The sequence below is a fragment of the Cryptomeria japonica genome, chromosome 8, assembly GCF_030272615.1.
Source record: "Cryptomeria japonica chromosome 8, Sugi_1.0, whole genome shotgun sequence".
Classification (NCBI taxonomy): domain Eukaryota; kingdom Viridiplantae; phylum Streptophyta; class Pinopsida; order Cupressales; family Cupressaceae; genus Cryptomeria; species Cryptomeria japonica.
The window spans coordinates 144,081,422-144,369,779 of NC_081412.1; the positions used below are offsets into that span (position 1 = coordinate 144,081,422).

Genomic DNA, 288,358 nt, shown 5'->3' on the forward strand with positions numbered 1-288,358 from the left:
TGGATTGATCTATAATCCCTTTGTCTGTGGTTCCTTCCTTCATCAATTTCTAAGCAACCATCATCATCAATTATGTGGGACTCATCTCTGTGATGTTTTTCTTTACCACTAGAGAAGTGTTAATTGTCAATAATGATGTGTCAGCAACTGGTTTCCTACCAGATTCCCTTGTTTTCTCTGGTGATTTATCCTTTATTATCTCCTCGCTTGCACTGGTGGCTTCACCACTTGGTGCAGTCTGTGCAACTGTCGGTTCCTCTCTAGGAACAATATCCTCAACCTATACATTAGTATCCAGAGGACAAGTGTCCTCAATGTTAATATCTTGTACAATATTTTATGCATTAACCGGTGTCTTTGTAATTGTCTGTGCATTTGGCTCAATTTCCACTATCTTGATGTTCTTCAAAACTGAGGGTGGTGTACCCACAATTCCTTTATATTTCCCTTCAACCGGTGTATCTGCAGTGTCAGTCTTTATCTCCGGTGAAGTGAAGAATCCTCTATGCTCTCCCAAAAAATTTATCCAATCCTTCTATATTTCCTTTATTATCTCACGGGCTAGTTATTCTATGTTTGCTATTAAGTACTTTCCTATTTGCAGCCTTAATTGTCTTCTACATCTCATCTGGCGTTATAGTAACACATATAGCTAAGAGTTCTTGTATCTTAATGTGTTTGTCTTCTTGCATAGTAGATAACCTTCTGGCATCTAATATGTTGTATAGCTCTATCAGTATTTGATTTTCTATTTCAATTAATGCTTTCTTATAGATGTCTAAATATAGAAGAATTGCTTCCTCTACCTCTCTCTGTTCATTAACTATAAATGTATCATAATAAGACTTAAAATTATTCAACATCTCATCCTTAGTTATTTCATCTACAATTTCAACACGTCTTAGGTGGAATAATTGTTACATTACCAATCTCTAGTGCCAATCTAGTGTCACTCTCCTTCCTCCTTCTGGCAGTTTCAGATGCAATTGATGGTGTAGCCTTGGGTGCCTGCTTCTATGTTGGTACTTTTATGGTGACTTTCCTAATCGGTTGCCTCTTTGGTTCCAATTTAAATTCTTCCAGTTTCTTCCTTACAACCCTTTTAAAAGCCAAAGGTGTCTCATCATCAGTCTCATAATATGTAGCCACAAGTTCAATGTGAACTACTGGATCCTTCCTCTTTCTCCCTTTCTCCGGGATAACATCAATGAGTGCCTTAATGTCTTTAGAAACCTTTTGTTCAAACTTGTTTGCCTTACCTTCTTGTTTTTCCCTCTTCTTCTGGTTGAACTCAGTTTCAACCTCAAAAGTCTTTTGTTGTGTTGTTCCACAAGGTTTTTCTGCTTCATCTATTTCTGCATCTAACAAAAATTTTGCATAAGCATCAAGGATTAATGTATCCACCTCATATCCCATTTATTCTATCCAAATCTTCCAGGGCTTAATTGCCTCCATGAGAGTCACGTCCTTTTTAACCATGAAACAAATGTCGGTAGAGTATTTCTCTACAATTTGCTTAGGTATCCTTATTCTAGACCTCATAGATTTTTGAAAAGCCTTGAAGTAACCCCATAACTTGTCATCTCTAAGACTTCCCAATGCAGCAATTGATTGCTTAAGTTATCTTCCTACTAGGATGTCAAAATCCCATTGCTTCCTTCCAGAATCGGGGGTATCATTTAGAAAGTATAACATTAAGCACACTGACATATTTCCATCATGGAAGGTGCCCTTCTTCTCACCTTTAATCTTCCTTAAATTGATCAATAATTCTTCAACCATCCAATCACAAAGATCTAACTCGATATTTTCTCTCATCATTCTATAAGTGGCCAAAATATATGAACTAGAAACTGAATTCAGTCGATTAGACTGAGTTACCTTGTAACCAATGATCATGCTGCCAAATTTGATGTCGGTGTCAGTGATAGTGTTCACCTTCATTGATCTCGTATCTGATGTAGCGCTGATGATCTTCCTTACTAAGTCATTCGACACTTTCTTATTTGGATGTTGCCCTGTTGATGGTAAACCAGTAATTTCCCGAATGGCTTCCTTAGTGATTTTGTAGGGTCGGTCCAGCCATATGAATTCCCCATGTACTCTGCTTAGTACATATATGACAATCTCATCCTCAAATTCTGGAATATCTAGAATATCTATGAATCCTAGATCTTCGATGTGTTTATATGCCAATTTGATTTTACCAGATTCTCCCATTAGTTCATTCATATATATCCCCTTGATTTCTGAAGTACCTAAGTCCTCTATATGACAATGAATACAAGCTCTAACATCTTCTACATATACCACTCCCTCCAGGACGTGAGAAAATACTCCGACCGAATCTTCCTTAGTAGCCACGTGTGGATATGGTTTGAAAATTGGCTTGGGGTGGTCCTTAATTTCTACTACAATTGGATTTGCAACAAAAATAGGACCAGCAGATGACAATGATTCCATGATTCAAGAAAAATACCTTTAGAACTCTGTCGGTGAAAACCTCTTATCAAATCCTTCCAGATGCCGGTGTGATCATTCAAGATAAAATCTGATTGTCTCTAAATAGTTCCGATTGCACTAAGTCACTTTGAATTGCTTCGAAATTGCTCTGAATGTTGGGTAATTAATAATGAAGTGTAATCGACCTTTTATCCATCAAGATAACCCTAATTTTCTGTTGACATAAATGACTGCCGGTGAATGATACCGGCTCTCACTTTGAATATATCAATATCGAATAATCCTTTTCAATATCTGGAACATCTTCCAGAATCTCCTCCAAAGGCATATGCATCATCTTTCATAAAATTTGCCTACCCCTTAAGCGTCTGCCTTAGTTACTGGATGAGCTCACTGTCGATGTAGGAGCAACCTCTTCTGCTAGATAGGTAACCGAAACATTCTCATCTGATGATTTCTCTTCAGTCTTTCTGACCCATCTCTGAGTATGATCTTTCCAGATTTCATTTATCTTCTCTTTGCTTTTATCATTTATTCCTCCATTGCCAACTGGTGGATTTTTGCTTCTACATAACTTAGCAATATGTCTAACTTCATTGCATGCATAACATGTAACTTTGTTCTTTTGAATTTCCTTGCTACAACTGATGAAATTACCTGACTTGCACTGATTAGCCATATGTCCAAATTTTCCACAAGCCTAACATTTTACATTCATTTTACAATCTTTTGTCTTATGACCAATTTTATTGCATCTAGAATATTTACCGGGAGTAGAATCAGGGTTATGATTTTCTCTGTTTCTGCATTGCCTGTCCATGTGACCAAATCTATTGCAAATGAAACATCTACAATTGAATTTATAAGCATTGAATTGCCTTACTGGTGTCTTATGGTTTTGATTTTCATCAGCAGTACTAGAACTCTGTCCTTGCTCAAATTCAAGTCCATTGGAATCTCCAATCTCCTTCTGTCTCTTCTGTACTTCATTAAGCTGTGCTGAGCTGATCTTGAATTTTTCTTTGTACTCACTTGCAGCAGTTAAATAATCTCTTAGTACTGTCATTTGTCTCTCAAGCTCTTGCTCATTGCTCTGGGATTGTACCAAATTAGACCTTAATATCTCATTTTCATGAGTCAACCTACCACATTCTTCAAATTTGTTCTTCAGGGATACAACAAGATTTTCTTCCTTTTTCTTTCTGTCCTCAATATCCTTGGATTACCACATAGTCATAGTTTGCATTTCATTCTTCATAATCATGTTCTCCTAACTTAATTTTTGACATTGTTCCTTAAGTGCATCTTCATCATCTTGATTTTGCAAAAGTTCCTTCCTCCTAGCTTGAACAAATGAAAGGTTTTCCTACAGGACAAGAATAAATTATTTAGCAGAATTCAACTCATCTTGTAGCTTTAAGTTCTTAAATCTTTTAGCATCATAATATTCAAGTGCCATCTCAAGTTGTTTCTCCAAAGCCATATTCAATGATTTCTATTTCAGGATCTTCCTCAAGCTGTTAAACTTCCTTCGAGGCACAAGGCTCTGATACCAATTGTTGGAAACCAATAACACTAAAAGGGGGGGGCGAATCAGTGTTATACTAGAATAAAAGATTTTATCTTTAACAAAACATACATATACCAACTGGTATACCGGTATAAACAAAATTGAAAGAAGCAATGCAACCACTAAGCCAAATATATAAATGAGAACCATAACACGCAGATTTATACATGGAAACCCTCAATGAGGAAAAACCACGGTGGGATTTGTGACCCACAATATCAATCCACTGGTCATATGCAGAGATATTATAATATATGTTGGGGCCTACACTTGCAGGAAGGCTTACAACCTAGAGCACACTGCTCATCACAAAAGGAGTCTCACTGACTACATAATAATCTGGACTACAATCCAGAGAATAGTGAACTGCTTAGTATAACATCTCCTATGCCAGGATATAGTTTTGGTTTAAGCTCTATCTGTTCCGGTTAAAACCTCAGTACCAGATAACCCTTACAATGAATTCCTCACATACATAGTCTCTCTGATATATTTTGCATTACATTACATCCATAACTTTATTTATCCATTTTTTTTAATCTATGCATATCATATATATACCCTATACAAATTTATGCCTTATGTCGGCTTACAAGGATATGTATAATTACATAATACATGTCTCCCTTATAATATAAATGAATAAGAAATAAACAAGTTGCCGATGCCGAATCCAAGATGTGTTGGCCTTCAATACCGATATCCTTTATCATACCATGTCGGCTTGAATTGTCGATGACCAAAGAAATCTTCTATCCTTCTGGTGCCGGTGTAGAGTCTGTGAAGTGCCTGTCAGTATACCATATGAAGCCTGAACCCAAAAACATGTTGCCATCAATGAAAACATAAAGAAACATAACCAGTAGAGTGTCAATTGCCAACAATATATATGTTTTCATATGAACTTGGCTTATCTTCACATAATTTGTTGTTGATCTAACATAACGATAGCAATTGTAGGAATGATTTATGCTTTCTTAAATGTTTGAATAATGGAATGTTAGTATCATTGAACAAATTAATAGGAATAAAATGAGTTATGATGATTTTAATTTGGTTATTGGAAATTAATGTTAATTTGTATTAAAGGATGTATATCTAAGATAATTTTGGACTTTTGGTGAATATTAAGATTGGATTTTCCTATGTTTGACATTATGAGATCCTGTAACTACTTTGATTCTTGTTCTTTATTGTTGGATACTTTGTTATGTCATTATATGCTTTTAGGTTCCAGAGGCTAGGATAATGTTGGTATTCCTAAATGTGTATAGTTTCTCATCATCGTTATTTGTAATGAGGTTGGTGTCCAGCATGACTTCGGTGCTGGTCAATCTTTCTTTGGTTGTTTTGTGCCTTCTTGTGTGTAATCTTGTTCTAGCAAGTCAACCAATCTTACTATGGTAGAGGGGTCTAGACTCTTGTTATTTTTGGGTGTCTTAGACCTAGTGTTGAATTTTGATTCCTAGGTGCAAGTTAAGGGGGAGTGGCTTTCATTGGGGGTCGGGACCCAAAGTGGTCGCTTGGGTAACTCAATGAGAGTTTTGAAACAATTGATAATTTGAAATAATGAACTTGGGAGGGTAGTTAGCTCATATTAATAAAGATTAAATTGTTGCCTCTCTTATGCTTGGGTGCTTGTTTAGGGCCGAGGTAAGTAGAGAAGGGCCTGGAATGGCTTCCACCAATCTTGTCCTTTCAAAAGGTTGGTGTGGTCCAGTAGTGTTTGTATGGGGGCCGGGGGCTAGGAGAGGTCACCAGGGTAACCCAAGAAGGGGGTTGGGACCTAGTGAAGACTCATGAAGGTAACACATGACAACCTAGTGATGACACTCTTCCCTATTGCATACCTAGTGGTTCCTCTTGGTTTTGTCCTTCTATGGATTGCTTGGGTCTCTTGAAATTGGTTGTTTTACTTTTGAGTTCCTATGATTATTGTAATGCCCCGCCAGGAAACCCCGAAGGAATTAAGCCATAACACAAGAATAGAGTGCAAATTTTTTTTTTTAAAGTTACAACACATGAGATACAACAAGATATCAGAGATTCAGATTACATAGCGGAAGTCTTCAACTAACACCTAAAGAGTTTCCCAACGAGATTACTTAAATTTCACAATTCACTTAACTCATACAATTAATCCAATAAGCTGAATATCTTAATAACGAGATAATTCTGAAACGGGATAATTTCTTTCAAAAGAGGGAAATATAAATCACAAGCGAAGATTCATCATTAAGATCCATTCATAATCTTCATTCAAGCTTTTCATTTAAAATTACAAACCATACATCTAACATTCTAATACACTAGGATTTCATCATAACATAAGAGATCTTTCCGAGTATATTTAAATTCCTTAACAACAACTGAGCATAATTCATTACTCTAAGTTACATTCTTTCATATTCCAACTTATTGCATTTCAAAAGACGATTGCATACTAGCATCTGCGATAATCTCATCTAAACCACTTACGCATTCGATCAACATGGCATTCAAGAAAGAACTGAATATAAGCATTTATAGTTAATTCCAATTATCCACTTAACCATTCTAACATAAGCTAATCATACATGATAAAGCTGAATAAAGGAAACATAAGAGAATACATCACATAACACCATAATGATCTCGGAGTTCACCCCTAAAGGGCTACATCTCCGGGTCTGCTCAACTGCAAGACCCCTCTGATAAATAATAAAGTTAAGAATACAAGAGGTTACACCAATTACAATCCAGCCATCAAGGCGAAATATAAACAATATACAACGACCACATCGGTCCATTAATAATAAACGATCCTTGAAAGGAACGGGATCCAGCTGAACATAATCAAAGCTAAAACAAGAGGTCCATGAGAGCATCCATAAAACTGAGCCATCACCACCCAAGGTCTAACATGAAACTGACACTCGCAAGGGCAGAGACAAAAGGACGACTCACAAAGGTACTCCTAACAGGACAAAACGACAACACACTAGCGAACGTAGGGACAAGTGTCATCACACAACCTGGTATGGTTACCATGGCAAGTCTTCATAGGTCCCGACCCCATACACTGGGTCACCCTGGCAACCTAATCTGAGCTTCCGGCCCATCCAAGCCTCATGTGGACCCACACATTCTCTCGTGAAGACAAGGAAGATGGTTTGCCATTTCAGGCCTTCTCACAGCATGTCGAGTCTATGATAGCACTCGTCTCATGTGTGAGGCACATTTATCTTACTTAGAGATTACATTCTATTCTATTTAGGTTATCACTTATTAGACTCACTTTCGATGAGTTACCCAGCAGCCACTTTGGGCGCGGCCCCCAATTGAAAGCCACTTTCCCATACGACACTAGACTAACTCGGACGAACTCAAACCAAGGAATACACATGGTCAGACGAACGGAGTTCAAGAAGAGAGAAACAATCATCTGGTCAAACACGACTCAAGGATGAACACTTACTGACGGTACTCTAACTAGAGACCTGACAAACTAAGGTCAACCATAAATCATCATTCGACTCACACAAAGAGGATATGACCAACTATGACAACATCACAATACAACAGTCCACTCGGAACCGAGGACTGAAACAGGAACCTCAAATCATTCCATACGACAGGGTCCTATCAAACAAAGCACTCTTGCCATTTCATAATTAAAGGTGAATACAGAAATTAAACTCGCAAGGCAATAATCAGAAAAGACAATATTTTCTCAAATTGATTTAGACATTAAAATCGATCAAGTTTTCTACAAGATCCAAATCAGATTATAGTTATCTACCTCAACTAGGGATAAGTTGTTCTTGGTTTTCTAACTCTTTAAGGTTTGAAGCATCGAACAGACATATCAGGTCATAATGAGTTTTAACCAAATCATATTAATAAATCTCAGACAACCATTAATCAACTAAAATAAGATATTTAATCTCCATTCAAAACGTCATTAACATACTGGTCTAAAATCAATCTCTACAGATTCATAATTTCAATTCCAGATACATTATATGGATTACGAAATATAAAAAAAAATATAAAAAGAGAATCTAAATGGAGATAATCATTTCCAAAGCATATCATTTAAATTTCTAATGCCCAACGATAAATATTTCACTACTTTTCAATTTCTCAAATGATTAACTTACGAACTCCATTATAGGATTAATCAATATCAAATTATCGTTTATCATTCTTATGCTACCTAATCAAGATTAAGAACTCATTAAAACTCAACATTAAAATACCATACATTAAAATGATATTACAAATCATATGCATTTTCTTTTTTTTTGAATGATAAAAAAAAATACATTTAAAAAAAAACCATTTAAAAAAAACAAAACTTTGCTTTAAACAAAAAACGCATTTTAAAAAGGATGGAGGCGAGGGCGGTCGTGCCCTAACCCTAACGCCGTCCAACCCGCTCCTCCTCCTCCAAACCCCAAACCAACGGTTCGAACAATTTAAAACAACACGCCCAGCTGGTAATCAAAGCGTTAAAAAAAAATTTCTTCGAACACACAGTTCGGCATTTTTTAATATTTTTTTTTTTTTTGAAACACAGTTCATTTTCATAAACAACGGAAGACATGAAATGCTTCGAATATTGTATATTTCGATTCAATCATACAAGAGGTTATTTCAAAACCCAAACCATTTCCATCAAGACCCATTTTGACCAAAAGGATCCATTTAACACAATGCTATAGCCATAAAATCTTCTTGAAGAACACAACTAAAGCATGGATTTAAACCCACAATCCAAATTAAAACTGAAAGCAATCAAAGATTGGATTTGGCAACAAGAAAAGCAAATCAGAAACCTACCTTAATACGCAATCCTGGAATGGCTGAAGGAGAGCCCACCTGCCAGATCCAGCATCATTCCTTCCCCAAAAACTCCAATTTTCATTCCAAATTTTCTTTCCAACTAAACATTCTCCAAATTTGTCCATCCTTCCAAATTTCCCCAAATTTGGGTTATATGGAAGAGTTGACCCAAAAATTTCTATTTTTGGAATAAAAATTCTTATTTAAAAAAAATAATCTTCCAAAACTAATACACAAAATTAAATCCTTTTCTAGTTACAACAACAAATCGACTTGCCTTTTCAAATCCCAAAATCGATTTCCTCAATCAATTCAATTTAACCTTTCAAATTTTAAAAGCCAACAGAATGCAATTAGAATCTATTGAAATTTAAATACAAAACTTCTTTTCATCAGCACATATATAATGCATTTAATAATCAAAATTAGTCATTAAATCGAATTCCCTCCCAATTCAAAACAAGCAATACAATATCAACGAAAATCGCATAACGAATTCCTGATTAATTTAATCCATAAATCTCTAATGCACAAATGCATAATTAATCAAAATAATTACTAAGGACTAAATAATCAATTTAACCAAACACACCAAGCACGCAAACCGAGAAGGTCAACCAAACAGACGACTCGCAACCCAAACAAAAAGGGATTACCGACGACGACTGGCGATGCTCACTGGAGCACGACTAAGGTCAACTAGGGTCCTACGACCACCTAATCCAACCCTAAGGATTAAAGAGGTATGCTCAAACCTGCAAAACCAGGTGACGACGAACCTCACACTCATGCGACTTCGTACTTGAAATCTCCTGCAACCAAGAGTCATACATGCATACATATATAGAATTTAATGAAAGCGTTAGCCTGATATTAATACCACGAAATAGGTACACTAACAGCTTGCATACAACTAGTGAGAAAACCACATCAATAGCTATGCGTTAAATCAAGCATCTGACTGTAACATCATATTAAGATAAGCTAATCAAGATTAAACCAAGGTTAGAAATAGACTAGGGTAGGGGTACTACAATTATAGCCTTGTGGGTATCTTGTGATAGTAGTCTTGTGAGCTTCATGTGAGTCATTAGTACCTTTTTGTATTTCCTTCTGTCTCTTGGGTCTGGATGATACCTCCTAGCACGAGGGGTGAACTTGATGGTACCACATGGTTGGGTGGAGTGCTATTCGTACCCATTGGGTTTCGGTTCATCCTACAACATGTACGTGATGGATTGTGGGAAGATTGAAGACTTTCTTTATGTACTAGCTTTTTGTATCCACTCCATTGTTGTACTCATAGAGATTATATCCTTATGGATATTTTGTAATGTAAACAATGATCATATAATTATTCGCATGGCAATGTATTATGAACCATGTACCATGTAAATGACAGTGTTATTTTATTTGTAAAGTTTCATTATTCTTGTATGTATGGCTATGTTATTTTGAGTAACATCGTTTTGGGGCCTTGAGGACTCTTGTTTGATTTTAAATGGTTTTTTTGTCATTATCTTGTATCATTATGATACTCATTGCACTTGTGTGGTTTAATTTTTTTATAATGTTTTTTTGTTTTTCGCATTTTTGTTGTTTATTATGTTTTTGTCCTCTGGGCCTCATAGTGGGGCATTACACAAGACACCATTTGATATATTAACATGCATCATACTCTATTATAGGCTAATAATACCTTATTTTGAGAAGTTTCTTAGCTAATACCATTCCACTAGTTTGGGCCCCATAAACAATATTATGTACCTCTTGAAATGTGAGGTTAAATTCCATTTAATTTTAACATCACAACAAGGAACCATCATATCATTGACAATACAAAATCTCCTAGGAGAGTGCAATGGGATGCATGTTGAATGAAGGGGATGTATGTTGAATGAAGGGTTTGCATTGTTTTGTGTTAGATTGGGTGGTAGGGTTTTATCATGAAGGTATGTGTAGATATTGTGGTACCATGGAGATTCAAGACCAACAAATTTGTAAATGAGTTTAGAGTTAGAAATGTCATTTGTTGGAACCAAGATTCATTTAACCACTAAATTATATCTTTGGTTATCTTGTGGCATGTTTAATAAATAATTAATCATAGCCATGACAAAATTAGTGTCTCAAATTCAAGTGTCTCAAAAGTAGTGTGTTTGTTTAGAGATGGTCTCAACCATAATAAGATGGAGGGTTTTAAATTTTACATTAGCAATCATCCATAAATTCTCTCCTTCTACTAGGTGGAATGGGCCTTTGAGGTGTCTACAAGTCTTCATTTCTTGACACATCTTATGATGCCAGATAATCATGATGTATGATGCACACTTTGTCTAGAGCAAACACATTTATGTATTTTTATTCTAATACATATGAGGGTTGTCCCCTTGACAACACTTTTCTATAAAAAAAATTAAATATAGGTAAAAAACTCTTTTCAAACCATAATATTTTTTTCATTTGAGAATTAAATAGAGACGTATATTATTATAAATCTAAATACTACATACAATTTCATTTGGGGTGTTCATCAGATTCCCATTCCTTATATATTCTAATTTAATTTGAAACTTGAAACACTTGCATTGTTATTACCACACATGTAATTTAGGAAGATTATTATGTTGGTAGTAAGTAAAAATATGAATCCCATGAAGTTTGGTGGAGGTAGAAGTGTGTTTAGAACTTAAATCTTGCCACCTTATTTGTTATCCTTAAATGAATAATGACAAAAAAAACTAGACAAAAAAAATTGTCATTTTGATGCTAAAATATCGTAATCAATCAAATTATTAATAATTAATTTTTAAAATAATTTTAGTTAAATAGTTTCCATCTTTACTTTAGAAAAGATAAATATTCTTAAATAGAAAAAAAACTTAAACTTCTAATTTGTTAAAAATACAATTACTCATAATTAATTAAACAAAAATGATAAAATAATATTATTAGTACTTGCCGTGTTGTCATTGTTTTTTGTTAACTTGTTATTATTAAAATGTTTCTCCACCAATTAAAATTATGAATTTTTTATTTTGATATATGTTTTTTAATTTTTATAAAGTTAAGATGCATACTTTTTAAGTTTCTAAATTATAGAAATTATTTTTCTCCAATCTAATTGGTTTGAAAAATTTACATCTTATTAGCGGATATCTAGATGAATTGTTTTAGGCATTTTTTAGGTATGTTAAAATAATATTTAGCATGTTTAATTTTTCTTATCAAATTTATTTTACATATCCACCAAACAAATATTTAACAAATTTTAAATCTGTTAAACTTTTTATATATATAAATTAATAATGTAGTACTAATATTTATAATAATAAATTAATAATGTAGTACTAATATTTATAATAATAAATTAATAATTTTATAGAAATTTTTTCACAGATCCACTATTAATCAAATGTTGAGGTAAATTATTAGGTTTTAAAATATAAATGAATTAAAATGTACAACTTTTACTAATTAAAAAAGTGTGAAAAGTAAATATGCCTCTGTTGTTTCCTTATCTGCGGTCTCCCCCAGTTTGACTCTGTCCGCCTCTCCCAATGCTTCCCACTCCCTGTCCAAGGGCAAAGGCAAAACCTCTGTTAAACGTAAATATATTGTCTTTGATGACAATTCATCCTGTGAGGATGCTGAGAATGACAATCCTTCCCTTGATTCTGAGGTTACAAGGAGATCCTCCAGATTGGCTTCCAAAAGCTGCAAAAAGAAGACCTCTGTGATAAAAAAATATTGACTTAGAGGAGGACCCCATTGGGGACAAGGAGGGAGAGGACCCTAATACCATTATGGGGGCCCTTGATGGGGATGTTGTGGATGTGGATATGACTAGGGACCCCATGGTTCCGATCACTGTTGGTGTCGTCGACACGAGCAATTCTGAGATGCAAACCTATGACTCTGTTGATGTTAAGGATACGACCCCTATGAACATGGGCACTGAGGGTGTCATGGGTGAGGAAAATTCTGATAGCAAAACCCTGGACTTTGGTAACTTGGACCCGAATTTAAAGTGGGCGAAACGGGTGATGAACTCTCTTCCCTTCATGGGCCTGGGTAATGATATTGATTGTTCCCCTGATGAAGATGTGGCCAAGGAGATGGATAAGACTATGGCTGACATGGCTGCTGTGAACCCCTAGGGTGTCCCTACTTTGGAGCAAATGGAAAAGTTGCGCACGGACGTGTTGGACATCACACACAGAATTGAGAACCTGGGCCTTGTGCTTGAATTGCAGGCTATCATGGACGATGTCAATCAGCTCAAGAGCAAGATGGAGGCCCGTGATGCCCAAATTGTGGGCCTTAACAAATTTTATATGTAGATTTTACATAGCTCGGCGCTCACCCTCTCTCTGCTGAAGGAACACACTACGGACACAAGCAGAAGGCTAGGGACTTGTACAAGTTCCTCTCCCATGTATGGAGCAATGCCATTGATGTCACTGGGGTGCGAAAGGCGTCCCTGTAGTTTGTCTTTGTATTTTCTGCTGTTGTTTTTTATTTCTAAGACTTGGTCTCTTTTTGCTGTTAGTTGTTGTTAATGCTGTTATAGTGCTATTTTCGCACTATGGTCTCGTTTATTAGTTCTGTTATGTAAAGGGTCAGTGCCCTAGTTCTCACTGCTTTTTTAATAAAAAACATAATATATTTTATTAATAGCTATGAAGTGAATATAATCATATTAAATATGATTACATAATTATAAATATAAATATAATAATTTTTTATTTTAAAATAATAATTAATAAGTTAATATTATATTTTTAAATAAATAAATTTATATAAGATACAATTTTAACTTCTTAAATTAAAATTATTATAATTTATCATTATAAGTATTTTAATCAATTAAACTATAAATTTAACTAAACTAAATTATTTAAAAAAAAATTGTTGTACACAAATAAATATTATAATACTAATAAAAAAGTGAGAAAAGTAAATGACATGGTAAATATAATCATATTAAAATGGATTATGTAATTATAAATATAATAATTTTAGTATAGAAGATAATAATATATATTAGCAAACCCGTAATACTTGTAGCAAAAACCCCTCAGAATAACACATTAACATTGTCCCACAAAGAGGGGAAGACCTGTATGCTTGTAGCAAAAAAACCTGTATACTTGTAGCAAAAACCCCTCAGAATAACACATTAACATTGTCCCAAACAAAGGAGAATAAAATAAGCTAGATAGCCATGTGATTAGTTTGTACATGTAAAATTATTATAATTTATGATAATAAGTATTTTGATCAATTATATTATAATTATATTATAACTCTAGTTTTAATTAATTATTTTTAATTTATAATCATTTAATAATTTTAGCTAAATAATTATTAATTAAGATTATTATAATCTTAATAATGAATTATAATCTTAATTTTCTATAAGAATTAAATTATAATTATAATTTTAGTTATTATTAAATATTATAATTATCATTAAAGTAAAAATTAAGATTTAATAATAATTATTGGACTATTATAACTATTGGTAATAATAATTATGGTTATAACTATTGGACTAGAGTACGAATAATTTTAATAAATTTAAAAACTGAAAATTAATTATTTTGTCAATAAATCTTGTTGGTGAAGTTGAGAGGTTCTCAATGAATGCTCCAACACCATAAAAAACAAGTGTCACATAGTGGCTAGTACTTGCCTTGTTTTTAGTATAGCTTTAATAATAATTATGATTTAATTTTAATAATGATTATATTTTAAAAATTATAATAATTAAGTTAAAAAATTAAACATAATTAGTTCATAATAATTAAAATTTTACTAGAAAAAATAATATAAATTAAAGAAATCCTAATAAATTTTTAATTTCACAAAATAAAGTTAAATAATTGAAATAGTTTTAGATTTAAATCTATTTTAAAAACTAAAATATAATAAACAAAACTATATAAAAAATTAAATATTAAGAAAAATTAAAATTAATAATAAATAACAATAATCTTGAAATTATTATTATAAATATATATCCCTTAAAGTTTTATACAATTTTATACTTTTATTATTTGATTTGATTATAGATCTATTTATGTAGGCATAAAAAAAAGTTCTTTATGCACATAAAATATGATTTATAATGTTTTATAATGTTGGTTTAAAATATATTTCATGCAAATTTAAAAAACAGAAAGAAAATGTAAATTTTTTTCAAGCACATCATTCATAGAAAAACTTAATTCTGAAAAAGTTATTTCTCAAGTAAAAATTACTAAATTTAAAACCGTTAACACAAATTTAATTAAATCATATATGATATAAATGATATAAATGTTTAATTTAAATTTAATTAAATCATATATGATATAAATGATATAAATGTTTAATTTAATTAATTCATTGCAAAAGTATTGCCTAATGAACAGCTCCAACATCATAAAAGACGAAGCGACAATTATGATTTCATAGATAAAGCTGATTGTGACTTCATATATAAAATAATCTTCCATAAAAAAAATTAAAATTATTTTTCTAATAATAAATATATTTAATTAAAATATATATATGGCTTCCTAAACTACTACATTAAAAACATCGCTCAACATTTACCTGTAGTAAGAACTTACATGCTTCTAGATGAGTCTTCCCTGGTCACGGCATCCATTTAAACGTATCGAGGAATCTTTTTTGTGTTTTCTTTCACTAGCTACCCGCTTTCATTCGATTATTGGATATGTTCGTATGTGTGGTTTTAAATGTTAAACAGGCTTAGACACATACCTTTTTCCTCGCTCACCTTGTTGGGCCTGATCTCTTAGCCATGGCCATGTTTCCCACAATCTTCTCTTCGTCTTCTTCTCTACGTTTCTGCACACCCATCTATTGTAGTAATAATGACAGTTTTTTCTATTACAGGGGTCCATCTCACTACAGGCTTAGTATGGCTACATTGCAATTTAATAGTAGACGATTAAGGCCATTAATGGGCAGGCATCAGCAAGGATTCAGTTCTCGCCGAGTTGTCATGTCTGCAGTTGCAACAAATGAGGACGAGGTAGAAAAATCTGCAGGTGGGTTTCTGAGTTATATGCCCCTGCAATGCATTTCAATGCTAGGATTGGTTGGTTTGTTGCTCCACACCATATTTGGAAAGTATTTAGGAAACATGGAGTTTGAATTTTCACCACATTTCTTGAATTATCGATTTAGGACTGTAATATTTGTAACCTAGAATTGCTAGTGTCATATTCCATTTTGGGTAATGACTGCCTTAGGCATTTCTGGGAAGGAAGCATTGTGTAGTATGATCCAGAATATGCTGTGGTTTATTTCAATCTGTGCTAATGACCATCTTAGTCATTTGTGACATGGAAGCATTGTATATTATGATCCAAATTTATGGTGCGTTAATGTCAACTTGTTTGAGTTCTCTCAACCTATTCTGGATTATTTAGTGATTGGAGGATTTCATTTCATCATGTTTCTTGGTGCATATTGTGAAGGGCGTGGATTAGGATATGAATATGGTAGTCCCAATAATAGTCACAAGGTTCCAAAAGTTGTGTTCAAGAAGGAGAAACCTTTGGCAAGGTTTTTAAGGATATTAAAAAGGTTTGAAGCTATATGAGTTTGAATTTTCACCACATTTCTTGAATTATCGATTTAGGACTGTAATATTTGTAACCTAGAATTGCTAGTGTCATATTCCATTTTGGGTAATGACTGCCTTAGGCATTTCTGGTACGGAAGCATTGTGTAGTATGATCCAGAATATGCTGTGGTTTATTTCAATCTGTGCTAATGACCATCTTAGACATTTGTGACATGGAAGCATTGTATATTATGATCCAAAGTTATGGTGCGTTAATGTCAACTTGTTTGAGTTCTCTCAACCTATTCTGGATTATTTAGTGATTGGAGGATTTCATTTCATCATGTTTCTTGGTGCATATTGTGATGGGCGTGGATTACGATATGAATATGGTAGTCCCAATAACAGTCACAAGGTTCCAAAAGTTGTGTTCAAGAAGCATAAATTTTTGGCAAGGTTTTTAAGGATATTAAAAAGGTTTGAAGCTATACAACATATAAGATTATGCGTAATTCTATAATTAAAACACAAAATTTAGTATATTGGAAATAATTCAATGTCCAGTGGGCATAGCAATTCAAAATATTATAGATCATCACCATCATAGAATGTTTGGATTAATATTTAGAATGGCAATAGCTCTTGATCTCTGTAGTCTAGGTCCTGGTGCCCCTTTCCTCTAAAATAACAAATTAAACATCTTTGAAATCTTGATCCAATGCATCTGGACTGCCTCTACTGATGTAGTTTCTAAATTTATTCGTTCACCATGTTTTTCAAAGCAAACGGGCAGCTGCAGAACGTAACTCAAATCATTCACACAACTAGTGCCAAAATCCTGGTGGAATTTGTTTGCATATCTATTACAATATTAGATTTTGAGTCTATGTGCTCATTGATCTCAAACTCTGTGGGCTGACCATGAGCAAGAAATGAGAGATGTTATGAGTGTGTGCTGAAAAACAGAGGTTTCCTGCCAAATGATGGCTGGTGTCAGAGTCAGTGAATTGACCAAAATTTGGAAGTTTCTGTCAAATTGAACCATCAAAAAGATTTTAGGTTCGGTGAATCTCTATGATGATCAAGCTGAACCTTGTGACTATGGCCAGCATCCTTAAAGCATCTCTGACAATCCTTGGGATGCTCTTTCATTTGCTGCGACAATAAACCCCAATGACCAATGACAGATGTTTGGCATATTTTCCAATTTTGACTGTAAGAAATCAATGAAATAGGAAAGGCAACAACATAGATCCTAAACTGGAGGATTGTACTACAAGAAAAGTAGGACATTTTTGTGGCCTGACTGAACTTCAATCAGATTGATATTCTTAAATATTCAGTTTGACTTGCACCTACATTCTTGCATTTGTGTCTAGCATTGACTCCAAAATATGTGCTATTGTTGCTCTGTTTTTCAGACCCAAGAAAAGCATTACAAGCACACAGAGTTGTGTGTCAAGATGCTACCAGAAGTGATGCAGAGTCCACAGGGAACTAGTGGATTTCCTATCCCACAACCCACAATCCTATCCAATACTCCTTTTCCTCACCCAACCACCCTACCAAGGTGATCACTCAACACCCTCCAATCTCCTTGTTACAACTTCTCACATCAAATGTCCAACTTGGACTCCTACCCATTGATCACAATCCTTGATCTATGAGGCTCCAACCTTCCAAACATATATGGGATGGACTAGGGACTCCCTTCCACCATCCTATGGCCCTAAGAACCCAAACCAACTCAATTTCAACACCAATTTGTGATAGACACACTCCCAAGGGTGATTTACCCAATTAGGATCCAATTGGCTACTAGCCCTAGGTTTCCGGTTTTCCTCCCTTATCTCCAAATCTTCCCAAACAACCTATGGAACAGGTTGCAGTTTTGAGTACCCTATTGGGGCTTACATAACATATGTCAAAATAGGGTTCTGTACCTACAAACAAGGGTCAACAATATTGACTGTCCTGTTAGGTCTAATGTGGCAATTAGGCCACTTTCACAAAGCAAGTGTACTGAATTGGATTAATACTCCTGATCCAATGATTGTTTTGGGTCTGCACACATCCCTAAACACCAATTCCACTGTTACTTGGCCTGGTCCATCCACATACCCTTCCTTCCAACTTGTTTTCCATTCACCCGGAACCAGTCACATGAGGATGCCTGGTTCTTCAATGACCATTCCTCCTTCCTCCAGGACTTTCCCTGCCAAAATCCTCCAGAGTCCTATAATACACACTTGTCCCTGACTTCCCACCAAAGGCCGCGAAATTCCATGGATGGAAAGTCAGGATGAAGCCATGTGAAGCCAAAACCCTAGATAGGCGAGTTGAAGCCATGTGAAGCCAAAACCCTAGATAGGCGAGGGTTTCTGAACTGTTTCTACAAAATCAAGTGGATGTCACAGAATTTTGCACCACGTTGCACCAAACCAGAAACAAATGGAAGCTAACTCTCTATGCTATCCACACAAGTGCATTACACTTCTTGACCAATCCGTACAGTCAGGTTATGAGGGTCAGAACAGTGAAAATGACAGGAAATCTGTTTTGTTTGTATTCATTCACATTCAAAACTTCATCACAACACCAACAACCAACATCAACCCCTCCTTCTCGACCATCAAAGACATATATGGTCATTCAACAACCCACACAACTGCCATCCAACCAAAATTCAAACTAAGTGACCATTGGAGGCGAGTTGTTTGCCCAATTCCATGTTGTCAACCTAATGACAACGTTGACAACATTAGCAACATTTACATTTGGGCACCGAACCAATACATAGATGCCTTCCAATGATGAATGACATATTAAATCATCTTAGAGGACCTACCCAATCCATCCTAAACATCCTACTGACCTTTTGGCCAGATTTGACCATGATGGCTTATACATGCCAAGCAGGATCAATGGTCTTACAAATGGGTCCAAAGCAATCCCAATCAACACAAAGTGGTCCTATGGACCTTATTACATTGAAGATGACTTGTGATCCATCATGAGTCCCTCTGAGCCTTCCATTAGCCATGCTGACATGCTGTCAAGGTGCTCCTGCACCAGGAAGCAACTAATAGTATAGTTTGCTCTGACACCTCTTGATAAACCTTTTAAGAGTTTCACTCTATAATTTAACACTCTCGAGGGTTTCCTAATTCGTGGTGAAAAATAACAAAATCAACTGTCATGCAATATGATACTTCCATAAAGTTGAAGCCAAGATTTTGTTTCTCAAGAACTCACAGATTTGTGAAATCTATAGTTGCACTCAACTGTTTTGCACAGGGAATATTGCACAGTATTTTTAACTCATTGCACATAGAATAAAGATTTCGTAGACAATAAAATAACTATGCAGCCTGCTGTACGATGTGATTATTCCATTTCCAAATCCTTGTATTATATTATCCGATCTTAAACATCTGTTCCATTTGGTTACATTGAATCTTTAATTTCAGCTTTCTGTCTCTGTTTTCTGAAATAAAGTATGAATAGCACATTTTAGGAAAACAAATATCTGAATCTCTTTTTTTCCTTTGATTAGCGAATTCTGGGCTTAACCAGACCCAGCCGATGGGACCACATAATGGGGGTCACATCCCCAGAATTTCAAATGTCCACCATCGGACTCAAACATGGGATTTCCAAAGAAACAAACAAGAGACAAACCCTTGAACCATGTACTGTTGTGTGGAACTAAAATCTTTCTAGTATCTATTATTACTATTTTTTTTCCCCTTAAAATGCATGTATCCAGTCTTAGATTTAATGTTTTCATTTGTGATAGCCGTACCCATCTTATGTTTGCAATCGCACCTGCCTGGTTAGTTACTTTGCATAACCCAAGTCTATTTACCCTAGTACTTCTCCTTTATAGCTGATTGTGCTTTCTGAGTTACATTAACCTTGGTTTGATTATCTTGTGGATGTCAATCTTTCCTTCTTTCTTTCTTTCTTAGATTCATGATGATATGACTATTTCACTGTGAGCATACATTATCTTATGGCCATGCAAATATTTTTATGCACATCAAAGTTGAGTGATCATATGGCCGAGTTTGATGGTGTTTATCTTTCAAAAACAATTTTATTATTCCAGAATGAGTAGTTTTTTACTTGATTTTTTCTTTAATTGTATTAATTTTTTTTCATGAAATTGCTTAACTTTTGGTATGTCACCATTATCCATCTTGGAAAGCATTTCAGGGAGGCAATTGTTGCTTGTGTTACAGTGTATTGATGGGTTTTCCAGCTTTTGAAAATATATGATCTCTCTAGATTATGGTTTTCTTTCACAGTTGTATATTTAATAATGTATTTTACTTGATCTTTTTATTAGTTTCATTATAACTGAAAGTTGCCTGTGATTTCTGGCCTAATTGTTTATACTGCTCATTTCTTTTATGACATTGATTTGTCTTTCAGAGGAGTTATGTTGAAAATTTTCTTAGTTTTCTTTAACAACTAATCTCTCTAGTTTATGGTTTTCCTTTAGCCGTACATGATTTTACTTGATTCCTTATCAATTTCATTGTAAGTGTAAGTTCATCTTTGATTGATTTCTTGTCTAATTGTTTATAATTCTCATGTTATTATTGATATTGATTTATCTATTAGAGCAGTTATTTTGACAATTTGCTTAGCTTTCTTACAAAATTATGTGTTTATGGTTTTCATTATTTGTTGTACATTTATTTTACATGATCCCATGTCAGTTTCATTGTAAACAACGTTATCTGTGATTTTTTGTGTAACTCTTTAATGCTATGAATGTCTTTTATGACTTTGATTTGTCTTATAAAAGAGTTATATAGATGCACGTCCTTTGGGTTTAAAATTCTGTTCATATTTCTTTTTTCTTTGTGCACAGATAATTTGCATGTATAATGAACTGCTGTTCTGTGAACTTATGCTAGTAGATATTATAAAATGCAGGTGCTTTGATCCCGAGAAATTCTGACTTGTCGACTCTAGGAATCATCTGAAGTAGCATATGTATCATTTGTAGAATGTCCTATGCTGCTTGAATTATGAGAAGTGACATTTGCTTTGAAGTGCTCCTCCTCTGATATTGTAACAAACTTGAATTTAGAGGCTGCACAAAAGTTCAATTATGATGTGAGTGTGTTATACCTTGCAAATTGTTGAGTTGATTTGGAATGCATAAAAAGACGTTTTAATCTAGCTTACCGGGTTCGCCTCCACACCCCCCTAGTTCGGGTCCATTACGGTCTGGGTCCCTTTTTTGGGTCCGGTCCGGCCTTGGTTCAAATTTCCCAAAGGGGGTTTGACCTGGTTCGAACCCGGGTGGACCAAGATCGAACCAGGTCGAACCCGGGCGGACCCAAGTCGATCCCGGACGGCTGGGCGACCCAAAACGGGTTTTTTAATGCAATTTTTTTTTTTTTTTGAAATCCGCCATTTAGAAAGTCAATTTTATACCCTAAAAGTGACTTCTAAAACATAATCTTGGCTCATTTCTCCTCATTTGTGTTGCAAACAAAAGTTTTTTGATAGCAGGTTGAAGAAAGGGTGAACAAAGTTTGGCTTCCAAGATCAAATAGGAGGAGTTGAAGACTGATTTTTGAAGCTTCAACAAGCATTACAGGATCATTTCCATACATTTGCAAGCTCCCATTGGCTACAAGAGGTAGGTTTTTTAACATTTTTTCCAACTATTTTTGTTTCACAAATTGTCAAACATGAAACATTAATTGTTTTTCATTATTTTGTTTTTGTTTTTGAATATGTTTATGTTATTTCTTGCCATAGGAACTAGAATGGCATCTACCTCTTCCTCCGTTGGCAATGAACAAACAATTACAAAACAAAGAAATGATCCGAATTCTCCCTTATGGAAGTATGTTGACATTTTAAACCAACTTCTAGGAGGTGGGGGATTCCGTTGGAGATGCCAAGGATGTGGTATTGAACGTAATAGTTCATATTATCGGGTGGTAGGCCATTTGTGTGGAATAAAAGAAAGAGGCATCAAAAAATGCCCTAGAAAAGATGGTAAACCTATACCAGATGAGACAGTGATTAAATATTTTAAGGAGCATGAGGAGACAGAAGAGAGAGAAGCCCGTAGATTGAATCAAATTGCAACAAAGAAAACAAGGGCATTGCAAGCCCAATCTAATCCCGATGTTGTAGTACAAGACCACCCCTTCATTTCCACAAATGAACGTGAAAATGAACCACCCTTGACACGCAAAAGAACAAAGGGGCCTTTAGAAACCGCATTTCAAAATGAGAGTAGAGACATTGCTGACCAAGATATAGAAAGGTGCATTTGTGCAAATGGGTTGGCTTTCAATGTTGTTCACTCCCCATATTGGAAGCAAATGATAAAAAGTGTTAATGAAGCTCCAAGAGGGTATAAGGGCCCAGGTTATGAGAAGGCACGTGGAACATTATTGGACAAAGAAGTGAAGAGGGTTGAAGATGCATTGAAACCCATAAGGGATTCATGGGCTGAGACAGGTGTAACAATTATTTCAGATGGGTGGAAAGATGCTAAAAATCGTCCATTGATCAATGTCATAGCCGTGTCCCCTAAAGGGGCAATGTTTTTGAAAGCTCTGGATTGTGAGGGCCAAGTAAAAGATGGCCAATTTATTGTAGAAATTCTCATCTTCGCCATTGAGTCGGTGGGACCCTGCAATTTTGTCCAAGTCATAACGGACAATGCAAGAAATTGTAGAGCTGCTGGTTTGTTGGTTGAGGAATGCTATGATCACATCTGATGGACACCTTGTGCGGTCCATCCACTCAATCTTATGCTACAAAGGATTGGGACTAAAATAAAATGGACCAGAGATGTGTATGCAGAGGCTGAGGACATCCAGATGTTCATCACAAACCACCACATGTCTCAAGGGATTTTTAGATCCTTTTTGAATTTGGAGCTATTGAAGGTAAGTGAAATAGTAATTTAATTTTACATTTTCTGATTTTTTAAATTTCAATGTTCATAATATCATTGTGTAAGCTATATTGTGTATTCTTCTTTAAAGTTTGGCTTTATTTTTTAATCATTTTGGCATTAATTTGTGTTATAGGTTGTTGAGACCCGTTTTGCATCAAACACAATCGTCTTAAGACGACTTGTGAAAGTTAGAGTGGCACTATGCAATATGGTGATCAGCAACAATTGGACTGTATGGAAGTGTTGATGTGTTTTTTATGCACATAACAATACAAAATAAATTACCAAAGTAATTTACCCTCTCTTGAACAAAATCACCTCAGATGTTAAGAATGAGATCAACTAAAATGATTCCAAGGTTTCTACATGTCAGGTCTTGACGAGTGGGTAAGTTCAGTGGTTGATGTGAATTGTTGTGTTTCACTTTGGGGACTTACGCAAATGTTTGGATTATCATGAATGATGTGGAATAGGTGTGCTGACAACTTAAGATTTATCAATAAAGCTCTGGATTTACTTCTTACTAAAAAAGGGGGAAAAAGAATAGGGTTCAGGAAATCTATTCTAAAACTAGGAATGTAGGAAATGATGAATGGATCTAGTGGAATCAAACCAGGCAAGGTCTCACAATCAGGTATTGACACAAGCTTAGTGCAATCATCTAAGGTATACTTAATGATTTTCAAACTATTACCATCAAACGTAGACACCATCCAAGTTGATGCTTGTCAACGGACGCATGATAGTTGAAGCTATGCTTACTCAAACTCTAGTTGACCACACAAGGCGCACTTACCAGCGGCAAGAGGCTAGTGGTATGGATTAAGGATTCCACACAAATAAATTCAACAAATCTTCCACTCAATCTAACATACATGAAAACAAATTCTAATCTAAATTCTAATCTAACTTGGAGGAATTGAGAACCATGAATGCAAATACAACATTTGAAGAGCAAAATCACCAACAATTGAACAATGATTAGGATTCAAATAGCTGCAGCATATACCAACAATTCTACAAAAACTCTCCCTTACAAATGAGAGACAAAGGGGCATATATAGAGTCTCTTACAAAATGGATGGCCCAAATTGATCTAAGATCAACGGTTGAGATCATGCCAACAAAACCCTAGAATTGCCCTAATTAGGGTTACATAAAAAATGGCACCACCAACATATGGCCCAATGAAAAGATACCTAGTCATCATATAGGGAATCTTCTAGAAGATTCCTTCCTGCATCTCTCTCTCTCCTAGCATACTCCAAGAATCTAGCCAATACAGAATCTAACTCCTCCATGGAAATGCTAGGCAAGGTATCCTGCTGTAAATCAATCACATCCAATGAATCCGAGCAAGCATTCAAAGTGTTCTCCCATTCAGGCATGAGCTTTTGCGAATTATGAACATGAATCAACAAAGAGACCAAGTCATCAATCTGACTCTTCTTCAAAGAGTCCAACTGGCAAAAATACATAAATTTCATCTTGTCTCTTAATTCAGCTAAGTGTAAACCACTAGCATCACTAACATCAACACCCAATAATTCCTCAATCGAGGCAAGGATCTTCATCTGAATGTCCTGAATTAATCCTTCCATCTCCATACAACTCGATTGGGCGTTCTCATAAGCTGATTTCTTCAAGGCTAATGCACAATACCAGCCATGGAAATTATATATGTCTCCACTGTGCACAATGTTCCCGCTGACCAAGGTGGAATTAGGAACCTTCTTCAATGCCAGGAGGCGTGGAATAGTCTTGTCTTGAATAGGCCGGAATTCTTCCCAAACTCCCTCCAAATACTGGATTCTGAATGCAAGCGTTGTTGTCTTATCATATGCTTGAACAAACTGAGTAAGGAAATCATCTGCTTGCTTTCTTGTGCTTTCAATCCATTTTTCCACCTCTGAGTGTGTACCTCTCGCTACCTCGCAGTGTGAGTGTATTCCATGGTCAACTGCAATAGGGGAAATAAGGGTGGGATCTCCACGCCTTGTCCCTGCAATATGCTCTCTGAGTCTAATATTTTCTTCTCCGTACCTTTCATTCTCCGCAATCGCTGTGTCAACTTTGCATTGATTGCTTGGAGGTTGTCACCAATCTCTTGGAATTCCTGCCCTGCGGATGGACGACCAAGGGCGATTGAAGTGATCTGGAAATCCATGGGAGTAGCAGTGTCCGCTGTCACGCTGGCTCTAAGAACAACAATCTGCGCAATCTACATTCTTGTTTCATCTCTAGCTATGTGCGACAAAATCTCCGCTCTCTTGGGCTCCTTCTTCTTAGCACTCCTAGCTAGGTAGTCATCAATATCATCAATAGGCTGTACCTCTATCATTTGTTTACTTCTTTCCATGCTTCTCCTCAGCCATTTAGGAATAGCGGCCATTTCCATACCATCATCGAGACATACTTCTCGATCCAGTCCTTTCAATGCCGAGATAACATACTCATTATCATCAGGATTATCCTTAGTCCAATCATATACTTCATTTCCCAAGCTAACTTCCAAAAGGACAGTAGGGGATTTTGGCTGATCATTATTCTCATCAGGAGGTGCAGAAGTTGCTGTGGCATGGAACTCCTGAATATTCTCTGGTAGTATCACTGTGTTGGAACACTGCTAAGTCTCCTTATTTTGTTCTGTTACTTCAATCACTTCGATTGATGAGACACTGGGAGGGGGTGAAGGAATGATAAGCGGAGTGATAGTCTTTTGTTTCTTCTTCACCTCCTCAATCTTCTTCCCTCTAGCCTTGACTTCTCCAGGCATGTTCTTCCTTCTCTTGGGAGCTTGACTCTCTTCGTCTGCATGAATCCTGACATCACTGACAGTCCTCTGATCATCCTCGGAAGTAGACTCTTCCAGCTTCATCCTTTCATAAGTGAAGGGAACACCCATGTCAACTAATCTGTTCATCTGCATATCTACCTATGTGCGGGAGAAATTCAAGACCTCTCTCATCAATACATTCAGGTCAATCTCTTCTGACTCTGACCAATTTGGCAATAGGATTGCCTTCATTTCATTCTCATAATGTGGGTGTGTATGATCTCTATCATCTAATACCTGATCAGGGATGAGGAAAAGTCCACACTTCCTCATGAAATCCACTGACATTCTGGACCACATTCTTCTCTTCACTGCTTGCTCGTCCATCAAGTTAGCCCAATAATCTTCTATGTCAACCTTATGAGTGAACTTCTCTCCTCTGATCCTTCCGACCTTCTTGTCTAGATCGAATCTTTCTCTTTTCTTGTAGGTAGCAAATCTGTAGAATGCAATCTCCTCACCTGCAGTGCTGGCAGTTATGGCGGATTGGCAGACCTCTGACGTCTTCCCAACTGAAATAGGGAATGTCATTCCTGTCCTGTGCTTCTCTCTCTGGATAACATCGAACTCTAGAAGCTGTCTTACCACTTCCAACAATATCATTCTGTCGGTTGGATACCTAGGAAGTCTGTAGGGTTCAGATTGAAACCCATGAATCCTGAGGTATGCGAAAGTGGGGAACTGTATATACCACGATCCATATTTCTCTATTAACTCTGTTGCCTCCTTGGACAATCTTGTGTGGATTCCGCCCTGCAGCATCCGTGTGATGTACATAGTGAATGCATCATTCACTCTCTTATAGTCTTCAATTCTGTGCATACTCAGCTAGGGGTAGCATTCATAACTCTTAAATTGTCCTTGCCCATTCCCGACTTCACCTTTGCATATTAATCCTCTGTATGAAACAAATCGTGCAAGCAGGTACATCAGGTAAGAAGTCATGGCGAAGGACTTGGATTGCTCTACATTCCTCAGCTGGAAATCCAGATTGTCGCTTATGATCTTGGACCAATTCACTAGTGTTCCTCTAAGACAATCCTGGATGAAGTAGAACATCCATCCATGAAATATTGCTCCCCGCGGCATTCCCATCACTCTGTTGAGTAGGAATATCAAATCACTGTATTCCTCCTTAAAATCTACGCACATAAGTGTCTTGGGAGCCTTGGAATGATGATTCCTAAGTTCAATCATCCACTCTTTATTAATTAAACTCTTGCATACACCCATCTTCTTCGTGTATCTGTCTGCATAATCCTCCTTGGTCACATCCTTCATGTCTGTTCCGCGTGGAATTCCGAACACCTCAGCAATGGCATCCTTAGCAAGGTAGGCGATGACAACGCCCTTAGGACTCTTGATCATTCTTGTGAGCGGATCGTAACATCGTGCACATTCCAGGATCAACTCACTGCACTGTATGGATTGTGGAAACCCAGCGGCATGGAAAATGCCACTCTTCATAATATTCGCATATGCTGGGGAAAGAACCTGATCTCTGACTCCGAACCTCCGACGCTGCATCTGGTCGAAGTCCAGGAAATGCATGTTTGTATCAGCGATCTCCTTCCATCTGGATGAAATCTTAAACTCTGGATAAAATCTAGTCTCTAGCGTCTTCAACAGTTCTTTCCTTTCCTTGTATCCTGATTTTGACATCACACCTGTACGAAGCTGAAAGTTAGTTTTAGGATAAAAATAAATACTTGTAATAAAATTCCTGACTTTCTAGAGATTTAGCTAGTTAGAGAATGGAGTCAGGAAAATAATCCATACACTTGGTAAATTTTAGCAATTACGCTCAAAGTGTGACAACACTAAGGCATGGAAGCCTTCCATAAAATTAATTTATACCTCCTTATGCTTAGAAAACATGCAAGCAAAAAATGCAAAGGAGTATACTGGATTGATGATGACTAAGGAAAATGTGTGAAAGGTTGTGTTTTCACACAATGAATGTCCGAAGACACCTTCCGCAGTCAACAATGGAGGTTAAAATTCTGAAGACAACCTGAAAAATCAGACTTTCAAAAACATGTTGTAGTCTTCAAAATGTGCATAAAATCAACAAGAATTAGTTTTATTGATGAAAACAATCATTTTCTGGAATGTAAGTATGGTTGGTAAAATTTAGTTCTTTGAGGACAAGTCTGAAAATCGAACACTTCAGACTTACCAGCACCTTGCAAAGTGGTTTAAATCCCTGAAAATGATGAAAAATTGCTAAGGAAACAGCCCCAAGCAAATTCGCCAAAATTGGTTAGGTGGCTGGAAATGAAATTTTTTGAGGACAAGCGCCTAACAATGGAGTTTCAGACCTGCAACAGCGATAAAATGGTCTAAAAAAATGCATAGAAAACTCCATGAAACACCTCCAAATGCTAAATGTTTAAGTTGGAATTGGCTGGGGCAATAAAAAATTAAGTTTGAAAATTAATGGCAGCCATTAATGGAGGTCAAAATCTGAAGCAAACCTCAGATCTGAAGCGAATCAGCAGGCTGGAAGTGATGGCAGCCACCAAGAATGCACGAAAATCATCAAAATATGGCACCAAAACACCTCCCAAGCAAAATCGAATTTTCCCAAGTCTAGCGCCAAAATGGAATTCTGAAAATTTGATGTAAATGGCAGCCTTGATCTGCAACAATGAAGGATGGCAGCAATCTTGAAAAATCGCCCAAGTTGGGGTTGGATACCCCAAACACAAAAAATCGCCTTCCTTAACAAAAATCGAAATTTTCAAAATTCTGAAAATTGTTGTTAATGGCAGCAATCTACAGCAATGAAGGTCTGAACAACAGCAAAAATGGTGGAGGAAAAATCGCCCAAGTCTCCAATCATGAATTTGCCAACTTTTACCAAAAATTGCTAAATTTGGAAAAAATCGCCAAACTTAGCAAAATCGAAAATCTAAAACTGGTCTTTAATGGCAGCCAAGAGGAATAGATCAGCAAGCTGGAAAAAATGGAGGAAAACAAATCCTCAATCCCACACTTCACAAAAACGTCTTGCTAAAAAATTCGCCCAACTTGGAGAAAAATCGCTTTCATGGAGACACCTGGCAGAAATAATAATAAAATAATGCTGAAGTTCCTCTCATATACTTGCTTTCACCTCCAACTTTCACCACACAAGCAATGTGGGATAAAAAACACTTGTATAAATACTTGCTTGGTGAAACCCTAACTTGCTTCTAGAAGGTTCAAACATTTAATGATTATTGCAAGTTATTAAATTTGCTTTTAAATTTTAAATAATTATTAATAATTATTTAAAAGCAATCAAAATGGGGCTTATTTATTAAAATATTTCAATTTAAATCCAAAATAAAGCCTCCAAGGGAAAATCGCTATTAGTTGGGATTGAAAAATCCCTTCAAAAATCACTTAAGTGTCAAAATTTACCCCATAGGGGAAATTCGACCCATGCTTGGACAAAAATCCATGCTCAATTTCATCAAAATGCACATAAAAACCCTCCCAGGGGAAAATCGATATGAGTTTGGACAAAAATAAAGACAAAATGCACTCATTTTGCAAAAATCACCCCCTTAGGGGAAATTCGATGTGTGTCTGGACAAAAATCCACACTCAAAACTCATTTAACTTGGAAAAATACCTCCCTGGTGGAAATTCGACCTTAGTTTGGATGAAAATCCGGACTTAAAACTCTTCATAATGCTCCCAGGGGAAATTCGATCCCTGTCTAGATAAAAATCCGGACAAAAATCCTTACAAAAATGCTCAGGGGAAAATTGACCTCAGTCTGGATAAAAATCTGGACAAAAAACCTTACTTAGTTGTCACAAAAATCCTGGTGGAAAATCGACCTAGGCATGGAATTATCCTTGCATTTCAGTCCGCACTCTCAGGGGAAATTCGATGGCAGTCTGGATAAATCCTAACACTTAGCCAAATTTTAACACTTCCAGGGGAAATTCGACCCAGGTGTGGATAAACAGTGGGGGAAATTAGTGGCTAGTATGGATTCTAGGGGAAACCCATGTGTAGTATGGATTTTGAGTGGGGGAATGGGTTGGGTAGTCTGCAATGTGAGGGGAAAATCACCTCTAGCATGGATTTTGACCCTTTAACCCTTGCCTTGGAATATGAATTTCCCTTAGGATTTTATCATTTTAACCACTCAAAATCACTCAGCGACTTTAAATTTGACTGGACTTATACTAATTTTCCAAAAATATGAGCGAAACGCTAGGAAAATATTGGAATAAAGTGCGAAACCAACTTAAATATTACCTTAGGAGCGAGAAAACAACTCCAAAAGGTTTGTGAATACTTTGGTACTTTAAAATCATTCATGCGTGTGTTTAAAAACACGTTAACGTTCAATAGGTCTAACACTTAGCAAAAACTTAGGATCATTAAAATATCAACTTTTGCAACTTGATCCTAACACTTCAAAAACCTTAGACGGCACTAGGCATGATCAAAACTCCGAGACTCGGGCACGGGAAATGCAAAATTGCCCACTAAGCAGCCAAAACCCTAACCTAACAATGCAGGAAGCTGGCAAAGAGGGGGTCCCCGTTAGCAATGGGGCGATGTGTGAAAAGGTCACAACAGGAAGCAAAGTGGCAGTGAGAGGGCAGAAAAAATGAGGGAGAGAATATTGAATGAGAAATGGTGGGATCTTGTTACATATCTCCTAAGTATCACTGAGCCCATTATGAGTATGATTCGCTATACCGACATGGATAAGCCTTGCATTGGTGAGATTTATGATAGCATTGACTCAATGCTTGAAAAAATAAAGTTCACTATAAATGCAAAAGACAATGACCTCGAGGAGAAATTCTTCAAAGAAGTGAAAGCAATTATTGTAGAAAGGTGGAATAAGATGACTACTCCTTACCTCGTAACGGCTTGGGGACTTGAACCCCTTACCTGCCACAATCAACGCGGTGACCAATTGGTCCCAAGATGGACTAGAAATAGCATTGAACGGAATATTGTTGTAGATAAAAAATCTAGCACACGCCACCTTGGCTTGTTGGTGAGCCTCTTTATTCCATGTAGTGCCGAGCAATACAGGTTGTGCACCAGGAGTGTTACGTGGAATAAAGAAGTTTTCCATATTGCTGTCCAAAGTTCCCTTTGCTCGTATCCGTGGCCCAAGGGAAGAACTAGATGTCCCCACATCTGTATGTGACCCTATGGAACTCAAATCTGCCCTTGGGGCTGCCATTGCCTCTGCTGTTCTCTTTTTTGTTGCCTTCCTTTGATCATATGCTTCAAGCGTTGCTATTGCATCTCTCGTAGCCTCTTCAGTACATTCCGTACAGCTTGTGGTATCTCGGCATTGAATTTTTGCAAGGTGATATTTGAACCTATTAATGCCACCTTTTACAATTTTTTTGCAATGGTTGCAGTCGTTTTGGACCTGGTCTCCCATGTTTCCAACAAGGGTCTCTCTTTTTGCCACCAACTTTAACTGTAGAAGTTGAATCCATTTTCTTTCAAAAAGATGTGGAAAAGAACCTAGCAAAAGAGAGACAACATTTAGAGACCAATAACATTGTTAACAAAAAAAAACATGAACATCCAAATATTACAATGACTGTATAACTGTATTTTATTTATAGTCATCTATTAACAAATGACTATCTAAAATTAAAAATTTTAATTGGTTGCGTATTTTTTTAAGTTTTTAAATTCAAATTTAAATTAAAAGGAAATACACATTGACATTACACAGTTGACAGTCATTTCAAATGACTATGTATTACACAGTCATTTCACAATTGATTGTGTAATACACAGTCATTAATTACAATGTACATTAATACACATTCATTTGAAATGACTGTGTATTACACACATTTGAAATGACTGTGTATTACAGTCATCAGTCCTGTGTATTACACAGTCATTTGAAATGACTGTGTATTACACAATCATTTTAATTGACTGTGTATTCACAATCATTTAAAATTTTAAAACACAGTCATTTTAATTGACTGTGAATACACAGTCGATTAAAATGACTGTGAATTCAAAATAAAAAAATTCAATCAATTAAAATTAATAATAATAGTGTAATACTATAATACAAAAATGAAAAAACAAATACAAAATCACAATAGTTTTTTACAAAATACAAATCATACAAAAATTAAAAACAAATACAACTTCGAATCTTGCTGCAAATGCAAAAACATCTAAGAAAAATCACAAATAAAAACCTGGTCGTGCGTGCAAATGCAAACCCTATTGGAAGTCGCGTGGCGTTTTTTGCCTTCCGGCGTCGTGCGAAATGGAATAAAGAATTAGGTTTTTTTTTGCCTGTGACTTAAGTCGCATTTTTCTTGTGTTTTGTGTCGCGTTTTCGGGCGGGTTTTGGCGATTAACGGAAAGTATTTGCCAAAAAAATCGCGGCGATTATTTGAAAAAATCGTGCCCAGTTTTTCCGCAATTAACTCGCTCGCCATTAGGGCTCGCGATTACTCGCGAGTTTTTGAATGGTTCGTCGAGTTTTGCATCTCCGGTTTATATGATGCTATGTGACATGCTAATCTTAATTCATGTTTATAGGCTGCACAAATATATATATATATATATATATAATTTACATGTTTTTGTTCTAACGAACCTAAACGAACCCAAACCTCTTTTCAAAATTTTGCTGTACCGATGTACTGGTTCTTCGAACCCGAACCCGAATCGGCAAGCTAGGTTTTAATGATTAGTCACTTACGAAACTTCTCTTAATTAGTTATGTGGAAAGAAACTACATATGGAAAGCAAGAATTATTTGACGAAATAGAAAAAGAGATGTTGACTTTAAATTATTTCTTGAACATGGTATGGTTGTGTACCTTGGTGAGGCACATAAAAAGGAAAAAATTACATATGATATGGCAATGACTTCCGTTCCATGTTAGGAATTGAATATATTTTATTTTAGAGGGAAAAGAACAATTGAAGGATCAATTCATAGTTTGTTCTCACATTAGTTAGAAGGAGCACAAGGAGAAGCTTGGAGGATAGTTATTGAGATATTGGAATTTTAGACACAGGAGACCAGGATACACAATTTTGCTTCAAATTGCGGAAACAAGGACATTAAAAGCATGGGAACCAATTGACCTATTTATAATCTTTTATTTTCTGTTTTCAGTTTTTGCTTTTACACATTAATTGTCTTTCCATTTCTATTTTACCAATGTATTTTAGAGCCTCAAGAAAGTTTAATGTATTTTTTCATTTAAAGGATGTAAGTTTGTTAGGATACCCAATGGCATGGAGAATTTAGAAAAAAAGCTTTGGTTTAAAATTTGTGCTGCTTGGAACTATCTGCGGTTGAAACCTTTCTGTAAGTTGGACATTGTGGGGCTAATCGCACAAAAATTAGAAAGGATATTGGTTCTCCAATTACCTATTTATATTTGATAACAACTTGGGTAACTTCCCTATATAATTATATTATTCATACTTTATACAAAGTCTGTGCAAGTGTTTCCTAATTCTGTCAAAACCATCTTTAGTTGTCTTCCAACTCTCAAATCTTTTGGAGGGTTAACATATTAGAGAAATCATAAAATTCTCTAAGAAAACCAATACTGTAGACAATATGTGTTCTATTCCTTTTAACGAATTTTGATGCGGAAAATCTCCTTTGTTTTGATTTCATAACCTGACCTATGTATTTCATTTCCTTTGTTGTTCTGGTCCTGTTGTGACTTTTTTCACACATCGCCCCATTGCAAATGGGGACCCTCTCTTTTTTTCTGCTTTCTAGGGTTTTTGTTAGTGTCCCGTGGCCTTCCGCTTCAGTTTTGCCTAGCCTTGCTCAGTTTTGAACAGTTCGAATCCTAGAGATTGAAAGTCAATTTTTGCAAGCCAAGTGATAACAGAGTCTGGATACCGTCAAAGTGCCCAGAAAGGCCAAAGGACGAAGAGCGCAATTGATTTGGACGAATTCGAACAACTTTCTATTTTTAGAAAGTTTGTTTTTTGCTTTTTCCTATTTTTTAGGAAGTTCGTTTTTGGCATTTTTAGCCCAATCCCTGGTATGACTATTTTTAGAAAGTTTTCCCTATTTTTTAGGGATGCCTGCTTTTTGCTTTTTCAGAGTGGGGACCTGTTGTGACGTATTCACACATCGCTCCATTGCAAATGGGGACCCCTACTTTTTGCTTTCTAGGGTTTGTTTTCTTGGTCTTTTAGGTTCTTATCTATTAGCCTTCGCATTTGGAGAGTTGTCAGAGGGATCATTAAGATAGCAGGCTCTGCTTGAGCTAGGATGAGTAAGTGGATGCTCCAGGTCAGGGTCTCTTTGAAGGCCTTCCTTAGGTCAAATTTTGTTCTTGTTGCTAGGTGATAACTGGTTTGAGTTTGAGGAAGTCAATGAAGATTTGTGAGTGAGTATCATCTTTGAGGGTTTGGGATTGGTCCAATAGATGAAAGATGAAGTCCTAGGCATAATTTGATGAGAAGCTGACCTATTTATCCTCTGGGAACCCCTTGGACAAGGCTAGACTTGGTGAGATTGATGAAAAGGTAAGGAATTTGAGCATAAATGTGAATTTCTCTCCTGACCCTTCCAAAGCCTCCAAAGCGAAATTTCACAAAAGACCCAAGATTTCACCTAAAGTCGTTGAATAGTTGGGCGAATTTGCAAGGATATGGAAGGAAATGGATCAAGGGTTGAGTCTAGGCAAAGTCAAGTCAAACTCAAGGTGAATTAAGCCTAGAAGAGGAATTTCGCTCCTGACCCTTCCAAAGGGTCCAGAGCGAATTCCTCCATAAGACATTCTACCTTGCCCCAAACTAAGAACTAACTCTTTCCCAGGCATTATTGAAGGCAAAGCACTTGTTTGGATAAGGAAATGTGGGAGATGAAGTCAAGATTTGAGCCTAAGTATGAATTTCGCTCTTGACCCTTCCAAAGGGTCCAAAGCGAAACTCTTGAAGGACCTTATTTCCTCACAAAACCTTGAGGTAAAATGCCACTTTGAGAGCAAAGATGACTTAAAGATGATAGGAGAAGGTTTGAGAAGTTAGATCCAAGGCAAAAACCAGAGGAAAGAAGTGAGAAATGAGCTCAAGTATGAATTTCGCTCCTAACCCTTCCAAAGAGTTTAGAGCAAAATTCCCATGACCTCTATGTTGCTCTTTGTTATGACCAAGTTTTTTGACTTCTAGGGCATAGTTGGGAAGATTTTGATGTGTGCTTGCCTTTGAAAGGTAGTTTGAGGCATTGGAGTGGTGAAAATCAACCTAAAACAAGAATTTCGCTCCTGACCCTTCCAAAGGGTCCAGAGCGAAATCCTCAACTTGACCCTCTATTTTGCCTAATGCATCAAAATGACCTTGTTTTGAGCTAAGTGGATGGAAAATTGACTTGATTATGATCAAGAGGGATAGGTTTGATCAAGTTTGAAGTGAGTTGAGGAGAGAAGAAGTGTGAAATCAACCCAAAATATGAATTTTGCTCCTGACCCTTCCAAAGGGTCCAAAGCAAAATTCTCCATAGACACTATTTTCTTCCTTGTTTAGACCAAAATCCTTGTTCCTTGGACATAGTGAGGGTGGACTGGCATGTTTTTGCCTTTTGAAGTGATTGAAAGTGAAGGAGATGAAGGATTTTGTCTAAAATCTTGAATTTCGCTCCTGACCCTTCCAAAGGGTCCAAAGCGAAATTCCTCAAAAGCACCTTTTTTCCCTTTGTGTGAGGTCAAACCTTGTTTCCTATGGCATGGCTGACGGTGGATTAGTTTATATTTGCTTTGCAATGTGGATTGGAGTTAATGAAATGAAGGAATTAAGCCTAAATCATGAATTTCGCCCTGACCCTTCCAAAGGGTCCAGAGCGAAATTCTCAAAACCTCCTTTTTTCTCCCAATTTTGTGTTGAGCCGAATGTTGATGGGGGTGAATGGAGCTTGCAGATGTCCCTAGGCATGCATTTGACTGAGTTGTGATCACAAAATGTGAAGATTTTGAGCTAAAGTGTGAATTTCGCTCTTGACCCTTCCAAAGGGTCCAAAGTGAAATTCTAAATAGGTGCTGTCCTTGGCCATGGTCTGGAGCGAATTTCTCCTTTCAGGCTTTCCTGGGGATCAAACAAGTATTGCCTTCATGAGAAAGAGATCCAAAGGTGAGAATCAAGGGGAAATGAAGTAAGAAGGATAGAGCTAAGTGAGGGAAAACAAGCAAAGTATGAATTTCGCTCCTGACTCTTCCAAAGGGTCCAGAGCGAAATTCTCAAAATCCTCTAATTTGCTCATGTTTAAGATCAAGATATGGATTCCTAAGGTATTGGTCGAGAGTAGACTAGTATATACTTGCCTTGTTGTGTTTTAATCATGAATTTCGCTCCTGACCCTTCCAAAGGTTCTAGAGTGAAATCCTAAGGTACCCTAATTTCTTGCCAAAAAACACTTTGAAATTGACATCCCTTTGAGAATTGAGTAAGATTGAGATGAGGATAAGACATAAAAGCCAGGCTTAGAAGTGAAATGTTGAAAATGAGGTCTAATTGAGCAAAATAGCCAAAAATCGCTCTTGACCCTTCCAAAGGGTCCAGAGCGAAATTTCCTATAGGGCCTGTCCCTAGAGAGGATCCTGAGCGAATTCCATTTTGATACATTCTTGTTAATGATTTAAGGTAAGAAATGCTATCTTGGAATAAATATATCATGTGTACTCAATCATCTTTTGGTTTGTTTTGCAGATGGATGAGGATCAGGCCACGACAAGGGCAACCTATTCAAGTTCCATCGTCATCAAGGACACTTCAAATGCATGGAGGAGAACTCAAGGTACTTCTAAAGCGTTGGAAGACTTCAAGTGTTCAAGGTGTTCCAAGCTATCCTCAAAGACCTCATTCTACCACATGAAGAAACCACAGGATGACAGAGAAGAAGGATCTTACAAGCACTTCAAGGCGAAGTATGTTGCCAGAGGAGAAATGACTTGACCGTGAGGAGGCCTCATCAAACACATGGGAGTCAAAGAGGTACATCATTCATCGCATCAAAGACAGAGGAGGATCAACCAAGACACAAACGTCAGACAAGGTGGCATCCCAATCACTATTTCTCCAGTCAGATAACTCCACCTTAGCATGTCCAGATTCAATGTACCTGACTCACCAATGATGGCACAAACTTCGAGGCACCTACATCGGACCAAATTGAGCTTATCCACAAGTAGAGAACCTACATATAAGAACCTTGGAGTTGCCTCGATTGATCCTTAGGCGAAATCTTCAGCATTTGGGGAAACTTTGTTCAAGAGAGGATAAGATACTTTGGTATTTTATTCTGTGTTCGCATGTGCATGAAAAACACATCAACAAGACCTAGGGTTTGCACTAATACCACTGACCTGCTTCGATCGCGATCAAGAATTTCTAAGTTTTGACCTAAAAAGCTAGTTTCCTACATTTTAGGGGTCATGATGCTTTAGATGGTTTGCCTGAGTGTGGATTTCAAATTTCAAGTCAATCTGGTTAAAATTGGTAAAATTGTGAAATTTTGAAATTTTCCAAATTTTTTAAGTTTGGCTAATGAATGATGTTGAGTGTTATGGCAGGTGATGAAAACTCCACCCAAGGTGCTAGTGATGGAGGTGTCTTCAAAGTCCGCCATGCTTGGTGGAGAGTTCATAAACTCTGCCCTATGGGATGAAAGTAGTCAAAAGTCTGCCCAAGCATGATGATGGAGGTGCTTCAAAAGTCCTCTCAAGTTGAAGCCTTCAAAGTCCGCCCTTGAAGCATGTCTCCCAAAACTCCGCCCTATGCATTGAAGGCACCAAAAGTCCGCCCTCATGATAAGTAAAGAAAGTCTGCCATGTTGGAGGGAACACCAAAGTCCGCGATGCTTGAGGAAGTAGTCAAAAGTCCGCCTTGAAGAGGGAGCATAAAACTCCGCCCTACTTGATGTCTCATGAAAGTTCACCCTCCTTGATGCCTTCCAAAGTCCGCCATCCTTGGTGATAGACCAAAAGTGCGCCCTTGGAGATGGTTTCAAAAGTCCGCCTAGCCAAGGTATGATGATGCCATGGAGAGATGCCTCCAAAGTCAGCCGTGGGAGTGGTCTCTAAACTCCGCCATCCTTGTTGGAGGGATGCGAAAAGTCCGCCCATGATGGTGTGCAAGCCTCTTAAGGCCTCCCAAAACTCTGCCTTAGAGGTTGTCTCTCTAAACTCCGCCCTTGGTGAAGTCATTCAAAAGTCCGCCTTGACGAGGTAACTCAAAAGTCCGCCTTGGAGAGGTCATCCAAACTCTGCCTTGCCTAGAGCCTTCAAAACTCCGTCATGTGGTGAAGTCTTTCAAAAGTCCGCCTTGGTGAGAGCCTAACAAAGTAAGCATGAGAGCCTAACAATGGGGAGCCTTCAAAAGTCCGCCCTATGAATGGGATGAAAGAAGTTAAGGCAAACAAACATGATGATAGAGGTACCTCTAAACTCCGCCCAAGCATCAAGTTGGAAGATGGAAACTCCGCCCTACTCTTGGAAGTCAAACAAAGTCAACAACAAGTTCAAAATCAAATTCAAATGCTAGTGATGTCATCAAATCTTCCTAAAATTCGTACTTCTAACTAATTTAGAAAGTTGAAAAAAGAGATTTTCGAAGATCAATGAGCTGGGAAATCAAAATGGAAACTCAAGTTGGAACTATGGATTAAAATTGGAAAGAAGATATTTGCAGATTGAGGTGATGTTTAGACTAAGTTCCAAATTAGAAACCTTTTGGAAGATGCCAATCTATAGGCCTAGTTCAAATTTATGGACTGAATCCAATTTAGAAACTTACACAAGAAGAAGATTTTCGAACTCAAAGAGATGACAAAGCAACTCGAAATTGAATTGGAAACTTTCCCAAGGTTTAAGTTGAATTTAGAAACATGAGTTGGATGGTATTTATGTGTTTCTATTGTGAAATCAACTTCATTACAAATACATTCTTTGTTTCTTCATTCTCACACCAAGAAGTTTGAACTTTCTGAGCAAGCTAAGGAAAACATTCAGAAGTATTTCGCAGATTGAAGGTCATTTGGAAGACAATCTTGGTGTTGCAAGGATATCTCATGCAGTTTGGGCGAGCTTCTTGAGGAATTCTGATTTATTAGCTTCATTCTTGTCAAAGAATCCGCAGATTTTGGAGTGGAACTAGCTGGTAGAAGGCAGAGTTGTTAATTTTTCTGAGATTTCTTAAGATCTTCTAGCCTTATTCTCATTCATTCGAAGGTGAAGTTGGATTTAAAATGCAGATTTATTGCATTCGTTGGAAGTAATTTTTGTGGACTTATTCAAATTTTTAGTGAGAAAAATCATTTTGTTGACTAAATGGAAGGAGAGTTTTGGAGCTATAACACTTCGTTTGTTGGATTGCAATCATAAATGTCCTTAGGTTGAATTGTTTACATGTAAAAAATCCATTGTTGTGGCTAAGTATGAAAATGAAATAAAATCTCCAAGCACTTGGCCATTCTCAGCCTCGATTTTCTTTAATCCAAGATCTGATTTCCAACTTAAGCTTCATGTTTACTTGCAGATTTTAGACACGATGAAGTTCTAGGTAGACAAGGATGCTCCTCTTGAGTTGAGAATGACCTTGAAGTGGAAGAATGTCAGCGACAATAACCTCGGGCATATTAATCTGAGGGAGTTTAAGAAGAGGATGTTCGATTTAGACAACCTCGTGCCTACCATGACCGCGCGAAAGATGATGAAAAGTGGCATCGTGCATGCTGCCGGTTTCCTCCCTACCATGCAGTGCACTGAGTTGGTAGCTGAGTGTGCTAGGCACTACAACCCTGTCAATATGGATATTGTCGCACCAGATGGGAGAGTGTTGGCAAACATCAGCGATGAGGCCATTAGGGAAGCCTTCAGAATTCCAAAATATCATAATACTATGTACGTAACCAAGGATGAAGCTGATTGCATGTATTAGGATCATTTGGAGGAGTATGACGCCATCGTCAATCATTCCTGGCTGGACAAGCCAAGGAAAGGTGCCTCCAAACTACAAAGGAAGAGCTTGGTGAGGGCGTACTTCAAGGAAGATATTGGAGATATGATTGTCCTACTGAATAGGATAATGGGTAATCCAGAAGGCGCCCCATTTGAGCCTTGGATGTATTATTTTATAAATGAAATAATGAACGGAGTTAAGATGATAGACTGGGCTCGAATGATAAGTGATAACTTGGACAGCCAATTGAAGAATCTGGAAGCGAATAGGACTTTCTTCATGAGCTCATACTTGTTCTATTCCCTGGCTAGAACCTACAGGTATAGAAGCCTCACTTGCAGAGGGGAAGTGGGAAACAAAGAAAATCAGTTTCCTGTCTATGACTGTTATCCCCAGTTTCACATGGAAGAAAAGTTCCATTTCAAGAGGGTGAATGACACATTTCTCATGCACATCACACGGACGCTGCAAGGTGGACTACATCAGAGACTCTCTCAAGAGTCTATAGACTTCATCAGTAGATTTGGATATTGGTATATTCAATACCCGAAGGTCACTTAAATTAGAATTCAGGGGTTTTCCGGATCTCCTTATAAGCTCCCAGCTTATCCTACCAACTGAGTCGTGCTACTGGAGGTTGTAAGGCAATTGGAGGGATATATGACAGTTCAAAGAGATAAGCAGAAGAAGACAGGAACCTCCTCTCTCACGATTGGAAATGGACTAGAGACGTGCTCGTCATCACAAGCTGCTGCCACTGCTGAGAAAGAGTTGGCTTGGTACCCTTTTTACTAGTACAAAGCAAGAAAGAATTTTGATCCGTTCCATAGGATGAAAAGGGTCGAAGGGATGGCATTTGAGCACAAAGATGATTTGGAAGATTATTGGGCTAACACAGACGATAGTTTCGAAATCAGGAGGAGATTTTGGTCAAGGATTCCCTTGAGCATGGTAAGAGCAACAAAAGTTTTTAGAGTTGCTGATCAAGTAGAAGACAACCTTAAGCTTCAACAACCAGGCTTTGAGAAGATGAGGAATGAGCCACTAGCCTTGATCGATTGGTCAGAGGGAGAGAAATCAGATCTGGCAGACCTCATGAGGTTGGTGGTCGAATACTCTAAGTGGTGGGCATCTGAGAGGACGAAACAATTGAAGTCTAAAGGTGTGGCCCTGACCCATGATTTAATGGAAGTAGATGACTCTCTGTCCTCCAACCCTTGTATCTCCGCAGACAATGCTCGGAATCCAGAGAGTGTTGGGTCTCGGAAAAGGAAGGAATTAGTTGGAAGCTCTGGAAAGGCCAGAGGAAAGAGAATTGTCGGGAAGAGACGAGAGTCCATCAAAGGTCATTCCATCCTGAGTGTTGCGTCTGCTGCACCTAATCAAAATGCAGCTGAAGAGCAAGAGATGGAGACATATATGGTAAATAATGAAGTGAGAGTGCCTTCTCCTTCAATTGAGGAAATAATGAAAGAAGTTGTCCAAAGTCCAGACAGGGAACAAGTTTCAAATGCAGCCGCAAAAGTTGAAGAGCCTGAGCCCCCAGTAGTTTTCCTCGATGGTATAGTTACTGGACCAGGAAGGGCAGATGATGGGTTTGATCAAAACACTGTGGAGTAGTCAACCATTCCTGATTGGTTGAGGGAAAGGATAAGGGCTAAGGTCCCTAAGGAAACCCATTCTGAAGAGAATACAACAACATTTCTGGGAAAGGTGAATGAACCAGTCATAGTCAAGCCACCTAAGCAAGCCAAAAAATTCTCTTTGATTCAGAGGGATAGTGCAGGGTTTCCGACAGTTCAGATAGCTATGCCAAAGGAAGGGAAAACTCGGGACAATATTGCCCCAGAGGATTATAAGATCACCACTATAGAGTTGGATAAGCCTACCCAGGACCAAGAAGTCCAGTACTTTGACGACTCCTGCAACGACCTCAAGGCAAGTCTAGCCCAGGAGAGGGAGAAAAGGAAGAAGGTAGAGGAAGAGAACCAACAATGGAGGAAATATGTTCTCCATCTCACTTGGCTGATAGTTCTGATACTTAATATAAGTACAGATCCGATAGCCAACAAGATGAGAGGGGGGGGTGAATCATACAAACTTAATCATTAATGAAAACATCAGATTCAACCTCGGTAACATATATCAGTCATAGAATAAAAACTGTCAAACATGCAAACTCAAAAGCATATGAATAATATAAACCTCATAACACCAGATTTAACGTGGAAACCCAAATAGGGAAAAACCACTGTGGGATTTCGGACCCACTAAGAAATATACTCTTCTAGAGTATGCTCGGTTAAAAGCCAATCCTGTTAAAGATTACAAAACACATTGCTAGATGTGACCCGGTTAAGGGATTTCCCTCAGATCTGTTAGGATCTTCACTTTGTTAGAAGTGACCTTGTCAAAGGATTTCAAACACTCATTTAGAATGTCACCTTGTTAGAGGATTTACTTATAAGACTGTGAAGTCCACTCGGTTAAGAGATTTCCTGTTACTTTCACAAGCTAACAGTAATACAATCTATTTGCAACTTTACATCTAAAATGCTAAAGCAGATTCTTATTTGTTCAACACAATCTAGACATAGAAATATTCTTGTCTATCTGCTGGGCATCAATACTCTGTTATTCCAACAGGTCTTCAAGCTTCTGTGCTCGGTGATCACTATGTAGCATCCCTGTGCATACACTTGCCCGCATCCACTGTTTATCAACAGTTCCTTATTTATAAACAATCATCTAACCGCTTAATCTCCTTGATCACATTTCCCATGATCAATCATAGCCATCAGATCTTCAATCTTGTCTAGGTTCATTGTATCTTATGATCTGAAAAACGTTTTACCCTGCCTCGGAACTTGCACAATCATCTTGGAACTTGTGTTAGGGTAATGCGGTTCAATCTGAGCTGTAGATCTTCTTGCCGACTTTCCATTGCCTTAGATTTGTTAACAAACTTCTTCCACGGCTTGCCAATCATTGATCCGCTCCAGCTCATTAGCTTCTTTTATTAAATATCACATGTAAACATTTAATGCATTCTGTTATAGCTCGGTTACAACTCGGTGAATACTAAACTTTACTTGGTAGACATTCTGTCTTCATTAACCGACTGCGATAACCTTAGGGTTTATCGACTAGGTTCTTTGCCTGATAACATAGTGTAGTATTAACCTTTACATTTTACAACATATGTATGATGTTAAAACAATCTAAAACATCAAGATCTCATCATTGTCTGACTCGATAGAGTTGCCCATTGAATAACTTATCCTTTTATTCATCATATTCTTTCCTGTGTCTTTACCAACTTCTTTATAATCTTCATATCATATTTCTTAAGATATGGCAACATCATACTGAATTAGAAAATCAATTTCTTGACATCAATGACAAAATAATAATATCAAGACAATAAAACATCTTTAATCAGTTATGTCCATAATCATCAACAACCTTCTCAATATCTTTGTTATATTGCCAACACTGGCCACTCAACCATGAGATACCAGTCACTCCGCAACCTCTTCAACAAGAGTCAATGAAGGATTACGAGGACATGAAGGGCACATTCACACAGGCCAAGGAATGGATTTCAGATGCTTCGGCATGTGTTGACATACTTGTAGAAAATTTAGTATCAGCACATGAGTTGGCCTCTTCACTAGTCAGTTGAATTCAAGACCTAGTTGCAAATTGGGAAGATGTTGAAGAAATTCAAGATGAAATACTTCCGCAATTGAAGGTTATCCGAGGCCTGTCAAAACGGAGTTTGGTGGATGCAGGTGTCATACAGGTTGGGGATAGATATGACTTTAACACCTGGTATTGTTCTTTAGTCACCAAGATTGAAGTCATGAAGAAATCCGAGACTAAGTGCTTTGAAACAGAGGAAAGTGTCAGAGAAATTTTGAGTAAGGTGTTTCGTGTAGCATCAGAGATCTGGAAGAAATAGAGTATACGAGAAAAACACTTGCAGGCAGAGAACCTGAGAGCCAGAATTCAATCGAGCTTTTTCAAAGACTTGGGGATGATTGATAAGGGCGATCTTTCAAGGATTGCAAGTTTTCTCTTCATTGACGAGAACTTTCTTGCCCAAGCAGTTGAGTGGGAAGGCATCCTCGCCACATTTATTGATGATGTGGACATCATCGACTTCCAGATTAGCAACTTGCCAAGTGTGACTATGGAGGAGGTCAGGCTCATCGTGTCCAGATACATCGGATCTGCAAAAGGGGAAACTAGACACTCACCTCAGTGACAATAGTAGCCGTGCCACATGTCACTTTCTTATTCTTTCAAACTAATAGAGTTTTGGGGAAACCCTAATTAGGGTTTGTAGCTTTCAATCTGGGCCCTTGATCACTGTTTGATCTCGACCGTTCATTTATTTTGAAAAACTATATAAGGCTACCTCCTCTCATTTGGAGAGTGTGAGGTTTTTGACATATTGTTGCGTGAAGATCATTTTTGAATAATATATTGCATGTGCACTTTCTCTTAAGGTTTTGTAATCCCTATTGTTTGAATGATTAGCATGGTTTCAATTTCCTCAACATTTTAGTTAAAATTAATCTAGATTTGCTTTCATATTGTTAAATTGAATGAAGGATTTGATAAGTGTTAATTGATGGTGTATCTCTGCTCATACTTTTGGTGAATGGATGATTTCCATCTCACTGTACAAAGTTAGTCTGAGCCTATCCTCTATGCCTGCCAACATTTCAATCATAAGCACAACCCATTGAAGATTGCACCCACTTTGTGTAGTTGTCCTCAGTGTGGCGAAGCAAAGTGTGGTTTCCCGAGAGCACCCAGTTGATACCGTCTCCGGAGTTCATAGGATTAGATCAGCTTTCTCAAACTCTATTCCCCTTTTCCCTTTTTTTTTTGAAAGTCTAAATCCCGAAAAATCTGAAAAAAAGGAGAGCCTAAAATTGCTAAATCCGTCTAAGTCCATAAGCTTCAAAGACACTTGTTAACGTAAGTCCTGTTGGTGTTTGTTTTATCATCTACCAAACATTAGAATAAGATACCCGAAGGTATTCTATTCTCTCCTGAAAAAATCACTATCGATTCCAAGGTCTATATGTGCGAACAAGCAACTTTAGTGAAATAGCTTCTTGGGTAGTGTATGCTGAAAATCTCAAGGGGGACTTACGTTAACAAATGTCTTTGAACTGTTGGACTTAGACGGATTTAGCAATTTTAGGCTCTCTCTTTTTAGGTTTTCTGGGATTTAGACTTTCAAAAAAAGAGAAAAGAGATAGGGTTTAGGAAAGTTGATCTAATCCTACGAACTCCGGAGACGGTATCAATTGGGTGCTCTCGGGAAACCACACTTTGCTTCGCCACGCTGAGGACAACTAGACAAAGTTGGTGCAATCTTCAATGGGTTGTGCTTATGATCGAAGTTTTGGCATGCACAGAGGATAGGCTCAGACTAACTTTGCACAGTGAAATGGAAATCATCCATTCACCAAAAGTATGAGCGGAGATACACCGTCAATTAACACTTATCAAATCCTTCATTCAACGCTAATAACATGAAAGCAAATCTAAATTAACTTTAACTAAGTGTTGAGGAAATTGAAAGCATGCTAATCATTCAAACAATGGGATTACAAAGCTTTAAGAGACAACGCACATGCAATATATTATTCGAAAATGACCTTCACGCAACAATATGTCAAAAACCTCACACTCTCCAAATTAGAGGAGGTAGCCTTATATAGTTTTCAGAAATAAATGAACGACCGAGATCAAACAGTGATCAAGGGCCCAGATTGAAAGCTACAAACCCTAATTAGGGTTTCCCAAAACTCTATTAGTTTGAAAGAATGAGAAAGTGACATGTGGCACAACTGCTATTCTCATTGAGGTGAGCGTCCAGTTTCCCCTTTCGCAAATTCGATGTACCTGGACATGATAAGCCTGACCTCCTCCATAGTGACACTTGGCAAGCTGCTAATCTGGAAGTCAATGATGTCCATATCATCGGTACATGTGGCGAGGATGCTTTCCCCCTCAACTGCTTGGGCAAGAAAGTTCTCATTGATGAAAGAAAATTTGCAATCCTTGAAAGATCGTCCTTGTCAATCATCCCCGAGTCCTTGAAGAAGCTCGACTGAATCCTGGCTCTCAGGTTCTCTGCTTGCAAGTGCTTCTCCCTTATATACTCTTTCTTCCAGATCTTTGATGCTACATGAAACATTTTGCTCAAAATTTCCCTGACACTCTCCTCTGTCTCAACTTAGTCTCGGATTTCTTCAAAACTTCAATCCGGGTGACCAAAGCATAATACCAGGTGTTAAAGTCATACCTATCCCTAGCTTGTATGACACCTCCATCCACCAAACTTCTCTTTGACAAGCCTCAGATAACCATCAGATGTGGAAATATTTCATCTTGTATTTCCTCTACATCTTCACAATTTGCAGCTAGGTCCTGGATACGGCTGACCAACGAAGAAGCCGACTCATGCGCTGATACTAAATTTTCCACAAGTATATTAGCACGTGCTGAAGCATTTGAAATCGACTCCTTGGCCTGTGTGAATGTGCCCTTCATATCTTCGTAATCCTTCATTAACTCTTGCTGAAGAGGCTGTGGAGGGGTGACCGGTATCTCATGCTTGAGTGGCCTGGTAAGATGGAGAACGTACCTCCTCCATTGCTGGTTTTCTTCCTCAACCTTCTCTCTCTTCTCTCTCTCCTGAGCTAAACTCGCCTCGAGGGCGTTACAAGAGTCCTCAAAGTACTGGACTTTTTGGTCCTGGGTAGGCTTACCCAACTCTATAGTTGTGATCTTATAATCCTCCGGGGCAATATTGTCTCGAGTTTTTCCTTCCTTTAGCACAGCTATTTGAACTATCTTGAATCTCGCACTATCCCTCTGAATCAAAGAGAACTTTTTGGTTGGCTTGGGTGGCTTGGCTATGACTGGCTCATTCACCTTCTCAGAAATGTTGCTGTGTTCTCTTCAGAATGGGCTTCCTTAGGGACCTTAGTCCTTATCCTTTCCCTCAGCCAATCAGGAATGGTCGACTGCTCTACGGTATTCTGATCAAACCCATCATCTGTCCCTCCTGGTCTAGTAGCTATACCATCCAAGAAGACTACTGGAGATGCAGGCGTTTCAACTTATCTAGCTGCATTTAAAATTTGCTCTCTATCCGGACTTTGGACAACTGCTTTCATTATTTCCTCAATTGAAGGAGAAGGCACTCTCACTGCATTCTGATCAAGCACGGTAGATGCGGCACTCAGGATGGAATGACCTTCGCTGGACTTCCGTCTCTCCCCTACAACCTTCTTTCCTATGGCCTTTCCAGAGCTTCCAACTAACTCCTCTTCCGGGACCCAACACTCTTTGGATTCCGAGCATTGCCTGCAGAGATGCAAGGGTTGGAGGACAGAGAGTCATTTACTCCCATCAAGTCGTAGGTTAGGGCCACACCCTTAGACTTCAATGGTTTCGTCCTTTCAGGGGTCCACCATTTAGAATATTTGACCACCGACCTCATGAGGTCTGCCAAATCTGATTTTTCTCCCTCTGACCAATCTATCAAGGCTAGTGGTTCATTCTTCATCTTTTCAAAACCTATCTGCTGAAGCTCAAGGCTGTCTTCTACTTGGTCAGCAACTCTAAACACCTCTGTTGCTCTTACCATGCTCAAGGGAATCCTCGACCACAATCTCTTTCTGATCTCAAAACTATCGATTGTGTTAGCCCAATAATCTTCTAAATCAGCTTTGTGCTCAAATGTCATCCCTTCGTTCCTTTTTGTTTTGGGGAACGGATAAAAATTCTTCCTCACCTTGTACTGATAAAAGGGGTACCAAGCCAGCTCCTTCTCAGCAGTGGCAGCGGCTTGTGATGATGGACACGTTTCTAGTCCATTCCCAATCGTGAGAGAGGAGGTTCCTGCCTTCTTCTGCCTATCTCTTTGAATTGCCATATATCCCTCCAATTGCCTCACAACCTCGAGTAGCACAACTCGGTTGGTAGGGTAAGCTGGAAGCTTATAGGTAGATCCGGTAAACCCTTGAATTCTAATGTAAGTGAACTTCGGGTATTGGATATACCAATATCCGAATCTACCGATGAAGTCCATAGATTCTTGAGAGAGTCTCTGATGTAGTCAACCTTGCAACGTCTGTGTGATGTGCATGAGAAATATGTCATTCACCCTTTTGAAATGGAACTTTTCTTCCATGTGAAGCTGGGGATAACAGTCATAGACTGGAAACTGATTTTCTTTGTTTCCCACTTCCCCTCTGTAGGTTAGGCCTCTATATCTGTAGGTTCTAGTCAGGGAATAGATCAGGTATGAGCTCATGAAGAAGGTCCTATTTGCTTCCAGATTCTTCAGTTGGCTATCCAAGTTGTCACTTATCATTCGAGCCCAGTCTATCATCTTCACTCCGTTCATTATTTTATTTATAAAATAATACATCCAGGGCTCGAATGGAGCACCTTGAGGATTCCCCATTATCCTGTTCAGTAGGACGATCATATCTCCAATATCTTCCTTGAAGTATGCTCTCACCAAGCTCTTCCTCTGTAGTTTGGAGGCACTTTTCTTGGGCTTGTCCAGCCAGGAATGATTGACGATGGCGTCATACTCCTCCAAGTAGTCTTGATACATGCAATTAGCTTCATCCTTGGTCACATACACAACGTTATAATACTTTGGAATTCTGAAGGCTTCCCTGATGGCCTCATCATTGATGTTTGCCAATACTCTCCCATCTGCGCGACAATATCCCTATTGGTAGGGTTGTAATGCCTAGCACATTCAGCTACTAACTCGGTGCATTGCATGGTAGGGACTAGGGAGAAAACCAACAGCATGCACGATGCCACTCTTCATCATCTTTCGCGATGTCATGGTAGGAACGAGGTTGTCCAAACCAAACATCCGATTCTTGAACTCCCTCAGATTGATGTGCCCAAGGTTAGTGTCGCTAACGTTCTTCCATTTCGAAGTCATCCTTGACTTGGGCGGAGCATCTTTGTCCACTTGAAATTTCATCGTGCTTAAAATCTGCAAGTAAAAATGAAGCTTAAGCTAGAAATTGGTTCGCGAATTGAAGAAAATAGAGGCTGCGAACGGCTAAGTGTTTGGAGACTTTATTTTATTTTCATACTTAGCCACAAAAAAATGAATTTTCACATGTAAACTCTTCAATCCTAAGGATAATTATGATTGCAATCCGACACCAAGTGTTATAACTTCAAAACTCTCCTTTTACTTGGCCAATAAAATGATTTTCCTTCACTAAAAAAAATTCGAATAGATCCACTAAAATCACTTTCAATGACTTTGGAAAACTCAGAAAATGTAACAAATCTGCATTTTAAATTCAACTTCACCTTCGAATGAATTGGAATAAGGCTAGAAGTTTCTCAGAAAACTTAGAAAAATTAATAACTCTGCCTTATACCAGCTGATTCCACTCCAAAATCTGCGAATTCATTGACAAGAAGCTTGGCCAACTGCAAGCAATATCAAGATTTTCTCTAAATAAACTTCAATCTGCAAATATACTTCTTAATGTTTTCCTTAGCTTGCTGAGGAAATTCGAACTTCTTGGTGTAAGAATGAAGGAACAAAGGATGCATTTGTAATGAAGTTGATTTCATAATTAGAAACACGTAAAAGCCATCCAACTCGTGTTTCTAAATTCAACTTAAATCTTGGGAAAGTTTCTCATCCAATTTTGAGTTGTGTTATCTCTTTTAGTTCGAAAATCTTCTATTTGTGCAAGTTTCTAAATTGTATTTAGTCCATAAATTCAAACTAGGCTTATAAATTAGCATCTTTCAAAAAGTTTCTAATTTGGGACTCGGTCTGAAAATCATCTTGATCTGCAAATATCTTCTTTCTAATTTCAATTTCGAGTTTCCATTTTGATTTCCCAGCTCGTTGATCTTTGAAAGTCTCTTTTTCCAACTTTCTAAATTGATTAGAAGTTCGAATTTTAGGAAGATTTGATGACATCACTTAGCTTCTTGTTGACTTTGTTTGACTTCCAAGAGTAGGGCGGAGTTTTAAGTGTTCAACTTCATGCTTGGGCGGACTTTTGGAGGCTCTCTTCATGTTTGATTGCCTTCAACTTCATGCTTGGGCAGACTTTTGGAGGCTCTCTTCATGGGCGGCCTTTCTCCTTCTCACCATGCATGGCGGACTTTTATGACTTCACCATCTTCACTATCAAGTTTGGGCGGACTTTGGAGCTCTCTCAAGACATGGCGGAGTTTTAGAAGACCTCCTCAAGGCGGACTTTTGATGCATCTCCTAGGGCGGACTTTGGAGTGACCTCAACACATGGTGGACTTTTGGAGGTGTCTTCCTTGGGCGGACTTTGATGCCCCTTCGTTAATCATGGCGGAGTTTGAAGCTATCACCAAGGGCGGACTTTTGGAAGGTCTCCTAGGGTGGACTTTGGATCTCTCTCCTTGATCATGATAGGGCAGAGTTTTGAAACCACTCCCAAGGCGGAATTTGGACACTTCTCAAAGCATGGCGGACTTTTGTGACATCTCCACACATGGTGGAGTTTGAAGGCATCACCTTGAGGGCGGACTTCTAGGTGACCTCAACAAAGGCGGACTTTGGACACCTTTCAACACATGGCAGAGTTTGAAGTGTTGGCCATCAACATAGGGCGGAGTTTTGTGACCTCTCCACCAAGCATGGCGGACTTTGGAAGGCCTTCATCCCATCCTCTTCAAGGTGGACTTTTGATGCACCCCATGGCGGACTTTAAAGGCACCTCCATTGCTAACATCTTGGGTGGAGTTTCTGTCACCTGCCATAACACTCAACATCATCCATTAGCCAGACTTAGGAAAATTTTTGAAAAATTTCAGAATTTCACAATTTAACCAATTTTAACTAGATTGACTTGAAATTTGAAATCCACACTCAAGGCAAACCATTTGAAGCATCACGACCCCTAAAATGTACGAAACTAGCTTTTTCGGTCAAAACTTGGAAATTCTGGGTCCCGATCGAAGTAGGTCAGTGGTATCAGTGCAAACCCTAGGTCCCCACTCTGAAAAAGCAAAAAGAAGACACCCCTAAAAAATAGGGAAAACTTTCTAAAAATAGCCATTTTGGGGATTGGACCAAAAATGCCAAAAACAAAACTTCCTAAAAAATAGGAAAAAGCAAAAAAACAAACTTTCTAAAAATAGAAAGTCGTTCAAATTCGTCCAAATCAATTGCAATCTTCATCCTTTGGCCTTTCTAGGCACTCTGATGGTATCCAGACTTTGGTATCTTTTGGCTTGCAAAAACTAGCTTTCAATCTCTAGGACTCAAACTGTTCAAAACTGAGCAATGCTTGGCAAAACTGAAGCGGAAGGCCATGGGACACTAACAAAAACCCTAGAAAGCAGGAAAAGAGAGGGTCCCCATTTGCAATGGGGCGATGTGTGAAAAAGGTCACAACATCTCCCCCTTGAGATTTTCAGCAAACACTACCCGAGTAGCTATCCCACCAAAGTTGCTTGTTCGCACATATAGACCTTGGAATCAGTAGTGATTTTTCAGGAGAGGATAGAATCCCTTCGGGTATCTTATTCTAATGTTTGGTAGATGATAAAACAAACACCAACAGGTCCCAAGTGATGCAATTAATTAATCTTGAGTCTCAATCCCTAATGGTCATTCTTCACACTAACAAATGATTATACTTCTATATTTGCTTTATTGCCCATAACTGAATGAACATACACTATGTGCTTCTATCAATGGTGTGAAGTGTTAGCCAAAACAACAAATTATTGAATTACCCCATCACATACCAAAATGCAAGTTAGACATAACATTGCTGGTCAATAACATGTTAAAGATTGATGAAAAAATGTGAGTATGGAGACTGTTGGTAAATGAGATAAGGATATTATATTCATAACTGAAGCATATGAAATTAGAATCTAGTTCTCAAAAATTGTCAACTCTTTTTTTTAATTAATCTCTCTCTCTCTCTCTCTCTCTCTCTCTCTCTCTCTCTCTATATATATATATATATATATATATATATATATAGACACACATATGTTCTCTAATGAGTCTAAGTAAATGAAATAATTGAAAGTGTTGCTGATAATTGTCTGCAGTGCAAAGAGCAGTTTATAATATGGACCATGCATTTGAATCCTTAGTCTTATTAGTAACAATTGGATTTTAAAAGTTACATGGAAAGTCCTAAGAATCAACGCACAAATGACAAATAAATAGTGGATTAGAAATTTAGAAGTGATTGATAAATCTCAGAAAATTTACAATGAAATCACAGCTTTTTGGCTTTTCTATACTTATTGATAACATGAAAAGAGTTTCTTTGACTCAAGTTAGATAATGGCAAACAAAAAGTATGAGTTGACCAATAGGGATCATTGAATGGACAGTCACTTGTTTGCTGATGTAAATTTAGATTTTTATTGTTTTGGTATCCAATTTTTACTTGAGATATGCATGCCTCAATATCTAAGTGTATTTGAATCCAAAACATTGAAACTCTCATAGAACACATAGCTTCATTTACTATTTCAATGTCCCATGGGCACGTCTTGTTCTCTGAATATGCTGAATCTCAATAAGTTTGAAACTCCAAGATTTATGAACTATGAATTTTAAATGTTGGAGACAAATCTGGACAAATTGTACATTTGTAATTGGAGGACGATCCCTGTGGTTACAATCACATAGTATTATGATTGGTACATTTCCTATACAGAGATCTTTTCAAACACTAATTCTGAGATAAGAACTAGAACAAGTTCTATCACTTAACAAGGTAATTTCATCTCACATCTAACCATCTCAAACAGATCAGCCTCTTTCCAATCCCATATGCAGACATTTCTTTCTCCATTCTCCATTTGAATTATAGAACATGCCTTCATGAATATTGAAAGGCTGTATATGTTTTTATGATTTCCCAGATGTTTTGTCCATTCAGTTCACTGAATCACTAAGAACATACTATTGCATAACCCATCTAATAAGGTTTAAATGTTTCTAACAGCAGACTTTACAATAATGGTTAAATTTTCTCTGTTTTTGCAGTGCCAAGGGATGGCATTGAAAATTTGGTAATAATAGGATCAGGTCCAGCTGGCTACACAGCATCAATCTATGCAGCTCGTGCTAATTTGAAACCTGTTGTATTTGAGGGCTATCAGACAGGTGGTGTGCCAGGAGGTCAGTTAATGACAACAACAGAAGTTGAAAACTTTCCTGGATTTCCTGATGGTATTACAGGGCCTGATTTGATGGACAGGTTAGCGATTAATCTTCTTTAAAGTAGCAATATTTGAGTTTCCAAATCAATGTGGTTGAATGTTTTAGGAAGTTTGTTTACAACTTCTTGAGTGTTTGGAAAAAAATGGCCACATCTTTGCCTTTCTGTGACTATGGATGCCAATTATAGTTTCAAACAAGCTATTATACATTTACTGACATAATGAGCCATTGAATAGGATGAAAAGGCAAGCTGAACGTTGGGGGGCTGAACTTATTCATGAAGATGTGGAATATGTTGATGTCAGGAACAGGCCTTTTACTATAAGAAGCTGTGAACATGAGGTAAGATTGATGTATTATTCCTTTTAAAGTTTTTACATAACATCTAGTCAGTTGTTACATTGTGCCATCATTTCAGTCGCTAGGAAAATATGGAGTGTACAGTTAGTGTCTACAGATAATTTGTGATTTCAGATTAATTTGTATATTTGTGTCTACAGAGAAAATGGTAAGAGTAGGTTATTATTAACTTAATCAACTAGAATTCCTGAGACAGCTCTTTTGTCAATCTTTTTCTTGTGATATGTTCCATGATTATGGCAATGACATGCAGGTCAAATGTCACAGCCTTATAGTTGCAACAGGGGCCACTGCCAAGAGGCTTGGCTTACCTCGTGAAAATGAATTTTGGAGTAAAGGAATAAGTGCCTGTGCAATATGTGATGGGGCATCCCCCTTGTTCAAAGGTCAAGAACTTGCAGTTGTTGGAGGTGGTGATACAGCTACAGAGGAAGCAATATACCTCACTAAATATGCTCGTCATGTGCATTTGCTGGTTAGAAAAGATAAGTTAAAGGCATCGAAGGCAATGCAGGACAGGTGAGCTTAATATGCATTAAAGCATGAAGTCATGTTCCTATTTTAGTAATTTTATTTGGGGTATACTGTGTTGTATCTTGTTGGAAATAAAAGGAATAAGATAGTTAATTTCAGCTGAATAACTAAAATGTTTACCTGTGGAAATACCAAAGATCAAGTAATTTACCATGTTTCAGTTATGCTAGATGGTGTATACTTGCCCTTTTACAGTTTGTTTTTTATCCTTTTATCCCGATCCAGTCATTTCTTGTTTTGACAAATATCAGAAATCCTCAGTATAACTTAATGCATGCAGTGGAAATCATGTTGTGACTATAAAGAATAATCCTCTTACTTGTGGTTATAAGAGACTTGGCAAAGTTAGGATAATTAACATTTTGTGTCAACTAAATTAATCAAGTTCTATACATCAACTAAATGCATTGAATGATAAGATGTTATAGAACTGTAAATTACTTTTATCTCCCTTGTAGAATGTTGGTGTCTGTTTTATCATCTACCAAACATTAGGATAGGATACCCGAAGGTATTCTATCCTCTCCTGAAAAATCACTACTGATTCCAAGGTCTATATTTGCGAACAAGCGACTTTAGTGGAATAGCTTCTTGGGTAGTGTATGCTGAAATTTTCAAGGGGGACTTACGTTTGATAAGTATCTTGAACTGCTGGACTTAGATGGATATAGCAATTTTATGCTCTTCTTTTTTTTTTTTTGGAATTTTTTGGGATTTAGACTTTCAGAGAAATGGAAAAAGGGAGATAGGGTTCAGGAAGGCTAATCTAATCCTATGAATTCTGGAGACGGTATCAACTGGGTGCTCTCGAGAAACCAAACCTTGCTTCGCCACACTAGGGACAACTACACAAGGCCGATGCAATCTTCAATGGGTTGTGCTTATGATCGAGATGTTGGGATGCACAGGGGATGGGCTCAGACTAACTTTGCACGGTGAAATGGAAATCATCCATACACCAAAAGTATGAGCGGAGATACACCATCAATTGACACTTATCAAATCCTTCATTCGAATTAACAACAATGAAAGCAAATCTAAGTTAATTTTAACTAAGTTTTGAGGCAATTGAAACCATGCAAATCATTCAAATAATAGAGATTACAAAGCAGCGCACATGCAATATATTATCTGGAAATGACCTTAAGCAACAATACATCAAAAACCTCACCCTTTTCAAATGAGGGGAGGCAACCTTATATAGTTTCTCAAAAATAAACGAATGGCCGAGATCAAACAGTGATCAAGGGCCAAGATTGAAAGTCCTAAACCCTAATTAGGGTTTCCCGAAATACTATCAGTTCAAGCAAATGAATGAGTGACAATGGCACAGCTGCTAATTTTATTGAGGTGAGTGGCCACTTTCCTCTTTCAGAGATTCAACGTATCTGGACACCACGAGCTTGACCTCCTCCATGGTGACACTTGGCAAACCGCCAATTTGGAAGTCGACGAGATCCACATCGTTGGCGCATGTAGCAAGGATGCCTTCCCACTCCACTGCTTGGGTGAGGAAGTTGTCATCGATGGAGAGGAAGTTTGCAATCTTAGAAAGATCGCCTTTGTCAATCATCCCTGAATCTCGGAAGAAGCTTGTTTGAATTCTGGCTCTCAGGTTCTCTGCTTGTAAATGCTTCTCCCTTAGGCTTTCCTTCTGCCAGGTCTCTGACGCCACCCGGAATACCTTGCCCAGGATCTCTCTAACCCTTGTCTCTGTCTCAAAACACTTGGTCTTGTATTTCTTCAGAACCTCAATCCGAGTGACCAAAGCATAGTACCATGTGCCCCAGTCGATACTGTCTCCAGAGTTCGTAGGATTAGATTAGCCTTCCTAAACCCTATCCCTTTTTTCCTTTCTTTTGAAAGTCTAAATCCCAGAAAATCCCCCCCAAAAAAGAAGAGCCTAAATTGCTAAATCCATCTAAGTTCAGCAGTTCAAAAGAATACTTGTCAAACGTAAGTCCCCCTTGAAAATTTCAGCATACACTACCCAAGAAGCTATTCCACTAAAGTCGCTTGTTCGCACATATAGACCTTGGAATCAGTAGTGATTTTTCAGGAGAGGATAGAATACCTTCGGGTATCCTATCCTAATGTTTGGTAGATGATAAAACAGACACCAACACAGAATAGAACAGTTACAAAAGTGATTGTAGAATGATTTTTATGTTCTTAATAAAGTTGGAACACCAACTATTAAAATATTTTAACCAAACAAGCATCCTTCGAGAAAAGCAATTATATATTTCTGTATAAATGGTGTTTTTGTATTGTATCAAATTATACGATGATTATGGGGATTCATTTGTATGGTCTTGAGTCAATCTAAGTCAATCTTCATCAGCCCATAATTCATGAGTAATGATTCACAAGAACCCATCTTTCATGACTATGATGGTCTTTGTAAACACCTATTGCATTTTGGTGGTTCTCACAGGGGTAAAGCATTGGAACTTCCTAGGGAGTCACATATCTTAGTACTACTCTGGCTCAAGCGAACACAACTATGGGGTTTCCCCTACAATTAAGTCTACATAGCTTGCTACCACATTTACAAAACTTTCAACTAGTGTCGTGCCTTATGAACCATTCACTCAACTTATCTGCTTAGCTTTGACCAATGAAGTTTCCTTTGGACCATACATATTCTTAAGGTCCTTCATGAGACCATCCTCACCTCATGGTCATCAAGGGGAACAATTTTGCTTCTTCACACACCTATTGCTTTGGATTCAATGTGTATTCATCCACACATAGAGGGGCATTCAGCTTCTCCTATCTTCTTTGAAAAATGGATTGAATATACTCATGGTAGAATTGTATGTTGGGATCTCTCTCACAAACGATGAACTTCATTTGGCCAAGCATGGTATTAATGCATGTGTAGATCTCCCCAAAGTTAGGATTGTTAAAATCCTCAACTTTGATGACAATGAAACTAGAGGATACAAAATTATGCTAGGTTACATCAAGCTTTTAGGATGGGGATGACAAGGGATGCATCTTTGGGGTGGATTTTTTGGGAGGCCATTTTTTAGTGGACAGTAGAGGATGATTGTTAGACAAAAAAGGGAAAATTAAAAAATTTAGGAAATTTTAAATGTTTATATGATGATATTGACAAGGCATTCATCATATGCATTATAGAACATTAATGTATAACACTAGAGTTGAATTGAGATTTCACATGAGAGTCGACAAACAAATTAACAAAATCTATTTGTTTTCGTTGTCAATGTGCATATATATTATATAAAAATTACAACAAAATGCCCAAAGGTTGCAAGTTTCAATTACAAAGTGACAAAAACATAGAAAATATGTTGCTGACCCTAATCAACATCTGCTAGCATTGCATCAAAATTGGAGTTTGAATTTGAGGTATTGCTACTATGAGTGGCTGTCTCATCTAGTGGAACCACAACCACTCCCTTGAGTGCCTCCTCATCGATTTGTGTGGCATCTTTAGGATTCAACAATTTACCATAAAATTGAAGTTTGTTGATACTCTAGAGTCTATCAATATTGAAGTCGCAAAGCATTATGCATGACTATCGACTTCTTTGCTCATCAAGAGGTAAACTTGTCCCTCTTGATAGAGTGGATGAAATTGTATTTGGACCAATTTATCTCTATAGTAGAGAAATTGGCAACTTGTGAAAGGAGGTGAATGGAAAGTATCCTCAACTTTGGCATATCCTTGGCATGATGCCATGTCCACTATCTAATAGAGTTTATTTGAGCTAATGTAGCCTGGCGACCTTTGCTTTTGTTGGTATTATGGATATGTTGCATTGGTTTTGTCATTGATGTCAACACTTATCAACACTTATCCTTCTGGAGATCTTTGGTTATGTTCACCGGCAAGTTCAGTGACTTATGCACAGCCACCGGTATTTGATTCACCGGCAGGTTATATTGTTCACCAACATTGAGGATGACTTGTTATCATCTAGAGATCACTTGGTTATGTCGAAGACATGGTTTGGACACTTGGTTTTGGAGATTTGGTTATTGGTCTAATTAGGTTGACATATTTGCTGTTATCGGCAAATTGGTCTAGGTTATGGACCGACACGCATTATCTATTCCAAATCAGCACAACAAATTATGGAGATGGTTTAATCAATTAATATTGTTGTTGAGCCGACATGATGCATCGCATCTTGACTTACTTGTAATAGATTTTATTGTATTATTCTTAGTAAGCCGACCTACACATTTGGTCTTAGGTTTTGGTATATATGTAAGATCTCAATTGAGAGATCAGTGTGGTAGTGGTATATGCGAATATAAGCAGAGCTACTCATGCAGACATCATTTGAAGATTCAAGGAAGGTTTGAAGAAGATAATCAGAGCTTAACCGGTACTGAATCCAACATTGGAGATGCTACCTTGAGCAGTAAATTAGCATTGGATTTATTCATCCAATTGTAGTCAGTGTGACTCCCATCTTGTGATTGAGCAGTGAGCTCTAGGCAGCTGGCCTCTCTGCATGTGCAAACCCCATTTGTAAACACATACTAACTGCAATAGTTTCATCTAATTGTGGGTAAGGTTTCCCACTGTGGTTTTTCCCCTTACAGGGTTTCCACATACAAATCTCTGTGTTATGTGTCGGGGATATTGTTTCTCTTTCTGTTTCATGCATTAAGTTTCATCGGTATTGTTATTAACTATTAATCTGTTTACCGGCATTAAGATTGGTTTACTGGTATTAAGTATCAAGTTTGATTAAAGTGTATTTGGGTTGAAATTAATAGACAACTGATTCACCCCCCCCCCCCCCCCCCGACCCCCTCCCCTTCTTAGTTGCATCCGGGTCCTAATAGCTTTTGTTTTGCTTAATGTTGGATTGCAAAGATTAGCAAAAGCAAGCCATTGTGTGTGAAGTAAAGTTCACTTCTTACTTGAATACATGTTTCAAAGGGCCTTCATTAACCCTTCTTTCACCTTTTATATCATCAAAGTGAGGCAGCCTCATTAACCTTTGGTGCATACCATTTGGGATATAGAGAAAATACTGCTAAATGAAGTAGGGTGTTCATAGTGTTCCATCACACATCACAATGGGCCTCATATGCTGCTCAAATAATTCCAAATTGAGATCCCTATCATAATTTTTTCCCTTTAACTCCACAAGCATGTTGTCAAATGTTGTATAAATATTTCCAAGATTATGAGAGTTGACATCTATAATAGGCGAGATGAAGGAGCAAACATAAAAAAAAAAAAGATTATAATATTCAAATGATAAAGAGGGAATGCAAGTGCAAAAATGAACAAGATTATCGAGTTGCAAGCATTAATAAATTACTTATTAGTATAAAATCAGAATTCTCTTACCTCATATTGGATCACCAATCATCATCAAGGATCTTTTGTTTCACAAATTTTCCTTCAATAGTGTTTGCATCAAGCCATCTACCCCACTCAAGATTAACCATCATTAATCGTAAAGCCTGTTGCTCCTCAAGTAGTCTCTTTAAGGAATAAGAGAACCAACATGGTCTCCATAGGTATAAGGAATTCTTTGCTTGAAAAAGTCATGAAGACAACGAGGTGTGGTTTTTGCAAATAAACATTTGAATATCTGTAGCTTCTACCACCACTTCTTCATCCAATCAATCTTCCTTATGTCTTTCAATGCATTGTTCATTGCATGAACACAACATAGGGTCTAGAAGATGTGCTTGTAAGCACTCTCCACCATCATGTCAACTAATTTGTACATATGAATTGAATTAGTGACCATTTGTATGACGTTTGAGGCCCCAACCTCTACTATGGCCTCTCTCAATATATGAAACTGGAAGTCTGCATCTTTGCACTTCCTTGAACAATTAACAACTCTAAGAAAATAAGAGCCACCTACATGTGACTACGATGCTGATGAGTGGTCAATGTCGAATATTGGTTCATCCATTGATGATGATAGAGCAACCTATCCTCATCCAAGTTCACTTCATATCCTCAATCACCAAATTCAACTTTAATTTTTTTTATCAAGAAGGGTATGTAAAGTTTATGATCTCCAATGGGGTAAATAAGGGACTAACATAAATTGCATCTTCAAACATTTGTTTGAAATAATGACACATGTCACATGAAATGGGATGGCATGGACAAAGTAAGATTTGGCAATAGAAGACTTTTCCACTTCCCTTGCTTGCACATTGAACATATCTGCAACTATCTCCAACCTCTTACTACCTCTTGTATTTTACTTTCCTTTTGTAGAAACACCTCTCGTACCACAGGCAACCATGCATGGCATAGCTGATTTTGTAAACTCTATTGGCATTGGCAAATCCTTAGACCTCGCTTTGCCCTCCATAAACAATCTATTAACCTTTTGCTTTCTTAGTTTTTATTCTTGGACAAACCTTAACCCACTACCCTATAATACCCAAGAGGTGACCATATACCTTGGTGTAGCTTCCTCTAAAACTGTTGTGCAAATATCACACCACAACATTCTATTCCCTCGAGTTTTTTTTTCTTTGTCTAGAGTTGTTATAAATTGGAGAAAAGGTTTAGAGGGTTTTGAAAGGGGTCTTTGCATAAGGTTTCAAGAGGGTGGAAAGGAACTCAAACGGGTTATATGGCTGTCCTCCAGCCACACCACTTCCACACTTGATGAACCCCCAACTAAGCTTGGAACTCTTATATCTCTTTCTTCCATTTCATGTTCGCTGTTGTTACTGCAGCTACCCATGTTATTTTTTGACAAAAAATAATGCTAGTGGAAACTGAAAATTGGAAAAAATAGTATTTTATTTTTTAATTCCTTGAAAACTTTAAAAAGAAGAAGAAATATCCACTCACCTCTCCTACTACCCTACTTCTCCTTAGTGCTGACTTCTCACTAATGCTGCACCTTGTTGCCCTAGCCTTTTTACCTCAAGCTGCACCTTGCTCTTCGCAATGATTTTTTTCTCCATTAACTCTATTACAACTTTTTTTGGGTATTTAAAGATGGTCTGGAATGGAGAATGGAGCTATGGTTTGTTCATTTAGGATTGATTGTGGCATGGGTTACCACAAGGCATTACAATATGTTAATTTTAATTCAACCTAAACTATTTTAAAAATTGTTTATTGACTTTAATGACGTGGATGGCCATGGTTAATTGTTGTTGATCATTGCTGCTGTTTCCTACCTATTTTTGGGACATTTTTGCTTGAAGTTGAGGGTTAGGGAATCGTGGGTGGATGTTTTTGATTCATCCTTGTATCCTTGGAACGCCCTCTATATGGGATGTGTCCAAAAGGGTAGGGGACATGCCCCTTAGGAACATAGGAAATATGTGATGTTGTAATGTCTCCTATTGGGACTTTGCTTGATATGCCCTAGAATTCCCAATTAGGGTTTGGAAATGTGAATTGTCACTTAGTATCTTGTCTTAGAGCCTGCAACCAGGTTAGTGATCACAAAATAATTAAATAAATAAACATATAATTCATTCATGTTAAAAATAGAATTCTATTCATCACAATAATATTCATAATGTACATGTGGAATTCCCTAAAGCTTTCCCCTAATAACCTATTCACATTATGAAGCACCTTGGGAAGTCCTATGAGGCGCCTTGAGGTTGTCCACCAAGCCCAGGAGCGCGGAATGGCACCTGCCATTCAACCTCCCAGCCCCACCTAGGGTTACCCAACTCAAATGGACCCTTAAGTCTTGCTCTCCTCATTTACGGTACCTCCCCTCCATAATGGAATGGTAGTTTGGTGAAAGTTTAAAGGAATTCTTATATTTATTTTATTAGACAGAATCATGGTAAGGAAACAATATATGCAGAAATATATAACAGTAGTAATGTGTTCTATATAATATTCTATGTCCTATCAAATGAAGGACCCATAATAAACCTGCCACATTATTATGCATTACACATTATACCGCAATATTAGATTAATATGTATATATGCTGCTGGTTAATGAATGATTTCCGAGTCTGTTTTCCTCTTAGATCAACTGCTATTAATTCTCTTCTTTGATTATGATCACTTGATGATTGATGTATTGTTGTTGAATGATTGGTACTTGTATGAATGATTAATTGATTGAATGCTTTCCTTTGATTGTATGACATGAAGTATTGGTGAGTGATGATTAAGTGATGGTTGATTAGGTGTTTGAAGAGTGATGATATAATGAATGCTGGTTTCACATATTGGTGATTGAATGAATGCTAATTTGATAGTATGATTTTCTGATTGATTGTTTGCTTGATTTGATTATTGATGATTGCTTTTGTGGATCCATGAGAGATGAGTGATGATTAAGTTGTTGTCAGGAAATATGTATATCTTATGTTTTGGTAGTAATGTCATTTGTTAGTCGTTAGTTAGCCGACGGGTAGGTAGTTGAAATCATGACGGTTGTGTCGCACCCCTTCGGCTGTTATATATTGTACTACCTGCGGGTATTGAAGGGTGTGTTATTGACGGTAGATAATACTATGAACATTGTATACACTCTGAGTTATTAATGGAAAGCTTATTCTTGCATTCATGTTGCACTGTTGATTTCTGCATTACTTCTATATTCTTCCTGTTTACCCAGTGAGGCAAACTTTTGGTGCCATTGCCTAGACATACTCGGGAACGGAAGACGTGGATGGCGCACAGACACGATGGGCCTACCCGTTGGTGAGATAAACCCAGAGGCCGACGACGCGCACATGGAACAATCGGCGAAGGGGAAATTGAACCCTGTAATAATCCCAACACAATGTTGAGATAAATTGTGGCCGAAAGGAAAAATAATAAAAGTTTTTTTTTGTGTACATGGCGTGTGCTTGCTATGTACGCAAGTGATTTATGCCCAATATACTAAATAAAGACAAAAATAAAAAGATACGAAGTGACGAATGGGAAGTGCAACAAAGAGCATTGAATCTCAGACAACAAATAGAACGAAGGTGTAGGCTAAGGCAGCTTGCCGAGGGACGACCGATCGAGGGGTTGCTCGAAGGGAACCCAGGGGGTGTCACCGAGGTTGCAGAGGCAGAGATAGATGGAGAGAAGTACACTCTCTACACTGTCGTAGGTTTGCCCGAAGGGAACCTAGGAGTCACGGAGGGTGCTGAAGGCGAACTCTACAGTTTGCCTGAATACCACCACCGTAGGGTAAGAAGTCGTGAAGAGTTTGTGGAACAAACAAGGCGAAATCTAAACTTGATCGACACTACTAGAGACCTACTAAAGAATTTGTCCATTTCAGAGGACAACCGGAGGGAGACGACCGAAGGTGACGGTACGACCGACTGTGCCGAGGGAGCACAAGGGTACCGTACGGGAGGCAATTTGTTCGGTTTAGGGTCAACAACCTTCTCCGGAGGACCCACGAGTGGAGGGTCAGGTGTAGGAGGCGGAGGCGGAGGATCACTAGGTACAAGCACACAAGGCACCAGAAGAGGGAGACCGAGCGGTGGGATGGCCTGTAAACAGAAGTTGCCGAAGTTCAACGGCGAGGGGAAGGAAGATCCCGTTCGCCATTGCCGCACTTGCGAAACCATATGGTCAGCGAACGGTGTTACCGACCAGGATGAATGGGTAACACAATTTCTAGCAACCTTAAGGGGACTGGCCATCGACTGGTACTCAAATATGGATAAGGCCAAAGTCGGCACATGGCCCGACTTGAAGAAGGAATTTGAGATAGAGTTCTGCCTCCTCAGAGACAACAATGAAATAGTCGCCGAAATCTATGGCACAAAGGAGAACAAGAATGAGACGGTCCGAGCCTATAGTCGGCGGCTCAAGGAACTATTGGGGAAAATGGAGAGTCAACCAGCGGATGGGTTGAAAAAGAGATGGTTCGTGGAGGGGCTGAAACACTCCATCCGGAAGAAGATGAAAATTGTTCCACCAACCTCGTACGAAGATGCGTATAATAGAGCGATGGATCTCGAGAGCGAGACCAAGACATCCAAGACGAAAAAGAAGAAGGATAGCTCGTCCGAGGATGATGACTCTTTCGAGGGAAGCAACAACGATGGCGAGTCTAGCAAAAAGGTGCAAGCCCTGCAGAAGGACATGCTGAGGATGATGAAAGAGCTGAAGGTTATGAAGGGAGGTTCGAGCAAGACCGACGAAGGGGAGCTTTGGTGCACGGAATGTAAGACAGACGGCCACACAAAAGGCTCTTGCCCAAAGAAGGCCTATTGTGATATATGCCAGTTGATGGGGCATCCCACAAGGGAATGCCCCTACAACATGAAAACACGAAGCAAACAAGTATTGCTTATGCAGGAACAACCAACTACATCGGGCGGTACCGACAGCTCCCAAGCGAACAACAATGCAACCTCGGGAGGCTACTGAGATAACCGGTGGGGAGGACGAAACAACAATAACAACAATAACAATACATGGAGCCGGATCCAATACGACTCCAAAGGTTGACCGATGGTACAATGCAGAGCGTGCAGCCAGTGGGGGCACTTCGCCCGAGACTGCTCGAAGGGAGAGGCCACACAATATTTGTGCAAATGGTGCGGACTGGGAGACCACAAAGACGCCACCTGCCCAAAGTTCGGTGTCAACTTGCTCAATGTCGAGGAAACCAAAGAAGAGGAAGTGCTGGCCGTAACCGGCGCCCGAGCCAGACACGCAATGTGCCTAGACCCGGAGATGGAGAAGTGAAGGGTACAGGGAGCACGAGAATAAATTGAGAAAGAGATAAGAAGAAAGGGCGAAGGTGAAGGGTACGACAAGTACTTCCAGCCGACCGGAGGCGGAGGATGCTATACTAAATCAAATTTTAAAATTAAAATTGGAGGTGCCTGTGAAGGTGTACGACCTCCTCCAGACGATGCCTCAATTACGAACAACATTGCTGAATAATCTCTCCCAACCACGCACCAATACCAACCATTGCACAGATGTTCCTGGGGGGTCTGCAATAGACCCCATGCTGTTGGCAGTTAACACTGGAAGGAACCTGACCATTGTGGAGATGGGTATCCTTGGCACCATTCTAATCGATACCATCGTCAATGGTGGATCAGGAGTGAATGTTCTTCCAAAAGAAACCTAGCGGAAGCTGGGAAAGCTGACGCTGTGGCCATCTACATTCAATCTGCTAGGAGCAGATCAACATGGAATCAAACCCATCAGGACACTGATGGGCCAGCAAGTTACCATTGGGACGCAACCCTTCATACTGGACTTCATGGTAATCTCACTAAAGAAAAAAGGGTATGATGTGATCTTAGGGAGAGGGTGGCTGGTGGCAGCCAAGGCCACCCACAACTGGAAGAAGAACACTCTGTCTATGGAGAATGGAGTCAGCGGGGAAACGAAGTTGGAAAAAACAGTTGTAGGCTTCCTCCAGTAGCAGCCAGATGGATAGCAATGCCAGGGTCTTATCGTTAGGCGTACGTGTTGCGGGTAGCACCATGGATGCCAGCGCCCGACAAAAGCAAAAGCAGAAAGCATCACAAGCTGCCATAAGTGGGAAAAATACATTAACACCTCGGAATATCACCTTTGAAGGCCTGAATGGGTCGGAATGCCGGAAATGGTGGGTCAGAATGCCGGAAATGATCTGTGAAGCAAAACCTCCGTAAGGCAGAAGTGGAGTGGGTTATTCGGATGCCCGTGTTTCCTATCCGCGAGTATGAGGGTGCCCTACGGTTCATGGTGGACACCTTCGACAGACACACGCACCAGTACTTTTGAATACCTCGGGAGGGATGTCACCATATCCTTCAAAGCGGTGAACTTCACGAGAGTATTCAGCATTCCAGGCAGACAGGTCAGGAAAATAGAGTTGAAGGCTAAAAAGATGAAGCGGGAAGAGGAGTGGTGGATTAAATTAATATCCAGGAACTTGACGGCAGCAGAGCTGGACAGTGTGGCTAATGCCACGAAGGGTCAAGGAATCCGTAAGACCTTTGTGACAGAGGGCCACTGGCAGTGCATTATGGATGTCATTAAGAGCAGGTTGACAGGATTGGGTAGGGCGTCGGACATCACCCTCTCTCAGATTATGCTCATGAATGGGTTGATGAATGGCATTGTGTATGGTTGGGCCGCGTTACTAGCAGAGCGCATGTATGAGTTCTTGATGATGCAGCATCGCACATTCTATATGCCCCACTATGCTATAGGGTTGTTCCTGGAGGCCACACGGGAAGCAGTGCCGGAGGCAGAGTTGGAGGTACGGCCGCAGGGACCGTTGGCAATGGGTGAGCCTCCTATCATGTATTGGAGACACTTGGACATTGGGCACTCTTCCGCGAAGCGGAAACGGGCGGTAGATACGGCCTCAGGGGAACTTGACAGCGGGAGGGATTCCAGTAGTACAGAGGATTCAAAAGCGGAAGATGAGGATGATGATAACAACAGGGTGATGGAGGAGAGGGTCCTTTTTGCCCCACCCCTGCTACCGATGGGCACACCTGTGATATCATCTGGAGTGGGCGGCACCTTTATTCCGGCCTTTGGGCAGAGCCGCATGCCAGTTACACTTGGCCCCATCCAGCAATAGGTAGCATCACCGGGACCGGGCCCAACCACGGAGGCACTTACCGAAGACATGGCAGAGTCCGGGACGGAGGAGTCACCGCCTCGGGTAGTGGTCGCTGAGGAGCAGGGGCTGAGGGAGGTGGTGGATACAAAGCCTCAGGTGCAGTTGGACGTTGTGGGGACTGAGGCAGTGGTGACTGTTTCTGCGTCTTTGTTGGAGGAGCCGATGATAGCGACCCATTCCTCGATCGTAGAGATGCGTATCGACCTGTCGGTCGTGGCTATGGAGAGTTGGCCGACACAACGATTTCAGATGACATTGGTACAACCTGAGGGAGCTGTTGTATTCTCACCTTGTCGGGACACTAGAGCAGAGGTAGTCGACTTGGACGATTCCTCTGGCGAGACACATGTACCAATAGTTGGGCACGCGGCAGGAGAGGTCGTCTTTGCCATCTAGGAGCAGGAGCAGGAGTAGGGGGATGGTACACCTCTAGTGGTGGAGGAGGTACCTTCACAGCAGGATGCGGTTGTGTCAGTTCCGCCAGAGACTTCACAGCCTTCGGAGTAGGAGGGGGAGGACATTGAGGCCTATCTAGCTGACATGGTGACGAGGGGTAGGCGGGTGGTGGCCACTACCCAGACGCGAGCATTGCAACAGGTTGTGGTGGAGTTGGAGAGGGCCCTACAGTTTATGTAGGTGGGCTGCCTCGCAACCTTTACTACATGCTTTGAGTCTCAGGGATGGCCGACTACTGAGACAGAGGAGATGCTCCAGGCTTGGATGGTGCGTCAGCCCATTGTGGAGAGTCGGGTGACGGCAGTTGTCCGAGAGATTGAGCAGGTCTACCGAGACGCCTAGTATGCACTAAGGCGTACAAAGCATGAGTCTGTGGTCCGCGAGGCTGCTAGAGTCGAGTTGGAGAGGGATGTGGCCACTCAGCAGGCGTCCTGGGCAGTAGAGAGGGCTTAGTTGTTGGCTCAGCTAGAGATGACCTGCGTAGAGAAAGCGAAGGTAGAGACTCGCCTGTCGGCGAAGTAGAGTGCGAGGAGCCTCGTGTAGCAGGAGTTAGAGGCAGTCACTACCGAGAGGATTTTGTTGCAGGCCCGATTGGTCGGTATGACGGAGACAGCGGATACCAAAGAGGAGTTGCTGGAAGCCGCGCACATGGTGAAAACGGCTTTGGAGAAAGTGTTGGTGGCGGAGCGGGATGTGACTGCACGTACTCAGCAGGTTTATGAGCTCCGCGCTTGCTTGGCAGCCCAGACATCGACATCTCAGCCTTCTACTTCAGAGACGCTTCCCTAGCCCCCTCCTTAGTTTCCTCTGGATGTATATTTTGTATGGGTTGCATAGTCTCCATTTTTGTTGTTAGTCGTCGGAGACGACTTCTTTTTTGGGGGGGATGATGTTGTCGGGAAATATGTATATCTTATGTTTTGTTAGTAATGTCATTTGTTAGTCGTTAGTTAGCCGACGGGTAGGTAGTTGGAGTCACGACGGTTGTGTCGCACCCCTTCGGCTGTTATATATTGTACTACTTGCGGGTATTGAAGGGTGTATTATTGACGGCAGATAATACTATGAACATTGTATACACTCTGAGTTATTAATGGAAAGCTTATTCTTGCATTCATGTTGTACTGTTGATTTCTGCATTACTTCTGTATTCTTCCTATTTACCCAGTGAGGCAAACATAAGTGAGGCATGCTTGGAATGATCTCTCCTTTGTACTGTATTGGTGAAAGTGTCACCACCTTTCATAGGGATTGAGGCACCAGCTTTCATAAGAATTGAGTCACCACCTTTCATAGTTGTCTTTGATAATAATATATTATTCTCCAAGCCATCTCCCTTAGATCTCTTTTTGAAATGAACCTTCATCCCTTTATATCTTCTAATGTGAGGGGGAGGTCACACCTCTTCATCATGTATGCCCTTTGGCAAGAGACACAACCTTTCACAATTAGCACCCTTTTGAAAGAGTGCAACCCTTCATAATTTGTGCCATTTGAAAGAGCCACTTCATTATCTACTTCCCATTCCTTTTCTTCTTCCATTAATCTTTCCTTGATGTACATGCCCCCTTTCTTCTTCCTTTTTCCATATCTTCCCCTCTCAAATTAGGTTCTCTTCTCCATTTTATATCTCATGTTTGAGGGAGTCACAACTTTTCATTCCATGTCTTTTGACCATTTATTAACTTAATTAAATTTTAATTATATTTAATTATATTCTTTTATATTTTATTTAAAATTTAATTTTTTTTTCTTTTGTATTTTAATTTTATTATTGTTATTTATTATTAAATTCTATTTCAAAGTGGGGACATTACAGATGTATCTCAATTAGACAAAAAAAACATTGCTAACCACAATCTCCTTCACCCATTTTCCCAACTGTTCTTGGATTCCCCCTAGTCCAATCTTGTGTCAAAATCATAATTTGCAAGGGCTCTTGCGACTAAAGCATCCTATATGGTAGAATAAAGTATGAAGCAAGCAAGGTCTCAATTGTTTTGAGGAATTCCTTTCTGGAAAAGGACTAAAACAATGACAATAGGGTGTGATGGTTTCAAATGAACATTGTACCTCCCTTGCATTCACCACAAGATTTTTGACCCACTTAATTTTCTTGATATCCTCTAGTGCATTGTTTATAGCTTGCTCACAACATGGGGACTGATAGATGTGTGTAATATGTATTGAATTAACTTCTCTATGCCTAGCATGCGTATGGTGCTTTAATAATTACCTACATTATGTTTCAAGGACCAACCTCCTCAATTGCATTTGTTTAGAATCTGAAATTTAAACTCACCTTTCTGGTTTTTAACAAAATAATCAATCACCTTAGGTATGTAAGACCCTTCTTTACATGTAACTATAATTTTGATGAGTAGGCAGTTTCTAATGTACATCCACTCATCCATAATTATGTTGCAGCCATGTGAATATCATTTTGGCCTTAATATTCTTTATAATAGGTTAACCTTGGAATAATTTTTTTCCAAGATAGGGGTCCTCAATTTGATCTCACCAAGGGGCTCATAAGTAGCATCAGCTTTGCCTACCTTGGCCATAGCTTCCTTGTAATAAGGATATTGAGCAACATGGAATCATTAGGAACAAAGACCTTGCCAATGACCTTGTTTGTCTCATCCTTTGCTTGCACATTGAACAAATTTGTAATTTGGGTTGCTAATGTCAAACCTATGATCCTCCATTTCCGTGTAAACCCCACCTTACTCACCTCAAATGTTGGAATTATAGGTGTCTAGATCCTTGTGTTTCTGCCCAAGAGGAAGTAGTGGATGGCGCAGTGATGTTATTAATGTAATTTGGTTTTCACTCTTGTCCTCAAGTGCAAGTTTGCTGCAAGGGCCGATCTCTTTACGAGGGAAATGTAAGAAGTGGTGCATTAATTTTTGTAATGCTTGCCCTTCTATTCAGGTAGACAAATGTTGCATTTTCAATTTTGATTCCTACTTGAATTAGTTGCCTTGTTAGTTAAAAGCAAAGAAACGGGACTCGGACTCGGCTCGGACTCGGACTCGGACTCGGGACTCGGACTCGGACTCGGGACTCGGACTCGGACTCGGCTGGACTCGGGAAAGTGAAAAACTCAAGAAATTTAGAGATTATTAAAGATTTATAACTTGTTTCATGCACCCTTTATTGAATACACCTTAAAGACACAATAACATCATCAAACTCAGCTCATTTGATAACACACACAAGTATACATCAATCACATAAGCATAAACGCAAATTGTAGCTGAAGGAAATAACAAACATAAATATATAAATATTGTGAAATGTATACAATATTACAAAACTCATGGAATAAAAAATCCATGTCATCGTATGATCATCATCAAATGTTCCACACAAATACCAAAGGTAAATACAACTACAAGCCTATGGCTCAGAGGAGTGTGCACCCTCTTGCCCTGGCCCCTTGCGAAGGCGTGTAAGGTAGGTCCTAGATGATTCAACAACCATAGTCACTCCCTGTGACACCATGCCATGCTCACCAACATTAGGAACATCTGTGTCACTCTCAGTATTTCTTGTCTCTGCTCGTGCTCTCTGCTCCTCCTCTGCCATGGCTACAGCCTCAACCTCTATATCTACCTGGTCGATCCAATCAGTGCCATCATCACTAAAGATAGCTGCAGGAATCTCAGGATCTGTCTGACTCTCATTGGCCCACTCTGCTTCAAGATCAACCTCATCTAGAATGATAGGAGAGATGTCAACTAATGCATTCTTTCTCATTCTCAGTCGGAGGTTGTAGTGAACAAAGACGAGATCATTCATCTTCTCCACAGATAATCTATTGCGCCTCTTGGAGTGTATGTGCTCAAACATACTCCAATTGCGCTCACAACCTGATGCGCTGCATGGTTGGCTCAAGATGCGAATGGCCAACTTCTGAATATTTGGTGTCGTTGGGCCAAAAAAGCTCCACCAATGATCTGAGTTTGAAATGAGAAAAATAAATAAAATCAGTCTCACTCATGAACTCATTTAACAAGTTACAATATACAATAAAACTAAAACTAAGCCTTACAATTTATTTTTACCTGGCATCATAGTTGTCCTACCGTCTTTGGCGACAGGACGAGAGAAGGTCTCCCCTTGTGCATCTGAGAACAACTGTAGCTCTCGAATAAGCTCTATCTGACCAGTACCGACATGTCCCATCTTCTCCATGATTGAGTATAGCCCATTAAGGACCTCCACATCAACCTTGAAAGAAGGGATAAAACGGAATGCCGGATTCAGATAATAAGCTGTTGCATGGATGGGCCTATGAAGCTGATGATGCCATCTCCTATCAATGATCTCCCAAATGGGACCGTACTTGCTCTCATCTCCTCCATAGACGAATTTGATGCCCTCCTTCGCCCTGTCCGTGCCCTCATATATATAGCCCATTGCAGGCTTTTCTCCATCTGCAATTCGCAACAAAACCACCAAGGGCTTAACAAACTGCAAAATTGAAAATATTGTATAATTTAGAAAAATGAGCAAATAAGAGAATACATATAATAAGTTATAAAACATGAAGTTAAATTGTAGAATTTATAAAAAAATTACCTTCACTATCTCATCACAAGGGACCCAAAAGTCTTGCTCATAAAAAATGCAGTCTGCCATATCTTTCCCTGCAGGGGTGGTAGCATAGGATGAGGAAGACCACTCCTCACCAACAATCATACGTCTCAAGGCAGACTTAGACCTAAGCATGGACTGCAATGTGAGGAAGTTTGTGGCAAATCTTGTGATTCCTGGATGAGCTAACTCTTTCTGCTCTGTGTATTGTCTCATAAGAGCCAACACCCATGAATCATTATATACAAATTTGCACACATTTCTTGCCCTTTCTATACATCTCTTGACCCATGGGATTTTTCCAATATCCTCCAACATGAGGTCAATGCAATGAGCAACACATGGAGTCCAAACTATAGATGGGTGCCTCTCCATCAATAGCCTACTTGCAGCAACATAATTTGTTACATTGTAAATTGTAATTAATGGAGGTACAAACTACAAGATAGTAATTAATTTGCAAACAAAATTAGTTTGTAATCAAAAGTTTATTCGCAACAACATAATTTGCTGCATTGTCGGTCACCACCTGTACCACGTTCTCCTCACCCACCTCATCAATCACCTCCTCTATCTGCTCACATAAGTAGGTGGCATTCTTGCAATGGGCGGAGGCATCAATGGACTTGATGAAAACGGTGCCCCTTGAAATAAAAAAATAAAGCTAGGTCAATGATCATTCAATAAACCATTAGATAAAAAATAAAAAATTAAAGACTATATGAAACTAAAATTAATCAATCACCTGCGGAAGAAACAAGAAAATTAAGGAGAGTTCTATTTCTCCTATCCGTCCAACCATCAGTCATGATGGTGCAACCTTTAGTGCTCCATATCTGGCGTTGTTCATCTAAATCCTTCTTCACATCATCCACCATTTGAGACAAAATGGGTCCGCTCAAATCACTCTCACTAGGGGCTTTGAACCCCGCCCCGCATATGGTAAGGGCATCAACCATTTCTTGCCAATAAGGAGACCTGTCGCAAATAAACTCAATGAGATAAGTTAAGTACAAAAATTCAATGAGATAAGTTAAGTACAAAAATTCAATGAGATAAGTTAAGTATAAAAATTAAAACAATCAAACATAAAAGTTATAAAACATTCACCTGGCTGCAAAGAATGGAATACTGCTGTAGGTCCAAAACCTGCCAACTGCCATTTTAGCAGCATCATGGACCTCCTTGTTCCAACCCATGCCCTCAAGCGACTGTTGGGACCCAGAAGTAGTGCGAGGCACAAAGAAGGAATCCAACCTAGATTTAGGAATCCTAGGTCCAATGCTAACACTCCCACTACAACTACTAGTGCTAGGAGCATGAGAAGTGGCGGTGGCACTGCCACTGATAGAAGTAGAAGCGGAAGCACTAGTAGTAGCAAACTAAGTGGGACGATATGAAGGTAAGGAAGAAGGGCCTCCAACACAACCTAACTGTGTCCCTCTTCCTAAATTTGCCTCTATCCCAATGGCCGCTCGATCCTCCTTTTGTTTCTTTTTCCTTTCAATTTCCTCAACCATTACATAACATTCACGTACGGCCTCAGGGAGTGCTTTTAGGCATGGTTCGGCATCATGTCCACGCACACCAGCAATATGGTATTTCAGTCTATATATACCTCCATGGAATATTGTTTTGCAAAATGTACATTTTGTTTGCCCCTTTCCTTGCCCTGGAAAATCCTCATGATATTTCCAAGCAGGGTCCTTTCTAATGGGGGGTCTAGAAGTTGAAGTAGACATTTTAGGATAGTTTTGTGAAACTTGAAGTTGAGGCAAATAATAAAGTGAAGTTTGCTGCAATAAAACATTACAAATACAAAATAAAATTAATACATACATTCAAAAAAACTAAAGTAGGGTTTGTCAAACCCTACTTTTAAAAAAAAGAAATTTACAAACCCTACATAGTACAACTACAACTACATACTACATGCTACATACAAACATACAAAAGATTTTGGAAGAAAATGTAAAACTTTCAAAATAAATGAATAGAAAATGGAATTTTTGCATACAAGAAACAAAATAATCTTCAAAAAAACAATCTAACCTCTTACAACAAGCTTGAAATGAGCTGCAAACTCTTCCTATCCAACTCTTGATGCACCAAATCCAAGCACAATGCAGCTCCAATGTGTGACAAATTGAAGAAAACTTGAGCTTCCTCCTTGCTGGTTTTTTTTCCATGCACCCTTGTTTTTCTTCCCAACTCACTTTACTCCTACTTTTGCAAGTGAATGAAATGAAGTTCACTTTTAGGGATAGGAGATAATTAACAAAAAAAAACGGATTTGAAAAAGCATTTAAAACTGTTTTTTTTTGGTCTTTTTTGAAGCTAGATGCCGATCGAGTTTGGGGCTGGGGACTCGCCGAGTTTGGCGAGTTCATGCCAAACTTGCCAACTCGGCTTTGGCAAGTTTGCTCGCTAGACTCGGACTCCGAGTCCGAGTCTGAGAGACTCGGACTCCGAGTCCGAGTCCGAGAGACTCGGCGAGCATGGCTTGGACTCGGACTTGCCGAGTTTGGCGAGTTTGTGGCGAGTCCCGTTTCTTTGGTTAAAAGTAACACTGTAAATTGGCAAAAGGGGTTTTCCTGTTCAATGGGCCCTTGGCATATCGTGCCAAAAGCCTGGACAGGCAATCTATTTGCAATGCACTCCCAACTGAACTAAATGTCTAAGGGGTTTGGCTGGTCTCACTTGATTCTACCACATTTATTACAATTTCATTACCCAAATCAAGGCCTTCATTGCCACTCAAGTAACTTATGTTGACTCTGAAAATAAATACAACAGCAACAATTGTTTTAATGCATCATAGCACCTTTCAAGTGCAAAAAACAAACAACATATTTGTTGAATTGTTTAGGGTATTATAAGTGACAGAAAAACAGCAGGATTGGTATCCATTATGTGTAAAAAAAAACAGCAGTATTTTGAAGTATAAAAGAATTAAAAAAATATTAGAACATAGAAGCATTAAATCAGTTAAAATATCAAGGTTTAAACAATTTTGTGGTGGGAATAATAATTGCAACTTTTTCGTTGTTCAATCACAAAAAAGAAATGTCAATTATTATTGAATTAAGTTCAATCATGATGTTTTATTCATTCAACTTGTGGCTTTTGTTGACAAGTAGTTAAACAATGTAGACTAAACAAAACAAAACGAGAAAAAAAGCCTGTTACAAATGATAAATAACAAAAAATCTCAAGTCAATGTGAAAATACATTCCTGGCAAATAAAACACTTAAATTTCAAAGAGGATAAACAAGACTGGTTTTCTGGTCTGCAGCACAGAAGAACAAGTTGTATAAAAACAGGGCACTGAATGAAAATCCATCTCCATTGAATTCAATTTTTTTGACGATGGATGAAATGGCAGCTTTGTAATTGGCAATGAACCCACAACAAACCCAGGGTTGACCTGGACCCGTACTCATACCAGAATTGAATTTCTGCAATATGTGGGCCTAATAGAAGAACCTGGTAACTTAGCAAATGACAAATGATGAAAACATAAAACGAATAGGATTTTTACTTTTGGGTGTTAAAAAAGCAAATGTTTTAGGTTGAAGAGCTTTCTGGCCCTCCCTCCCACTCCCAAATGATCTAGGGTTTTTTGGCTGTTTTAAATAGCAAATATTTTAGGTTTGGGTCCTTGTGGGCAAACCCCCATATATGCTCTAGGGTTTTGGGGTATTAAATTGCAAATGTTTTAGGTTTGGATCCTTGTGGGTGTTAGAGATTTTGTCATTGATGTCAAGTGATTTTTGTCAAGCCTATGTTATTCAAGCTAGAGGATTACTCATAGTAATATTCGGTTGAGTTTGAAGTGCTTTTTGAGCTGCTGTTTATTCATTAGATCTTATTTTTGCTTGAGCTGCCTGAGGTGCATGACTGGTTGCTTGAGGTGGTTGCCTACCTGGTTGAGCTAGTTGTCTACTGGCTTGAGGTGCTTGGGTGTGTGGTTGAGCTGTGTGTATGCCTCCTTGAGCTGCCTGAGTGTCTGCATCAGCTGGGTGTGCATCTACTTGGCATTTGTCAGCTGCTACACAGCCTCTTATGCCACATCATGCTTCCTTGTGGGATCCGATTTTTCCTTGAGCGGTACTTCTTAAAGTCCATTAATGTGGGAGATTCCAAATAACTTACGGCAGACTCCTAATATGACAGATTCCTCTCTTTATGGTTGCCGTTATTTGTTTTACGTGGCTGGGTGTTGTTTTTGGTAAGGCCACGATTTCTTTTCAAAATCATGGGAGTGGAGGCTTTAGTTTTTGGTGCCTTCATGGAATTTGTGTTTCAGTTTTGGCAGAGCACGATGGTGGGGAATTAATTTTTCGAATCATTTTTCTTTGAAAATTCTATGGGCTTCAGCGATTTTGTGTGTGCCGTTAATTTAAAAAAAAAGCATGCTTGTTTTTTGGTGACTCGGACTTGGTTGGGTATTATGGTTCGTGGTGGAGGAATTATCGAGCTTATTAATCTTTTATTGGAGCCGTTTTTGTAGTAACGTCTTTCTATCCATGGGGGTGGTGATAGAATTTGTGCGGGATATACTTGTGAAGTCGGAAATATATTAAAAATACGAACTGAGAAAGAAAATTTTCTGCGCTGTGCGTTTGACCAGGCTGGACGTGGAAATCGTGGGCAGTACATTAGTGGCCAAATATTCAAAGTGCCTCATTTATTTTTCTGAGTTACTTGATGGCGGTCTTGATGAATATAGGGAGTTCATTTCTTCTGTATGGGGTCGATTTTATTTTTGCTGCTATAATTTCTCATTGCGGGTCAATTTTTCTGATGAAGTCGTGTGTGTGCTGAACATTCAACGGAGTAGGAATTATTGAGTTTGACAGGTCTTATTCCGCAGTGGGAGTGGGTATTAAAGACTTGTTGTGATTAATAAGTAAGTTTTTCACACATGCTGGGTAGCTGTGCGGTTATGACAAGAGTCTAAGAAAAGCTTTTTGGGAGCATATTTGAGAGCCATTGGGGACTCGGTTTCAATAAAGAGCTATGATTTTGACTGAGTGTTGAGTGTTACCTTAGACATAGATTGATCTAATGGCAGAATATGATTTTTAGTTTGAAAGTGAAAGTTGGATTATAAAGAACTAAGTGGAGGTCATAGTATACACAACGATATTAATACTTCTCTGGGCCACAGTTTTTAAAAAAAGCTATGACTTTGAATGTTTTTGAATGTTCTCTTCAGATTTAGTATGATATGTCTTCAGTATATCAAAAGAGGTGAAAAAAATTATAGGTTGAATTGAACAGGTATAGTGTGGTAGTTGTTTGAAGTGAACTGGTTTAAAGAGCTTTAAGAGGTGGTGTTACTGAAGAGCTGGATGTTACTGAAAATACTTTTGAGGTTGCTGTTATTGTATTTTGCTTCGGAGTTCTGTTGATTAAAGGTGGTGATTTCTTTTGCTGTGAGGTTGGTGCCTTTGTTGTAATCTCAGTTGGTGCTCTCCTTTAAGTTTTTGCCTTGTAATCTGGGTTGGTGCCCATTTGGAGTTTACAAAAGATTTTGGGTGCTGTGGTTTTTGTACCCGAAAGGTTTTCCATGAGAAATTCTGTGTTCTTGTTTCATGTTGTGCTTACATCTGTATGTCTAAGTCTTAAATGATTTCTTGTCCCCCCCTTTCTCAGTGTTTCCTGTGCGCTTCTCAGTGGGCCCCCATTAATGCTTTCAAAAGTGCTTGGTTGGGGATGTTTTGATGTCCTTGAGATGATAGGAATGTTGGGGTGTAGGACATTCCTAATTTTATCACACAACATTGACATTGTTGCTCTTCCATGGATGTTTATAGGTTTTCCAAACTGTTTTTTTTTTTTTTCGCTCGGTAATATATTATATTTTTTTGAAAATAAAAAAGAGAGACTTACAAATCATAATAACATCTTACCCAAAGTTTCTGATTTTTCAGAAAAAGCAACTCATATCACTACGAAACATCATTACAAAATCTCCCACCAAACTTGCCTACTACAGTCATCAACAAAGAACTACCAACCCGAATACATCACAATCCAACTAACTGACAAAAAACTATAGAAATAGATAACCAAATCAAACAAAAACCACTCCAAAAATTGTGAGCTCTCCTATGTCGCCTACCTGCCACCACCCCTGCATCTCGAACCTCTGCCACCTTCGGCTTTCTTGGGTGCAGCACCTCCTCGGTACCTCATTTGCTTCTGCCTTAGCAATTGCAATAACCGCATCAAGCTCTTTAATTTCAACCACCATCTTTAATGCATCCCAACCATGCCTCGCTTCCTCTCTGCAACAAATCTTACACATTCCCCTCGTCCACCAAAGGAAGGGATACAAACCTGCGTGTCCACCTCCCACACCCACCTCCAAGCCCTCCTGCACTTCAAACTCGACACCCGGCTCTGCCCATTCCAGGAAAGAATCCATCCCAATCAGAAAGTCCTCATGTACTATCATCTCCATCACCCGTCTCACCGTCGCTGTAGATTCTCCCAACTCCAAACCCCAAGCCATTATAAGTGAAAAAACATCCATCTTCGTTTTATACCTGTGTTTTATTAGGTTGAATGCACCCCCCACCACTATAGCAACACTTTGGGCCAATAATTCGTCTGAAAACCTAAACATTCCCCTCAATTTTGTAATGGTTACATCCCCATTAAAAGGGTATAATTGCTTCTTACTTCACAACATAAAATTTGCTTCCATTTGAACACCCTACACCGCTTCACCACCTCCCAGTTCTGGCCCGTTATTCTTCTGCAAAAACCCTCCGCTGAATTCGGCTTCCTTCGCAATGAAGCCTTAGAGACGGTGTGAACAGTTTAAAATGCAAATGCACTCTACTCGGGTGCCATCATTAAAACATCTTCATTTCTTAAAAGATTGTCACCCTTTGCCATCACCTCTTTGTCCTCCGTACTTAACTCAACTCCACTATCATTAATGACAAATTCCCACTTCCTCCTCAAAAAACACATGCCGAAAGTCCCCCACTCTTAACTCACCGATCAACTCAAATGTCATAGCCCATTTGGAAAGTATATCCGCCTCTACATTCCCTATACGCCTTACATGGCTTATTTGAAACTCATCAAAAGAATTTAGTTCTTCAATAATATTGTAAATCCAACCTTGCAAATGCCATACCTCTATCCCCCCCTTCATTAATGCTTGTATAACAATCAATGAGTCTCCCTCTAGATGCAATTTTCTAGCTCCCAATTGTTTACTCATCCTGACAGCTAACAAAGCTGCTGACGCTTCTGCTAAATTATTTGTTCCTTCCTCCAGCTTTTGAGCTCCTAAAGCTACTATCTCACCCTTCCAATCCCTCACAATGACCCCTGCCCCTGATGGTCTCGAATTGCCTTTTAAGCACCGTCAAAATTCACTTTCCACCATCCCTCCAAAGGTCTCTCCCACACAGCACTAGAAGAACAACCACTGCTAGTTTGAACCCAACTATACTCCTTAACGGGCCTAGGTTTTCCAAACTGTTGATCTTCATTCCATACAACAAGTTTGCCAATGTATTTAATGCTGCATACTTGTTTTTCAGACATGTTTGGATGCATTATGTTCATCACTGTTATAACATGGCAACCAATACTTCCATAGGACATTGTCTTGTTGATATCTGATATGGCTTCCAACTCTTCACACTGTTTCAAATTGATTTTCCCCGGCCATCTATGTTTCATGCACTTAGGGAGAAACATAAAGTTTCTTCTTTTGTTCAGACACTACAAAACTCACAACAAAGTTGTTTTTATTTCGGTTGAAACTCAGTGTAAGCATAGGCTCTTCACGATCGATATCACTTAAACATAGTTTGAGATATGTACGTGAAAGTAAATGGGCTGAATGTAATATTTTGAGTTTAGTTATGAATCATTTAAATTAAGTGTTAAGAATCTCTCTTTATGCACGTCATCAAACGTCCAACTTTTAACCTTAACTAATTATAAAAAAGAATGTGCATAACATTAATTACAATACATTGGATGCTAGGGCTGTTATGAAGTTAACCAATGTCCTTTCCAGTGTGATCTCTTACAATGCTAGTGAACACTCTTAGAGTGTTCTTGGATGATAAGGCCATATCTTTCATAAAGGACTCAATATTAAATACCATTTATTCTGAAAAAAATAAACAAGACAATTTCTTTGAGTGATGATAGTCATCACATTGGAGTAGAGTTATGTTCAGTAAAGCTTGTATATATAAAGTACAAACTAAGATGCCTCCCTCTTCTCTTAAGAAAAACCCATCCAAAATTGATAGTGATCAAATGCCAATGTCAAAGTTTCTTATAGTTTTATGTAAATACATGTGGGTATGTATGTTCCCTATGGAGGAGTAAAACTTTGTGAAAATTGCCATTCTTGCCATTCTTGCCATTCATTTCAATTGTTTCTTGTGGTTCTTGGTCTTACAATGCAGCTTCACAAGGTAGCACCAAGGTTCGACATGTTGAATATTATTAGAATTTAGAAATATCCATATTATGCTTTATAAATGCTATGTAACTAAATATTATGATACCTATAAATCCCCCTAAATTTCTATAGTTCCTTTAATGGTCTAATGATTATTAGATTGTATACTTTTTAATCAAAGAGTAGATGAATCCATGGTTGGAAAACCTAGCGAGTACTTATGAGTTTCCAAATTGTGCGAGCAACTTGTGGATTTACTCACGTTGCCTATAAAAAGAACTTATCGTAAAGCTGGAAACATGGGTTGAACTGGATTTACTCACGTTGCCTATAAAAATAACTTATCGTAAGATCGTGGCAAAAATCGCCAAAAATTGTGATGTAGACAAAAAAGGTGAAAACGTGGGTCGAACTTGGGGAAAAACATTAGTCAAATGCAAGAGAAAAGCAGTCACATGGACAAAATGTGATTTTGAGGGCGATAGTTGCAAAATCAATCTTACATTTGACCCTATGCATGAACAACGATTTTTGCAGCTTTCTAGTTCTAGGTATGTTTCGATTTTTTTTCCCCTTTTTTAAAAACAATTAGTATTTAAAATTAGTATTAGAATTTTACGATTTACCCATTCAAGAAAATTTCACTTTCAACCTTGGGAAGGATAAAAAAAAATTGTGTCAATTTTAAAATGCCATAATAAATGGTGAATTCAATTTTTTCTGAATAAAACAATAAATCAAGAAGAAAAATGGTAATGGTTTGGTATAATTGTACACTTGTATTTACAAACAGAGAAACATTTACTCAAATACTTTTAAACATCTATTTATGTAGCATAAATTTTTAAAAAATATAAGTTCCTTTTACTTCAACTATGAGACCACTACAATTCTCAGACATGTATTATTCAAACTCTCTTCAAGACCATAATCACTAAATCCATGTGCCAAAGTTGTCTAATTTTTTTACTATGTTAAATTATCCATGTGACAAAGTTGTGTAAGTTTTCTACTATGTTAAATGTTTTTTTTTGATAGGTAAAACATATTTTATTAATAATAGAATAAGTAACAAGATTACAAAATATGCTAATAACAACTACCCGAACACCACCCCGAACCAATAGAGGAAACCACCCAAAACAGAGCAACCACCCATAGGGGATAATGAGATACAACATTGAACAACCCCTGAGCCCAACAATGAACAGGAATATAGAAACAAAGGAGCACCCCCAGATGCCAAACACTACAATTCAAAATTAACTACAACTTGGGAACAACACAAAATATAAACAACACCTGTCTACACGACCCACAATGCTCCAAAAAAAGCCACCACCGCCTTAAGCATCTCGCATAGTTGAAGAGGAAGCCACCACCCTATCACCTCCACTAGTAGAAGCACCCACCACCTTTGTCACCTTAGACCACTTTGCACTCTTTGAACCTGGTGGACACCCACGCTTCCTCTTCGCCATCACCTGCAGCTCAACTTCGATTTGCAAAGCCACTTCCATCTCTTCTTGACGAGCACGATTTTCCATTGTATGCAAGTGGTTTTTGATTCCCCCTAGCCCAATTTGGGCCACCGCTTGACATACTTCTTTTCTTGATCCGCTCCCCATAAGAAGAAGGGGCGCAGAGGGGGAATTGCCTCCCCAACATGCAGCCAATAGCCACCAAGCACCACAAAGCCTTCGCTTGGTCGAGCAAGTGTCATGAATGACACCAGGCCCAAACACCACTCCTCCTGAACACATAGTGAGACCAACCAAAAATCCTCATCCTTTGAACACAATTCCAAGCACCATGCCATGAACATGGAGGCAATGTTGGCATTAGTTCTATATCTGCAAATCGCATTCAAAAATGATTCGCCAAGCACAATGGTCACCCAATGCATGAACTCCTCATCTTTGAATTTGAATACTTGCTTGAGCCAGTTCACAATTACTTTGCCCCAGAAAGCCACCATGGGCTTGAGAATTTGCAAATAAAAATTGGCTTGCATTGTTATACACCACCTTCGGCTTTGCACCTTGAGAACAGGAAGCAGTAAAGGAATAGGACTTTAATTTCTCCCACAAGCCACATAAAGCACTACATTAGCCTAGCCACCAAGCCCACTATACACACAGTTCAAAGCACAAATGGTGGCAATCCACCACGAGTTATTAATAACTAATGGTATGCCCTATTGGTGTGCGTTTTATGACCCATCTAACACAGAATAAAATGTCCAAGGACACTATATCACCAAAATCACTACGTATGCTAAGATTGCATGAAGATCACACGGCGACTCCAAGGTTTATATGTGCGAACAAGCGGCTTTGTGTTGGATATAGCTTCCTTGGTGATGTTTGCTGAAACTGCAAGGGAACTTACACTTAACTTACATGTTTCACAAATGAGAACTTAGACAGATTTGACAATAGAGTTCATCTTTTTGGGATTTTCAATCTTGGATTCCAAAAGAAACTGAAAAAGGGGACTAAGGGTTGAGAAATTCTATTCTAACCTAGGAAATTCAAGAGATGACGTTGATTAAGGTAAAATGAACCACACTTTGGTTCGCCAATTTAAACAACTTAACAAAGCAGGTGCAATCTTCAAGGGTTTTGTGCTTATGATTTTCATATCCAGAATAACTACCATCAATTTGAACAATATTTATCTAGATTGAACTTAAGCATCTACAAAATGAGCTTAGGCTAACTTTGCACAATAAATAGAAATCATCTATTTATCAAAAGTATGAGCAGACATATTTCACCGTAATCAACACTTATCAAATCTTGCATTCCTCTAATAACTCTAAACAAATTCTATTCTATTTGTTGAAGAAATTGGAAACCATGCAAACTACTTAGACAATATATATTTCAAAGCCAATAAACACATATGAAACTTTATTTTCAGAGTAGTTTATCGCAACAATCTCACAAAAACCTCACACTCTCAAATGAGAGGATGAAGTCTTATATAGGCACCATAAAAAAAATGAACGATCGAGATCAAACAATGATCGAAGGCCTAGATTAAAACAACAAAGTCCTAATTAGGGTTTCTAAATTTGAGCAAATGAAAGCAAGTCAAGTGTCACTCGATGCTATCTCAAGGAGAATGCACCCACTTTCCTTTTCGGTGGCAGCATATTCAATGAATCTAGACATGAGAGGACCCACCTCTCCCATGGTGACATGTGGCAAGTTGCCCACTCTGTACTCAACCATATCCAATTTATCTGTACATGTGGCAAAGGTACTTTCCCAATAAGCAGCCCGTGTTAGGAAATTTCCATTAATGAACAAAAGACTTGATGCCTTAGCCAAATTTTGCTTGAGAATTGGCCCTGTGGAATTTAGGAAATTCTCCTAAGTTTTGATTTTCAAATTTTCTGCCCTCATATCATTTTCTTACACAACATCTTGCTCAAGCACCTCAGCTGCTAGTAGCAAAATTTTATCTTGAATTCCTTTGACCACCTTCTCTACTTCAGCACAATCAACTTCTATTTTCCTCAGGGATTCAACTCTTGTTGTTAGCGCAAAATACCAGGTATTGAAGTTATAGGCATCTCTTGCTTCAATCACGCCTCCATCAATCAAATCTTGCTTGGTAAGTCCTCTTATTGCCTTTAAGCATGGAATTATCTTATTTTGAATATTGTGAAGGTCTCTCCAAATTTCGGATATGTCATATATTCTATACAAATATGAAGATGTGAACTCATACGCTGACACCAGGTTCTCCACTAATATGGCAGCCTGCTTGGTTATATCTGAAATCCACCCTTTAGCCTCTCCAAATGTAGTTTTCATATCTTCGAAATCTCTAATGGATTCCTGCGAAAGGGCTAAAGGTGGAGCAACTGGCACCTCTCTCGATCAATGGGATTGATCAGGTGCTGGACATATCTCCTCAAATGTTCATTCTCGGTCTTCATTTTTTCTTTATTTTCAATTTCTTTCGTTAGTCTTTCCTTGATTGTTTTGACAGAATTGTCCAGTTCTTGGACCTCTTGAACCTCAGTAGTTGGGTCCAAGTCAATGGTCGTTATTTCATATTCTTCAGGAGTAATATCCTCCCGTGCTTTGTTGACCTTTGGCACCACCACTTGAATAGATCTGAATCCTGCCTTATCTTTCTGAATCAAGGAAAACTTTCCGGCTCCCTTCTTTTCTACTTTTTTGCTCAATCCAGCTAATAAGAGGCCTGTTGTGTCTTCCCCTTGGTGTATTTCTACAGGCGCCTTAGCTTTCATTCTGTCCCTCAACAAATTAGGAATTGTTGACTGCTCCATGCCATCATCGTTTGGATCATCATCAATTCCCTTAAGTGCTGAAATCATACCATTCAAAAATTCTCCCTCAAGCTCAGTATTGTCCAGCTGTACAATCTCTAGCGGAATGGGTTCCATATTCTGCTCTTCAAAAATAGGAGAGGCAATTCCTATTTCATTCTCAGGTTCATTTTCATCCATCAAAGGCCTGTTTGGGGCCATGGATGAGGCGCTGATGGGAGACTGAGCCTGATTTGGCATCTGTCATTTTTTGGCAATCTCCTCATCTAGCAACCTTCTTTCTTCTTGCCTTGGATGAACTTCTAGTTGTTTCTTTCCTTTTTCTAGAACCCACACTCTCAAGACCCTTAGGATTATGAGACATTTCATTATGGTTTGAGGAAAAAGACTCATCAGCTCCTATCAAATCATATGTGAGGCACATTTCTTGCCTTGAGCACGTTAGTCTTTTGGGCAGCCCACCATTTGGAATATTCAACTACTGGCCTCATTAAATCGCATAAGTTTGCCCTTTCAACATCTGATCAATCTATTGGGGGAAGAGGCTTGTTCTTTATATTTTCATAACATGGTTGCACACGTTCATCATCATGTTCAATTTGATCAGCCACTCGGAAAACCTCAGATGCTTGAATCAATCTCAGTGGTATTCTCGATCACACCCTTTTTCTTATTTCAAAATTATCTGCAGCATTGGCCCAAATTCCAATAATCCTCAAGGTCGGGCCTATGTTCATATCTTATTCCATTTACAAATCCCATATGGTGGAAGGGATCAAAATAGGCCTTCGATTGGAAGAGAGAAAATGGATACCGTTGAATTTCTTTGTCTGCATGTGTTGCAGCCTGGGCGGATGGGCAAGACTCTAACATTTTTCCAATGCTGGAAGGAAAAGGAATTCCGGTCTTTTGCCTGGCCCTTTGAACACTTGTAAAAGTCTCAAGCTGCCTTAAAACTTCCAGCAACACCATCCTATTAGTAGGACACATCGGGAGTTTGTAGGGGCAACGAGTGAACCCTTGGATTCGTAAATATGTGACCCTCGCATATTGGATATACTATTATCCATATTGGCTGATCAACTCTTTGGATTCTTGTCACAATCTTTGGTGTGTGCCCCTTTGTAGAGTCCTTGTAATGTAGATGAGAAAGGCGTCATTAACCTGTTTGAAATGGTATTTTTCCTCCAAGTGTAGTTGCAGGTAGCAATCATACACACTAAATTGATTTTCTTTATTTCCTACCATTCCTCTGCAAACTAGGCCTTTGTACCTATAGTTCCTTGCCAATGAATAAATGATGTACGAACTCATGTAGAATGACCTTGTTTTTTCCAAACCCCTTAGTTGCTCATCAAGACAATCACTTATAATTCTGGCCCAATTTATCATCTTGACGCCAGCGGTAACTTCATGGATGAAATAATACATCCAAGGCTCAAAAGGTGCACCTTGCTGGCTGTCCATGACTCTGTTCAGCAACAAAATGAGATCCCTAAAATCCTCCTTGAAGTATGGTCGGAGAAACTTCTTGGGCATCTTGCCAGAGTGCTGCCTTGGTTTTTCCAACTATAATTTGTTGATGTTTGTTTCATATTCTTCAGTATGGTCTTCATACATTTTGGTGGCCTCCTCCTTAGTTTTGTAGACAGTTCCGTGATATTTTGGAATGCCAAAGGCCTCCCTTATGGAAATCTCTCCTAGGTTCGCTAGCAGTCTCCCATCCGGGGCCACAATTTCTCTTTCCAAAGCATTGTAATGTTTGGCACACTCGACAATCAATTCACTGAACTGGACTGCTAGGAGAAATCCAGCTGCTTGGATGATCCCATTCCTCATCATTCTCCTTGCAATGGGTGTAGGCAATTGTCTATCTAGTTCATGCATTCTCTTTTTAAATTCTCCGAGGTCAATGTTCGCTTGGAACTTCTAATTTCTAACGTTGCAAAGTATTACTAGTTTGTTGATATAGAGTGTTGGAATGGGATTCACTAGTAAACATGCAAACTAAGAATATAACCCATTCATATCAATCCACATTAAGGAAATGACCAGTAGACCCAACTACAAACATATTGGTAGGGTTGGACACAATGGTTGGTAGTTTCTTTGTTAGGAATGGATGCAATTGAATAATATAGAATGATTAAATTCAAAGACTAGGGCTACTGATGCAAACTTTAGATTAATAAGCATAAATAGTATGCTATAGACCAGATATGGAACGGGAATCAGAAAGGAACCCGTGTCTGCAACTTGAGCCTGAAAGTGTTGGACTATGTGGCTAGGTGACCTAGTCCTGCAGGTGTCTGATGCAAATATCGGAAACAAATTTGGGTTTAAGATGTCTCTCTGAATATCTACCTGAAATTTTGTTGGAAAAGTGTCAGACTGTGTGGCTAAGCCACAGTGTCCAGGGTTTTCTACTTCAAAATCTGGTTCTCTTTGTCTTAGATTGCACTTTTTGAATTTATATTCTCTCTGTTAAACCTGTAACCTGCACACACGAGAGGAAAAAAGTTGTTGGGTTGATAGGGGTTTGCCTAAGTCAAACCTTGGATTTGGAATTAACTCTATTTGATGAATGAATAGAAAAAAAGGCTTACCCTTGCAGGTAGAGGCTAGATCTGGAATTAAATGCTAAATTGAAATGTTATACCTTCCTTTATGAATCTCCTTTTCCTTGAAGTCTTCATAAAAAAGGTTGATGTTGCCATGTAGGAACTCATGCATGTCTTCACATAAATTTGATTATGGATGCCATCTTGAATGCTTGAAAATCTGAATACTTGACCTCTCCTTCACCACTTTAATGATGCTTGATTGCCTTCTCAATTGGAATTGAAATGCTCTTGAGGAATTGTAATTGAGAGATGTTTCAAATGAGGGGATAAGACTTACTTTTATACTTAACCTCATGAAATGTGTTGAAAATTACGAAGAAAGCTGACATCAGGTATCATTTCTTGCTCAACTTTTTCCGACCGTTGAAGGATTCAAATTTGGGCCCATTTGGCCCGAACTGGGGCACTAGGCGCCCTAGTCTAGTCCTTTTGGATTGGGCAAAGGTCAAGAAGCAAGGAGAGGAAGTAGAGACCTCAGATTTGGCACTGGTTTGATCTAAATCAGGCATATTCAGGGCATAGAAGGCAAGAAACACTAAAGTGAGACCCAAATGAGCATGCAATTGTATGAGGATGCAATTTACGACACTACAATTGACTCCCTTGAAGCAGATGTTTGTGAATCAAACATGCGTAGACTTAACTTAATCAAAGAAGGCTGATGGAGAAAGGATCACAAAAATAATTTTTGATGGTGATTTTGCGACTAGAGCTATAAAAATTGTCAAGGTAACTTCAACTTAATTTAATTTTCAAGTTGAATCCTTTATTTTTAAACTTTAGAAGTATTTTGTTTCACTGTAAGTTGTAATTTAAATTTGCTTCTACTTTGTATTTTGTAGGTAGCTGAGCCATCGGTGAGGGTTTTGTGCTTGGTGGAGAAAAATGTAATGAGATATTTATGAGGCGATGAATTGGGCCAAAGAGGCCATCCAAAACTATCACATGGGGGATGCAAATAGCTTTGCCCCTATTTGGGAGATCATTAATTGGAGCTGGAACAATGAACTCCACCAACCCATTCGTGCAATGGGTTACTATCTCAACCCCAAGTTCTTCTTTGATAGCTTCATGGATTCTAATGGGGAGGTTATGGAGGGCCTATCCACATTTATTGAAAGGATGACACGTACAGGTACATTTTAGGCTAGCCCTCCGAATTTTGTCGCAATCTTGTTTTGCTTCTGGCTGTGGGCACAACAGGAGTTCGTTTGATGCCATTCACATGAAGAAGTGTAATGAGTTGACTCAACAACACCTCAAAGATCTTGTTTTTGTGCAATACAACCTTCGGCTTAGCACAAGGTGTAGGACCAGCCAGACGAACTTATTGATCTGGATGAAATTGATCCCTATAGTGATTGGACTGCGCAGGATGATGAGGCCTCCTTGTTTACATAGAATGAGATTGCTGATTTCGAGAGGCAAGCTATGGAGGATGTGGCTGCAGCAAAAGCAAGGGAGATTGGATTGGATGGCATTGATATGGTGGAGGAGCCACTGCCATCTACCAGCAAGTGGAGCCATAGGCACAATCTTCTATGCCAAGCAGGGAGCCACAATCGAGTGCGAGGACCATATCCTCTACCTCCCAATTTTTCACTAAGTAGGGAAAGAGGAAAATGTAAAAACTTCTAATGTTTAACTTGCTTAGATATGAAATTTATGATGATGATTTTCAAAGACAATCATCATAAATTCATAATAGTTATTAGTTAGTAGCTAGCTATTGTATGCACCATCCGGCTTTACATGATGATGTCATTTTGTAATCCATATGTATTCAAGAATCCAATTAAATAGAAAACACTTCCTCATGGGTTTTTAGACTCGTTTGATACATTTTATAATTGAATTTTGCAAAAAAAAAAGTATTTTTATAAGAAATTTAAGTACTTTTTAAGTTGTCATTTGAGATTTTTTGGGCTTGCTGAGTACTGTCGAAGTGCGAGTCTGCAAACTATGGCTGAATCAATCTGTTAATGTAAGCGGAGAAGAAGGATGGTTGTTGTTTAATTTATTTATAAATTATAGCATCAATAATATTAGGGTCAAAACTGAAGACATTTCATAATAAGATTCAACTTATAATTCTAAGAATATTTCAGAAGATAGAACTTATGTTGATTTTCTGCATTAACTCTCCTTTGGACTGTCTTGTTGAAGCTCAATAAAACTCAGATTAATAAATCATAGCATTGATAATATTAGGGTCAATACATCATAGCATATTCCTCTTAGCAAATCATATTGTGAATTTCTTAGAAATATTTGCAAATAGCAATATTAAGGTGGGTCACCCTCAATATTGCAGCCCCCCTTACAACTCCCAGCCCACCTTGAAGGCGGGGCCTTCCTCCTTGATCAGGCCCAAGAGCACGGAAGGTTGGCCATCCATTCCACCTCTTGAACCATGAACATGGAAGGCTGGCCGTCCATTCCATCTTGGGGTGGCGTGCTTGATAAGAGCATGAGAGTGGGGCCATCCTCTCACCTCTCGTGGACTTGGAAGGGGGGCCAGCCTTCCTATTTCAAGACACTTCCTTAAATTCAAAACTGATTGCTCAAGGACTTTTTTAGAGTATCGCTGATTGCTTGATTTCTCTTTATCATCATGTTTTGAAGGGTTGATGAGTGGATGCTTAAATGATACTTAAATGAATTGATTCTTTATTGATTGATATTCGAATGACTTAATGATAGAATGGTTGATGCTTGAATAGTTGATTTTTGAATGATTAATATTAGACTGATTGAATTGATGGAAGAATTGATCATTGGTTTGTTTGCTTGATTTTTTTATTTCCAAAGGATGATTGAATGATTTTCTTTGATTTGATGATTTGAGGATGATTGAATGATTTTCTTTGATTTGATGATTTGATGTATTGGTGAATAATGATTGAATGAATGTTGAATTCATAGACTGATAAGTGATGATTGATAAGTGATCCTTGAATGAATGTTGAATTCATAGATTGATAAGTGATGATTGATAAGTGATCTTTTTAATACTTCATTGGTGAAACGGTCACCACCTTTCATAAGACTTGAGTTACCACCCTCCATTGCTGCCTTTTGAGAATAATAAATTATATTCCAAATTAATCTTTCTTGCATTTCCTCCTCAAATGAACTTTTCTTTCTTTTAATCTTCCAATGTGAGGGAGAAGTCACACCTCTTCATCATACCCTTTGCAAGAGTCACAATCTTTCACAATTACCTCCCTTTGAAAGAGTACAACCTTTCATAATTTTTGCCCTTTGAAATAGTCACTTCCTTATTTTCTTCTCATTCCTTTCTATTAATCCTTCCTTGATTCATATGCTTCATTCTTTCTTCCTTCCTCCATATCCCCTTTCAAATGAACTCTTCTCCCTTTTATATCTCATGTTTGAGGTAGTCACGACTCTTCATTTCATGCCTTTTGACCATTCATTACACTTAATAAATTTTAATTATATTATATTTTATTTTTTATATATTTATTATTATTATTATTATTTCCTATTTCAAAAGGGAACATTACATTTTTTGACGATGCCTTTTTAAATTTCAGTTGGCTGAGAATGTTAAGGGGTGAGGAAACTGTTAGGATCAGAAATTCCCTTAGCTAGCACTAGAAATGAAACGAATCTCTCTAATGGTAGATTTGTTTACAAGAATTGCAAGGGTCTTTGAGTGGAAAGGAAGGCTAAGTGCAAATTCTACATAATTTCAAAATAAATTAATTGCAAATATTCATGGTACTATTGTAATCTTATGTTTTCTACAAATCACTTCTTATTTCAGAATTCCATGGATTACCATCTGAGCACATTTATTGATTTTATGGAGCCAATAGTAGAATGAGTTTTTCCATGTCACTTGTGAACATGTTATAGATATGATTTAAGGGAACAAGGACGTGGCATGGTTTTTATCATTTTTTGTCCTGCAAGACATATTACACCATTTCCTAATTAGTAATGATTCACACATGGTATATCATGAGCAGCCTCATGAACAATGATGTCAATGAATGCAGCTTGCAATTTGTTTTGTGTGGCTAAGTTGTGATATATTAAAAATTAATGTGGATGAAGTTGTCTCAGTGAAAATTTGCAGAAAGTTAACAACCATACCTTGTGGTTCTCATCATATTCTGTTTCTCAACTAACCATGCATTGTAGATTTATGAGCACCTTCATTAACAACTTATTAATGAATGCAGCTTGTAATTTATCTTTCTGCCACCAACTTATTGTATATTGAAAATTAATTAGATGCAATTGTCTAGATGAAATTTTGCAGACAGGTGCATTGATAAGCATGTTTATATTGCTGAATCTACATTGAGGCTATGTGAGAAGATAACTCAATTCTTTGTAGTAATATTGTTAATGTCCCCAATACTTGTAATGGTTGTACTTCAACCTTCTTCCTGAGTGCAGCTGATTTAGGTTTATCCATACAACTAATTGCCTCAGAAAATGTCATGCTATCTTTAATGTGATGAACCTTTTTCAAAAAGTGGTAAAAAATGTCAAATAAATACATGTCAAGGGCATCTTATGCGTAGGATGCTATTGAAAATACTCATCTTGAATCAGTAGGCAACAACCTAACTAGCCAAAATGCCTTTGTAACTGCCAAGTTTTCAGTTGGCTTCCTAACTTTGGCTATTCTAAAATATTTGGTTGAGACTTTTCACTGAAATGTATTTCCCTTAGAAGAACTGCCTTTTATGAATATAATTAATAGAGCATCTTTTACCATCTATCCTATATTACGTAGGTGGAAATTGCAAAGGAATAATTTCTCTGTTCAATGGCCAGGACAATACTCACTACATGGTTAAATTATACTGAAAATCTTGTTGTTTATTTTGTAATGAGTTACACATTATTCTAATTTATTTGTAAATTTCCATTTATAATGTATTGTTTGTTCTACTATTTACTGTTTAAATAAGTCACTGAGAAGAACATCGATGGTAAAAATTTCAGCCCCTTGAATGTTTCTGCTTAACAGGTTGGTTATGACGAATGTTTCACAGAATTTTCAACAATCCAAATGTAACTGTCCACTTCAACAAGAAAGTTGTTGATGTCATAAGCAATGAGAAGGGTCAGATGTCTGGTCTTTTATTGAAAAGTACAAATACGAGCGAGCAGGTGACACTGGATGTTAGGGGACTTTTTTATGGGATTGGCCACACACCCAACAGCCAATTACTACAAGGGCAAGTTGAATTGGATGCTTCTGGTTACGTGGTTGTGAAATGTGGAGTTAACACTTCCGTGGAAGGTGTTTTTGCAGCTGGTGATTTACAGGTAGTTTTATAAAATGAATTGTTTTCCAGGCATTTTTGTCAGACCAGAAACATGTTCTTGTTTTTGTTATTAGTTTTCTCTTTTGCAGATGGAAAATCTTAATGATAAATTGAAAAATCAACAATCCGAAATAGAAGCATAGAAGGATGAGAATCTTCATTAGGTATATAGTAGTTCTGTTTACTCTTTCTTTTTTTTAATTGATTATCACATTTATGAACATCTTTCTGTTCTAGCTTCTTTTTGAATTACTGCTAGGTGAACAGAGTTGTTTGTAAACCACAATAATACCCTCAGTTCCCTCACCTTCCTGCAGGGTTCTGAAATGCTGTAAACTCTATAATCATGATATTATTAATAATATTCAAACATAATGTATATGTATATATATTACTGAATATCAGTACAGGTTTTAAGTATAGAATATTTTAGATTTTCTGCCACATATTTTTCTTGGACTTTAATTTTACCAGCTGCTACAGTAGAGAACATTATGATCATATATATATATATATTCCTTGAGATATATTTTGAAATATTGTTGTTTGATTTCTGATATTATTTTCTCCTTAGCATCTCAAGCCTTCTGATTATGCTTTCATAACTTAATGCCAAGCAAGTTGAATGTTACACTAACAGTTTAGTTTTACTAATATTATAATGAAAATTAAAAGTTTAAATGTGACAAAAAAATTATTCCTGTTCTTGAGATTACCTTCTACATTGTAATTGCATCCATTGATGCTATTTGTATTTAGCAAAACATGTAAAAGTTTTCTCATGTGCGACTTGGAGAAAATTTCCATAAAAGGAACTATTAGATAATATTGACAACGGTACGATGAGTATTGATGTATGTTGTATGATAATGGTAGACTATAATGCAATAAGCATTCAACCATTCAGCCATTAGTTCATCACTCAGCTTCTTTAATCAATGGAATCACATTAGTACTTTTGATAAATAATATAGAGATAAGCCAACTGAACTGAAATCTACACCTATTATCTTTATGACACAAATTGAATAATAAAACTTAGTCTTCCTTTTCCTGAGGCAATTACTTGAACTTTCGTTAATGTGTGATTTTCATGCAGGCATGCAAAACTTCATGACTCCAATCTGTAAACTATCAATCTTTATTAAATTGACCAAATTTTTGTAGGCAATATTCTAAGAAATGTTTGTTAGCTCATATGGTGAAAGCTACAATGAAGGGAGATGGAAGGAAATGACTGATGGCTTGTCTATGAACTAGTTGAAATGGTAAAATTCAGTGGCCATTTTAGAAGCAGTGAAAAAACCTAAGATATCTATGGGAGGTACTCATCTTGATTCTTTCTTTCTGTGACACGATTTACACAACATTTGTGCATTAATATTTATTCTGGCTTTAGTTATTGGGTCTTGTTATCACAAAAGCTTGCACTCTTGCTGAGCTATCAACTCAGCAACCTTGTGAAACATGGAAACAACCCTGAAGTGTGGGACCTTATGCAAGGGGGTTGAGTCTCCAGAGAAGGCCGACTTCCTTCTCAATCCAAGTGCAGGTGTTGAACCAACTCAACACTTCAAAACTTACTCCTAAGCCTATCCTAACAACTTGCATAGGTAAAGGGAAGAGGGAAATGCTTAAAATGAAAGGAGGTTATGCACCAAGATAAGAGATTGTTTCTCTCCCTACTTGGAATGACACAAATAATCAACTGAAATACCCAAGAGATGCACAAATTTCAGTTGTATGAGTGACCCCAATGCATGTATGGAGGTTAGAATTCGTTGAATGTGAAGAGGGGAGAAGGTTTCCCACAAGTCACACTCAGAAATAAATTAACACAACATATATGAGAGAAGAGCCACAAAGCATACACCTATGCTGAAGGTAAGGAAACATACACAACATACATAAGTTGAAGGAAGGCAAGAATGGTGATTTCAATTCATTGTAAGGCCAATGGCCAACTTACAGTTGGAAAAATGCAAGATAAATACAAGAGAAGTGAAAGAGCATAGAATAGCTCAAGCCAGCAGGGAGAGAACCCTTTACAATGAGGCTTAACAGCCTTTATATAGAAAATTGGTTACAAGAGTGATCATGACCCCTGTGTGTGCAGGGAAATGTCAGTCTGGGAGTGTAGGGAAGTGCATGCACTTGACTTCTGTACATGCAAGCAACCTAGCCATACCCAGAAAATGCAACCCTGAGAAGGGTGGATTGACTGACCTTCCAAAGTCAGAGCATGCAGACATGACATAAGTTACCACAAGCAGCATGGACCTGTACCTCTCTTGATGGAAATCCTACCAAAAACATTAAATGCACCCTTGTAGCTCCACAAAAGAAGGTGCATAAGTCACAAAATTCATTGGAGCATTTGAAGCTTTGAGTGTTGATCACGCCATTTGGAAGTGTTGCAAGCCGAAAAGAAGTCCGAGGACTTCGAAAACTCGGGTTCCCGAATTGGGGAAGACAAGGAAGGAACTTCGGGACCTCAGGGTTCCGGAGTTCCGGGAAAGAGAGAAGGGCAAGAGAAAGGAAATTTAGAACCTCGAGGTTCCAGAGTTCTGGGAAAGGGAAGAAAACAAGGAAAGGAAAAGAGGAGACCTAGCAAAGGAACTTCGGAACCTCAGGGTTTTGGAATTCCGGGAAAAGAAAAAGGCAAGGGAAAGGAACTTCGGAACCTCGGGGTTTTGGAGTTCCGGGAAAAGAAAAAGGCAAGGGAAAGGTACTTTGGAACCTCGGGGTTTCGGAGCTCCGAGAAACTGAAGAGGAGGAGGAAGGAAAGGGAGGAACTTTGGAACCTTGAGGTTTCGGAGTTCCGGGGAACTGAAGAGGAGGAGGAAGGAAAGCGAGGAACTTTGGAACCTCGCGGTTTCGGGAAGGGGAAGAAGAGAAGGCAAAGGGAAGGAACTTCAGAACCTCAGGGTTTTGGAGTTCCGGAGAAAGAAAGGAAAAGGCCAAGGAGGGAACTTCGGAACCACGGGGTTCCAGGGAAGGGAAGGAGAGGCAGCAAGGAACTTTGGAAGCTCCGAGAAACTGGAAAAAAGGGCTAAAGAAGGAACTTCGGAACCTTGGGGCTCCGGAGTTCCGGGGAACTAGAGAGAAAAGGAAGCAAAGGAAGGAACTTCGGAACCTTGGGGTTTTGGAGTTTCGGGGAAGAGAGAAAAGGCTAAGGAAGGAACTTCCTCCAGACAACAAAACACTTCACTCTTCATAAATCCGTTACTTTTCTCCTTGATCAACTGGGGTAGCACCGGTCCATGGATCATATCTCTAATTGGTTCTTATTGATGGACCAAGGGTGTCATAAAATGACAACAGGTCTTCAAGCTATTTAGTGATAGCACCAATTTTTTAGAAGGATATATTAGAATCTTGTTTTTGTCAATGGAAGAGAACCAAGAAAATCTGTAATTCAATGCTCAAAAGGATTAAAGAGCGAAAAAATTTGATCTTTGCAGCCATCTTTTGTACACAAAATTATCTGTCTATGCATGTTTGGATGAAGTGTATGCTACCATCATCCTTCACAAGCTTCCTATAAAACATCCAGAATCTGAGACAAGGGACCAGCTCTCCACAGAATAGAATCTTTACAATACTTGAATATTTAGTTATTGATCAATTGAAAATTTGAAAGGGATGGCTGTAACAAGCAATATATTTTGTAATGCTACATAGATGATTGTGCAGAGGCCTACTTTTAAGCATTGCTTCACAAGCTTCCTTCAAAACATCTGGAATCTGAGACAAGGGAGCAGCTTTCTGCAAAATAGAATCTTTACAATGCTTGAAAAGTTTGTTATTGATTAATTGAAAGTGAAGGCTATAACAAGTATAATTTTTTTTTTTTGCAATGTTCCATAGATGAATGTGCAGAGGCCTACTGTGAGTGAAACTGCAATGATAATAAGGAGACAATCAGCTATAGGTTTGTTTCACTGAACTGTGAATAAGTTGGCAACTGGAAATTTGTTACGCTTATCTTGTTTGTTGTGCATGACTTGTGAAGGATGAATAAGGACAAGATGTGTACTTCCAGGGCTGATTAAGATTCAAATTTGCATTCTTGGAGTAATACGGTTTACCCATCAACTAAGTTGCTCAACCAAAACATGTTTGTTTACAAGATACTTAAGATTGTTATGGTAATGGAAACTTAAATTTAGATTCTAACATATGGTGTCAGGACACCTACAAGATAGAGATTATAGATAGAGCATAGATGGTACAAGTACAGTTCAACTCAATAGTTCAAACCATAGTTGAAAAACTTGGACTCGACAATGACTTGGCTGGCCCAAATTTTTTAAAAACTTGGGACTTGCCAAAAAACTTGGGAAAATATTGGCAATAATTTGACAAATTTTATTGAATGTTATAAAATATTTAATCTTAACATTCTTCTTTTTTTTGATTAGTAATAATAGTAATTTTATTAATGTAAAGCAAACATATACATCTTGTTCCTCGATTCATTTAAAGAGCAAACCCTACTACACCATTGATACTGCACAAAAACATCCAATACACAAAAGTTGCAGAGAGACCGTCCTACAAAACCCTAGCCATCTTTCATCACCCATACTGTTGACATCTTGTCCTTCAACATAACACCTTTCTACATGTATACACTATACACTACAAAATTTGAAATGCTTTAACTCTATAAACCCTAATCACTATACTATGCCACAGTCCATAACATAACCTACAAAACAACATACTTGATTGCATAATTTTGGACAAAACACAAAATTGAACAAAAGCCATATCATCATTCTTTTTTGATTGGTTTAAGGGGTCCGTTCACCCAATAGTCTTGTTGTGACCATATCACACATTGCCCCATCAAAATGGGGACCCCTCTTTTTTTGTTTTTTCTTTTTGTCTAGTCTTGCCTCTCTCTGCTTTTAGGATGAAATGAGTGAGTTTCTGGGGTTAGCATAGATCGGATCAGGCTAAGTTAGGAGTCATCATTGCTCATAAGTTTATCTTTTAGGTTCTGTCCCTCCAGAGGTCCAAGAGAGAATTTCATGCCTGGTCCTTCCAAGGGCCTTGGAGCGCCCTTTCTAGCCTTGACTTTGAAGCTGTCTTAGAGCGAATTTCTTATAGAGATGTTCTTATCAGGCGGAATTGATGTTGTTTTCAAGTTGATGGAGTAGTAAGTTTCGAGTCATGTCTTGGTAAAGGTCATAAGGCAAGTTGTTAAATCTTGTCATTTAGGTCCTGTCCTTCGAGAGGACGATGAGCGAGCTTGATTCATGTTCTTAATTCTGATCTTTGAGCAAAAATGGTATATAGGTCCTGTCCTTGGAAGGGACATTGAGCAAAAATTATTCTCATTGATGAAGGTCTAAGAACGAATTCATACTTTCAAACCTTGTCCTTAGGCTGGCCCAAGAGCGAAAATTTCATTTAGGGCCTGTCCTTTGACAGGACATAGAGCAAAAATGTGATATAGGGCGTGTCCTTAGGCCGGTCTCAGAGCAAACCATCTTTTGAAGGCTGTCCTTCCAAAGGACATTGAGCGAGCAGGTTTATAGTCTTAACCTTGTCCCTAGGCTGGCTATCGGGCGAGTTTGGAAAAGAACATAGACCGAGTCTACATTTTGAACATTTTGAACCTATCTTTAGGCTGATCACCAAGCAAAATTGATTATAGGTCCTGTCCTCATGAAGGACATAGAGCGAAATATGTCTTTTAGGTCTTGTCCTTAGGAAGGACACAGAGCGAAATGTGTTATTTGTCCTGTCCTTAAGGCGGTCATGGAGCAGATTCATTTGATTATAGGACCTGTCCTTGGAGAGGACATAGAGCGAACCCTTTGTCATAATTTTGATCACCAAGTAAGTGAAGCGAATTGATAAGAATAGATTTTTCAAGAGGCTGACCAAAGCGAGTTTATAGGTCCTGTCCTTAGGACAGACATGGAGCGAATTTTGATTATAGGGCCTGTCCCTGAGGCGGTCATAGAGCGAAATATTCATCAAGAGCTCCGCCTTCATCAAGGATAGTCAGCAAATTTCATTTAGGGCCTGTCCTTCGAGAGGACAAAGAGCGAAAAACCATATAGGGCGTGTCCTTGAGGAGGACATAGAGCAAAATCAATGTTTAATCAAAATATATAAACCTTGACCAAATTCCAAGCAAAGTCGCATGAAACAAATATTTGGCACCCAAAAATCTATTCAAAATTTCGATTTTCAATAAAGGAAATTTAAAATGAAGAGTGGAACATCATGAAAGGTTAATTGATATTCATTTTCACTAAGTTGGCCTAATTGTTTCCAAAGACATATCGCATATATAAAGGCATTCACAAGATCATTTAAAAAAAAAAACAAATCAAAACATTTGTCTTCTATCATCAGCGGTTTTGATGAGCAGATTGAGCGAATTTCTCTAGCAGTCAGCAAACTTCGAATTCAAGACAGAGAATTTAAGTCATCAGCAAAGTGAATTTGTCAAGGAAGACACAGCAACAAAGTCGAAGTTTAGCAAATTAAAGGAAGGAGTTCATCATTTATCCAGCAAGGGGGACTGTCATATAGCAAATTCATCCTTAATCAGTCCAGATTTATCTTTAGCTATCAAGATTGCATTCATTAGTTAGTGTTAGTCCTTGGTTCACATTCATCAAATCACAGGTAAGGACTGCATTTTAAAATCGAAATTAAGATCTGATTAAGAGAAAGAACTCGGAATTCATTCAAAGATAGGGTGCATGTGAGCAATTGATTCTATATTTTAGATGCAAGTTTCAATTCATATTCAAGTAAGATAAGCCTCAATGTATTAATCAAAATACTAACTTGATCGCCTCTTATAGGTAAATCATGGCAGCACCTAAGGCAAGTGGATCGTCATCAAGGCAAGCTCTTATCAAAGAAGACCAAAAGGGTGATGATTTGGAGACCAAGATTACATCTCGATGGAGCAACATTGGAGACACAAACCTTGGCAATTTCGACGTGAAGAAGTTTCATGAGGCACCATACATCGTCAAACCATCACCTACAGCCAAGAGGATAATAGAGAGCGGCATCATCAGGGCAGCCGGTTTCCTTCCCGCAGTTCGATGCCATGAATTGATGATTGAGTGTGCCAAGCATTATGATTCACACTCAAGGATGATCGTGGCAGAGGATGGAACTGTTCATGCCTACCTATCAGAGAGAGCCATAAGTGAAGCCTTCCATCTACCAGAACATAGAGACATGATCTATAGGAGTCTAGAAGGAGCCAAGTCAATTTATGAAGATGACCTGGACACATGCCTATCAGTTATCAATAGGAACTGGTTGCAAAAGAGTAGACCTCGCCTTAACAAGATTTTCAAGAAGAGTTCAAAGATTTGATCACTTCGCTTGGTCGAGTTGTAGGAGCTCTGTCATAACCCCTTTTTTGGACATTGGATTAAATAAATACGATAATTAAAACATTTATTAATTAACATTTAATGATATTGGAAAATCGTCTCATTTATGAGACTTCACGATTTTCCTCTAATATATGATTGTTAATGTTTATTATTTGTTATGATTATTATTTATTATTATTGTTTTATTTTAATGTAACATTCATATTTCAATTATTAATATTATATTAACTATTAAAGAAGTTTTACCATAAAGTACTATTAAAACATAAAATAGATACATTGAATATATTACACTTACCATATAACGTGTTATTTAATAAATATAAAATATAAACATGAATTGTCAAAATACATTATAAGTATTATTTGGAGTAATATCGTATTAATACAATGCCATTAATAGAACCGATATACAATATAAATTATTTATGCTCTCCTTAAACCACACTTAAGAAGAGCGAATATAAAACCTGAATTAAATAATTATTATTAATTAATGAAAGATTAATTGAAATTATTAAATAGTTATTTATTTATTAAATATTATTATTTTAATACATATTAATATTTATTATTAATAATAATAATATTTATTATTAATAACAAGTATCGCTAATATTGTTGGATGGCACAACAAATAACATTTGTAGCCAACTCAATACTTCCTTGTTGTAAGTTGACGGAACACACAAAAGAATAAGTATTTCAAACACAATACGACACCTTTCACCTTCCAATGATTCGGATGTACAATGAGAGTGTCTTCATAACGTACCCTATAATTGGTGTTATCATAGGGGACATTACAGCATCAACCTCATTATTGGTTAAAACTGTGATCTCAACCTTAGAGAAAACAGCGATCTTTATTAATCTATATCCGCATGGTATTGGTAAAGAGATGATTTTATTGAGTTAATGACATTCAGATGGTTAAATCAAAGGTAAACACATTTAAATAAAAGACGCCACCCTTGGAAGGAAGATGACCGATGGGAAAGACATAACCTTCCATCCCATTAAGAAGATATTTATATACAACACATCGTCCATTCAGGGATCATCGCAGAATATTTGTTATATATATTTCTTCATAACTGCAGTGCTCACACGAGCCAATAGTCAACCAAGTAAGAGGCGGGAGAGAAACCACCTGAATGCAAGGTAAAGGACGCATACATGAAGAGGGATCATAGCAGAGACAGCGTAAGGGGTGGACAAACACAAAGCCATAATAGGAGGGATAACAGAAATTGTAATTCCAACCAGATTCATAACCACTTCAAATCGCATGATCATAAGGAAATAAGTCAGGGACAGAAATCTTACCAACCAAAATGTTGATCCCGTATTCTTATAGACAATAATACCATCAGAATTCAAATGAACTTAGCACATTATGCAGATCCCTATTCATTGATAGGTAGTAAACATCCTCGTTCTTGGTGCTGTGCTTAATATGCATGCTTTATACATGAAACCCGATAATGTTTTAATGCAAAACTTAATAGTAAAACTGATATAGACTGTAATATGAATGGCAGCCATTCTTAAATTTGTGTACTGTGGCAGACCAGATCTGACACATGTCAGACCTGTCTGCTCTTACAACCACTAATATAGTTAGTGCTTTTAGGCAGTGGTAGAATTAATAAATTATATAATAGGTTATTAGCTAACACATAAATTATTGGTAATATTGTTTAATTCATATGTATATATATATATTCAAATTAGAATAAGGAATAATATAAGGGTTATAAATATAAATATTAATATAAATATAAATATTAATATAATAATAGATATTAATATAATATCTTTTAGAAACTGCTGTGCAGTAATACATAATAATTCATATATCTAGTATTTAATAAATATGCAAATGATATATAAATGAATCAGAATAAGATTAATTAGCTAGTATGGTAAATTAGCAAGTACTTGATAGACTAAAGAAAGATAGAATAGACTTGGCTCTTAATCAAGCTGTTTAAGTCATAAGTGCATTGAAATAGATTAATTATAGGTTAAATAGACCCAACCCTAGTAGGGGACATTACAAGCTCCTCAAGCCTTTTGCTTTGACAAGTGGATGTTCTTTTTCATTCAAATCATTATTCAAGGAAATGGAATGATTAATTGGGCAAGGATCATTAGTAATTGCCTAGATGTGCAGTTGAGAAGGTTGATTCCAACTAAGTCATTTCACATGAGCTCATATATCATATATTCTTTAGCAAGAACCTATGAATATGCAGGGCTACCACATAGAGATTGAGTTGGAAGAGGGCCCGAAGAGATAAGGGTTTGTGATTCTTATGAGATATTACATCATCCACCTAAACAACATTATAGATTGGTCAATGATACTTTCGTGATGCATATCACCAGGACTTTACAAGGAGGAATTCATCAAAGGTTGTCTCAAGATGCACAAGATCTAATCAAGCAATATGGGGCGTGGTTTATTCAATTTCCCAAGTTCACATATATAAGGATCCAAGGATGTCCTTCTCCTCCCCTTATGTTGCCATGATATCCTATGGATAGAATAGTATTTCTTGAGGTGACAAGGCAATTGTTGTAATTTTATACCCTAGGTTTGTTAATCAGACTTATATCTTTTATTTATGCCCTAGATTGTGATTAGATTTGTCACAAATAAGTTAACATTCAGTAAAATCAGAAAGTAAGTAATCAGTAGACAAACACACATACCCTGGGAAAACCTCCAAAGAGGAAAAACCCAGCATGAAAGACCCACAAGTCAGATTATATATTCTCCTCTTAAATGTACAAATACAATACTTAGCTTCTCTGTCAGATCTGATCCTTTTGTATAGCAGATCTGCTCTTTCTAAGTTCTCCAAGTTTGTACAACACCACCTATGTCCTCTTGAACAAATTCGCACAAGTCTGGATGAATTCGCTTTCTCCCTTATGAAATCGCACCTTATTAGCAGAGCTGTTTTCGCATTTGCTTGTAGAATGGATTGTTGTGTATTGACTTGCAAAATGTCTCTTATTTATACACATCTTTAATTCTTAATTGCAAGTCGGCCTCCTTGAGTTCTGGCACCAATATATTGGGTGGGGTGTATTTAGCATAACATGGATATTGGGCTGGGCATATGTTAGGGTCACGTTACCCTAGGATAGGGCCTGGACCTAAAGGGGTTCAGATGTTGCCTTAAGGCAATCCGAACCCATACATAACCCTAGTTACAAACAACACTCCCTCTTAACTAGGGAAGAGGAGAATACATAATCTGAACCTATAGAATGGATCTAGCACACAAGTATAGAATGGATCTAGCACACAAGCATAGAATTACATCTTCCACCTAGGACACAAGCATAGGATGGTTCTAGCACACAAGCATAGAAAGTGTAATACACCAGTGGGTCTTTACATTATTACAATTATCCATCTAGCACACAAGCATAGATTGGATATAATTCATTCTTGCACATAAGCAAAGAATGATTCAAAGTGCTACAGATAGAGTCACTGAGATTGAAGCTCCCTCTCAATCAGGGTTCCATTTTCCACAACACCAAGTCTGTCTCTGAAGTATTCGAACTTCACTTTGGATAAAGGTTTGGTGAGGATGTCAGCAATCTGTTCATCTGTTCCTATGTATTTTAGATGAATGGCGCCTCTTTGCACCATATCCCGAATGAAATGATAGTGTGTTTCCACATGTTTGGACCGATCATGAAATACAGGATTTACCGACATCTTTATACAACTTTGATTATCGCAATGAATGGCGGTAGGACCACTAGCTTGACCAAATAGTCCAACAAGGAGCTTACGAAGCCATACTGCTTCTCTGAAGTACTTTTCCTGTCCTTGACACTTCCTGCCCAATCTGAATCTGAGTAGCCTTCCAAGAGGATTGGGGTATTCAGTGAGTACTTCAGCCCATAGCCAATCGTGCCACGCAGGTATCTTAGAATGTGCTTGGCAGCAACCAGGTGAACAAGTTTAGGTAAGCTCATGAACTGACTGAGAGCATTCACAACATAACAGATATCTGGCCTAGTATTGACTAGGTACATCAAGGATCCAATCAACTCCCTATACTCAGATGGATCTGCAAAACCAGAGTTAGCTGCAGAAACACTTAACTTCTTTAAGTTGGATTCCATAGGAGTATGCATAGGTTTACAATCCATCATCCTAAATCTTTTCAAAATATCAATAGTATATTTTCCTTGACTTAGAAAAATTTCATTGGATCTTTGCCATACTTCTAACCCAGGAAGTAATGCATTAAACCTAAGTCCTTCATTTCAAATTCTGAGGCTAATTCCTTCTTACATCTTATGATTAATTTACTTTCACTAGTGAGAAATAAATCATCCACATATAGAACTAAAATAAGCATCTCACCATTATAAACTTTCAAGTAAATATTAGCATCAACATCATTCTTGCAAAATCCTAAGCTTAGTAAGTATTTATCAATTCTTTCATACCAAGCACGAGGAGCCTGTTTGAGCCCATATAAGGCTTTCTTCAACCTGCAAACATGAGAATCTCTTTTATGGATTACATAACCTTCTGGTTGCTCAATATAGACTTCTTCTTCAATAACTCCATTGAGGAATGTTGTCTTAACGTCCATTTGGTGTAGCTCCCAACCTTTGGCTGCAACAATAGCTATTATAGATCTAATAGAAGTATATCTAGCAACAGGGGCAAAGGTTTCTTCATAATCTATTCCTTCCTTTTGAGAAAAGCCATGAGCTACAAACCTAGCTTTATATTTTTCAATACTACCATCAGCATTATGTTTAATTTTAAACAACCATTTAGAGGAAACAACAGACTTACCTTTGGGTCTGGGTACAATGTCCCAGACATCATTTTTGATGATAGACCCATACTCTTCATCCATGGCTAGTTTCCAAGCATGATGAGACATAGCTTCTTCGACATTGTGAGGTTTAGACTCAATGATATTGCACATCACAGAGATGTAGTTGGTGTGATTTTGGAATCTCTTGCAATCTCTAAAGGTTCCTCTGGGAGCAGAAAATCCTTCAGCATCTTGAATCGTGTTTCTAACCCAAAGTGGTCTCTTCTTGGGGACCACAATATCCTGAGGTATATCGGTAGAGTGCATAGGTTTTGATGGGTCATTCTGAACTTCCTGATCTGGAAGGTCAGTAGACTCCTCCTGAGTCTTAGGGTTAGCATTAACTATTGAATCTTGATTTTCAATCATCATATCATTATTGATAGTTAATGAACCTTTAGATCTTTTGAAAGCAATATCTTCTTCAAAAGTTACATCTCTGCTTACCTCAACATACCTTTGACCCGAAATGTAGATCCTGAAGGCTTTGGAAGATTCACTGTAACCTACTAAGATGCCTTTCTTTCTAGATGGATCCAACTTGGTTCGTTTTTCTTTAGGTACATGAACATACACCGGATTCCCGAGAATACTTAAGTGACTGATGTCAGGTTTGATTCCAGTAAAGGCTTCTTCAGGAGTCACATTCTTTAGGGCGCGATGAGGACATCTATTCTGAATGTAAACTGCTGTTTTGGATGCTTTCGCCCATAGAAAAGGTTGTAGGTCTTGATCATGGATCATGGCCCTTGCAGCTTCAACAATAGTCCTGTTCTTTCTTTCAGCAACTCCATTTTGCTGAGGATTGTAGGGAACGCAAAACTCCCTCTTAATTCCTGCTTTAACACAAAAGTCATGGAAACTACCTGAGGTGTATTCACCTCCATTGTCAGATCTCAAACATTTAATTCGATTTCCTGTAGTATTTTCAACTAAGGCTTTGAATTCTTTAAATCTGTTTAAGACTTCTTCAAACTCTTTAGATTTAAGAAAATAGATCCATGTTTTTTTAGAAAAATCATCTATGAAGATAACATAATATAGGAAACCACTAGGGGATGCTACAGACATAGGACCACATAAATCTGAATGAATAAGTTCTAACCTTTCTTTAGCCCTACTATTGCTTTTATGAAAGGTATTCTTTATATTTTTACCCATTGCACAACCTTTACAAGCATCATCATGAGATAAATTGAGTTTAGGCATACCTTTAACCATTTTACCAGTGTTCCACGGGGATGTGTCCCCCCACTTTTTGGGCGCGTCCCCCGTCAGAAACGTCTCGGGGACAGGGGGACGGGGACGTGACGTCCCCCGCCGTCCCGCCATCGCCACGCAAGCGCCGCCGGGACGCGGAGACGTCCCCGCGTCTCCTAGGGAGATGTGGAGACGTCTCCTTGGGAGACGTCTGGGCGTCTCCCAGAGAGACATGGAGACGCCTCCACGTCTCCTTGGGGGACGTATGGGCGTCTCCCTTCCTTCAAGAGACGTGCAGACATCTCTCCAAGGACGGGGAGACGCCCAGACGTCTCCTGTCGCCCCTCGTATATGCAATGTTTAAAATTAAAATTTAAAAAAAAGGTGACTTTTTAAGTTTTTTGAGGGTTAAGGGGTAACTCTAATTGGACGTCGGCTGATAGAAAAATAACACCCGACGCCTTTAGATAATAATAAAAGTATTTTTGGCCCCGCGGGGCGCTGCCCCTTGACCCCAACTTGGGGGCGCTGCCCCCAAACCCCCGTTGAAAAATATAGGGGGAAACTGCGCCGATAGAAGTAGGGAAAATCTAACCTCCGAGTCTGATTAGGCTCCATATAACAACACAACTTAGAAATCTTGGTATTTAGATTTAGTATTTCAAATTTCCTATAGTCTCATTTGAAATGTAATTCTTACTCTGTAATACTGTCATACATCTTTTCAAAACTAGTTTTTCAAGTACTATATGTATATGTATAACTATATCAGCACCACCACCCCGCCACCCCCCCCGCCGCCGTCCCCCCCCGCCGTCCCCAAACTTAGGCCCTTGGTCCCCCCGTCTCGGAAACGCGTCCCCCCCGTCCCCCCGTCCCCAACGCCCGTGGAACACTGCATTTTACTGAGAGTGGGAGGAGCTTGGAAGTGTAAGTGACCCAATCTTCTATGCCATAGTTCGCATGATTCAGGGGTCTCATGAATGAGAGCTTGGATTGGGTTAGCTGCAAGCTTATATAAACTATCACATCTATTTCCAATACTACGAGCAGATTTGAAATTAGATTTCTTAGGCCAAGCGAGTACTTTCCCTTCAGAAAATGCTATTTGCAACCCCTTATCTTCTAAGGTAGAAATGGAAATCAGATTTCGTTTAATACCAGGTACAAAGAGAATATCACAGAGTTGTAAGGAAATACCAGAATCTAGATTTAAGGAGGTAGTGCCAGAACCTTTTACCGAGTATCGAGCATCATCACCGATTACTACGTGAAGGTTGGTGTCTTTTTCAATCAGATCTGAGAGATGCTCACGAAATCTTGAGATGTGTCTGGAGACACCACTATCAAGTATCCACGTATTGCTGTCCGTAGGAACATTGCTGGATAGAGCAGAGATAAGAAGATAATCTTCACTTTGTTCGACAACTTCATTTAAGTTGGCTTCCTTTTCCTTTGGGTCATTCTGACAATCTCTGGCATAGTGATCATACTTATCACATCTGAAGCAACGAATGTGAGAGGAATCTCTTGACTTTTTCCTTGGATCATAGGATGAGGATCTAAAATCTTTGCTTCTCTTTTCTTTCTTCCAATGTCCACCTTTCCTAAATTTAGCCAAGAGAACATGATTATCTTTGTGAGAGTTCTTGAGTTTTCCTCTTACCTCAATTCGAGATTCCTCTTCAATGCAATTAGATTGAAGACGTTCAAAGTTGGGACAATCGGCTCTTCCACCAATACTACGAATGAATGGTTCCCATTCATCAGGTAGACCATTTAATGCAATCATAACAAGATGTTTATCCGAGATTTGGCAATCAAGAGTGCTTAGCTTGTCCTTTAGTTCATTAATCTTCAAGTAGGCTATGATTGAGTCGTCTTCTTTCATTTTCATGTGAAGAAGTTGCTGTCTTAGAGCAAGAGCCCTGCTGAGGTTGTTGACCTCATACATCCCTTCCAAGTGTTTGATCATTTCCCTAGCAGATACGAACTTTGATATGACAGTGACAAGATGATTCTTGACAGACTCAATTATGATTCTTCTAGCCTTGAGGGAATCTTTCTTGAACTGTTTCAGCTCTTCAGAATCTTCTGGAGGAGACAAACTTTCTTCTTCTACAAATTTCAGTAGATCATTCTCTTCAAGGATCAACAGAATACGGACTTTCCAAGCAGCAAAATCAATGGCTCCCTCAAGTCTATGTTCAGCCTTCAAACCTAACATTTTAATCTGAAAACAAACAGTAGCTATATGCAACAATTGATTTGCTAAAAATCAGATGTTAGTGAAACCTTAGCTCTGATACCATGTAATTTTATACCCTAGGTTTGTTAATCAGACTTATATCTTTTATTTATGCCCTAGATTGTGATTAGATTTGTCACAAATAAGTTAACATTCAGTAAAATCAGAAAGTAAGTAATCAGTAGACAAACACACATACCCTGGGAAAACCTCCAAAGAGGAAAAACCCAGCATGAAAGACCCACAGGTAAGATTATATATTCTCCTCTTAAATGTACAAATACAATACTTAGCTTCTCTGTCAGATCTGATCCTTTTGTATAGCAGATCTGCTCTTTCTAAGTTCTCCAAGTTTGTACAACACCACCCATGTCCTCTTGAACAAATTCGCACAAGTCTGGATGAATTCGCTTTCTCCCTTATGAAATCGCACCTTATTAGCAGAGCTGTTTTCACATTTGCTTGCAGAATGGATTGGTGTGTATTGACTTGCAAAATGTCTCTTATTTATACACATCTTTAATCCTTAATTGCAAGTCGGCCTCCTTGAGTTTTGGTGCCAATATATTGGGTGGCGTGTATTTAGCATAACGTGGATATTGGGTTGGGCATATGTTAGGGTCACGTTACCCTAGGATAGGGACCAGACCTAAAGGGGTTCGGATGTTGCCTTAAGGCAATCCGAACCCATACATAACCCTAGTTGCAAACAACAATTGTTAGCATGTACTAAATCCTTAAGGTACAAACATGGAGCTGTCATCACTAATTCCATTTCACTTGGAAATTCAATAGAAGTCTGTCCTTCATTTCAAGTAGCAGAAGGTGTCGAGCCAGAACTATCTCTCTATTTATCTACACCATTTGCTTCTAGAGAAAATTTTGATCCCCATGGTAATGTTAAAGAGATGGCTGGAAGAAAGTACGGGCATGTGTCTCAAGTTGAAGACTTTTGGATGAATGCACAAGATGATTCTGAGATAAGAAAGAAGATGCACTCTCAGATGCCTCTTGACCTAATCAAAAAATGCAAGATATATAGAGTGGCTGACCAAGCACAAGATAGTGGTCGATACATCCAATCTACCTATGAGAAAGTCGACAAAGGAATAAAGATCAATTGGGATGAACAGGAAGTCACGGATTTGAGGGAATTGATGGATCCTATTTTAGCTTGCACACGAAGATGGGTAGATATTCAACATCAAAAGTTGAAGGAGCAAAGATGTGACCATGACTTTCAACTTAGAGACAAGGATGGAAGAAGAGGAAAGGGTGAGTGTGAGTGAGTATACTTCACACTCAAAAGGATCAAAGAGAAAGAATGAACAAGGAAAGAAGGAAACTTCAAAGAAGATGCAAAAGACAAATCTTGATCAAACTCCTAGCGTTTCTTCTAGACATGAGAAAGAAGATCAAGGTGAAGATCAAAGAAGAAATGAAGATGTAGGCCACGAAGTAGATGAATGAATAGAGTCAACAATACAGAATGACAGGAATGACAAGCAAGAGCAAGGAAGAATGTCTCAAGATTCATCACACCCAGCCTTTCATATTCAGATTTGTGATGATGAAGAACAAGAGGATAATAATGAAGTAACCTCTCCTCCTAGAAATGAACCTCCACCTGAAGAAGTACAAGTAAGAGAAGGAAGATCCTGCATTCCTGAATGGCTTAAGGAAAGGCTTACCAAAGAAGTGATAGAAGGAGAAGAAGAACAAGCATTTGATTTAGATAGTCTTTTAAATGCATCTCAAGAGGTCATTGAGAAAAGGAAAGCTCCAAAGATGTCTAAGATAATAAGGGATGATACAGGTTCTAGAAGGATAGAGATTGCCACTCCCGCTGCAGATAAGTATGAAGATGAGATCTTGGCAGAGGAGTATGATTTGGAGACATTCGACTGGGGTCCACTCACTTCCGAGCAAGCCATGGAGGAAACCACTGAATTTGTAAAAGTAGTAAATGAGAAGCTAAGAGCCGAAATAGAAAAGAACAAAAGATTGGAGAAAGAGGTACGTGCATGGAGGAGCTATATTCAGCAGTTTTAGTAGTCTTTGAGACATCAAATTCCAGCAACCACACCACCTCCTTTGCTTTCTATCGAGTCAGTTGATCACATGGAGAAAATGAGAAATTCAGCACAACTTCTAGAGGCTTGGATCAACAAATCTTTCACAACGGCTAATGAGTTTGTAAGGAATATGATGAAAATACTTGGAAGAGTCATTTGAGTTCTTGAGATAATTCATAACCTCATGATGATAGTTGATGCCTTCGTTTATACTAAGGACATCACCATTCCTGTTTTGCAAACAATAAGGCACCTAGACAGGTGCTGGCACAAGAAGGGATAATTAGGAAGGAATCAACTCCTAATCTTTTACAGTGGTCAACCTTGCTTCAAATAAAGAAACTCCTTTTTGAAGATGTGAGTAATAGATGTAACCAAGTGGAAGATACCGTCCATCCTATTCATGATAAGATCATTGAGGTAATGTGTATCATTCTTGACCAAAGAATGGAAATTGAAGCGGATGTGGACATTCAAGAATTAGAAAAAAGGATAAAGGTTATCTTTCAAGGAGAAGATGGACCGATCACAGAAAAATAGTTGGATCTTATGCATACTACTATGTTTCATATCGATAAAACAAAAGAACTTGAGCATGGATGGGAGGTCTCACTTCTTACAACCTTTGGTGGGGTAGTTCACCTAGAGGAGCGTATGAAGAATCTACCTGAGATTCCTATTTCTGAAATTGATAGCATGACGTCCAGATTCATCGAATATGCCAAGAAGAAGAAAGAGAAAGGAAATAAAATTCTAGAAGAAAGTTTGTTATGATTTCATTTGGCATGTCGCGTTCCTATTGGAGGATGCTTCCTCGATTTTCGTGTTAGCACGTGTTATTCTCTCATTGGTTGATTCATGGTAATGATTATCCAAATAGGGTTTTCATTTATGTCAAGTCCTAATTAGGGTTTAGGTGGCAAAATCTTGGCCCTTGATCTCCATTCGATCTCGGCCTTTCATTGTATTTGGAAGCTCTATATAAGCTCCACTCATTTCATTTGTAAAGGGTTAATAAGGAGAATAGGAATAAGAGCGGTTAATAGTTAACAATTGATAGTAATAGTGAATAGTGAGAGAGCAATAATAGCAAGAGTTAGACTTGAAGAATTGTTGTTATTTGGTCATTGGATTAATGAAACATTGAAGTTATGGTGTTTTTACTCAATTCTTGAAGCTCGTTACATGGTTCTTCTATCTTCTTAAGCTAATCTTTTGATGAATAATTTTAGTATTAGATTTCATGGTGGTGGAATGCTGTATTTGATACATTGTGAAGCTCGTTATCCATACCATTAGCTTCCTTGCCGATTGTAAGCGAGCCTTGTGTGGTCAACTGGAGCATTTAAAAGTGTTTAAGCTTGATTATTGTTAAACCTTTGATATTCATTCAATTGAGGGTGTCTATGGTTGACAGTGATTTGAAAACCTTAAAACATCCCTAGAAGATTGCATGAGTTCTAGCAAAGTTGTTCATGTATGGGAATGCTATAACTAGTTGAGTTTCACTTATATCGTTTCTTCATCCATTCATGCTAGAGTAGTTTAGAATTCCCTCTAAACCCTCACCTTTTGCCTTTTTTTGAAAATCATTTAGTAGTATCAAGGAAAATCCTTACTGCATACCATGTGCTAATCAATTGTTGAGTCTTTTCGAATCATAAATGCCCTTTGATGAAACAGTAATTACAACGACCAACTAGTCTTATCCACACGTAGAGATCCTACATTCAGAACCTTGGAGTCTTTATTGGATGAACCTTAAGCAAATCTTCAGCATCCAAAAGATTTTGTTCAAGAGAGGATAAGATACTTATGGCATTTTATTTTGTGTTTGCATGTGCTTAAAAAACACATCAACAAGTCTCTCAGATCAAATTTTGGTTGCTTGTTGCCTTGCTTCATCGCCTTTGCATCAGTCTTGTTTCGCTCCATTTCTTTCTCCCTTAGAAAGTCCTTCAAATCCTCCCAGCCTATGTACGCTTCTGTTCGTTTCTCTTCCTTATTTGAGATTGCACTCCAGCTTATAAATGGATGCATAGGCGGAGTGAGCTCTTGAACCTGTATCCAATCTCCTCTGCTTGCCATAAATCCAACTCTAGGTTGCGCCATCACCATCAAAGACCTCATGCCATACATCCATTCCTCCGTTACACACTTTTGGATCACCCACTCCACCTTTTCTTTCGTCCCAAGTTCAAGTCCCCACACCAATACCATTGAAACAGTATCAATATTGTTACGGTGTTGGTGCTCTATAGTCAAACTCTTCGCCAAGAAGGATATCCATAATTTGCTGAAAAATGGGATCATCAAACTTGAATAAATTCCACATTCTCTTCTCCATCACCTTGCTCAAAAATGACAATTGCTATTTGGGAGTGATAAGGGTAAAATTTGCTTCCATGTTTTTGAGACCCTTGCCACTTGTCCTTTCATTTGGCTTGCTTGTCACAACAACATTACTCAATAAGAAGAGAGCGCCACCTCCTCAATTCATTTATAGCTCAGCCAACCTGTCACATTAATAATCCATCAGATTCCATCATGGGGATTGTAGATGGCGACATATGATCCTACTCAAGGGTTGAGGTTTACATATCGAAAATCCTCCCATAGCTCACTTGAAATCTCATCAATAAATGACACTGCAAATTTTGATAGTGTCCACTATAGTATTACCGCCTCTCAAGACATGTGAAACTTTGAATTCATTAAAAGAATTAATTTTATTAATTTAATATATTTATTCAATTTCCATGACATTGCCTCTCCTTTTATCACTGTGTTTATGATTATCATAGAGTCTCCTTAAATGCAACTTGGAAACATCTAATTTTATCGGCATTTTTACTGCCAACAAAGCCGCCTGTGCCTCTACCTCATTATTTGTTCCCTCTAACAACTTTTTTGCTCCTAGAGTGATAATATTACCATTCTAGTCTCTCGCCACAAAGCCAGTCCCTAAGACTCCCAAGTTACCCTTTGACGCCCCTTCAAAATTAAATTTTATCAATCCATCCTTGGGCTTACTCAACTCTACATTTGAATTGTCCTTTGAAACCGGATTAACCAAAACACCAAACTGTGAATCAAGCTGTCCTCTTGACCTAAGTCACCGGGTTCGAATTCGAATTCGAAGTTCGACAACTTTGAAATTTGAATGAAGTTCGATGAGGGAAAAATTCGAAATTTATAAAATTCGAATTAAGTTCGCCATATGTAATTTTTAAATTGTTTTAATAAATATATGTAATATAACTATAAAATTGCCTAAATAGTTTAATATTGATAAATAGATTTGAAATCGTTACAAAAAGATGACATATTTATAAAATATAAACCATAGGAAACATGCTAGGGCACGAACGACGGGCAAAACTACTGCAGGCTGCGACTATCACAGGTCCGCGACTACTTCTCCTGCAGGCCGCAACTCACGACAGACTAAAGATGCGTTTAAAAAATATTAACAGAAGAAGAAGGCCAAAAATTAAAAAAAAAAAAAATTAATTTTTTTTTATTTTAGAAGTTCGGCGAATTTCAAACTTCAAGGATGAAATTCGGCCGAACCTGGTGACTTAGCTCTTGACTATAAATAACCTTTGACGGATCAATCTGAGTTGTAGCAACACTCATCAATTTTCAATTCTCCCATAGATTCAGTTTAAGGATTCCACTTTCTCTTGGAAAATTCTTCTATTGCATTCTGTCGACGTGCGTTTTGTGACCACACCAACTCAGAATAAAGTTTCCCAATGGTCACCTTATCCTCTCTTGATCAAAATCAAATGTATGCTAAGATTGCAAAAAGATCATACATTGACTCCAAGGTTCCAACTGCGTACTACCTACTTTACCATGGATATAGACTCGTTTGGCTTTGATGTTTGTTGGTAATCCAAGGGGACTTACATTTGAATCATTCTTTCACTTCTTTGCTGTGGCGGGAACTTCATCATTAGATATAGCAATTCTATGATGCTTCTGCTTTGAACGAATTGAACGGGAATGATCTGAAATTTAAAGGGGAAAGGGTTAGAAGGATCTAAATCCACTCCTAAGGGTAGTGATATCAATAGATAGTGCTCTAATGGACGTATTCCAAATAAACCAAATTCTGCTTTGCCAAGACAAGCTAAGGTGGCATCCCAGTCATCAATCAACCAATCCAAGAGTTCCAAGTCAGACATGTCCAAGTGCAATGAACCAGACTCAACAAGTGGCTCCTATTTTCTCATTGGTTATCCGAAGTGTTGTAATTTTCTCATTGGCTAGAAAGAGGTTTTTTGCAAATAACTCTAATTAGGGTTTTATCTATTAATCTTGGCCGTTGATCTTGGATCAATTTGGGCTGTTGCTTTGTAATGGGGTGCCTATATAAACCCTCCTCTCACTTGTAATGGGAGAGATTCTCTGAGAAATTGTTGTAATAATACTTCTTAAGTGCTAAGACATAATTCATTGTTTAATTGTTGGTGAATTTTGTCTACTTTTGCAAGTTAGCATGGTTTCTTGGCTCTCCATAGAATAGATTTCATTTTCAAATTGATAGATTGAATGAAGGATTTGATAGAATTGCTTAATGTGGAACGGATGTGTTCATACTTTTGATAATTGGATGATTTTCAATTATTGTGCAAAGTTAGCTTGAACCAATAAATGAAAACTTAACTTCTATTGCTATATTCATTGTTCAAAATGTTGGTGAATATGGGTGATATGAAAATCTTTTGATTTCCTTAGAAGATTGCACCGTTCTTGTGTAGTTGTTGAATTTGGCGAAAGCAAGAATTGGTTTTGAATTCCACTTTTGTAATTTCCGTCTCCAGAGTTCATAGGATTAGCTTAGGATTAGAATTATCTTCCTAAACCTTTCCTTTTGCCCTTTTTTCCAAGTCTTAGTAGAAGTAGGATTGAACATAACTTATTGCAAAATCATTCCAAAAAAGAAGAAAGTTACAAGCATCGACAATTAGCAAAATCCTTTGATTGATTCACTCCTCGAACAATTACTTAAGTCCCCTTTGAGATTACTAGCATATCACAATGAACCAACTGAGACTATCCACATGAATTTGGTACCTTGGAGTCGACTTTGTGATCACACAGCCAGTCTGTTTAGCACATAGAAGATTTTGATCAAGAGAGAATAGGATATCTTTGGGTATTTTATTTTGAGTTGCGCGTGCATAAAAAAACACACCAACAGGAAGGATCAACCTCCATAAATAACTGATAAGGTCACCATTACTCCGTTCTTGATTGCTAAACAAGGTATATGTTGTTTGAAAGCTGCTGTGAGATGCGGACCAGACAAAAATTAACATAATTTGCTACTAATTACTGAATGGTTTGGACAGTAGATTCATATGGGCCATGATGAACAGTACAGGCCCAAATACTAGCTTCAGAAAGGCTGCAATCAGAGTTAGATGAATAAGAAAACACCGAAGTATTGAACAAGATCACTAGGCTGGGTAAATATTATGTAATGTCCATTAAACAGTGATCAGTTCTTAGAAAGCGCACCCAGGATTAACATTTGGTGTGGCTCCATGATGGCTTTGATTTGCTTCTAAAAACAAGGTGCTGTTCACTTAAAAAAGTATCAATAGTGACTTCAATGACTCACATAATTCTTCTCATAAATGTTTAAAACCTCTTTGCATGAATGGTTCCAGAAGGATTTTGATAGAGTTAGGTTACCAACTAATTTTAGTCACCTAGTAGCCAACTTTCAATCAATAGAAATCTAACTATAATTGCAGGTGTAGTGTCTGCAAAGGAATGAGTGGCTGGCTTCACAGTGTAACAACAAATTTATCAGCCAGCAATTAAAAACTTGGAGAAATTTTATGATAAACTCTAACAAGGTGTGGCCTGATTGGACAAGGGGTATGGCTAGCACATGAAACTGTAATTACTATGGTGAAGATTTTTTCTGGTATGGCCCGTACTAATTACAAACTTCACACAAAATGCTGGGAAAATATCATCATTTTACCTAAAGTTTTTAACTGCAAAGAACTTCAAATCTGAGACCCACACTAAAAACAATAACTTGAAGCTGAAACTAAACTCTGAATCCACTCCAAAACTGAAAATCATTAACCTCAATACCACTAAAACTGGAAACTTGGAATTCATTGTTTGTCAAAGGGCATTGTCCATAGCTGTATAGAATTGCATTGAAATTTAGGAGGGTTCTAATGAAACAAAGCTATAAAAATTTAGAGGGTTTTCATCCTCTGGAAATGAAGAAGATGAATGTATGTTCATTCTTGAAAAATGTGATTGCTTCAAAAAGTATGTAGAGGCTTTTCAGAAACACTTATCTTGTTTATAACTTTATTCTGAGGAAAGAAATAATTTATATTTCTTTTTTGACAAATATTTCTCGAAGTTATAAAATAAACAATCTTTTTAAACATGATTTTTTCCAACATGGCTCTAGCAATAGTTAAAATAATCACTTAAAATGCCTTTTTAAAAATAATTAAGTATTAAGTTATCTTTTTAATTTTTACTTTTTGGCAACTTATTTAATTAGTTAATGACAATTTTCTTTCTTGAACGATTAATATTAGTCATCTTTTCATATAATTTTTTTTTTGAGAACACAAATTAAATATTTAGTTATCTCCATAATTTCAAAAAAGGGGACATGACGAAAAGAAGATTGGAAGCTTGCAAATTAAATGTCATAACCCCTCTTTGGACATTGGATTAAATAAATGCGATAATTAAAACATTTATTAATTAACATTTAATAATATTGGAAAATCGTCTCATTTATGAGACTTCACGATTTTCCTCTAATATATGATTATTAATGTTTATTATTTGTTATGATTATTATTTATTATTATTGTTATATATGATTGCTATTTATTATTATTTATATAATAACTATCAAACAATTATAATGCAATAAGGCAGCGGTCATCAAAGATATGTTAAGGAGGAAATAATCATTAATGATATTAATTAAGATTAATAACCCCACGTTGGTTGTAATTAATTCCTACCATTATTGTAACCTAATCTGAGATGACTTATTGTTTTATTTTAATGTAACGCTCATATTTCAATTATTAATATTATATTAACTATTAAAGAAGTTTTACCATAAAACACTATTAAAACATAAAATAGATATATTGAATATATTACACTTACCATATAACGTGCTATTTAATAAATATAAAATATAACATAAATTGTCAAAATACATTATAATTATTATTAATACGATACCATAAATAGAACCAATATTAATATACAATACGAATTTCTTATAATGTATCAGTACCTTATAAATCAACGCTAAACCTTGACTATATTACAAGGGCGTATTGCACCCAACGATCGCATTGTATGGAATACGGTGCGTGTAGACTAAGGCCCCCGAAAGGAGATACGGGTAGACCAGGGAGCGGTGACTCCAATAGTCACCACCACTCGCCTCCTCCCTCAGCAGTCACGACCCCTGGTTGGGTCCGCTCCAACACTATCTATAATAATTTGGACCACATTTTGTGGGTCTCCCTTATTTTGATCACCTCACTCCTTCTTATCCACCGGGGGAATTAGTCAGATTATAACCCATGCCTAATTAGCTTTACTGATGCAGGACAACATATATCAGTGACGGCATCCAAGGAATCACTCAGTCCAGATTGTAAAGTAGATACACCACCCATTAAAACGCAAGTGTTCATTGATAACTAGTCACAACACTAGTAACTTCTAAGAGAATACTCTGCCGGTGCATAATATCATTAATAAATCAGATATCATAACATTGCCTGCAGGTTTCCATTATAAATCAGAGATAGCATTATCGATCCAGCCCTGCGGGTGATAGAGTTCATATTTTCGGAAGAGAGATTCGAGTGATATTCCCTGCATACCCATTCTAGTCGATAAAAGGGACATTACAAATTCAGATTTCCAAATGATCACCCAGCTAAATGACAAATTGTCTGCGAGTTCTTGTGTATCTGAGGCTGCAATAAGAGTGCTGCGATTTCACCCAACCAGCAATGAATCCATCAACAAGTGTCCTTAGGTGTCGTCCAAAACATCCAACCTCTAGGGGTTTCGTCCGGTTGATTTTCTTCAAGGATTGAGGCTCAGAGTAGAAAGAGAAATAATAAAATGAAGTCGTGAATAATTGAGCCTCCAATATTGATTTCCCTTATAAAGTCTTTCTCACATCAAGGCGATGCAAACCATTTTAATATTTGATATTTCTCACCATATCTTATAGTAGGCGCTCCAATTTATTGATGGGTAATTAAATACAAAGAGATGATAATAAGCTGCTCAAGATAAATAAGTCGCCCTTTTCATTAAAGTCTTGACTTAGGCATATAATAATTAAATCACCCAAAAAGCTTAGCCACTTGGCTTATTAATGAAGTGGTCCCCTAGTTATAATTAATTAGGAATATCCTATAAACTTAAAATTTGAAGGCCACCCTTTATTAATTATTAATTTATTCCCTTTATTATTCTATGCCTTAGCCTATGGGAATAAAATAGGCTGGCAATGGTATATATTATTGAGCTAGGCGGAAAGGGACATTACATTAAACAAACTAGTATTGTGGAAAATAGCAGAAAATCACCAACAATTACACAAATAAAACTCAAATGCATTCTGTCTACTGCAGAAATGGAAGCGATTGAGAAGTAGCTGAGCTTTCATTAGCTGTGTAAAGAAGAGTGTTCCCCGATCTTGATATTCATCCAATCATTTGGCTTTTACTGGTTCTAAGGAATCGAATTCCTATTTCCACCCTAACTTTTATATTTTAAGTGTTACAGTAAATTGATGTATTAAACAAAGGAAATGAGGGCTCCTTACATAGATTTACAAAGACGATTTTGTTGGCCACTTGGTGGAATTGATTATGTGTTGCATTGATGTTTTGTCGTTGATGTCAACACTAGCTGTTTGGATGCTTTACCGACACCCTTTTGGTCCTGGTAGGATGAGTGGTTTTTGGTTAACTGGGATCCGGCATGATCCGGCAGGCTCTGGTATAATCTGGTGATGGAATTGGCTTGTTCATGATACTTATACTTATATTTGGTCAATTGGTTTTGGTTTGGTGATTGGATTCTATCCTGCTTGCTTATAAGATTGGTTTTTGGTTCTGGCAAGGGTTTCACCAGTAGAGCTTTTGATGAATATCTTTGATGAATTGCATAAGTAGTGTTGGTGCAGCTTCTGATGGAGTTCCAGGATGTTGTTGGTGATCATGTTCAAGACTTGGTGGTTGGAGATCATTGCTGTGGCGTGTGGACCTATACTTGGTCCCGGTTGATCTAGGTTATGGACCGGCTTTAATGTAATGTATGGATAGGACCTATTGATGTATTTCCAGGATGTCTTATGTGTTGATATTATTTGTTTGGTCTAAGGCTGACATGGTTTGTAATTATGTAATTGGTTTATTATCTGGTGGTCGACCTGATTGTTTATGGTCTAGGGTTTTTATAAATAAATGTAAGATTTCATTGTAGATCATCATGGTTAATGTAAGAGGTCATGGTCAAGGAATGTAATGTGCGAATAATGTAATATCATTCAAGCAGAGGAGTTGGTCGATCATTGGAGATTGAATTGGGTTTATGTAAGAGGATTTAGTCCTTCGGTATTGAGCTTAACCAGAACTGTACTCAGGCATAGGAGATGCTATCTTTTGCAATTCAACACTTCTTCGGATTGTAGTCTGGATTTATATGTAGTCAGTGAGGCTCCTTTTGTGATGAGTAGTGTGCTCTAGGCTATTGGCCTTCCTGCAAGTGCAAACCCCTTCATTGTAATTCACATACTTATTGCAGAAGTATTATTTGACTGTGGGTAGGCTTCCTACCATGGTTTTTCCCTTTACTGGGTTTTCCACATACAAATCTTGGTGTTGTGTGGATGGCTTTCATTCTGTGATTATTGTTCATGCTTAATTGGATTAATTGCTATTCCGGTATTATTGTTTTGGGTTCTGGTATTAAAGTTTTAATTGCTAATGCTTTCGGTAATTTGTGACAACCGATTCACCCCCCCCCTTCAGTTGTCTTCCGGTTATTTGAAATGTCTAACAGATGTTTCTTAATGAAACAATCGTTAACTAAAAACGAGTTTAGAAACAATCTAAACTAACTAAGATGACCATTAAAGAGACACTACAATATTTTAATAACCTCCCTTAATGGTCATCGTTTTAACTACCCTACAGAAGACATAATCTGCAGGTCTTTTGGTCACAAATGCATAGAAGGATGCCCCCTTTTGCTCATGAATGCATAATAGAGAAAGCTGCCCCTTTCTCTTCAGAACGCTCTACAAAATAAACCTGCGGCTGAGACCCTCCTTGATTCTGCAAAAATTTTGGAAACGATTCAAAAAATCAAAACAAATTGAGTTTGTTCCAACAAAACTATCCCTCCCTGGAACAACTTCTCGAATCGGAACTACGATTTTGAGTAGAAAATCGCCAAACCCGAACTGCTTTAAAAAAACAGCCATGATTTTGTGGAAAAAATTAGCAAACCATTGCCCTAGTAACTCTAGGTGCAATCCAAAGCAGCTGCAAGAAACCACGATTTTTGTGGAAAAAATTGCCAAACCTTATAGTAATTTTTTTAGAAAAAAATTATAAAACCCAAAAACAATTTTTCAGGAGAAAATAAAAAAAAACAGACATGATTTTTGAGAAGAAAAATTGATCAAAACCAGAGTACAAAATCCGAGACACGGATCAGCATACAAAACTTAGTTTTTGAGGAAAAATGGTAAAATCCCTGTACAAAACAATATTTGTGGAAAAAATTGTACAAAACCCAAAAATATTTTTTTAAAGGAAAAAATCGTAAAACCCTCTCCAATGATTTTTTTTGGGGAAAAAATTATTAAAACCTAGAAATAATTTTTAAGGATAAATTATAAAACCCATCCAATGATTTCTTTTTTTGGAAAAAATTATTGAAACCCAGAAATAATTTTTTAAGAACAAAAATTATAAAACCCATAAATGATATTGTTCAAAAATCGTGAAAAACATTTGCAGCAAAACTCGAAACCCTAGCTCACTCGTGTCTAAGATCACCAAAAAATAGCAGAAACCCTAACCACGGGTTGCTGAAGACAAAGGGTGTAGGCAGAAGCAGAAAAAATGACTCAAAAAAAACATAGAAAAACCTTTAGAAAATCGCGATTTGTTTGCAAGTCGGGGGCTTGTTGGTGCGTTTTTTATGCACGTGCAACTTAGAATAAAATACCTAGAGATATCCTATTCTCTCTTGATCAAAATCTTCTGTGTGCTAAATAGTTTGATTGTGTGATCACAAAGATGGCTCCAAGGCTCCAGATTTATGCGGATAGTCTCAGTTGGTTCATTGTGATTTGCTGGTAATCTCAAGGGGGACTTACGTAATTGTTCGAGGAGTGATTCAATCAAAGGATTTTGCCGATTGCTGACACATTTAACTTTCTTTTATTTTTGGAAATAATTTTCAATGAGCTTTTTCAATCCTACTTCTATCCAGACTTGGAAAAAAAGGCAAAAGGATGAGGGTTTAAGAAACTTATTTTAACACTAATTTAATCCCATGAACTCCAAAGACTAAAATTGCAAACGTGGAATCTAAAACCTATCTTTGCTTCGCCAAATTCAACAACTACACAAGAATGGTGCAATCTTTGAAGAAAATCAAAATATTTTCATGTTACTCATTTACCAACATCTTGAACAATGAATAAAGCAATAGAAGTTAAGTTTTTGTTTTTGGTTCAGGCTTTTTGCACGATAACTGAAAATCATCCAATTATCAATAGTATGAACACATTATTCCACATTGAGCAATTCTATCAAATCCTTCATTCAATTTAACAACTTGAAATGAAATCTATTCTATGGAGATTGGAAAGCCTAGAAACCATGCTAACTTGCAAAAGTAGACAAGCTTCACCAACAATTGAACAATGAATATGCCTTAGCACTTAAGAAGTATCACTACAACAATTTCTCAGAAATCTCTACCTTTACAAATGAGAGGAGGGTTTATATAGGTACCCCATTGCAAAGCAATGGCTTGGATTGATGCGAGATCAATGGCCAAGATTAACATATAAAACCCTAACTATGGTTAATTGCAAAAAAACTCCTTTTGGCCAATGAGAAAATTACAATATTTTGGATGACCAATGAGAAAATAGGAGTGATTTAATATCTTCCACTTGTTGAGTTTGGTTCATTGCACTTGGACATGTCTGACTTGGAACCCTTGGATTGGTTGATTGATGACTAGGTTGCCACCTTAGCTTGCTTTGCATATTTGATTCTCCATCATGAAGAAGTGTTGATATCTTACTTTTGGATTTCTGAAGGAAATTTGGGATGATTAGAACATTTTCTTCATTGAATTTATCGCTCCTTGGTTTGGAATCTTTTTTGTTCACTATCATTCTGAAGTTTTCTTTATGTTTGGACTAATCCTCATCTTTGCTTTGATCTTGTGCTTCTTGAACAATCCTCCATATTGAAAAGTTCTTTCTTTTAATTTTGGATTTCCAAAAGAAACCCAAGGTCGATGTAGAGCCTTTCATTACTTAATCTTCTTGAATGCCTTGATGAAGTGTAAGTCCTTCTTCTTTGTTCCTTTCATCCTTGGATTTCACCTTGAAACGTGAATGTTGTCGTTCATCTGCAACTTTCTGGATATCCCTTCTTGAGTTGACATCCATCTCCTGAAAATTATGAAAAAATTCCTAAGTTAGAACAAGGGAGTTTGATATTCATTTAAGGAATTTTGAAGAATAACCTTAATTTTTCAAAATTAAACTCATGAAATCAGACTTAATCCAGTCTAGAAAAACGAAAATCAGAGTTAGAGAAATTCAGAAAACTAAAATCAGACTTGGAAAATTCTGGAAATTGTGAAACTAAGTCTGATTTATGAAATTTCTACCCGCAAAATTGAAAAAGCACAAAAAGCAACATGGTTCCCTAATGGAATTCAAAGAACTTGTGAAGGAAATCCATGTGCAAGTCTAAGAAATAGAAATTCAGACTGAGAGAATGAACTTTGAATAATTGAAATCCTGAAAATATTCCTTAGAAAAGTTTATGAACCTGAAAATCTTGAAGGAATTCTTCAAAATAGCTGCTTCCAATTTGCCTTCAAATGCCTGATTTCTTCCTTAAAATTATCTTGCACCTGCAATTTCACTCTGAAAAATCTACCTCAAAATTTGGAAGAGACTCTTAGAAGAGTTCGAATTCCTAAGTGTGAGATGGAACTTGTGAATTATGAGTTTGCCAATGCCTATGTTTATAGGGAATTCAAACTCTTCTTGCCTTTTTTTTTTTGTGTTTTAATGAGTTTTAATTTGAATGCATGTGGTCATGCTTTGCTCTCCAAACCGAACTTCCCTTCTGTTTTTTTTTTTTGATTTAAAAATTATTGGTAATTTCACTTCCTTCTACAAGCCTTTCTTGAACTTCACCTTGCTTTAATTATTTTATTTCCAAACTTGGGCAAATTCTTGCTTTATTTGACTTTGCTATCCAATCATTTTAATCCCTTTCTCTAGGCAAATTTTTACATGGGATGAGTTTTTGGTTTTTTGTTTTTAAATCCACCTCATCCATCTTTCCACTTCCATCCTAGGCAAATTTCTTTTGCATCTTTATGTTGACTTTGCCAAGTTCAAAAATTTGAACTCCTCTTGAATTGGATGAACTGCACGTGTTGTTTCTTTTTTGCTTTAATCCACCTCATCCTCAAGCTAGGTGGATTGTTTGCTTTGTTACCTTGCTTTATTCATTCAAGTTCAAACTCATTTTCACCTTTAGCGCATCTTTTTTGTTTTAATTGCTTTTCCTTCTTTTCCAGCCAAGGGGGGACCTTGCCAAGGCTTAAGGAATGCCACCAAGGTCCTAGGGCAGACTTCATATGCTGATAAGGAATTTTCCACAAGGTATGGTGGACTTGACATGGGGTTTGGAATATTTTCCTTAGCATGAGGCGGACTTCATATGTGCTATAGGAAATCTTCAATGTGTCCCTACCTTGTCCCCAACACTTAGCTTTATTTCTGCTTTCTTCCTTTCAAAATGCCAGCCCTCTCAACAGATTTGACATTGATTTTGAGTTGACTTTACATGGTAGTGTGGATTTGATCATTGGTTTAGGGAGTTTTTCCACCTAGCTAGGGCGGACTTGAAGTCTTGCTTGTGCTCAAGGAAGTTTTCCATGGAAACTTGGAATTCTTTTGAGGAAACAAGGAATTTTTTTAAGGAAACAAGGAATTTTTCATGGAATTCAGAAATTTTTTCCAAGGAAACAAGGAATTTTTCCAAGGAATTTAGGATTTTTTCTTGAACCAAGTTCCAGACCTAGTCAATTTCTTGTGATATTCAATCAGCTTTTTAGAAATTATCCTTTGGATTCGAAAGTTATTTCATACTTGGTTTGTCTTAGGGTTTGTTCTGAACTTGAAACCATCCAAAATCTCGAAAAATTCAAAAAAGCAAAAAGCAACTTAAAAAAAATCAACTTTCTATTTTTAGGAAAAAACAGGCCGAAAAAGCAGGTTCTGGATTGGCCACAAAATGCTAAATTTTTTTTTTTCTAAATTTAGAAAAAAGCAAATTTCCTAAAAAAAAGCAAGTTGTTAGAATTGACCCCGAGAAATTGCAATTTTACTCCTTCGCCCCATCTGAGACCATCTGTAGCATTAAATTTTCTTTCGATTGTTCCTTCACTTTTTGATTCTGATGACTCCTCCAAATTTCATAAAACTTGACTCATTTTTGAGACTTAGAGACCGGAGACAAACCCTAAGATGCTAAGACACAACCCTAAAAAGAAGAAAAAGGGGGTCCCCATTTGCAATTTGGCGGTGTGAAAACGTCACAACAGGGCTGAAAACTCATGAACTCGACACCCACGCGGAAACAGTAACAAACCTAGAAAACGCACTGAAAATTTGAGACCCTTCGCAAACACAAAAAAATCACGTGAAAAAAAAATGCGGCAAAAACTAGTTGTGTTGCCAAAATCACGCAGAACAAGCATGACCCGTTGTCATTGCAGAAGAACCCTTACATGCGGGAGGCACTAGGAATCCCATTGAGAAACTACGCACAAACAGAATAGAAGAGGTGTGCAAGAGGAATCAGGAGGCCGCGAAAGATCAGCCTCGAATGCTAACTCATTAGATGCAAAAACCCTTCAAACAGAAAAATTGCCCAGAAATCCTCTGTGCAGGAATAATAGGTCCGCGAACTTGCAGAAACAGAACCCCTAAAAATGCCCAGAAAACTTTCGATACTTAAAATGACCTTCACGAATTTGGTTATAAAAACAAAAATAAAATTTGCCAAAAATAGGAGGCTACAAATTTTTCTTTTAAAAAATTCGCCAAATTTATGAAACCCCATCGACCCACTTTGATACCATGTTATGCTAAATCGATTTATTATACAAGGGAGATGAAGGCTCCTTAAATAGATTTACAATGACGATGTTTCTTAATGAAACGATCATTAATTGAAGACAAATTTAGAAACAATCTAAACTAACTAAGATGACCATTAAAGAAACATTACAATATTTTAATACAAAGTACATCATTAATTGTCCTTACAACAAAATTTTTGTTTTGTTTTTTACTTAGATGGATTTTTTTAAATATTTCAAAAGATCCAAAAGTGCAAAAATAATAAGTACAAACATGTAGCACTAATATATTCAATAGAATCAGAGAACTTCTAGCCTTGTACTTGCAACATGGCTTTTGCTCACCAATTCATTCACCTTTTGCAAATAAGTTTGAAGGAATGGGAAGCCCACCTTGGTGAAAACTTCTTTTCCGAGTGCTAAAGTTAAAACTTAAAACTATAGTATGTGATCAGTAGAAGGCAGTCCGCTACCAAGATTGGAGAAAGTTCATATGAAATCAAGCAGATGCATAGGCTACATTTGTGCTAAAAATTATTAACAACCTTCCACCATAGATCCAATTCAAACATAGGCATTGTCACCTTTGCCAGAAGCAGAATCATTTTTGGTTTTGTAGGGCTCTTGTCTTATCGTTATGTTTTTGTCCATAACATAGCTTGTAAACTTGGCCTTGATTTGGACTTAGGAAACCAAAAACTTCCGACTTGGCAAAAACTCGGCAAATACTTGAGAGAATTGGGCAACTTAAAAATAAATCTTGGAAATTACAACTACAAAATGGAGCAAATGAGTTTGGCAGGGGTTTGTGGGAAATGCTCCTAGTGGGGTTGAGGGGCAGCACCAGTTGTGGCAGTTTAGGGGCAGCACTCCTAGACGGGTTCCACCCCTGCCACCAAGCCCAAATGAAACCACACAAACCTTTGTGGTGCACACCATTTTCATATTTTTTAAAAAGGCAAAAAATTATGCATTTTCACTCCAATTCACATAAGAAACTCAAATTCTAGAAAACTGCATTTTTCATTGTTTATGGCAAATTTTTTGCCATGTTTGGTTACTGATTCCATGTTTAGTGACTTGCAAGCATAGATTCACTTAATTTTGCTACCACAACTTGCTGAAAACTTAGCTCCTTTGATCCATGAGTCAGGTTTACTCTGAGTACCTGTTTTGTAAAAATACCTGTGAGTGCTCATTGAGTACTTGGTGAGCTTTCCAACTACAGTCCATAGTACACCGTGGAGGGGCACATCCCTTCACGGGGTTTAAAGGGGAAGGAAGGAGGGCAGGAGGAAGGGAGAAAAGGAGGAGAGTGGACTGCGGAGGAAAGGGAAGAGGAGCGGACTGCAGGGAGAGGGTAAAGGTGAGCAGACTGCGAGGTAAGGAACAAAATTCCTCCCTATATTAAATAATAGGTATAGTATATGGAAGATCATTATTATTAATATTAATAGGTGGTGTTAATAATAAAAGTTCATTAATATTAATTAATATTAGTTAATAATGGGTAATGGGTAAAGGGTAAGGCTCATTGATAGGTGATATTAATGGTAGTCTAGTGAATATTTATCCACATCTTAATGTATAATATTCACCAGTCGTTAAAAATAGGAAAAGATATAATCTTGTTAAATGTTGTATGCATATGTTTGCATATTAAGAAGGATTATGAATACAAGGTATCTTAAGAAATGTAATGCATATGTAAAAGATGGAAAATCATATTGATATATATGGTAATTAAAGAATACATTGAGAATGCATGTTAACACGAGGGATAGTTTATAAACTGAAAATATTATGCAAATGTATGGCTTGGTTGACTAAAACTCAACCAAGAAGAGAAGGATCTGGTCAATTCCCTTGAGGACTTGGATGATGGAGGCATCATTTGAGACAAAAGGAAAGGCAGGGGTCTTCCTTGGCTGGCTTGGGTGTAAGAGGTTATACCCAAGACAGGACTCAAAGGTCGGGCCGATCCCCTCTGAGGACTTGGGTGATGAAGGCATCACCCAAGGCTAGGAATTGACAAGGGTCTTCCTTGGAGGGCTTGGGTGTAAGAGGTTACACCCAAGACAGGATTCAAACTCATCTTCGATTTCCTGGAGGGCTTGGAACCAAGGGGTTCCAAGAGGGCGAGCTTCACGGCCACCTAAGGACATCTTGGAACCAAGGGGTTCCAAGAAGGCGAGCTTCATGGCTGCCTAAGGACATACCTTGTATGGTATTCGTATAAATTATGATTATGTTAATTAAGCATTAAAGTTAGAATTGCAATTTAGATTCTTTATATATATATATATATATATATGTTTGTTATGTTCTTACAATCTGTTTTGCAGGATAATGATCTCTAAATAGTAGGGACATTACATATATTAGAGCTTGAAATATAAAATGAAAACTGCAAACTTGTAAAATCCCTAATAATTCAAAATGTCTGATAGGTTTATTAGTTATTTGTCTGAGGGGTTAGTAAATTGATTTATTAATTTTGGATGGTGTATTCATGCATTTATTCATATTTTATCATTGGTATTTACTATACTTTTGCATTGACATCTCATACTCTTAAATGCTCCTTCAGGACCCTGAATGGAGACAGGCAGTAACAGCAGCTGGATCAGGCTGTATGGCAGCACTGTCTGCGGAGCGTTATCTTGTGAAGAATAATCTTCTTGTTGAATTCCATCAGGTACTAGTTGTGCTTCATATATGGTGTAGCCAGATTTTTCTTTTTTATACATCCATATCGTGTTGTTAAATCTCTATCCATTTTTCTGTTTTTATATAATAAAGTATGATCTTAAGATAATATCAGTGAGCCTGAAAACCTCTTAGCATTACAGATTTGTCTTGTTTGCTTGAATATTGAATTTGATTTTCGTTTAATTTCCATGCTTGTTCAAAGTATGTTTTTGTAGATATTTACTATAAATATTTTTTTGTTAATTGAGACTAAACTAACCAGAAAACTCTTTCTTGAATGCATTTATTTGCTTTAGTTTTTTGTTTGTAACCAGTTCATTTCTAGACAATAAGGTTTGCATGAGTCGAAGAGTCCATTATTATGATGTCAAGTAACATTACATGTCAAGTAAAAATGAGATTTAGGGATCTTAGAGACATTGCAGGCAATGGAGTTTGCATAAATCAATGAATCCATTATTATGAAGTCAAGTACTGACAATTAGAGGATGAGGCAGTGTGTTAAAGGATCTGATCAATATGGAAAGTGTTTGAGCAATTACTTAATTGTATCTTAAAGTTGATGCATACCATAAAGTTGCTGTTAGATACCTGCTGCAGTCTTCCTTCCACAAGGAGGATTGTACAGGTTGAGCTTCCCTAAAGCCACCACCCTCAACACTGTCCCTCTTTCTTCCTTTTGTTTAGGCTGTAATTAGACATTTTGGCTAGAAAACATGGCCTTAAATTCATGCGCTATTTAGAATCTAAGAAATTTAGATTTTGGTCAAGAGTTACTTTGTTGCATATACTTAATCAGTAGGCAGAAATGCCGAATAACTTCCCATCAATGTTTGAAAACAAATGTTACATGTCAATTCTAATTAGTCCAATCCATTTGGGCTATCGTAGTAGGAGTTTTTTGAGGTTTTAAGAGCCTTACACAAATCCAGCCAAAATTGCAGAAAGGCAACTGGGAGTTCATTCTCTCCCACTGTTACGCTCTTATATGACTACCCTTGATTTTCACCACCAGTCTTGTTTGACTGAATATATCTTTTGATTGCCATAGCGGTTCTAAAGTTTTATAGTTCAGAAGATGAAAAAACACTTTAAACCTGAGAGAAGAAATATGTACTCAAGCAATGAATTTATTATCCACTCTTCAGTTGTTTCCAGAAAGCTCCTGGGATTACGTTTCTTGGCTGCTAAGGTGCTCATCTTTTTGTGACAATTTGGCTTCTTTGTTACAAATTTGCAAAAAATTACTATTTTCCGACTGTTCTCTTGAATGAAGAAATCTGGAAAGAGTCAATGACTCAATGGGAACAGAAAGAGGGCCCTGTAGTGTAAAAATCCCATTAGATATGGTAGATGGGGTCCTTCTTTAGTAGTTACAAACAGATTTTTTGTATTTTTTAACTTGTCTTCCTTAGCATGGGTTGTTGGTCGGATCATGGATGTCTTTAGGATGTCCTGGACTTGGGATGAGCCTTGGGCTGGCTTCAGCATCTTGGGGATATTTTGTGTGTGTGTGTGTGTACCCATCTCTACTAAACACAAAAGATGCAGGGAACCTGTATCTTGCTCCTAGGGATATTTACCTGAGGTTGGCTCATTTATTTCTATATATTGGAACTATTGAGCTCACATAATGTGTGGTGGTAAATATAGCTTTTATTTCTGGGATGTGCTGATGGTTCTTAGAAAATGAGTGTGTTTTAGGGAAACAATGTAGTCATGTGTTAACAAATCTATGGCTTGGAATGCAAGGATGGACAAATAATGTGGATTGTAAAGTTCTGTATGTGGAGATGTTGATAATCGAGGATGATGTAAATAGCATTAGCAGAAATATTTAGATTCTTCTGATATTCATTAACCAGAAAATGTATGAATCTTTGCTTTTAGAAGAATGGTTTTAAATATATTATGTTGAGTTTGGTCTTTCTACAATATAAATAGCAGTGTATATGTGTGCATCTGGTCTAATTAAAATGTTTGGATTATTTAATAAGATATTGGCTGTTTTTGTAAAGCATACGGGTATAATCTCATTTTAATCTGCTAGATGCCAGTATTTTTTGTATTGAGGAACATTTCTCTGAGGTCTTTTGCACTTTAATAGTATAACATTATAATTAATTTAAATGCTAGAAGTAAAATACTCTTTTGCATATTGTTGATAGTATTTATTAAGTAAATATCATGCTTAAGTATTTAAAATACTCTATTGAATATTTCTAAAGGCTTCCACTAAATACAGTATTTACCTAATATTCTCTACTAAATACTGTTAATTGCTTTAAGGATATTTAAAATATTTAGTTGAATATTTAATATTCAATATCTATTTGGTACTTAGTTTAAAATTTAAAGTATACGAATGCTTATTAAAACTGTAGTATTTAGTAGAATATTTAGCAGTCCAAGATTCTATATTTATTAATCAAGATTCAGGTGGAAAATTCTACATATAAATGCTACACGATTATATATTATTGTTTTTTTTGATCAGTAATTGGTTCTTTATATTAAATATCAAACTATCAAAAAATTACAGTCTGTAACATGCGAACGTGACAAAACAACACAAATAATTACCCGAAAACCTGTACCATCTAGCCTCAGCCACCCAGATACTATATACCATTCTTTACAAAATGGGTATGAAGCCCCTTTACAAACACATTATCATCTAAAGAGCTACTTATCAAGTTTAGGAGCTCGGCTCCTGCATTGCAATGCCTTTCCCACAATCCTTTGTCGCCCCAGCTTCTGCCATCTCACCAGGTTCCATTCTCAGCCTCTCCGCACTCAAGGACGTGGTGCCTTTCAAAAGTCATTGTCACTTCACACTATAGGAGCCCATTGGTTTGCTGCGCGTCCTTTTAGGAGGAGAAGCCTCCTCTGCTTGCTCGTAGTTCTCATCCCTTGGTAACCACTTGGCCATTTCCTCATGCACCATTCGGGCCTCCCTGGACTTAAGGAAGTCCTTTATGCCTTGTATCCCGATTTGAGTAGAGGCATGCCTCACCTCCTTGTTGCCATTGGCACTCCAAAGGAGGAAGGGCTGTAATGGTGGGATAAATTCGCCAACATGAAGCCAATCACCACTTGGGCACGCAAAACCTTCACCTTGACGAGCCATGCCAATTAGGTTTGTAAGGCCCTATTGGTGTATGTTTTATCATTCACTGAACATTAGAATAAAATGTCAAGGACACTCTACCCTCTCTTGAACAAAATCACTACGTATGCCAAGATTGCAAAGAAAGACCACATGGTGACTCCGAGGTTTATATGTGCGAACGGACGACTTTATGTTGGATAGCTTCCTTGGTTATGTATGCTTAAATACAAGGGGGACTTATGCTCAACCAATACTGATCACAAGCTAGGATTTAGACAAATTTAACAATAATTGCTTTCTTTCTTTTATTTTTATTTTTTATATTCAGCTTTGGACTTCTTCGAAAAAAGGGATAAAATGGATAAGGGTTTAGAAGTTCTCTACTACTCCTAAGAACTGGGGAGACGGTAGAGATTAGGTGAACCCAATAGCAATACTCTGCTTCGCCACACTAAGGACAACTAAACAAAGTAGGTGCAATCTTCTAAGGTTGTGCTTGAAATTTTCAGACTACGAATGATACCATCCAACAAACAATGTTCATCCACAGTAGAAGTTAAGCATCCATGATATAAGCTCAGGCTAACTTTACACATTGAATAAAAATCATCTATTCAAAGAAAGTATGAGCAATTGTTTCACCAACCTATAATATCAAATCCTTCATTCATTTAACAACTTTGAAAGCAAATTTACTCTAAACAAAACTATTCTATGTTGAAGAAAGATATGCAACCATGCAACCATATGATAATAATAAGGCTTTAAAGAAAACTAAAAATGAACTTGTATTATCAAAATAGCTCTAAGCAACAATTTCATAAATCTCTCCACAACAAAATGAAATGAGAGAATGAGAGTTTATATAGAGTTTCTGAAAACAAATGAAAGGTCGAGATTGATCTAAGATCAACGACTGAGATTAAGACAACACAACCCTAGATAGAGTTTCCCAAAATAAAACTAGAGACAAATGCATGCTAGACAAGTGGCGTGAGGAGCAATCTTTTAGGAAGGCGCATCCTTATCCTCTTGAGTGGCAGTATGTTCAATGAATTTGGACATAATCGGGCTGACCTCCTCCATCGTGACATGTGGCAGCATATTGACCTTGAATTCCAATCCATCCAATTCATCTGCATATACAACAAAAGCAATCTCCCACTCCAATTCCTGTTTTGGAAGGCATCCCGGATAGACAAGAAATTCGATGCCTAATTCTGCTTCAGGATTGGTCTAGCGATGGTGAAGAAAATCTCGAGTTCCGAGCTTTAGGCTTTCCAGCTGCATATCATTTTCTCGGATGGTCTCCTTCTCAAACACATCCGCAACTACAAGGAAAATCTTATTTTGAATCTCTCTTATTTGTTCCTCAACTTTGATACCATCGGCCTTCACTTTTTCTAGGACTTCGCTTCGTGCAACCAATGCCCAATGCCATGTGTTGAAATCATATGCAGCTCTTGCTGCAATTATATTTCCATCAATCAATTCGTGTTTAGGAATGCCTTTCAACATTTTGGGGGATGGGATAATTCTGTCTTGAACATCTTGAAGGTCAATCCATGCTTCTGCCATGCTTGCAATTCTGGAGAGTAAAGAGGAGGTTTGCCCGTATGTCAGCATCAATCTGTCCATGAATGTGGCTGCTTCTTCTCTTTTGCTTGCCATCCATTCTTTAGTCTCTCTTGCCGTCACTTTTTCTTCTTCAAAATTTTCAATTGCTTCTTGCGAGGATTTCAAAAGTGGAGGAGTTGCTGGATTACCTTGGTTAAGTGGCTTGGTCAAGTGATGAATGTATTCCTTCAGGCTCTCAATTTCCTTCTTGTATTCTCTCTTCTTTCCTACCTCTTTGTCTAGTCTTGCCTTCATGGAAGCAACTAAATTGTCTAAGTCTTCCACCTCTCGACCCTTTGTAGCTGGTCCCAAGTCGAAAGTGGTAATTTCATACTCTTGATGAGTAATATCTTCTTTTGAATTGTCCACTTTCGGTACAACAATCTGGACTGTTCAACAACCTGTTTCATCTCTCTGGATTGTGGAAAACTTCTTGGCTTGCTTCTTTGTAGCAACCTTTTCTAACCTAGCCAAGAAAACGGCCATGTCATCTTCTTCCTGTGCTACTTCCATAGGTACCTTTATCTTCAACCTTTCCTTCAACCAATCAGAAATCATAGGCTGTTCAATGCCTTCCTCTTCCTGATTACTCTCTTCACATGGAATATCCTCTTTTGGGTTACTCTTCTGGATTACTCTCTTCACTTCGTGCTTTAGCACTTGGACTTGCTGATCAACCCACTACTGTGAATATTTGATGACTAGCCGCATCAAGGTGGCTAGATCTACGAGCTCTGGTTTGACCATCGTATAGGAGGAAGAGGCCAATTCTCATCGAAGCGCGACTGAACATATTCTCCATCATCCTCTAACTGATCAGGCACACAAAAAAGCTCGGTTGTTCTGATCAAGCTTACTGGCAATCTAGACCATAGTCTTTTCCTGATGTCATACTCGTCTGCAACATTCGCCCAAAAATCTTCCAAATCAACCCTATGTCTGTATTTTTCTCCATTCACCGATCCAATATGATTGTGTGGATCGAAATCAGCCCTGGATCGGTAAAGTGTGAATGGATACCACTGCATCTCTAACCTGGCACCTTCAGTTGCCTATGCTGTTGGACAAGACTCTAGCATATTTCTGATGAAAAATGGAAAGGAAATGGTTGCTTTCTGCTTGGTTCTTTGGAAGCCTTGATATGTTTCCAATTGCCTCAGATTTTCTAGCAAGATCATTCTATTAGTGGGATAGATTGGAAGTCGATAAGGACATCTAGTAAATCCCTGAACTCTTATGTATGTGAATCTTGGAAATTGGATAAACTAGGATCCATACTTGCTTATCAAACTTTTGGCTTTCTAAGTGAGCCTCTGATGGGTTTCTCCTTGAAATGTTATGGTGATATACATCAATAATGCATCGTTTACTCGCTTGAAGTGGGCCTTCTCGATAAGCTGCGACTGTGGATAACAGTCATAGGACTTAAATTCATTTTCAGCATTGCCTACTATGCCTTTACAAATCAATCTGGTGTATCGGTAGTTTCTTGCCAGTAGATAGACAATGTAGGAGCTCATGTAAAAGGACTTCGTCCTTTCCAAATTCTTCAGTTGCTCATTTAGGTTGTCCTTGATTATCCTAGACCAATTGAACATTTTGACTCCAGAGGTGATCTCGTCAATAAAATAATACATCCATGTTTCAAATGACGCACCTTGAGGGCTGCCCATTACTCTATTCAGTAGTAAAATGATATCACCATATTCCTCCTTGGAGTCCGTGCGAAGCAATTTCCTTGGCACTTTCTTGAGGCTGGGCCTTGGCTTCTCTAGCCACGACTTATTGCCATTTGTCGCATAGAGATCAAGCTGGTCTTCATAGAGTCTCTTGGTTTCTTCTTTAGTTTTATAGGAAGTCCGGTTGTAATTTGGTATTCCAAATGCTTCCTAAATGGCTAATTCTCCAAGATGAGCCAATACTCTTCCATCTGGTGCAACAGTTTCTCTCTCTTGGGCATTGTAGTGTATGGCACATTCAACCATAAGCTCAACACACTACTTGGACGATGCCATTTCTCATCATTCGGCAAGCAATAAGTGTTGGCAAAAATCCATCTTGCCCATACATTCTCCTCTTGAAATCCACGTGCCCGAGGTTGGTGTCTGTGACATTTTTCCACTTGGAATTGATCTTTGACTCTGGCTGCAACCTTTTCTTGGTGTACTTCATTTGAGCTTTTCTTGAAGGTCCTCCTTTAGTGGTCATCAACCTGCAATACACATGAAAATTTAACATTGTTTTCGGGAAAATTGAAGATTCTAACTCTGATTTTTGGACCCTTTTGCTCGAAAGTTTCACTTTCAGTCTGTCAAAAAGTTAAATTTCTGTGAAAAATCAGACTGAAAATAGACAAATTTTTGCTATATACTTAACAAATTTCACGAGAATAAGTGAATAAAATAGGAGGAAAAAGAATTCAATCAAACTCAGATTTTGAACCTTCGAATTTGCACTTGTGACTGAAAATCTATCTTCAATTCTGATAATTCTGCCTTTAACTCAGAAAAAGCACTTTATTTTCTGGAAATTATGTCCTTCAACTTAGAAATTTTACTTTATCTTAAAAAATTCACTTCGATATTTTACTTTATCTTCAAAATCTTCCTTCAAAAATCTCTCTTTCGCAACCTCGAGAGAGCCAAAACCTTTTCACAATCGAACTTTGGAGAGAATGAATTGAAAGTGACAAGTTAAACTTAATATAGAGTTGAAGAGTTTAATTTTTTTAGAAAATGTTTTTTGTTTTTCCCAAGATTCATCGAACTTGGAGTTGTTTTATTTCTTCCAAAATAGAAACTTAATCTTCCCTTTGAGCGAGTTGGCATAGAACCTTCTAGATCCTTTTTGAGTTCGAAATTTTTTCCAAGTGTTGGATATTTTGAAAAATACAAAAATATTCTAAGTGTTGGATATTTTGAAAAATACAAAAATATTCTAAGTGTTGAGTTTTATTTTTCCAACTTCAAACTTGATTGATCCTGTGTTAATGGTGGATCTTCATGTGTTTCATGTCACGTTTGTCCCTTTCTCTAGCTATCTCTTCTTTCCTTTTGGCGAACTTGATGAAATGTTAGTCCAAATTGTGTTTGCTAGTTGGGCGGACTTTCATGTTGTTTGGACATTTTACTTGTGCAGGGGCGGACTTTGCCAATGTCATGCCAAAGTATGGCGGACTTTGCACTTCTTAGGCCATCTCCCCTTTACTTCTTCTTGGGCGGACTTGAGGCTTACTTGGATGTTTTTCCAAGCGTGTAGGGTAGACTTGTCACATGTCTTGCCATGTTTTCCTTTGCTTAGGTAGACTTTGTGAATGTTGTGCCAAATTTGATCTTGGTAGGGTGGACTTCACATTTAATCTGCAATTTACACCTTGGGCGGACTTTACATACCCTTTGCCGTCCATTTCGTATGCTAGGGCGGACTTGGTGAACTGCTTGCCACTTAGCCTTGGCGGACTTCATGGTGTGCCGACTATCTTTCTCACCTTGGGTGGACTTTGAGCTTGACTTGCCATGCTACTTCTTTGCCTTGGCGGCCTTTGACCTGTTACAAGTGTGGTTGCCGTTGCACAAAAAGATCGACTTGTTAATGCTCGATACAACCACTAGACTTATAAAATCCATAGGAGGTGGTTAAGCCATGTGACAAACTCGAGCGCTGCGCTGCACAACACAAGGAGACCAAGGGTGCACACCTAGCAACAATCCCCCCCACTCAGCGCAAGCGAGGGGTTTGAACTTGTGACCAAGCTTTGATACTACTTGTTACAAGTGTGGTTGCCGTTGCACCAAAAGATTGACCTGTTAATGCCTGATATAACCACTAGACTTATAAAATCCACAGAAGGTGGTTAAGCCATGCCACAAACTCGAGCGTTGCGCTACACAACACAAAGAGACCAAGGGTGCACACCTTGCAACATGACCTTCATGTGCCATGCTACTCCTTGGGCGAACTTTGTCATTGCCAAGCCATACTTGAAGGCGGACTTTAAGCTCTTTGTGCCATGCTAGGCTTGGGCAGACCTTGCAGCTGTTTGGACATGCTTGAGGGCAGACTTCATGATTGGCTAGACAATATGCATGGCGGACTTCACCTTTGTCCTACCATCTTCACATTTCTTCTATTGCCATCTTCATAGACTTTCTTGCTCCACCACGCATGTTTATTTGGAACTTTCTGATGAACACTTTGCTTGGACAATTCACCTTGCTTTTAACACTTGGAGACACAAATTTTTGATTTCGAAGATAGGAACGTTGTTGTCATGACCTGAGGGACCCAATTCTAGGTCAACTTTTTTGTTATATTAAAATAGTTCAGAGCATATTCAACATACTATCAGGTGCCCTATTTTTTACATATATTTTGCATTGCTTTTCCTCTACTTCCTGCTTTTATACAATATCTTTTTTTTTACATGTATATCAAGATAGGCCGTAGCCTTGTGTCAGCTGACTAAGTATCACAATATAAACAACATACAGTAGGGATTAATACAAAATGCCTCATTGGCCATACAAAAAGGTAACAAATAGAAGCCACTCTGCTCACTGCTCTCCTGTGCCTTTCTCCCCAGCTCTAGGAAGAAGCACATCCGAATCTTCAAGTTTAAGCTTCTGCATGTACAATTCTAGGTCAACTTTCAAAAAAGATGGAAAAAGAATAAAGCAAAAAAAGAAAAAAGCAAGCCAAAAAAGTTGTTTCCTGGATTGGTCCCAAAGTGCCAAAAATTAAAAAAAACAAAAAAAGCAAAAAAGCAAGATTCCACAAAAATAGGAAGGTGTCAGAATTGACTCTAAGCAATTGCTATCTTCGTCCTTCGGGCCTTTTCAATGCTTCTGTGACGCCCAGACACAATTCTAAGCATGATTTTCCTATTTGGCTTGGATGACTCCTAAAAGACTCTAACTCTAAAACTCTCGAAAAAGACTCATGAAATTGCAAAGCTAAGAAAAAACCCTAAAAAGAAAACTACTAGGGGTCCCCATTTGCAATGGGTCGATTTGTGAAATAGGTCACAACAAGCCCCAACACCAATCCTCCTTCACACAGTTGTGCATGAGACAGAAGACAGACTCACTCGTCTCAAGTTCTAAACTGTCATGTCCCTTTTTCTAAAAATAGCACTTACTAAGTCCCCATTGGCCAAAGATAGTAAGTCAAATATGATGGGATACATTTGGAAAGATTATTTATTTAATATTCTTAATGTCCCCTTTCCAAAATCAACACTTCATATTTTTAGTGAGCTCGGCTTTCCAAAAATAGTAAATCATGACTTTTGGATAAGACTGCGAAATAATATCTTTTTGGGTGATTTAATCAAATCAACAATAGTGGTTTATCATCAAAGATATTATTTTGAATTTTCTACTCAAGTGATGGTGTGGGTTTTTGGAAAGTCTTATTTTAGCAACATTTTGAATTCCATTGCCCATTTGACATTTGTTGGCAAAAGACAAATTTCCATAGGAGTTGTAGGAGTTTGGAGACACTTGGAAAGAGGAAAGTTTCCTTTCTTTGGGAGTTGGATTTTGGCCCTCATTTTGGTTGGAATTTGAATTTGAAAGTGATTTCATATATGCATGGAGTTGGCTCCATTTGGATTCATTCTATCTTATCATTTTAACATGGTTTGTTGTTCTTCTTCAGAGGCCGAGAAACCATCGAAGGAGTGATCTTAGAGGTTGATAAACTAGGGGGATAGAGGCTTGCAAGCTGTGTGTTTACAAGTCTTGAGGGGCAATCACATTCAGGGGTTGCAATTGTGCTTCAAAGAGACTTATGTGTGTTGTTTTGATAGGGGTTGTAATAGATAGTGTGTTGTAGTTTCTTAGTTCATTTTCAGATCTGTATTGCTGGTAATAACAACGTATATTGCTGTTATTGGCTGTTGTTAGACCTAAGTTACTGGTTCCGGTTTGGATTCAGGTTCGGATTCGGGTACGGATTCGCGGATTCGGCAAAAAAAAATAATTTTTGGGTACGGGTACGGGTTCGTCCGTACATATATATATATTTTTAAATTTTTTTTTTATATATATATATGTTCAAACTTCGAACATCAAAATTATATATGTTCAAACTTCGAACATCAAAATTATATATGTTCACAGTTCAAACATACAAATATTAAGATTAAAAAATTTGTTTTTTAATTGTTTTATTTCTTTTCTAACCCGTGGGCCCTGTTTATGGGAACCCACGGGCTTGGGTTCACCCGGGTCCTCCTGGGTTCGACCTGGGTCCCACCCGGGTCTTGCCCAGGCGGCTGGGTTCCCTGCCCAGGCAGGACCCACAGGGAACCCAGCCGCTTGGGCAGGACCCAGGTGGGACCCAGGTCGAACCAGGCTCGGACTAGGACCGGGCACGGACCAGGACCAGGACCCAGCCATTTTTGTCAAGAACCGGTAACTGAGTGTTAGACATTTATTTTCATGCATCTTTCTATTGTGGGAAAGTGTGAGGAGTTTAGAGAGTATTTTGGATTTTATAGTGGATTTGTGAAGCTTTGAGCTCCATTTCTGGATTCTATTTTGTAATGCTTCATGGCAGATTTGTAGACTGTCATAAACATATATTTGCATGTTGTTATAATACCAAAATTTCTGCAGAATCTTCTTCTTATGTTTTTATGAGGGTTTTAAGTGTTTATAAATTCATTGGTGCATTTTTCAGCATACTCGATTTCATTGTTTGGTTGCAAATCGTAAATTTGAATTGGGTTATTAGAATTTTGTAAATCTGATATAAAATTGCAGCAAGGGTTTTTACATAAACACCAGGCCATGAAGAGGGAGCCAATATCAATATTGGTTCGATATCAATATTGGACATTTAGATATTCATCCCCTAGAACAATTTTAACTCTGTTCAAGAACGTTTGATCTGCAATCTTGAAAACGTGTGTCAGACTCTCATCAGATATCCTCCCCTAGAAGCCCACCATGGGTTTGGTTGTCTGCAATGAAAATTCGCTTGCATAATGCCACTTTCCTTCACGCACAAGAATCAAATTCTTACTTCACACTGACAGTAATTTGCTTAGCTTGGCACCTTAACATAAACCATTAGTTCACCAATCGGCCACATCTGTATTAAACATCGTTGCCAACCTGCCATCTGCCAAGCAATAAGTTCGGCTTGAAGCCTATTAGCCACCTCTTCACTATGTAAATATGGACTAACCGTTGCATTTAGAAACTTGCCCTTTTGCATGTAGCAAGCTATCTTCTTGCGATTTTGTAGATGACATCCACCACCCGCAAATAATTTGAATTCCCTGACTTCGCTTTCAACTCGTCTCAACCTCATCCAATCTGTGCCAACTACGTACTTCAACCCTACTTCGGACTTCCCCCCTTGTCCTATTGCACGAGGTAGGAGTCATGTTGATTTTTGAATTGCCACTGTAGCCACCCCAACATGACAAACTATTAATGCGAACCTTCGAGCATGATATTTCCACTAACCACAATTATCACAGCCTTCACCAACTCTAACTAACCTCCTCACCCTTAACGGATAATAATGCTCATTCAAACTTGAATTCTCTTCTTGCTTAACTTGCTTCATGCGACACTACGAGCCTTGTCAGATCACTTTATTTCCCTGATTTGTAGGGAAAATGCCATGTTGGCTTGAATATCAGCATAAGTATTGCCCTCCCTAAGGACGTGGGATATTTTAAATTTATTAAAGCTCTGTAATAGTCTCTTTATAATCTGATTGATTTTATCAATTTTCCAATTATCTGCATGCCCAATTATCATTGCATTCACAATAATTTGTGAATCCCCTTCAAGGTGCAGGTCGTTCACAGGTAACTTTTCTGCCATACAAACTGCTAGGAAGGCTGCATGCACTTATGCTTCATTATTAGATCCCCAGCCTAACCTTTGGCAACAACTCGCTATGATTCTACCCTCACAATCTGTTGCCACACAGCCTGCACCAGTTGGTTCCGGATTCCTCTTTGCAGCACCATCAAAATTCATCTTAATCCAATCTTGATCCGGTGGTATCCACTTTGTTATCCTAGCTTCAATAAACAAAGGCTGGACCCTTTTAGGCCCATTAACAGGCCTGAATTTAATAAGTGGCCAGTTTGCCTGAATTTTGCTATCCAACCAATTATAAGGGTGCTTATCTACATTTACTCTAGAGGCTGCCGCACTTACCAACTCTGAAATTGATCTTTCAATTCTGCTCCATAATCTCTCCAAGCACTCTTCTTTGCCTTGGAAAATTCATCTGTTACTCTCCTTCCACACTTCCCAAATCAAGTCTGATGGGGCCACACTCCAAATACTTGAATAAACAGTTATGCTTTCCCTGATTCCCCGGCCTTGGAACCATTCTTTCAAAGAAGCCCTAATAGGGGTATACCAATCTTATTTCCTCAGCAGTCTCGTCCAGCATTCTTGAGAAATCGGACAATAAAGACACTATTATATACTATTGAAAATATCATTTTTTATTGTTAACTTATGATGTTCCTTTTAATGAGTTGCACACACCAACACACTGTTTCTGTCATTCTACAAGGTTTTGTATCATTTAGAAGATTCATTATGTTTTTATTGGTCGAACTAAAATATTTTTCAGCTTAGTGCACGATTGTTAATTACTGTGCATTGTTTTCTTGGTGAAGCATTTTAAATTTGTATCAAGTATATAAATGCTAACTAATATTTTACAGTCCTGCTTTAGAAAGAAAATTTTACAAATATGCTTTTGTTTTGTGTTTATATTTGTAGCCCAAGATGGAAGAGCCAAAGAAAGAAATCACAGAAAGGGATGCACAAATGGGTTTTGATATCACATCAACCAAGCACAAGGGTCAGGTATTGGAGTTGGCCTTATTTATGTATTCCAAAGATTGTGTTTGCTGATTCCTATTACACACATCTTATAGGCACAAGTGTCTATGTATGCAGGCTAAGTAGACTATAATTGTTTTATTCTTGGGTTTCCCTATGTATAGTAAATAATGTTAGTTTGGTTACATTCTAACTGAGTTCTTCTTTTTGTAGTATGCTCTCCGAAAACTATATCATGAAAGCCCACGCTTGATATGTGTGCTTTACACTGCTCCAACATGTGGGCCTTGTCGAAGTCTCAAGCCTATTATCAACAAGGCAAGGAAAATTATGCATGATTGACATCTTCTCCTGGTTTATTACAAATATTTGGCTACCACTTTTGGAAACTATTTTTACTTGCATTTATCAATAATTTTTGTCCTACTCAGACCACATCACATTTAGCTCTATAGTCTGGCGACATTTTTATATCACAAATGCATATAAGCATGAAGTATACACTTTATTGTTCTTCCATATAGAATTATCGTAAACAGATTATATTTAGTGCTGTTCATCCCCCACCTTTTAAAATTTATGTCTTGTTTTCTATTCTTGCTTACTCTTAAAGTTTTTCTTGTTCACGTTTTCTGATTTTCATCAAAAGTATTTGGCTTGCTCTTCTCATGTGACACTTGTTCCTCTAGAAGCAGTAATCTAGACAGTTTTCATAGGGATTGCTTGGATAAATATCTGTAGATATGGAAATTGGATAGGCATATGATAAAATATGTAAGATTTGGGAAATAATATCCTCATCCTGGATATCACATCCACACTTATCAACTTGTTTCTAATTAACTAATCTTTGAAGGTAAATGAAATGTTGCTTTTGAACAAATAAATCGGTCATGGGTTAAAAGTATAACTGTATCCTTAAGTACCCCAAGCTTTTTGGCAGATTTGGTACCTCCTTTTGGCTTCAAAACTTAAATGGACACAAACACCATGATATGAGAGACAAGGCATGCTTATTCTTTTAATTGTAAATTGCCTTTACTAGTTCTGATGCCAATTTATCCAACTTTTCTTTGATAACATGTTTTGACTTCTTAAGAGTCATCACCACTTTTGTTTCTAAATACTAAAACCAATAATTGAAAGGACTAGCCAAATTTACATTACTTGGTGAGAAGTAGCCATAGTGATGAAACATCCTGTTAGTGTTTTAATTTGTGCGTTATGGTACAAGATAAAATGGAACAGTGTGTAAGGCAAAATCTTTATTTTCGTTCATAGGGGAAGTTTCTTTGTACAGAGTTAAAGGAAATATATTTCCTTAATAAACAACTGAAAAAGAAGAGCTAGAACAAGCAAGGATTTCTTTGGGTGTGTGGTAATACAAACTAAACACAGACCTATCCTTTGTTAATGTATAGATAGCTTTGGTAAGATAAATGATTGAATGAGAGATAAATGAAGTCTCTCATTCAATCATTTATCATATCGATTATTAAAATGAATAAACTCAAGCATTCAATTGATAAACATTCCTTTTATATTAACTATTCATTATCATAGTATCCAAATTTGATACTCTATTCGTATTCACCGATTGACAAATCGAGTTAACTCTTGCAAATAAGACTTAATGATTATCGGTTAGACTATCGTTTAATATTGAGATTAGTCTATGTTTGCACCGATTAAGTATCGGGTAATATATTAAATTCACACTGATTATATCGGGTGTTAAGGATAGTGTTAATATAGCACCGTTTGGCATACACCGATTATATCGGGTGTTAAAGATAATGTTAATATAACCATGCACCTCCGATAATTATATTGGGTGTTAATATAACCATGCACCACCGATAATTATCGATAATTATCGGGTGTTTGAATATGCACTGGTTGGTAAATAAAACGCCATGCACCATTATCTTGAGGGGGCACGATCAAGTGATGTCAAGGCATCGCTTGACCGTACCCAGCCCACTATATATGCCAAATGAAATGTGTGAGAATGGACATTGAAATTTATAAATGCTCCTCCTCTCCTGCCACATAAAAGAAGACAATCAGATTTATATAATAATTCAGTAATAGATAAAACAAAATATTAAAGTAGAATATAACTTGCATATTGAATGTAAATTGAACATCATTTACATCCTTTTGTTCTTAGGTTCGGACACAAGGCAATTTGGCATGTCTGCACAAGAGAGGAGATTTTATGAATTTGCTTAATGTGGAAAACTTAAATGACAAGAAACTCCCACACTTTTCAACTAATTATAGAAACTAAAAATGCGAGTTTAACACAAGTATTGAATTGATTTGGAGGAAAGACATACAATTCAGTAAAGGGAGTAAAGGAATTGCATACAAAACCACGATTTGCTTTTTATGGAAACTTGCAATACAAAGGCTGCAAATTTAACAAAGCAATTATATTTATCTAAGCACACATACACAAGATTTCACAAAAGTCTAAACAACAATTTAAGCAGCAAATAGGCATACGAAACTCTATTGATAATGTAAGTGCAAATGATATAAGTTTTTACAATATTTTTGTAATACCCCTTGGGTTTTCAATTCTAGGATTCCAAATTTGGTGAAATTTCAGATCAGATTAGGGCAGTAGGTTAAACCAAAGATGAAAAACTCTTTCTCAGCAATAACTCTTTTGGCCCAAAAATTTTGAAAACTCCGGACTCAGCAAATATCGGGAAAAAATTGGCAAAAACTTGGCAACTTTATCGAACATTTGAAAATATATAATTCTTAAAATATTCTTGAAAACCCCACATATACACAGAATTATAGAACATATTAATGATTTCCATCATATATAAATCAAAGTTTGAGTTAAATACATGTCATATACCAAAAAATAAATCCAACCTCTAAATGAATTTGAGTTCAATACATATTATAGAGGATATGCATTCCTTGAATCTCTTTTCTGTAGAATTAAAGTTCTCCTCTACTTCACATCTTCCATAAAATAAATACTTTGTTCAATAGCTGGCATTGGCATGTACACACAAAACCTTTCAAATTTTCAGCTTATCTCATACACATTGATGAACTTTGTCAGCCTTCACAACATATCTTCAGCTTCAAGAACATGGTTCAAGAAATGAGACTTCCATATGAAACTACCATATCGTACAAAAACACCATACTGAAGTTTTCCTCACGCACACACCCAAAGGATTCACATTCTTCCCACAAATATGCCACATCCCTTGAAGGCACCTATCTTTAACTCGTTGTGGATAGGTACACAATTACACTAATTGATTTGCAAATGGCGAGGTGCAAGGTTATGTAATCAATTGCATGATAGTATTCAGTAAAAGAATACCCGACAAATCATTATTGCAGATTTATCTGAGTTTTCTCCCGATTTTTTGCAATTTTTTCCAATAAATTGCCCTGATTTTTTCAAAAAAATCATCCAAGAGTTTTTTGCAGATTAAATTGTTGCCATAAATGACTTGCAATAAATCGGGAGTTAAAAGATTTTTTGCAGATTTTTTTATCTATGATCAATGCTCAAAGCTTAAACAAGTGAAATCACACAGCAATTAGATTTAAAAGCACCATTAAACACTTAAAACAGTTTGCAACTGCAGATCTAGAACAATATTTGCCAATTTTGATAATAATATTAGTTAGCAGGGTACAAGAACAATGTATACAGGTTAACAACAGCAAGTTGTTTCGTTTATAATCCCTGTTTACATTCCAGAAATCCAACACAGACCTCATGATGGATTACAGTCATCTGGAGTCAGTCCAAGATTGAGGAATAAAACCCTCTATATATTGTCTCTCAGGTCACAAATATCCTTGTGTAGGGGATGTACTTAATGATTGGGCATCTCTTACTTTATTCCTGTGCTTAGACCTGAGTTCATATGCCCATGTCCAATAGTCTCTCTGCAGAAACCCTAATAAGATGTTGATTAGCAGCTGCTTTAAGGTTCTGTTTGTACTCCTCTTGCTGCAATTTGGCCTGATGGATCCCTAATCTGGGCATAAAAGGGAGGCATTACTGGCTTATCTGGCAACTTGTGTGCAGATTGGATCTGCATCTGATAACCAGGATATGATGGTCTGTGCCTAGAGTTTCTGAGCTCTTCCACAAGTTTGAAATAGTAATCCTTCCAACCCAGCGCCTTAATCAGCTCTTGAATGTTGATAAGTTGCAGTCTACAATAGTTCAGTCATGCATAGGGATATCAGAGAATAACGGAAATTGAAAATAAAAATGGAAATGGAATGTAGGCAGGTTAGGGTTTCGTCTAACCTCACACAAATCAGGGTTTTTGTCTTGAAAGTGTAAATAGATGGTGAAAATTTTCTCAAATCACCAAATCTGCTGGATTCCAAAAGCTTTCATTTATATTCAATGTTACACGGGGACACATCCCTACCCTTGAAACTCCTATTCTCGTCCCTTGAGCCGTTTAGGGGGCGTCCCCATGCTGCCCCCCTTATCTCAAAATCTCCCAAAATGCCTGGAAATGCGTCCATGTTTTTGGAAACGCCAGGAAACACGTCTCAGACATCCCTCAATAATCCTGAGGATGGTCAGGCTTTCCTCGCAGCATCCAAAGGCAGTCAACAACTGGAAATAAAAAACAATTTTTTTTAAACCTTCCCATGCCCCTTATACACCCTGATGTGGGTTTCCTTTTCCAATCTACAATTCTAGGTGCTGGTTTTTATTTGGGACATTTTCATCATTTTCCTTTCAAATGGTGCCACCCTATCAATAAAATTTGACTGTTTTTGAATTTAGTCAGCTGCATTTGAAGGAAAGTAAAGAGACCTTTTTAAGAGTACTTGCCAAGTTGGCTATTAATAAGTAGGTGCACCTCCTCTTACATGACTAGGTGTGCTTGTATCCCTCCCATGTTATCCATACATAAATTTCTTAGACTTTATTTTCAAGCTGATTTTTCTATTCTAAGGTGTGTTGTAATGTCCCCAGCTAAGTTTAGGTCTGTTTTAACCATAATTAATCCATTTGAATATATTTATGACTCAAAATAAATATATTAGGAGACAATTCCACCTTGACATGGATCAAATCAGTGATAACATAAACTTCTTTCAAATATTGAATTGATAATCCAACTTGATTTATAATCTCAGCTTTACTTGTTCTTTCAAATTACTATTTCCATATATATATATATATATATATATATATATATATATATATAATCTTATTGATATTACATCTATTATCCTTACTCTAATTTATTTCCATATTTATTAATTATTGGTTATATGAATTATTATATATTATTGCAGAACAGTTTCTAAAAGATATTATAATAATTATAATAATTATATTAATATCTATTATTATATTACTATCTATATTTATAACCATTATATTAATATCCATATTTATATTATTAATTAAATTCTGCATACGATCATTATTGGGCTTCAAATCTTAATCATCATAATGAGCACATCACCGTGCATACTACCAGGAAAAAGGATACTGCCTGTCACTTAATAACAGTTATGTTCTGAGCTGTTCGATTCCCTTCAAGCTCTTCCCGACTGGAGTAAAGGAACAATATCTAATATCCTCCTTAATTCTGAAAACTGTATTCTCACATGTGTATTCCTCTTTTGACAATCTTCTACTTAATGAGTCTGCTGATAATCTTCTTATATTCATGTAAGAGTCTGATATAATTCTCTTCTCCGCATATACTCTCTTTTTCTGAATTATTTTCTCAGCGTTTTCCATCCCCCCCTTCAAATGAATTTAATTCATTTATACACCTTTTCATATGTTGAAGAAGACGCACCTCTTGAATAAGAGACATCTCTACGTAAGAGTCACCATGCTTTTCAACGTAACCAATTAGTTATCGGGTTCCCAAACTATTTATTAATCTCACCTTTATAAGATTACATGGCATCCCTCTTCTTTTAACAAATCACACTACATAAGATGTCTAATATAGACTCATTGTCTTCTGAATTATAGTTTAGAATTTGGATGTAATTAACATGATAATTATAATTTTCGCCCACATATCATATCATTTTAAAAAAAGACTTGTATTATATAGTATGAAATTATTAGCAAGTTGTAAGTGATGACACCAATCAAAGTATTAAAGTGTGTTTCTCCATTCAGTAGGAATCTAAAATATTATAGATATTAATGTATTGGTCATACTGTGATTCTGTATATATTATGGCAATTGACTACATTGGATTGGTAAAAATGTCACTAGAAGGAGAAATAAATAATAATTAGGATAGAATCATTGGCACTTATGTTTTCTTTTATATATATATATATATATATATCGATGGTACGAAATCGGCAATATTGGTGATAACCAAAATCACTGTCTTCATTAAATGTAAATTATGTTTATGATCTATAATAGACGATTATAATATAGTATTAATTTATATTTCAGAATATTATTAGGAATAAATATTAATTAAATAATGATATTTAATAAATTAATAAATTTCAAATAATCATTCGTTGGTAAATAATAATTTCTTTATTTACAATATATATATGATCAAGGGGGCAACATGACAATCTTATTATAATATTAATATTATTTTTATATTAATGAATGATTAATATTACTATTAATATTATTAATTACATAATGAATGATAATTTTATTATTATGATGAAGAATCACAAAATCTATTATTGATTACATCACCAGGATGTGGGGTTATGACAACCCTCTCACTTTAGAGGAAAATTGTGAAGTCTCATAAATGAGACGATTTTCCCATATTATTAAATGTTAATTAATAAATGTTTTAATTATCGTATACAATAATCTAATGTCCAAAGAGGGGTTATGACATGTGTACCTGCTTCCTTTATCGGACATGTTTTCAACCTCTATTCCAAGTGCATCTTTGATCATCTTGTGCACACCTTTATACAGGATTTGAAAACTTGACTGTGATCTTGCAAAATCTCCTAAGTGAGGTGCTCACTTTGAGCTCAAATCAGTTACTAATTCCTATTACTGTGGTTTCATTTGAGCTTTTATAACCCTTATTATTAGATGCATACTGTTGACTTCAAACTTGTGTTTAGATATCTACATGTGTGTAGGGCTTCATTGGATGCACCTTGACTTGTGTTTTTTTTTGTCTTCATACTTGTGCACCCCTATTTGGACACAATTTTCTTTTGTAATCAGAAATCTATTTTGTGCCCTTTCACAGGTGCAAAATATCATAACCACAAATATTTGGTAGATAAAATCTTTGGTAGCCTTCTGAAAGTCCAACTGCCCTGCTCTAGGTGTGCAATAATGAATACCATTCTTTGATTTTGTTATAATATGCAACCTTCACCTTTAGATTTCATTCTAATTGATTTCCTTTGATTGATGCATCCTAGACATGTTTGAAAAGATCAAAACAAATGGTAACTCCTATTTTTAGATGCACATTAATGAATAATATTGGACTTTTCTCTTTGATTTCTTAACTTGGATTTTTGAATGGATTTCTCATATTCACACTCTTGAGAATACGTTCTACATTTCCAATTTCATCCAATGGAAGTGGTGCATATGAATAGGTGCATGCTTGTTAATGACTCTCTGAACATACATCTTCTTAATCCCAATCCTACAAATAAAAAGAACAACATAGATGGAAACAGCAGAGCCTGACCTTAGGAAAATGACAAATTATGGCTTTAAACTTGACACTATACAAAAAATTAACATAGATACAACACAGGGCTTCAATTGGTGATTACAATATGTCATTTCCTATGTTCACATTTCCATTAGGCAGTTGCATTGCAGTTTTGTGAGCTCAGTGGCTTCACATGTTGGGACCCATCCTATGGGTTTTTGTTGAAATGTGGATGCAATTCACAACTAATGAGCACCAATGTACTTTAAAGGGCATGACACGAGGCCCACCCAAATTTTTAGTTCACATTGCATGGACAAGTTATTGAGAAAGGACCTTCAAGGGGCCATAGCTCAACTTTGTTTTTAACAAATGACATAAACGGTGGACATAGCTGAATCTTTGGACTTGCAATAATCCTTGACAAGCACACTTAGGGCATTTGCAAAACCTCAAGAATTACCACCTCAATACTCACAAAAAAAAGCAACACACTTTCTGTGTAGAGGTCAACTACAAAATATTCAACCATATTGACACATCTTTTATTCCTCCCCGACACTCCTGGTTTGAAAGAAAGATGGATCCATGGTGGTTGTGTGTGGATTTTCAAAAGCTAAACAAAATTACCATAAAGGAGAAGTTCCCTATTATTCTAACTGATGGATCATTACATAATTGCATGGAGCCTGTTCTTTGCCAAGTTAGATTTACAATTTGGGGGCCACTAGATTCATTTCTAGGAAGTAGATATCCTTAAGATAACTTTTTGAACTCATGAGAGCCATGATGAATTTTTAGTGATGTCCTTTACCTGCACAAGTGCACCATTCAAACTTAAGGGTTTGATAAACCAAAGTTTATGACTATTCCTTCGGAAGTTCATATTAGTCCTCTTTGATGACATTCTCATTTACAACAAGACATGGGAAGATCATCCAATTCACTTGGATCAAACCTTGCAACTCCTATTAGAAATATAGTTATGTGTGAAGCATTCCAAGTGTTCTTTTGGTATGATAGAGGTGGAGTACCTCAGCCATACTGTCTTTGTAGAAGGTGTTAAGATAAATCCCAAGAAAATTGAGGACATGCAAACTAACCAAAACTAAAATCTCTTAAAAAGCCTTTGAGGGATTTTAGGTCTCACCAATTACTATTGCAAATTTATTTGAGACTGTCGTATAAATGCAGCTCCTTTATGACAATGTTAGGAAAAAATGCATTCATATGGGTGTGAATCAATGGATTGTGCCTTTGACCTTCTCAAACATGCCATTTGTATAACACTTATAGTTGCCATGACCAATTTCTCCAAAATGTTTTGTCATTGAAAGTGACTCTTTGGGTGTAAGAATTGGTTCAGTATTGATGCAAGAGAGATCCTTGGCATTTGCTAGCAATGAACCAACAAATAAAAATCTGATAAAACCTAACTTTGAGAAAGAAAAGTTAGCCATTCTTCATGCTGACTTATTGGTAGCCATATCTTTTGGGGCGATGTTCTTCATCAAGATGAATCATCATAGCCCAACAAAGATGGATCACTAAATGCTTGGGCTATAATTATGAAATTATTGACAAGGGAAGAGAGAATGTTGTGGTGGGTGCCTTGTTATGCAAAGAAAAAGACCATGGGACATTGAGTGCTTTATCCCTATGAACTCCAAATGGGCATTAGGAGGTCGAAAAAGAGTGGCAGCAAGATGCATAAATTCTTAGGACGAATTGTTACAAGAATTACATGTACACCATTTGTAGAGCATTTCGCCTTCTTACATGCATATGAATGAGCAAAAAGAAACTAATTTAGGGTTCTAGCATGAAACATGATACAAAAAAAAAAATTGAGTGTGATGTGTCAATGCCGCAAAGAAGAAACTGTTAGGACTTTGGATGCTCTAATACAATATGATTTGACATCTTTGTGGATTTTATTGAGGGGTTGCCTAAGCTGAGTATCAAATTGGTTATGTTTGTGTTAGTTGATCAACTCTCTAAGTATACCCATTTCTGTTTAATGGCCCATCCTTATCAAGCCTCTATTGTTGCACAAACCTTCATTGACCAAATGATTTGCCACCATGGTATGCTCACTTTCATTTCCTATGATTGTGATTCTACATTCACTGTTAACTTCTAGCAGGTATTGTTTATGTTATAGCAAACACAACTAAAAATGAGCTTGGTATATCACTTGCAAATTGATGGTTAGATTGAAATAGTTAAGAAGTTGCTGTCCACCTATTTACATTGCTTTGCTTTGGAACAATAAACTACTAGACCAAGTGGCTACCTCTTGCTGAATGGTGGTATAACTCTTACCATTCATTGACCAAAATGACATCATATAATGCCGTTTACTGTTAGGATTAAGGTGCAACCTACCTTGTAAATCCTATGACATGGATCCAACATCCTAAAGTGTCCTAAGACACTTAGGGTGTATTGGGAAAATATATTTGTAATATTTATTCTCACTATTGTTTGTAATACATTCATAAGGGCTGATGGGTTCCACTAGTAGCGGTAAAGGTGGGTTGTGAACACAATTATGGATGTCTAAAATGAGACTATTAATGACTTTGGAAATGGACAAATGAGTGACCTTTGGGCTTCTCCAAGTGGGGACTTGGAAGAGGCAATAGGTGTCCCTTGGTATTCCAACATTTATTACATTTAATATAATGATTATCTTGCAAGATTGGGCACCCAAGTTGGAGGGAAAGTATTGTAACCAAAACCGGTGTCCTTTTGACTTTTGTGGAGGTAATCCAAGGGTTGTGGTCCTTTGGAATAAAGAGCCTTGTTGGGACACCTTTATTGGTGGTTTTGGAACCCTTGCCATTCTATAAATTTAACTCTTTGGATGTAGAAATGAAATGAAGAACAATTGAAAGTAGAGTTAATTTGTAGGAACAAGGATAGGTGGGAGGCATAAGGAGGTTGTTCATAGGTACACAAATGCTGTCATGACCCATCCTTGATCGTTATGTATATATATATATATATATATATATATCCTAAATAAAACAATTATTATTATAAATATAGTTACCAATAAATAATTGTTTAAAATATTATTAATGTTTTATTACTAATTTAACATTCTTGAAATATTCAAATAAAGATAAATTAATATTACAACAAATCCTTATATTGCAAATTCTTTGTGACAACCCTATCCAAATGCTAAATAACTAGGAGAAAGCTCCTTGTATTATAGATTGATAATATTGAAAGCCAACTCTTCCGATATTCCTTGATATGACAAAACCGTGCCATTACCGAACACCGATGTAAGTATTATAAAATATCCCCATAAGGATAATAGTATAGATAAACTGAAGAAAATTAAGAGATATACAAAATCAATTATTAAAAATGTATTAAGAAAGGAAATATTAATGTTAATGTTTTTTTTAATGCTAAATGTTTATTTAATGGTAAAATATTAGTGTTAATGAATTGAAGCCTTGAACGGATTATTCCTATCGATGAAATCAAATGCATAAGTGGCCTATCTGCCTTGAGCATTTGATTACTATCCTTCTTCGGTATACTGCTAACGATTATGTTTATCACAACACATGACTGAGGTTGATATAACAATCATTAACCATGCTGTTCATACTGTTGATATCAATAATGCTGTTAAACATTAATCTTAATGTGATACTAATTATACCATGCATCGATATTGGATATCAACAGTCACATTGGTAAGCATCGATAATAAATATTGATATCATATTATGCGTCTATAATAAGTATCAATAATAATACGGTAAATGATATTTAATACCGATTATTGCATTGACTATTATATGAATTGATTAGGTGTATCGACTTGGGTTTTAATTATAACATGAACCGATAATGAGTATCGATTAAACAGCATAGGCTAATATACCGATTAGTTAATTATCGGTCAAGAGACATGTCTCACGCAGAAACATGTTCTCTACGTAGAGACATGTCCCTACGGGAGACATGTTCTCTACATAGAGACATGTTCCTACGGGAGACACGTCTCCACACTATCCTATCTGTAAGGATCGAACCAAGTAGTCTAAGGGGGGGGAAAAGAAGGTCTTCTACGGAGAGGCAAGGCAAGTAATAGATGGTTGCTGGTATTAAATAATCATATTAGTTAATGGGTGGACAGCAGTTAAGATGTAACGTCATTACTACTAGTTAATGGGTAATACTCAAAGGGTAATGTGTAACGTTAATTAATAAGGGGTGTTAATTGAGGTCTAGTGCATATAAATATATGTATTAATTAATTCACTGGTCATTAAATATAGGTAAGGGATTTGGTATAATTAATGGTTTTTGCATTAATATATTAAAAAATAGGAATAGTATGTATTAATGGTTTTGGTCATTAATAGGAATAGTATGTATTAATGAATATAAAGATATAAAGATAGGCAATGGATTAGTATACATATTAATAGGAATAATTAATATATATACATTAATAAATACAAACGCATAAAGATAGATAGTGACATTATATATATATAGGAATGAAGAACTTGCTGTAAGCATATATAATGAATGATTCGTAACTAGTCAAGAATGATAGGAAAAATACATATCAGGATAATAGGAATGTATGTTAAGGAATACATATGAGTAAGGGTTAATGAACATTTTATGAATATAGGTAATGAATACAAGACTATGTACATGTGGATTATGAAATAGGAAATAGTAAATGAAAATGCAAAGGAATGTATTATGAATGAAATCACATGATGAAGGCCGTAGGGGGGGAACTCCCTTCAGCCTAATGGAGGGATACGCGAATCCCTGGTTGGCAGTATATATATATATATATACTGATGATCTATATGCATATATGAATGGCGTGGTTGACAAGTTCATTCAAGAAGAGACGGATCTGGCCGGTCCCCTCTAATGGACTTGGGTGATGAGGTACATCACCCAAGGCAAGAAATTGACTTATGGTTTGCCTTGGATGGCTTGGGTGTAAGAGATTACACTTAAGACAGGGATCGAATTAACCTTCGATTTCTTGGATGGCTTGGGTGTAAGAAATTAACACCCAAGACAGGAACCAAATTAAAACCTTGGTTCCTGGATGGCTTGGATGTAAGAAAGACAGGAATCGAATTCACCTTCGTTTTCCTGGATGGCTTGGAACCAAGAGTGGTTCCAAGAAGGCGAGCCTCACAACTGCCTAAGGACATACTTTGTATGGCATCCTATCCTTTTTATAGATAAGAATTGTGATTAATGTTAATTAAGTAATCTTAAATTTAAATTGCAAGATGATTTAGTGACAAATTGATGTATATGTTGTATTCTAACAATTTGTTTTGCAGGCAGTGATCCCTAACTAGCAAGGACATTACAAATGCTTCCATGTTGGAGGCAAAGAGGAGAATGGAAGTGAATGTATAGTAATCACATTTATTGTTGATAATGCATACTTGGTCTCTCTTCTTGGTGTAATTTTTTCTTGCAAGGGTTTCTCCACGTAAAGTCTTTGTTATGTGGTTTTATTTTGTTGCTGATTTGTGCCTCTTTGCTGCTATCTTATGGCGATGCTATTTTTTATTCTTTTTTATTATAAGCTCACATAAGATAGGGTTATTAAGCATGATATGTAGGTTGTTTTTGGCATCTTTAAGAAGAAGGATCTAAGCATGGTTTTCCACATCAGGACTTATTAATTTTAAGATTTGCATATAAGTTTCAGATTTCTATGCTGTGGTTGTCCAAGCCTTTTATCTCATCCTTTGCTTGGTTTATTGGATAGAGATTGAACTTTACAATCTTTGGTATATAACTTATTTATTTCCCAACATATGGTACCAAAGCTGAAGGTTAACTGGTTCTGGGTATTTTTCTATTTTTGGTTTCTTAGCTTGGCAAGCTTGTGGAGTCTATTAGAAAAAGTTAAAAGTTTTTGAAAGGATTGTGTAATGTCCCCACTTTGAAATAGAATTTAATAATAAATAATAATCATAAAATTAAAATATTAAAAATTAAATTAAAATTAAATTAAGTAAATGAATGGTGAAAAGACAAAAAATGAAAAGTTGTGACTCCCTCAAACATGAGATATAAAAGGGAGAAGAGAACCTCGTTTGAGGGGGAATAATTTGGGAATCAAAAGTGCAGATTTGATTTAAATAAAAAGTGGAGATCTGATTGTGAAAGATTGTGTCCCTTGAAAGGGCAGAAATAATGAAGAGTTGCACTCTTTCAAAGGGTGCTAATGGCAAAGGGTATGTCTCTTGCCAAAGGGCATACATGATGAAGAGGTGTGACATCTCCCTCACATTGAGAGATATAAAGCAAAGGAATCAAAAGCATCCAGTGACATCACCATCGATCAGATCAGATCAGAACTGTTATTAAGTTACAGGCAGTAACATCCTTGTTCTTGGTGGTATGCATGGAGATGTGCTGACTATGTATGCTTAATATATGAAGCCTGATTATATTCTTATGCAGAATTTAGGAGTAATATTAATATAAGCTGTAATATGTATGACAGAGTCATACTTAATTTCAAAAACATTCCTAGTACATGAAAGACTATTATATATAATAATATATAGCTCAGTCCTTAGACTTCTGCTAATGCCTATGGAGGATTTGCTAGATTTGTGCTCAGGGAGAGGCGGTCTAATTGCAACCAATTAGGTAGTCCCGGGATGGGGTAAGGATCAGATTTTGTATACCTTGAGGGTATAATCCCAAGATGGGGTAAGGGTTTGCATCCGTAAACCTTGAGGGAGCCTGTTGTAGTTTGGTTTCATGGCACCTTGGGAATATAATCACCACTTCCTCCCTTAGGGTTTGATAGTAACAAGGTTAGATCATAATATAGAAGGCTATGAATTATGAAATGTAGAATTAATTGTAAAAAGGCATAATAACTTGGTAATTCATTCAGTAATGTATAATAATTGTTGGAATTATGACAGCTTCCAAGTAGGGGGCATCACAACTTATGGGGTTGTAGTGAATTTTCTATCGGCTAGCTTGTTTTAGCAGATCTATGAGATTGGAAACCTTGGATATTGTCAATGTGGTCTATGCTGGGCATTGAGAGCTCATGATTGTGGATTTTCATGGAGTTGGTTATGTTTTGGTAACCTTGAGCTCTTGTTTGATAATATGTGTATCCTCTTGTATGGTGGTTTTGTTACTTTACCTTGTAGTTATGTGCAGTGAGAAGGTGTTCATGTTGGATGGGTATTGACATCTTGGTTACATGGAGAAACACTGATTGTTTGGACTACGAAATGGAATGCTTATGTTGGGTTCATGGTTTTAGCCCATGGTTACATGAAGGCACTGGAAGATAAGCCATTGGCTTCTTTATGAGTTGTGGAGTTGATATGTTTCATATGTTTCGAGCTCTTGGACAACTTGGTTTTCCTATTGGGTTACAATGCTCTCTTGTTTTGAATTGTTGGGTTTGTAGATTTGTACTTATTCCATTGTTCAGATGTCATGTATAATGTGAATCTGTGGATGTTTAAGTGGATTTCAGACTTATAGAGATGGTTTGGCAGGTTTTACAAGTTAACTAAAATCTGTGGTATGTAGATATGTGATAAGATTGAATTCGGAGTCTTCTAGATAAAGACAGTTATACGTTTGCATGGCTGCTTGGAGGGTTCTTATTGATCTATGGTTACTCCTATGTGGTTTTGTTTGGCAAATCAGATCTAACATTGATTTTGGTGTTTGAGTCTTGGGAATCCACGTTATGCCTGATTATTTCTGTTTTGCATGATATTGATGTGGGTTTGAATCTTTCTGTTATTTGAGATTGGAGCACTATGTATATCTCCTTTGAGATGTTGCATATGTGTTGATCTTGTAAATTGTCTAATGAGGATTTAGTTTGGTATGCCTTGTTGGTTGCCATTATTACATTGGTATGTTGATTGCAATGAGAAAATAATTATTGGGAGTACGTGATATAGTTGTTGGTTTGAATCTTAGCATTAGATTATGGTTCATGAGAAGCTTTGTTCACTTTCAGTGGAGTTTTGGTAATGATATTGTTCATAATGCTATGTATAACTCGATATCACTTACAATGGGAGTTTATGCAATTATATAATGTGTTCCATCTTTGTTTCAAGATTTTGGTTGTAAGCTGTTGTTATTGCAATGTGCAGTGGGCCGTGGACAATCTTTGATAAGAATATGGATGATCTTTTGGAATGGGTGTTGGTTTCATGTGAAGCTCTTGATTTTTGCCTTCAGATTGCAGTGAGAGTTAGACATCTTTGGTTCTATTGAGAAAGGATGTGTAGTTGCATCTTCTTATTTTTGGAGGTCGTGGTTTGAATCTTCCCTTTGAGAGCTCTCGGTGTTGAGTTCTTTGATTGTTTTGGGGCCACGAAGGATATTCATTTTGGTGATGTTATCATGATGCTTGGAGAGCTTGGTTACACAGTTTAGTGGGAGCTTTGGTAGTGATGTGGATTCATCATTTGATGGTGGATTGTAAGCATCATGTGGTTTGGATTGTGAAATCTTGATTTGTTATTGAGGACTTTGAGTCTTTGGTGAGGTGTTGGTTTATGATATGTTCTTTGGAGCATATGATCTTCCTTTGAGGAGATGTTAGATCATGATGTCATGATATGCTCCCGATCTTATTATTAGAGCTTTGATAATGGTCTTGTTGGTTCTCTTTGGTTTTGAGGATTATGCATTTGCAAGCTTCATGATTTTGTAGGGTTTCATTTTAAGTTGGCATGGGTTAATAGGTGGATGCTTATGGAGAAAAAAGAGACTTGGGTGAGGCTACGAGATCTCATGTTTTTTGGGATCGTGTGTGGAGATGGTTACTCTTTGATGAGGATTTCGGTAGAAAGACTGAGGAGCTTACACGTGGTTATGGATGTGAACCCATTATGTACCTGAAGAGAAGATTGTCATTTGTTGTAAGCTATAGTGCTTGGTGTTGTATGCTCATGACAATCTTGTTTCCCACTCTTGGTCTACTCGGTAGGTGAATGATTTGAGAGGTATTGCCCATGAGGTTATTAGATGCATTCTTTATGTGAACTAGTCTTGAATATGGTGGTTCTGAAGACTTGTTGAGAAAAGATGTATGGATTTATGGATTTCCATTGTTTTCCTTGGTTTTGAGCTATTGATCTAGTTCTGAGGACTTATTTGGAGAGGTATAGGAAATGATTTGTGGCTTTGGGTATATTCCCTTTGTTGTGGGAGTGGTTAATTTGTTTGATCTACCTTCGATATGAGAGGTTTACATCTATTGTTGCCATGTTTCATTTGATTTGAATGTTAGATGTTGAAATCTTTTCAACATGCGAATGGTGAAGGATATTTTACCTAACATAGCTTTTTCGAGTTCCCTCTTTGGTCTTTTTCTTCTTCTTGGATGTTTTTATTAACATGGTTGAGTGTGAAGAACTTGGAAGAGCTATGGAGATTGGTTGTGAGAGAGGTATTGTATCATATTTGTTTGCAAGATTTGCAAATTAGCGTATGTTTCCTTGACACCATGTAATAGAGGAATTAGCCACATCCTCGATGTGAAGTACTATAGATAGACTTGCTATGCTTTGATTTATTTTCAGATTTGACATTACTCGTTTAGTGGGAGTTTCTAGATATATGTTTGGTTATCCTCTTTGATACCTTGGTTACTAATTATTGATGTGATGATGAATTTGCATGTTTTAGTGTTTGGATCTATGAACTGTGTAGTTGTGTAGTTTGATCACCTATTCAATGGTAATGGGATGACTTGGATGTGGACTATTTATATACACAAGATTGTTTCAGTGTTGATGCAAACTTTGTTAGTTGGACTTGTCTGTGGTCATTTGTGCATTGGTATGTTGCATTGAGATAGGAGGATGGATATACAAAGACTTGATTGCAGTTTAGAGTTGATATGTTGCTGGTATGAAATTCTATCTATGTTGGTATATCCTAGTTTGAGGTATGGTTAGCTTAGATGTATTGCAATTTGTTGTGGTTGCTATTCCAGGTGGTATGAGTATGACAACTACTCAGAGCCTTTGTTATCATTTGATTTTGATGCCTATGTTCATGTAAAGATTGGTGCAGGTTTCAATGACAATTGATATGGTCCACCTTGGCATGTTCCATTTTCTTCCATATGTGGCATGTTGGAGAATGTGAGGAGTTCTTTGCTTGATGATGGTTATCATGGTTGCTTTTGTTGGTATGTTGTTGTAGCATGAGAGCATGGCAAAGATTTAGATGGTACATGGATGGCTAAGGGATCCTTTCCCTTGTGTGATTCCTATGGGTGCATTTACAATGTATGATGTCAAGTGGGAGAATGTTAGGATTAAGTGCCATCTACATTGTAAATCCTATGACGTTGTTTCAACATCCTTGGAAAGTGTTCGAAGACATTTAGGGTGTATTGGGAAAATAGATTTGTAATAATTATTCTCACGATTGTTTGTAATACATTTATAAGGGGTGATGGTTTCCACTAGCAGCAGTAAAGGTTGGTTGTGAACACAGTTATTTAATATTGTTTTCCCCACATGTGGATGCCTGGAATGAGATAATGAATGACTTAGAAAGTGGACAAATGAGTTACCTTTGGGCTTCTCCAAATGGGGACTTGGAAGAGGCAACATGTGTCTCTTGGTATTCCATTATTTATTACATTTAATGTAATGTTTATCTTGCAAGATTGGACGCCCAAGTTGGAGGAAAAGTGTCATAACCCCTCTTTGGACATTGGATTAAATAAATATGATAATTAAAACATTTATTAATTAACATTTAATAATATTGGAAAATTGTCTCATTTATGAGACTTCACGATTTTCCTCTAAAGTGAGAGGGTTATCATAACCCCACATCCTGGTGATGTAATTAATAATAGATTTTGTGATTCTTAATCATAATAATAAATTATCATTTATTAGGTAATTAATTATTGATGTTAATAGTAATATTAATCATTCATTAATATGTAGCGTCGTAAATTGTACGCACTTGCTAAAGCAGTACAATTTCACACCTAGTTTAGCACCCGCCTTGGCGCAGTTGCATTTTGCATTGCATTTTCCCCTTTAGCACTTAATTAATCAAATTAATTAGGTCTAAAGGTTCTATTTCATCATCTTCCACATCGTAAAGTCGGGCCCTTTCATTAAAGCGTGCCCCTTTCATTTTATTCCTCCAATACATCATCTAATCAAAAACCCTAATTAGGCCCTATTCTGAGCTTGGGGGCTTGATTTCGGGGGTCAAAACATCTCGAAATCACTTGTAACTTCGGGATTCTCTCTAAAATCATCATATCTGACGGCCCTGAAAATTTGGTGAAAAGTTGCTGGGACTATGGCGCTCGGAGTGCACACGGTCCCGGACATTTTTCCCGAAATTTTAGGAGCACGATCCAATCATAAAATAAAGCTTAACCCCAAGAAATTGGTGGGAGATTCAATCTCTAGGTCGGCCAAAAGACGAAATTACGACCTAGGGTTCATACATAAGAGCTCTCTTTCTTCATTTGAAAGGATCCGAATTTGGTTTTCAGGGACCTCAGATGCAGCGAAAGAGCAGATCTTGGAAGACTTCAACAACATTCAACATCCCTCTATCAAGCATTTATCAATTCCATTCATCCATTTAGGGCTTGGAAGACATTGAAGAACAATAGGAGATTACCGACTGAAGATTGGCTTGTACCTCTCCCTTGGGGGTTGGGTATGATTTCATGTTGTTTTCATGTCTTCGCATAAGCTTCAATATCTCATTTATTCATGCTTTAGATCACTTTGCATCTTGATTTAGAGCATTTACATTATCATTTACAAGCAATTAGGGTTTACTTTCTAGGTTGCTCTAGTTTGCTTACTTGCATTTTAGATCTTGCACACACACAAGGTCTGCACACACATTACTTTTACAATACAACTTGGCTATTCGTGGAGGTGGAAATCACTGAAGCGGGGGTTTGACTAAGACAAAACCCTATATAGCCGCCCAAACACCTTTTTCAGATACAAGTGCAGGTTTCGAGACTCGGACGACGCCGCAGGTTGTAGATCCGGGAAAAGCAGGTCGAGATAGTACCCCACACCAAATTGCAGAGCAAAATACCAGGACAGGGGCGTGGGGCGCCCTGGTCCTACCAGGACAGGGGCGTGGGGCGCCCTGGTCCTACCAGGACAGGGGCGTGGGGCGCCCTGGTCCCTGGGACAGAGGCACTGGGCGCCCTGGTCCTCTTGACAGACAACATTTCAGACAGTTTCCAGAGTGCAAAATAGCAGTTTCAGGTGCAGTTCCGGGACAGAATCAGGATAGTGGCACCCGCGCCCCCATCCCGAACATTTTCAGTCAAATTTTGACTCCGGGTATGCATCTGCATTCTTGTTTTATCCTTGTGTTTACAGCTTTCCATTGTTTAAGTTCAATTCTGCAATCTTGTTGTGAGCTCATACTTGCATTTTAGGGTTAGGAATTGAACTTGCATAATCTTACCTTTCAATTACAACAAAGGAATAGAAATCCTAATAGGTAGCCCGTGGCTCTCTCTTTCACAAAAAGAAGTAGCCAATTGTGTGATACCTCTAGGCTCTTTTGTATTCCGTAATGTGTGTCAAAAGGTAGGATTAGGGCATGATAACCTAGTCTCGCTTTTTCCCCCACACATAATATAAAAATAATATTAATCATATCAATATTAAATATTATTTTAATACAATATCATACCCAAGAATGTCCAAAATTATTAAATGAATAACGGATTCGGGTATTAGTAGCAGTGTGAATACGACAAGGTGGAAGTGGACAATAATCAAGGAACGAATGTGAAGGACACCTAAAAGTGGGTGGAGTATTCATAGGAGTTAATCATGTAGTCTCTGACGCAAAGGAACAACTTCGTGAAGTCTCTAAAAGAGACGAAGTTGTAGAAGAGACAGTCGAATACACAGTCATACCATGTGACAGCGATAATATACCTGATTCCTCTAGCACGAGCATCATCAATAATAGTATGCCATGGGGGAATCAGCAAATACAGATACCATTCGTGAGCTAAATACACAGTCTTCATGTCGGACTGGGACAGACAATTATGGAGAATATGTTGCCATTGAAACAATAAGTATTGATTATTGATTTCCATCTAAGGATGATATCGAGCATGGTTAAGGATTAACCACACCGATTGCATTAACTAATGACAATAATCGATTAGTTTATTGGATAGATGTGATGGTTGTAATTAATTCCTACCATTATTGTAACCTAATCTGAGATGACTTCTTGTTTTATTTTAATGTAATGTTCATATTTCAATTATTAATATTAACTATTAAAGAAGCTTTACCATAAAATATTATTAATTAAATAAACATAAAATAGATATATTGATATATAATATAATATTACATTTACCATATAACGTGTTATTTAATAAATATAAAATATAACATAAATTGTCAAAATACATTATAATTATTATTTGGAATAATATCATATTAATACAATATCATTAATAGAACCGATATACAATATAAATTATTTATGATACTACAATTAACACTCTCCTTAACCACACTAAGGAAGAGCGTATCACTTCTAAATGAAAGCATTAAATAAAATGCAATGAAGACTAGTCTAAGGCGCCGAGAGGAAGTGCGGGTCAAACAAGGAGCGGTGACTCCAACAGTCACCACGACTCACCATTCCTTCAGCAGCCACGACCCTTGGATGGGTCTGCTCCAACATGTTCCCCCCCCCACATGTATTAAAGGGCACACCGTGAGGAGGAAAGGGGTGTGTGAAGGATAGCAACAAAGGAAAAAGCGGCAAGGGACGCAGGTAAGACACTTAACCCACCTTTGTTTATTTTGGCAGTAGGGTTTCATAAATCAGTAGGATTTACATAAATCAGTAGAGTTACATACATATAGATAGATATTCAATCAATTCATTAGTACATAAATATATGTAGTTATTAATTCAATACGTTTGCATATACATAGATGTGGCAAAAATACATTTATATATAAATGGAGATTAATATAATGGATATTAATATAATATATTAACACATAAAATATATATATATATATATATATATATATATATATATATATATATATGGGTATACAATGTGTATGAACGAATCTCCATATGCTCAATTAACTAATGAATGAATCACAACTACAAATTGAGAATAAATGGCATTGTTTGATTAAGGACTAGTAGGAATGGATTAAGATATTATCATGATGATGAATGAGGCAATTGCATATCCAAAACCTAGTGAGATTTATGAAGAATAGAGCAACAAGGATAGCAGGAACTAGGCCTCTGTTAGGTAGGCCACCCACTGCGGATGACTAAAGGTCTGCCGTCAGTTGGGCCAAGGGGGAGTGTACCGCTCTTGGGCCTGACAAGCGCTACGGGCATCCTATTGCATCTAGTCCTCTTGATCTCATTAGGAACTAAATATGGAATTGACTTACTGATAACAAGTAACCATTAGAGAATTTGCTAACTACACTTTAGATCGATCATTCATATCGCAAACAAATGTTCAATTGCATTGTTTATATGTTTTTTTTTTGATATACTGCGGATTTGGGTAAGATATTATCATGATGATGAATGAGGCAATTGCATATCCAAAACCCAGTGAGATTTATGAAGAATAGAGCAACAAGGATAGCAGGAACTAGGCCTCTGTCAGGTAGGCCACCCACTATGGATGACTAAAGGTCTGCCGTCAGTTGGGCCAAGGGGGAGTGTACTGCTCTTGGGCCTGACAAGCGCTACGGGCATCCTATTGCATCGAGTCCTCTTGATCTCATTAGGAACTAAATATGGAATTGACTTACTGATAACAAGTAACCATTAGAGAATTTGCTAACTACACTTTAGGTCAATCATTCATATCGCAAACAAATGTTCAATTGCATTGTTTATATGTTTTTTTTTATATACTGTGGATTTGGGACATTACAGAAAGTATTGGAGCCAAAATTGATGTCCTTTTGGATCCATGGAGGTAATTCAAGGGTTGTGGTCATTTGGAATAAAGAGCCTTCTTTGGACACCTTTATTGGTGGTTTTGGAGCTCTTGCCATTCTATAAATTCAGCTCTTTGGATGTAGAAATGAAATGAAGAGCAGTTGAATGTAGAGTTAATTTGTAGAAACAAGGAAAAGTGCGAGGCATAAGGAGGTTGCTCATAGGTACACAGGTGTTGATATGTTGGAGACAGAGAGAAATGGAAGTGAATGTATTGTAAACACATTTGTTGTTAATGATGCATACTAAGCCTCTCTTCTTGGCGAAGTCTTTTCGCATAAGGTTTCTCCACATAAATCCTGTGTTATGTGGTGTTATTATGTTGCTGATTTGTGCCTCTTTGCTGCCATCTTATGGTGATGTTATTCTTTATTCTTTTTTCTTACAAGTTCACATAATATAAGGTTATTAAGCATGATACATAGGTTGTTTTTTTGGCATCATTAAGAAGAAGGATGTAAGCATGGTTTTCCACATTAAGGCAATTTAGTTTTTAGATTTGCACATAAGTTTCAGATATTCATGTTGTGGTTGTCCAAGCCTTGTATCTCATCCTTTGATTGGTTTATTGGATAGATATTGATCTTCATAATCTGTATTGAACCTATTTATATCTCAACATTTACGACCAACCACCATCATCTCACATCTTACATTGCACGTAGTTCCAAGTTATAGGTTGTCAATTCACCCGTCAACTGTTGAGAAGATCTACATTGAACTCTCAAGAGTCAAGGGCATTTTGACTTTGGATCGGAACCAGATAAAATGATAGGAAGATCAAATGGTTCGAAGCTCATATTCATCAATGGGGACATGGTCTTTCTTTGCTTACAACTGTATAAGTAGACATCATTGAAAATCTAAGGTAGTCAGAAGGTAGAACTAAGATTTTGTGGACCTTATTGAGTGCTAAAATGGGTTGGCAAAGTTGTTGACAAATTGGACCTTCCTCTGCCTTCCAATATATATCCTATTTTGTATGTTGAAGAAGGTCCTTGGATGATGTGTTCACATTCAATCACCACTTCTTGAATTGGATGACAAAGATTCCATTGACCTCAAACATGAGACTAGTTTGGACAAATGTTTGTGCCACCTTTTTAACCACATCATTATAGATGTTTTGGTCTAGTGGTGAGGTTTGAAACTAGAAGACACAAGTTGGGGATCTCTCTACTAGAAGGCACAACTTGAGGCTCGAGGACAACACTTTTCTAAGGTTTGCAACTAGAAGGCACAACTTGGAAATCTCTCCACCAGCTGCAGCATTAGTTTCCATATCTTGAGGCTTGAGGACAACACTTTTCCAAGCAAGAGGGCAAGTTATGATCCCTACATCTCCAATTATATTATTTTATGGGCATTATTAATATTGCATTGTGCACATTTATCCCATATGCATTATATGAAGTTGTAATATTGTAATTAGTAGGTATTAAGTGTGGATTTTCCCACATGGGTCGCACTCACATGCCTCTTTTTGAAATACCTATATATTGATGTTGTAATGGAGAGAGAATCATCTTGAATCATATTTTCTATTAGAGCTTTGCTCTTAAGGAGGTTATCCCCTCGAAGAGGTGCTTGATACTTTGTATTTGATTCATTAATATAAGCATATTTGCAGCTATTTGTTTCGTTCATTGAGAATCTTGTTCTTTTCTTCAGGTTGTTTTTATTTCGATCATCATTTACATTAAGGTCATAATTTTTTAAAATTAACAAATGTGAGGAAAAATAAAAAAATACAATAGTGCAACCCTAGGCTACCATTACTTGTAAAAAATCAAAGAAAAGAGAAAATTGTAGGTTACCTAGCTTGTTAAAAGAATGAATAAGAAATTAAAATGCTTAATAAACCATTTCTATTAAAAAAGTGAAGCCTACAATGAAATTTTAAAAAAAAAACCGAAAGGGTATAAAAATTCCGTACCTTCAATAAAAGTTCTCCTTGATCTCCCTATTGCCTTTATAATATTCTAGGTGTAGGAATAGTACTCTTTTGATGCTTGGACATAGAGAAAAGTTGCAGCTTTGAGCAATGAGTAGAAAAGAAGTTTTGGGTGAGTGAGGATTCAGAGGTAAGAATGTGCTTATGCTTATGTTTTGTGTGATAGTGATTACGAGTCACTTTTTTGGGTCAGTTAGGTTTTTTAAATTTCTTTACTTTTAAATTCTTTTTGTGAAGCATGTAGGTTATCTTAGGGAGCACCTTGGGAGTCATTCGACTTGGGTGCATTTGACATCTTGGTCGGAATGGACATCTTGGGTTTGGACAAAGGTTGGATCTTGACTAGGATCATACCTTGAACTAGATTGGTCAAGATTTGTCTAGGGTTCTTGGAAACCTGATAGCAGAGTTTTTATCCTTTAAATGACCTAGATCAAAGGTTATAGTTTGTTCTTATCCATGAGTGATCATGATGAGACATCGACATTAACTCCATTTGATTGGTCACTCTCACCCAAGTCAAGATGCAGTTGGGCCACATGGGCAAGCCGCGGCTAGAACTAAGTAGTACCCAAGTCGGATATCGATTGGGATTAGATCCTGCCCTGCCCTAGACCAGTTGAGGTTCATTTAGGGTTCTTGGCAAACCTAGTAATTGATGATTTTGTAAGTGAATGACCTAGATCAAAATTAATAGTTTTTTCTTATATATAAGTGATCAATAGTCACAATGAGCTGTCCACATGAACTCACATAACTAGTCACTTTATCACCCAACTACTCAACAATTTTTTATTAAAAGTGGCCTAGGGCAAGAGTAGAGCATATAGGAAGTGAGATTTTTGTTTTTAGTAAGAAAAGGATACCTTGTATCCCTTAATTACATGGTTCCTTTGTTGAATTTTTGTTGTGATCTTTTCCAAGGTTTAATTGTGTATCGTGCGTTCTTGGCTGGCTATTTTCTTATAGCAAATAGTTGGAAACTTTACATGCCCTTTGAAATAGTTGTGAATTAAAATAAACCAGTGTTCCACGGGGACGCATCCCCCCCCTTTTTGGCCACGTCTCCCCGTAAGAAACATCTCGGGGACAAGGGGACAGGGACGCGACGTCCCCCGCCGTCCCGCCACCACCACCCAAGTGCCGCTGAGACGTCAACTGTAGCTACCATGTGTAGACGTCTCTCAAGGGACGGGGAGACGCCCAAACGTCTCCTGTCGCCCCCATGTGCAGACGTCTCTCAAGGGATGGGGAGACGCCCAGACGTCTCCTGTCGCCCCCACGTATATGCAATGTTAAAATTTTTTTTTTTTTTTTTAAAGTGACTTTTTGAGTTTTTTGGGGGTTAAGGGGTAACTCTAATTGGACGTGGGCCAATAGAAAAATAACACCCGACGCCTTTGGAAAATAATAAGAGTATTTTTGGCGATGCCCCTTGACCCCAAACCCCCGTTGAAAAATATAGGGGGAAGCCGTGCCAATAGAAGTAGGGAAAATTTAACCTCCAAGTCTGATTAGGCTCCATATAACAACACAACTTAGAAATCTTGGTAATTGGTATTTAGATTTAGTATTTCAAATTTCCTATAGTCTCATTTGAAAATGTAATTCTTATACTGTAATACTGTCATACATCTTTTCAAAACTAGTTTTTCAAGTACTATATGTATATGTATAACTATATCAGCTTCACCACCCTGCAACCCCCGCCCCCCACCATCCCACCCCACCCCCCGCTGTCCCCAAACTTAGGCCCTTGGTCCCCCGTCCCGGAAACGCGTCCCCCCATCCCCAACGCTTGTGGAACACTGAAATAAACCAACCACAAATAAGAGCAGCGTGCAGGAACAAAAAATGGACTGAATAGGGTGTGGAATATGAGTTCGTTACATGGCTGCAAATAGCATATATAAATAGCAAGCTGGCAGTGCTCAAGTGATATACCACTTAGTGTGGAGGAATAGAAAATGATCGTTTACCTAGCATTGCACCCAAAAAAGAAAGATTAATGCTTAACAAGGCACATAAACTAGGTGCTGGAATTCTGAGGCCTAGAGTGGTGCTTTGATATGAACAAAATGCAAATGAAAGTAAGCTACAAGCGAACTTTATAATACAAGAAAAACTATGACCATTTTTTGTAACTATTCAATTATATGATACATGATGTTGATATATGTAGAGAATTCTTGATAATTGTCAAAATGTCCCTTGGGAATCTTTATTAGGCTAAATTAACTAAAAACAAACGTCATTATTCAAATAGCCACCTTAGCCTAGCGGCCTAAGCTATACATGAGGCTAGTGAGGACTATGTCCTTGCCAAGGGTGTAATAAGTGGTTAATATACCTGTGGATGGGAATGTTGTGCAAACTTTTGTATTGTCTAGTGTGTAAACCCAACACCTCCAGAAGAATTAAAGTAAAATTCTTTAATAAAACTGCTTTAGTAATCCAAGTAAAATTCTTTTCACATTGGCTACTGGCTCACACCAATATCTAGTGTCCCTCTATTTTTCCCATGCTATAGGTATGATTATGCACCCCAGAGCTTTTGATCTGGGGACCTCAATGCTACAGTCCAGGCCTGATCCTTTGTTTCCTTTGATATTAAGAGTTAATGTTTCATGATTTTTTTCTTGTGCATCTTAGAGAGCAACTGTATTTCTTTGATGGAATGATTCCTTGTATAGGTTTTAACTTTGAATGAAATCGAGTTCTAGTAATATGCATGATCCATGTATAACCCTTGGAATCGCTACTTTCTGCCATCCAATTGTAGGAGGGTTTTTGTTTGCAAAGGTACCTTTTTTGGGAATATTTTTTTGGTCACATGTTTTGTTATCCTGCTTGATATACGGACATCTTTATATTCATGATATATTGCCCTTTAGGAAATTAAGCTTCATTTCTTAGGCTCTAGTGATAAATAAAAAATGTATGGAAATGTTATTGTTTTTGGATTTGGATGTTCTAAGAACAGGTCATTTCTGGGCAGGTGATTGATGAATTCGACAAGGATGTTCACTTTGTTGAGATTGACATAGAAGAGGATCCTGAAATTGCTGAGGCAGCAGGGATAATGGGAACACCATATGTGCAGTTTTTCAAGAATAAAGAAAAGATCAAGTAAGTGATTTCTTTGGTTTTAACTTAGATTATTTAGTTGGATTTTGTGATCACATGCTGCACAGTTGGAGGAAATTGTGTCCTTCCTTATTCCTCTTTTGTTTCAAATTGCTTTGAGCAATATAGCTATTTTTCTATGTAGTTCTGATTTAAATTGCAAAAATTGAGTTCATTATTATGTCATGATTAGTAACACATGTATAGAATGCAGAGTAGCCGGAAACTCCTTTGTCCCTCCTTGGGCGCGCGTATCCCCATATCCAAAATGGATACGTATCCGATACAGCCCAGATACATATTTGATACTGTACCCATGCTTGCCCCAAAAACCTTGATTTTCCAACCATGCCGGATATTATGTGATTTGACTTTTTAAAAAATTTGACATAAATCTTCCTAAATTTAATTTAAAAAATCTTCGTTCATGCATTTGTTTTACAAAATATTTGGTATAAACAAAACCTATAGACAAATGAAATGTTTTTCTAGTTTAGTGACCCATTTTTGGGTTATCTTCCAATGCAACTTTTGCATATTGTAAATTGTTAAATCAACTTATAATTACTTATGTCACAATTATGTGTCTACATTGCTTTTGAAGTAATGAAAATCTCCTCTAATAACTTGGAAAATTGTTTTAAATATATGTGTATGTGTTTTATATGAATGTTGTATCTAGCCGTATCCATATTAGGGGTCTTACAAAATGGCCATATCTGCATCTGATACCGTATCCGTATTTGTATCCATATTTGTGTCCATGCAACTTTGATAGAATGAGTTCATTACTATGCTTAGATTAGTAACATGTACAGAAAATAAGATAAAATGTGCAAACACGTTTCCTTTAATACTGTAGTGAAAATGTGACGTTGGCAAGCTTGAAACAGGGTCCCATAAGCTTTCCCAGACAGATGTCTTCAATTATATCAAATATACATGACTTGATATATGGTTTTTTTAGTTTAGACAGCCACTGCTACTTACTGACCTCTAACTATTATAATGCTATATTACATGAGTATTTTATTATTTAATTTTTATACTATTTGAGTATATTCTATGTGGCTCAAGTAATTTTTGTCAGACAGCTGGTCCACCCATACCAACTTCTGCCTTCAAATCTGTCTTGAACTCTCTCGTACATCTTCAATCCTCATCATGCTGTTTTCTGGGATTATCTTTGTTGAGTTTATTTCTAACAAACTCTTTTTCTCATTTTTTAGACATTGCCCATGTTGAATCTTCATTTTCTTTGACTTGTGTCAAATTCATTCCTTTGACTCTTGCACTCTCGATATTTGAAGCCTTTGATTTCTGTAGGCTCTATAATAATTTTGACAATGATAATTTTGACACTGTTGTGGCTTTTTCACACATCGCCCCATTGCAAATGGGGACCCCCACTTTTTTGCTCATAGGTTAGTTCTTTTGCCTAGTTTGCTTTGCTTGCCAGTAGTTTTGGTGTCTTAACCTCTTGCTTGTGAGAAGATGTGATGCCTTTGTCGTCAAGATGTGATAAAGTCGGGCAGTCTAGCAGCAGTCAGGTCCCCCTTTAGACTAGTTTGGAGTCTTCTCAGTTCTAAGTACTCAAGTGATAGGTGAGAGTCAAGGTAGTCATTGGGTGATGCTTCACAACGCAACCTCTAGGTCAGGTCAAGGTGAGTCTTAGGTGTGATGAGTAGTCAAGTTAGGGGACACCCTTAGGTTAGAACATAGAAGCGAGGATCAATCAAGAAGTGATGATCAATCAATTAAGATGAGGTGCTTGATGAAGATGTTTCCCACATGATGATGTTTGATCTAGTGAGCGGCTAAGTATGATGATATGATGAAGTGCTCAATGCAATCAATTACTTGAATGAAGCAAGTGAATTATCCTTGGGTCTCCAAAATCCACAGCACAAAATCCACGACCTTGAAGACCTTAGTGATGATGCTAAATGAAAGTGGCAGTGATTGAGTCTACCCCTTGAATCCTCCAAGTTTGCAAGCAAAGGCCTTTGATGATCAACTTGAGAAAGGAATGACAAAATCAACTTGAAGTGGAAGTCATTGGGTTTGTCCACGAGTCACCAAAATCCACGACTCATGAAAATCCACAACCTAGGGATGATGACTCCAACTGGTCTTTGAGTGCAAGAAATTCACAATTGGGAGTCATTGAGGGTGTTGATCGAGTGAGTTGCATCATCGTTGGAATGTCCGTTGATGCTCTAATTTAAGTTTTGCCTTATTTCGTGATTTGCAATGAACTAATTATTCTTATAGAATTGAACAATGGATGCGTGTGTGTCTATATATTAACCCAATTGCTTATCAAAGAATGTTGAATTCAATCGGTAATGTTACCCAATCTCTTTATAATGATGTGGTGATGGATCCCAAATAAGAAGTCCGTTTTCTCACTGATTATAGGATACGGATCTGTCTGGAACGTCTTCGAACCAATCCTCTTTCAATGCAAATAACTTGGAGTCGGTTAGCAAAGTATGTTTGTGTATGAATGTGCTGATTTACTATATACACAGTCACTGTTTCTGAATGAACTTACTCTAATCATGTGAATATATGTAAGAGATAGTTGTCTCAGTTGGTTTTCTGTTCTAGAGTTCTGTCATTCAAATCATGCGATGATATGGATGCCTTTCCTGCTCAAAGGTTTCTTTATCCATGCGTCTGAACCAAGTAATTTGGTGGTACTAAACCCCACCCAAACACCTGATAGATCGTGGTTCTAGGAGTGCTTGGATCTGAGTACGAGATAATAACAAAAATACCATATTTCTCCCCCTCTTGAGTGTTACATGATCCTCTTTAATATCTCTTGAAGTGGTGATGATGTGAGGAGTTGTATCTCATCAATCATGTCTCTTCAACAACTTTAACTAATCGTTTTTCTAATTCGACTTGACCTTTTGTTTATGGTTCAAATCATTAATTTAACTAATCATTCTTTAGTCGATCTGGGGTATTTCTTTGGACAACAATTATGTGTGAGGGACCTTATGCCTTGGGTTGGTTGGTTTCACTCTTTCCTTCGATCGTGATCCTTCATTGCTAACTAATCAAGGTGGAAAAGTCCTTGGCCTGCCACTTCTGTGGAGCAGTGATTATGTTAAGCATTTTGTACTTGTTTTGTGATCTTTATTTCCTCCTCCACGTGGCTGTCTAATGCTCCCTGAGCGCTTCACATATGGGACCGAAAAATATCCAAGCCAAATCCTTCCAGATAATCGCTGTTATTTGTTACTCTCACTTAATACTTAGTAATATCAAATTGCACCTATAATTCACACCTCTGACTTTGTTTGACTAATCAGTTTTCTTTCCTTTTTTATAAGACATCGTATTAATAGAGATATTGTATTGATTGTTTGACTTTGTCCAATCGCTGTTCCTTATTGTCTGTAGTCAGACTTGTCAAACATATGAAGCCAGTAATATATTCAGACTTATAATTGCTGATCATGATGAGGTCTGCCATCTTAACTTAGTCACTAAGCACTAATTATTATCACTGTCCATTTGTATGTTTAATCTGTCTTAATGAATCGATACTAGATATTCGACTATAATGTCTATTTGGAACTTATCATATTGACATTGCAATTTGGCTGGCACATATACATGATATTCGTTTGCATATTTTTGTCCTGTCCTGTCTTCATGTAAAGATAATACAAGGAGTTTCCTCAAGCTATCAATACTTGATAGAATCTTGTTTTGGGGACATCACAATCCTCAAGTGTTGATGAACAATCTTGAATGAGGTGAAGTGAAATGAGGATCAAGTCAAGGTGGAGGTTGCACTTGCAATGTTTGTCCTTGAGTTGCTCAAATCCGCGACCTAAGAGGTGTGGTGATGACTTTTGTCCTTGAGTTGCCAAAATCTGTGACTTGTGGAGGTCCAGAGCTTGAAGATCTTTGAAGGTAATTATGAATGAGAGTGATGCTATCCTTAAACCTTAATGAATGATAATGAAGATGCCTTGGAGTGAATTGGATGAAGAAATCTTGATGTTGATGATGATCAATCCAACTTTAGCACACCCTTGACTTTTGCTAAAATCCACAACTCAAGGGTGGATGGCAAGGTTGATCCATGAAGTGAAGAAGAAACGAAGAACTCATTCAATCATTGACTTGGAGAATGAAGATCAACAACATGGTGAAGGTGAAGTAATTGACTAAGTGTTGGAATTGGCAAGCTTGAATGATGATGATGACTATCCTCCACTTACCAAAATCCACGAACATGAGAAATCCACAACTTGGAGGTGGATGGTGGCAGTTTATCCTTGGGTTGAGAGAATCCACAACCTAGTGAAGGTAAGTGTGACATCCATATGTTTGAGTAAATGAGCACCAAGTGAAGTGAGTTCGATGAAATGATCAATGCAATCAATGACTTGAGGAAGGCAAGTGAATTGTCCATGGGTCTCCAAAATCCATGATCATCAAGAACTCACGCCCTTCTAAAATCCACAATCAGCAAGAATCCATGCCCTTCTAAAATCCATGACCAAGGTGAGGTGTGAATGCGACCAGCAAGGAGACCTAAAAGTACATTAAGCGATGGAATTAATGAAATGTTGATAAACAAGTTGTCTTCTTAGGGATATGTCAAGGGATAAGGTGCTTATAAAGAGGATAGATGATCGTTTCATTTGATCATCTCAAACAAATTCAGTTCATGAAGATCAATCACAGCAATCTCCATCTGGGCAAAGTCAATTTAATCAAGCTATAGGGCGAATTCAGTCAAGGAGAGGATGATTCAATCTAATATCACAGCGATTTCCATCAAACAAGAGGAAGCAATTCAAATCAGAAACTCAAATGAGGCCTCAGACCTTAAAACATTACAAAATCAGACATGGAAATCAGAGATCAAGTCACCATTTTACCATCATTTAGGATGCATATTAAGATTGAGGGTTGGTCAAATCTGTCTATATCATATTTGTTTGATGCTGTCCTTGATTTTGCAGGCAATGCATGTAATGATGGTGGATGCAAGTGAAAGAGCTCAAGCGATGCATAGGTTTGATAACCAGCAAGGCAGAGGAGGAACATCCCAAACATAACTTCATTAGCAAACAGCAGATTGCAAGGAGAGAAGCACGAGATGATTGAATGATGGTGAAGAAGGACATCTCAGCAGCTTGTGGAGGTCAGGGCTCAAGGAAGGATATCAACATAGTCAATGTAGATGTGCAACTCATGATCGGATGCAAGAATCAGCAAGATGGTGAAGGGGTCAAGATTCACTGGCATAGATAAGGAGGATCAGCTCCAAGATGACAACAGGTGCAAGTGAAATGCAAGAATGTATGAACTTGAGGACTACAAGGATGAGATATTGATCAAGGATCAAGCATAAGGTGAATTTCCAAAGTGGAGAAGGCCGACTCAAATAAGGCTATGCAAGCTGAGGTGGCGACAACTCACCTCCATTCATCAATCAAGGTCAACATGTCCAAGTTCATCAAACTTGACTCATTCAAGAGTGGAGCAAGTGACACATGTCACTTCATCAAATATTGTTTATCTTACCTAACCTCAATTCCTATTGGTTAGAATTCAATGCTGGACATGTGTCCTGAAATATAATTTAATCATTGGTCAAGCACTGCATGTTATGTAATGGGTGTAACAAACCCTAATTAGGATTCTTATCTTGTAATCTTGGCTATTCATTTGTAAAGGGAAGTCTATAAAAGGCTTGCTCTCCTCATTTGTAAAGGTAAATAATGGCTAAATCATTAGCTATTAGAGTAGAGTAGGAGGAGAAGGCAGAAATTGTTGCCAAGCATGTAAATAAACATACTTTTCATTGAATCTATGGTGAATGGTGGTGTTTCTTTTGCATATTGAATGGTTTCTTGTTATATCCTCATGTTAGACGAAGTTCATTGATTGTGACAGAGTAATGTATGGATGTTATATAGTTCCTTGGTTCATACTATTTGTGGTTGCATGATTCTCAACTACAGTGCATAGTTAGCTTGAACATCAAAATGTGCTAAGTTCAATCATGGATATATTTATTCAAGTTGTGCACGTGTATTGGGTATTTGGATGAATGTTCATGATATGAAAACCTTTCATTTCCCTTGGAAGATTGCATCGGTTTTGCATAGTTGTTGGCAACATGACAAAGAAAAGCACAGTTTAAGGAATGTGTCCATCTAAGCATGATCCAGTGCTATCATTGATCTTAGGAGTAGATTAGATTTCTCTAAACTCTCAATCCCTTTTGTATTTTTTTTCCAATTCAAGTAAATTTTCACATTCCAGCAACATTCATGTTCAATGTAAGTCCCCTTTGTGATTCTAGCAATATCACATCCAACCATTGAGTTATCCACACGTCAAGACCTGACCGTAGAAACCTTGGTGTCACCTCGTATGATCACATAGCCTAGCATTCGAGAGGATTTTGTTTAAGAGAGGATAAAATACTTGGTATTTTATTCTGTGTTGCATAGTGTCATAAAAACCACATCAACGAGCACTATGTCTGTAATTTGATCTGCATTTGCTGTTTTATTTTCACTATCAATATCCACCATATATTCAATCTTCCAAATTCTCAAGTTTTAATTGTCACTAAGCTTACCCTTAACTTATCACTACTCCATTGTCTTCAAAGGTTTGAGGGTTTCTGTTAGCCCCTAATATCTTAATATTCTGAGTTGAGAGTTCTAATTTAGTTCTAATGGTAGTAGCATTACTTGTTATCAGGATTGATTAGGCAAACCCAAATTATGAATGGAATTCAATAACCTGAATTTTAACTTGGAAAAACCTGAGAAACAAAAAAATGTTAACATCTTAATAAAATTGGGAAAAGTTGCCATTTTTTATAATTTCTTGTCAAACAAAGTGTGTAGAGATAGAAAATTGAAACAAACATAAATTCTAAGATGTGAAAGATGGAATTTGTTCATGATTTTTTCTGATTATGATGATTACCTTGTTTCGAAGTTAAAAGTTTGAACATAGACTAATTACAGCTTAGTACTTATAAATAGATCATGAAATTACAAAGTAACAGAACACAGCATATGACGTGGTACATTAAAAGGCAATTAAATTGATGTTGAAGCTCCAATGTCCTGGTTCAACAACATTTGGTTGCAGCCATGGTCTTCAAATACCTCCTCCAAAATGGCAAACCCTCATTGCCCATTGATGGCTGATCACCTTTGGTGATTCATTTTGATTCGAGATAAATCTTATCAAGTTATGGGTTGATCATCCTTGAGCTTGCCTGATATTGTGAAGGCATATGTTTGCGATGTCTTCGTTTGTACAAAATGCAATAAATTCAAATTGATTGCAAATTAGCAAGCTACTACTGTAATAAGATTGGTGCCTTGACTTGTAGGTTGTGGTGAACAAATGTCAACTGCTTTTGGGTCAAGTGCTTGTGGTTTTTTGAGTGTATTTCAAATACATTCCAAGTACATTCACATTATGTCCTAGTACTAGTCAGAATCCATTGACTTATCATTCCTATCTCACTTTTGATGGGAGTAATATATTATATCTCTTTATCTTTTGTCTGATTAATAATTTTTTTCCTTAGAAAGGTTTGATTTAAAATCATTTGCATCACCATGTTTTGCATCACGATGCCATTCTCACATTGGTTTAACATGTATGTATCACATTGGCTCAACTTCAAATCACATTTGTTGAGGTATTCATTTGTGTCTTTTACTTTTGTCATTTAGAAATCACTTATAACCAAATTGTCTATCAATCAATTTCAACCTAAACATATATGCCACATTGTTAATTCTAAATCCATAAATTCCATGGATATTCCATACATACGTTCACCAACACGAATCCTTTTATTAACACCTTGTTGGTCACAAGTAAAATGCTTAATTGAACAAAATAAATAGCCATAAAATATGATGTTACTACAAAATCTATGGCTAGTTTTTGTTACATCATATACCTGTTAATGGAGAAAGAAACATACACACGTCTACTTGCTATATCAAATGGTGTAATTCGGCAAACTTATAACAACACAATCAAAGATGAAACAAAAGATTTACTATAGTGAAGCCCAATGCAGGTGAAAACTCCAGCAAGTGAATTGTTAAAAGCAGTTTTTACAAGCTGATCCCTTTGCAAGGGCCACCAAAACACTGTACTAGAATCCTTTTGCTGGTAATTTACTGCTCATACAACTACACTCTCTCAAGAAACACGCTTCCTTTAATTGTCAGTAACTCTAAGACAGTAATATTGCTATGCATTTTGAAGCAAACTGCTATATCTCCTATCACCTAAGTGAGTCCAACTTACCAAGTTCTATCATGAATCTCCATACATCTCCATAGGTTTTAGCTCAAACCAAAGTGGTCTATTTATGCTTGAGGAGGAACATGAGTTGACAAGTGGGAACAAAATGCCTTCCAAGAAAGGTCAGTTGTTATTGTCCTGTGGGATGTGATTGAGAACAATCAAACCTGTCATTTATGTATAGCCCCACCGCAACAAGGTTGACAGCATTTGAACACAGTATCTACACTTTTCCTTCCTTTGTCTTTCCTTTTCTGTGTCTGAGCCTGCCAAGACATCCACTCACACTGTAAGAAATGATTCATTCAACTTTAGATCACACCTAACCAAATTGAAAGGAAGGATTTCAAGTTTGGCATGCAACATGGGCTATAATTGCTTTTTGCTCTGCTGAACAATAACCTGGGCTCTGTATGCTGCATCTTTGCAATCCAATGTTATCGGGAAAAAGTGTATAGTTAGTAATGTTAATTATCAATAGTTAGTTAGCCGACGGGTAGGTAGTTGGAGTCGCGACGGTTGGGTCGCACCCCTTCGGCAGTCATATATTGTACCACCTCCGGGTGTTAGAGGACATGTAATGTTGGCGACAGATATAATAGGAACATCCTTTGACATTAATGGAAAGCTTATTCTGGTACTTCTTTTATATTTGCATTGTACATTGCTGTTCGATTTCTGTATTCTTCCTGTTTACCCAGTGAGGTAAACATTTGGCGCCGTTGCCGACACGAACTCAGGAACGGAAGACACGGATGGCGCATAGACACAATGGGCCTACCCGTTGGTGAAGTAAACCCGGAGAACCGACGACAGCAAAAGACGTGTTGTGTTTTGATTTATGTGTGGAGAAACATGAAATTGTACCACAATTAATGCCCAATTTACTGAATAAAGACAGAAATAAGAAATTAGAAACCGACGAGTGGGAGGCTGCGCAGAAGGCTTTGATTCTGGAACAACGTGTAGAACGTAGACGGAGGCTGAGGCAACTTGCCGAAGGACGACCTGCCGAAGGGTTGCCCGAAGGGAACCAAGGAGGTGTCACGGAAGGTGCAGAAGCCGAGGGGAATTTCTACGCGTTGCCAGACTACGGTAGAGCGAGAAGCCTTGAAGAGTTTCTGGAGGAAACTAGGTTACGGAGAGAACTAGTTGAAGAGACTCGAGATCGGTTCAAAAACTTATCTCTCACGCCACAAAGGGAGGATCACCGAAGGGAGCCGGGCACGGGTGACGACGAAGTGCCACAAAGGGAGGATCACCGAAGGGAGCCGGGCACGGGTGACGACGAAGTGCCACAAAGGGAGGATCACCGAAGGGAGCCTGGCACGGGTGACGACGAAGGGGAAGTTAACCGCACGGTAGGTATAAGGCAGAACACTGTACCTTCGGTCACCACCACAGGAGACATCAGCGGCATCGGAGGAAGTAACTGCACGGTAGGTACAAGGCAGAACACCGTACCTTTGGTCACCACCACAGGAGGCATCAGCGGCATCGGAGGGAGCAGCACCGGAGGGCAGACACAGCCACAACCACCTCCAAGTAGACGATTTCCATCAATGGCGACCAAACAGAAGTTACCCAAATTCAACGGGGATAGCAAAGATGATCCTGCACGGCATTGCCGTACATGCGAAACCATCTGGACAGCCAACGGGGTGACTGACCAGGATGAATGGATGAAGCAGTTCCCCGCCACACTGAGAGGAGTGGCTATTGACTGGTACGCAGACTTGGATAAAACCAGTGTAACTACGTGGGATGAATTGAAGAAGGCATTCGAGAAGGAATTCCGGCTTCTTCGGGATGATAACGAGATAGTTTCCGAAATCTACGGAACAAAGCAAGGGAAGAAGGAGACTGTACGGGCGTACGGGCGTCGACTAAAAGAGTTAGTCGGGAAAATGGAAAGCCAACCGGCCGATGGCTTGAAGAAGAGGTGGTTTGTCGAGGGTTTGAACCCTAAGCTACGACGGAAGATGAAAATTGTGCCTCCAACATCCTACGACGACGCATACAACCGGGCCATGGACCTGGAAAGTGAAAATAAGACGGCCAAAAAGAAGAAGAATAGATCTTCATCATCATCTGAAGATGATGACACATCGGAAGAAGAGAGTAGTAGTGACGAGAAGCCGAGGAAGAAAGTCACAGCCCTTCAAAAAGATATGGAAAGGATGTTAAAAGAATTTAAGACAATGAAGGGGACTACAAGTAAGGACGATGAACTATGGTGCACGGAGTGTAAGGAGAGCGGCCACACGAAAGGTGCCTGTCCCAAGAAGGCATTCTGCGACATCTGCCAGATTATGGGGCATTCTACGAAGGAATGTCCATACAATCTGAAGGCACGTAACCAGCAAGTGCTCTTTGCGCAGGAGCAGCCATCCACATCGGAGGCAAACAATAATGCATCATCTGGAGGATACCGGGACAACAGACGCGGCGGTGGAAGGAATAGCAACAATACCAATAACGGAAGCCGTCTCCAGTATGACGCCAAGGGCCGGCCAATTATCCAATGTAGGGCCTGTAATCAGTGGGGGCACTTCGCCCGTGATTGCACGAAGGAAGCCACCCCTCAGCACCTCTGCCGTTGGTGTGGGCCAGGCGACCATGAGGACGCAAATTGCCCGCAGGCAGGGGTGAATCTCCTCAACATTGAGAAGGCTGAGAAGACTGGTGAGAAAGAAGTATTGGCGATCACCCGCGCCCAGACGAAAAAAGCCACTTATCCCGACCCCCGTACGGAGAAGGAGAGATTACGGGAGGCAAAGGCCAATATTGAACGTGAGATGACAACCGAACGACGGGACAACGAGGTGGCGAGTACATCATTCCGTACGGAAGTGGAAAATAACATCATTGGGCAAATATTGCAGATGGAGGTGCCGATAAAGGTAAAAGACCTTCTAGACTCTATGCCACAATTGAGGACTGCCATCCTCACCAATGTGCAAAGCACCGCATCGTCGAGTGCACCACAGGTAGGGGTTCCCGCCACCGCTACGAAGAGTACACCACAGGTGGAGGTTTCCGTCAGCCCTTCGACTGACCCGATGTTACTAGCCTTGAGCAGTGGTAGACACCCAGCTGTGGTAGAAATGGGTATCTGTGGGACCATTCTGAAGGACACCATTGTGGACGGTGGATCTGGGGTGAATGTACTACCAGAAGAAACATGGAAGCGGCTGGGGAAGCCCACCCTGTGGCCACCCACATTCAACCTGGTGGGAGCGGACCAACACGGCATTAAGCCACTCGGCCTGTTGATGGCCCAACAAGTGACAATTGGTACGCAACCATTCTTGTTAGATTTCGTGGTCATTCCCTCGAAGAAGAAAGGCTATGACGCCATCCTGGGGAGAGTGTGGTTGATCAACGCAAGGGTAAACCACAACTGGAAGAAAAATACACTTTCCATGGAGAAGGGAGGGCGAAAATATACCATTGACCTACACACCCAAAATGTCGGCGAAGAGCTCGCCTCTTCCGACTCGGAGGACTCTAATAAAGGGGAAGGGGGTCCCGATGAAAGTAAGGGCAAGAACGCGATGGAGCCGAACAGTGAAGGGGTGCTAGAATTGGAGGGATGTTCTGAAGATGAGAGATGCTCACTTAACGGGCTCTTCCATTGGCAGATGGAAGATTACGAAATGTTCCAAAGCTACAGGCTCGAAGTAGAGGAACCAGAGCAACCAACAGAGGTGTACCTGCCGGAATACAAAGAATATTGGAAGGGAGACGCCCCAAACCCTGGCGACGTAAATAATCCGAAGAGTGTCGGCACCGATTGGAACCCTGTGTGGAAGGCCGCAGCCTTCAAAATCTTTATTATCCTTCTTCTTCTTATGTACGGGAAGGAGGTCGTGGTCCCTGTAGAATTTGTGGTTCCAGGTCTTTCAATGACCAGTGAAAATAGATTGGCCACCAACGGGTACAAATTGAAACCTTACCACGCGAAGCGCGCAGGGGACCCGAGAGGCCAGATAGACACTCGAGAGTCCGGAGGGGGACCCGAGAGGATGGAAGGAGACTCGAGAGGCCGGGCAGGCGACTCGCCAGGTATAGGACCAAAACAGGAGACTGTCGAGCGAGGAAAACCGAGAAGGATGAAGGGCAATCCCAGAGACACGGGACCCGAACAGACGACTTTCTAAGACATCTAAATTAGGAGAAAAAAAAAAAAAAAAAAAAACACCGTACGGTCGTATGACAGGCGACCATACGGTCAAAAAATAATAATTTAAAAAAAAAAAAAAAAAAAAAAAACGAAGGAAAAGAGACCACCGTACGGTGGCACCACCAACGATGGACACCACCGTGCGGTGGAAGCCACCGATGGTGGAACCCACCGTGCGGTGGCACCACCGAAGGTGGAAGCCACCGTGCGGTGGCACGGTGGCACCACCAACGATGGACACCACCGTGCGGTGGAAGCCACCGATGGTGGAACCCACCGTGCGGTGGACACCACCGTGCGGTGGCACCACCGAAGGTGGAAGCCACCGTGCGGTGGCACCACCGAAGGTGGAGCCCATCGTGCGGTGGAAGCCGCGAAGGGCCGCGTGGGCATAAAGCCGCCTACCGAAGGGAAAACCGCCGAAGGAGATAAAAAGCTACCGAAGGGAAAGCCGCACATGCCGAAGGAGATAAAAAGCTACCGAAGGGAAAGCCGCACATGCCGAAGGAAGAAAAGCAGCCGAAGGGAAGACAATCACCGCACAAATGCAGAAAGAACCAATTACACCGCACGAAGTAGGGAAGTCACCGCACAATTGGAGGTGGTATGGCGGGACATTACAGTGCCTAAAAAAAAAAAAAAAAAAAAAAACGACGACGGATTGAAAAATGATTCGATGACATCTGGAGCCTGGACACTGAAAATATTGGAGTGTAGAAGAAGGGTTTTTGACATCATAAAATATCACAGAAATGCAGTGCGCCATGGACTTTCATGGGGTTCTGAAGGTTGTAAATTGGTGTTGGCGGCGGGGGCGCTGCCCCTCGACCCCGCCCTGTACTGCGACAGGGAGCGCACCTGGGGCGCTGCCCCAGGACCCCGCGAGGGGCGCTGCCCCTCGACCCCACGGGGGCGCTGCCCCTCGACCCCGCTGGGGCGCTGCCCCAGACCCCACGGGGGCGCTGCCCCTCGACCCCGCTGGGGGTGTTGCCCCCAGACCCCCAGTTTATTTTGGAGCTACAGAATACCACGGGAAGTGTTGTGCTTGTCCGTACTGTGAGAAGGAAGCCTGCAGCTAAGCATTGGCGGGAATGTCATAAGCCGTAGAGGGAGACGGATTTGGAGGTTGGGAACAAACAGAGTTTGAGGGAAGGCATTGCAGGTCCGCACAGTTGTATGACACCAGGGAGTTATTCAGTTCAGTTTTTAGCCTTTGGGGAGTGTGATGGAGGATTTGAGGTGTCTCCTAGCATTTGTGCCAGCGGATTGTGGTCACCTCCAGGCATGACTGGTACGCTTTGAGGAACTCGGAGGATGTCTCGGCAGGACGTGAGGTTGCCGTGGTGGATGCATAGAGGGCTCGGGAGGAGCTGACCACCAGGTTGGAGGCAATAGTCGCGTGAGACTTAGTTCAGCGTACCCAGGAGTTGGATGCCGGGAGAGCAGCACGGGTGGCTATCAAGGACAAATTGGCTAGGGAGACCATATCAATTGAGTAGCAGTGGGTGGAAGCTGAGACTGAAAAACGTGTTTTGCAGACAAGTTTGGGTTAGGCACAGGAGGATTGTGATGGCCAAGGAAGCCATATTGGTGAAATCCGCACTTGAGCATTGGCTGGTAGCAGAAAAGGTTTTCCGGCGAGGACACAGCAAGTGTATAAGATCTGGGCCCGACTAGCGTCAGTCGTTCCTGCCATTCATCTCTATTTTGTATTAAGTCGTCGGAGTCGACTTCTTTTCTTGGGGGGGATGATGTTATCGGGAAAAAGTGTATAGTTAGTAATGTTAATTATCAATAGTTAGTTAGCCGACGGGTAGGTAGTTGGAGTCGCGACGGTTGGGTCGCACCCCTTCGGCAGTCATATATTGTACCACCTCCGGGTGTTAGAGGACATGTAATGTTGGCGACAGATATAATAGGAACATCCTTTGACATTAATGGAAAGCTTATTCTGGTACTTCTTTTATATTTGCATTGTACATTGCTGTTCGATTTCTGTATTCTTCCTGTTTACCCAGTGAGGTAAACATCCAACACCTTGGCTGGTTGATTTTTGACAGTGCAACAAGTTTGGCAGCAATTGAACTCATCGCTTATGACTGTTTTCAACTTCTATTTTCTAGTTCCAACACCACAGCTCCATCTGTAGGTTCTTCCTGTCCCTTCAGGCTAATCAAATTCTGAATTTAGTAGCAGTTTTCCTAAGGAAAGACTTCTTATCATGTTTATTTCTTTGGGCTTATGATGCAAACACCTTTATTGGCTGCTCCTCCTTAATGGATTCTCGCTTAGCTTGCCTACAGTTGCTACCTCATTCTCTGTAGTTGCTTCTTCTTTTGAGATGCCTTCCCCTTCTTGGAAACCCACTTGCTCTTTTGGCTTGGGTAAGTTATGTAAGAAGTCACCAGTATTCTGTATGCCAATGCTTACTCTTGTGGTAATGAGTGCAATAGTTCTTGCCCACTTTAAGCAAGCTTCTATTGCCCCTATTTTCTCTCCTTGGACAACGTTATGCCTTTTGCTTCTCTCACCTTAAATTCCTCTGTGAGGGTGGTGCCAACTGCTTGTTATCTTCATGACGTGCTTGGACTACCTTGTGATCTATTCATTACAACACATTTCTGCAGAATGGTTACTCTTTCCCCATAGAAAACATGGATGAAGATATCAAGATTCTTGTGTTCTATGGCCCTATTTTTGCAATTGAAGCAAACAATACAATACTTACTTTTTGCATATCTTCTTGGGCTGCAGTGTTCATTTGCATCACATTTGTAAAATGGTGGTGAACATTTTTTCTCCTCTTTCTAGTCCATAGGAGCTTGCTCATGTATCTTACTTTCCAATTTTCCATTAAATGTTGTAAGAGTAACCAATATCTTTCATGGGTTTGGCTTATTTTCTGTCATAACCCATATTAAGCATCAAATTAGAGCCAATTCATTTAATATGCTTCTCAAAGCTACCAAGTGACTTGTCTAGATTTGAAGAAAGAACTTTGGGTATGCATACCTCATTGCTTTGTGCATCGTTGGTAGTGGGCAGCCTTATCCCATCTCATTTCCCATTTTATTGGACTTTTTGGAATTGTTTTTCTGTCATGTGCTTCTCTTGTTGCAACCTTTAAGGATTTCCATGAGGTTATCCCAACAGCATTCTAATCTATCTTAGAACTTCTGATTCCCTTTTTGCAAGTGCAGCACATTTTTCTGTAATACTGTGTTTTCCCTTAGAAATTGCTGGTTGATTTCTTGGAGCCTTTGAAACCTTACATCCTTGAGAGCTCTACCTTTGGTTGTCTAATCCATAAAAAACTTGGGCTTCCTCACTAATTAACTATAGAAACAAATACACTCACCAATGTGTTGACAAACCCTACAGACAAGAGAAAACCTTCTCTAATATCAATCTGATCTGTAAACTCCATGGATATTCTGTAGGTTATTTCACCAACAAAAATCTTATTATCAACATGTCGTCACCCACAAATATCATGCTTAATTGAACAACATAAAATGCTAAACATAGGTTGTTACTGTTGATGTGTTTTTTACGCTCATGCGAACACAAAATAAAATACCCAAAAGTATCTTATCCTCTCTTGAACAAAGTTACTCAAATGCTGAAGATTCACATAAGGATCACTTGAGATAACTCCAAGGTTCTGGTATGCCGGATCACGATGTGTGGATAAGCTCAATGATATGATGTGATTATGCTGAGATCATATACGGACTTACGTTGAATTGTTGAACGCTTGAATTGCTGGAACTTAAATCCTACCTATTAGTTAGGAGAATAAAGAAAGAGTGTAATGTCCCCAAATCCACAATCTATAAAAAAAAACATATAAACAATGCAATTCAACATTTATTTGTGATATGAATGATTGATCTAGAGTGTAGCTAGCAGATTCTCTTAAGGTTACTTTGTCATCAATAAGTCAATTCCATATTTAGTTCCTAATGAGATCAAGGGGACTAGATGCCATAGGATGCCCGTAGCGCTTGTCAGGCCCAAGAGCGGTACACTCCCCCTTGGCCCACTGACGGCAGACCTTAAGTCATCCGCGGTGGGTGGCCTACCTGACAGAGGCCTAGTTCCTGCTATCCTTGTTGCTCTATTCTCGTCATGTCTCACTGGACTTGGATATGCAATTGAAACATTATTTTAATGTCTTAACCCATTCCTACTATTCTCTTAATTGAACGATGCCATTTATTCTGAATTTGTAGTAATAATCCATTCATTAGTTAATTGAGCATATGGAGGTTCATGCATACATATTGTATACCCATATCTATATATATATATATATATATTTTATGAATTAATGTATTATGTTAATACCCATTATATTAATCTTAATTTATATGCAAATGTATTTTAGCCACATCTATGTATATGCAAACGTATTGAACTAGTAACTACATATATTTATGTACCAACGAATTGAGTGAATATCTATCTATATGTATGCAAACCCTACTGATTTACGTAAACCTTACTGTAGAATACACAATGGTGGGCAAGAGTCTTACCTGCGTCCTTTGCTACCACCTTTCCTCGCCGCTATTCCTTTCTGCGCTCCCCTCCCTCTCTTCCTCCTCACGGTTTGTTCTTTAATACCAGCGGGGGGGGGGAAGTGTTGGAGCGGTCCCTACAAAGGACGTGGCCGCTGAGGGAGAAGGTGAGCGGTGGTGATTGTTGGAGTCACTGCTCACTGACCGATCTGTACTACCGCTTGGTTAATCGCATATCACCAATGCGCTCACGGGAGGTAATACATTATAAATAATGTATTAATCATAATGTTATCACCAATGCACTCACGGGAGGTAATACATTATAAATAATGTATTAATCATAATGTTTTGATATAAATAATCTATATAATGCTTTGATGTTATAGTCTATATTATTAATAATCTTTAAGGTACGCATTAAGTATAATGTTTTTTTTATAAATATTGCATGTTATATATTTTATATTGGTTAATATCGTATGGTAATGTGGTTTTATTCCATACTAATGTTTTGTAATGTATTTTGATAATTTATATTGTATACCAATATCATATTTTATATTGAATAACACATTATTATATTATGTATCAATATATCTATTTTATGTTTATTTAATTAATAATATTTTATGGTAAAGTTTATTTAATAGCTAGTATTAATAATGAAAATATGATCATTATATTAGAGTAAAACAAGGAGTCATCTCTGATTAGGTTACAATAATAATGGAGGGTAGGAATACGTTTTTTTTAATTAATTAATTACAAAAACGTGGGGTTATGACATAAAACTTCTTTAATAGTTAATATAATATTAATAATTGAAATATGAACGTTACATTAAAATAAAACAATAATAATAAATAATAATCATAACAAATAATAAACATTAATAATCATATATTAGAGGAAAATCGTGAAGTCTCATAAATGAGATGATTTTCCAATATTGTTAATTAATAAATGTTTTAATTATCGTATTTATTTAATCCAATGTCCAAAGAGGGGTTATGACAGTCCGCCCTTCTCGAATTTGCTTGTCCTCAAGCAAATGTTTATTTTAATTCCCTCAACTAAGCCATCTACCAACATGAGTTAAACAACACAGAGCATATACATGGGAAACACGAAGCATACACGTGGAAGGCACAAAGCATACACATGGAAAACACGAAGCATACATATATGCAAACACGGAGTATACATGTGAATACACGCATTGTGAAATTTCTTTCTTGTTATGAGTAGAAACACAAATCAACACTTGCCTGATGCAAAAACATAAACACTCAATCTAGTTTGTGATCTCAGGTAGAGTATTTAAGAATTTCAAATGGAGTAAATATAATGAGTTTGATTAGCCATATCGACAAAGAGGATAGATAGCACAATGTTTGGATACTTCCCTCAAGTATTAATTAAATGGACTATGCTTAACTCCCTATTCGCCATTAATGAAAGAGAAAAGATTTAGACACAACGAGACGCCCGTAGCGCTTATCAGGCCCAAGAGCGGTACACTCCCCCTTGGCCCAACTGATGGCAGACTTTCAATCATCCACAGCAGGATGCCTACCTGACAGAGGCCTAGTTTCTGCTGACCTCATTGCTCTATCTCTCTCCCACACTAGTGGTGAATGTGAAGTATACATCTATTATTAGTCAATTTCTTTAAGATTATACTATTATCAATGAGATAATTCCACACTCATTCCCTAGTGAGACCAAGGAGAAGTAGGTGCAATAGGATGCCCGTAGCGCTTATCAGGCCCAAGAGCGGTACACTCCCCCTTGGCCCAACTTGTGGCAGATTTTCGGTCATCCACAGTGGGTTGCCTACCTGACAGAGGCCTAGTTCCTGCTATCCCATAGCCCTATTCCCTTGTATCTTACTGGGTTTGGGTATGCAATTTATCCATTCATTATTACTTAATAATTAATCCATGGTTTCTTTATGGGACTAATCCTTGTGATCTTAAATTCACATTAATAATGCAATTCAATATTGACTTGTAATTTCAATAAATATTTGTGTATGCATTAGCCTTCTCCGTATTCACTTCCTCAGTGAGATCAAAGGATTTAGATGCAATGAGACGCCCGTAGCGCTTATCAGGTCCAGGAGTGGTTTACTCTCCCTTGGCCTCACTAATGGCAGACCTACAGTTGCCATAGCGGGTGATGTACCTGACAGAGGCCTAGTTTCTGTTGACCTCATTGCTCTACCCCATTTCCTCACTAATGGTCCATATGGAATTTATGATTAATTTATTCTCAATTTAGATGCCAACTTATTTGTTATTATTATTATTATTTTTATTTTTATTTTTTTATTTTTTTCGGGTCATATATATATTAAGTATTTTAAATGCCACATGGATATGCCTAGTTATCCACTATTCTAATTTGAATTACCTTGAAGTCATACCCATTCAATATCTATTTTGGCTGATTATAATATATTTTAAATTCATCTTACGAGATGGAATCCTCGTGGCTTATCGGTCATGGTATTTGCCTCTGTTTATTGACTAGAATAATTCGTTGATTCAATCTTACCCTACAGGATGGCAAGATCATAGCTTTGATACCATTTGTAATGTCCCCAAATCCACAATCTATAAAAAAAAACATATAAACAATGCAATTCAACATTTATTTATGATATGAATGATTGATCTAGAGTGTAGCTAGCAGATTCTCTTAAGGTTACTTTGTCATCAATAAGTCAATTCCATATTTAGTTCCTAATGAGATCAAGGGGACTAGATGCCATAGGATGCCCGTAGCCCTTGTCAGGCCCAAGAGCGGTACACTCCCCCTTGGCCCACTGACGGCAGACCTTAAGTCATCCGCGATGGGTGGCCTACCTAACAGAGGCCTAGTTCCTGCTATCCTTGTTGCTCTATTCTTGTCATGTCTCACTGGACTTGGATATGCAATTGAAACATTATTTTAATGTCTTAACCCATTCCTACTATTCTCTTAATTGAATGATGCCATTTATTCTGAATTTGTAGTTATAATCCATTCATTAGTTAATTGAGCATATGGAGGTTCATGCATACATATTGTATACAATGTATTATGTTAATACCCTTTATATTAATCTTAATTTATATGCAAATGTATTTTAGCCACATCTATGTATACGCAAACGTATTGAACTAGTAACTACATATATTTATGTACCAACGAATTGAGTGAATATCTATCTATATGTATGCAAGCCCTACTGATTTACGTAAACCTTACTGCAGAATACACAATTGTGGGCAAGAGTCTTACCTGCATCCTTTGCTACCACCTTTCCCTGCCGCTATTCCTTTCCGCGCTCCCCTCCCTCTCTTCCTCACGGTTTGTTCTTTAATACCAGCAGGGGGGGAAGTGTTGGAGCGGTCCCTACAAAGGACGTGGCCGCTGAGGGAGAAGGTGAGCGGTGGTGACTATTGGAGTCAGCGCTCCCTGACCGATTTGTACTACCGCTTGGTTAATCACATATCACCAATGCGCTCACGGGAGGTAATACATTATAAATAATGTATTAATCATAATGTTTTGATATAAATAATCTATATAATGCTTTGATGTTATAGTCTATATTATTAATAATCTTTAAGGTACGCATTAAGTATAATGTTTTTTTTATAAATAATCTATATTGCATGTTATATATTTTATATTGGTTAATATCGTATGGTAATGTGGTTTTATTCCATACTAATGATTTGTAATGTATTTTGATAATTTATATTGTATACCAATATCATATTTTATATTGAATAACACATTATTATATTATGTATCAATATATATATTTTATGTTTATTTAATTAATAATATTTTATGGTAAAGTTTATTTAATAGCTAGTATTAATAATGAAAATATGATCATTATATTAGAGTAAAACAAGGAGTCATCTCTGATTAGGTTACAATAATAATGGAGGGTAGGAATACGTTTTTTTTTATTAATTAATTACAAAAACGTGGGGTTATGACATAAAACTTCTTTAATAGTTAATATAATATTAATAATTGAAATATGAACGTTACATTAAAATAAAACAATAATAATAAATAATAATCATAACAAATAATAAACATTAATAATGATATATTAGAGGAAAATCGTGAAGTCTCATAAATGAGACGATTTTCCAATATTATTTATTAATAAATGTTTTAATTATCGTATTTATTTAATCCAATGTCCAAAGAGGGGTTATGACAAAGAGCAAAAGTTATGGGGTTTAGGAAGTCTATTCTAATCCTAAGAATGCAAGAGGATGGGTGAACGATTCGATGGAATCCTAATGGGCAAGGTCTCACCATCAAACTGAACAATTTGACACAAGCTCAGTGCAATCTTCTAAGGGATAATTTAAAGATGTTCAAACCATTACCATCAAACATTGATTACCATTCAAGTTAATGCATAAACAATGGATGTATAACAATTCGAAGTTAAGCTCATATCATTCCAGTTGACCATGCAAGGCACACTTAGAATCAACAAGAGGCTAGTGGTATGGACTAAACGGATTCCACACAAATGCATTCAACAAATTCTTTCATTCAATCTAATCAACGTGAAAGCAAATGAGAGGTAAAGACCATGCAAGTTGTTGAAGTAGCAAATCAAATTCACCATAACTTCAATGAAATCAATTGTTCTTTCCAACAAGGTTTTGGCAACGATCTTTGCCTTCTCCTAATCTGACTTCTATTTTAATTGCTATTCACTATTTTATTCCTCTATTCTATTGCTATTCTCTTCTAAAATTATCTATTAACCTTTACAAATGAAGAGCTTGAGCCTTTTATAATGCTCTTAATACAATTCAATGGCTTAGATCAATTTGAGATCGACGATCGAGATTTTGCAATGAAACCCTAATTAGGGTTTGTTACAACAAACTCAATTCTGGCCAATGAAATAATTACAATATTTAGACACGTCATTTCTTGAGTTTTTTGACCAATAGATAGTGGGGGTAGGTACATTGGAGTTTGTGCCATCATGGACAAGTCAGGTACATTGCATCTAGACATATTGATGTGGAATTTCTTTGATTGGTGGAGTAGTGACTGGGATGACACCTCGACTTTGCACTTGTGGACTTGATTCGTCATCATGAAGGGATGTTGAGAGATATGTCTTGATACTCAACATTTCAAGCTTGCTCAAAGTAGTGGTGATGGGAAGCATTGATGTAGCTGAGTCATTCCTCCATCTTCGCTTGCTTGCCTTAGGGTGATTGTATGACTTCTCCTTCGCACTCTTTTGATCTCTTCATGTCTCCATGGTGCGGTGAGAGTTGAGATTCCTCTTGGGCATTCTCATGCTTGTAAATGAAGTTTTCTCCTTTGCATAGTGGTGTAGATCTTACAATCTTCCTCCTTTTGCTTTGTAATCATCATCATTGATGTTTTTGTATTTGCTGTTGAAGTTTTCCTCTTGAGGACGTTTTCTTGACCCTGACATTGAAATTTCCTTGTTAGAACACTTGTTTTGATCCTCCTCCAACATGATCCCCTTGATTTCTTTCTTCATCTCCTGCAAAACAAACAAATGAGCATCAAACACACATGACATATAGCCTCTATAATCTTATGATTTCTGAAATTTTGTGATTTGCAAGTTTGATAAGAGTGTTGATGTTTTTGTAGCTTCGGTCGGTATCCTTCTCAGGCCGACGTGAAGAAAATAAAATGAGTATATATTAAACATACTCATAGAGCCGACCATGATATATATTAAATATGTGATTAATATTTGTTTAAACAATGTGAGCCGACCCTCATGTAAGAGACATGTCTCCTCATCCAAGGTGGATATATATGAAGTGCCATCACATTTACTTGATCAATCAATTGGGAAAAATATGAGAAATGTGCTCGGGGGTGACGATAGGAGTTTATTGTCTATGGTTGGGAAGGCAACATATCTGATGGTTTGCCTGTGGTTAATCGAGCACTACCATTTAACATGGTATCGAAGCAAAGGTTCTGAATTTGTGAGGTCGTTATAAGTGCAAATTTGATCATTCCATTAATCAAATTTAAAGCGTCATTGCTCTCAGATTAGCGAGTTGATCAATTATAATATCAAGCTTGGGTGATATTCACTAAGGCAGCGATTTTGTGTTATCTTCATAGGCTGGTGATTTGATATCAACATTGGACAGTGACTTCATCTCTGCAAGTATAGCGAACCATATCACTTTCATTATCAGTGATTTTGCATTAATGATCTGGTTAATTGGTTTGAATTGATTGAGGTCGATTCATGCGTGGAGCAATTTTTGAGTGAAGCGATCTCCCAAGAGTGAACAGTGATACAATTTTACATACTGGAGATTTGGTTTAAGCAATCTCAAGAGACAGTGATTCTGATTCGATTTTGATACCAATACTTCACTTTGTATTCACCTTCACATACAACGAATTTGACAAAGGAAATATGGTGACGGTGATCAGTAAGTGACAGCGATTTATACAACATCGTATCTGTGTGATTTTGATAGCAACCTCGTCTTTTGTCGACTAAAAAGTGTTTTCATCATCAATGATTGTGTTTTACCAGCAGTTTGAGTTGATAGAATCTCCATCAACTATTATGAACGGTGATATTTTCACCACAACGGCTAAACACTAAAGACCCCTAGATTTGACATGCGATTGTGATCTTTTGTTCAAACCAAGTTTGAAAATGTATATATATACATGGCGATTTTGATGACAGATGTGGCCAGATAGGCTATGGTAATATGCATTCTGCTCTATCTTTGGCGACAAATGTGTAAAATGGGCAGATAGATTTATCGGCGTCCTTTATAGACACTATGGACAAAGATATTGGTGTGTGCGTCTTTATCTGCAGGCTATCAAATGTTTTTGTATTCAAATGCCTTGCGCTTCTAAGACGTAGGCATTATATCTTTGCATCAATCCTTCCTACCGTGTGCAAGAGAAACGGGTTTAGCGCAACTTTCAAAATATTTGACTTTTCACCATTGATGGGCATAAGGGGAAGTTGATGATTGTGATCCTGAAATGGAGAATAGCATGCTTGACCTGCCGCCATATTCGCCATCTCTATCAGTAGACAGTAGCATAGTTAACTATAACAATGAGGAGGAGAATGTTGCATGGAAATGGATCCATTGTTTAAAAGTTCTAATTTACCAATTGTGAGGATAGTGTCAACCGTGGTCATAGAAGTGTCAACAGTTCAGACATTGATGTTTGAGGATTTGAAGCCACTCAGGCTATTAGACTTCCAGCTGATGTTGTTTCACAAGATTCTGTTCAATATTTATTAGAGCAGATCATCATGCATTTGCATGGCAACAGGTTGAGTCGTGTTTATGAAGCAGTGGATTCCTGAGGCTAATATTAGCCTACTGATGCTATGATTGAGAAGTTGGCTATTGCATCCGAGAAGTTGGCAATTGCATATGAGAAGCAAACCGTCTCCACCCCAGATGTGATTCGTATTTCAGATGATGAAGATGATTTTGTTATTGATAGTGATGCGATTATCGGCTTGAGCTGAAAGCTCGACCTATAGTGGAAGTGGATAAAGGTTCTGAGATCCATCATAAAGAGATAAGTATTCCATGTTTGATGAATTTTTATGTAGTAATTAATTCATGCTATAACATTGGGATAGTGAATCTTGGTTACTTCTAGCATTGGTATTTCCCTTCGGGATAGATTAGTTCTATGAACTATTTGTAATCTCTCTCTGAAATACTTTCAGGACGGACCAAGAAGCATAAGAGATTGCATTCAAGGAAGGAAGAACTTGATAATTGCTGCCATGAGACTGAGTTGGTGGCTGAAGATGTTTCTTCGAACATGAGGAATTAACATTCAGAGGGAGTCTGACAAACTATTATAGGCAACCTTGGACAAGGAGGTTAGGAGGTTGGAGCTTCAAAGGGAGTCACATCATTATGAAGGTTTGTGTTAATGCATTCTTCTCTGTGAGGGAGAAGTTTGAGGTGGAAGCCCTTGTTAATGCATTCTTCTCTGTGAGGGAGAAGTTTGAGGTGCAAGCCCTTGTTAATGCATTCTTCTCTGTGAGAGAAGTTTGAGGTGAGAGCCCTTGTTCCACGCTCTAGGAGTAGCCATGGTGGATGTCATGTGAGAGACTCCATGACTTAGCACTTGTGTTTATTCATGCTTTGGGAGTAGCCATGGTGAACGTCATGATGAGATGACAACATCACGTTGAGTGACTCGGTGATGGGCACTTGTGTTCTTTTGCATTTCCATTGATGGAAGTAGCCATGATGGACCTGTTGTGAGGTATTCACACATCGTCCCATCGCAGATGGGAACCCCCCACTTTTTTCCTGCTTTCTTAGTTGTGTTAGAGTCCTTAGCTATTAGCCTTTGCATTAGAGAGGTATAGGCGCTCAAATGGCTAGGAGTCAAGAGGATAGCCTTGTATGAATGTGAAGTGAATTAGGTTTAGATATCATGAGAGTCAATCATGAGTGAAGAAAGATTGCTAGTTAGAGGGTCACTTCAAGTACTCTTCTTGAGGGGTGAACTTCAATTCATGTGCATCCTTTGTAGAGCGAGCTTCAATTCATGTGCATCCCTTGTAGAGTGAACTTTTTATACCTCTCCTATAGAGCAAAAATTCATCCTAAGACTATATGATGCGCATTGCACGATGTTGAAAGAGAGCAAAGGTGAGTCAGGGCCTTCACTTCAGGAGCATGACCTCAAGAGCATACTTCATTATCATCACTTTTGGAGCGAATTCCTTTGAAAATCATTGGAGTGATTGAATGAAGATAGTGAGCATGGTTTTGATCTGAGATCGCCTCTTCTTGAGAGCAAAGCGAACTTCATGAGTTGCACTTTTGGAGCGAACTTCATGAGTTGCACTTTTGGAGTGAATTTCATGACTTCACAATTTGGAGTGAACTTCATCAATGAGCACACATGAGCAAGCCTACATGAGCGAAATTGAAAGAGAAGCAAAGGTTCTTTGATAACACTTGCCTTGAATGGATTTATTTTTAAATGAACTTCACAAATTCAACATTTGGAGTGACTTCATGAGTTGATAATTTGAGGCGAACTTCATGACTTGACAATTTGGAGCGACTTCATGAGTTGATAAATTGGAGTGAATTTCATGTTTAAGAAATTTGAAGTGAACTTAACAAGTCAAGAAAATGGACTGAAGTTCATACAAGTATACTTCATGAATCAAGGAAATGGAGCGAATTTCATGCAAAGGTGAACTTCATGAGTTTGAAATTTGGAGCAAATTTCACTTAAACAAACTTCATGTGTTGAAAGAGACAAGCGAATAAGTTAGGTGAGAGAAGCAAACTTCATGAGCGTACACCCTTAAAGCGACTTTCATATTTAAGCTTGCATCAATGACTTTCAACATCACTTCATAAGTTCACAAATTGGATCGAGCTTCATGGCTTGGAAGATTGGAGTGAACTTTATGACTTAAGGATTTGGAGCGAACTTCATGACTTGGAAGATTGGAGCGAACTTCATGACTTAAAGATTTGGAGTGAACTTCATGAGTTGAACATTTGGAGCGAATTTTAGGAGTTGAGGATTTGGAGAAAACTTCATGAGTTGACAATTTGGAGCGAACTTCATGAGTTAAGGAATTGGAGCGAACTCCATGAATTGAGAAATTGGAGCGAACTTCATGTTTGAGAAATTTGGAGCGAACTTCTTCATGTTGAAAGTGGAAGAGTGAGGGAAATTTGAGAGCACTTCCTTCATGTTCAAACGTTCAAGTGCGAACTTCACAATTTGAAGGATATGAGAGAATTCCACAAATTGAGCTTCAAGAACGAATTTCAAATGAGTGAACTCTACTTCATGTATTCTTAATAGAAGGCGAAGTTGCAAGATTTGGGAGAGCCATTTTGAGTTGAGGGAAAATGAAGGAGAGCAAGTTTGAAAGACAAGGGCAACTTAATGAACATCAAGGGTGGAGTAAACTTCAAGAGCTCCTTTCTAAGAGCAAAAAACAACTTCAAGTGTCCCTTCATGAGGGTGAATTCTCTATATGCTCTTATTAAACCTATATATCAAGTGTATTTGATACTTGTTTGTTTGTTTTGTAGGATATAGAGAAAGAAATCAAGGAGATCGCATTGGAGACGGAATGAAACAAGTCGCTCGAGGACCAAATTTCAACATCAAGATTAAGATGCAAGGAAGATATCTGCAAGGAAACTTCATAGACAAATACAAGAATGTGATTACACAAGATGCATTCATTTACATGATCTACAACATCAACGACATGAAGGGAGTCACAAGAGAAGGAATTCCGAAGGAGAAAGGCAGTGGTGACATCAATAGTTCGTTCCAAGGAACATCAATACTTCAAAACCAAGATCTATACCTTGCACCTCCATGTTTGAAGCCCAAGATTTAGACCTTGCACCTCCATGTTTGAAGTCCTCAAGAGGATAGTTTCAAAAGAGTTAATCAAAATTAGAAGATCATCGTCATCATCACTGAAGCTCGATAATGTTGAGTATCAAGAAATATTCCTTCATGATGGTTTATCAAGCCTACAAAGTGCAAGTTGAAGTGGCATCCTAGTCATCATCTTAGTCACCACTCACCAATCAAGGAAGGTCCACATCAACATGTCTTGATTCAACATACCCGACTCACCAGTGATGGCACAAATTTCGAGGCACCTACCCCCATTATCTATGGTCATGCCAAATTGTTGTAATCATTTCATTGGCCAAATCAAGTTCGTTGTAACAAACCCTAATTAGGGTTCTCATTGTAAAATCTTGGCCATTGATGGAGATTCAATCTTGGCCATTCATTGTAAAAGAGCTCTCTATAAAAGCTCAAGCTCTTCATTTGTAAAGGTTAATAGTCAGCAAATAGTTAGCTAATAGTTAATAGCAATAGGAGAATAGATAGTTTTGGAGAATAGAATAGCAATTAGAGTAGAGTAGGAGGAGAAGGCATAAATTGTTGCCTAAGTTGTAAATGGACTCCATTTTCATTGAAGTTATAATGGAGTGTGTTGCTTCTTTACAATGTGCATGGTTTCTTGTTGGATCTTCATGTTAGATGATGAATAAATTAGATTGAATGTGTTGGTTGAAAATTTCGTATGCTTGGGGAAATATACAAAACTGTGGTTTCAACCACAGTGTGTGAGTAAAACTCTCCTAATTAAGGGAAGGCTCCCCCTATGTATCTAAAGCTTAAAAATAAAATGGGGTAGGACAACAGTTTTTCTTCTTCTTTCAAGAAATGCAATATCCTTTTCTCTTCACAGAAAAGTGGTAACGATTTGATATAAAACAATAGTAACAACTTTCGAAATGAAATGAGAGAAAGGAAATGAAGTTTCCTGAAAGCTCAAAGACTTCCGTTACTTCCTTCGGGACGGGACAGCAATATCAAGCTCAAAGTCTTGATTATGTGCAATCCTATCTACCCTTTTCTAGACTAATTTTATTAAGAACAAATTATAACAGCACAAAGACTGAAATATCTTATCCTTTCTACACAAGACAACAAGAACAAGTGTGAGCTCAAAGACTCACAGCTATTTCTCATAAAATCTACTTACTTCTAAACTCTGTTAAGAACAAGTGTAAGCACAAAGTCTTACAGCTTTTTCCCAATAGAACTTATACTTTAACTAAATTAATCTCCAATACTTGCAGCTCAAAGACTGCAAATAAGATTTGATTAAGTTCTCAAAGAAACACTTGCAAGAAAGGTAATATGGAACACAAACTCAAGAATGTAGCACAAAGACTCAAAGCTTGAGCAATTTTCTTTTATTCCTTTCGATTCTTCAATTTACACATAAAAGTTCAAAGACTTCTTTGCTGCAAATTTGGCAGAGTTTTTGCTTGCTTTCAAAAAGATAAAGATTACAATAGACTCCTCAAGTATTTATAGAAGAGGAGCCTTGAGAAAAAGGTGGGAGGATCCCAACTAACTTGAGAAATTCTCTCAACCACCAAGACTTATTCAATAACTAACTATGACTTATTCCAACTACAGTCCTAATTGAACTCAACCTGTAGTTGCCTTGCATGTAATTACAAAAGTGCAAGTAGAGACTTGACTGACAATTTATAAAAGGTTTTTACATGTAACTTGTCAAAACAAAATTACAACTTAGAGATTACAAATCTGGAAAAATACAACATAAGTGTTGAAAAACACTTAAGCTGCAGTATGTGAAGACATGAATCCTTCGAACTTCTGGATGATCATTCGTAGCTCAACGAGATTCGGTTCGTGGGTGTTCTTGGCAACAACCATGGTCTTCACAATGGTATCATGGCATCGAAGAAGCATAGAGTTGTTCTTCTCCAAGATGGACTGGATTTTGTGCAAAAAGGTTTGATGTTTCATCAGAGCCTGATTTGAAGCAGCTGAGAATTGTTTGCTCCTCCATTCATTATGAATCCTTATCTCTAGATATGCAAGAACTTCTTCTTCTGGTATCAGGTTTCCATTCTGACTCATTATGTTGCAAGAAACCTTCTCACAATGGGAAACAATACCTTGAAATACTTCACCCCGCAATCTCATTGCATCATCAGTCTCCTCAATGAGGGATTTGAGAACAAGCGCTTTATTCTCCAAAAGTTCTTCAAATTCCAAGTACATGACCTTGGAAGAAATAATGGCATGCTCCTGAAGAAAACTCAATTGTTGTTGGGGCATGGTGTGCCAGATTGTCAAACTTTCTTCAACCCTTTCTAGATTCTGTTTGAAAATGTTGGAGGTATGATTCAATTTCTCTTCAATGGCCTCCAACTTAGACGTCATTTGGAAATGTTCTTTCAGCATTTGTGCACATAGATCATGAAGTTGATCCACCCAAGAATCCAATACTTGTATTTTCTGGGCAGCTCTCTCAACTCCCCAAATTGATTCTTGGGAACCGGAAGAACTTGTAGGATTACTCCCTTCACCAGCAGGTCTTGTAATTTTGTGAATAGCTGCAACAAGTTGTCGGTTCTCTTCTTCTAGCTTGTCTTTCTTTGCTAGAAGTTCATCATACCGCTGCACTAGTGAGGCTACAGATTGTTGGGCATCGTGTTTGACCACTTCATGCGTTTGTTTGCCCAATTCTATCCTTGTAACCCTGTAATTAGCAACTTGCATTTCCTCATGTGGCTTATCCGCAAAGGGCTCAACAATTTCTGCCACTTTCATCTTATTGCTATCAACAATTACTCTTGAGATTGTCTTGGCCTTTATAGCAACCTTGGGCCTAGACTATTTGAGTTGTTGATAGTCAAAGACATCAGGGGAGATTTCCTGCTTCTTCCTCTTTGGGGTAAAAGAACTAAGCTATGGAGGTAAAACAACTAGTTCTCCTCTAGTAGCTGCTGAAGGCGAAGGAGAAGTAGTTTCTGTTTGAACAACCGTGGTCACCTTGGGAGGAGTATCTTTTTGGATGGTGACCATGGTTTTCTCAGTAACCAATGGGCATGAAGATTGCCTCATAAATTATTCAAAGCCAGAAGTAGAGTTATCAATCTCTGACATCTGGATACATGCAGGAGTATCCTCAGGAATTTCCAGCGAACTCTCTTGTAGATGATCAGGAGGCGGCTCAACTGCTGAAATAGGAATGGCATTCTGAGGAGACTCTTCCACTATTATGTCAGGAGGAGAAAGAGGCGTCTCGATGGAAACTGAGGAAGGAATCTAATGAGGTGAGTCCGAAGCTAGAGACTTAGGAGCATCATCGGATTGCTGTCCTTCTTTTGGATTATTGGGATCGATCACATGAACATGAAACCAGGACTTTTCCTTTCCACGAACTGTTGCCTCCTCGGGAGGAAGCACTACTGCCCGACTAACCCCCAATTTGATCCTGGTGCCTGAAGATGATGCACCTTCCTTGTTGTCAATTTGAATTTGAGACTTACGTCCAAGAGGCCCATAGAGTCATCTTCTTTCCCAACCTTGATCTTGATGAGTCTAACACCATTACCTTTGAGCCAAGTGTTGGTGTTAGCTAGGATAGGTTGAAATTTTTCAAGAATGGACGTGCATTCTTTATGCGATCATTGGATTAAAGGAAGTGGGGCTTCCTCAACCCTTTGTGAGACGTACTCTGGATCAAGCACATGACCGTCATCGATCATTCCTTGCGGAATATCCACTAGGTTCAGATCAATAACTTGCTCAACGGTAAGCTTGTAGTAGTCCATCTTGGGAACCTCCATTTCTGTATGGAGATCTACCTAGATATCCTCAATACGATGCACGTGCACGAAGGACTTTTTGATCTTTTCCTTCCTACCCCGGTAATCAAAATCTGCCCTGGACTTAAACCTTTTGAGTTTAATCTCTTGCATCTCAGTCTCCATAGCTTTGGCTTTGACGAACGTGACAAGAGAATACCGACCAATTTTCAATGGGTTTGTTGTAGAAATCCCCATTCCGACCTTATGTTTGACAGACTAATGAGCGTGCACAACCATGATCTGTCTTCCCAACTCCATAAGAATGATCTTATCGGTCGGGTATCTAGGAAGCATATATGGCTACCCACTATAGCATTCGACTCTCAAATAAGTAAAGGTCGGTAATTGAAGAAACAAACACCCATACTCATTCACTCTTTCCCATGCCTCATCTGACACCCTTCTATTCTTTAGAGTCTTGTCAAACTGGCGCATGAAGTAACCAAAGAATGCATCTTGAACTCTTCTGAAATGCAATCTGCTAGGTCTCAAGGGCAACTGATCAGAGTATTCCCATACAGGTATAAGCAAGCGGTCACCCTTGGTAGAAAGACCAAGGAAATGTCTGAGTGACACTGCCAAATACACTAAGTATGAATTCATGTACAACGTCATGGTGGTAGGGATTGCTGCAAGTTGCTCGCATAAAGCATCACTGATAATCTTTCCCATGATATATGATGGGATTGCCTTATGAACATGGTAAACTGATACATCCAAGGTTCGAAAACATTGGAGTGTTCAAGACCCATCATCTTGCTAAGAAGAGTTATGATGTCTCCAATTTCCCACTTGAAGTCACAACGGTATAAGTTAGCCCACCTTGAGAAGGCGGCTCGTGGCTCATGAATCCACCTGTTAATATGATGTTTGCACTCCTTTTCCCTCTTGACATAGTACTCAGCTGGACTATCCTTTGAAATTTCCATATAAACAGGTGGTGGTGGTATTTTGAAGATTTTCTCAATTGTATCTGCATCAAGGCGGATTATTACTTCACCATCATCATTTTTAATGGTTCTTGTCTCTTTGTCAAAGCGATGGGCACAAGCGAGAACAAATTCAGGTTCTAGGGCAGCCACTGGAAAAAAGGATGCGTGATGGATGTGGCTGTCCAACAGCCGCTGCATATTACTATCTTGCGGATCCTCCACTCTCTTGACAAATTCTGACATGTCCACATGGCCTATCTCTGTATCTTTTATGCGGCCCAAAGGAGAGGAAACTTGCGAAGGTGAAACTTCATTCTAATACTTCTCATATTTATACTTCATCTTCTTTGGAATAAGAGAGGATGGTAAATCTGACATTGAAGGAACAACGTGGTATACTGCGATGAAGACTTAAAAGTGTTAAGGCAACATCATAATCAGCTGCAACTAACATTTTTCCTTCTTCAAATGGGAAGAACTCCAACCCTTGCACTTCACGATTTTGTGAGAGAAAGATGGGAGATAAATGGGAATGGTGGAAATTTGACTTTGACCAATTTCGGAGCTTGGGGAAAATTTTACAAGTATACAAGTTGGGAAGAGTGCACATGCAATCGGATTTTTAAAACCTGAATGCAAGTATACTTGTAAAATGGAAAATGGAGAAATGAGTGAAAAATGAGAATTAGACTTGTGGGAAATGACGTAAACGGAAAGTACGGATATAAGCAATATGGATGGATAAAAATAGGAAAGTTTTGGGAATGTCATTTTAAAGAAAATGGGAAGAACTTTTGACATGCAATCTGGTTCTAAAAACCCGAATTTGGAAGGAAGGATATTTTTCATCTTTGCAACGTGGAGTTTCAACAAAAGATGGTTTAACTCTTATTTTCATCCAATTTGTAATTGGGATTTAAAATCCCGAATACAAGTAAAGAGGGAAAATGGGGAAGAACAATGCAGTTCACAAATTGCCTTAGAAAGGGGAAAAATCTCTCACAAAACCAATTTTTGGGGCAAAATAAACATAAACACAAATTTACAACTAGAAAGGAAAAACAAGAAGACAAGAAAACAAGAAAATGAAACAAAGAAAGAAAAGAAATCATACCTTGCTTCAAACTAAAAATGCCTCTTCAAAAAAGATGATCAATCTTTGAAAGAAGAAAGGAGAACTCTTAAATAAAGATTAAACCGCACTCTAAAACCCTTGCCACGTTTTAGCAAAATGCCTTGGGCAGCAAAACGTGGCAACCAATGCAAACTTAGAGGCCTAAGAAGTGGTCAATCCTTCATCAAACCCCAACGCCTTAGCATGGAAAGCAAAAACGACTTAGGAGATTGAAGCTTCGTGGAGCTTGGATCCACCAAAACATGGGTTTTGGCAAACATATGTTTGCTATTTTAGATCTAAAACCAGTAAACATAAACCTCAAATGGTGTGATAGGTGTTTGCAAATGCATAAAAATAGGGAAGAATCCCAAACGCCTTGCATTTCCCAAAAAATCTCCACAAAAAATGCTTCCAATTTGCAACAAAAACGCCTTCCTTTAGCTGGTCGGGTTTTTGGCAAAGGAATGCAAGTTTTATTTTTCATGTAAAAGAGAAAATCGGGTTTTAATTCCCATATAAAAAGTTTTAAAATGTTTCTTTTCCCTCAACAAGGCAAAATCGGGTTTTAGAAATGAAATTACAAGTTTTAAATTCCCTAATTTGCACTTTATGAAGAAAATCGGTTTTTTTTGGGCATGATAGCAAGTTTAAAATTGTCACTTTATTCTATTTCTAAGCAAAATCGGGTTTTGGAGAGAGATGTGCAAGTTACAAATTACTTGTAAAGGGAAAATAAAATCCCTACAACAAGTTTTAATAACTTAGCACATGTAATAGAGGAATAAAATCCCTATTACAAGCAAAAGACATTAAAATAGGGGTTTTAGAAAAGAATTACAAGTGACTTTTAAATATGCAATTTAAAATTAACTTGTAACTTATCCAAAAAATCCCTATCAAAACTAAAAAAGCCAAAACGTATCAAGGGGGAAATAAAAAGTAAGTTACAAGTTCTTTTTTCAATAAAGTGTGCTTGTAATTAGCCAAAAGTTTTCCTACAAAGACAAAAACAAAGGAAATCATTAAAACTTGCAATTCAAGGAAAATTTCCCACCTTCAGTCAGGGAGAAAGAACCTGAAATTGAAAGAAAGACATAGCAAATGACACCAAAATGCGATGAAATTCGAAACGTGGTTTGAGGATGGACTAAGGATCAAAGTTCCCAGACTCGGACTCGGCAAGGCCGACTCGACTCGTGACTCGGCTATGACTCGGCAAAATAAAAAAACCCTTGAAATTAAGAGATTTTAAACAATTTAAAACTTGTTTCATGCACCCATTATTGAATAAAGCCCAATTGTAATGTGTGCTAGCTTGTTATGCCATGAAAGGCATGCTGGTAGAGTATCTACTTGTTTGGGGCTTCTGTTTAGTATTTTCTTTGGCCAAATTGAATTTTGGGAGCACCAACATGAGACATCATGAACATCTTCACTTGGAAACTGTAAGGAGTGCTTGTGTATGGTAGCATTAAATAGTGTGCTTGTTGAACTTAGGTTTTACCTTGGGACTATAGTTGACCTTGGTCTTTCTTGGACCTCTTAGTTTTTAGGCTATATATATGTTGGATGGAAGGGGGAATTGTGAGGCCAAAAGGGTTTGAAAATATGCTCCTCAGAGACATGTCCCTTGCCAAAAATAACCTTGTGCCCCATGGGGGGATTTTTTGGGATGTGGGGACAGGTAGGAAATGTCCCCAACTCACCCCCTTTTTTCAAAATTTTAAGAAACATCCCTGTTGTGAGGTGCTCACACATTGCCCCATTGCAAATGAAGACCCCCACTTTTTGCTTTCTAGGGTTAGCTCTTTTAGTTTTATTGTTGGTCGTTTTAGTGTCTTAGCCTTTGCATTGAAGGGATTGAATTTCTCAAAGGTCATCAAATCAGGTGGATCTCCTCAAGGTGGAGTGAAGGAGGTTAGGTCAGTTTAGTGATTAGGGGTTATTTAGATCATTCCTAGGGTTTTTGTGTACTATCTGGTCATGCTTCAAGTTGCTAAATCAAACCTTTGTTGAATGGATAGTGTCCTCCTAGGTCCCGTCCCTTACATCAAGGTCAGAGTGAACTCGCCTTAAAAGTCTGGACTGTCATCCTGATCCTGAAATGGCCTAAAATTTGACTGTCTGGAAATTTGAAGGATCCTCCAAAAACTAGATTTTGCATTATAACTCATGGAGGTCCGAAACCACTCTCAAACATCTTGACAATATATATGGAATATAACTTAAAGTATAAGAAAGAGAAAAGACATAAGGAAATGTCATTCCATATATGAATCCTGACGGAGAGACTAACTTGTCAAACAAGTCAAAACATTGACCTGTCGTGGCCGAGTCTTGGAGCTTGGACTCGGCGAGTTTTGAGCATAACTCGCTTAACGAGTTTTGCCATAACTCGCCTGACTCGCGAGTTAGGCGAGTTATGCTCAAAACTCGCCGAGTCTAAGTCTCGAGTCAGCAAAACTCGCTGATCTTGGCTCGACTCGCCTGACTCGCGGCGAGTTTGGGAACTCTGCTAAGGATTAAGCCAATCCAAGGTTAGGCGAAATGCTGCCTTGGAAAGCGGGCCATAGAGTAAAATTTTCATTTTTTGACAAATTTTTTAAGTAATGGTCCTTCATTTTTGAAAACAAAAATGAGGACAACTTAATGGAAGAATTTGTTGAATGTTCTTGTGTGGGATCCGTTTTGTCCATACCACTAGCCTCTTATTGATTGTAAGCGTGCCTTGTATGGTCAAGTGCAGTGATATGAGCTTAAATTCAAATTGGTATGCGTCTTGTTGTGATGTTTTCACATATCGCCCCATTGCAAATGGGGACCCACTACTTTTTAGGCCCTCTCGGTCTTTTGTTTTGGTTTTTGGGGTCTTTTCATGGCAGTCTCTCCAGTCTCTCTGCTTTGCAAGTGTTTGGGGGTTAAATTGATCAAGTCTGCTTTTTGTTTGAGTGAATTTGATGAAGTCTAGGGCCCGTTTCGTCAATTTTAGGGTTTTTTGCCTTTAGTCTTAGATTTTAGGGGTTTTAAGTTAGGCTTTTGGAAAACTAAACATACAACTAGAATCGAGACCCTTCAAGGAACCTCCCAGTAAAATTTGAGCGAAAACGAAGCTTTTTAAAAAGTTCCTATTTTTCAGGGATTTTACTGAGCCCCGAAATGTCTTCATTTTACCAAAAATCAAACTTCCTATTTTTAGTAATTTCTATTTTTAGTAAGTTTCTATTGATAGTAAGTCATTCTTGTGTCTTGATTTGGGGTCTCACACTGATATTCTAAAAAGTTTCTATTTTTGGAAGTTTATTTCTGGCAGGACTATTCAGGGAAGGTGATGAAGATCAAGCATCCACGACTACTTCTAATTCCCGAAAGTCGGAAAGTAGACAAAATCACTCAAAAAATGGCTAGTGTTGGCATCAAGTCTTGAAGTGGAAAGCTCAAAAAATCATCCAAGTCTGGAAAGCAACATAAAATACTTCAGTAAGTCAATCTGACATCCTAATTCTAGGAGTCTGGCATCAAGGAAGAAAGATGAATTTCCTTCCCTCAGGCAATCTAGTGCCCAAATCAAGAAGGTGCCAAAACTGAGGGGTCATGGAGAATTCAAAATGCAATGAAATTCCCTCTTTGATGCAAAATTGCACCCTATACCTAAGAAGGGCGCCAAACTCACATCCCCATGGAGAAATGGAAAAGTGCAAAACTCCAAGACTAAGGCCAAAATCCGCCCTAAGAGTTGAAAGGGCACCAAAATGAAGGATGCACGAAAAAGGTCCAAGTTGATGAATTCCTCCACACATGAAAAATTTGCCCTACTCCTCAGGAGGGCGCCAAATAGGGAGATAAGGGAAAGATTGCAAAATGAGTGAATTCCTTGACAGGCACAAAATTCCGCCCAACACTCAGGTAGGGTGCCAAAGGGAGGTGGTGAAGGAAAAGATGAAAAATTGCAAAATTCCTCCTTCATGGATAAATAGCACTCAAGGAAGGATTAAGGCGTTAAAGAAGGAGCATCAAAGAAAGTCCAAGATGGAAGAAATTCCATCAAAAGGGAGAAATAGCGCTAGGAATGATGAGGGGCGCTAAATTAGAGTGTTCAGGAAAAATGCACAAGGCATGGAATTCCTCCTCCAATTCAAAAATCTGCCCAAGGCATTTGCATGGTGCTAAAGGAAGCTCAACGTGGAAGATGGAAGGAATTGTGAATTCCATGACAAGGTCAAAAATCGGCCCCAAGCCAAGTCAAGGTGCCAAATGGAGGTAGGAATGAAAAATATGAAAAAAGGATGAATTCTTTGCCTTTTGAGGAATTGCACTTGTGATGCCCCCTTCTAGCTAGTGACATCATGCTAGCCAATGATTAGCCTATAATTGGACCCTCATAGGCTAATGTGGATGGTTAGAGGGTCTTCTGAGGATTGATTCTTCTCCAACATTCAGGGAATCGGCCTTTGTTCAATATCATTTGGACTCCACTTGCCATACTTACTATGTATAGTAAGTCAGGGGTAATAGAGATGGACCCTTTCTATTTTTAGAAAGTGTGGTTGGTCACATGGGGAATTATGAGGAGAGATTCCTATTTCAGACGGCATAGCAATCTGACAAGTATTTCAAGAGATATTAAAGTTTAAGTGACTTAAGTGATTTATTTAAATATTTTAATGTTATTATAAAGTTATAAAGTAACTTATAATAATAAAGTCACTTTAATATTATAAGGTGCAAATATAAGAAAATCTTTTATCCCACATTGAGAAGAAAAGTAAGTGAGCTCCTACAAGGAAAGAATAAATTAACATGAGAGGTTCTTTCTTATCATCGGATTATTGTCAATTGCATTTGATATGAAATTGGGAGAAGAAGCCAAGGGTTTCTGATTTCAGTTAGCCATTGGAGAACGTCAATTCTTCAGTGTTGCAACCATTTGAGGTGGTAAAATATCCACTGAATTGGGCATTTCAGGAGAGCTTCACTCTGGAGTTCTATTTGTGCTTAAAGTAAAGGAATAACAGAAAGGGTTTGAAGAATATTGAGGACTATCGAGTGCAGACCTGAAGATTCATTGGCAGCCATTAGTAATCGTTCTTTTTAAAGTTTGTTCTTGCTGCTACAGTATGCATGAACAGTGCACATGAACAGTACCCGTGAACAGTACGCATGAACAATGCACGTGAACAGTGCCGCGCTACAACATTTGTGCTTGATTCCGATTGCAACTTTCATCTCCATCATTGAGCATCACTATTATCAGGTTCCTCTTGCAACTATTAGTAGTTAGTATTGAAATCTTAGGCATATAATTTTGCTGTTGTAAGTTATAACTTAGAATCAGATTTGGCATTGCTGTAGTCTTTTGTAAGCCAATTAGTCTTGGCAAATCCATAGCAGCATTGTACTTAGGAATGAATTCAATAAAGAAGATATATGTTGCATACCATTTGTTTGACGAAATGTCCTTTTAATAGCATATATGATCAGCATAATAGTTGCATGCCAGTTGTTTGTCGAAATGTCAGTTGGCTGTAGGTATGCATTCCATATCTAGTTTTCATGTATATGCATTGAAAATACCAAAAAGAACTGCACTCGCATACTAGTTCATTGTAAGAGGTATTGTCAACATCATTTGTGAACTTCCTAAATTTCTTGGCAACTTTCAAAGTGTATCAAACAATCTGAAATACAAAAATCAGAATAGAGAAAGACAGCATACAAAGTGTTTGGCAATATTACTTGAGCCAAAATCAGTCAGTTTGGGCAAGGGATACTACAGATTTTGGCTCAAGGAATATTGTCAAACACTTTGTATGCTGTCTTTCTCTATTCTGATTTTTGTATTTCAGATTGTTTGATACACTTTGAAAGTTGCCAAGAAATTTAGGAAGTTCACAAATGATGTTGACAATACCTCTTACAATGAACTAGTATGCGAGTGCAGTTCTTTTTGGTATTTTCAATGCATATACATGAAAACTAGATATGGAATGCATACCTACAGCCAACTGACATTTCGACAAACAACTAGCATGCAACTATTATGCTGATCATATATGCTATTAAAAGGACATTTCGTCAAACAAATGGTATGCAACATATATCTTCTTTATTGAATTCATTCCTAAGTACAATGCTGCTATGGATTTGCCAAGACTAATTGGCTTACAAAAGACTACAGCAATGCCAAATCTGATTCTAAGTTATCACTTACAACAGCAAAATTATATGCCTAAGATTTCAATACTAACTACTAATAGTTGCAAGAGGAACCTGATAATAGTGATGCTCAATGATGGAGATGAAAGTTGCAATCGGAATCAAGCACAAATGTTGTAGCGCGGCACTGTTCACGTGCATTGTTCATGCGCACTATTCACGGGTACTGTTCATGTGCATTGTTCATGCATACTGTAGCAGCAAGAACAAACTTTAAAAAGAACGATTACTAATGGCTGCCAATGAATCTTCAGGTCTGCACTCGATAGTCCTCAATATTCTTCAAACCCTTTCTGTTATTCCTTTACTTTAAGCACAAATAGAACTCTAGAGTGAAGCTCTCCTGAAATGCCCAATTCAGTGGATATTTCACCACCTCAAATGGTTGCAACACTGAAGAATTGACGTTCTCCAATGGCTAATTGAAATCATAAATCCTTGGCTTCTTCTCCCAATTTCATATCAAATGCAATTGACAATAATCTGATGATAAGAAAGAACCTCTCATGTTAATTTATTCTTTCCTTGTAGGAGCTCACTTACTTTTCTTCTCAATGTGGGATAAAAGATTTTCTTATATTTGCACCTTATAATATTAAAGTGACTTTATTATTATAAGTTACTTTATAACTTTATAATAACATTAAAATATTTAAATAAATCACTTAAACTTTAATATCTCTTGAAATACTTATCAGATTGCTATGCTGTCTGAAATAGGAATCTCTCCTCATAATTCCCCATGTGACCAAACACACTTTCTAAAAATAGAAAGGGTCCATCTCTATTACCCCCGACTTACTATACATAGTAAGTATGGCAAGTGGAGTCGAAATGATATCGAACAAAGGCCAATTCCCTAAATGTTGGAGAAGAATCAATCCTCAGAAAACCCTCTAACCATCCACATTAGCCTACGAGGGTCCAATTATAAGCTAATCATTGGCTAGCATGATGTCACTAGCTAGAAGGGGACATCACAGTGCCCTAGGTAAGATTCAAACTCTAAAACTCCATTGTCATGGAGAATCAAAGAAAACCATGATATAATGAAATCGATAGAGATGAGCTTCAAAACGACTAAGGCATGGAAGAAGTGCAAAATGATGAAATTCCACCATGCAAAGTGAATTCCACACCCAAGACGGAAAACTGAGGAAATTGTGTAAGGCATGAAAATCCAAGGGGTCAAGGAGGAATGGAAAAGCGGAAATCCCCTCAAGAAATTTTTTGAAATTTCCAGTTTTAGACACCAAATCTTGTCAGAATCCGAATTTTTTTTACAAATTTGGAATCATGGGAGAATTCTCTCCCCCCCTGGACTTGAAACCCTAATTTGTGGAAAATTCCTAAAAATAGGAAACGTGCAAAGTTGATGAAAAATCTTCTTTAAGGCAAGGAAAATTCAAAATCTCAGGAAATTCTTCCCAAATGAAGTTTCCTCCCTCCAAGGTTTTCTCACCAAGTGGCAGCCGAGTCAACTCACGCTAAATTAATTAAGCATCTCTTTGCATGCAGTCATTACATTTATGGCATCATGGGCGATTTTTGCATGAGGGTACATTCATTGCATAGTGGGCACTTTTTGAATGTAATGGTTAATTAATGCTTTATGGGTGCCATTTCTGGCAGGATTGTAATTAATTGTATATGGGCTTTGTAATGTCCCCACTAGTTAGGGATCGCTATCCTGCAAAACAGATTGTCAGACTACAATAGGCATATAAATATATAACTAATCTAAATTGCAATCTAATTACTTAATTAACATAATCATAATTTTAATCTAATAAAAAGGATACGAATGCCATACATAGTATGTCCTTAGGCGGCCGTGAAGCTCGCCTTCTTGGAACCCATCTTGGTTCCAAGCCCTCCAGGAAGTCGAAGGTGAATTCGGCTCCTGTCTTGAATGTAATTTCTTACATCCAAGCCCTCCAGGAAATCGAAGGTTAATTCGATTCCTGTCTTGGGTGTAACCTCTTACACCCAAGCCATCCAAGGAAGACTATGTGTTCATTCCTTGCCTTGGATGATGCATCCCATCACCCAAGTCCTCAGAGTGGACCAGCCAGATTGGTTGAACTTAATCAACCAAGCCATACATATGCATATCAATATTCAGTAAATACTGCCCTAGGGATTAGCATAACCCCTCCCTTAAATTAAGGAAGTTTCCTCCCTATAGTCTCCATCATGTGATAATATATTTTTACCTCTCATTAATATTTTCCTATTCCTTCTTCCATATGTACATATTCCTGATTTAACATGTATTTTCTTCATATATTCCTTAAAAACGTTCATTAACCCATATTCACATATATTTTTACTAAGCATTGACATATATTCCTTAATATTTGAAATCCTTTCATTAAAGCATTTATTAACATAAATATTATATATATACATTAACTACATTTATTATTCCCCTTCATTATTTACATCCATTAATGATTTATATTATAATATTAATTATTTGCATCCCTTAAAATATACAATAATTAACATTAACAAATACCTTGCCTATATTCCATGATATATATATATATATATATATATATACTAACTTAATTACATCCTTAGTAAATGTTAATATTTACCCCTTACCTGTTTGCTTGCAGCAGAATTCCCGTTCACACTCCTCTACCTCCCGTGAAGGGTCGTACCCCTCCACGATCCCCTTCCGCATGAAGGGGTGTGGTGGTAATCGCAGCCCTTTACCGTCGCACCTCTTTGTGCCGGGTGATTCCGGGGGGGGGGGGGGGGCTTGTTAGTCCGTTAACATATTATGTGTTTTGCTTTTTCTTTAAGATGTATTTAAATAAATAATGATTTCCTTTTGTTATTATATATATATGTATAGTAAATAACACTTCTTTTGTTATATATTTAAAATAATAAATAACACTTCTTTCATTATATGTATGTATTAAATATATTACATATTAAATAATACTTTCCTTTATTATATAAATATATTTCCTCTATTTAATATATTACTTATATTATCGTATTAATCATGTATTTACAATAATCTTATTTACTTGATCCATATCCTTTAATGTTATTACATAACTTTACATCAGGTGATAACGCGAGGGTTATCACAGGCTTTATGAGGTATTTATTGCTGATTCCCACCTTGTTGCATCCTGAGTGGGGAATCTTCTAGGGTGAAACCCTGATTAGGGTTTTGCATGTAATCATGGCCTGAGGCCTATATAAAGGGGTGACCCCCCTCATTTGTAACACGAGGGAGACTTGTATGAAATTGTTGCGATAAGTTTTAGATAATAACAGTGAAACATTGTTCTGTGATGGTGTCCACTTAAGTTATTTTTTCAAGACTTGCATGGTTTCACCTTCCTCACTTAGAGTAGAATTTTATTTTCGTAGTTGTTAGATGAAGTGCTTTGATTTCAATGGAGAATGTAATGGTGTCTGATGAATTTCCATGGTTCATACTTTTTGCATCTTGCTGATTGTAAGTTGCAGTGTAAAGTTAGCCTGAGCCACTAAACTTGTGCTAAGTTCGGTTGTGGACAGTCATTTGGATTGCGTCGTTTTGGGTATTCAAATGCACTTTCTCGATTTGAAAATCCTTCAACATCCTCAGAAGATTGCACCGGTTGTCGCGGAGTTGTAGTTAAACTTGGCAAAGCAGAGCTTGGTTTATTTGGAATTTGTCCATCAGAGCATTATTCATTGTTATCATTGCCCTTAGGAATAGATTAAGATCCTTCTAAACCCTTTCCCCTTTATTTTTCAGTTCATTTTAGCTCGTTCGAAGCACCAGCATCGCAGAATTGCTATATCCGATGATGGAGTTCCAGCCACAACAAAGAAGTGAAAGAATGATGCAAACGTAAGGCCCCTTGGATTACCAGCAATCACATCAGCCAATTGAGTCACGTCCGTAGCATAAAGGAACCTTGGAGTCGATTGTTTAAACTTCTTGCAATCTTAGCATACAATCGCACTTTGTTCAAGAGAGAGTAAGGTGACCCTTGGTAACTTTATTTTGTGTTCGACATAGTCATAAAAAATACGTCAACATGTCCATTGTTAATGTGTTAACTTGAATGGTGAGCAATGTTTGATGGTAATGATTTGAGTGTCTTTGAAACATCCTTAGGAGATTGAACTGAGTTTGTGTCAAATTGTTCAAGTTGATGGTGAGACCTTGCCCAGTAGGATTCCATCTAGTCATTCACTCATCTTCTTACATTCTAGGCTTTAGGAGTAGCGTAGACTTCTCAAAGACTCAAACCCCATCTCTTTTGCTCTTTTTTTATCTTCCAACTGAGTAGATAGGACCTAAGTTCCATCAAATCAAGCATTTAGGCATTCAAATGAAAGCCCCCTTGTGTTTCGAGCATAATCACATCAACCAACTGAGCTTATCCACACGTAGTGATCCTACATTCATGAACCTTGGAGTCTTCTCAAGTGATCCTTAAGCTAATCTTCAGCATTTGAGAGATTTTATTCAAGAGAGGATAAAATACTCCTGGGTATTTTATTTTGTGTTTGATAGTGCATAAAAAATATATCAACAGGACCCACCCTCTAGGAGTAACCATGGTGATTGTGTTCATTTACATTTCCATTCATGGGAGTAGCCATGATGGATCCACCCTCTGGAGTAGCCATGGTGAATGTCACTACATGACTAAGATATCGAGAAGGATTCCTCCCTAGCTAAGAGGGAGTGTTGATGTTATTGTAGCTTCGGTTGGTATCCTTCTCAGGCCGACGTGAAGAAAATAAAATGAGTATATATTAAACATACCTATAGAGCCGACTATGATATATATTAAATATAAAATGTGATTAATATTTGTTTAAACAATGTGAGCCGACCCTCATGTAAGAGACGTGTCTCCTCATCCAAGGCGGATATATATGAAGCATTGAAGTGTCATCACATTTACTTGATCAATCAATTGGGAAAATTATGAGAAGTGTGCTCGGGGGTGATGATAGGAGTTTATCGTCTATGATTGGGAAGGCAACATATCTGATGGTTTGCTTGTGGTTAATTGAGCGCTACCATTTAACAAAATCGAGGTCGCTCCTAAGATTGGGCATATGAAGTAGATTTCACTCCAACTAGGGAGCACTTGAAGTTGAAATCGCTCCAAAGAAGGAGCACTTGAAGTGATCTTCAAACTTGTCGTTGAACTTGCTTTCACTGATTTCCCTTCATTTTATGGGTTCTAACATTGAGTCTTTCAACCATTTATTGATGAAAACTTGACAAACTAACTTGAGGGAAGGTCTCTAGAGGAATTTCGCTCTGAGAGTGGAGCACATGAAGTAAAATTCGCTTCAACTAGGATGCACTTGAAGTTCACTCCAGAGTGGATGCACATGAAGTTCGCTCCAAAGTTCATGCACTTGAAGTTTGCTCCAAAGTGGATGCACATGAAGTTCGCTCCAAAGTTCATGCACTTGAAGTGACCCTCAAACTTGCCTTTCATCATCTTAAACTCAAAATTGTTCTTTTCTAAGCATGTGAAGACATCAAATCGGCTCAAGGCAATGATCTGTAAGCAATTTCTCATCTTATCTTGGGCAAATGAGCTCCAAAGTTCATGCACTTGAAGTTCGCTCCAAAGTTCACGCACTTGAAGTGAATTTCAAATCAAAACTAGCTCCTTTGCTTGTGGGGATAGACTTTGATGAATGCCACCTTGTAACATTCTTGTGATGTGCATGGTGAAGGCATCATTGACTCTTCTATAATGTGTTCTTGTTATGATAATGCAACTGCATGTAGGATTCACATGCTGTAATATCCCTTGCTAAATCTGATTGAAAATTTCTGATACCACTGTAATATCCCTTGCTAAATCTGATTGAAAATTTCTGATTTAAATACTCAAGGAATATTGTCAAACATTTGTCATGAAACTTTTGTATTTGCTGATTGTGGTTTCTTTTTGATATTCTGATTTATGAGATGATAATATGCATTCATTGAACTCAAAAGGTCATATATCAAAGTCTGAAACTAAATGAGAATGCAATGTAATACCTACCACTAACCTTTCAATGACAATGTGTGACTGAAATCATATGAAATATGCATCTACAGCTGTTAGACATTTCTACAAACATCTGGCATGCATTCTAAGAGACCAAAATGCACTTACAACAGATTGTCATTAACACAAACACTTGTCATGCATACATGTAATTCCCACGTGTCAATGAGTGGTATTAACAGCAATAGATGTAGCCTCCAACAATCTGAAAATCGCTCTTCAAACCCCTTTGAATTTCTGTAGATTAACTCTTCTAAAATTTATTAGTGCTGTAGCGATTTACTATTCATGGGTACTGTAGCAGCTGATAAAAATCCTGCAATGTGCTCTTTAATGGCTGCCAAGTAGAAGCCACAAGTCTCTAATTGATCAATCTTTAAACCCCTTCAAACTCTTGATAAAATTCTCCAACTTTAAGCACAAATAAAACTCTTGGATGAAGCTCTCCCAAATGCCACAATTCAGTGGATATTGCACCACTTCACAGCAGCTGCAACATTGAAGAGTATCACGTTCTCCAATGGCCTGGAAATTCGAAACCCTTGGCTTCTTCCTCTCCAAAATTCTTAAAGTATCAAAATGCATAATTCACAATGAGGTTCAATTCGTCAAGACAATATATATATTTCCCTCACAAGTTCGATTTCTCCTTTGCTCATTAAATGATATTAAATGATAATAAAATTAGATGCACTTTATCATTTAATAATTACCTTTATTTGAGAGTCTAATTAATTAATTCCAGTGGCCCCAACTTATGATAACTCGACCCTCACTTAAGTTATAAAATTAAGTTTATATTATAACTTAATAATATAAGCTCAGAACCATTAATGTTTATTTAAACTAAATAAACATTAATATCGCCATTATTACTCATCCTTTTTGAACATCGTCTGATCTGGGCGTTGACATGATGAAGCTGCATACGACCATACTGCTTTAGTAAAAATAGTAGGGGTCCATCTCTAACATCTCTGACTTACTATAAATAGTAAGCAATGCATACTGAGTCCAAATGAAGCCGAACGAAAGCCAAACCTACAAAACTCTGACCACTGGGGAAGCTGCATCCCTCAAAGGACCCTCTATTCAATCTTATTAGCCTACGAGGGTCAGTAATAGGCTAACCCCATTGAATATCTGATGTCAACAAAAAGGGGACATCACAGTTCGCCCCTTTTGAAATTGCTTGTCCCCAAGCAATCTCGTCAGGAAATAGACTCCTCCACCTGGATCTCAAGTGAAGGATTGCGGCACTGTAGATTGAAGACCAGGTTGTGGGTGCAGACAGGTTAGAGGTCACAGAATGTAGGTATAAATATAGGTAATAATATTTAATATATATTATAATAAACATAATAAATAGTTTAATACATATATATTAATAAATATAAGTAATGAACATTCTGCATATATATGTTAATGAAAGGTTCTTAGATGTTAAGGAATGTGTATGAACATAAGTAGTAAATTCATATCAGGAATAGTAGGAATATATGTTAAAGAAATAAATGTGAATATTTGTTAATGAACATTTTTATGAATATATGTAGTAAATACATATTAAATCAAGAATATGTACATGTGAGTTATGGAATAGGAAAATAACAATAAAATGCAAAAATGTATTATAAATGTAATCACATGATTGGAGGCTATAGGAAGGAAACTCCCTTAGTCTAAGGAAGGGATTGTGATAATCCCTAGGGCAGTATATATATTGAACATCTATATGCATATGTATGGCTTGGTTGACTAAGTTAACCAAGTAGAGGCGGATCTGGTCGGTCCCCTCTAAGGACTTGGATGATGAGATGCATCACCCAAGACAAGGAATGGACATAGGGTCTTCCTTGGATGGCTTGGGTATTACACCCAAGATAGGAATCGAATTAACTTTTGATTTCCTGGATGGCTTGGATGTAAGAAATTACATTCAAGACAGGAGTCGGATTCACTTTCGACTTCCTGGAGGGCTTGGAACTAAGATGGGTTCCAAGAAGGCGAGCTTCACGGCTGCCTAAGGATTTATTTCCGTATGGCATTCGTATTCTTTTTATTAGATGTGAAGTGTAATTATGTTAATTAAGTATTTTTTAAGTTGGATTGCAAGTTAGTTTAGTTATATATATATATATGTTGTATTCTAACAATTTGTTTTGCAGGATAGTGATCTCTAACTAGTAGGGATATTACACTCCACCTGGATCCCAAGTGAAGTCCTACGCAATGTCCCTACTATCAACAAATGACTCTTGTATCACTGACACATCAAGCTAAACCTACTGAATCAACTCATCATTGCCATCTGGTGGTATTGGAGTAAGAGTCTCAAGTGGAGGCAACTCATAACACTGATCCAGTAAGTAGCCCCCAACAAACAACTGAGTCAGGTACTTGCGACTGCTAATTCCATCTACGGAAGATGGTAACTCTCCATCCCACAATGGATGGTATACCCTCGAAGCCAATCCACACTGATGCATCACCAAGTCCTCCATGTGTGGATCAAAGGAAAAGTGGTGAGCACTCCTCACAATATAATTCTTGTAGCAGGCTCCAACCTCGATCAACGACTCATCACTAACAGCTCTGGATTCAAAAGATGACTCCAAACTCTAGCCCCGAAAACAGGATTGGGTAGGGCCTCTGGCAGCCTGCTCAACGAACCCAATTGCAAAATCTCTATTTGGAAGCATTGTAGCCAAAGTGTCTACAATTGCTCCCACACGACGCTTGATGGCATGAGAACCTCGAATGAGAGTATCCCTAGTAGCTCCATACAGACCATCCTGAAACTCAGAACTCTCAAGTAAGTGGTCAACAAATAATTTGGCGTCGTAAAAATGAAATAAGGTTGAGTCAACCTTATCTCCAGAAACCAGCAACTGATGACTCAGACTCTAAGTCGCAACAAACTGACCACCCAGATCAACTGCATGAGATGAGGAAACAGATTTGGTTCCAGGAGAGGGAAACAAATCAGTGTGAGAGCCATACTCCCAACCAGGTAACGCTCTACCAGTCACTTGTGTAGATGAGGGAGTGTCACGGTGCACCAACTCACAACTCTTTAGAGAACCCATCACTACCATACTAGCACTATCAACAATTTGACTTGCATCACCTGTTGTAGCACCGATCACTGAAGAACCTAGTGCAACATGTGGTTCTCCACTGCTCTCAACCAAGATGCTCATCCCATCTGAATCAACTGCACCTAACTCAGTGATGGAGACAACAACATCCATAACATATCCATCACCACATCCATGACCCATGGATATAAGACCATCACCAACTGCCATTGTAGGAGACTGTATTGTATATGTAACTAGTGAAGAGTGAGCTCGACTCAACTCCACAGTAAGATTATCAACTTGTGCCTGCGACTCCTGAAGGGCCAACTGAGTGCTCTCCAACGAGGCCAAAGTCACCTCAAGCTCGTGAGTGAGCTCATCAACCTCCTCTTCCTTCCCCCTCAATGCATCATAATAGATACTGTCAAGCATAAGGAGACGATCTCTATCTGATAATATTTGTAGGTAATGATTCCGCATTACCCCAACGACATCTCTGAGCGATTGAAACTCTGCAAGGGTAAGCCTACCATCCAAGTGCTCACATATACCAAGAGTCCAGCAACAATGTGCCACCAATTGCTGCAGAACATTGAAGTGTTCTAAGGCTGAAGTTATCATACTTTCGTTCACCTTCAGTTGCCCTACTAAATGGTGAGAACCCTAGAACTTCTCACTTCCATTCAAATTTCATGGTTTGAAAACTACACTCTGGTAAGAGGCTGAGTCGTCATCGCTCACTAAGTGGCAAGCATCATCATGTGTGCTATCTACTTCGCACACATCCTCAACAAGTGTACCGCTGTCATGTACCTCTTGGGATGGCTCAAATAACATGTTAGAGACTGTTGAACCGCCAATACCAATGCTCACGTCCCCTATCCATGTAGATGTGTGCACATCGGTCAAACAATCCTCGAAACCATCACCATTAGGCAAACTTTCTGATTTGTTTTCCATGGTCTGATTGGAAAAATCAGACTTGTTGTGGTTTGAATCCACAACACCTATGGCCTCAATATCACCCGTAACTTGAGTGTCTGCATTAGGTGCCTCCACACAACCATCAATCTCACCCGAGATGGCTGCTAACTCACGATTAGGCAATGGAATATGACTGCTGTTGCAAAAATCAGAATTGTTAACATGATTGATAATGACTTCTAAAGTGCTATCAATGTCAACATTCTCTTCAAATCTGACCCTCACTTCCTGCACATGTGCCTCCTCACTCTTGGAGTCATCATGAAGTGTCTTGTGCCCAACATCTTCCTCCATGTAAGTCTGATTTTTGCTCGCCATAGGTTCAGCTGTATGGTGGTCATGGGTTGCTAAAAATTCATTACAGAGGTTTCTAGATACTTCCCCTATAAAGTCCTCTTGTTTCTCCTTCCCCTTAAAAATAGATGTCATATACTGAGCAATTCTCTCAAGTTTTGCAGGGTGTGAAATCAGTTCATCCAGCTTCTTCTGGTTTTGTTTTAATTTTTCCAATGAGGAATACAGTTGCTTCATATTTTGGTCCCACTGATTCTGGGTACTTGAAGTAACCATGATTAACTAACAGAATCAATATACCCAACAGGTTGGCAGGAAACCGCTCTGATACCACTTTATATCCCTTGCTAAATCTCATTGAAAATTTCTGAGTTAAATGCTCAAGGAATATTGTCAAACACTTGTCATGAAACTTGTGTATTTGCTGATTGTGGTTTCTTTTTGATATTCTGATTTATGAGATGATAATATGCATTTATTGAACTCAAAAGGTCATATATCAAAGTCTGAAACTAAATGAGAATGCAATGTAACACCTACCACTAACCTTTCAATGACAATGTGTGACTGAAATCATATGAAATATGCATCTACAGCTGTTAGACATTTCTACAAACATTTGGCATGCATTCTAAGAAACCAAAATGCACTTACAATAGATTGTCATTAACACAAACACTTGTCATACATACATGTAATTCCCACGTGTCAATGAGTGGTACTAACAGCAATAAATGTAACCTCCAACAATCCGAAAATCGCTCTTCAAACCCCTTTGAATTTCTGTAGATTAACTCTTCTAAAATGTATTAGTACTGTAGCGATTTACTATTCACGGGTATTGTAGCAGCTGATAAAAAACCTGCAATCTGCTCTTTAATGGCTGCCAAGTAGAAGCCACAAGTCTCTAATTGATCAATCTTTAAACCCCTTCAAACTCTTGATAAAATTCTCCAACTTTAAGCACAATAGAACTCTTGGATGAAGCTCTCCCGAATGCCACAATTCAGTGGATATTTCAGCACTTCACAGCAGTTGCAACATTGAAGAGTATCACATTCTCCAATGGCTTGGAAATTCGAAACCCTTGGCTTCTTCCTCTCCAAAATTCTTCAAGTATCAAAATGCATAATTCACAATGAGGTTCGAGTTCTTCAAGACAATATATATTTCCCTCACAAGTTCGATTTCTCCTTTGCTCATTAAATGATATTAAATGATAATAAAATTATATGCACTTTATCATTTAATAATTATCTTGATTTAAGAGTAGTTAATTAATTCCAATGGCCCCAACTTATGATACCTCGACCCTCACTTAAGTTATAATATTAAGTTTATATTATAACTTAATAATATAAGCTCAGAACCATTAATGTTTATTTAAACTAAATAAACATTAATATCTCCATTATTACTCATCCTTTTTGAACGTCGTTTGAACTAGGAGCTGACATGATGAAGCTGCATACGACCATACCCCTTTACTAAAAATAGCAGGGGTCCATCTCTAACATCTCTGACTTACTATAAATAGTAAGTAATGCATACTGAGTCCAAATGAAGCCGAACTAAAGCCAAACCTACAAAACTCTGACCATTGGAGAAGCTTCATCCCTCAAAGGGCCCTCTATTCAATCTTATTAGCCTACGAGGGTCAGTAATTGGCTAATCCCATTGAATATCTGATGTCAACAAAAAGGGGACATCACACATGCTCTCAATTCTTCGGATCTTGTACCGACTGGACCTCTATAAGTCAATCTTGCACATTCATGGGCCCTAGCAAGCGAATATATGATGTATGAACCGATGTAGAAAGTCTTTGTTCGTTCTAGCCTCTTGAGTTGTATATCAATGTTGTTGCTAATAATCCTTGCCTAGTTGATTCTTTCTTTCGCTATAATCTCTATGAAGTAGAACTTCCAACTCTTGAATTGATAGGCTTGAGGAGTTCCTAAGATCCAGTTGAGCAATGATCACATCACCGAATTCTTCTATAAAGTCAATCCTATGAAGCTTGGTGGGCATTTTGGCTATCCTAGGCCTGCTCTTTAATAGCCAATACTTGTTAATTATCTCCAGGCACTTGTGTGGATCATTATCATAAACAACCCGTACTGCTTCCTTGGTCTTGTAGATCATGCTTCTGAACTTGGGTATATGGAAAGCTTCATTGGTAGCTTCCTCTGAAAGGTAGGCGATCTTGACTGTCAGGTGCCACTATCATCCTCTTGCTTGCATTGTAGTGTTTAGCACACTCAACAGGCAACTCATTGCATTGTACTGCTAGAGGGAAGCATGCCGCTTTTACTATGCCACTGTCGATATCACCTTGGAATACTCAGTTGGCTTAGTGGTGTATAGCGGTCCTTGCGATTTCTTCATGTCAATTTGGCCCAAGTTGGTATCTCCTACATTTCCACAAAGTGATGTGATCTTGGGCTCCATCATGTCTCCTTTTAAGTCCTCCTTGATGAGGGCATGTCAAGCTCCTGCCATTCTCTACCTATGAGAGTTGTTTAAGTTAGCATTATGATATGATATTTGCTCGCAAGTAGGAATCAATCACCTAGACCAAGAATTCTAACCCTATAATGGTAATTCATCAAAATATCTTAATATTGCCTAAAACCCTAGGTTGCATTTCTAACTTCTGGCTGAATATGCTCATCTAAGTTAGTGATAATTCCTTGGAAATGCTCAAAGATAATCTGAAATGTTTAAATTAAGCATCCTAAACAAAAGCTTTGTGAAGGCAATGAATAAGAAGCTGAATCAGTCATAAAACAAGGTCTGATTTGGTACAAAAAATGACGAAATGCACCCTATCACAGAGCTGCAATCTGTTTCAAACAAACTGATATGTCAATTGATTGTTCTCTTGATGAAGTTTCATGTCTCCAAATGGGATCGCTTTTGAACAAAGTCTGAGATTAGTCAATAATAATAGGCAAAATGTCGCTGTCTTGTTCAATGAATTCGCTGTAATATTGTGTGAAAATCGCCTTCCTTATGATTATGATCTGCAACAATGATTAATTCGCCACTTCTTATTGCTGCTTTACCTTCAAACTTGAAATTGCTGAAATGCCTTCCATTTGTGTTTGAGAAAATGCAATCATCAAAACATAGTATATAGATGCTTTGGTGAAGAATTGTACCTCTTCATTTGGCCGACTTTGCCACAATCATTAAATGTTTTGCAATTGATCTTATTAAGACGACTTGAGTCTTGATTTCAAATTTAAAAAAAAAAGTGTTTGTCATTAAATGTGTTGGAGGGGCCTTGGAATTTTCCACAATCAAAATCGCATCCTTTGATGCTTCAAACGTTGACCTTCACTTGTTGATGAGAATTAAACCCTTATGTCGCACTTTTTGCTTGTCCAAGGATGGGGCTAAAAGCTTAAGTTGCTGATTTGAATAAGGCAGGGACGGGCTGATTCATCCAACATTGCATCTTTCTCATCTTGAAACCTTAAGTCACTGATTTGATCGATGTAGGGACGCTTTTGGTTTCTTAAATCGCTGATTTGGTCTAAGTAAGGATGCCTTGGATCCTTAAGTTGTGCTTTTGATCTAGGGAGGGATGGATTCATTTCCTTAAGTCGCTGATCTGACTTAGGCAAGGACAAACTAATGCTTAAGTCGCACTTTCACCTGGGGTAAGGACATGCTCAATATGCTTAAGTCATTGATTTACCTTGTCCAAGGATGAAGTGAAATGCTTGAATCGCTCATTACCTTGTCCAAGGACAAGTTGATAACCTTGTTTCGCTCTTTCACATTGAGTAGGGACAAGTCCTATTCCTTAAGTCGCTGATTTGACTTAGGCAAGGACAGATTAAGGCTTAAGTTGCACATTTGCCAGGAGGAGGGACGGGCTAAGATGAAATCAGTCTTGGTCAAGGGAGCTTGTATTTCAAAACCGTAAAGGAGATGACATCAAATGGATACAAAAGCCGCTTACTTGCTGATTTCCTTGACCATGTGTTGGATTGTTCAAAAGACGCGTCCTAACAAAGGATGGGAGAATGAAATGCCCAAAATCACCCTCTCAAATCAAACTAAAGTTAATCGGTCTAAGGGAAAATGACCTGTCCAAACAAATCCTGCGATCAATTCATGTCAAAGAGATGTGAATAGCCAACTCTCAAGCCTCCTTACATGGTCACGAATCTCAAACTTTATCATTCCAAGGATTGGACTCAACAAACTAATCTAGCAAACCTAAGACTAAGAGCAAAAAGAGGGGTTCCCATTTATGATGGGGCGATGTGTGAAATGGTCACAACAAGTTCCAAACCCAAAATAGAGGTTCCTACTTATTCGGGAAGCCTCAATGGAGAAGTTCTCATCGATTGGATCAATGACTTAGACAAATATTTTGAATATGAGGGAGTTGCAGAGGAAAGGAGAGTAAAATTTGCATGCACCAAATTGAAGGGCCACATTGCTATGTGCTAGGACTTTGTTCAATCCGAGAGAGGGAAGAAAAATAAGGACAAGATTAACTCTTGGGATTGGATGGTCACCAAGTTGAAGGCTAAGTTCCTTTTGGGAGATTAGCAAACTAATGTCTTCAAAAGATTGCAGAACCTAAAAAAAAAAGATGTGTCTGTGAAAGATTATACTAAAGAATTTATAAGTTTGTGATACGATTAGGGTATAGTGAGGATGACATGGAGAAAGTGGCAAGATATATGAATGATTTGAAGTATAGTTTGCAACACGAATTGAGTCTAGTGTCCCCTAAAAGTCTTGAAGAGGCTTATCAACTCGCCATCAAGGCAGAAGAGAAGTTGCAAAGGAAGAAAAGTCAGCAAGAGAGAAAGAGAGGAAGAGGATTTAGAGGAAGGGGACAACAAATTGGAAGAGGACAACAGAATCATCAAGAAGAAGGGGCTCGAAGTTCTAGTGGAACAACCAATAATGATAGAGGAGGCTATCGAAATAAAGAGGGGAAGATCCTATGGAAGAGGTGGTTCTCAAGGTAGAGAAAGAGGGTTCTCTGGAAAATGCTTTAAGTGCAATCAATATGCTGGACACAAAAGTTGGGAATGTCCTGAATCTTCTCAAGGAGGGCATACAAAGTTTGAAAGGAGTAATCAAATTGTTCATGCTAACCAAGAGAGTGTGGGGTCACTTGTCCACCATAAGGAAGAGCCAGAATCAGGAGATTCCTTGTTACTAAAGAGGGTATTGTTGAAGCTCCAAAAAGAAAGTCAAGAACCAGTCCAAAGGAGAGCATTATTCAAAATCAAATGTAAGTCAAAGTAAATGTTGCAAACTGATCATTGATAGTGGTAGTATGGATAATATTTTTGCAACAAAGATGGTAGATAAGGTAGGCCTTAAAAGAATCAAGCATCCATCTCCTTATAAGGTATCCTCGTTGCGAAAAGGACACCAATTGTTGGTAAATGAGCAAGCTCATTTTGATTTTCAGATTTGTGGTTTTAAAGATAGTGTATTATGTGATGTGATGCCCATGGATGTGTGCCATGTATTGCTTGGAAAACCGTGACAATTTGAAAGGAAAGCGGTGCATAATGGAAGTGAGAACACTTATACAATAGAGAAAGATGGAGTCAAGCATATCTTGATGCCTATACAAGAGCAAGAAGAGGACAGCAGTAGTGGTAACAGAAGCAAGGTAATGTTGGTAAGTGGTAAGGAGTTTATACATGATATGAAGAATGAGGAAGTAGGATTTGCTTTGGTCCTTAAACCTAAGTGTGGGTTTATTTCTACAAAACTTGATGATTTGCCTCTTGAAGTACACAATATTTTGAATGAACACATGGATATTGTTGCATCTAATTCACCTAGTGAGTTACCTCCTTTGAAGAGCATTAGCCACCATATGGATTTGATCCCAGAGGCTAGCTTTCCAAACAAGGCTGCTTAGAGGTTTTGACACCTATGGAAAATGAAGACATTAGGAAGCAAGTGGAAGATCTTTTAAAGAAGGGTTTGATAAGGGAGAGCTTAAGCCCTTGTGCTGTTCCAACAGTACCAATATCAAAGAAAGGGGGAGAGTGGCGTATGTGCATGGATTCAAAGGCTATCAATAAAATAACTATAAGATATAAATTTGTAATTCCTAGGATTGAAGATTTAATGGATTGTTTATGAAGCTCAATGTATTTTTCTAAGATAGATTTGAAAAGTGGATACCATCAAATTAGAATCAGATCGGGGGATGAATGGAAAACAACATTCAAGACTAATGATGGTTTATATGAATGGTTGGTTATGCCTTTTGGGTTGTCTAATGCACCCAACACATTTATGTGAGTTATGAATGAGGTTTTAAACCCATTCCTAGGGAAATTTGTGATTGCATATCTTGATGACATTTTGGTGTTCAGCAGGTCCAAAGAGGAGCATATGGAGCATTTGAGGAAGGTGACGAGAAGGTTGCATTAGGAAAAGTTCTAGATAAATCACAAGAAATGTGTGTTTTTGCAGACCAAACTGATCTACTTGGGTTTTGTGGTGTCTAAGGATTGGCTAAAGATGGATACAGAAAAGGTTCAAGCCATACTTAATTGGCCAACACCAAAAAATGTATTGGAGGTAAGGAGCTTTCATGGTCTTGCAAGTTTTTATAGAAAATTTATTAGGAATTTCAGTCATGTGGTTGCACCCATTCTTGAGACCATCAAAGGGAAGAAGAAACAATTTGACTGGATTTGAAAGGCTGAAGAAAGTTTCAGATTTCTTAAACAAAAAGTGAGTGAGCAGCCTATTCTTGATTTGCCTAATTTTGAGAAAGTGTTTCAAGTTGAGTGTGATCCTAGCAGATTGGCTATTTGGGTTGTTCTATGTCAGGAAGGTAAACCAATAGCATACTTTAGTGAGAAGTTAAATGATGCAAAAAGGAAGTATTCTGCTTATGATTTAGAATTTTATGCTTTGGTTCAGTCATTAAATAAATATAGACATTATTTACTCCCTAAGGAGTTTATTATGTATACGGACAATCATGCTTTACAATTTATAAACAGCCAACACAAGTTGAATCAAATACATGCTAAATGGGTAGAGTATCTCCAAAGCTTTAACTTTGTATTGAAGCATAAATGTGGACAAATGAATAAGGTTGCTGATGCTTTGAGTAGAAGATTTTATTGTTACATGAAATACAAACGAATAGTGTGGGTTTGAAAGCTTAAAGGCAAAGTAGCCGAAAACTCCTTTGCCTCTCCCTAGGCATGCGTATCCCCGTATTCGTTCCCGTATGTGAAACAAATATGTATCCGATACAGCCCGGATACACATTGAATGCTATACCCACATGTGCCCAAAAAACCTTGATTTTCAACCATGCTAGATACTATGTGATTTCATTTTTTTAAAATTTGACGGAAATCTTCCTAAATTTAATTCTAAAGAACTTCATTCATGCATTTAAAAAAAAAAAAATTGGTATAAACAAAACCTACACCCAATGAGAAAGACAAATGAAATGTTTTTCTATTTGAGTGACCCATTTTTGGGGTTATCTTCCAATGCAACTCTACTATTTTTGCATATTGCATATTGTAAAATGTTAAATCAACTTCATTATATATGTAGCAATTATGTGTCTATATTGCTTTTGAAGTAATGAAAATCTCCTCAAATAACTTTGAAAATTGTGTTAAATATATGTGTATGTGTTTTTATATGAATGGTGTATCCAGCCGTATCAATATTGGGGATCTTAAAAATGGTCGTATTCGTATCCGATATCGTATCCGTATTTGTATCTATTTCTGTGTCCATGCAACTTTGCTTAAAGGAGTTGTATGCAAAGGATGCAGATTTTAGAGAAGCATTTGAAGCTTGCAGCGATCCTATTTGTAGGAATAGAGAACCATGGGTGGACTATATGATATAGGAGGGTTTGTTGTTCAAAGGAAATAGGTTATGCATCCCTATAGGTTCCATGAGAGATAATTTGTTGAAGGAGAAACATTGTGGCAGTCTTGCTGGTCACTTTGGACAAGACAAAACCTATTTGCAGTTAAGCACTCATTACTATTGGCCTAAGATGCAAGTAGATGTTAAGAGATATGTAGAAAGGTGTAGAATTTGTCAGCATGCTAAGGGAAGGAGCCAAAATACTGGGTTATATAAACCACTACTAGTTCCAACTCGGCCTTGGGACTCAGTGATTATGGACTTTGTGTTAGGTTTGCCTCGTACTCAAAGGGGCAATGATTCAATTTTTGTTGTAGTGGATAGATTTTCAAAAATGGTGCATTTCACACCTTGTAAGAAAACTAGTGATGTTGCTAACATTGCAAATTTGTTCTTTAAAGTAGTGAGATTACATGGAATTCCGAAAAGTATAATATTTGATAGGGATACTAAATTTGTGGGTCATTTTTGGAGGACCCTATGGAAGAAATTGGGCACAAATTTCAGTTTGAGTTTTGCTTACCATCCCCAAACGGATGGTCAGACCGAGGTTGTCAATAGGAGCCTTGGTAACATGTTGAGGTGCATTTCTAGAAACACAACAAGAAATTGGGATCTAGCTTTGGCACAGGCAGAATTTGCATATAATGACTCCCCTAATAGGAGTACTGAATTTAGTCCATTCTATGTTGTATATGGTTTGCATCGAAGTGGGGTATTTTATTTAAGAGACCTTGGTGATATGGAAAAGCATAGTGCTATGGGAGAAGACTTTGCCAAAGTCATCCATGATCTCCATGAAGAGGTAGAGATGACTATTGAAGGGCACAATCAGCAGTATAAGTAGCATGCTGATAAGAAGCGGAGGGAACTTCATTTTCAGTTTGGAGACCTTATCTTGGCTCACCTTAGAAAGGAGAGGTTTCCTATTGGTGTATACAACAAACTCCAAATGAAGAAAGTTGGTCTTTGTAGAGTTCTCAGAAAATTTTTTGCCAATGCATATGAAATAGCTCTGCCTTTAGATTTGGGCATCTCTCCTATCTTTAATGTGGCAGACCTATATCCTTACAAAGGAGATGGGGATGAAGGTGTAGTAGACGTTGAGTCACCTTTCATCCAGGAGCAGCAGGGAACCACATCCATTCCGCTGAAAATAGAATGCATTCTTGATAGATAGTTGTTAAAGAAGACCCGGAAACGAGAATATTTCAAGTATTTGGTCAAGTGGCAACATCACCTCTTGGAGGATTCTTCTTGGCTTACTGAACCAAAGATCACTAAGCTGGGTCATACTGTTGCATGTCTCATGAGCAGGAGCTCATGATTTCTTTTCTGCCTGGGGAGTCTGATGCAGAGGCATCTCCCTCCCTCTCTTTTCTTCAGTATTTCTTCTCTCAATTTTAGTTTACTTCTTTAGTTTTGTTTTGGTTGAATAAGCAGGCTTTGTGCCTCCTATTTTGGTATGTTATAAACTTATTGCCACGTGTAGAAGTTACAATATTTGTAATAAGCTTCCTGTCGCTGTGTGTAAGTTACAGACTTCCTGCCACAACAGAGACAGGAAGACAAATAGACCAACAGTAGCTAAGTCGACCCGCCTGTTGCAAGGTGATGGTTGGTAGTTACATCGGTTATCAACTGACGGCTCGACCTATACAAGGAAGGACTGCTTGGTTTTCAGGGGTTGGTTGGTCGAAGTACAGTAGGGGATCGGACAATAAGAGAAGCCCAACAAGAGAATACGAGAGACGGGCCTATTGGGTGTGTAGGAAGAAAGGTTGAGGATAAGTTGAATGATTTGAAGTGTGATGTAACCATTGCAGACCGGATTCCTGTAAGGCATTGAAAAAACTTTTGTAATGTGTTAGAAATCATTGTGAATGGAAAAGAGTTAATATTGTTTCTGTGCATTGTTTTGTCTGCTTTGTATGCAACCCTGTTGTCGGGAATAATCATTATGTTATGTTGTCATATTATGTTTATATTGTCATCAGTAATAATGAGTTACGACCGTCAGTTAGTTAGTCGTCCCGAAGGGCAGTTGGACACGACGGTTGGTCGCACCCCTTCGGGTATTATATATTGCATACTGTTCCTTCTTAGTATCATCATGATAGTCATGTTTGATTTAATGTTATAAGCACTTGATGTACATGGACTGTTGAATTAATACAAAGACTGGTTATTTAATATATTTCCATTATGTTCTGTGCATTTACTTTATGCATTTAACCGTTTACCCGTATGTGGAAAACATTTGGCGTCATTGCCTAGACGTACTCGGGAACTGAAGACGCGGATGGCGCACAGACACGATGGGCCTACCCGTTGGTGAGATAAACCTAGAGGCCGACAATGCGCAAACAAAGCTCTACAACGGAGAAGACACTGCGACGAGGGAATTTTCAATTCTGCTCCAGGTAGCCATTGAGACCTATGTTCGACGAGAGGCCACGAAGGCGGAAATCCCACCAAGTGCTGTGTGGACAGTACTGGAGGTTAGCTCGGCAGTAAATCAGTTGATGAACCATCTTCCCCGGCTACGTGCACAGGCATCGTTGGCACAACAAGCTCGCCTGGAGGAGATTGCCCAGGGAGAGTGACGCCAACAAATTCTTCAACAGTATGAAGAAAGCAGCCGTCAGGAAGCGAAGCGGGATGGCACAAGGCTAGGAAGGAATGGTACCTTGAATCCCATAGGGATAAAGGAACATTCTATATTCAAATAAAGGTGTCATAATATTGACATGAGTTGTATCTGACGAAATGAATTAATAAAGGCGTGTTCTGGTCTATGTGTTGTGAATTATGGAAATGTATGGCAATTAATGCCCAACCTATTAAACAAAGATAGAAATAAGAAAGCAGAAACGGACGAGTGGGAGGCCGCGCAGAGGGCCTTGATTTTGGAACAACAAGTAGAGCGTAGATGGAGGCTGAGGCAACTTGCCGAAGGACGACCTGCCGAAGGGTGGCCCGAAGGGAACCAAGGAGGTGTCACGGAGGGTGCAGAAGCCGAGGGAAATTTCTACGCGTTGCTAGAACACCGTAAGGTGCGGACCCACAAAGAGTTTCTGGAGGAAAGAAGGTTATGGCGGAATCTAGTCGAAGAGACTCGGGATCAGTTTAGAAACTTATCCCTTACGCCACGAAGTGAGGATCACCAAAGGGAGCCAGGAGTGGGTGTGGGTGAGAATGGAGGGGAGGACAACCGTACGGTTGCAGGTGCCACACACAGCAGGCAAAGCACCGTACCTCCAGTCACCCATGCAGGACACACCACCGACGCCGGAGGGAGCGACGCACAGATGCAGCTACAGCCACCTCCAGGAAGATGACCCCCCTCGATGGCGGGCAAACAGAAGTTGCCTAAATTCAATGGAGATGGCAACGATGACCCCGTACGGCACTATCGTTACAATATGGTCAGCCAACGGGGTAGTTGACAAAGCGGATTGGGTGGTGCAGTTCCCTGCCACCCTGAGAGGAGTAGCCATTGATTGGTACTCTGATGTGGACAAAACAAAGATGGGAACATGGGATGACCTACAGAAAGCTTTTGAGAAGGAGTTTCGACTCCTTCGAGATGATAATGAGATTGTGGCGGAGATATTAAGCACAAAGTAGGGAAAGCACGAAACAGTGCGAGCATACAACCGACGGTTAAAGAGTTACTGGGGAAGATGGAGAACCAGTTGGCTGATGGACTAAAGAAGAGATGGTTCGTGGAAGGGTTGCGGTCATCCCTGCGGAGGAAGATGAAAATTGTACCGCCCACTTCATACGATGACGCATACAACCGCGCGATGGATTTGGAAAGTGAAGACAAAACATCGTAGAAGAAAAAGGACAAGTCCTCTAAAGAAGAGGAGTCCTTGGGAGAAAGTAGCAGCGATGAATCATCAAGTAAGAAGGTGCAAGCTCTTCAAAAGGATATGCACCGTATGTTGAAGGAATTTAAGAACATGAAAGGAAGCACGAGCAAAAACGAAGACGTGTGGTGCACTGATTGTAAGGAAGAAGGCCACACAAAAGGCACCTGCCCGAAGAAGGCCTTTTGTGAGATTTGCCAAGTGATGGGACACTCCAAGGAATGCCCATACAACATGAAAACCCGAAGTACGCAAATGAGCCAAGTGTTGTTCATGGAGCAGACCACAACATCCGCACCAGCCGGTACGGCCCAGCAAACCAACACAACGACATCATCTGGAGGTTACCGGGACAACAGACGCGGCGACAGAAGGAATAACAACAATAACAATAACGGAAGTCGTATCCAGTATGATGCCAAGGGTTGGCCAATGATCCAATGTAGGGCCTGTAATGAGTGGGGGTACTTCGCCTGTGATTGCACGAAGGAAGCCACCCCTCAGCACCTCTGCTGATGGTGTGGGCCAGGCGACCATGAGGATGCAAATTGCCCAAAGGCAGGGGTTAATCTCCTCAACATTGAGAAGGCTGAGAAGACTGGCGAGAAAGAAGTACTGGCGATCATCCGCACTCAGACGAAAAAGGCCACTTATCCCGACCCCCATATGGAGAAAGAGAGATTACGGGAGGCAAAGGTCAATATTGAACATGAGATGACGGTTGAATGACGGAACAACGAGGTGGTGAGTATATCATCTCGTACGGAAGCTGAAAATAACATCATTGGGCAAGTACTGCAGATGGAAGTACCTATAAGGGTAAAGGACCTTCTAGAGACAATGCCACAGTTAAGAACCGCCATTTTTAGTTCCATACAAACCACTGCGCAGGCACCTTTGCGTGCCACACGGGCGGAAGTTTCGGTCAGCCCCTCACTTGACCCAATGTTGTTGGCCTTAAATAGTGGTCAACATCCTGCTGTAGTAGAGATGGGAATTCTCGAGGCTATCCTCAAGGACACAATCGTGGATGGAGGTTTGGGGGTGAATGTACTGCCAGAGGATACGTGGAAGAAGTTGGGGAAGCCAACACTATGGCCACCCACGTTCAACTTGGTAGGTGCAGACCAGCACGACATCAAGCCACTTGACATCTTGATGGCCCAACCGGTCACCATCGGCACGCAACCCTTCATACTAGATTTTGTGGTAATCCCACTCAAGAAGAAGGGGTACGACGCCATCTTAGGTAGAGGGTGGCTGGTTACAGCAAAGGTGAACCACGACTGGAAAAAGAACACCCTTTCTATGGAGAAAAGGGGGCGGAAGTACACCATTGATCTGGGGACCCATGGGACCTGACATAATCTTCGGAATAGGAGGGTGAAGGAAAAGGCGACCTGAGGGACGAAGGACGGGGCTACAGGGAGCCCAACGACGAAGGGATTCTCAAACTAGGAGAGTGCTCCGAGGATGAGACAGGGTCATTGAACGGGCTCTTCCACTGGCAGATGGAGGATTACGAAATGTTCCAAAGCTACAGGCTCGAAGTAGAGGAACTAGAGTAAACAACAAAGGAGGTGTACCTGCCAGAATACAAAGAATATTGGAAGGGAGACACCCCAAACCTCGGTGACGTAGATAATCCCAAGATCATTGGCAACAATTGGAACTCTGTGTGGAAGGCCGCAGCCTTCAAAATCTTTATTATTCTTCTTCTTCTTATGTACGGGAAGGAGACCGTGGTCCCTGTAGAATTTGTGGTTCCAGGTTTTCGGATGGCCATTGGAAATAGACTTGCCACCAACGGGTCCAAATTGAAACCCTACCACGAGAAGCGCGCAGGGGACCCGAGGATGGAACCCGATAGGATGGAAGGGGACCTGAGAGGTTGAGCAGGTGACTCGAGAGGCACGAGACCAAAGCGGGAGACTCTCGGGCGAGGCAAACCGAGAAAGGGCGATCCCAGAGGCACGAAACCCGAGCCGAATCTGGACACTTAGCCAAAAAAAAAAAACGTACGATCGTACGGGTCTGTATGACAATTGACCATACAGTCAATTTAAAAATAAAAATAAAATTAAAAAACGAAGATGCCACAGTGGGACCACCGTGCGGTGGCAACACCGACGGTGGACCACCGTGTGGTGGATACCTGCCCATGCAAAGAATAAGACACGCAGCCGCACACACACGCAGCCACTCCGTCGTTGGTGGTCCACTGTACGGTTGGACTGCATTGGGCGTGCGGAAGGAGGACCGTACGGTGTGCACAGTTGAGCATGTTGTCCATACGCTGGAGGTGTGTCCGTACGACTGAACGGGTCCGTACGGATGGGGAAAAAAAAGAAGAAAAAAAAAGAAGAAAGCCACGGTGGAACCACAGTACGGTAGCACCACCGTGCGGTAGCAACATCAACGGTGGCAACACTGGCGGTGGGACCACCGGCGGTGGAACCATTGTATGGTAGCACCACCGTGCGGTGGCACCACCAGCAGTGGAACCACCGTACAGTGGAAACCACCGCTGCCACAAGGAATAAAGGCACGGAGCGCAGAGACATAAAACGCAAACATAATATGACAACATAACATAATGATTATTCCCGGCAACAAATCCAAGTTCTGTTCCTGTCGCAATTGGAGTAAGATTATTGGTTTGACTAATATCCGTTTATAACCTGAACTTCCTATCATTATTTCCTCTTGTTCTGTCATTTGCGAGTTCCTGTAATTCTGTTGACAAGGCTGCCATCAGATTGTTTCAAATACTGTACCTATTTTTGGTAGGTTATTTTTGAATCCAACATTATTGAACAAGCTACAAAATTATTAACCAATGAAGATTTTTCATAGGTATTGGTTATTTTGTGTTGAATTTAAGGTACTAGAAGAGGTTGGTCTTCTTCAAATTGAGTAGGGGCTAATGTTTAATAACGTTAACATAAGCTTTAATAAACATTAGCAATCGCCCATGCATTTTCGTACACATCTTCTAATGTCAGCTTTCGTACATCTTACCTATTGACAAGCTGTAATAAACATCTTCAAATTGAGTAGGGGCTAAACTTTAATAACATTAACATAAACTTTAATAAACATTAGCAATCGCCCATGAAATTCGTACAAATCTTCTAATGTCAGCTTTCTTATATCTTACCTATTGATAAGCCATTATCTGATGCATTTATTTTAGATGAAAAATCAACATTTTTTTTGAACCCGAAGGCCTCACCCTGGTCATGCACTTTACAAATTATCTTTGAATTTCAACTATTTCGTTAACAAATTTCAAAGTTAGCCCATATCATTTTGTCCACCTTTTTTACCATGCTTGTGCACTTTCACATGTTCTCTCTATTATTTAAGATATTCCAATGTATATCATTGGCAAAAGTCAATTTTCAAACATCAGTAATTGCTTATTATTTATATCACATTATATGATCCTTGTCCATATCAAGTTAAATATTGTTCCTTCTTTGAAATGCTTAGAAATTATGTTTCATTATATAATCCTTGTCCACATCAAGTTAAATATTGCTCCTTTTTTAAATTGCAGGGATATATCTGGAGTCAAAATGAAGAGGGAATATCAAGAGTTCATTAAAGCGAATACATCATAGGAAATAAATAGAAAATATTTTTAATGTGCTCTGAATGAAATCATTCTTTTTTACATATTCTTGAAAACGAGATGTATTTTAAAATGTTACACAAAGGAATAAGAATTTTCCAAATGTATTTTCATTTTACAACCTGATGTCTGATTTGATGTCTCAAATGTAGCATTTCTAACTTCTTTTCGTTCTTGGAATAGTCAATTCATCCACTATCCATGTCACTTGTTTGGGCTGTTAAACATTCCCTTACAACAGTTTTATAAAAAAGCAATGCTTATAAAGCCAAAAACACTAAACAGTGTTTAATCTATGTTTTTCACATGATGTACGAATCAAGGACTCAGACATGCCAAGTACCCAGCGAGAAAATCGTCAAAAACTCTTCCAAATAACTCTGCGAGTTAACTTTGGAAAAACTTGCCGCTTGCTGAGTCTGCTAACTATGCTTACAATAATGTATACATAACAAAGTTCAACTGTAAACATGTGTTACTTATATTTTAATTGCTGGAATTGTCACTTGTATTATATCTTATCAATTTTACAATTGGTAATTCAAAACAAGAGCGGAGCAGCTTTAGTCCCTGCCACAAACTGCAAAGGCAGTTTTTTGACGAGTCGGAATCATATTAAGCACGCTTTCAGCAATTGAGAAAGCCATGATACAAACATAGGTTATGTGCCTTTTTGTGATATGTATAATGTGCTCTTTGCAATAAAACATTGAGGCTTCTGTTTTAAATTTATCACGCATAAAATCATGAAAATACAGTAGCAAACTGTTGATGATTTATAGCTTCAGTCGGATAAAATTAAATGTTAAATTGGCCTTAAGGCCTTCAACATTTAATAATATATATCATTATGTTATTTATTATTATTATTGTTAAATTGATTAGATAATAATAATTATTACTATATTTAATTAATAACATTATTATGTAACTAAGTAAATATAACATAAATAACATTAATATTAATATAAATCTATTAAATAAATTCATGAAGCAAGTCTTATTAAATCCGTGTTATTAAAGGTAATGTGGAGGGGCACAAATGGCCCCGTGGTCCCACATAGGGTCGTGACCCTATGTGGCCCCACGGAGTCATTCAAATACCCGTGGGTATCCACATGGATGAGGATAAGTAGAAAGGGATCAAAAGCGGAGGGCAGTGAGGACAGCGCAGGACAGTGCATGGTACAAAGTACTGCGACTGCGACAACAACACTAAACCTGCAGACCAATAAGACATTATCACAGGAGTAAAAATCAACATGGTATCAGAGCCAAGTTTCCTTCTATAAAGCCTAACCGTCTGAAGGAAGATCCGATTAAGATCCGATTGATATCTCCTTGAAAGTTTGTATTTTAAAATGACGAATGGAATCAGATTCGAAGACAGACTTGAAGGTGCCTCAAACTATGATTCATGGAAACTACGAATGATGTTGGTACTAAGGAAGAATGAGTTAAAAACAATAATAGAGAATCCTTCTAAACCTGATGGAAAAGACGAACAGAGTCAGTGGGAAAAGAACAATATTAAAGCAATGGAGTTAAAAGTAGATGGAGTAAAGAGTCATCTACTACCTATCATTACAAGGTTAGATTCTGCATATGACATGTTCAAAGCCTTGAAAGACATGTTTGAGATTAACAACACGAGCAGAATCCTCACACTTAAAAATCAACTTTCTAATATTAAAATGAGTAAAGAAGAGACTATCACTTAATATTTTATGAGGATAACAGAATTAAGGAACCAACTCTCATCAATTGGTCACATTTATGATAATAAGGAGCTAACTATGATAACTCTAAATGGGCTCCCTATCTCATGGGAAAACTTTAGACAAGGAGTTAGTGCTCGATCCAAAGTTCCCAAATTTGATAGACTAAAAGTTGACTGCATTCAAGAAGAGTGTAACCTAATATCAAGAGGAATCACGAAACCCATTGATGAAGATGTTCAAGTTCTAGTCTCTAGTTTGAAAAGGAAAAAGGACAAAAAGACATATGATAATCGATCATTCAAGAAGCCTAGAGACTTCCCTAAAGTACAATGTTTCATATGTGACGAATATGGCCACATTGCAAGAACTTGTCCTCTAAAACTTAAACTACAAGCTTCCCTTGCTGAAGTCAGAAATTCAGAAGTATGTTTAGAAAAATATGTTCTCTAGAAGAAACTCAAGATACCTTGTGATTGAGAGGGAGCTTACTAATGAAGATTGAGCACTATTGAGGTCAAATTGTAAATGATTTCCACTTTTATTTTTTGAGGTTATTGGAAGGTGACGATCTTACAATAACTCAAGATTGTGGATAGAATTGCCGACAGAGGCAATCCACGTAAGAGCTTGTGGATAGAATCGCCGATTGAGGCAATCCACGTGAGAGCTCATGGATAGAATCGCCGACTGAGGCATCCACACAAGAGCTTGTGGATAGAATCGCCAACAGAGGCAATCCACTCAAGAGTTTGTGAATAGAATCGCCGACAGAGGCAATTCACATCTTGAAACTATGGTCCCAAGATAAGCATCATACGATTTATGAATATTGCTCCCAATATCTTTTATCCTCCCTAGCTAAGAGGGAGTGTTGATGATTTATAGCTTCAGTCGGATAAAATTAAATGATAAATTGACCTTAAGGCCTTCAACATTTAATAATATATATCATTAAGTTATTTATTATTATTATTGTTAAATTGATTAGATAATAATAATTATTATTATATTGTACAACCTGAGTTGGCCTAGTGGTGGAGAACTTGTGCTCTTGAAAGAGAGGTCACAAGTTCAAATCCCATAAGGGGGTAGGGTATGTACACTTTATCGGCTTCAACCCATTATCTATCAAAAAAAAAAATTATTACTATATTTAATTAATAACATTATTATGTAACTAAGTAAATATAACATAAATAACATTAATATTAATATAAATTTATTAAGTAAATTCATGAAGCAAGTCTTATTAAATCCGTGTTATTAAAGGTAATGTGGAGGGGCACGAATGGCCCCGTGGTCCCACATAGGGTCGTGACCCTATGTGGTCCCACAGAGTCATTCAAATACCCCTGGGTATCCACATGGATGAGGACAAGTAGAAAGGGAACAAAAGCGGAGGACAGTGAGGACAGAGGAGGACAGTGAGGACAGTGCAGGACAGTGTAGGGTACAAAGTACTGCGACTGCGACAACAACACTAAACCTGCAGACCAATAAGACATTATCACAGGAGTAAAAATCAACACAAACAATCATTAAATACATGCATTGGTATGGTAGAAGTGAGTTAAAAATTCTCCTTCTCCCTTGGCTATGCATTCTTTGAACTCTAAATAATCTACAATTCGAAGGAGAAAATATATGAATATACCTGCCAAAACCAATGATGTAATTTGAATCTTGTACTCGTCAGAGAAACTGTAGATGGATGTACTAAATTGTTTAGCACCTTCCTTGCCAATAGGAGGATGATAAATAAATACAAGAAATAATATACAGATTATCCACAGTGCACACTATATATTTGAAAATGTAGGATTTTCACTAGAAGGCATGCTTTTATTGTTCCAAACCTATTAAAACAGAATATCTGCTGTGATGCAAGCAATAGCTTTTCAAATGCAAACAATCTCAGATTTTCAATTTTAAAAATGGTGAAATAGTTCGCATAACTTCAAATGCAATTCAAATTCATTCCTTCAAATCAACATAGTCCTTATATCACAATCAATGAATTGTTTAAAATATAAACAAGAATTCCGAAAAACGTATATTGATCCTTTCCAAAATACAGATTTATGTGTCTGGTCAGAGATGCCGATGGCAAAAATTGGAAGAAGTGAAAAGGACATTGTATAATGATTGGTACTAGCCATCATAAAATTTGTACTTGAAAAAAGATTAGGAGGTCTAATTTATGAGGTTTATAAATAAGATCGATTCCTGTGAAATCCAAACGCAAGATAGCCTTCCATGAAGAAGTAGAAGATCTGTTAGAAACTTTAAATTAGCCTTTGTTGAAATCTGGATCTGCACTGCTTATGGAGATGTTGTGAAGTTCTGAATTTGATGCCTCGAAGCTTCTTTAATCTCCCGCTCTAACCATCTGCATTCATTTAAATTGACTCGGCAAATATTAACAAAAAATGTGAAAAAACTATTAAACTTGTAGTTTAAGTTGATGTACGGTCTCACAGAACCGTTAGTGATTTTGTAAACAATAATATGGCAATCACTTGGCATTGCAATTTTGATCGGGTATTTCAACAGGCTGAATACAAATCTGCCTATTCCTCGATAAGAGGCAATTCGCATGTATTAAATGCACAATTCATAATATGCTTATCAAAATGTATGCAAGGTAATTCTAAGCATGAATTTGACCATCATAATGATAACTTCCATGGCTGACTTACATTTCAAAATCAAATCATTAAACATTCGGAGTGGACCCGGAGGAAACAAAGTAATGGTTGTGTGCAGGAAACAAAGTAATGGTTGTGTGCTTACTTCCAAACAAGATTCCATTAGTATTTGAAGAAACAAAAGGGCACATAGCGAATTACATCATAGCTTCCAATAAGTTGAATTTGAAAATCCAATAGGAATGAAATGCAGATATTATCAGAATCAACGACAATATAGCAAAACCCAAAAGGCATAAAATGGTGATACAGAACGTATTAACCTCACCACCATCATCTAACACAAACACTTACCACATAGACAGCCAAGAAAGAACGAAATGATTGAAAATTATTAAAGAATAAAGCATTCCTAAATCATTACTTTTTTCCTTTCACATAGAATGCAAAGGTACAACTGTTAATGCAGCCACTGAAAACAGTTCGGTCATGGCTTATTATATGACAGGATTTAAATGACGTGGGAGTAGATGGAAAAGCACTTGTAAAATATATATTTGGAGTGTATTATACAGTTGAAGAAAATGTCTTGAATTAAAAGCTATTGCTGATGATGGTCAATCCCTAGGATTTGGTCCTGGTTTCATTTTCTTTCTCTTTGTTCGTTCTCCAACTGTGACCATTTAAGTTTTTTAATTTTGTTCATCAACTAATTTTTCCAATTTGACTACATATTTAATGCAAGCAAGTAAACCGCAAAATAAAACACTTAAAAGCTGTGGGAGTCTAATTATGAAGACATAAATTTTAAAATGCTTTTGATAGTCCATAGCTTACAAGAAGTCATAATTCATAGAAAGACTGCGATCATAAATTTTATAGTTTTTTCAAGCTTATAGATCTTGTAATCATGACAAATTTGAGGGCAATGCATTTTGCAAGTGCCTATATTATTTCCCCAAATTAAGGATAGGTGTGGAGGATCCTTAGTTTGTTGTTCGGGTGGACAGGAAGTCGCAGCAATCACACCATTCTACCATGCTTCCTTTGCAAATTCAATGGTGTTACAAGCCTCAATCTTTTAGATCCTTGCTGTGTAATCTCAACAATTACCCAATTGAACACAGAAGTAATCAATGTTTCCCTTTTTCACAACGGCCAAGTTCAAGATGGACAGATCAGAACCAATAATACATCACCGGACATACTTTCATTTTTTTCACACATCATGTCTTCTATATCCTCAGAAGCAGGGGATGCCTATAAACTAGACTATCACATTGTTTGTATGAAACAAACAAGTGAGTGTTACAGTAACATAAAACTCAAAACTGGAACTTAAGCTCACCTCGTTGCAAAATCAGCTGAACACGGCCTGAAGTAAACACTTTATGTTTCATAATGAAAACCTGCTTATAACGTCCTCCCCTAATCTTGAAGACATAACGTTTGAATTCTTGAAAATTGTGAGAATCAGGCATAGGGAATCATAAAAACACTTATAGAAGTCAAGTATTTGTCGCTCATAACAATGGCCAAATAACAGGTACATATCTTTCCCATGGAATCACTGACCTCTTGTGAAATTCTCTTGTCAAAGAAGGCACGCCTCCATAAACATACACAATTGAATCCAGAAGCAGCACAAAGAAGGCACGCCTATTAATACACACAGCCAAAAGAACAATGTACAGATAATTTTAAAAATGTTCTCTGAAAGTTTCCAAAACTATGTCATATGTAAACAATACGATACTTTGCACCTATCATCAAAGCCTTTCATACTGAGTGTACTGTTTATATCCATGCCCAAAAACAAATGCGTGGATCTTAAATGGTGAAGTCTATTTGAAGTATTAAAAAATGAAAAACTCAGAAACGTCACCTACACTACCAAACCCTCAAATAACTTCCAACCATAAAAAAACTGAGAGCTTATTATTACAGGACTGTACACCAGAAAATAAATTTTCTTAAGGAATTGAAGCCTCCAGACATACGGCAGCCTCCATTACTGAAAAAGAGGTAGCAAAAGGTTTTTTTAATTTTCCCTAGCAAAGGGATGAACATAGCACATTTATTAATGTTCTCCAATTTAAAACTAGTTCTGATTAATGATAAGCAGGGATTTTGAAAGGGCCCGGACCCTTGAACAATCAGGAAGATAAGCACTAAGCACAATACAGCAACAAAAGATCAACAAGAGGAACAACTAAGAACCCACAAAAAACTAAACTCACTCTCACAAATGACTAACCCATGTCAGGGTGGTCTAAAGCCAAACTGTTCGAGAGAATTTTGCACTATTATTTTTTTGGAACAAGAATCTGATCCATCCTTCAAACCCAAACCCTTGAGTGAGGAATCCATCAATACATTTTCGACTGGAGCATCCTCTCCAATTTCTTCCTCCTGTGCTTCATCAATGGTAGTCATTCATTCTTCAGCAATGGTAGTCATATATTCTTCAGCAGCAGCGTGTGTTTGTTATTTTTTCTGCCAAATGAAATTTACTAGTTGAGGGCACATATGCTGAAGAAAATCAATGGAAATGTTTTAGCAGTATCCAAGACTAACACACAAAAGCCTTGCACCATTAAACGACTCTCCCGAAACAACAGGAGAAATAATCTCGAGCAATTATTCTATATTTGGTTAAAATCTCTGACAAAATGCTACTGTTTAAACCATTTGAAAAGAGCCCAAGTTTGATATGGATTCCTGGGAAAAAGAAGGCAGAGAAGAAAATGCGGTTGAAGGCTTGTGAAGAAAAAAGAAAGAATTCAGAACAGATGGTAACATGTATCCATGCAATGCCACAATTTGCACACTGCAACTACTTCTATCTTTATTTTATTCTTTTCAAAGCCTTACAATTAATTGATTTACCGTAAATTATCCTGGCCAGCCAATAAAAAGCACAAAATGTTTATTAATTTTAAAAAATCAAATTTTTATTATAAAAAATTGTAATTTAATAGCATATTAATATTAACCTCTTATGCTGATAAATCTAATACTTATATATTAACAAATTGACAAATTATTGGGGGAGTTTTTTTTCAATTATCAGCACATATGCTTGCTAATTAGACTTGTCCTTAAATATCAATTCATCTCTTAATCACTACCATTCTTGAAATATAGTTTGGTGTGAAAAGATATATGTAACAAATTATTCTCATTTGCACATATGAGAACAATTGGTGTTTAGCAAATTGAAGATTATCAGAGCTATGCATATGTTGCATATAAAACCATCATGAAAGATGATTAATGTATCTTAAACCAGCGAGAAAGGTAATAAAACATTCACCTTGGTAGTAAAGAATGAATTAGCACGTTAGAATGTCTTAACATTTTCAATTCTATTAGGAGGTTATGTGATCACAAGTTTCATCTTTTTCAGCGAGAAAGGTAATAAAACATTCACCTTGGTAGTAAAGAATGAATTAACACATTAGAATGTCTTAACATTTTCACTTCTATTAGGAGGTTATGTGACCACAAGTTTCGTCATTTTCAAGCTTTGGGTGCTTTGCATTAAGAAGTAGTTCATAGTATTATGTCAATTATAAAGATAAGAAGATGCTATCAATATATAGGGATTATATGTTATAGGGATAGGATTTAATAGATAAGCATGTTTTAATAGTTGTTATTTCTTATAAAATAAGTATTAGTATTGTATTTAAAGAGGTTAAAAAATCTAATTGGGATAGGATTTAATAGATAAGCATGTGTTAATAGTTGTTATTTCTTATAAAATAAGAATTAGTATTGTATTTAGAAAGGTTAAAAAATCTAATTTTTGAAATCATATTAAGGAAATAACTAATGGTGTAGTGATATGCAAGATGATTTGCAATAGATGTATGAATGTACAAGTTTTTGAATATTTTTAACGTTCCCCACACTTTTTTTTAATTCAATAAAGACATAGTTGATATGATTATATTGTTGATATTGAGACTTCAAACAATCATGTTAAGCTTTCAACTTTAATACACCGATGTGCTGAATTTTTTATAAAAGAATTCTATTATTTAAAAATTTGATTGATGCAAATTTAATATATAAAACTATAGAATCCATTTTCCTAATATTAACATATTGTTCATATATTCAAATTGTATATTATGTCTTTAGTAGTATAACTAGTATATATATCTTTTATAATCTATCTAATGTAAGTCCAAAGATATTGAGGCATTTGATTTTTTAATTTAATAATGTTATATTATTTAAGTGAAATAAGGAAAGAAAATAAATGACTTGATATCTCTTAGCTTACTTTACAGTTGCAACATATAAGAAATTAAATAAGTGAATAATAATAATTGTGTAACTTCATTTTTTTTAATAGAAGTATCTAATCAAATAAATAAAAATTAACAATTATTATTTTTTAATCTAAGTGATTTAACTTTAATAAAATTATTCTCTCATTTAAATTTTTATTTTAAGTTAGTTCTTATTAAAGACAAACAAAAATTAAAACCTAACCATTATTAACTATAATCCTGATTGAACCCTAACCCTAACCCTACTTCAATAGTAATCGTAATTAAATTCTAATTGTAACCTTTATTGAGCCTTAATCTCAATTGAACCCCAATCATAGAGTTGAACTCAATCATTTCTTAAGCCTAATTGAAGTCTAATTCTAACACTAATTGATCACCAATCCTAACCATACTGCTAATTGCACCCTTGGTGAACCCTATGCCTAATTAAATTGTAATTGCAACTGTGAACTGCAAATAAGTTGTAATACTAGTTGAATTACAATTAAACACTAACTCTAACCCAAATTAAATTGAAATCATTATTAAACCCTAATGTATACCCTTATATCCTAACTCAAATTGAACCCTAATGCTAATGATAAAGCTTGGGGTTCAAATTGGGTTAGGATTAAGGTTTTAGGGTTAGGAATAGGGTTATAGTTAGCATTCAATTAGGGTATGGATTAGTATTATATTATGGTAAGGGTTATTGATAGAGTTAGGGTTAGGGTGTGATTAGTGTTAGGATTTAATTTGCATTGAATTTTTCATTGCACAATACAGTTTAGGTTTAAAATTAGAATTAAATTTGGATTATAGTTAAGTCTGAATTTGTGTTAGGGTCCAACAAGGGTTACAATTGAGTTTAGATTATGATTCAATTAGGGTTAGCATTATTGCCTCCTTTACTACAAGGACAAAAGAAGATAGGGTAGCAGGTGGAAGAGAAGGTGAAGAAAATTTATGCTTAAGTGGTTGATGAAACCTTCACATTAACCATGGCAAGCTAAATGACTATGATAAAGAGCCTACTGATAGGAAAGAGGAGCACCAAGTGCCACATTAGACACAACCTTTATTTGAAGTATGTCTATGGCCTGTGTGGAAGACAAAATATTAGGTAGAGAAGTGATAAGGGGTAGTTCCAAGGAGGGAGCGATGAACGCCTGAACCCTTATGGGGTGAGGTTCATTAAATTCACTCAAAGGATTTAGAAGTGAGACAAAAGTAGTAGTAGTAGAAGAAAACACTAGAACAAGAACAAAAGCATAGTTACACGTTGAAGCACAAGACTTGTTCTCAGTCTTCTGTGTAGAATCATATCGATGAGCCATCCTTGTTGACAATTCGTACGTTCATGAGCAAGATGGTTCCAACGAGAATGGGGACCAAGAATAGAAACTTGAGAATACTTTGAAGCATCTTACTCCATGGGTGCAATTTGTTTGTCAATGATGTATGTAAGGGGAATGACTTCAATCCAATAAGTGAAATATTTAGTGGCAATGATGATGAATATGTGGCCATTAGAGGAAGTAGGATGGATCTTTCCCATGAAGTCGAGTCCCCATTGGGAGAGGGAAATGTTGAATTAATTGATTGAAGTTCCTATGTTGATGCATGAATAAGTTCTCCATGAATCTGGTATTGATGACATTTCTTGACAAACCAGTAAGCATCTCGTTCCACAAAATATCACCCTCTAGTTTTCCCTACGTGCTGCTATTGAACCTAGCCCTTCACTATGTATACCAAAAACCAAATCCTCAAAAACCACTAGCTCCTCATTCCAAAAGGATGTTGTCATGAGCACATGTAACCTAAAAAAGTAGTCCTATGAAGATCCCCATTATTATAAACCTTCAAGTTAGTGGGGCCATGTTGGGAACATAAAAAATCCCAAAACTAAGAAGTCAAAAAACTCCTCTATCCATTTATTATGGAGGAGATTAATTTGTTTTGGGAGGAGTCTACCAAAGTTAATTTGAAAGTCAAGGAATAGGTTGATAAAATGGCCATTGTTACTAGCACTGTGAATTTGATAGAGGGCTCTAGGTTGAGAATTAGGCATTCTAAGATGATACTTCGAATGACTTATAGAAATATAGGTCAAAGAAAATAAATAAAAAAGTAAGTAAGAAGAGGAAGAAGATATGAAAATAAAAACCAAGGTTCCTATTTTGTTTGATGAGATAAATGCTCCCCTCTTAGACTAAGATGACTGAAATCGTCCCCATTATTCAACCTACTCAAAAAGGCTATACCAAGTGTGAGCATACTAGTACAAAGTAGCTATCCTCAAGACCAAAGTAAAAGGCCTGAAAGGAAAGTTGAGAGCCCTCTATCGGTTTTTCTCAAAATTCATGCACAAGTCAGGAAGTAATCTCTGTCTTGCAAGAAATGGAGCTCAAATGCCACATAAGTGGTATAGGAGCCAACACTAGTACCATCTTATTTTTATTTTTGATAAAATTTTTTAACTATATTTGGTTTTTAGTGTGATGATAAAGGCCTATTGTTAGTCATCTTTCTTTTTTTTGCCCTTGAAGGTCCTTCTCATTTGCAGTTTGGAGATGCATAGATCTCGACAGTGATTTAATTATGTGTCTAAGGATGCAAAGGTGATTGTTGTGTTTTGCTTTTGAGTGATTATACTATGTTTTGCTTTAGTGTACTTTGTGTACCCTTGTATTTCATGATGTGTATAAAACAACCACATATTCAAGATGAGTATACATCAACATGTCACTTGCTAGTATTATTTGCATTGAGATCTGCATATGTTATTGTACCAAGTTCCTTATGAGTATTTGGTGTATTCTTTGGTGGTGGTATCCCCTATGATGCACATGAGATGGTAAAGTACGAAATTGTTGTTATGCTTCAATTCAATGTATGTGTGAGATATTGTTTAAATGTGGTTACAAAATTTATGATGTTTTGAGACATTAATATTAATGTTGAAATTAAATGATAATGTGATTAATTTTAGTTAAATCCAATGAAATTATATATATTCTATTGAACATTGGTAGGGGATTTTGCTATGCTTTAGCTATTATCTACATGCACAAGTACACTTGACATTTGTGAAGTGATTATAAGTACATGGTATTTCTTCACCTAGCTCCACAAGTCTAAGTTATACCCCAATGATGGTTATATTGGAGATGTCACATTGACCATAAATATTTGAGCTTGCCCATCATACTTGATTTGAGTAAGATTTCCTATTAGGTTAATTGCGTAAATTACTTTGAATATTGTGATTGGTAGCATTTTGAAAACCTTAATCCTATGTGGACGTTCAGTAAATGAGTGTTTGAATATTTTATATAAATTTAAACTGGAAAATACTTTATGGTTTTAAAATTGTCATTTAATACTAAAATAGAAATATGATTATTAGTGCATGTTTTGGAAAAATGTGGATAAATGGAATTAGTTGGGAATTAAAAATAATTATTTTTTATTTTCAAAATTATGAAAACTACTTTTGGATTAAAAGTGAAAAATAGAATCTGTTTAATACTTAACATATTTTTGAGAGAAAATGGGGGAGAAAAACCCTCTTTGTGAAGAAAATTGATTTGTCCATTCATTCTTTCTTTTTATTTCATTTGATTAAGATGTGTATAATTGTTTATGTGAAATTTTTAGAAATTTTGCAATATATGGAGTTACTATTGCCCAAATTTTTAGGAAAAGATTGAAATGTGAATTTTACATAAAAAAAATGGGGTGTTTGACACTTTTATTCCAAAATGGTATTCTTGAAATTTTGATTTCACATTTTTAAATTTTGGGTGAAATTCAAAGCTATTTTAATAAAGTTTCATCGAATTTTCTAGTTTTGGGTGGAATTATGAAAATTTAAAAATTTATAATTTATGATGAATAATGATAGATTATCATGTGGGAAATAAGGTATACTTCATTTTTTTTTAAAAGAGATGTTTTGGGATTGTGTTTTAAACAAAAATGTAAAAATATAAATTATGTTGTGAAAATATTATGGAAATGGGAAATTGTGCATTGTTTTCTTTTACACCACATTCATTGGTGAATTGACGAGTCTAGGGCATAGGTACTAGAGAGGGTTATATGAGTGGATCCCAATGTGTCCTCAAACCAAAGTGGTATGAGAGAGGCAATCATGTTTGGGGATTGATTAATCAAGTGAAAACCAATGAAACATGGCTAGTTGTTTTTCCAAGATAATGGAAACCCCTTGCATACCTTGAGTGCTTGTAAAGGCTAAGGATGATGAATTAAGATGTCCTTTGCATACTTTGAGAAATTGTAAAGGCCAAGGATTATAACTTGGGAATACATGCACGCTTGTGGAGCATGGGACTTGTATGATTGAGTATTTTGATTTGTATTGTTGGTTTGTGGTAATTGATCATGATGCCATGCTTAAATTTTGGTGACTATGTCATCCACACTTTTCCCAAAATCAATTAACAAGGGAGTGCAGGGGGTAGAGGCCCTCCTATGGGGACCTAGGGATGGAGCCCACAATAGGGGTTTGGGGATAGTTAGGGGCAACACATGTAAGGGAAAAGTTGCCCATTATTTATTAAAGGAGTTAGCTATATCAAAAGGATCTTTTCTTACCATTGGATGGAAAAGTAAATAAATTGACCAGTATAACAAATCCAATATGAGAGGTTCTTAAACTTTAAAAGTTTAAGGTAAATGTGAAATTTGAAAGTTTTGTTTCATGTTTCTCTTGCATTTTGTTTTGTCTTTTCTTAAATTGTATTATAAGAGAGAAAAACCACATATACGGTTTCTCCAATAATAAAAAATCTTCAAATTGTAACATCCTAAAATTGCACCCTTGTACAATTTTGACCGCATTGGGTCCCTGCCTTAGAATTTGCGTCCCTTGGCCTGACTGGAACCTGATTATGCTCATACCCCTCATGAATTGCACCATTCTTGACCTTACCTATGCACATGGCATCTTATCCTAGCCCTAAATAGGGGTGGGACTAGGGCGCCATGCTCTGGTCCCCCCTAGTTTGGGTCCCCTTTGAACCCCTTGCCCTATTTCAAATTTGGGTGGGATTCCTCTCTCCTTGTCGGCTCATGTCAGGAAATTAGTAAGTTTTCTGAGAGTTTTTCCCCTCTCATTTGACATCTAACACATCTATGAAGCATCCGACAAACACATGAGATCAAGGAATCAAGCATTCAAGAGCAACTGAGCATTAATCAGTCTTCCTTCAAGCCTTGGAGCAACAATAAAGTCAAGATTCAAGCATTGAAGTAGACATCTTTCATCCTATTTTGTTGAAGACTTCATCAAGCCCTAATTCTGCGTGGAGACAAACAAAACTTCACAAGGAGGTATATCACTTAATTTTTAGTCATTATTTAGCATTGTCCTCAAAAGGAGAACCTTCCATTATAGCAATTTGAATTATCTTAATCTCAATTTCATGGTCAATTCCAAAATAAGGGTTTGACCTAAGGAAAGCCCTTATTCCCAACCTATTTATGTTTCTTTTTTAGTGTAGGAAACAAGTATGAAGTTGTACTCTTTAGAATATGAATTATTTGTAGAGACAAATCAACCCTCTTTGGCGTGTAAAAAAGTAGGAGGACTAGGGCGATGGGCACACCGGTCCTAACATTTTTGGAGCTTTTTCGGGGATCAGATCCGAATCTGCATATACTACTCAGATCCAGGTGCACGTGAAAATCCCATATATGTAGCTCATTGTTTCCGCATTTTTACCTTCACTTCTCAACACTTTATCTTAATTCAACATTTCAATTCACAAAAGAGGGTAAAAAAAATTCGTACTCCCCTAAATCCAATCAGTATTTAGTCCTTATCATCACTGATTTGGGATTGAATCTATTAGATTCATCCCTCTTTTGAATCTAATGACAAATTAGTGGTTTTCATCCCTCTAATGGTGGAAACCCTAATTTTTCACCATTACATTTTGGTGAACCCAACTCCTTACATATTTGCTTCTGATTTATGTTCTCAGATCTAAGTGTGTATGCAATTTAAAATTCAAGTATTCATTTACAAGTTTGATTTCCTGGCAAATTTTTAAAAATTAGAGGTTAATTTCACTAAAACCTAATTTTTTAATTGAAAATTGAGCTTGTGAATTGCTTTGGATTAGTTATTTCAAATTTGAGTGTTTTTCAATTTCAAATTTCAAATTTTCACCTACAAGTCAAATTTCAAATTTAAATTTTTAAAAATTAAGTGGTTAATTCCAAAACCCCTAATTTTTTAAATTTTAATTGAGTTTGTGGGTTGTTTAAATTTTGAATTTATCATTTTAGAGATGCCTCAAATTCAAAATTGCAATCTTGGATCAAATTTCAAATTTAAATTTTACAATTAAGTGGTTAATTAAAAGAACCCTAATTTTTAAATTTAAATTAACCTTGTGGGTTGCCCAATTTTGGATAGATTATTTCAATTTCAACCTTAGATCTAATTTTAAACATAAATTTTAATATTAAGAGGTTATTTTCACAAAGCCCTAATTTTATATTTAAATTTCCTATTGGGTTGCATGATTTTTCACAATTATTCTTTATCTTTTCAATCAATTTGCTTATTTAATTGAATAATCATTTTTATAAAATTTTGCTTTATTCAATTATTTTGCAAGTTTCACATTCAAATTTCAAATTTCAAGTTTCAAATTTCAAAATTCAAATTTCCAATTTCCCTTCCTTAGTGCATGAGTTTACTATTATTTGTCCAACCTATAATATCCCTGTGAGAAGAAGTTGTAGAATTAAGGCTTCCCAAGGTTTAATTACCAAGGAAATGAAGCCTAATTTGAATAACTTCTTCCATGAGGATGTTGGTGGTTCTTCCAATCCTACAAATGACCCCATTTATCCTCGACCAATTGGAGAAGATTGACAATTAGTTTGAAAATCTTCAACAATGCATGAGTCAACAATACTCGGAAAGTAAAGCTCTCCCATTGATTGAAGGATTGAGAAGAATGGTTCAAAGTGATAAACTTGGTGTTGATGTGTTACGTGGTATTTCTCATATTGTTGATACTAATCGTATGCCAAAATGTGGTATCATCCTGCAAATGGAAGAAAACACCTCAAACACACACATGAAACATTGCAATGGAGCTAGTAATCATAAAAACATGTTAGTGAGCCAAAAACTCTCAAAATTGTTCCATGCTCCTCTATCCCTAAAGATCCTTAAGATTCAAGGTGGCCCTCACTTGGAAGAGCACTTGATCTTTTAGATGTCAACCTGGAGAACAAGATTTAAATGATGATTCTAGGATCAAAATGAATGTAGCTAAGATCCTAGTGAATGGTGAGATGATGATATGAGTGAAAGCTAAGGATGCAAGATGAAAACTAGTTATGATCAAGATGGTGTAGATGATATGAGGCTAAGTTAATTCCAAATTGAATATTATGATGAGCTAATTAAGCTAGATGAATATGAAAAAGCATATAATTGATATGATCTAAAACATAATGCAATTAAGATAAATTCTATGATGCTAATGATAGAAGGCTTGGATGCTTGAAGCTGACCAATGAGCTCCTTTGATAACCTGTGAAAGACTATAATTTTGATGCAGGAGATTGGGATCCTTGAATTGAAGAAATGAGCTCTATTTATAGGCAAAATAGAGGAATGGATGGTTAGATTGAGTAATCTCAACAAGGGCTAGGATTGAAAGTTATCAATCCATGGGAGAGATTCAATCCAATCCCAAGTTGACAAATATCACCTTGAGAGGGCTTGAGAGGATGCTAAACAAGCATTAGATGCTAAGCAAGCAATTAGGGATAACCTCAAGGAGTGGCATCATTGGATGATTCCATTAACCAGGGAGGCATGCTATTACCCAAGAGGTAAACTCTTGTGCAACATGGGAAAATGGTTAAAGTGACAACCATCATGGCTAAGGGGTGTGGGCTTGTAAGAGGCATTAAATTCCTTTTGAAGACTTTGTAGGCTAACTTGCTCAAAGAGGAAAACCACTAGTGATTTATGTAAGAGCCTTAAATGTTTGGAATACTCAACAAGTTAACTTGTTGAAATAGATAAAGTCTTAAATGCATTTTGAAGACTTTCTTCCAAATTTGGAGAAATAACTCCCCCAAATTTAGGGAAAGGACATGGTTAGGAGATTAGACACGATTAGGAGGTTTCTAGAAGGATGATTATGGAGGCAAGTGGGAGATGTAGGAGAATGCAAGTGGGTGAGGGAAAATAGATTTTTTAGCAAATTAAAATGGTTTAATTTAGCCAAAAGGGATGCAACATGCATTTGTAGGATTTTGCAAGAGGGGGGACTATTCACAAATAAATAATGATTTATTTATTTTCAAAGGGGATTTTCAATTAAATGTGAATTTAATCAAAAGGGGAAAAATGGATTTTAATCAAATAAATAAGATTTATTCAATCAAATGGCTAAGGGTAGTAAATCAAACCTTACTTTAATTAATAGGTTAGGCTAGAAGAGGAAGATTTAATCAAATCTTTAATTTGATTAAAAGGTCAATTAGAAGAATAGGGATATTAATTAAATCTTAATTTAATTAATTGGAAGAAATAGGGATAATCAAATGAATGCAATTCACTTAATTGATAGTGCAACTTTTAGGTGTCTACATTTTGCCCCTCTTTGAGTCAACACATGACCACATGTTGATTCAAAGAAAACGTTTAATTTGTCGTCAAATTTTTTCGATATGATGTTTGTGCCAAAATTATCGATATGATTCCTTGGATATGAACAATTGATTTTGATATGATACGCTGATGTGATTTTGTTGATATGAAGCTAGTATGAGATTGATATGGAGATTCAATATGATAATGCCTCCTCGTGAGATCGTTCGTGCACTAAAGGCATGAATGATCTCTCGAAAGAGGAAGAATGTTATTTGAAAGATGGAAGAGTGGATAGTTGATGACTTGCATGGGTTTGATAAGATTGATCAGATTGATTGGATTGATAAGAATGGGATCAAGTCTGGTTTTAGGAATGACACCTCTTGTATAAGACAAATATGATCAAAACGTCTGGTTTCAGGAACAATATATTTTGTATAAGACTTGATCAAAACATCTAGTTTCAGGAAAGACACATCCTGTATAAGACATGATAGAATGGATCAAATGAAATGGGTTGATAGAATTGATAAGATTGAAATCAAGTCTGGCTTTAGGAATGACACCTCCTGTATAAGACAAAAATGATCAAAACGTCTGGTTTCAGGAACTATATATCATGTATAAGACTTGATCAAAATGTATGGTTTCAGAAAAGATACATCTTGTATAAGACATGATAGATGAGAGTTGGATGAATGATGGAGAAATTAAAGTGAAGAAAGATTCCATGATGATGCGATAGATATGCATGTGATGGATGCAATGATAAATGTGTGTTTTTAATTTTTATGATCTACATGCTTCTATGATGATTGCAATGTATAGCTAATAGATACTATATGTTTGGAAGGTGATATGCCTATGATGGTTGGATTTGATGATTGCAGATGCTTATGATTGTGCAAATGTTTCTAACAGGTTTTTGTGCTTTTATGTGCTTTGGATAATGTGATCTAGAATGCCAAATGTTCTTGATATGATATGCACTATGCGATAATGATTTGAAACATGAAATGTATCTTGAAAATGAGATGTATTCAATGTGAGATGTATCTTGAAAATGAGATGTAGGATGTGAGATGTATCTTAATAATGAGATGTATGATATGCGATGTATCTTGAAAATGAGATGTATGATGATAATCATAATGAAATGATACTAATGTAAGATTAAGATGATATGGAAATGATAGTGATAATGATAATGATAGTGAGAATACACCTACATGCATGATTAATATGATACTGATGTGCAACCTAATGCAATTTTAAGATGGCAATGATAATGAAATGATGCTAATGCATTCTCATTCCCAAATGTTTCCATCTGTTTTGATCAAAGCGCCAATGCTTCCTTTGTTTTCATCATCGGGCCTTGATTTGTTGAAAGTTGATACAAGCATAATGTTATAATTAAACCATACTGACCTGAGTATAACTTACATGGATTTTGATATTGCAAGATGACACAAGCGTCGAGGTATAATTGAACCAAGACGACCCAAGTGTTGCTTGCGTAAAACAGATAAGAGTTAACCTTTGTCCCATAAAAATCTGAAATGTCTTCAGTGATATGTTGCTTGATCACGTTGTAAGACAAATTGGTATAGAAGAAGGCTTCACTCCCAAACGGGAGACAAATAAAATATCACATTCCTTCCTTGCTTCTCTATTCGTTGAGACATACTTGAGTCACTTACGAGATATGATAAGCAAAAATCAACAACCATAAGTAAGCATGCATGCCATCTGAAAAGTATTTTTGTCAAATAAAACATCTTGCAAATAGATCTTTTGTCTAGTTGAAATCAATTCAAGTTCTTGATGTCTAGACTTCTTGCATTGTTGTGGTCATTGTTGGTTGTTCTGATCCTTGTTGTCTTGCTACGTGTTTGGTCTGATGTCTAAAACCCTATAGGTGAAATTCCCCCAGTGAGGCCAGGATTTTGCCCCTTGTCGCTGATAATACTTCGATATGGATATTTACACTGGTCACCAAGCCATGGTGGGATATGATTCAGACAACTGATTCAGATAATCAAGGACAATAACTACACTAAGTATGTCTGGGATAATGTTGCGCGTACAAGTGTTCTGTGATGGCCATTGGCTTAGATCAGATGGAGCCAAAGATATGATGCTGGTACTGATAGATAAAGGAGTTTCTCTCTCACAAATGACACCTGTTGCCAGGTTTCCACCACTTATTTTTATTGCACTTTTTGATTTGTTTTTCATTTTTTTTGTATTTTTCTTGATTTTTTTTTTTGTGTCACAAGGTGCGTGTTTGCCAGGTTTTCACCCTAGTGACGATTTTTTATGCTTTTTTTTTTTGCTTGATACATGCATTGGTCAACTCAAGTGTAGAATTTATTTAGATGGATGTTATTGGTTGTCTCATCAAGAACGCCCCCTTCTGAAGTTGATAACTAATATGCTCCTGACCCATAAGCTGATATGATGACAAAGGGTCCCAACTAGTTAGGTTCCAATTTCCCTTTCTTTTCTCGATCTTGTTGATTCTGGGGATTTTCCTTTAGGAATAGGTCACCAATTTTCAAAGCCCTTGGGATGATGTTGTGATTATAGCTTTTGCACATTCATTGTTAATATTCCTTGAGATGATCAAAGGCACGTTGATGACGTTCATCTAGTAGCTCTAGCTCTTGCAGCCTATTCACTCGATATTCCTCATCTAGAATGAGGCATTTTAATGACACCTGAAGTGATGGAATCTCTACCTCAATAGGTAGGATAACTTCTAATCCATACACCAATGAGTATGGTCTAGCTCCTATAGGTGTGCAGATACTTTTTCTGTAGGTCCAAAGTGTAGGATTAAGCTAGACATGCTAGTCTTTACCAACATCATTGACTATCTTTTTGAGGATTTTCAAGATTGTCTTGTTTGAGGCCTCTGCTTGGCCATTCCCTTCTAGATAATAAGGTGTTGAAAAGTGATGTTGGATATAGAATTGCTCACAAAGCTCTTGTACATCTTGATTCTTGAAAGGTCTTCCATTATCTATGATAATGGAACTGTGGATATCATACCGATAGATGAGGTAATTCAGAATGAAGGAATATATCTCTTTGTCGATCACTATAGTCAATGGATCTGTGTCAATCCACTTGATGAAGTACTTAGTGGTCATGATGATGAACTTGTGTCCATTCGACGAGGAAGGATGAATATTTCCCACTAGGTCGAGTCCCCATTGACAAAAAAGCCACGATGTAGTGAATGGGTGCAACTCTTGCGTTGGTGCATGTATGAAGTTACCATGAATTTGACACTTAGGGAATTTCCTAGCAAACTAATAAGAATCTTTCTCCATTGTCGGCTAATAATATCCCATCCTTAGTAGTTTCTTGGCAAGAGTAGGACCACTTGAATGTATACCACAAATACCTTCATGAAGCTCATGTAAGGCGGAGTTAGATTCGTTACGATCGAGGCATCAAAGAAGAGTACCATCAAGACCTCGATGATAAAGCCTATCAATGGTTAAGGTATAGTGGGTTGCTTGTTAGATAAAGCTTCATTTTTGGTTACGAGATAGGTCTGGTGCGAGGGTATTATCTTTGAGGTAGGCATAGATCTTCCCATATAAGGGGGAATTAGAACCATTAGGGAAAAAATGATTTGGGATTCCGAATTGTCATAGGCTATGCAAAATAATTGCTCCACCAAGCATTCATAGCAATTATATTTATCTGGAATTCGTAGAAGAGAGGCGATAGTGGCCATTGCGTTAGAAACTCTATTGTTTAGCCTTGGAATCTGCTCAAATGTGATGCATGCAAAGTATTTCTTAAAATCATCCACCATGCATTTGTACGACATCAACTTATCATATTTCATCTGATAGTCATCATTGATTTGATTGATAACTAATTGAGAGTCTCCATAAACTTTTAAGTCTGTGATTTTCCATTCCACGGCTACTTTGATACCTCTCACTAGAGCTTCATACTCGGTGATATTATTGGTGCATAAGAACATCAATCTGTAGGATCGCAGAATGTGTGTCCTTCTGGAGTGATGAACACGATGCCAACACCTGATCCATGTCATGTATAGGATCCATCAAAGTATAGGGTCCATTACTTTGGTGCAACAATGAGCACATCTATATTTGGAAATTCCACTTGTAGTGGGTGTTTGTCTAGTAGAGGTGCTTCTGCCAGTTGATCTTCTATTGCTTGTCCTTTGATAGCCCTTCATTTTGTATACTGAATATTGAACTCACTTAGGATCATGACCCATTTTCCTAAACTCCCTGTGAGAGCGGCTTTGCTGAGTAGATATTTTAGTGGGTTGATCTTTGCCACTAGCTTGATAGTATGAGCTAACATATAGTGTCAACTTTTTGGAAGCAAACACTACAGCTAAGAAAGCTTTTTTGATGAAAGTGTAAATAAGTTCATAGCCATTCGATGTCTTGCTAATGTAATAGATGGCTCTTTCCTTTCTTGTTGAGTCCTCTTGTGTTAGTAATGCCCCCGGTGACACTTTCATTACTGATATGTAGAGGATGAGTGGCTTTCCCGCGATTGGTGGTACTAAAACAGGTGGATTCATAAGATATTGCTTCAGTTGATGGAATGATTCTGCACACTTGTCCTCCCATCTGAAAGGTACATTTTTATGAAGTAGATAGTTGAACGGGAGACATTTGCCCACCAATTGAGAAATGAATCGTCTGATAGATTGTAGCCTGCCTTAAAGAGATCGTAGTTGGCTAATGTTCCTTGGAGGTGGCATTTCCATGATATCCCAAACTTTTGTTGGAACCACCTCAATGCTTTTTTCTGATAAAATGTAACCCAAGCGTTTTTCAGATGTGACCTTGTAAACACACTTTTTAGGATTCAATTTGACATTGAATTGCTCTAGTCGTTGAAAGATTTTATCAAGAATGTCTAGATGTTCTACTATTGTGAATGATTTGGCTAGCAAATCATCTACACAATCCTCCATAAAAGTATGCATCATGTCATTGAAGATTGTTGTCATTGCTCTCTGATAGGTTGCACCAGCATTTTTCAAGCCAAAAGGCATGATGTTCCAGCAATATGTACCCCATGGACATGTGAATGTAGTTTTATCCTGATCTTCTGGAGCTATCTTGATTTGGTTGTAGCCATAAAAACCATCCATGAGGGATAACATAGCATGTCCTGCTGTTAGATCAACAATGGCGTCGATGCTTGGTAAAGGAAAGTCATCCTTCGAACAAGCCTTGTTGAGATCCCTGAAATTTGTAAAAATCGTGATGCTTTTATCTAGTTTAGAGACTAGCACAATGTTAGAAATCCATTCGACATAATCAATGGGTCGCATGAATCCTACATCAAGTAACTTCTTCAGCTCTGCTTTGACCAATATAGAGACATGTGGGTTCATCTTCCTTAATTTTTGTTTGACAGGTTTAGCTCCAGGAGTGATGGACAAGTGATGCATGATGAGGTTTGGATCTACTCCTGGCATGTCTGCATAAGACCAAGCAAATTTGATTTGCTTCTCCTTGAATAATTTGACAAAGTCAGGTTTTTCATTTTCTGTTAGTGATTCTGCCAGATGTATGGTTCTTGCTGCTGCTTTAGTGCCGATATTTATTGATTGAGTTGGCTCAATAAAGATGGGTGATCTCTCTTGGTAATATTTAGGAAGATTGTCAAGTGTCTCATCTTCAGGCACCTCAAAGAGGTTTTCACCATCAGATATGTCCTTTGTTTTTTACTTTTTTGTGATCTAATACCGCCATTAGATGATTTTCACCATTAGATCGATTTTTGTTTTTGTTCATTTTGTGACTGAGAGACTTGACACTCCCCTGATTGCAGATATATTTATGTGGGTTTCTGGTGGAGCATGTTTTAAGGTTGACTGAGCAGAGGTATTGAACAACGGCCTCATCATTTTGGAATATTGGTATATCATTGTGCTCAGGTTCTTCCTAGTCTATAAGGTCAAGATACATGAGAGGTAGGGAGTCATTTGGCGGGTCAAGATCTGCCGTGGTAAGAGTCATGATAGAGATATTATCATAATTTTCAATAGCATGGGTGAGGTCTATAATAGTCTCAATATTTTTTTATGATACTCTCATCAATATTGCCTCTTTCGTATAGAAGTTGTTTGTTCTCACTAGCCTCATAGATATGTTGTGTTCTGAATTCAAACGATCTAGATCTTGAGGCTTGTCCCTTATAAGGAATGGGTGTATAGGTGTGGATTGTATCCACCTCAATATCCTCAGTAATATCAGAATAAGTGTCCCATTCATACTCATTGGAATTTGTTTCAGAATTGCTATCCAAGGTTACCCCACTGAATCAAACAAGAATTTTGTATGGCAAAAAGAGCTCACTAATAATCAATGCAAGTTGGGTGGCTTGTGTCGATTTAGGATCTATGCTTGTTTGTACTCTTTGGATTTGCTCATACACAGTATCCCTTCTTTGAGTAGTAATCTCCTTAGGTTGTGTCTTGAATTCAGCTTGATCAGGTGCTTGTACATGATGTACTTTTTAATAAGAAGCCTCCCCTCTTTGGATAGTGAGTTCTTCTTGTCGCTTCTCATTTTCTTCATGCTATTGTTCTTTTCTTATCTTTTGGGCTACTTGGTGTAGCACCTCTTGCCATGATTCTTTGTTATGTGTTATCTTTCTCTTCATCAGGGTTTCTAATGGTGATCTCTCTTTTGCATAGGTTGAATATGCTGACCATACCCAAATCCGGATTTGTCTTTTACAAGTTGTGAATGAGGTTGTATGGGTTCTAGGATGCCCTCTTGATGCTTTCCAATAGGTCCTTTTCCTTCTTATCCCATGCGTTGCATGATTTTGAACCCATTTTCATACTGTTCCGTGGGAACGGCCACTTCTAGGGCATCAACTCTTATTTCTTCCTCATCCTTGTATATCCAGCTGAGGATGTCCTTGTCTTTTGATTATTTAGCCAGTGTGCCAATTTGGATAAATTTACCATCAAAATTATTGATGGGTTGTGCTGCTTGATGTCTTGATGTGGAAGGTTGTCTGTGAGATTTTGGCGAGGTTGGTAATTTTTATAGACATAGGGGTTCAAAAGAGTATTCCCCCATACCTTGGTCCTTTATCTTCATCTTTTGCTCAAAGTCTATGGACAACTACTTGAGTTTTTCTTGATTATTGGATGATGAGGAAGCTTGGGTCTCCCTGTTGTGTGGAACCAGAACATTTTGAGTTGCCCCCATAGCGTTACAATACTAAAATGGGTTAGTGTCTACAGATATTGAAATCTTTTGTCCGTTGTAGGGGAATTTGAGACATTGATGGTATGTGGAAGGTACCGCTTGCATTTCATGGATCCAAGGACGACCCAAGAGTATGTTGTATTTCAAGTCTATATCTAAGACTTGGCACAGGTCCTACTTGAATGGGTAGTACCACTGTTCCTTCTGATGACCTTTCTTCATTATCATAGGATTTGATAGTGATCTTCTTTTTAGGATCAATAGCTTGCTTAGAGAAGTCCAATGCACAAATAAGCTTCAAGGCACATATATTGAGACCAACTCCTCCATCTATTATTACTCTTTTCACCTGGTATTTGTAGAGTAGGACTTTGATATGGAGTGGGGTGTTGTGCGGATGACTCAAGGAGACATCATCATGTTCTGAGAAAGATATGTTATGTGGCACCATCATATGTGCCACCATGGCTTGGAACCGATTGATATCCAGATCGTTTGGCACTGTTGTTTCTACGAGAGCTTTCTCCAAGATATCCTTATGCTTTAGTGAGAGTTTAAGCAGCTCAAGTATTGATATCTGAGTGGGTGTCATTTGTAGTTGATCGACCAAGTTATATTGAGTCTTGGGGATAGTTGTTGCTTTAGATGTGTTCCCCTTCAAGACATATTTCTAAGCCCTCATTGTCACATTTACCAGTGCATGTTCTTGTTTATCTTTGATCTTTATGAAATTTAATTGATTTTCCCATGCCAATATGTGATTTATGATTTTTTCATATATGTGATTGATGCGGGATCCTTTATTGTTGTTTGGCGTTGATGCTCCTCTCTTGTCGTAATTAGGAAGAGAATTTTTGAAGTCCTCATGATCACCATTGGTTTTATGACCATTGACCATTATGTCTCCCTTGTCTATCATATCTTGAACTAGGTTTTTCAACTTCATGCAATCGTTTGTCCTATGCCCCTTGTTTTGATGATGATCATAATAATGCAAGTCATTCCACCATGGTGGTTTGACTTGGGGTTCAAAGTTTCTTTTAACTGGCAATGTGATAATCTTGTTTACCAATAGTTCTCAAAATGTAGATTCCAGGGTTTGTCCCAATGGTGTATATGTCCTTCGATGCGGGGGAAGAAGAGTGTTAGCATTACCTCCTTGGTTATTGTTGGTCCCCTGATTGTTGTTGTTATTCCCTCGGTAGTTATTGTTTCCTTGGTTGGTAGTGCATTGATAATTGTTGGTTCCTTGATTGGCACTTAATTAATCATTGTTGGACGGAGTGTTACCTGATAAAGTCAACATTGATTGCTTAGACTTTACATTTTTGGCATCGACTACACCATCATTAACAATATTTTTGTTTCTAGTCCAAAATCTAGACTTGTCTGAGTTGTTGTTGTTATATTGATTGCTATAGGTGTTATTGCTTGATGAACTAACACCTTCCTTAGAGATTTTTAAGGTCCCCTTTTTTATCGAGGCTTCCTCTACTTGGATACCATTCTCTATCAATTTTGTAAAAGTAGATAGACACTGTAGTTTGAGTTGATAACTCATTTCATCGTTTAAATTGTCTATGAAGATTTCCATCTTTTCCTTTTCAAGTGCATCTCATGGGTACCTTGAGACCATACGTCTCCATCATTGTAAGAATACCATGAATGTTTCATTGTTATTTTGCTTCGTATTGCATATGTCAAGTATTCTTACAAGTATTCATATTCGTATTGCATATGTCAAGTATTCTTACAAGTATTAATATTCGTATTGCATATGTCAAGTATTCTTACAAGTATTCATATTCCTATTGCATATGCTGAGGGAACATTTTATTCATTGTACCTTCGATGATGGGCATCTCCTTGTTCACTAACATTGTCATAATTATGGGTATCATCTCAGTTGCGGGTGTTGTCTTGATCATGTGTGTCCTGTCCTCTCAAATGCTCTTGTATTTGAGTATTATATGTGTAGTTCCTTGACCTTGTTCTTGGGATTCTTTCATTCCTTGAATTTTCTCTGTCAAAATCATTAGGCATCCTAACTCCTTTGCTATTTAATATGAGGAGGTACTTTTGTTTGTCCGCTTCTATAAGCCTTTTCATGAGATTTTGGAAGGCAACGCTTTGTTGGAATTGTTGGACAAGTTCCTCGGTGATCTCCTCTTCTTCCATATTTGTGTATTCATCAAAATGATTAGACTCCCTATGACTCATGCTATATTCTGGTTATGGATCCAATTCTTTGCCTTTTTGAGGTCGAGTACCAGTGGGCATCAATATATTTCTATAGTAGTGAATTCGTCCACTTCTAACGGGGTACTTGGTGGAGTTGGTGGCTTAGGATGAGCCTCATTGTAAGTGATGCAATTTCTTGGAAATAAGGCAAGATTGATCTTTCCCCCTTGGTTAAGGTGTTGATTGAATGTTGTTTTTTGAATGTAAACCCTACTTCTCAAAGGTTCTTTGTCAAACTAGTTAGATTTTACTTGAAGGTACAATCGCATATGACACAAGAAAATGTGGTGTGATGCAAAGAGTTGATGGTTGATGTAGAGAAATTTTCTCCTCTTGGTAAGTGCCCTAGGACTAGGTTGTCTCTTCTTCAACTTAGTTTTTTTACGAAGATTTCTTCTTCTCAAAATACGGGGGGTGGTCATACAAATGATCAAAGAGTGTTGATGTTGATGGTTGATATGGATACTTCGTTTCGAATATTCAAGCTTACTAAGTCGAATAGAGGGTTTGTTTGATAGGCCCCTATGACAAAGTGCATCAAATGATATGGATAGTCTCCCGATATGGAAACTTGATGTAACTAACTTGAATACCTAGTTAGGTATTGTTGTTGAGATAGTTGGATGATAAACTCTTGATCACTTGGTTTTGATACTCCTCTAAATTGGTTGGATGAAAATCTTGCCTAAAGATAGTTGAAATGTTGATAACCACCTCCAAAGGTGCTTGGTTTGATTAGAAAATTTTCTTCACTTATGATCTCTCCTTGTTTTTGAACTGTGTTTTGAGTTGATTTTTGGATATTTTTGCAAGATATTTTAGAATTTATGACAAGAATACATAGCACACATGAAGATAATGGTCATCCTAATGCTAAACATTGAGTGTGTTTTCTTTTGAGGATGTGTTGAAATCCTCAATGTTTTCATTGGTTTGGATACAAATAAGACACACCAAGTAGGCTCTTTATTCAAAGGTCATTGACAATATCATGGCCCACTAGTTTCGATACTCCGTTATCTCAAACAACCTTGTCACCCCTTAGAGGGTGCCCATTTTTTTTTGCCATTTTCTAGAAATTAACCCAAAGTGAATTGCTTCACAATTGGGTAGTTATCTTGGGAGATATATGGTGAGTAATCTTGGGGGCGGATTCTTCCCCACCCTTGCACTATGAAATTGCCAATGTATGACAATTGACTTGGCTCAAAGCTTCTACTTATATGGTTCGTAATAAGGATTCCATTCGACACGATAGATGATAAACTCAATTAAGAGGCTTCCCAACCTTTAAAACAAAGACTTTTTGCATCACAAGGATACTAGGGGAAGGCTATCAAATTCGCACTTCCGATGGAGGGGATTTTCATCAGCCTCCACATTTGATTATAGTGGGTTGGTAAACTTGGCAATAAAGTCATTGCCCACTTGGTTCATACCCTCCATGAAAAGGAGTGAGTTTGGATTTTTGGTGACCCAATTAAGGGGAGAGCATATACCTACCACTCAAGACAAGGCAAACAAAATTATTTTTATCCTTCAAAGCAATGATTTTCTAGATCCCAATTGGAGATGTTGCTCCAATCAAACATGGTGTTTATTTTAATCCCACACAACAATTTATTTTCTAACTAGGAAATGGAAATCCTGCTCAACAAAATGAAAGCACGTTGCTTGAAAGTAAATTTCTTTGTAAGAATGGACAAGTTGATTATTCTTTTCAACTTGCAAAAATAAGATTGATTGTGCTTTTTATCCTCTTTGCAAGAAATTAAATTTTTTTTTGTCCTTTTTAAGCCAAAATGAAGTGTTTTTCCCTAATCATGCAAGAAAACAAAGTGTTTGATTGCTAGTTCTTTTTAAGGCCTAGAGGAAAATTTGATTTATTTTAAGCCCAAAATGAAAGATGAGATTCTTTTTAACCCAAAGGTAAGATGATTTTTTTTTAAATCCAACTTGAAAAGCTAGAAAGAAATCCAAAAATCCTAATCTAACCCCTCCAAATTTGCAAGAAACTGTTAGGAAAACCTGCAAAAATAAGAGTTAATAAAAAATTCAATCTTTTTGTGGGCTTACACAAGTCTACATTTAAACACATGTTACAAAATTTTGGCTTTGTCTCATATGTGTGAAAACAAAGATCATATGCGCTATTTCATATGCATGAAAAAAATTATCGTATGTGCGAAAAGAATTGTGATATGTGAGAAAAGAACTGTCAAATACATGAAAATAAATGTCAGATGTGTGAAAAGAACTGTCAAATGCGTTGCAAAAATGAGCAGATGCGCCAGAAGAACTATTAGATGAGCTACAGGAAGGCACATATGTGCCAAAACAGAGGTTATATATGCTAAAATGTGGTTGAAATTTCTAAACGTGAATCCTGGAGAAAAATATTATTTTTTTTGAAATTTCAGGGGTCTAGACCCATGGTGGGTATCAAAAATGTATGCCAAAAATGTGGGATCATCCTACAAATGGAAGAAAACACCTAAAAAACACACATGAAACATTGCAATGGAGTTAGTAATCACAAAAACATGTTAGTGAACCAAAAACTCTCAAAATCGTCCCATGCTCCTCTATCCCTAAAGTTCCTTAAGATTCAAGGTGGCCCTCACTTGGAAGAGCACTTGATCTCTTGGATGTCAACCTAGAGAAAAAGATATAAATGATGATTCTAGGATCAAAATGAATGCAACTAAGATCCTAGTGAATGGTGAGATGATGATATGAGTGAAAGCTAAGGATGCAAGATGAAAAGGTAGTTATGATCAAGATGGTGTAGATGATATGAGACTAAGTTAATTCCAAATTGAAGATTATGATAAGATAATTAAGATAGATGAATATGAAAAAACATATAATTGATATGATCTAAAACATAATACAATTAAGCTAAATGCTATGATTCTAATGATAGAAGGCTTGGATGCTTGAAGGTGACCAATGAGCTCCTTTGATAACCTACAAAAGACTATAATTTGTTGGAAATTTGGAGGAATTTATTTGTGTTGCATTGATGTTTTTCATTGATGTCAACACTAGCTTGTTTGGCTATCTACCAGGTTCTGGTAGAGTGGTTGGATTGTGATGTTGATTTAGAGATCATCTTCGGTATTCTCTGGTATATCCAAATTGGTGGAATTGGTTTTGTTATATTATTCATGTTATTCAGATATGTATCACATTTAGTTGGTTCGGGATTTGGTGATCCGGAAGCTATCATATGTTCTAGTAAGCCTTTTGGTTAGCGGTAAGGGTTATACCAACATAGCTTTATTGAAGATCTTTTGATGGATTCGATAAGTGGTGTTGGTACGTCTTCTAGAAGGTTTTCGGGATGCTAATGGTTATCATGATCATGTTCTAGTTGATCGGTGGTGTTACATTTAGCACCAAACCTATTCTATGTTATTCTGTTAGGTTATGGACCAATTTATGTAACGTGTTGGTGGATTCTCCTGATGCATTACTGGTTGGATTTATTGTTTGGTTAATGTTGTTTCAGTCTTAGGATGACTTGGATTATAATTGGTTTGCGAGTTTTTGCAATGGATTTATTGTATTATCTTTTAGGTGGCCGACCTAATTGTTTAGGTCCTGGGTTGGTATAAATATGATGTAAGATCTCTTTGTAGATCATTAGTCGTGGGTTACAGGATTATCTGTACGTGAATTAAGTTATAATCATATGCAGAGGTTTTGATCAATCATAGGTGATTGAATTGGATTTGTGTAAGAGGTTTAAGACTTCCGACATTGAGCTTAATTGGAATTGTACACAGGCATAGGAGATGCTATTCTAGCAGTTCAATCTTCATTCCAGAATGTAGTTCAATTTTTTTTGTAGTTAGTGAGGCTCCTTTTGTGATGAGAAGTGCACTCTAGGTTGTTGGCCTTGTTGCATGTGCAGGCCTCTTATTGTAGTATTTATTCATCTGATCAGTGGATGGATATTGTGGGTCTCTAATCCCACCATGGTTTTTCCTCATTGAGGTTTTCCACATATAAATGTGTGGTGTTATGGTGTTCATCTTTGTGGTTGCATTATTACTTATTGTTGTTTGCTTTTATGTTTACTGATTGTTGAGTTGTGTTAATAAGGTTTAAATTAATCATTCTAGCAGAACATTGATTCAACTCTCTCTCTTAGTGTTCTTGGATCCCAACAATTGGTATTAGAGCCTGGTGCCCTGGAATAAGTCTAACCTCTTGAGGAAGATCATGTATCTGGAATCTATGGAGATGAGTTTGAGGAAGGAACTTCAAGTAGCTCTTGAAGACTATGATGTTGAAAGGTTGAGGAACATGAAGTTGCAAGATGAGTTGAGATTTGCGAAGGAATTCAGTTTTACTCAGCAGGAGAGGGTGTCATTTGCCCAAGCCAAAAGGAAGGAACTCTGTGATCAATTACAAAATCAAGATGATGAATAGAAGAATGCTTTAAAGTAACTATGTCAGAAGTTGAGTCAGGAAAATGGTGCCATGAAGAATGAAATGCAAGCCCTAACTATGAGGATGTCCAAGGAGATTGAAGACCGGAAGAAGAATGAAGAAAATATTGCTAAATCTATGAAAGATAGATTTGAAGAATGCATAAGGTTGGTGCATGAGAATGATATATTGAGAATTGAATTTGTGCAATACCAGAACAATGAGAAAGAGTTGGAAAGAATGGTGACAGTCCTAAGAAGTGATCTGGATGCTGCAAATGAGTACAAAGATAAGTTCAAGGTCATTTGTGCAAAGCTTGATGAGTTATTGAAGAATCAAAGGGATAATGGAGACACTAGAGGTCTTGGATTTGAGCATGGAGAAAGATCTAGTACCATAAATCAGGATGATACATCCGATTAGAAGAATAATCAAGAGAATCCACCAGTCAACCGGAATCAGAGATCACCAGTAAGGTAACCCAATGCACATAAATTTAGTGGTAGATGCTTTGTTTGCAATAAGTTTGGTCATATGTAAGTCAATGTAGAAATAGAGTCAATTAGAATAATAATTCCAGTACCAGTCAGTGTTTCAACTGCAAAAAGTATGGTCATAGGACAACAAATTGTAGAATGAATGTGAAATGTCATGCATGTGGAAAGTTTGGGCATATGGCTAATTAATGTAGGTCAAGGAATGGTCAAGGTTACAACAAGGCAATTCAACAGAACAATGTCACTTGTTATGCAAGCAACAAACTAGGAAATATTGCTAAATTTTGCAGAAGCAAGATCCTACCGACAGGAAGTGATAAATCTAATGAGAAGGGAAAGAAGAAGGTTGATGATATTTGGAAGGAGCGTGAGCAAAAATGGGTTATGAAGTTTGAGGGTCAACCAACATAATCAAATTCTCCATATGCTCATTCGACTGAAGAAAATACCCTGGTTACTCAACCGACATAGCAGAATGTTCCTACACCGATAGGAAACTCATCCAGTAACTAAGGCATTCGCCTTGGGGGAGGCAAATTGATGATAAATCTTGCATTGCCCTTGGTAGTGGTTTGAAATCCTGTTTCAGATTTTGGAGAAGTCAGTTTGAAGGTTAACCGATGAAGATTTGTTGGATCTTGGATCTTGGATTTGGTTTGGTTTACCGCTAAGTCACTTTATGAGTTATGGTTTGGTCATACATCTACTGTTAAGTATTTCAGAATCTTTGGTAGTGAATTGAAAAGTTTGGTCCTAGATGTGATGAAGGGATATTTCTTGGTTATTCAAATGAGAGCAAATCATATAGATGTTATAAGAAAAGATTGCAGAGAATTGTGGAGAGCGCTAATGTCAAGGTGGATGAGTAGTATAGAGGTCAAATCAAAACTTATGAGAGAGAACCGGAAGTGGAAATGATCATAATTGAACTGGTAACACCTGTACCGAAATAGAATGTTGAACTAGTTACCCTGACAGTATCAAAAAATTCAACAATAACTGAAGATTAGATCACGTGGAGAAGGTTGGCAACTGATGAGGTATGCTTAATTTCTCTAATTGAACTAACATCAGTAGTTGAAGCATGTAAGGATGAATGTTGGATGAAAGCTATGGAAGAGGAATTAGATTAGATAGAAAATGACAACACATGAGTTTATAGGAGTAAATTGAATGAAGATGGTCAAGTTGTGAGGAACAAGGATAGATTGGTTTGCAAAGGATATTCTCAGAAGAGAGGAATTGATTATGTTGAATCATTTCTCTGATAACTAGGATTTTCAGGTATGGTTTATGATTGTTGATAACTTTACACTATGTGCATATTTAGATGCAGATTTGGCTGGAGTTAAAGGTGACCGGATCCGGTGCAGTTTTCTTTCTTGGAAAGAAACTTGTTTCATGGATCAACAAGAAATAGTCATGTACATATTTATCTACTTTTGAAGTTGAGTATGTTGTTGCTGCTACTAGTTGTACACAAGTTCTACGGATGAAGAAAATGTAGAAAGATATAAGGGCAGATTGTAATTAACCGGTAGTTATTCACTATGATAACTCTGTTGCTATTGACATATCAAAGAATTTGGTATTTCATTCTAAGACAAAGCACATATCAATGAAGTATAACTTTTTGAAGGAAAAGGTGGAAGCAAATGAAGTCAGATTGGTTTATGTGAACACTAAAGAGCAAATTGAAGATATCTTCATTAAACCTTTGAGCAAGGAATCATTTGAGTACTTTAGAGACAGATTGGGGGTCTCTGCTCCTCCGGTTAAGACTTAAGTGATGTTGATTAGCCTCAATCTGGTATGCATTATCATAACTATTATTCATTCTCGATTGATGAGTTGGTGCTACTACTTAGGGGGAGTAGTCGGCTGTGTGGTTCAAAGGATCTATGATTTTTCTTTGATGTTTATGTCATATTTCTGGCATTGATGTCAAAGGGGGAGATATATACATGTGAAAAATAGAGCTTAACAGAGATATCAATCAAAGGGGGAGGAATCGAATTTCAGATTGGTTGTATCCCTTTGGGGAGTTTAGTTAAGGTCTATGGATGGTTAATTGGTACAGATATAATTGGTTCAGAGCTTCATTAATATATCATTTGTGGGATATTGTTGGATGTCTTCCATTGGGGGAGATTCGTTTGGCACTTCTTGGTACTTGGATGTTTTTCACATCTAGCATTGCCAACAATGCCAAAGGGGGATATTGTTGGCAATTTGGAGGAATCGATTATGTGTTGCATTGATGTTTGTGATTGATGTCAACACTAGCTTGTTTGGTTGTCTATCGGGTTCCAGTAGAGTGGTTGGATTGTGATGTTGATATGGAGATCATCTCCGGTATTCTCCGGTATATCCAGATTGGTGGAATTGGTTTTGTTCGGTTATTCATGTTATTCAGATACATATCACATTCAGTTGGTTTGGGATTTGCTGATACGAAAGCTATCATATGTTCTAGTAAGCCTTTCGGTTACCGGTAGAGCTTTATTGAAGATCTTTTGATGGATCCAATAAGTGTTGGTGTGTCTTCTAGAAGGTTTTCAGGATGCAGATGGTTATCATGGTCATGTTCTAGTTGATCAGTGGTGTTGCATTTAGCACCATACCTATTTTATGCTATTTTTTTAAGGTTATGGACCGGTTTATGTAACGTGATGGTGGATTCTCCTGATGCATTACCATTTGGATTTATTGTTTGGTTAATGTTGTTTCAATCTTAGGTCGACTTGGATTATCATTGGTTTGTGAGTGTTTGTAATAGATTTATTGTATTATCTTTTAGGCAGCCGACCTAATTATTTAGGTCTCGAGTTGGTATAAATATGATGTAAGATCTCTTTGTAGATCATCGATCGTGGGTTATAGGATTATTTGTATGCGAATTAAGTTGTAATCATATGCAGAGGTTTTGGTCGATCATAGGTGATCGAATTGGGTTTGTGTAAGAGGTTTAAGACTTCTAGCATTGAGTTTAATCAGAACTATACTCTGGCATAGGAGATGCTATTCTAGTAGTTCAATCTTCATTCCAGATTGTAGTCTGAAGTTTTTTGTAGTTGGTGAGGCTCCTTTTGTGATGAGGAGTGCATTATAGGTTGTTGGCCTTCCTACATGTGCAGGCCCCTTATTGTAATATTTATTCATCTGATCAGTGGATATATATTTTGGGTCTCCAATCCCACCATGGTTTTTCCTCATTGAGGTTTTCCACGTATAAATATGTGGTGTTATGATGTTCATCTTTGTGGGTGCATTGTTACTTATTGTTATATGCTTTTATGTTTACCGGTTACAAAGTTGTTGTGTTAATAAAATTAAAATTAATTATTCCGGCAGAACACTGGTTCACCCCCCCCCCCTCTCAGTGCTCTTGGATCCCAGCAATGAGATATACATATGAAAAATAGAGCTTAATAGAGATATCAGTCAAAGGGGGAGGAACATAATTTTAGATTGGTTGTATCCCTCTAGGGGAGTTTGGTCCAGGTCTATGGATGGTTAATTGGTACAAAGATAATTTGTTTAGAGATTCATTGATATATCATTTGTGGGAGATTGTTGGATGTCTTCCATTTGGGGAGATTTGTTTGGCACTTCTTGGCACTTGGATGTTTTCCACATCTAGTGTTATCATCAATGCCAAAGGGGAAGATTGTTGGAAATTTGGAGGAATTAATTATGTGTTGCATTGATGTTTGTCATTGATTTCAACACTATCTTGTTTGGTTGTCTATCAGGTTTCGATAGAGTGGTTGGATTGTGATGTTGGTATGGAGATCATCTCCGGTATTCTCTGGTATATCCAGATTGGTGGAATTGGTTTTGTTTGATTATTCATGTTATTCAGATATGTATCACATTCAGTTTGTTCAGAATTTGGTGATCTGGAAGCTATCATATGTTCTAGTAAGACTTTTGGTTAAGGGTTCTACCGGCAGAGCTTTATTGAAGATATTTTGATGGATTTGGTAAGTGGTGTTGGTGTGTCTTCTAGAAGGTTTTCAGGATGTTGATGGTTATCATGATTGTGATCCAATTGATCGGTGGTGTTGCATTTAGCACCAAATGTATTCTATGCTATTATGTTAGGTTATTGACCAGTTTATGTAATGTGTTTGTGGATGCTCCCGATGCATTACCAGTTGGATTTATTGTTTGGTTAATGTTGTTTTAGTCTTAGGCCGACTTGGATTATCATTGGTTTGTGGGTTTTTATAATAGATTTATTGTATTATATTTTAGGTGGCTGACCTAATTGTTTAGGTCCTGGGTTGGTATAAATATGATGTAAGATCTATTTATAGATCATTGAACATGGGTTACAGGATTATCTGTGTGTGAATTAAGTTGTAATCATATGTAGAGGTTTTGGTCGATCATAGGTGATCAAATTGGGTTTGTGTAAGAGGTTTAAGACCTCTGGCATTGAGCTTAACCAAAACTGTATTCAGGCATAAGAGATGCTATTCTAGCAATTCAATCTTCATTCCAGATTGTAGTATGGAGTTTTCTGTAGTTAGTGAGGCTCTTTTTGTGATGAGCAGTGTGCTCTAGGCTGTTGGCATTCTTGCATGTGCAGGCCCCTTATTGTAATATTTATTCATCCGATCGGTGGATAGATATTGTGGGTCTCCATTCCCATCGTGGTTTTCCCTCATTGAGGTTTTCCATATATAAATCTTGTTGAACACAATGTACCACTAAGAGGGGGGTGAATCAGTGGTTCCTAAATATTATTTTCTCTTTCAAAGCAACCTTAGAATATCAATTGTTATCCCAGGCACTAAACAATCAAACCGATAAGACAAATAAGAATACCAAAAGAGACAATCACACAAATGCAACCCACAACACCAGATGTACGAGGAAAACCCAATATGGGCAAAACCTTGATGAGAAATGTTGCTGGAGACTATTGCTCCAATCCATCCTCACAAGTGAAACACTGAATTACAGAGATTTAGGGCACCAACCCAAGGAGCATCAACCCCTTCTGATTTAGGGCACCAACCCCTGCACCAAGCTCCAATTTGGTGATGTATATTGAAATACAATTTTGATACAGTTATAGCCTCTTGTTGCAAATGAGTTCTACAACTCTTGATCAAATAGGTCTCTGTCGGTTAATAGTCTTCTCTTCTTCACTGGATCTCACACTGTCGGTTAATAGATTGCTCTCTCTGATTCTTGTCCTCTTTTTTCTCTCTCTCTCACAGCCTCACAACACACTGTGTCACACTTGGATGCCTTCTTGATCAATCACACCTCATCGGTTAGCTCAACTGTTAGACTTGCTACAGTTTACCGATACTCTCACTATCGGTTAAACTCATAGAGGTTCACCTAGCTTGCTCACACTTCACCTAGCTGGTGTTGCTCAATTCCACCAAATATCTAGGCTTAGATATTCTCTAAGACCTCCAAATCCTTTTCAATCTCTTCTAGGGATTTCTTCTTGTTAGTTTCAAGCTGTTTGCTTCAAGTATTTTCACTAGGAACCCTACCAATTCACAATGCTTCCCATGTGCTCATTATGGTTGTCTTGGCTTCAGCTTGTCAAATTGACCTCCTACTGTTGTGAGTTGATGCAGAGGTGTGGAGGTGGCTTATAAAATTATTTGAATACCTTTTGGGTCCAATTGATGTTTTCTTTCATTTCCTTCCTTACCAATTTCAATATTTTGCCTAGAAAAGGGCTACAAGGGATTAGCCCTATTAGGCCTCCTAAAATCCAATTTTCTAGGGCTTGAGAGAAAATGGTCCAAAATACCCCATAGAAAGTTTAGATTTTCTTCAAAGAATCACCCATCCTCAAGTGATTTTTTGTGGTTTTGGTTCCTTATAACCAGTAGTGACTGGTCTAGTTTGTGTTTGGGAAAAAAATGGCCTTATCAAGGCTTCTCCTTGCATAGGAAACTCTGTATGGACTCCTTGGACCCCTCCAAAATTATAGCTTGTGATCTTGCATTCACCCCTGCACTTTACACTCCAACTTCACCCTGTCTCCTCTAGCCAGGTTGCTCCTGGACTTGCCTAGAACAAGGTGACAATCATGTTAAACTCCATCTCTAGAACTTTTCCATGCATATGTACACTATAAAATTGGTTTCCTTCCATGTTCCAACAGGCTGTGATGGTATCACAGAGGAAATTCATGGGGCAACCATTTTACACAAAATTGCTATATACAAGCCAAAACTGGTTGTTTGCAAACCAAACCAAGAAAACACCAACACACACTACCTAGAAAGCTTGAAATGAATTAAAAGACTTTTAAATACACCAAAGAAACTCAATCCATTACTAGATCAATGGATTCAATCCATTAGTATTTACAATATGAGCAAAATGAGCCAAAATGATGACAAACAGTCCGAAAATGAGCAGTTTCAGATTGTTGATCTAATAAAAACAAAACTCCAACCTAGGTAACCATGTAAGAGAAGGTTTTTATAGTCTTCCCCATGTGTGGAGTCATTCTAGGGTGTTTATCAATCCCTAACTTCATCGCTAAGCATTTTAGGACAAAAATTGTCATGACAACTTTCAAAAGTTGTCATGACAACTTTTTGCAACTTTGCATTTTTTGCACTTTTTTTTCCCCTAACCTATTAAACCTATTCTAAGTCATTAATCATGACTTTTCAAGAATTCCTAAGACTATTTTAACCCTTCCTAATTCCTATACCAAGTTTTGACACTTTTGACCATCAAGAAGGTCAATTACTTACTCAAACCACTACCTAAGTACAAAATGAAAACCTAGGAAACAACTAACTCTACTAGGCCCACATTTGACCCAAAACACTCACTCCTGGACCCTCCTAGAGTCCTTATTCAATACCTGACTTGGATAGGGTCAGTACAAGACAAAATTGAGAAAATCCTATAAGCCTAAGTCCTAGGTGCTCCTGCACCATAAACCCTCTCACCGGTTTGCTTGTTAACTCACTCTGCAACTTTCTTAGAATAAATTCTAAGGGAGATGATTCTTCTTTACACTCAAGATCTCTTCACTCTCCTTATTCTCATCAAGCATCCTCTGTAGTGGTAGCACATTTTCTCTATTCTAATCACCGGCCCTTCATAACAAATAAACAACCTTCATCCCGGTAAGCCTTCTTTACTGGTAGATGACACAAGTCATGTGTATCGGTAGCCTTCCTTCTGTCTTTCTCTTCTTATACTAGTCACCACTTCTTACTTACTGGTGACCTTTCCAAACTAGTTTGACATTAATGATAACTTAATGTCAATAATGCCAACAATCTGTGGTGTTATGGTGTTCATCTTTGTGGTTGCATTATTACTTATTGTTATCTTCTTTTATGTTTACCGATCGCTGAGTTGTTGTGTTAATAAGGTTAAAATTAATCATTCCAGAAGAACACCGATTCACCCCCCTCTCAGTGTTCTTGGATCCAAACATAATTTTGATGCACAAGATTGGGATCCTTGAATTGAAGAAATGAATTCTATTTATAGGCAAAATAGAGGAATGGATGGTTGAGATTGAGTAATCTCAACAAGGGCTAGGATTGAATCCATGAGAGAGATTCAATCCAATCCCAAGTTGAAAAATGTCACCTAGAGAGGGATTGAGAGGATACTAAACAAGAATTAGATGCTAAACAAGCAATTAGGGATAACCTTTAGGAGTGACATCATCGGACAATGCCATTAAGTAGGGAGGCATGCTATTACCCAAGAGGTAAACTCTTGTGCAACATGGGAAAATGGTTAAAGGGACAACCATCATGGCTAAGGGGTGTGGGCTTGTAAGAGGCATTAAATTCCTTTTGAAGACTTTGGAGGCTAACTTGCTCAAAGAGGAAAAACACTAGTGGTTATGTAAGAGCTTTACATGTTTGGAAGACTCAACAAGTTAACTTGTTGAAATATATAGTCTTAAATGCATTTTGAAGACTTTCTTCCAAATTTGGAGAAGTGACTCCCCCAAATTTAGGGAAAGGACATGGTTAGGAGATTAGACAAGATTAGGAGGTTTCTATAAGGATGATTATGGAGGAAAGTGGGAGATGTAGGAGAATGCAAGTGGGTGAGGGAAAATAGATTTTATAGCAAATTAAAATGGTTTAATTTAGCCAAAAGGGATACAACTTGCATTTGTAGGATTTTGCAAGTTGGGGGACTATTCACAAATAAATAATGATTTATTTATTTGCAAAGGGGATTTTCAATTAAATGTGAATTTAATCAAAAGGGGAAAAATGGATTTTAATCAAATAAATAAGATTTATTCAATCAAATGGCTAAGGGTGCTTAATCAAACCTTAGTTTAATTAATAGGTTAGGCTAGAAGAAGGAGATTTAATCAAGTCTTTAATTTGATTAAAAGGTCAATTAGAAGAATAGGGATATTAATTAAATCTTAATTTGATTAATTGAAAGAAACATGGATAATTAAATGAATAAAATTCACTTAATTCATTGCACAACTTTTAGGTGTCTACACTAATATTATGCCTTTGAAGAGTTGTGCTGAAGTCCTTGGTTACACACAACCTCCAAGTCAAGTTAATCAATCCATTCCTTTGACTACCCCTATGGCTAGTGTTCCCACCTTTACATCAAACATCATGTCTACCTCTACACAAAATTTTATACCTACAAATGTTAGTCAAGGGGAAACTCCTCTAATCATAATTCCTTCATACCTCCTCCTATGAGCCTTCCATTTGTTACCCAATCATCTCCAATACCTACCTACAATAGTGTTCCACCTCCTTATTCTCAACCCCACCTTCATATAACAATTTCCCTCCTTATTCTCAAGCTCCTCCTTCATTCAACAATGTTACCCCTCCTTCTGAATCCAACATGTCCAATTTCAATCCTTCCACCTAAGTTACCATCAATAATCTAGCCCAAATAGTGTTTTCCTTGCAACAAAAAATAGCTTCAATGAATCAATCTAAGTATAACGTGCCCACATTTGATGTAGCGAACCCATTATCCAATTACATTGCCTGAGTTGTTCCTCCTAAACATGTAGAATTTCCTCAATTGGAGCTCTATAATGGAAAAGGTGATCCTTTGAATCATGTGAAAAAATTTCAAACTTTTGTGTGGTGACTTTGCTCATGACCAAAGACTTTTGGCTAAACTGTTTACTAGAACAATCAGGGATAAAGATTTTCAATGGTATTGTTCTTTGCCTCCTTATTCTATTACTTCTTTTCAACAATTGGCTAATGCTTTCATTTAATAATTTCATAATTATATTGGTCCTAAGATTGCTTTGACTAATTTGATCCATTGCAAGCAAGGTGTTAAAGAAAAAGTGACTGATTTTATTGGTAGATATAAGCATTTGTATTCTCAAATTTCTTTTCCTATGCTTGATCAAGCTATTCAAATAATTTTCATTTCTAATTTGCAAAAACATATTAGGGATAAATTTCTATTTTCTAAGTTTACTTCCTTTACATAGTTGTGCACAATATTTCACAATTATCACATTAGTATGAGTGAGTTGGAACAATTATCTTCAATGGCTTCAAATGGTAAAAGTGAAAGTGCTCAACAACCTTTTACGAAATTCAAACTGAATAAGTGATTCATCAAGTTCAATAACAACAATACTCAAGTAGAAATTGCAACAACAAGTGTGCATCCTTTGTCCAAATACTTTAGAAAAGAATTTACTCCTCTTAATAAATCTTTGCATAGTATTATGTCGCAATTGTTATAAAGGAATGTGTTGAAACTTCCCCCTATTAAACCAATTGATACAACTAAGCCTTCGTCACCTTCCTTTGATTCCAAATTTTTTTTCCAATATCATCATCAACCTAGTCATGATATTGAAAAGTGTTATTTCTTGAGAAGTAATATTCAAGACTCGATTGATAATAATACCATATCCATGGCTTGTGTAAATGATAAAGGAAACAAATCAGTAGCTCCTCCTAATCAAAATCTTCAAATTTTAATTGATCATTTACTTTCCTATTCCACTAATGTGATTGAGATTGATCGTCCTTCCTTCTCTCCCAATGATCTTGGTTGTGAGTCTAATAATGTGGTGAAACTTATTTATTAAAATGAACCTCCTAAGGACTTATGCATCACATTTGATCCCAGTGAGACTATTGAAGCACCCAATGGCCCACTATATATCACTATGAGAATGAAAGGCATACCCTCTCGAGGGGTGCTCATTGATCCAATTTGTATGGTTAATGTAATAACTGAAGAATTTCTTTATACCTTACAATTGCATCAAGTGACATATGAGAAATATGATGTCATGATTAAAATATTTGATGGTTTATCTTGTCCCCCCATTGGTTCTATTTCTCTTCCCGTTGAGGTTGGTACTAAATCTTTAGATGTTAACTTTTCTATAATTCCTACATTAGAACAATTTCGTGTGAAGTTGGGACATCCTTGGCTCTCTTCAATGAAAGTGATTCCTTTTATTGTTCATAAATTCTTGAAAATTTCTCTTGATGATAAGATCATAACTGTTAATCACATCATGTACCAACCTACGATTAGGCAAAGAGATGTTTGTCTTGATTATTTTTGGTCCGATCAATTCCAACCTCTTAAACTTAGAAGTGATCCTCTTTTTCAATCCTATCAAAAATGGAAAAAATGAGATGATTTTATTCTTGATTAAACCTAGAAATCCAACACTTAGTCTTCCTCCAACTAATGACCATATGCCTCTTCTTATGAACAAGTCTATTTTTCCTCCTAGGGATAGAGATAATTTTTCTCCTTAGGAAGAATCTATTCCTTCTTCTAAGGATTAGACTATTCTTCCTCTTAAGCGTCAATCTATTCCTCCTTCCAAGCATAAACATATTATTCCTCCTAAAGATAGACCTATCCCTCCTCCTCATGATGGACCTAGTATCCTTCCCACATCTCTTATTCCTCCTTTATATGGTGTGGTTCTTCCTCTTACGCCTGACAAAGGGAAGCGTTCAACATCTCCTATTGTTCAAGCTAAAAGACCTTCCCCTGTGCATCCTTCCTTCAAAGAAGAAAATAAGTCTATACTTGATGAACCTAAACCTTCACAACCTTCAACTAAAGCTAAATGAAACCGTTGTGTGAGATAACATCAAGAGAGATGTCGTGCTAGAGCTCATGAACTTGCTTCCCAAACCATTTCTTCTCCCAAGAAACCAATTGTTGGCATAATAACATTTGTTCAACCTTCTCCTAACCAAGAGGTTCAACCTAATTCTCCAAGATGCAAAATGCTTAAGACAAATGATGGTTCAAGTTTAATTCCTCTTTGAGCTCCTATTTCTATTAATCTTGATGAAGAAATAGGTGGGAATGTTATTCATGATGAAAATGTTATCCTTATATTTCAGATGACGAATATGAACATGTTGATGTTGACAATAATTTATTTAAACAATTTTCAAAATAATTAATCCTATCTCCCAGTAACAAACAAAATGACTCGTCATTAAAGTATGGTCCTTGTTTGGAACTTGTGATATCTTCATCTATTATACTCGAAGCTACTCATCTTGTGTATCATCCACCTACCCAAAATAATGATGAGCAAGATTGGGAGGCGGATGACTTGCTTGATTAACTTCATTTGTGTCATAGACTCTCTCTCTCTCTCTCTCTCTTTTCTCTTGCTTGTTTGTGACCTTCTATTTGTTGTCCCTAGTGTTGTCTACTTGAGGATAATGCAAAGTGTTGAGATCTCTTTTTGTCTCTCCCACGTTGACTCAAAATACACATGTGCCCTTCTTTCATGGTGATTTTCATTTCTTTGGGGGATGAGGACAATTCTATGTACATATATATGATACATTATTTATCATAAAAAACATACTGACCCCAGAGTTAAGAAAAACCACCTTGTGCTTTGTGTTTTGTATTCATTATCTTTTGATTTGTCCTCTCTTGGAGGTATGTTATTGTGATAACATGCTTGTCTTTTTGAGGTGTATCCTACCTTAAAGCATTTTCTCCTAATAAGGCGCACACAATCTCTTTAACATGGGGGCATACACTCTGCTCAATGATTCTCTCTCTTGCATATCTTGATACTTAAGTTACTTAGTGAACTTTGTGCTTTGTTTTATAATTTTGGTATTTTTCTTTCATGACTCATAGTAAGAGAACCTTACTAGCTTGTAGTCATGATTCTCTCTTTCTCTTTCTTTCATGATGTCCCTTTTATCTTTTTATCGAAGTTGTGAGATCCTAAAGTCCATTAGGGGCTTGGTTTATCTTGCCTCCTCGGTAACTTGGTGAAAGTGTGAACCCTTTGTACTTTACCGAGTGTATGATTAACTTCTTACTCCCACTAAATTGGGGGATAAATGTAGCACTCTAAAATTGCACACTTGTACAATTTTGACCACATTGGGTCCCTACCTTAGCATTTGTGCCCCTTGTCTTGGCTGGGACCTAATTATTCTCGTACCCCTCATGGATTGCATCATTCTTGACTTTTCCTATGCACTCGGCATCTTATCCTATCCCTATATAGGTGTGGGACTAGGGTACCATGCTCTGATCCTAATTAGGACTAGGGCGTCATGCTTAGGTCCGCCCTAATTTGGGCTCCCTTTGAACCCCTTGCCCTATTTCAAATTTGGGTGAGATTTTTCTCCCCATTTCAGCTCATGTCGGGAAATTAGCAAGTTTTTCAACTGGAAAGTATAAAAGGAGGTTTTCCCCTCTCGTTTGACATCTAACACATCTATGAAGCATCCAACAATCACATGAAATCAAGCAATCAAGCATTCAATAACAATTGAGTATTAATCGTTCTTCCTTCAAGCCTTGGAGTAACTATAAAGTAAAGATTCAAGTATTGGAGTAGACACATTTCATCATATTTTTTTGAAGACTTCATCAAGCTCTAATTATGTGTGGAGACAAACAAAACTTCACAAGGATGTATATCACTTAATTTTCGGTCATTATTCAGAATCTCCCTCAAAAGGAGAACCTTCCATTACAACACTTTCAATTATCTTTATCTCAATTTCATGGTTAATTTCAAAATAGGGGTTTGACCTAAGGCAATCCCCTATTCCCAAACTTTTTCCCTTTCTTTTTGTGTGTAGGAAATAGGTACAGAGTTGTATTCTTCAGAATACGCATTATTTGCATAGATGAATCAACCCTCTTTGGTGTGCAAAAAAGTAGGAGGACTAGGGCGACAAGCACACCGGTCCCGATATTTTTGGAGATTTTTTCGGGATTAGATTTAAATCTACATATACTACTTAGATCCAAGTGCATGCAAAAATAATGCATCTATAGCTTAGTGTTTCCACATTTTTACCTTCACTTCTCAATACTTTATCTTAATTCAATATTTTAACTCACAAAAGAGGGTAAAAAAAATTCACACTCCCCTAAATCCAATCAGTATTCAGTCCTTATCATCATTGATTTGGGATTGAATCTATTGGATTCATCCCTCTTTTGAATGTAATGGCAAATTAGTAGTTTTCATCCCTCTAATGGTAGAAACCCTAATTTTTCACCATTACACAAATTCATAAAGATTCTCATTCATTATCATTGCAAAGGAAAATTTGTAGCTATATTTAATATGCTTATGTTAATTACAACAATCATATAAGTTTAGGTATTCAATTATTATCTAATAGGCTTACTATTGTGGGGTTTCAAGTCCAAAGATTTATATATCCAAAAATTACAAGATGCTAGAATATTTTGTTAGTCTTGGAAATGTAAGATATGAAAAAGGAGCTAAATAAAATCATCCTCATTATGTATACACATCAATAGTGTTAGGCATAGGAGGGGAAAATTGAAAAATATATATTTAATATTGCAAATCAATTCATTTTAAATAAATATTTACATTTATTTTATAGGAAGAATTATAGTTTAATTGCCACGTAACTACCTAAATGGAAAATAAAAATATAGAATTTAGAAACATGTTAACCCTAAATATTAACACATTAACATCCCCCTTAATCTAAAGGGGTTATGTTGAATTATTAGGCAATATTTTGAATTGCTTAGACTTCTCTCGACCTAACACTTTGTAGAAAATATTGTTTGGTTGATATAAAGCTTCTTTAGAATGCCTATTATGTGATAGGTCTAAAAATGTGTTTGAACTAACATTGTTACCTTGATAGGGTTGAATCTTTTATAACCGAGCCTATTGCTTTGATAAGTCTCAAAATTTGATAATGAGCTTAATTCTTTGATGGGTCTCAAATTTTAATAATGAGCCTATTACTTGGAAAAATCTCAATTTTTAATAATGAGCATACTACTTTGATTGGATTCAACTTTTAATAATAATAATCTTATTACTTTGATTGGTCGCAAATGAGGACTTGGTTTGTTGAGCTGCAATATGAAAAAAATGACCAAACTTTAGTGGCTATATGAGGAGTTGACAACTACCAATATTAGGCAACTATGTATCATCATTGAAAATAATATCTAGAATATCATACATTTAGATGCAATCAATACATTGATCTGAAGTGTAATCATGACACCAATTACAATGTGTCTCTACTTGAATCTGACATATACATAAGATTTCCCCCATTTGATAGATGAGAAAAATATCAACAACATGATGCCCCTAGTGGATTTATTGAACAAGAGGACACAAATTTATCTCTATATCCTTAAATAAATTGAATGCAAATTATTAAGGACCAACATCATCATAATCATCATAAATTGCATCTCTAATGTTAGAAAAATCATTTGTCATGGGAAGTAGATTCACTTCTTCATTATTTTCAACAATTGGTGGCTTATCAAATATACCAAGTGGCATCTTGAAAATATCAATATTCATAGTAGTCAGTGCCATCTCAATAAGATCTACATCATCATTAGAAGAATCACCTTTATGATTAGGCCCATTTTCACTATCCATAATAGATTTAACTCTCTTATAATATTTGGTTAACAAATCCAACTTGGATCTCCACCTTGAATGATATATCCAACCAAAATTTATACACCTCATCGATTTTGAATGTGGATATGGTAGATAACAGTGCTTGACATAATGAGTATACAAACCACATGGTGTAGAAGGGTGTAAATCAAAGCAATTATTGGAAAGATGACCTTGATTTCCATAATGGGAACAAATTTTGACATTATTGGACTTAGTACACATTTCTTTTGATTGCTTATATTTTTCAATTGTAGTATTGTAAATTGTACTCCTTTAATTATTGAGTCCAACTTCATACTCTTCTAGCACTCATTTTAGTTTTGTCATTCCTCTAAGTATTTTGGGACCGTTTCTTACCTTAAATTAATCTTCATCTCATGAATACAAGTCCCACCTTACTTATTAACATCAACATGTTCCTATTCGGGCCCTTACTTTAAGTGTGCCCTTTCTTCTATATCATTTCAAGTCTATATGGGTCTTATCTCATTTTAAAGTCCAAATCAATCCCCCCCCTCCCCACTTGAATTTTTCCAATTCTAATATAAATTATAGATCTAGGAGGTATGAAAATTGGGGCTTTACCACCTAAAGGATTGATAAGGCCACTAAGATCCAAACCTCACATTAAGGAGGAAAGATGAATCTAATTGATCCAACTCTCTAGGAGATTGAATGTAGATAGATTGGTGCTCCTCCTTGTTTGAGTTGAAATTGTATTTGAGATTGTGCAACTCTTAGGGAAAACAATGGGAAATTGAACCAAAATAATAGTGATAGGGTATTTCAGATTTCACACAGAGCCATAGGTAGAGATTAGAGAAGAGAAAGTGGATCAGAACTTGTAGCTGAAAATTCAAGCCGAATTATCGGGACTAGGGTGGTATGGTTCCCTAGTCTTGCAACTTCCAACCAAGCAAGTGGGATGTTTTCCAAATTAGGGAGATGTACAAGATCCACCATCAGAAGACCGGGAAAAATTATTGGGACCAAGGTGGTAGGTCGCGCTGGTCCTCCTCGAGCACCTTGGTCCCTCTACAACACCCTAGTCTTGAGAGGTCTTCAAAACTTCTGCAAAAGCTAGTTTTGTTTGCCTTTGTCTCATCTATCTATTTCTTCTTTTAAAGCTCTCAAATTTGTCACCTACACACTGGCCCAAAGAAGGGAAATTGAGTTTTTGATAGGGGTTTACCTTAGGTCAAACTCCAGGTTTAGAATTAACCCTATAATTAAATTAAAATTGATCCTAGATGTCAAAATGAATTGAGAGAGATGCTTTATATAGGGATTTCACAATTAAAATCACCTTTAAGATGACTTAGATTTGATATATTTTCACACGAAGAGGGATTTGAATTAGTTAGGACTGCCAAATCATCTTCATGAAATTAGGGGAAAAAAGTGTAGGACCAGGGTAGTAGGACGCCCTGTTCCCAACAATAGTTTTTTGACTTTCAAGGAATGAAAGATAATAGGGTTCTAATGATGATTCCAACTCGGTGGCTCAAACCATAATACATAGATATGCGGGATATGCTTTGAAAGTTGAAATTGAGGTAGGATTAAGGATATATCAGGATGAAATAATAAAAAAGGCACACCTAAGATGAAGGGCCCAATTTATGAAATATGAATTGATTAAAAATGACTTAGGTTTAATTAAATTATTAATTAAATGCCTAAGGAACTCCTATAATTCATAGAGGAAAGAGAAATACTAAAATAGGTGCTAGGAGAGTGTGATATTGGCCACACTAATAAAGGTGCACAATTTATGACACTACATGATCCCATATTGGTGTTGTATCATCTTACTTCCCTTAGAATTTAGGACTATTTTATTGGGGCTATGGCAATTGTTGCCATAGTTTGATGCTTTTTGGCTAAAATTTGGGAGAGTAATGTGTCAGCCTTGAGATTTTCAGATTTGTCCTTGAAGTTGGGATATGACCATTGTAAGTTAGCCCAAAATTGAAAATACCTTGAGAACCCTATATAAGACATCATCCCTAATTAAATTTATCATCTACAAGTTTTCATTTCAAGAGAAACTATTATTCTTCAAGAGTAGATATGATTTTAAGGAGTATCATGCTACAAAAAGAAACTTGAAATATATTTTCATGATGGGTTCTGTGATGATTTATAATGTTACTGCATCAACACTTGGAGGACTTATTTAAAGAGCATCGCATCAACAATAAAAGGTATAATCATTTGAATCCAACATTTTCATTCAAGTATTTCATTTTAGATTTAGCCTTTGTCGTACAAGGGTAAGATCTCTTTCTCATCATTGTTGGGTTAATTCCAACCCAAAGTCTGACTTACGCAAGCCCCTATACAACCCAACACCATATTTCACTCCTTTTGTGCATGTGCAAGCTCATAAATTGGTTTTAGGTTAATCTTGAAGGTACATGAGCACTCAGGACACAAAGACAGTTATTGCCAAAATAATTTAGCAGAAAACACCTAGACTATGTTAATCAATGCCATAGTCCTAGACTATGTCAACTAGCATCATAGTACTCCCTATTTGGGCTGAAATTTGGTAGAAAGATATTTTAGAGTCTCAGGGTTCTAGATCTAATTTCTATTCTTAGCTAATCATCTATCGGGACTAGGTCGGCTAGCCACAATGTCCACCTATTGTGCGCTTAGAATTTAGGCACGGGTTTCTCTCGACATCCCCTTTCGAGTTACATACATCTCAATTGAATCTTCATTCTACATTTGTTTTTACATGTTGATTATTGTTAATAAACATTGTTTAACTTAGTTCTTACATTTGAAATCTCTAATCATATCCAGTTAATGAAACACAAAAGAGAAATGAAAACTACAAGTGCCCAAGTTCCCAAGGGTTTGTAGTTGGACCTATTGGTTTTTCTCCAATGTAATTGATAGGATTTGGTTTGATTCCTAGTCTGCATGTTTAGACTAGTGAATCTCATTTCTCTTACATTACATTTTGGTGAACTCGACATATCCTACACTTGCATAACTTCTAATTTTCAATTTTAAATCTGATTATTCGCATGAAAGTTAAAAGAAATTCATCATATATAATGATTGAAAATTGATTTGGTTGCATTATTATTGATTAATATAGCATATGTGTATCTCGTTTAATCATATGTGTATTTGATAAATGGAGTTATGTTCTTTTGCTAGTTCAATTTTAAGTTTTATTCAAAATGTTCATGTTCCCTTTTATTCATATGATGATAACTTAGCTCTTCCTTCTATCCATACCTATGCTTTACCCTCTCCCTAAATTGGTCCCACCCATAAGGACATTTTGGTGCACGAAGAGAGTATCAACACTTCTTTCAAATATCTCCCTCCTAGGGATGAGGCTTTGAGGAATGATGTTGATCCGTCTCCTAAATTGTACCTTGCACATGAGGATATTTTAGTGGAAGAGGATAATATCATAAACACCTTACTTGTAGAGTCCCTCCTAGACTCACATTATGATTTCTGCTTTGTTAGAGTTGTTTAGAATTATGGTTGATTCTTTGATGACATTTGATCGACACTTATGATCTTATTTAGACTCTAGATGCATATTGATGATGCTGGATATTTGATATGACTCATGGTATTTGATGACTTACATGATTTATGATACATTTTGGATTTACATTGGATGGATTAAATGCACTTGATATTCCTATGTGGCCTATATGATGTATGATGTTATGATAGTTCTAACCCCTATTTCATGATTATGGTTTCATGCGATGTATTGATGGTTGTGTGACTGTCTTTGTGAAAGGGATGATGCCTTATCACTCATTGTGAGCATGATATGGTTTTGTGGTTCTCTTTTGACTTGCTTGTTTATTATGATGTATATATGTTGTATATGTACCGTATTGTGTTTAGTGGTGTATGCAGGTTTGTAGGTACCGAACATTGACTCCACCTGGTCTCACAGGGCTAAGCGTGTCATGTCCCAATGACAAGTTGTCAAAGATGGCATGTGTTTCCCTCCCATACTCTAGACTTAGTTGTTCACTTTGTCAGTTGTGTCGTGGTGCAAGTTGGTGGTTAGAGTCTTGTGTCGATGTTGACCCTTTTGTCGGGTTGCTTGAGGTGATGCAAGTATGTGTTTATTATTTAATTAATAATTGGATTAATGTAATTTATTAATGTTTATATTAATTCAATATATACCATGGTTATTTATTTATTTGGTTAATTGATTATTTGTTATTTATCTATTGCTGAGATTTTGACATTTATTTAATTGGGATTAATTTAATTGATTTATTTGATTTGTAATAATTATTTATTGTTTTATTTATTATTTAATGTTTATGTTCTATTGTTGATATGATTTTATATTTATTTATTAGTTTCTTTTTGTACAAGCCTTTTGGTTATTTATTTATTATTGGGATTTCATTTATTATTATTATCCCATTCATATTTATATTGCTACATTAATATTACTTGCATAACTGGATATAATATAAAGTCTACCTACCCTCTTTCTTGATTGGCTCATTTTATAGAGGTAAGTAAATAATATTATTAAATAATATTTACCTCGGTACTATGCAAGGTAGGTATAATATATAGTTTATCCAATTTTTTTGATTGGCCGATGGATTTCTATAGTTTGGAGTTCGATTTTTATTCATTGAGTTTTTGTGCATGTTGTCGAGTTAGATTTAGAGAGATTTTGGTTGCATTTTGGATTTTGAATTCGCTAGAGCTTAGATGAAGGTTGTTTGGTTGGATTGTTGGATTGAAATTGTTCTTCATTGAATCTTCCTTTGTTTGGATTGCAATTTCCACGTTGGAGCTTTAAACTCTATTTTCTGCATTTTATTTTCTGAAAAAGATTATTTTCTCTGCAATTGTCGAAACATTGATTGTGGGATGGAATTTTATGTTTAAAGAATTTAATTTTGTTTTGGGGAGAGATTTTAGGAAAGATGGAATTTGTATTTGATTAATTGCAAAATCTAGAAATGTGAATTGCTGAGAATGAATGTTTTACATATTTGTCTGTGTATTCCTTTTACCTATGATTTTGAGTCTTTATTGAATTCTCGTATGTATTTTCTACATTCCCCTTAAGATATTGTGTTCATTTGTATTTGGGAGTGACTGTGATTTTACTAGGAGATGTTTTCGGGAGTCTTTGAAGTTGCATTTCCTTCTTTGTCTATTCTTTAGATGGCCTGTTGACTGTAGGGGCATTAGAGTATCCTTTGGAATATTTTTTTGGAATCTTTTTGGTTGTAATGTATTCCTTGAGTTACTGTGCAAGTATTGATGAGCTTTTGTGCATTCCTGAGCATGCATGTGGATTGATTTTGATGTTGCATTCCTTCCATATGTTTATAATATATCAATTTTGTGTTTCCTTCATGATATTTTGACCTCCCACACCTTCTAGGAGTCTGCCTTGGTCATATATTAGCCCCACTAGAAAAGTTTTATTGCACATTTTGTCCGTTTACTTTGTTTTTCTATATTTTTACCCAAAACGCCATTTCCCAGACCTAGAACGCCAATGTTAAGACCAAGAGCACTAAAATATATATTGAGAGCGCTAATATAGCTCCCAAATGTGCTAATCTGGCTCCTGGAAGCATTGGATTTCTCCAAGGGTGCAAGATTTGACAGTTTTGATTGGTATGATTGGTTTTCCAGTTTTTGTGCATTTTCCAAAGGCATTTTTGGATTGCATTGAATTTCTCAGGGATGTTTATGTTGTCATTTGATATTTTCATGATGATTTTATGCTCCGGTAAGAGGTCTTGTGCCTTATCATTGAGGTTAATGTCCTTGTATGCTCCAGTGAGCAGAAAGAATCCTCGTTGTTGAGGAATAATTATGTAAGCTCAAGTGGGATGAGTTTGCCTCACTGTTGAGGATTGGAATTTCTTATGGATTAGTATTTATCTCATGCTTATTCTTTGGTTCACTATTGCATTATATGTGGCCATATGTGTTCTTAATGTTCAGTTTGTTTTTAGAGGAGATGTGATTATTTTATATCAGTTGTGATCCTTCATGATGTGTAGATGATGTTATTTGATGTATATTTCACCCTAAGGTCTTGGCATATGGTTAGGGAGAGTGGGATTTCATATGATGATCAGGGTCAAGTGAGATAGGATGCTAAGTGGTTCCTTGATGGATTCTTAGAGTCTAGACCACTAGGGCACATTGAAAGTTTTCTTAATATAAACAAGTGATAAAATTAATAATTAATTAACTGGG

The 288,358-nt window shown here is 37.5% G+C and overlaps 2 protein-coding genes across 4 annotated transcripts; one reads left to right on the top strand and one right to left on the bottom strand.

Moving 5' to 3' along the window:
- Positions 1-15,468: 15,468 nt before the first annotated feature.
- Positions 15,469-235,717, top strand: LOC131032293 (thioredoxin reductase NTRC). 3 transcript variants are annotated; one of them, XM_057963225.2, is made up of 10 exons: positions 15,469-15,924; positions 53,265-53,478; positions 53,678-53,783; positions 54,055-54,320; positions 92,373-92,649; positions 128,498-128,605; positions 142,114-142,200; positions 142,390-142,494; positions 169,881-170,011; positions 170,223-170,397. In XM_057963225.2, the coding sequence occupies exons 1-10, from the start codon at positions 15,675-15,677 to the stop codon at positions 170,344-170,346; spliced, it is 1,668 nt and encodes a 555-aa protein (XP_057819208.1). In that variant the 5' UTR covers positions 15,469-15,674; the 3' UTR covers positions 170,347-170,397. The 3 variants fall into 3 exon arrangements, with proteins under 3 accessions (XP_057819208.1, XP_057819209.1, XP_057819210.1); XM_057963226.2 differs by lacking the exon at positions 170,223-170,397 and adding an exon at positions 235,349-235,717 and having other exon boundaries at positions 15,471-15,924; XM_057963227.2 differs by lacking the exon at positions 170,223-170,397 and adding an exon at positions 175,006-175,033 and having other exon boundaries at positions 15,471-15,924.
- LOC131032294 (uncharacterized) lies at positions 72,524-73,174 on the bottom strand. Its single transcript, XM_057963228.2, has 2 exons — positions 73,058-73,174; positions 72,524-72,925 (listed from the first exon to the last, which is right to left on the bottom strand). Exons 1-2 carry the CDS (start codon positions 73,144-73,146, stop codon positions 72,685-72,687), a joined length of 330 nt encoding a protein of 109 aa, XP_057819211.1. The 5' UTR covers positions 73,147-73,174; the 3' UTR covers positions 72,524-72,684.
- Positions 235,718-288,358: the final 52,641 nt, after the last annotated feature.

Coding starts and splice junctions, on each gene's coding strand:
- LOC131032293 (XM_057963225.2), top strand. CDS start 15,675: ATGGCCATGTTTCCCACAATCTTCTCTTCGTCTTCTTCTCTACGTTTC. Junction 92,650..128,497: donor TTGCAGCTGGTGATTTACAG/GTAGTTTTATAA, acceptor ATGCTCCTTCAG/GACCCTGAATGGAGACAGGC. Junction 170,012..170,222: donor AAGAATAAAGAAAAGATCAA/GTAAGTGATTTC, acceptor TATAGAATGCAG/AGTAGCCGGAAACTCCTTTG.
- LOC131032294 (XM_057963228.2), bottom strand. CDS start 73,146: ATGGGTTGGAACAAGGAGGTCCATGATGCTGCTAAAATGGCAGTTGGC. Junction 72,926..73,057: donor ATTCCATTCTTTGCAGCCAG/GTGAATGTTTTA, acceptor TATTTGCGACAG/GTCTCCTTATTGGCAAGAAA.